The sequence below is a fragment of the Arvicanthis niloticus genome, chromosome 3, assembly GCF_011762505.2.
Source record: "Arvicanthis niloticus isolate mArvNil1 chromosome 3, mArvNil1.pat.X, whole genome shotgun sequence".
Classification (NCBI taxonomy): domain Eukaryota; kingdom Metazoa; phylum Chordata; class Mammalia; order Rodentia; family Muridae; genus Arvicanthis; species Arvicanthis niloticus.
The window spans coordinates 119,067,214-119,355,571 of record NC_047660.1 but is presented as its reverse complement, the minus strand read 5'-3'; the positions used below and the strand labels follow the sequence as shown (position 1 = coordinate 119,355,571).

The following is a 288,358-nucleotide window of genomic DNA, read 5'->3' as shown; positions in this document are numbered from 1 at the left end:
CATGAGCTAAAGACTTCTTACAAGGCACATGGTGATTACCTCATGATGATGTCACCACCTGCCAGCAGCACCCCTCTTAGGGGAAATCATATCCTTAGTAATATCTGTTGAGGCATTTAAGATCCAAACTCTAGTCAGAAGCTTACAGAATGACTCAGTCTAGTTGACACATCACCTACAGAAATATAGCAAAGGTCACCAGTTGGATTAGACCTAAGTCTAACTAGGTATCAGTCTTGGAAGGATGGGACATTAAGAGGAACTCATCCATTGTCTGGAGGCAGACTCATGGAAATCATGCATAAACACATGTTAGACCCAAATCAAGTGATGCTTAGGATGAAGACTTAGCTTTAGACATGGGATGAAAAGGGTCTTAAAACTCCTTTCAAATGTTATTTTAAAAAAACTCTCATGTCTCCCCAAGTTAAATGTGTTTTTTTAATGACACACTACTTAATAAGAGTTCACAATTTACAAGTGAAAAGGTACTCCTGCTAGCCTCTTCGGAATCAGAGATGGTCTTAGAATATTTTTAGTCAATGGGGCCGTCAACTTTCTTCTATGTGATATATAATTCGCATAACAAGAAATTTGTACGCAGTTCTGAAATAAGTGATTTTCCGCCTACTGTGTGAGAGATCTTATTCCAGATCAATATTGCCATTAAGTTTATTTCTAGAAATGAGTTATATCATGTAGTATTTGCATGCGCCAGGATAATGCTTTACATTTTTGTGCTTGCAAGCTTGCAAGCTCCCTAGTGGAGTCCTTGGAGTGCTGAGACCATGGCAGGTTCCATGAAGCTATTGGGAGTTTATCTGGGACCATATGAAGACTTTTTGCTCTGAGGCACTCTTTAATGACACTGTTGAGATGCTCACAGACCTGTTTACCACATTTTACTGACTCTCCTTCTGGTGTCTTGTCTTACAGTGGCATGTTTGAGGACGACACCTTCATGTATATGATAGAGCCTCTGGAGCTGACTCATGATGAGGTGGGTCTGTGACACCAGGTTCCTTATGGTATTTGATTTTTCCAGCGTGTGAAGACAAAACACATCGAAGATCATCTATCTGTGCTATGTGATGTCACACTTCGAATGGTACGAGGCCAGGCCCTCATGCCAGTGAGGCCAGATCAGAGTTATGATGCTGAGGCATTCTAAAGCAAGCCCATTCTTTCCAGACAGCAGAGAGAACAGGGAGGGCCTTTGTTTTGCACTAGGCAGCCTGGACTTCATTAGAACAGCTCTCATTTTTACTATCTTCTTTAGATAGTTGTGTTGAATGTACTTAGTTTCTGTTACTATAAATACGTAGTAGGGAAATCCGTGGTCTAAACAATGTTTACATGATACAGCATACAGTTCCAGATGGAGAAGAAAGCAGTGTTTCATCTTGTACAGGTCAACAACCATAATAAGACACCCTGTGTTCCTGCCACACTATTCACTGACAGCAGTCTTTACAGTCTAATACAGAGTCGTCAATATTATAGTGAACGCTTACTGCAGTTTACATTCATGATAAAATTGATATCCTGAGACTCATGATGGGGATGCAAAAAATCACACATGGCATTTCAGATGGTGGCAGCTGCTAAAGAGAGCAAATCACCACCGATGTGAGTAGGAACCTTGAGTAAAGGCCACAAGGGGATTAGAACACTCTCAGAGCTGTGAAGACACAAAGGCTCTGGCATGGGTGGAGATTGGCAGGTGAAGACACAGTGAGGTCACAGCAGGGGGAGTGAGACCTAGGGAGGAAACTTTAATGAGAAAAAACTTTTTTTTAAAAAAAAAGAGTGATGATCAGAATAATGCAGTCATTTGATGGAGAGCAGAAAACAGGTTTGGTGAGGCACAGGGTGTCACCATGCAGCCCAGGCCTCCTGAATGTTCTGTGTGTTTTCCCATGTCCAGATGGAAACATTAAAAAAAAAATCTTTCTTTGAAAAATATAGTAATCACTGAAGCTATTAAAATATGTATACATACATACATACATACACATATGTACATATATACATTATATATTACATACACACACACACACACACACACACACACACACACACACACGTATGCTTACGTGTGTTCTGTGTGAGGAGCCCAGCAAAGAGCCTCAGAGCCCTGGGAAGTGAAGTTACAGATGGCTGTAAGTATCCATGTGGGTGCTGGGAACTGAACCTGGGCCCTCTGCAAGGGCAGCAAGACCTCTCAACTGCTGAGCCATTTCACCTACTCTGACATTTAGACTTTGATAATAAAAGACAGCATTTATTTTCTTGTCTGTATATGTGTGTATGCAATATATTTATATATACATTTATATAATATAAAATATATAACACACAACTATATATTTATATAATACACATCATCTAAATGTATATATTTTATTTATAATATACAAATATATAATGTATATATGAAAATAAATTTATATAATACACACACACACACACACACATATATATATATATAAAACTATGAGGTAACTTTTTAAATTTGAGATAGAAAAAACATTAAATTGTACTTGGTGATGACAATATTTGAACAAGCCTGTATGGGTTTTGATGAGTAACTTAAAAACTTTCCAGAGAGTGATGACAGTTTAGCCTTGATTAAGACATTTTGATGAGTAAAATACACTCCCTGTTCCATGGGCAGGCAGATAACCATATTATGGCAAAACTGCCAGACATTCAGACATTAACCTGACTATTGATTTTGAGTAACTGCTCCCTTACCTCCGTCACAGGAGAAACCCCCAAAGGAAAACAACAACAGTAAATACAAAATAGTCCTGTAGGCTTTTGTATTTTAAGGAAGTGTCAATGGGGTAATTTCCAGTGCATCCATAAATAAGACAATTTTTGCAGACGGGGTGAATTCATAAATGTGTTGCATTGTGTCTGCTGGTCTGCTACAAGGGTTCATATACATAGAAACTCGTATTATCAAAATGTTTAAGGAACTGGCACTTCTTGTTGTTCTTTCTGAGACTATGCTGCTGGGGATGATGGTTACGTGCTAATTATCTTCTGTTTCCTGGCTTCCTCCTACTGCCTCCCTTTTGTTCTTGGTGTGATTTGCTCTCATTCGCACTGTGGATGGAAACAAAGGAACAGAACTTGGATTTTTTTTTTTTTTTTTTTTTTTTCTGAGACAGGATTTCTCTGTGTAGCCCTGGCTGTCCTGGAACTCACTCTGTAGACCAGGCTAGCCTCCAACTCAGAAATCCGCCTGCCTCTGCCTCCCAAGTGCTGGGATTAAAGGTGTGTGCCACCACTGCCCGGCCAGAACTTGGATCTTTAAATTTGTTGCAAAAATCCTGTTACAGGTTCAGAGGTGAATATCTTTTCATCTGTTTCCAGTGTAAAGAACTGATTAGAACAGAATTTGGATTTTTGGCTCTTCTTCTTCTTCTTCTTCTTCTTCTTCTTCTTCTTCTTCTTCTTATTATTATTATTATTATTATTATTACTATTGATTTTAGGATTCTTTGTAGTAAGTCAGAAGTATGGACAGAATAGTTCCAGTCAGAATTCATATTCAATTGCAAGTAGAAATCAATTAGTAATATTCTTAATTATTGTTTTCTATCAAATCTAATAAGAAAAGCCTTTTTAAAAAGCTATTTTTATGATTATGAAACTAATATATTAATTGAATGTGGTACTGTATGCCTCTGATCACAGCTACTCAGGAGGCTGAAGCAGAAGGCTTACTTCAAGGCCAATCTGGGAAACTTAGTGAGACCTCGTCTCAAAAATCAAAACAAACAAACAAACTAATTACACCAAAAAAAGAAAAAAAAAAAAAAAGAACCAGAAAGCAAGGTAGGCATTGCTTAGTGGAACAGAACTAATTTACTATGTATGAGACTCTGGGTTCAATTATCAATATTACAAAAGCCCCCAATCTAGTGATATGTTAAAAAATTTGAAAAGCAAAATAGTAATTATCCATCATACCATCCCCAAAGATAATTTATCACCTTTTAGCAAATATTCACACAATTTTCTATTGAATATTTATATATATATATATTTTTTAATAAATGAATTGTTTCATTGTTTCATAGCACCACTTAACCCAATCATGTAGCTTTCTGAATCTCAGTGTTTTTATTCATTAAGTAGAAACGTGATGGTTGATCTTGGTTGTCAACTTGACTCACCCAAGAAGAGGGAAACTCAGATGAAGACCTGTCTCCATTAGAGTGGCCTGTGGGCGTGTCTGTGGGCCATTTTCTTATTGCTAACTTATGTAGGATGGGCAAGCCCACTGCAGGTGGCACTGTTCTTAGAGGGGTGGGATAAGTAGGTATTCCTGGGCTGTATAAAAAGATAGCTGAGCAAGCCAGAGGGAACAAGCTAGAGGAAGCAAGCCAGTAAGCAGCATCTCTCCATGGTCTCTGCTTCAGTTCTTACCTCCAGGCTCCTGCTTGAGTTCCTGCCCTCATTTTCTTCCATGATGGACTGTAACCTACAAGTTGGAATGAGCTCTTTCCTTCTCAAGTTTGTATGGTCAGTGTTTTATCATAGCAACAGAAAGCCACCCAGAACAGGGATGGAGTACAGACTACATGGACTTTTTGTTGGGAATAATTTGCACAATACACATATAAACACTGGTTGGCAGAAACTAAGCACTCAGTCCTTAATACCACTTCCACTTCTAATAATGTAATGAGTCTGTCTAACTTCTAGACCAAAGAATATGAATATCTTCAACGTTGCTTATAGAAATTATTAAAAATCTTTCTCAAACCATGTTACCAGTGATGTATGAGTACACTTTGCCTTGCAGCTATAATTAACTACAGATGTCATAATTTTTAAATCATTTGCAAGTTGAGAGGAAAATTGCAGTTTCATCTTTACAAATTTTATGTTTTAAAAGTGTATAAGAGCACCAAGGTTGTCTCATGCTGGTGGACAGGCGTTCCTTTCATATGATTTTCCCACTTGGGGCTTTGAAAGAAGCTGAGATTCGAGAGCAACTGACAAAACAGTGCTTTGATCTGAAGTGGGGCAGCTGAAGGGTACTTTTTCATTTCAAATTAAAGATTCAACAAGGCATACCCTCTTTCTTCTAATATCTCATGTCCCCGTGTAGGGAAGGATATTAGAAGAAGCATGGCGAAAGCACAGTTCCATAGAGTCATAGAGGTATCCTCCTGTCTTACTTTTTCATTTCCTGTAATTTTTTTTTTGTTTCAGAAAAGCACAGGCCGACCACACATAATCCAGAAAACCTTGGCAGGACAATATTCTAAGCAGATGAAGAATCTCAGTAAGTCTTAATTAAAATAGCCGTGATATGTGTGGGGCTGTGACTTGCAGGCCTCTGTGGACATACAGGCTTGTTCAGGAGAGAAATTGGTCTGAGAGCTCAGGTCAGCTGTGTGGGTGGGGAGTTGCAGTCTCAGTCGAGCCTTGCGTGGGATGAGGCTTGAAGAATTGCTTCAGTGGAGATGACAAATGAAGCTCCAGCATGTAGCTGGGCTTGGAACCTGAGTGAGGCCAAATGTAAATGATTACTGCAGGGCCAGGCATTAAACCAGACTTTCTGGTTTCCTCTTCCCCAGCCCTTTTGCATCACCTCCCCCATTCAACCTGCCCCTGAAGCTTCTATAGTACACTGATGTTGGCAAAGGCTTCTTTTGATTTCCTGTGGGCATGTGATACTATTCCTATATACTAATGCCCAGAATCTGACAATTTACACAAAGCCCTATGCCACCTATCATTTTAAAGTCTAGAGTAAATTGGGCATCCATAGTAGAGTTCTTAGGCTATTGCTAAACGGTTGTGGGTCAGATAACCGGCTACTAATCAACCTTGGGCAACTCACATTTTTCATGACGAGAAGAAAATAGCATTTGAACTGTCTTTGTGAGTGTGAAATGTTGAGCAATCAATGCGCTGTTTCACTGTAGGCTATTTGGGCTCTGGGATGACATTCATTATTAATGGCACTGTTCCTTCGTGTAATATTTGAAGACTATTCTCAATGGAATGCTGTCCACATCCATTTGATGTTAATTTCCCTCTTACACAGGCACAGATGGCAGTGACCAGTGGCCTTGGCTACCTGAATTACAGTGGCTGAGAAGAAGGAAAAGAGCAGTCAATGTGAGTGTAGCCTGGGGCCACAAGCAAGGCTCTTCTCACTCCCCAAGCTCCATCTGAACCTTCCCCTTCAAAACAAATACAGCACAGAAAAGCTCCATCTCTTGAGGATTTTCAGCATGATGCAATTTATTCTTCCCTCCATGTTAAGGATTCAAACTGATTAGAGTGTACTGTGACCCCTGATGTCATGTAAAAAATATGTTGTTTTAGTTCTGTCTTCGATGTGTTTTTCTTAGGAAAATTGGAGGACATTTCCCTCCCACACACTATGGAAAAGCACAGTAGGGCTGGTGAGATGGCTAAGTAGATGAAGTTTGGTACTCTGAACTCCATCCTTGTGACCGCCTGGCTGAAGGAAGGAGAGAACTGACTCCAGTAGTTGACCTCTGGCTTCCCCACGCATTTACCCTCCCCACACAACCAAACCAAACCAAACAAACACACAAACAGACAATAAAGAAACTGCACCACAGCTTTAGAGGTAATCTGGCTTCTACAATGTCATACAGAACATTTCTGTTTAAAAAAAATTGGCTAATCAAGTTTATTTTTATTTCTTCCAAACGAAAAATTCTATTATACCAAAGTTGAAATTTTAATGTGTTTTTCAGACCAGAATGACACGATTCCATCCCCTCTATTGGCAATATGACAGTGGCTAATAAGACCACAAAACCAGTAACTGTTGCATGCCTTTTGTGCACTGGTAAATACATAAAGGCATTGTAACTAAATATGTAGTAGATTAGAAGGCTGTAATGATTGGGACTGTTTAGTAATTACATGGTAAATGCCATGTAACCAAGAATTAATTCTGCAGCTTATAGGTTACATAGTAATTCACTAGATGACTTAATGAATAATTATAGCACAAATTATACATTTTAGATAATACTTAGTTGAATGTATTTGTGTGTGTGTGTGTGTGTATTTTAAATGAATTAGACCCCCCCCAGCAATCTAAAAGTTAGTTCAAGTTTGAATAGTGTACATTGGCATTATGGTAATCACAAATACAATTTTTATATTCACTTAATTAGAACTTTATGCTTCCTCTCGAAGATGCAGTTGGCTTCTGCAGCTTTCCTTTCACCACAGTGTGCCCCACACTGAACTGTTACTCAGTACACAATGAGGAACCATCATCATTACCTCTTCAGCTATGAGAGGATACGTGTGACTGAGAAGTAAAATAGTCTTTATTCCTAAAATGTTATCTGTCGGCGTTTGTTCCTGTGAGGGGCTGGAAATTGGAACACTGTCAGATGCCTTTTATTCCAGACCTCTAATTCTTATTGACCACCCTGATGTGATTTCAGAGATGCCTGCTGTTCTCTTGAGATGAATTTAAAGTGAATTCACTTTGACATTTTAAGTAAATGTGAATATTTTACCAGTATTACCATAGAAAAGGAAATTTATTTATTTTTAGCTATCATGCCATTCCTTTTCCTTTAGAGTAATTTCACATGGTAAACCACACAGAAACCCTATGAACTATTTCTCATTTTAGTGAGTAAGGAAAGTGACACTGTTTCTCTAGCTGCTTCTTTGTTCAGTGACACTTTATAGTCACACAAATAGCCATTGCTTTACCACACATCTTTTTTGGGTATCTATACAATAGGCAGTAAAGAGTCCTTAAATTCAAGGCTTAGAGATATTTTATGTCAACCACTGTTCTAACCATGCATTTCTAATTTTTTGTTTTTTAGCCATCGCGTGGTGTGTTTGAAGAAATGAAGTATTTGGAGCTTATGATTGTTAATGATCACAAGACGGTAAGAATATAGAACCATTGATGTCTTAGTTACTGTTCTATTGCTGTGAAGAGACACTGTGAAAAAGGCAACTTATTAAAAAAGTATTTAATTGGGGCCTTGCTTACAGCTTCAAAGGGTGAGTCCATGATCAACATGCAACATGAACAGGTAGTGTAGTGCAGCAGCAGGCAGGCAGGCAGGCAGGCAGGCAGGCAGGCAGGCATGGTACTAGAGCAGTAGAGGCTGAGACAGAGAGAGGGGGGGGGGAGGGGGCTGGCATGGGCCCACCCTCAGTGACTCATCTCTTCCAAATAGCTCATACATCCTAATCCTTCCAAAAGCAGTTCCTCTAACTAAAGACAAAACATTCAATTATATGAGCCTATGGGGGCCATTCTCATTCAAACCAGCACAGAAGCCTGATGGCTTGTTAAATAAGAAATGCATTTTACTTTGATTTAACTATTGTTTGTAACTTTATTAAGTCCAGATGTTTAGACACAATCATTTGGTGGTTCTAAATGAGCACTGTGTTTCTAGATGAAGAAGAGACAGTAACTTTATGGAATTTTGACAGCTCCAAAATGACCTCTTTAATAGAGATTTATAACGGGTAGATTTACCAATGTGATGCTTTTCACTTGACCATGTTTAAAATCCTCGCTCTCTACGTTTCACATCTGTGTGTTTGGCCAGCAATTCACTAGCCTATTCCATGCTTTTGTTATGAAAAAAAATCACGCATGAGGCTCTGGGTTCCATCCCCTCACCCCTGCACTGAACACACAAACAAACAAACAAATGAAACATCTATCTGAAGAGACCCTTTAAAACCAGTAGTTTGTTTTACTAAATACTGATAATATAAATAGCATTGTGTTACACCCGTGGGAGTAACATGCGCTGTACTCGGTGATGCCTAAGAGAAATATGGACAGAAACGCCAAACTCATTTGTGCCTATTCCCCACTGAGCCACTTCCATCATCAGCACCTGAGCATCCTGGGTCAAGGCTGTGCACTTCTGTGCTCGGTGCTCGTGGTGTGCTGGTAACCTCTCTGGTACACGTCTTCAGTGCTAGCTCTCCAGTGTGTCAAGCTACTCAAGTGAGACCATTAACTGAAGCCAGGCAAGGATGTGGCCAAGTGGTTCTCTTGAGCCTTTTGCATCAGGCCCCACCTTGGCCACAACCCCAATCTCATTAGGCCAGTGATTATTGTGTTACAGCTATGCAGTTTAATTCTAAAAATTGCTCATTAAGAGTGGAGCTGCATTTTTAAAGACTCCATGCTTTAAAGTCAGATATGGGTAAAACCCTTATAAAATATTAGAATACAATTTTAAGCTTCATTAAGTCCTTGTTATTTTAAGGAAATCAGTTAGTGAGCTATATGATAAAGTTGTATTTTGTATTAAATTGACAATATGAAATTCCATTCAGCTCACTCTCCTCAGAGAAATCCTTGAAACTGTATATTATAAAAAGTTTAATGTATACTTAAATTCTTATTTGAGTCTTTTACTTAAATAGATATTTAATTACTATTAGTTACTAAGTAATAATTCAGTTGTGTTGAAAATTATTTTTCCCCCTGTGGAATTCTTTTCATTTTTGGTAGACAGACTTAATTTTCTCTTTCAGCCTTTAAATATGTTTTTTTGAGATATAAGAGTAAGAAGGAAAATGTTTTGGAATTATATATAACTTAGGAGAAATCTTCCCTGGTAAGATGGTGACTTGCGCTTAGAAAGGGTTAAATCTGTGTTTCTGAAGGGTGGGGCTGTCTTCATCCGAACCTCTTTTTCTAACTGAGAATTTTCCAGCTACTTTTCAAACCTGATGATTGTGGCAAGTTATGAAACTGTGTCTTTAAAAGTCTGAGCTTTTCCTAGCATCCATTATCTTGAAATGTCTAGATAACTGTATCATATCTGTACACAATATATATCTGTATACAGCATTGTTGAACATACAGAGTGCAGTTCTTCCAGATGAGTGGTTGAGAACATTATTTTATTTACTATTAGTGTGGGGGGGGTGGGAAGAGGAGAGAGCTCAGGTAAGAGAGTGCACAGGAGATAGTGTCACAATGTACCCAATTGTACAAATAATGCAATAGCACCGTTCTCAAAAATAATGGTCTCTACAGAGAAAACCTTATTTGCTTATACCACATATTTTGTAATAAAAATCATCTTATTTGGGGTACCATGTCTTTTAATTTAAGTTGTTTTAAACATTTATATAAACATCAATTCATTATTGTGTGTATGTGTGTGTATGATATGTATGGTTGTAGGCATGCGTGGTGTGGAGGTCAGAGGTCAGAGATATCTAGCCCCTTGTTTCTGCTATGCTGGTCTTCAGGCTAGCTAGTAATTCTGTCTCCACTTCCCGTCTCAGCATTGGGGTGCTGGGATTGCAAGTGCATGCCACCACTTCTGACTTTTTTTTTTTTAAATATGGGTTTACACACTTTAATTATCGTCAGGCTTGCCTGGCAAGTACTTTTACCCACTGAGCCACTCACCAGCCCACATCTTTTAATTAAAAAAGAAATCCAAGTTTTTAAATGAACAGCATTTGAGTTTTCATTTCATTACAGTATATAGAATGAAAACTGAGGATATTTTAATGATAAATTTTGGGGGGGTGGGTTTTAAAAAATGCAAACAAATAACAAATCTTGATATTTGAATGGTAATAATGCCTAAGATAGAAAAAACTACCGAAGAGTTTCTATCATTTAAAGTTATTATTTGGGGCCAAAAGCACTAAACAATCCCTTTGCTATAAGACCAGATTGCATTCCATTCTATAGTCGTCCCAAAATAAATATTCGTTTTTAAGACCTCCTCCTAAGAGTTGAGAAAAGCCCTGCTTTTAGAAATAATCCTTCTATCAAATGAAGTTTTAAAATATTATCGCCGCAAAGATGCAATAAATGACTAGAGAGCAGCGTAGCGCCCCTTGGTGCCGCAAGCAGACCGAGCTAGGATAAGTGAATATGTCAATTTCCAACGTGTGGAGATTTGCTGCTGGGCTTTAGCATAATCATCCCACCGAGGAGCCCCATCTCACAGTGTTTGTACTGTATGAACCAGCGGGCTTTTATAATTCTTACCTTTGGGTTGAAAATAAGGTTCAGCTTTAATTGTTTTCAAAAGGGCACATTTCTTAAGGGGCTCATTTATCCAGAAAGTGAAAGCCAATTTGCCAGCTTAAATGGAAATGGTTTTCAGTGATCAGAAAATGTGAAGGTAAGTTTTATCATAAGATGGAGCTCGCACATTTTTCTTTATTTGCCAAATTAGTTCTCATTCATGCAGGAAATGGAAACATTTTGCCTACATTTGCATTCAAGCTTCCATCTCTAATATTGGCCGCCTGAAAAATTGCACCTCTCGTGTTTTGAACAAGCAGCCCAATTATCAGAGGCTTTCAATTAGAAAGAAAAAAAAATCTCTCAAATTTGTAGAAAGCATCTTGGTACCTAGCTGGCAGAACCTAATTTGTGAGCAATTATAGCTTGATAAAAGTCTGCAAACATTTCCTTGAGCTGCTTAAGCTAAAAATAAATATTAAAAACTGCCTAATAAAAAATTGGTTGGGATATTTTAAAGCACACATAAAGCAAGTGTTTTGCTTGCATTACTGCCGTGTTATTAAATATGAACCAATAAGGCGCAAATCAGCAATGACTCAAATATTTTTTCAATTAAAACCTCATTTGGTTTTCCTTATTTAAAAACCACTGTATTTTTTAATGGACCAAATAAATTACAGATTTTCATCAATAATTCTGACTTGTTGGGGAGGGCTATAATAATAAGCAATAGTTTATAATTATTTCTTAAGAATTATTAACTGAATAAGTTAATTTCTTCTTCTAGCCCAGAGTAGGACAAACTCTGGTTTCAGCCTCGTGATCCCAGATAAGTTATTTGAGGATAATAAAGGTTACTTCGTGGAGTTGTGAGGACTGGATATTTGTTGTGGGGTGGACATAATTTCTCATAGATCCTGGGTGCCTAGTGAATGGAGCTTCAAGTTAAAAGTAGTGTTTATTTGTGGGGCTGGGAACTCAAGTTCTTCTGCTTACTAAGCAAGTACTCAGTCACTGAGCTTCCCTTCCCATCCCCAAGCCCTTCTCTTCCCTTCCTCTCTTACCAACACTGAATAAGACGATCCTCCTCTTCCTGCTCTTCCTCTTCCTCTTCCTCCTCCTCCTCCTCCTCCTCCTCCTCCTCCTCCTCCTCCTCTTCCTCCTCATTTGAGAACAGTTTTCATCTCTTCTGGTTTCTGTTACACAGTAATTCTTCTCTCTCTGCTATTCTAATTGTTTAATATCTGACCCCTAGATCATGTTTGGAAACTTAGCTCAGGACTCTGTTGCATGCTCTCTTCCTGATTGACAGCTTCCAGCTTCAAGATCTAAGAAGGATCATGACTGAAGATCTCTGAGCCCTTCCTTTAGACCTTTAGATTTCTGAGTTCCATACTGTGAAATTGGTGTCTTTTTTTTTTTTTTTTTTTTTTTTTTTTTTTTTTTGGTACTGAGTAGACAGCTCACATTTGGTACCCCTAAATTACAGTTCAAAGTTACTGGACTGGTCCAAAGTGTCTTTTGAAATTCATGTGTCAGGAACTGTCCTCAAATTCACATGGTATTTAGAGGTGGTATTTAGAGGTAGGGACTCTGAGAAGGATCTAGGGTTATGTGAAGTGAAAAAATACATGATTTTTATTGTGTATTAAATATCTTCATCTTTCTAAAAGACAGTATTGATTTAATAAGTATAATTAAAGACAATTTTTAAACATGTGGTATGAAAGAATCAGCAGTTTAAACCATGTTTTTCTTTTTCCTCATGGTTATAGAAAGAACAATAGCCTCATGGAGTAGTCCAGGGCATGGTGTTCCTACAGTTGACTTAAGTTTTCAAATGTTTCCTCTTCAACATATGTTGAGTAAAGTGTCTGACTTTTTGATAAAAATCCAGACCCTTAGTAGGGAGTTGGTGACCAATGGTAGCCCACTCGCTCTACAGTGATAGAGTATGAAGTCTTTGACTGTGGCTCCCCCAAACAGCAACCTCCCTCAACCCCAAACAAATGTCCCTAGATGTTTTGTTCTGTTCTTGAGATTTATTTTGTGAAGATCTTTAATCCACGGGTTCAAGGGATCCTCCTACCCAGTTTCCAAAGTGCTGGGATTCTAGGTGTCCACCACGGTTGTGCAGATGAGACTAAGTTTTGGTCTAAGCCCTTCATAAATGGTAAAGATTCATTTTTATGAAAGCAAGAGAACTGAATAGTAGCTGTTAAGACTGAATTAAAAGCTGAGTCTGAGAGACAGAGTTTCTGTGCATGCATCTATAGGTCCCTTCAAGGCTTGGACATGTTTTACAATTTTACTTCCTGGGTTTGTGTTGTAGGGAAAGGAAATAAACAACAAACAAACAAATACACAAAAGCAAAAACAGCATCACTGTATCCAGCTTGGCACAAACCAATTTCTGATCTTTTGAGTCACGTTTCTAGCATCTCTCAGAGGTTTCTGTTTCTGTGAAAAATTTGACATGAATGTCAGTTAGGACTTGGAAGTAACTGGTCCATCTTCTCTTCCTCCCAGTATAAGAAGCACCGCTCTTCTCATGCGCATACCAACAACTTTGCAAAGTCCGTGGTCAACCTTGTAGATTCTGTAAGTAGCCTGGTTTCCTTGAAACTTTTTTTGTTAATCCAAAAAGCATGGCTCATATCCCTTTCTCTGTGGTCAGTGATAATGTTAGCTATTTCTTGCATGAAATGAAACAATGTATTTATAATGTTCCCCTGGTGAAGAAACTGTTGGATAGAGAGCTTTGTAAGAAAATACCGTCTGAGGTTCAGCATTCTCAGACTTCCCAAGAAGCTTTAGTGTTTTTTTTCTTTCCTCTAAGCATATTGACTTTCATTAATTATCATTTTAATTCTACGTATCTGTGGGGTGCAGTGATATAATTTGATACATGTGTACGGTATCTAATGAGCAAATCAGAGTAGCTAGCATCGCCACCTCCTTAAACAGTAAGAAATTTTTATTAACCCACAGTAATTGTATAGCATTGCCTCTGTTATTACCAGAGTCCATGGGGGATAAAGTGCAACGGAAAAAGACCGTAAGGCCTGGAAATTATTCTCAGTAAATGAGGCTTTATTAATAACTACTTGAGCTTTTCCTAAATATTTTTGCGTAAGTAGAGAAGTCCTAATGGATTGAGGCAGCGTGTGCTAAGAGGATTTAGATAGATGAAAATCTCAAGGCTGTGTATTTATTATCTTAGTTCTCCCAGGGTGGAATGCTTCAGCCTTATTTTCTAGTATTCTAGGTGATAGAATTAGGTGTTGTTGCCACACAAAATGATTTGGAACAATGAAATGTCTTCCTTCCGAGGGGTGTGACCCTACATACCCTCACTACTGACAGGCTTTCCCCTCGTGCTACTTCATAATTTCCAAAGAATGATCGTTTAGATTTTCTTCGTGTTCCCTGCCTTAGGTTGCATCCACCCAGGGCTGAATTTCATACATTGTATTCAAATAAATAATTAATTGAGTTGCATAAATTAACTTATATATTTTGATGTGAAGTGCTACTTTGTTAAGCTAAATACATTTTTTATCTTGTATTTATTGTATGGTCCCTCTTAACTGTAAGAAAAAAAATCTTTTTTTTTTTTTTTTTTATAAATTGCCAAGCATCTAAATGCTACTCACTCTGAGGATCTGCCTTTTAAACAGCCCCAAACCACCCGTCATGTAAATATTCATAACATATTTTGTGCACCTAGCATATGTTATGTGCCTCATAGGCACAGCTGACAAAATTGTAATATGAGTTGATGTGCATAGAATATGTAATATAAAATTAAGGTTGAACCCCCGAGAGCTGGTTTACATCTGCCTTATTACTTTTCTTTAATTTCAGCTCTTGTCAATCTGCTCACAGGAAAGCTATAACTGGATATGGAAAAGAGAATCTTAAACACATCTTCTCCTGTGCAAAAGCTATTTATTAGAGGCAGCATCTCTGAATTAGTCATTTTTGCATGATTGAATAAAATCATACTTTGCAAAATTTAATTTTTAGTTTATGTTATATTTATAAAATCCTGAAGCTGATCGCCCATTGCAGAAATATATTGCACTTAACTCATTTTTGTGTAAAGCCATTATAGCTTCAATTTGATGCTAATTTCTTTATTGACTGTCTTCAAAGGCTGTTTCATTTACTTTCTTTTAAAAGTGAGGCAACTTGGCAGCTCTGGTTGAAGTTGCTTAATTCTGTGAGTTATTTATTTGGCCCAAAGTAGAGGAAACAGAAGAATAACAAGATGTGTATGAGTGACGCCTCTCTGAAGTGAGAGTGAGATTCGTGACTCAAATCTGTCCCCCCAGCCCCTGCACTTGGCCTCAGCACTGTGATTCTCTCTGAGAGTTATTATATTGTGTAGCAAGGCAGCTGTACTGTTTGATGAACTGTCCCAAGCCTGCAGGTTATATTACACTTAGAGTCTCTATGTCAGGCTCCGGCTTGTTGTCTCCTGTGGGGTTTGGAAAGGTTATTTTGCTGAACCCCGTTGACAGTGCAGGTCCTGACTTGAGAACCTTGACATCCCTACATTCTCATAATATGCCGAGCAACTGAAAATGTTGAGGCGGGGGTGGAAATAATCTTTAAGGAGAGAAGAGAATACAGAGTTGTGTGATTTTTCTTCTTTATTTTGGCTCTTGGAAAAGAGAAAAGGAGAAGCAGATTCTGTATGATTAGCTAATTCTGACCCCATGTTCTCTCCCCTCCCCCACCTCCCTTCCGCTGACTGACTCACTGATTGTGCATGTTTGACCCAGTGTTTTCCTCCTGCACCTGTCCTGTTGTATACCCCCAGATTTACAAGGAACAGCTCAACACCAGGGTTGTCCTGGTGGCTGTAGAGACCTGGACAGAGAAGGATCAAATTGACATCACCATTAACCCTGTGCAGATGCTTCATGAGTTCTCCAAGTACCGGCAACGCATCAAACAGCATGCCGATGCGGTCCACCTCATCTCGTACGTGTTTCTTCAGGCTCTTACTGGGGTTTTGGCTGGACGATTATCTTTAGTACCTTATTGTATCAGTCAGCTCACAAACCAGAGGGCAGTGACTTCTGCAGAGTTACTGTTGGTCCCCTTCTCTGTTCATGGAGGTAGAATTCCAGGTCTGGAACACTGTGGTCCCATGGCCTCCAGCTCTACTGTCCAAGCACAGAGCTATCCTTAAGGTCACATCACAACCCAAGGTGCCCCTGGTACTGTTGCCTTCCCTCCAGGCAGCAGCAATGCCTGGCTTGGAGAGAGGCAAGAGGGCACTCCCTCTGTAAGGCCAGCATCTGTAAAACAGGTTTGTTGAAAGCTTGTGTATGGTTGCTTTGCACAAGTTTGCTCGATCATCGTCACGTGACCACACCTAGCCATAGGAAGTCTAGAAAACACCTTTTCAGACAACCACTGAATGCAGGTGTGTTTCTGTCAATAAAGAGGAGGGACATCTCCCATCATGGTTCTGTCCTGCAATCAAGCCAGGCAACACACTCCTTTCTTCTGTCTCACCTTTACCCTTTACTCCCCTCCTCTTTCAGCCTTTATCAATTTATAATAATGAACAATAGATATTCTTTAGTAGAAAAAGAGTCAAATGTGTTTATAGCAGCATAGATGGAAATCTCTTTAAATACAGGGTTGTTTGGTTTTTAATTTCCTGTTGGGAGTGGCTTTTAGAATATCTGGCATGGGAGAATTAATATGTTTTAGGAGTGTTTATGTGATGTTTTCTGACAGTACCTTGTTTTCTTAAGGCGCGTGACATTCCATTATAAGAGAAGCAGTCTGAGTTACTTTGGCGGTGTATGTTCTCGAATTAGAGGGGTTGGTGTGAATGAGGTAAGTTTCATGGTTTCTGTAACTAGAGCTCTGTCTTTACAGCTAATTTTGTTCTTCATTAAGGCCCCGTGTATACCCCTTCTCCCGCAAGTCTTCAACAATGACGTTGCGATGTAGTGTGAGTGGCTCAGATCAGTAAATGGAGCCCTAAGTTCATACTGACAGCTTTTGATATCACCATGGTTGTTTTGCACTCTTACGGTATAAACATTACCTGAAAATTGGCTCAGAGATTTTTAGGTCTATAGTTGACATGTTGAGTGTTTATAAACGTATCAATTTTTTGCCTGTGACTCTTTTTTTTGTTTGTTTTTAATGCTTTCCTGTATTTGTTAGAATTAGCTCATTTAAATAAAAATTTTACAGATTATATTTTGTCTCTACATAAATTTTAATTTTTATGTTTTCCACTTAAGTTTGATATGAACTAAAACAATTACTTTTTGTATAGAATCATTGTTTGGTTACCTTTATCATGAAAATTTTTAATATGAGAGAAACACTCCAAAGCCTAGCCAACTATATCAAAATCCTGGTGAGCACTGGAATAGGTCTTATTAGGCAGTTTCACTTGAGACTTGAGAATGCTTTTAGGCAGTGGGAGACCTTTCCTGACATATTTGAATATGTTGAGTTGGAGCACCGTCTTGGCCACTTTCATATTCTGTTCCCATGTGGAAACTTCCTGTTTTGAAAGATGCTTGCGGGGCACAGTCTCAAGGGAGAAGTGATATAAAGAGCACACACCATCTTTAGACGTTGTAAGGCTCTATTTAGGGACTTGAAATGATATTGATAACAATGAAGAAGTAATAACTGGTTTTGTTGCACTCTCTCAAATGTTTTCCACATATTTTCAACTCCAAAAAACCAGTATGGTCTTCCAATGGCAGTGGCACAAGTATTATCACAGAGCCTGGCTCAAAACCTTGGAATCCAGTGGGAACCTTCGAGCAGGAAGCCAAGTATGTACACCGACCCTCTTACTCCAGTCTGCCTGTCATTCTGTGTTTATAATGCATACCCAGTCACTGAGAATGCTTTATTTCTATATCACTGTGGTTTAATTAATCTCATGCCTTAAAAAATAATCCTGAGCATTCTCAATCTTCCTTGGAGATTTAACCATTTGAGCATAGACATAAAATGCCAGATACAGCTCTGTGGGGAGATTATCACAGATGCAGTACACTGGGAATGAGAGCTACAGTATATAAGGAGCTCATATTCAAATGCTAACCACACTCACCCACAAGGTCACATCCAGAAGGTGAGCCCTGGTCTCCCCTAAGCAAAACCTGCTACTGGCCCTTTAAGCTTGGGATGCATAGGAGTGGGACACAGTTGTCCTCTGGTGCAAAGATAGGTCCAAGGGGAAGCTCATCCATGGCTCCTAACCCATGGGGCACCACAGTAAGGACAAGGGACTGTTGATGCCACTCTTTCCCTTGATCAGATGAGAGAAGGAAAGATAGGAAGGGCTAACTTTTCAAGTGGGCCGAGTATTGAGGAATCATCAGATATTTAGAAGCCCATGGAAATATCTGGTTCCTTTTAAAATCAGGCTAAAGTCCATATCTCATTTCCTTTAAAATCAGGATAAAATCCAACCCAAATTACAGTCTCTTTGTGTGAGCACGGTCGTCAAATATAATCTTGGTACATTTTGTGGTAGAAGGCAAAGCATCACAATGGGACCTCGTGGAGAAAGGGAGCAGCATGTTCGTCCATTGTTCATTTAATGAGAAAATAAGCTGAAATCCTCACTCTCTCATTATAATCGTGAGGGCTAGGAGTGAAAGAAACCTCTCTTCCCACACAGGCCTTCCCAGAGAAGAAAAGAAAACGGCATTGTCTTGCATGCTGTCCTCTGTGACTGATATGTAGTACTGTGGAGAGGTAGAACTGTATCTATGCTCCCTTGATGGTCCGTTAATGATCAAATACACATAGTCATGACAAGCACTCAGCAACACTTTACTAATCTCTACGAACTTTATCTACTAAGATCTTGCTCAGACTATTTGCTTTCTCAAGGAAGTGGCCACTCCACTTTAAAGTTTCAGAAGTTGACTCAGATAGCTCAGACTCAGGAAGGAGAACATTGGGTTCCGTAACTTAGTTGAAAATCCTGGAGGCCAGTGCTGGGGTCAGCTGAGATGTTATTGAATTGAATGGTGCAGTAGACTGGGATGAGATTGGTCCAAGTCTCTGGCTGATGCTGGCACTGACACCAGCAAATTGAATTTTATTCTTTAGCTGCCCTGTGTCTGAAGGGCTTCAGTGACATTGTGCTGTATTCATACAGATAGTCTGAGAATGCCATCTATCTGTGTGAACCCTAAAGCCATTCTGGGAGATAGATAAAGAGACATTGCTTCCATTTTAAAGCAGACACCCCCCCACCCCCCAAAAAAAAGTTGAGTGTATTTTCTATGGGACTTCTCCTTGATTAAAAGGTAGACTAGAATTCAGCTTTTTGTTTCTAGCCAGTGATACTTCTAACTAAACATTGGACTTTAGAAATCTAATCAAGGTATCTGAGTAACAAAAATGAAGAGCGGCCCAAGGTATTTTTTTCCCTTAGGAAGCAATCTCTACTCCAGGGATAAGGGCCATTGACCTAAAGGAAATAGAGTCTTGACACTCTGTATTGAGGAAGTTTTGCAGGAGCTGGTACAAACTAAAGCTGTGACTTTGTCTCCCCTCCCCCTTTGTTGCTGCTGTTTCATTGGGCTAGAGTGTGAATGCATAGAGTCCTGGGGCGGCTGCATCATGGAAGAAACAGGGTAAGTCTGCATTACTCTTGCATGTGATGTATGCCCATTGCAAAAATGGCTGCATATATAATCATTAGAGGCACAGTCTCTCAGGTACTGGTCTTTTAGGCTAAGCACTTAGTATAAATTCAGTAATTAATTGTGTGATATTTTAAAACTGACAGTGCTAATTCACTTTATGTTTTAATTTTTAATTTAAGGTTGTGGAGAGAAGGGAAATGTATTAGCCGCTTCTATTGATTAACCCTTACAGGAATCACGTGACTAAATGCCTCTGCATTTAGTGGAGGCATTAATCTTTTAATATACTTAGAAGCAATACAAGCAGATGGTCTACCTGATGCAGCCAGTGAACGTCAATTCAGTCATCCATTTACATGTTGAGGAACTTATAAATGCACGTTTATGGTAATAAATTTGTAGTGCATTGTTTGGAGAGTCATCAGAGCTTTTTTAAAAAATTAATTCAGAGTTATAATGCCTAAATAAAAGAGTCACCAAGTGGTGGGCACTTGTGCACTTGGACCAGCTGTTCCACAGGACTGGTGGCCTGAGTCCTGGTACCACTGCTATTTCCGTAAGAGTCCTGTGCTTTGTAGACCATTGCCAGTAAGTACCCTAGGCTATTATCTGCTTTAGTGGCGAGAGTTTTCTTTCTTACTGTCTTTGCTCAGGCCAAACACCTGCAGACTGGGGATTTTTGGTCCTGCCATTGTTCTGCACTGATGCCAAGGAAACCCTCTCCTTCCCTGGGGGGCCTTCTTTGTCCTTACATGGAAAGGAGAACGTTTGTGCAGTTAGTTGTTACCCCTGCGACGTCAGAGCGTAGTCCTAGAAATGCAGTGTAATCTTGAAATGCTTGCCTTCCCCGGCCACATTATTTGTGCTCCGTAGTTGAGTCCTTTAGGATGATGCAGGCTTAATAGGTGCCATAGCAAAGAATGATGTTAGTATGCTGCTTTTGTATGGCGATATTATTGCCTTTTAAACTGTCGATTTCTAAATGAGTTTTGGATAGGATGTAACAAACTATTTGAATATATTTTCTCAAAGATATATTTGGTATACGTCTCCTAAGACATTACTGTCAATAGAGGTGAGTTTTAATTCTACACATACCCTCATACATAAAACTATAGTATTATATCCTAGAATGGCCTATTGCAGACGTTCCCAAGGAACCAATGTGGATGATTTAGCTTAACCTTGAGGTGTGTATGATATTCCCCTGTGTGGTGACATAGGGGTCTTAATTTGATTGAATAAATCACAGAGACATTCATTTTTTATTCATGCTAAATCATGAATATTGCTCAATAATTGTATTTGAAATGAAGAATGAAGAGCCATTGCTCACGGGAGCATTCCTTAATTCTGTTTTGCTGTGGGCATACACACTAATAACATATGCATGTATGATCCAGCATGGTCCACACGTCCTTCAGGGTTTACTCATTTACTCACATTTTGGATTGTTGAAGCCCGAGTAACACTGTCTTTAATAAATTGACCTTCCAGACTCTTCTCTGAAAAACAAGGTCTAGTAGGCTGCTGGACCCCCTTTCTTCAGAATAGAGTAAAAGAAAGGTCGCCTCTACTGAGACATAGTAAATAAAAATAGTCAAACTTTAAAACCTAGCCTTGATTTAAGATTTTGTAGCAAACCTTTCAAATGACGTGTTTTAAGACAGATTTCAGTCAGGAGGGTTGGTAGCTTGGGAGTGACAAAGCTCCTAGTCTGTGATGGTTTTTATTTTCCCTTCTTCTATGGACTGCTTGTATCCAAGCATCTTGCCAAATACTTGTATTGATCTATCGACATCCATTTTGAATTTTTGATAGTTTTAATTTTTTTTCTCTAGTATTGCTTTTGTGAAATTCTTTTACATAATTGTTTCCTTGTTTCTTCAGGGTGTCCCACTCTCGAAAGTTCTCAAAGTGCAGCATTTTGGAGTACAGAGATTTTTTACAGAGAGGAGGTGGAGCGTGTCTTTTCAATAGGCCAACTAAGGTTAGTGACTTAATTTTCCAATAGTAAGAATGGGCCAAACATCAGAGATAGTTCTCAGAAAGCAAGTCTCTCGTCACACGGTTTAACACACTACTACAAGCAATCTCCCTTTCTCAGCTTCAGGGATGGCAGAAGTTCAGGTAGGAGCCACTAAACCCAAATGATAGATGTTCAGTTGTGGAGAGCCTCTGCATTCTCAAGATCAAGCAAAAGATCAAATTGGGGATCAGTGCTCAGTGCTCACTTGCAGTTCCCCCAAATGCAAAAATTCTTCAGAATTTTATGCTGGTGTTTTCACTTTTCTGCTAAGATGTAGGGAGTCAGAATGGGAAGAACTTTTACTTAGATCCCTTCTTTGCTACTAATCTTGTTTAACCTTGACATTCCTTCTGGAGACTTAGTTTTCTCCTCCCAAGAGTTTCACCTACGTCCAGCTCCAAGTCCTCCACTTTCTGGGGTGACCTGGTCCCAGGCTGAAGCCTTACTGATGTCAGCCAAGCAAAATGTGGTCCTGATCTAACATTTGCAAGTTCCATAAATACCTCAAGTATTTCTACTACAGAGTTCTCTTCCCCTGGAAGCCCATGCTGTCTGTCATTGGTGTTTCACAGGAGTATGTATAAACAAAATTGCAATTCTTCAAGCACAAATTTAAAGAAAATTATACATTTCTGGAAGAGGTTTTTAGGAGTTTTCAGAAAACACATTTGACAATAAAACTAAATTTTGAAACTCTTCATTTGGCCCTCATGATATAAATATTTATTTCTTGCTGTAGAAGCATGAAATTGTTTGATTATAAGATGTGTTCCAGTCCCTTTGACGTAGAACACTGCCAATCATCATACTTTCCTAAAGTTCACCAGAGGCAGACTTCCCAAGCTGACAGGCTAGCACTTTTGCAGAAGACTCTCTGTTTTTATAGGAGTATGTGTGGAAACAGAGCAGGCCAGAAGCTGAAAAGAGAACTGGCAGTATTAGCAGATGGTATTAAAATTTGACCATGGGATAAAAATTCACTTTTCCTTTAGAATAACACCTCACATGTCAGATAGAGTTCATTTGTATAGAAAATGTTCGATACTCTGCAAATTTAAAGAGTGGCAATATTGTGTTGACCTTCTCTTTAAAAAAAAAAAACAGTCACCAAGGCAAACAACAGATAGACTCATTTATTCTATACTCACAAGCAAATGATACAGCTGGGGTTGGAATGAAAGCTTGGAACCTGACATCCTTGAGAAATCTCAGTAAAGACAAAGCTCTGTAAATCTCAAGGGAACCAAGACTTTAAAAGTGACTTTGCACCATTAAACTAGGCTGCTGGTCTTTCCTGGCAGTGACCTCTGGGCACAGAAACCAGAAGTCTTCAAGGCGTCTGAAATGACTGAGATCTGTAATGAAGAACTCATGTGAACTGCTTGCAGTTTTGAATTGCATGGTGCATGGCTAGTGTTACCTTGCCTTGAAGCTGGCAGCTAGTTGTAAGCACTGTGCTTAAGGAGACAACACTAGCTTGTTTGGAGACGTTAAGGTTCTCTGGGATATACACAAAGATCCGTCATTACATTTCTCAGATTGCCTGTAAGCAGGAAGAAAATTATCCTGGTAACTTGGGAATTTCACACACACACACACACACACACACACACACACACACACACACAATATGTTTACATATTCAATTTCAGAAGTTAGATACAGGATTATTTTCCCTTTTAAACTACAAATTACAATGATCAAAAAAGAAGGCCCGTGAATTCCAGTAGAGTAGTTTGTATGTATATGCCAAAAAACTAATTTTTTCATCCCTAGTGTTCTTAGTCAATGAATATATGCATAGGCGTGTGTTGCTTGTTATTTTCAGTTTATATGCATATTTTCTTGGCTTCAGAAAGCTTCCCAGTTGCTGTAATTTACATCTGGTTTGAGATAGTGATCAATCTCAGGAAGGGGAAAGAACCCAAGAACTAAAGGATGGGAAACCTGGTACCAAGTATCAGTCATCTTTCTACTGCCCTGTCTCTTTCTGTTTTCTCCTGCCTGCCAATCAAAGTAGCACAGAGATTAGCACTGTTGCCTCCCATCCAACTTGGCTGGAACATTTCCTTACTTCTTTTAATAGTCCTTCCTGGAAGTAGTAGAACCAGGCAGGCCTTTCTTGTGTAGACTCAGTGGGAGATGACTGTTCATAGATGTGTGGCTCCTGGGGGCAAGCTCTTCCTCTCATGTTCATGGCTCTGAGCATTTGTGTTGAGGTGTGCTGTTCCAGATTCCCCTCCTCCTACAACACACACCCAGAAGTGATAATCATACCCAGGGAAATCCTGTTCCAGCCAATAGATACAGACACCTTTGTCATGAGTAAGCTATTTTCTCAATGGTCTGTCTACAAAATTTTTATCCAGAAACAAGTTCATGGCACCACTGAGAGGAATATTCTAGAAATTTCCTCTGCTACGAGTGCAGCAACGACTGAGAGATTTCTGTTTATTCACACGTTTATACATTAACTTAACATACTTATTTATTTTCTTTATGAAACTAAATTTGGTATTAAGAGATTGGGTATTTGCACGTGGTTAATTTATCGTAATTCCTAAGTTATTGAATTAACTTTCTTTCTAGTCACAGATAATTCAAGAAATGCAACGGTGGGACTTTGTGTCAGACGATGCAGGTTTCTTTTCAATGAGGGTGATGGATTTGAATCTCTGACAACATTGTTCTAAGCTTATTGGCATTTCCTTAGTTGTACATCGCACATTTGGTTTTGACTAAACATATTTATCTTTCTGACAGTTTGGATGTCTTCTTGGCTGCCTTTAGTCAAGTCAGCAGATTAGATATCTATGAGTCTTATTAGTAATACGTTTGAGCTCCATTAGAAAACATGGGAAGCCATCTATTTCTCTTGACAGCTCAGCTCCATAGTCACTCTAGTGCTGGAAGTTGTCTCTCAAGACCCCACCAAGGAAATCCCCAGAGATACCACCTCCTTTCTAAAGTGACTTTTAAGAGTGTTATTAATAAGCAAATAGTAAGACACACAGTAGTAAAAAAGAGACTAGAAGGATGGCTCAGCAGTTAAGAGAATTTGCTGTTCTTTCCGAAGACCAGAGTTTGGTTTCCTGCACTGACACTAGGCAGCTTCTAACCATTTGTATGCATATACTTACATAGCTACACACAGAATGCATAAGTAAAAATTAATATAAAGTCATAATAAATCATAGAAGAATCATATGATACAGCTGTGTAAATGGCCAGCTTGCCGTCTGGATTTCCTGCAATAAATGCAAAACCTTTTCTTTGTGTTCTCCAATCTCTTTCAGCTGTTTGAGCCCACGGAATGTGGAAATGGCTATGTGGAGCCCGGGGAGGAATGTGACTGTGGTTTCCATGTGGTAGGTGTAAGAGGCTATCTCTACTTTTGGCTCAGCTCATCCTCCGAGCTGAGAAGAACAACAGTGGAGAGCAGACATGTTATCATTCATTGTGGGGTCACTGACTTCTTATTTTTTTCCCCTGATTGCTATGATCAATGCTTTGTCCCAGCTCAGACACGTAAGAATTAGTCATGTTGTTGTTGCAGCCGTGTCTGAAAAGCTTAATGGATTGTTCTAATCAAATTCCTGACCTTTAGAAAGTTAATTCAGAGCTCATATCCATCTCAGGCACCTTGTACAGAACCCTGAGCATTTTCTCATGCTGCATTTATTTTTTTCCTTTATGAAACAAAACCTGGGTACTAAGAACATGTAATAGTTACAGAAGCTTGTGTGGGGATGCCTGTTAATGAATAAGCATACTCTTGGGAGATCACTCTGCTGAACAACATGGCAGGAGTCTGTCATCATTTAAAGTGATTGATTTCTCTAAAATGTTAACCTACTGTTTATAGAACCCTTGTCATCTGATGCATAAACTGCATGTGGAGGGAATACTGAACGGGCAGTGGTGTGTTCCTGGTTTACTCAAAGGAGTGTTTTCTTTAGGAATGCTATGGAGTTTGCTGTAAGAAATGCTCGCTCTCCAATGGGGCCCACTGCAGTGACGGTCCCTGCTGTAACAACACCTCCTGTCTTGTGAGTCCCCTGGAAGTTTCATCTTTCTTTCTCGTTCCTTGACAAGTTAGTCAACTGTGTCAGTATGTCTGTTGAGCTTTTGAGTGACTTGATACACATTTATGTATGTTAGCTCAGTGATGCTGGTGATTTTATCGAACTTCAGTGGACCACAGCATGCATCTCTTCTGTTACTCAGTTTACTCTCCTATCCTCCCAGGCCTCCTCTAGAGGGTTTACCCACCCCTACAGCCTCCAAACTAAACAAGTTACCCTATTAACATAGACGAACAGATTAAATCATAGAACAGAAGAGGAACAATTCTGTTGATCTTTAAAATTACACAACCTATTTTCAACATTCAGTTTTTAAAAACTTACCCTAATTTGTTTTAAACACACAGTATAAAAACTAGTACTTATATCTCCCACTTGGCTTTTTGAATCTTATAGCTAGGTTAGGAACTATTTACATATGGTCACGTGTGTGCTTGGATGTGGTGTGTGTGTGTGTGTGTGTGTGTGTGTGTGTGTGTGTGTGTGAAGTCTTCCACCTTCAGTGACTGACAGTTCTTTTCCAAAAGTCATTACCCCTTTATCTCATATGTCAGATCTATGACATTTCAAATAACTATAAAAACTACATGATTTTATTGCTTTTTTTTTCCAATACCAAGGAGGTTCTACATCATGATATTTATTCTAAGAGATTTCAACTTAATTTGTGCTTGCTTCATATTCCCTACCAAATGGTAAATTGCTTGAGGCTAATGAGACTTCATATTTTGCCCATCCTTTGCCAGACAAACCAAATATTTTGTTCATCATAGGCAGTCATGGATGCCTCTGAAGGTGATTTATAGGAATTCATTGTAATTTTGTTGTGTGTATTTATCTAAAGCAAGATTAATACTCAAACTAATGCACAAATTAGTTATGGTTGAGTGTGTGTGTGTGTGTGTGTGTGAAGATTATGATAAAGCCCAGGCTTGTTGGTGGATGCAGGAATGGCATCTTTGTTGAATACAATGAATGCTACTTCCTAATGCTGTGTTTTACTTTGTAGTTTCAGTCACGAGGGTATGAATGTCGGGATGCTGTAAACAGCTGTGATATCACTGAGTACTGCACTGGAGACTCTGGCCAGGTATGGAAAATCACATTTTATCTTTTATATTGTGCAAGACATGTTTTAAATCCTTCAATAAAGACTTTGAGTGTAGACCTATTTTGGTTTCTTTATTATAGATTTGTTTTCTAGATATTTATAGCTCTCTACCAAACTATTACTTAGGGAAGTTTGGTATTGTATTTTGGGATTTTCATCTTTCTCTCTCTTTTTTTCTAAATTCCTCCTTTATAAATATCTTTAGATGATTTATACTCAATTTATAATGTTTTTCTCCTTAGGTTCCCACATCTTACATGCTGTTTTCAAACATTTTGAACAAGTTTTTAAAAAAACAAATGTTGGAAGGGAGCTGATGTAGGAGACTGGGGGCAAGCAGAATCACTGTGTCTGAGATCAGAAGGCCAGGTTTCTCCATCACTGCCGCTGGCCCCATGCATAGGCCTCTTCTCGCTTCTGTGCTTTGGCATGATTTTGGTCCATTAAAATGATTATAATGCTGTAATTAATATTGACTTCTTGACTCCCTATTTGTATAATTTTAGTGCTTTTTATTTATAGCATGTTATTATATGGCCCTATTTGCCACTCAAATGAACATCTGTTGAGTTACTTGCCAAGTGCTGCTGTACATGCCAGGATATAGAAGGGAACATGGTTGTTGAGTTCTTCCTCTAGTGAAACTTAGGTTCTGTTGTGTGTAGAGAGTCAAATAAATTAAATATATATTACATGTATATATTATAAATATATATACACATATATACACATATATGTATATATACATATATGTGTATATTATAAATATATACACATGTGTATATATTATACATATATACACATATATACATATGTGTGTATGTATATGTATATATGTGTATTTATATATGCTATATAAAAATATGTGTGTGTATGTGTACATACATGTATATATGTACACATGCATATATACATATATATTTTTATATTATATAAGGTCCTGTTGTAAGGAGGATGTGGTAGGATAGTAGGTTGGGATAGCAGCTGTGGAAGGAGTTACTTTCTAAGTAAGCAGCAAATGTAGAGGCGTGGTTTCTTCGGGATGTGGAATGAAAGCAGGCAGAGCTGGAGGACAGAGGCAAAGTTTCAAAGGATGTCAGGGTTCTGGCAAGGGGACCTGTATGACACAGTAAGGATTTTGGATTTCATTTGACTTTTGCTTTCTTTCTGATGTGTCTTCAGAAGTTTTTCCTGTGCCAACATCTTGTTTTATGATGGTATGCAAATTTATCAGTTGATTTTTACCCAGAGATTACCTATTAGATTTCAGTAATTTTTCATTGTTTTATCAGTATAGAAGTAAAGACTTTCATGCATTTGGAGGAATATCTCTCCTACAGGGTTATCTCTGTAGGATATGTTTCCAGGATTGGAGTTGCCAACTGCAAGGTAGACTGATGTCCACTGGGGTCACGATGAGCATGGTGCAGTTTCAAGTCAAAAGATCATCTTATAAAAATGAAAATGGCTGGCTTGAGTTATAGCCTTAACTTAACTTAATGCCAGGGCCACGTGAGTCTTCCAGGAGACTGTGGTCAAACTGTAGCAGGTTACTGACACAATTGGTTCTAGCATGGCTTCCTTGCAGATAGCCTGAAGAAGCAGTGGACAATGCTTGCTTCCCACCCAGACTAGACTTTCTGGCTCAGAATGCCTAATTATTCTTCACCACCTTATCAACCACTCAGTACAGTAATGAGAAAGCAGAGTGCTTGGCATTGTACTGAGTTGCTGGAAGGTAACATGAGAAAAGAGAAAGGAGAGATGTTAATTAACCTTTAGAAAGGTCTTTGTGTTATTACCCATGGCTCTGTTAGTGATACAGCACATGGAAATATGTCCTGACTTTATTTATATGTGTGTCACTCTTGTGCATATGTTCCTCATATTTAAGTATGTAAACAGATTCCTTTGTGATTTTTTTTTGTATAGTGTAATGACAGAGTACAAGAATTGCACATTCTGCCTTTCATAAAGTATAACAATTTTGATGTACCATTTGACTGTTTGTTTTATTAGGAGAGTATTATTTTTTTTTATAACTGAAATATATGTCCTCGGATCTCATGTTCAGCTTTTTTTTTTTTTTTTTAGAAGTGTAGTTTTCCATTTCAAATTTTAATTCCTGAATGCTTTGTAGTCTGATGGAAAAAAGGCTTTTAACGTGGGGATGTTGGGGCTGGAGAGAAAGCTCAGTAGATAAAGTGCTTGCTGTGCATGCCTTAGGACCTGAGTTTGAATCCCCAACATCCTCATGAAAGCCAGATGTAGTGGAACATGCCTGTAGTATAGGCATGAGAAGCAGAGACAGGGGACTCCCTGGGCAATTAGTGTAGCTGATGGATGAATTTCCAGTTCAGTGAGAGACTCTCAAAACATAGGTATGGAGAGTGATAAGAATATTTGCAATATCAATCTCTGATATCCATAGGCACATATGGATCATACCAGTGTATACATACCCACATACACCACTCACACACACATACACAATATATGTGTGTGTGTATATACATATATACACACATATATTTCTGTATGTATATATATATTCATATACACTGCACACATACACATATAGAAAAGTAAAGTAAAATAAAATAAAATAAAATAAAATAAAATAGAGACTCTTTCCTCAACCTATTTTATTGTCTAAGTAATGCAGTTGGTTTTCTTTTTACTTCATGTGTCTTTGGTGAAAACTGTATTGTTATTCTTTCCATGGCACATTAGAATAGAATGCTATTTTATTAATAATTTAAAAATGTGATCATCATAATAAACCCAAAGTAGGCAGTTAAAGTAGAAGGAACTAAAATCCATAGTATTTACTTCTATTTTATAAAAGACAGTGGAGTTTGAGTTTATTGATATTCAGAGTTTTATGAAAATAGAACCTCTAAATCCCTGAGAACCGTGCACTACGTGGCTGCATTACACCCTTGTCTTTTTTTTTACTTCATGCTTTTAGTTAGTTTTTATATTAGCATTTACTGATGTCTCCGAACTCTGTTTTTCTTTTCTTTTTTAAACACACACACACACACACACACACACACACACACAAATATAATAAGATAAAACAAAAACCCATCATATTGAACAAGAGAAGCCAACAGAAAAATAAAAGAGCCCTGAGAGAAGGGACAGGACTCACTCATTCCCATGTTTAGGAGTCTTGTAACTGCACTAAACTGAAAGCTATAGAATATCCACAGAGGATTTGCTACACACCCTGGCAGGCCTGCAGTTGCTGCACCAGTCTCTGTGAGTTCATATGAGCTTTGTTCAGTTGTTCAGTAAGGTCTTGTTCTCGTGGTGTCTTATCTCCCCCACTTCTTCACCTCCTCTTCCACAGGGTTTCCTGGGCTCTGAGGGAAAGGATTTGATGGAGACATCTCATTTAGAGCCACGTTGAACTTTCTTTTTTCATTGCACAGTTTATGACAGACTAATCAATACTCAAGCAACTGAAAGAAATCCGTAGCAAACAGTGCGGTGACATAGTAAAGATATTTGAAAGCTGTGATAATGGCCTCGGCGAGCACTGGAAATTAGTGGGGGATTCCACAACTTACAATAGGCACCACTGAGACTGCTTCTGCTGGATCTTCTTGATTGGCATCCCCGGTGACCCCCGGCAGCCGTGGTGCTCCGGGGAAATTCCGGAGCATCACAGCATTGCTTCACGGAGGAGAGTGCCCAGATCTGTTCCTGTTCTGAACATCCTTAGAGGATGTTAAGAACCTCTGGGTGATTTCACCATTAAACATTGCAGTGATTAGCAACTAGCTTTAATGAGTATTTATTTATTTGTTTGTTTGTTTATTTATTTTTGAGACACGGTCTTACTTTGCAGCCTAGTCTAGCCATAATCCTTCCACCAAGGCCTCCTGACTGTTAGGATTCCAAGTCTCTCAATTACTTTTCTATAGCCGTGACAAATGCCATGACTGAAACAACTTACAAAAGACCTGAACAGCTTTGCCAACTGGGGACCAAAGTATTCAAATATATGCACCCACAGGGGGCAATCTCATTCAGATCAGCACTGCAGGTGTGCACAGCCACATCTGTCTAACAACTGGCTTTTCTTAGTCTAAACTAAACCAGACTGATTGGAAACTACAGCACATGTACCTGTGACAGTTTATAATGAGGTTTTTTCTTTTCTTTTTTTCTTTTTTTTTTTTTTTTTGCCAGTAAAGCAGTCTCCCTTTTTCCCTCCTTCCTTCTTCTAGGAGCATTCTCACACCCCTTTTCTTTTTACTCTGGTTTTACTGGTTTTAGGGTAAGTGAATAATTTCTGATAGTTGATTAATGAGATAATGATTGCATTCCGAGGGAATCCAGAAAGATGGAAGAGGCCGCGTAGATCTCTTTTGTGTGGTTTGTTTACTGTCATTGTTGCATCCCTGAGATATGCAGGGCCAGGCAGTGAGAAGCTCTGGTGACTGCATCTGAAAGGGGCTCTCCAGCCTTTAGAAAGAGGCAGAACAGAAATTTTATTGCTGCATCCTGTAGTGTGTCACTGCTCCTGAGGAAAGCTGCATGCATCCTTTATCTTTCTTGTGATGAGCTCAATAAACGACCCTATACATGCAGCATAAAATAACTTCATTTTACCAGTATGGGTGATCCATTCATTTTCTGAGTCAGCTAGTAGTAATTGAACACCCACCACATCCTGGTGTTTTGTGCAGCGGGAAGCCAGACAGAAAACCCTGCCTGCATGGAGCTCACATAATCGTGGGAGCAGAAGCAAACAAACTAGGGAAATATATGGATTGTCAGGTGGTGGTAAATGCAGTGGAGAAGGAAAATGTAGGAAATGGGGGAGAGAAGATGCCAGCCAGCATGGGAGGGAGCTGCCGGGCTAAAGAACCTGGTTAAAGGGTGATAGTTGAGCAAAATCCCTAAAGAGAAGATGGGATGAGCCCAGCAGGAAGCAGGCAGTGGGCTGGCAGCATGCCTGGCATCTCATAGGGAATCAGATCAGCCGTTGAGAGAGCTGGGAATGAGGCCAGGGAGACGATCGGGTGTGGGTGGGAGAAGCAGACCACGTGCAACTTGGAGGGCTATTCGGAATTTTTGGGCAGGGGACCAACCCGTTCTGGTGTTCGTGTTTTAATGGATCTCTCTGGGGACAGTACCGGAAGCAGGGAAGGAAGGTTGGAGACTACAGTCCAGGTTATAATGTTGGTAGTTTAGACCTGGGATTAAATGGTAGAAACTGAGGAGAAGAGTTAGCATTTTGAAGTAAATCTGAGGATTTGCAGTCATACTGGATGGCGTGTGTGAGACAAAAAGACAAACAGGGGGACACAGATGAAGAAGAACAGAGGCTCTGGTTTGGGACCTGAGATGTTGTTGGGTTGAAAAGGTGTTTGCTGAGAAAATGACAAATGGGAGGGAGCTCACTGAATGTCCTTAAGCTTCTTCTTGCTCCTTGTCCCGTGGATATTTTTCTTTTGTATTTTCTTTCAACCTCGTGGCCCCTGACCTTTCCCCCACTCTCTTAAATGTTTAAAAAGTATAACTGGAGTCATTCTGGATAACTTCTGAGGAAAATGAAGTGAACTTTAAAATGGTGTCATAGATGGTTTGGTTAAAACAGCAGCGGCGGCGGCAGCAGCAGCAAGCCCCACTAAACCATAGATTATTCCAGTAACAAGTTTGGTTTGAGAGGTCAGAGTGATACTGCACTTACACTGATTACGTTGTGCTTCAAGATTGCTTCTTTTGCCTTTGCAAAAATGTCCCATAGGCACATGTCACAGTGTCACATGCAGATTTGACATTTACAAGGAGCTGAGCAAGGTCTTGCAAATTAGTTCTTAATGTGTCCACTCCTCCGCAGCAAGCTGATTCATTCTCCTTGCTGCCCATGCTAGTCCCTTCTGCTTGTAGCTCCTTGATAAGTGAACATTCTTCGCTCTCTAGCCATCTTCTGGTAAACAGAACAAGATAAGAAGAATTAACCGCATTAGACTTCATTAATGATAGAATTAAACTAAGTAATCCATTAATGGCATTAAATGTGCCTTTCTAAATGTTCCTAATTGTACACTTGCTTTCTCTTGTTTTATTCTATTAAACACATTTTCTGAAATGTTTTATGCATCTGTACATCAACTAAAAAGTTAATATTTTTCAGTGCCCACCAAACCTCCATAAACAAGATGGCTATGCCTGCAATCAGAATCAGGTACGCTGGGCTCCAAGGTTTCAGTGTCATTTAGAAAGGATTAGGGTCATTTCCCCCTCCCCACTTTCAACAAATGTTACTTAGGAAGAAAGTTTACCCAAGTAAATTGCAGTGGGGTTCTGCTTTACATCAGCTTTATTTCCTTCTGAATATTACGTCTGCTTAACCAGTGACAAATCGACCAGATTGAAGGAAAAGACTGCAACGTCTGAGGAAACTAGGAGTCTCATTTGCTGAGTTGTAACCATCCTTAAATAATTTCAACCTGTTTATTTGTTTTTTTTAAAGATAATAAACCTTTTCCTAAGTCAGTATTAAGAGTAGCTAAGTCATTTTGGTCTTATTTGCAGAATGGTACAGATGTTTTATTCCCCATAAAAATTTAAGTTTCAAGAATTATTTTACATTTAAAGAGACATGCTGTGCCAGGGTGCCCAGAGCTTCTACTTCTTTGATAACTTTGTTTCTTATTGGCCACTGTGAATAGGCTTGAGTATCCAATGAGGAGAACTTTGTGTAACTCACCCAGAGCTAGACCTTGTAGTCAGATTTTGGGGACAATGGCCCCAGTGTCCTGTGACTCACAATGTGTGTTCTTTTTCTCAGGGTCGTTGCTACAATGGCGAGTGCAAGACAAGGGACAACCAATGCCAATACATCTGGGGGACAAGTAGGTGGCATCCTCCGGCCTGATGGCCACACACCATTTCTTTTCCATGGTTCTGCTCTTCCAGGCTGTGACAGAGAGACACACAGCATGGAGTGATGCACAAGAAAAGTCCAGCGAAGGACGAAAGTAAAGAGATAGCATAAAAGTTAGGTGCAGGCCTGCAGGCCTGCAGGGGTAGAGAGCATCCGAGGCTGTGGGTTCAGTTCCCAATATACCTCAAATAATGCTGCGGATGCAGAGACCATGGGAACAGATGTTCAAGTGAGAAATCGTCATGGAAACCAAAGTGCCTTTCATTGACCGTGGCTGTTAAATCTGGGATGTTGCAGCTACCTGGGACAACAGTGTTGAGTGCCACAATCATAGCCGATGTCTGGCCACCTGCATAATTGCATAGTTTACTTGGTACCTTTCTGGTTTACCTTGTGAGCGTAGCAAGTGTGGTTTTGGGTTTTGAGGGGTGGGTTTTTTTTTGTTTTGTTTTTTGTTTTTGTTTTTTGTCTGTTATTCAATGTCAGTGATAACATGCAGGAATTTCTTTGATGGCAGACAGGACCTTGGTTGCAGACAGGACCATGGTAACGAATTTCAGACACTGGGAGCCGCCTTGCATATTTCCCCACCCACCTGTCAGCCTGCTTTCTTATACAGTTGAGCAGCACTTGTCCAGGAGAGGCACCACTAGCAGTTGCTAGGCCTTCCCTTATCAAGCATTGATCAAGAAAATGCCCCGCAGACTTGCTCAGTGACCAGTCTGATGGAGACAGTTTTTCAACTGAACTTCCTTCTTCTAAGCTGACTCTATTTTGTGTCACATTGACAAACACTAACCAGAACAGGAAAGCAGAGAAATGAGACTCACTAGCTAGCTAAAGTTGGCTCTTCTGAAATGGAAGAAAGTACACAGAAGTCACGTAAATGATTTCAGTGTTTGGCAGTTGTTATTTATGTGGAAAATTTAACTTCCGTGTTTCATTTCTGTAGAGATAATAAGAACATAACAACTTCTTCAAATTTAAATATCAAAACTCAAATGCTGATATAAAATCTTAGCAGAGCCAGGCATGTTGATCCATGCCTGTAATCTCAACATTAGGGAAGTTGAGGCAGGAGGATTATTAGTAGTTATAGGTCAGCTTGTATTACATAATGAGATCCAGGCCATCTGGGTCAAAAAAGTGAAGACTCTGTCTCAGAAAGATTAAAAAAGACATAACAACCTCAGTGAACTTAAACTTTAAAAATTAATCCCTGAATGTTAACATAAACAGGATTAAGAAGGCTGGAGAGATGGCACAGCCATTAAGAGCACCAGTTGCTCTTCCAGAGGACCTGAGTTCAACTCCCAGCCCTCACATGGTGGCTCACAACTGTTAGCAACTCCATTTCCAGGAGATCTGATGCCTTCTCCTGGCTTCCTTGGGTACCGCATGCACATGGTATACAACCTCACTTCTAGGCACAATGCCCATACACGTAAGACATAAAACAAAATGAAACAGGATTAAGAACACAAGCTTGTTTACTGTGTAGTGGTGGTGTATGTATTGCTGCTAGTGATGTTTCTCACTGGTGGTCTAAACCCACCAGCAAGATCTGGTTAGAGATTTCTCACATTGCAGACTGTGCTTTGCTGGAGCATTTTTGCACCAGCTCACAAAAGCTGCTAAAGTTTGGAAGTTTCAGTAAATCAGCAAAGGGCACATTCAGAGCTTGAAATCAGCACTTGCTTGTTTCCACCGTAGGAACAGGCAATCAAGTTTCCTTTTTGTCCTCTTTCTGGGAAGCAGTTGATGGACAGGTTTGTGGCACCCCACTGAGTGTGAGTGGCCCAGGGAACTAAAATGTGTTTTCTTCTCTCCTCCATCTCTGATAGAGGCTGCGGGGTCAGACAAGTTCTGCTATGAAAAGCTGAACACGGAAGGCACCGAGAAGGGCAATTGTGGCAAGGATGGAGATCGGTGGATACAGTGTAGCAAACAGTGAGTGGGCGGCCTCCCTGGGTTATAGTGACTGCTTCCAGATGCAAAAGCAAAGTGAACAAAAGTAGGGAGTTGTGGATGCACAGTGTGTCCCCATATGAACGTTAAAGGGTTAACTACATATGCGCTATTAAAAATAAAAATAGATAACTGTGTTTAGGAGAGAAAAAGCATAAAATAAAATGTACTGCCCTGGACCCTCTTCTCCATGTGACCTATGTATATTGTTTCCATCCCTCTGGGAGATGTACTTAGAAAAATAATTGCCAGGTCCCAGGGATGCATATTTTCTTTGTCATCAGATGACATAAAATGGTTGTGCACTAGGAAACTCTGCTGTAATATACGCTGTCTTCACCAATTTGTGATCGTACCAGATTTATAACATTTATCAACTCTGGTGGGTGGGAGCTGCCATCTTGGCATGGTTTTAATGTGCATTTCTCAAGCTTCAAGAGGCATTTCCACATTTCCGTGTACCATGGGCTGTGGACCTCCGTCTTGGTGACTTGACAGTTCACTTGTTCGTCATCATCCTGTGTGACTCATTGTTTATTGAACAGCTAGGCTAGGGTGGAGGTGGAGGTATCCTCATGACAGGTGAGTCATGTAATGTCCCCAAGGATGCAGATCACTGCTCCCCTTCGGCTTTACTGTGTTGACTTCTAAATTCTGACTCTTGTGAGCTCACAGTTGTCAGGTGGATGCAAAAGCTGCATGTTCAAAGGTGGAGCTTCATCATGTTCTTGCTTTTCCTCACATTCATTTCTAAGCAGCTGTGCTGCCCTCAGCTCTAGAGTAGGAAGGAGGGATGCACAGGGCAGGGGATGTCAGGAACAGGAGCATGATGCTATTGATATTGAATGACCAGAATATCGCTGGTCATTCTTTCAACAGTGCACACTTGACTGCCATGAGTGAAGCTGTCGTCCTTTAGGCAAGGAAGTGGGGCTAGCATGGCTAAGACAGTGTCTGAGTGCTTTTATTCTGTAATGAAGAGACTATTAAAGATCTGAGGGCTGGAAATAAGGCTCTGTTATAGATTGCTTGCCTGGTGTCTGCAAGGTTCTGTGTTTAGTTCCCAGAACTGTAACATGTAAAAAACGAATGTATGTGTAGTGGTGTTTTGAGCTGGATTCTTCTTGTCTTCTGCCTTCTCAAACCCTTGCAGTGATGTGTTCTGTGGATTCCTGCTTTGCACCAATCTTACCCGAGCTCCACGTATCGGTCAACTTCAAGGAGAGATCATCCCGACCTCCTTCTACCATCAAGGCCGAGTTATTGAGTGCAGGTAACACAGAAGTCAGGGGACCCAGGGAAGAATGATGCTCGCAGGTTTCAAACAAGACATGTTCAAAAACGTTGAAGATCAAAGATTTTGTAGTTCCGTCTTTTTTCTTCCACGTGAGGAACCACTTTAAAAATTGATTTGCAAATTTCAGTTGCCTAAAATCATAGTGGTTATCAGTAGTTAAGACCTTTTTCCAAATCGCAATCTTAGGAGTAGAGTTATGCTCCAAGTTATAACCCATAGTCCAAAGCTCAAGGTTAGAAGTGTTCAGCTTTAAAAATGTTTGTAAGTGCACAGTGAGGTAGCATGAGAATGAGACCCCAAACTAAGCATGGGTTTTTCATTTATACCTTATACACACGGGCTGAAAGGAATTTAATCATTTGTGCATCTGTTTTATTGACAGAGGACATAGGAACCATGTATATTAATTGAAATACCTCCACACAAACATACAGAACCTGTTAATTACACCCAACCATCTTTCCAGACCCTGCCACACAGTCTCAATCTCTACTCCTCTCTCTTCTCCCACGAAGCCAACTTTTTAAAGTTGATACATGTATGAGAGGGTGTGTTGTGCTTACCTTTCTGTGTGGAACTTATTTTAGATCTATTCTGGAAATGACAGGCTTCATTCTTCTTTGTGGCTAATACTGTTCTGTTTACACCATATCACCTATTTCCATTCATGGCTGGCTAGATTGATTTTGTATCCTGGCTATTGTGATAATGCCATAGAAAATATATAGTAGTACTATCTGGTATTTAAAAGAAACCCCCACACTGTTCTCCTGGAGACTGTACTAATTTATGTTCCCACTCAGAGTATATTAAGGGTCTCTTTTCTCCTGACTCTAGCCTGCATTTGTAATTATTTTTTAAGTGACAACTGCTTTAAGTGAATTGAAATGACATCTAATTGTGTTTTGAACTGCAGTTGCTTAGGTCATTTTGAGCTTGCCTGTATTTATTGGCCATTTATGTTTCTTTTTCTGAGCAGTGATTTTTTTTTACCCAGTACTTTTAGTGTGCCTGCATTTTAACTGTGACTGTGTTTTAAGTGGATGTCTCCACTCTTAGCATCCTATAAGTACTCATAAAGTTTCAGACTTTGGAACATTTCAGAGTTCAGTGTTTTGGATTAGGGATACCCAACCTGTACGCATTTTACCCTTGGCTAAACATTTTGAACATCGCGGTATATCACTATTTGAATACCGTGTTTCATTTTTCATAAAACATTCCATTTAAGCAGTATCTTATGCTGCATGTGTCTGGTTTAGAGGAAGACCTAACATACAGAAAACTGGTATTAAATATTTTTATTGATGTTAGCACAAAACCCCCTTTTTTCATACCCATTTGTCTGTGAGCACAGCACATAGCACATACACAAGAGGCTTGTGTTTTCAGCCAGGAAGCCGTGTTATGTCACAAATAATTACCATTGCCTTCAGAGTAACCATGGTTCTTTGGTGGCCTCCTCTTGCTCAGAAGCACTGCTGTTAAAACACCTTTGGGATCCTACCACAGAACTGACACACCACTGGCCCTTTATTTTCACTATCCCAGAATTTCAAACCACCTTTTTATGGGAGTGAATAATTGTTTAAAATTACCCAAGAGTAATTTTGCACAATTTCATGATGTCTTGGTCAGATAACTGCTACTTTTCCATCTTGTTAAATGGCTCTAAAGGTAATTTTAACTAGGCCTTAGAGAATAAGCCCCTCACTGGGAAACATCTGTAGTGTTCCATATACAAGCGCTCTTCCAGAGTGTATAATCGCACCTGTCTTTAATAGCCTTGCTGAATTATAAGGCTATATTACAAGGTGCCATGTTGGTAAAACATTCAGCAAGATTCTCTGTTAATAATTATATCTAATTTCCAATTAGCATCCAAATTCTAATTACCCCTAACTTCGAAACATAAGAAGTAGGTATCAGTAAAGAAGACCTGGCTTTCTCTTTTAAATTGTGATAACTTAATTCTTTGAGGTAATAATAATAATTTTCATATACCTTGCTTTGCTACTTTTGCTCAGCGTTATTGTCCTCCAATACCATCTTTTCCCCACCAGGCCTTGGAGAATCAACGACACACTTTCCTCTCTGTCTACACAACACCTTTCACCTATCCTTAATATTGAGAACACTCAAAGAATTAGAATGTTTCCTGTTGATAATCATTGTTCTTGATGATGTGGCCTGTGAATGAGAACAAAAGGCAGTTTCTTCCTCGCACTTTTATTAAAGATAGATAGGAGGGGAGGAAAAGTCTTGAATAAACCCTGGCTGCCTTTAACAGTCTCTCTGTTTCATTAATTGAAAGCCTTGCTCGGGCTGGTACTGTGTTGTCGAACAGTGTGGTGCTTATGTTTATGTGAATCACTGTGAGGTGTGGTCTTTTGCTATGTATTGTAATGGTAAGTACTGGCCATAGTTGCCCCCATGGATGAAGAGATTCTTACCTTGCCCCCAAAGTTAGCCCTGATTGGCGAATAAAGATGTCTATGGCCGGCATTGGGGCAGAAGACAGTAGGTGGAGTTTCAGTTCCTGGGCTTGGGGTCCGAGACAGGAGACCCTGGGAGATAAGGAGGAAGGTGGAGAGAGGAGATGGCATTGGGTAGATGAGTCATGAAAACATGGCCACGAAGGCTGGCCAGTTGGAGATAAGAGCAGCCAATATAGATCACAGCAAATTGTAACTCAGGGTTACTGACAGGGAAGTAAACGTGAATCGCTTAGAGGGTAGATGCCTGCCCAGGTCTGAGGCTTTAAAGGCTTTTCCTAAACATAAAGGATTGTGGCTTTTATCTGGGAACTGAATGATTAAAGGTGGGGTAGACCCTGACCCCAATTAAATATTTAATACAACAGATCCCTTTCTGCTTTCAGTGGTGCTCACGTAGTTTTAGACGATGATACAGACGTGGGTTATGTAGAAGATGGGACTCCGTGTGGCCCCTCCATGATGTGCTTAGATCGGAAGTGCCTACAGATTCAAGCCCTAAATATGAGCAGTTGCCCACTTGACTCCAAGGGTAAAGTCTGCTCAGGCCATGGGGTAAGTAGATGTCAATGTTACAGTTTGACTCTTCATTGTCTGGGACCCTGAGTTCACAGTGATAATTAGAACTGGTAGTCAGACACAGCCATTTCTTACTGAGACTGTAGCCAGTTTCTGTACCCTGATTATCATCATATTCTTAGTGCCTTCATCGGCTAAAATAATCATTTTTAAGTTAATTTGACTTATTTTGTTTAGTTCTCATATCATTATTGGTTATGTGTACTGATTACCTTCTCCAGATACAACTCGACATCTATGTTAATCAATAGTCTGTAGAAGAATAAGATTAATCTTCTGTCTGTCCATCCATCCTTTTATGTGTCTATCTGTCTAAGAGGATTTATTATGAATAATGGGCTCACATGATTATGGAAGCTGTGCTGTCCACTGCTCGCTGTGCAAGCATGATTCATGGGTATTCTGCAGACATGAAAATCAGCAGAGCTGATGTTCTGGGAGTGGAGAGGATGAGATGAAGTTTCTCAGCTCGAATACTGAAAGGGGGAAACCTCAGGCTCTGCTCAGGCCGTGGTGTGATCTCAGTCAGCTCTCTGGAGTTTACTCATTCGGGTGTTGCTCTCATTGGAAATACTTTCAGAGACACATCTAGAAATGATGTTCCAGTGGGCACCCCACAGCCCAGTTAACATGGCATGTGAAATTAGCCCTCATGACATCTTAACAGTTGGAAGAAAATTGATATGGTTCCTAAGGGACTGTAGACTCTGTGTCAGTACTTTAAAAAAAAAATAGCACAAAACAACATAAGTCATATTAGTGATTGAGCTTCATCTCAGATCACACTTAGTGGATCTCCACAGGAGAGTGGATCACAGATGACATGCATACTTCTAAAGATGTACATGGACTCAGTCTCCCCCCCCCCCCCATGCAAAGATGCTGTCTATATTCAAAACTGTATGTAGCTTTAATTCTGTGACCAAAGTATTTGAGAATGTTGCCTTTCCTGGAAAATCCAAGTTTAACAGCAATAATTAAAAAAAAAAATTATAATGGTAATTTAGATTGGACTTAGCAAAATGAATGCATTTCAAATTTATACAGACTTCAGAGATTAGGAAAATAGACACAAAGAAACAGTGATAATAAAAAAGGGAGATGCTGGAATCAAAGTAGAAGGAACTCAACACAGAGAGGTAGGTGGGTGACACAGAGGAGAGCAAAGTGGACAGGACCAGGAAGCTTCTCTCCTGGTGAAGCTTGGTGGAAGTACAAGTTCACAGGGAGGCCAGGTAGCCTGGTGTGCTGGTCACTCTGCTTGTTGATGTCACAAAATATCTAACATAAGTAACTCCAGAGACGAGGAGGTGGCTTGGCTCATGGTTCAAGGGACACAGTCCAGCATGATGGGGGTGGTGTGGTAACCGGGAACTTATTTCTCATATTTGTCAGAACCCAAAGCAAAGGCAGGGACCACAGGTGCTTAGCTATCTTCTCCGTTTTTCATTCAGTCTAGGACCCCATTCAATGGGGTTGCTCTGGGGCCCACACTCAGGGGGGGCCTTTCTCCTACAGCTGATCCTTGGGAAACACACTCAGATACACCCCCCCTCCCCAGAGGAGTACCCTTTAGGTATTTATTAATCCCAAGACGACGACACTGAAGTCTGCCTTTCTATCTAGTGACTTAAGAACATGGATTCAGGGATTAGAAAGAGTTTTGGATTTACATCCTGGTTATGCTTCTTTTATGTCTTAGTGACTCTGGGTGGGCACTTACCCTCTCTCAGCCCTTAGCTGATGGTGTGTGGAGCGGATGAGAAGCTCAGCAGAGGAACTCGGCACGTAATGAGTGTTCAGTACAGTTTCTATCCAAAATAAAATCACCAGGCAGACTTTTTAAGCATTTTAGTCGCCACTCTGGAAATAAGAGACATAAAAGCTCCTTGCTGTTTTCCCTTGTCCCATCTCATTTTTCACCACTTTTTAAAAAGCAAAGTTCAGTCTTATTAATCATAACCATATATCACAGTTTCTCGGATTTAAAAGCATTGGCATTTGGTTTTATCATTTCTAATGGTAAAAGGGTCTCGGCACCTTTCTTTTTAGTTTGCGGAGTGTTTTATTTGATTCATGTAAATTGCAAGTCCATGCCATTTGCTGCTTGGTAGAGGGTGTCAGCCTGCTTGCTGGGAAAGAATGCCGCCGTAGATGGTGGGAGGGTGAGGCGAGCTTACCGGGCAGGCAGAGTGCCACCAGATGTGTTGGGCACGGCGAGATCACACAGCATGTTAGTGATTGTGTTTCTTGGTCTTTTATCTTGAGGATTGCCCCTGGAGCTTGCTCCCTCTATTCTCTGCGATTGTTTTTTTTTTTTGAGCCCCATGTCTGATAACTTACTGTATTAGACATGTCTATTTTCTATAACTGTTTCTAGAAATAGTTGCTTCAGGGGAAGTAAATGTACTTTATGTGAAATTTATATATCTAAATATCTCTAATACTGTGAATAATACAATTTTAAAAAGTTTTCTTCATCTTAATCATAATTTTCCATAATTACTAGAAATATACAGTAATTTGACCCACGAGCCTAGTCCTTAAAGCCACGGGAATGTTTTAATAGCCTTCGTGCACCCAGTGCTTAGATTACGCCTATCCTCAGTGGTCCACATTACTGTGTCTCTCTTCTTTCTCCTTTGCAGGTGTGTAGCAATGAAGCCACCTGCATCTGTGATTTCACTTGGGCAGGCACAGACTGCAGCATCCGGGATCCAGTTCGGAACCCCAATCCCCCAAAGGATGAAGGACCTAAGGGTTTGTATGATTCCGGTTTTAGATCACTACTCATTTTTTCTCTCCCACTGCAGCAGTGATACACCTCCACGGCTTTGGAAGGAGACACACAGGAGTGTACCCTTTAGCCATGAAGATGCACAATCCTGTGTGCATCATAGTTTCAAAAGCATATTTAAATTACCTCTTAGCTTGGAACTGAATTAAGAAAAGTAAATATACTGGCTTTCTTTAATCCAGTTTCTTCTCTGCCCTTTAAAACTTATACTTTTCCCCCACTTTCCCAAAAGCCAATTATTTTATAATTCATCTAAGCTGTTCCATTTTCAAATAGGTACAGTCTTTGGGGCCGACGAGAGACTTTTATCACTCCTCCATATCACATTCTCTCCAGAGGAAAGTTGTAGTCTTTTATGCCCCGTTCTAACAAATTCTTTTGATTTGGTAAAAGAATCAGTTCTTCAGATAGCTTTAATTTTTCAAAGGAAATGTAAAAGGTCTGAAGCTTTGTTCTAAGCAGCCGCTAAGAGAAGAGAGAGATTAGAATTTAGCATAATGAGTCTGTGGCAGTTCATAGTCACTGTGCGATATTGAAAATGAGAATGCTCAGGCCCCGAGGTCAGGTGACATGCCCGTTACCAAGGCAACCAGAGGCCAAACTGGGAGCACGCTCAGTTTCTATTGCATCATTTTACAGCATTGCCTATGTAAAAATGAATATGACAGTCATTTTCTCATTATTCTCCCCTCTCTCACCCACTCAGTTCATTCCCAAAGATCATGAAAGCTGTCAGTTACAATAGGTTTTATGTAGCATCTGAGTCTCGAGTTCCCGGAAAACAAACTATCGCTAGTACCAATTCTGACATCTGACCATGGCGTTGTACCGCAGATTCTTCTTCTTCTTCTTTTTTTATGGTGCTGCTAATAGTATCCTATCAGTTAACAGCCATGACTTTTTTTAAACATACATGACTAGCGGGTTGATCAACCTTGCTTTGGATGAAAGATTTAAACTCTGAACTTAGTGTGTTCTTTATGGGAGTACACGAACCTCAGAGCAGCTTAAGCTCCTTAGACTACAGTTCCTAAAGAGACGTAGCCGTTTGGATGCATGTGAGCTGTTTCTTCACAGTGAGCATGTTAAAACATACTTCATTCCTTTGCTTAATATGCCCGGGATATTAAAATTCTATAAGAATAATTATCACACCCTCACAGTCTATTTCTGTTTTCCCTCTGTTTCTAAAAAGGAATCCACTGCACTTCTACATTCAGGCTTTTGTTACTTTAAAACTAGAACAAAACATTCTTGGATCCACCTTCAGAAGTTAGATTTGGAGATTCAGGCCCTGACAAGAGAAGCGAGGCTCTTTAAACCGTCTGCCCAGCACACCCATGGTTTTCAAAGATAACCCGGTGCTGTTTGCTTCCGTGACACACAGGCATGCTTGTACACCGACTGAGTTTATTTACATTCTCCTGCTTGTTAGGTGGGATGTGGTTTCATTAGCTGTTTCTATTTGTCATTTCTTCACCTGCTCATTCACCAAGAAATGTCAAACTCAGAACCATGAAGCAAACAGCTACACTCTAGAGGAGAGAGCTTATGGCTGTTTTTTGTTTGACTTGCTCTCATTTTATGAGGTGGCAATCTTCATTATAGTTAAGAAAATAGCCCCCCCTTTTATGGTAATGCAAATCATACATGGTCATTATAAAACAATAATCATAAGGAAATACAAAGGGCTGGAAAAGACAGTAAAAATTACCCCATAGCTCCACAGCTCAGAGGCAATAGTGTGCACCTCAGGCTGCAGGCCTTCTGGTCACGTGTTTTCTTCTTTCTGCTTTTGCTAAAGGCAGGAAGTCATAGGTGCAAGTTGGTTAGATAATGACCAAAATCAGTGTGAGTTTCTAGTAATTCTGATTAAGCAAAAATGTTTTTTTTTACATAAATGAAAACTAGCTATTTTGTAAACAAATGTCCGGTTAAATAAAAAAAATTTTTGGTACAATTTAACAATAGCTCTGTTTTGGGGCTGGAGAGATGGCTCAGTGGTTAGGAGCACTGGTTGTTCTTGTAGAGGACCTGGGTTCAGTTTCCAGCACCTACATTTCAACACTTGGGAGGCTCAAGCTGGATAATCTTAAATTTAAGGCCAGCATGGGCTGCATAAGAGTTCTAGACGACACTAGCTAGTGAGACTATCCCTAAAACAAAACAACAAATCCAAAAACTACCTATCTTTGTTTAATTGTATTCCCCTGGAATGGCAGAAAAATCTAAGAAATGTAATGAAAATATCGCCTCTTTTTTGATGTTATAATACCACTTATTTTTTATTTCATGCTGATGTCTCTACCAACTCCCCCTTTTTTTAGTATCTTATTTTTTATTATCTTTAATATTTATTTTTACAGTCCAGTTGTTATCCTCCTCCTGGTCTAACCTCTGACAGTTCCTCATTCCATCTCCTCCATCTCTAAGAGGATGCCCCCACACCCCCACAAACCTCCACACAGAAGCCATGCTAATCTTCTCTGTATAGGTTCAATTTTAGTATATGTGCTGCCAAAGTGAGCATGAAAATATCGGCCTTTTAATCATGTACTTGGCATAAAAGATAGATGGTACTCAGCTACACCCCTTCGGGGTGAGACCATATTGGTAAAGGCAGAGTCTACAGATCCCTTTCTGTTGAGTTGAAAGTATCATAAATGGACCTATTATTTTGGATATTTTGAAAATTAATTCCCAGATAAACATATAGATGTGGGTAGAAACTTAACATGAATACTGTGTAGTCATCAACTTACTAAACTTGTCTATGGCAGACCCACAGTACAGCAGTTAGGTTAGTCCTGCGAGACCCCAAACCATAGGCAGTTGAGAAAAAAGATCTTTAATGTGCAAACCCTGTGGATGAGGACTCCCTCCCTCCTTCCCTCCTTCCTTCCATGCTTTCCTTCTTTCTGCCTCTCTTTTTTTCTCTCTTTTCTTTTGCCTGACCCTTTTGGCTCTCAGTAGAACTCAGGACCTTATGCATGCTTGGCAAGTTCATGGTTGAACTGTATTTCCAGCCCCCGGAGAAGGATTTTCAAAAAACTATTTAGTATCACACACCATCCATTCCTATGTTGCCATTAATTATGTATGTGACACCTTTTGAGCTTCTCTTCTCTCAGGTCCTTTCTGTTGAGATCACTGTAAGGAATTATTGTCTTTTATTATGCAAGGATAGAATATCCTCCATTTCTGTTTAAAAGAATTTCCAGGGGCCAAGGAGATGGCTCTGTGGGGAAAGCGCTTGCATGAACACCTGAGCTCTGGTTCAGAGCACCTATGGTGAACTCCAGGTTCAGTGAGAGCCCCTGCCTCAAAAAGTAAGGTGGGAAGTGACCGAGAGAGGTGCCTGATGCATACCTTGGGTCTCTGCACGCTTAAACTTGTGCTCACACACCCATATTTGCATGTACACACGAACACACACACAGACACACACAGCCTGCCATTTATTTTTATTAATTTGTATCCACTTTGCTCAATGCATATAGTGGACTGTGATGGAGTTTTCTTATTTGGTGGCTATCATGCCATCACTGTAACAAGAGAAATGACAAGACACTGACTTGTGTGGGCAGGGATAGTATGCCTAGGAAGGTTGGACCAGACCCTTTAATGAGACCATAGTCATCAAATTATAGATAGAAAGGACCTTGAAGGCAATTTGTCCAGATCCGCTGCTTTACAAACGGAAAAACAAATTACCAGTGTTAACACCTAATTAAATAAAATGTGATCACATGAGCTTAACCCCAGTATCTTTTGTGCTGCTGCAATGTTTAAAGCAGAATGCTAAGTCCTTCTGCTAGTTCTTTGTGCATAAGAAAGAGAAGCAATGTCGGTAGCTGGGCAGTGATTAAGCCCATTAGAGGATCAATTATTTACCAGCAATGCTGAAGAAATGAAGTATATCATTAGAGTTTAGAGCTTTGAAAATAGAGACTTTAAATGTTTATAATACACCAGATATTTTTATTGTAGTCTTTGCATATAGTCTTTAGGGGACTTTGGTGTAACAAAGCCGTGATTTTATATGCTGATCACTAAATTATTCTTATATGTGAGTATGAAGTATTATGTATAATTATGCCAGGCACTTATTTAATTAACCACAGACTCACCAAAGATTAAAGATCTACCATATTTTACAATATTTTAGTACCCATTTATTTATTTATATAAAAAAGTAAAGCCTTTGTATTTTTATTAATAGTATGACTTACAGTATTTGTCTTTTGTCTCTCTTTCTTTCTTTTTTTCTCTCTCTCTTTTTTTTTTTTTTAGACAGGATTTTTCTATGTATTTCTGGCTGGTCTCAAACCCACATTCCTCCTGCCCTAGCCTCCCAGCTGCTGGTATTACAAGTGTTTTCTATTATATTCAGCTGAAATAGTGTAGGTGAATTAGTTAAACTGCTTTGGCTCCCAGTGGGTTGCTCTTCCAGCCACCAGCCTAAGAGCTCCCTGGATTTGTAAATGAAAGACAGCATCTCCCAGTAAACTAAAATTGAACTGTTTTTATTACATGGAAAGGGGAAGGACATATGAATTTATATCTAGCACACTGAAATTTTGGACAAGATATTTTTATAACATCAGTATTATGCTGTTAAATAAAGGAATTTATTTTGTGTTTATTTAACCTTCAGTTTAGTAAAGCAAATCCCTGCAGGAAGAACTGTGGCCTAGAGGCCACCAGAGATGGCTTTGCTGCTTACTGCCTTTGAAATGCCAAGGGATCCAGGCATTCAGAGCTGGTCCATTCCTTTCACATAGGCACAACACTGCCTCCTCCTGATTTGGAAACTAAGAAAGGAACACTTACTTTCAAAAAGAGCACCATTCTTTAAATGTGTAACTTACCTGTACAGGAATGTTTTTTGTTTTGTTGTTGTTGGTTTTTTTTTTTTTTTTGGACCAGTAAACCTAGAGATCAGGAAACAAGACTGAAAATAATAAATACACACACACACACACACACACACACGCACGCACACACGCACACACTCACACACGCACACAGATACTGAGGCAATGACCGTGATCTATGGGCAGGGTGTAAAGAAGGGCAAATGTGTCAGACCGAGAGGGACAGTGTCAAGCTTCCAAAGCTAGGATTGTGTTTATCAGCTGTGAGCCGGGGGAGTGCCATGATCTGGGTTATAAGAGAAAATTAATATATGTCGTCGTGCATACAGCGTAGAGCCTAGGAGTAAGAGAGGCGTTTGCAGATAAGGAATGAATATGAATGAGAGAATTAATGAACAAAGTCAATACCATAATAAATCAACGACGGTGAAAGTAAAGCTACAACACGAACTTCCTTCCAAAGGCCCAAGAAACATTTTTTTTTTTTTCAAAATTTTCATCACGACTGTGTTCACAAATATGTCCCCTGCAAAACGATGCCCACCTGAGGGTCACTCAGTCAGTTCCTGCCAAACAGATTTGGAAACAGGCCAAGTCAGAATTTAAAGAGATTAAAAACTTTGTTCGGGATCGTAGCAAGGGACCTGATGGATCTTTACTTGTGCTGCAGCTGACCCCGTGATGGGATGAGTTCTGAGAAAGCCATTTTCCACCCCATCTCATTTGCTTTATGTTAAGAGCACTTCTCTGTTAAGAATCTGAAGATAATTATTCTTTCTCAGTGTTGATTAAGCCTCATCATCTGCCTGCCTGGAATACGTGCTTGAAGCATCTGCAGGATATTTTTTTTCCTCTTCCCTGATCAGGTTTCTAATACATGCACAGTGGGCCACCTAGTCCTCCTGCTTTCACAGTGAGGGATTACACAACAAACACAGGAGAGTTTGCAAAATTGTTATCCATCTTTCGTGTGGTAGTTATAATTTTTTAAATTAACAAATATTAAGTTAACATCACATTATACGGGAGAAGAAGGAAACGTTTTCCTATAATTTATCAGACCTACCTTGTGTGAGAGTTGAAGGGAAGGTAGGATTGACGGGTGTGTTTCAGCTTTGAGAGCCGGTACTTGAAAATTAAGCTCCTTTCTCCCGAAAAATTATGAACTAACATACTTGTTATTTTAGCATTCTGAAAGCAGCGATTTTATTTCAAAAAGCTAGTCAAGTTTTATGTTTGGAATGCCTTTCCTTCTTAGTCTTTGTCTCCACAGTTTGGAAATCTGAAATGTGGTTTGAGTCATTTTGAATGAAAATGTGGGCTTCATGCCATGGGCCACCACCTAACTGTCTCCCTCCTGTGCATCACTAGACTTCCTCTGTTTAATGTTGTGTCTCCATCTTTTTTTTATATTATTATTTTAAAGGGCTATCTCTGGTTGTTTTTAGTTAATAGCCCTTAGACTCTTGCTTATATTATTTACCTTGTGATAAACTGAAGTAATTGAAAAATTGCTGAGCAAGCTTAGAGACCCAATATTCTCTCCCTTTGGGCACGATATCCTACTAAACAGTCCATGGATGCAATAGGAAGCACTAAACAACTGTGACCATGAGTCTCAGTTCTCCGCCCTGTTCCCCTGTGTTCACAAATACAATCAGTCATAGAACACATAGAATACAGTCCTGTTGAAGTGAAACTGTTCTCATCGGGAAGGTCAGTTGCATTCCGTATCTTCAATTTATGCAGAAACAAGAGATACAGTGTCTGAGCCGGTTCCCTTTTACCCTTACAGAAATGCCTGACCCTAAATAGCATTCCCTCCTGTTTTAATTCCTGACTGTGTAACCCATGTGGAGAACATGTTGGGGATCACTACCTGCTTCAGGTCTGCTTCCCAACATTGGAAAGCTTTGCACAGAAGTGATGGTGTACGGCTGTAGAGCGTTTCTGCTCTGCACTAATGAGTGCTTGGCAGTCTGCGGCAGCCTCTGCAGTCTTCAGAGACCCTCTCTTTCTCTCAGCACACTCACAGTTATACACTAGAGTCTGTAGTCCAAGAACTAAATGCTCACTTCCTATGACAGAAGTTCAAACCTTGCAGTTATTCAAAATATACTTTTCAATAACTTCTCATGTAAATGACACAGAGTTTTAAAGCTACTTTATTGGGTGTTTATGAATTTTCACAAAATTGAGTGGTATGTTCTCCATTTAAATGATGTTAAGCACATTTTGCAGTTTGAAAAATTTATAAAGCATGCATCAATGGTTAGTTTATAATTAAAATATAAATTTGCTTTAGTGCAATGAAAGATTCACCTCATGCTGCTAGGACCTATAATTCAGGACGGATTACTTATGAGCCTAAAAGTATTTATAAGACATTATGTTTTAAAGTTGAGCATGTAGAGTTTGAAGATAAGAATTATTTTTTGTATATTCTTTGATGTATGCCCGTCTCAGTTTCAAACTTCTGAGCGAAGATATTCATACTTAGCTTTCAAAGCATTTCCTGGAGAGATTGTTTTGTATGATAGTGAAACCAGTGTGTGCTTTTTCTCTGTTTTAAAAACAAATCTCCGTTTTCCTCCACACAGTGAACTTGGCCACAAGCAGGCTCATAGGGGCCGTGGCTGGCACCGTTCTGGCCCTGGGGGTGATTTTTGGAGGAACAGGGTGGGGCATAGAGTAAGCATTCTCCTGAGTGTCTGCGTGTCTCTCTGTGGTGTGTGAGGTGACTCTGGCCTGGTCTCTGACCCCTTCCATGTTTGTCCTGTCGTTTGTGTCCCATGCTGGTATAGTCTGTGATGTGATTTGGATGTATTGTGTCTTGTGACTTGACCTGTTTCTTGTGCACCATAGAACCTTCTCCTGTCTGGAACAATGTGGGGCATAGAACAGTGTCGGGTGCTTCTTAAGGCAAGAGCCCAAGACTCCCTTTGCTCTCCTGCTTGCAAGACTTTCAAAGTGCAAATAAACCTTATTTATTTATTTATTTTTTTACTATTAATTGGCAAAATGCTTTTGTCTGTTCCATAGAAGCATTTTAATGATCTTACTTCACTACTCAAAGAACTCCATATATACAATTAGGAACACCAACAACTCTCACACTGTTTAAAGGCAGTGAGAATGATAGCCAGTTAATGCTTTTCTATGAACTTAGACCGACACGGTAGGCTTCAGCTCCATCTGTTTGAGGATGACATCAAGGAAGACACTTTCTCTCCCCACCTTTTTTGGTTGTTAGAAAGTTGTTTCAGGGTTCAGCTTTGAAGTATTCGTACACATAGGAGCAAGGAACATTAAAAATGAAAATATATTAAGTCCAAACCTGTACAACCTTAGCAAACAGCTGCATTTCATCTGGTGGTCTTGTCTTTAAAATATCCAGTGTCTGAACCAGTGTGTTGTGGTTACTTGCCCATTAGATTCCCAGAAACGAAGCTCTCCAGATGCTCTGGTTACCTCACTCTGCACTTGGTCCTCACCGTGAGATTGTTAAGCCAGACTAGTTTATCAGGAAGCCTTTTTTTCTTCAGCACCTAGAGAACATTTACTCACACATGGGAGAAGTCACCTTTCACACCCTGTGTTTTCTGTTTAGTGGGTTCTGGTAACACTTCATAGCAGTCCCCCCACTTCCCAAAAGTATCAGCGTCTCAGGGAGACACCAGCTATCCTTGGCTTAGCTCAAAGAATGAACAGGTACACTGTTGGCACAGCTCTCAGTTTCCAGATGTGTTAGGGACACATCTGCTCTCTTTACATACCTGAGTCAGGCAACTTGGGTACCAAGATAGCAGTAGGAAGGGAGCAGGCGTGTATGTTACACATGACGCCATTCTACTGTAGCTGCAAGGCCTGGCCAGCCTTGTATCTTTTTAAAAAAGTTTTGGAGACAGGGTCTCACTTTATGGCTTATGCTCATCTAGTACTTAACTGGGTAGCCTAGGCTGACCTTGATCTTGCAGCAATCCCCCTGCCCCAGATTTCTAAATGCTGGGATTATGATATGAGCCTTCATACCCAGGCTATCCTTATTATACTCTTAACTCATGATCCCTTAGTTACTGTGAAGCATTTTAGATCAGAAGGAGGAACCCTGGAAAAGGGCCTGTGTTTCTCCTTACCTATGAGAAGATGAAGCATGTAACAATGCTAAAATGTTTGACTATAAGAACTTGGTCCTGCAAGTTGCACCTTGTGACTGTTGGTCAGATGTTTCTATCCCAGGGCCAAATTCTTGACATACGTTCATATGGAATTCTTCTCAGAGGAAAGGCAGTTTTTTAAAGATCATCTCAAATATGTCTTTTACTTAGTGGCCACAGTTTCAGTGCCTTCAGATATAGCCGAAGCCATGAAATTTGGGCATCTGTCCAGTCCTACAGATGGACAAGATCAAAAAAAGGTTTTTTTATTGTAAGCAGTCCTGTTACTTTTGTTCTCATCCATCCTTTCCAGTGTGGCTGGTTTGTTACTATCTATGCTTGTGACAGGTAAGTGTCTAAGTGTATGGTTTTTTTTTTTTTTAAACTAAAATAAGACTTGCTGCTCTTGTTTCATGAACATTTTCTCTATGTTTATTAACTTTCTTCAAGTTTCATTTATTTGTAATTGATATGTAATGAGTTTTTAGAAAATAGAACAATATAGTACAACATAGTTTTAATGCGTCCTGGTTTCACTGACAGTGTGATGTTCATGAAACCAATGTAAGGTTTCCATGGACAGATTAAAGTTGTAAATTCTAATATATAGTTTATTGAACACGAGGGATCACTTTTCATGGATTCTGTATTGAATCTGATCCTAACCTCTTCTGAAAGTGTGGGTGCATACACGATACTATGAACATAATTTTTGAATGCTTTCTCCAAATTTCATTGTGGAGAGATGAGGACAAAAATACATGGAGTAGAATGAAGTTTCATCAGAGCAGTCATTTACAAACTTCCTATAAAGGGCGGGTGGGGTGTAAATGCAGTCATTCACTTCCTATAAAGGGTGGGGTGTAAATAGCTTTGTCTTCCAAGCTGTGGGTTATCCATCACGATTTCTCAACAGTGCTGTCAACAGCAACCATAGTCACTATATATGCAAAAAGTCATGGCTCTGCTACAGTGAAAATGTCTTTGCCCAAATAGTGAGGCCAGATGTGGCCTGTGGGCTCCAGTGTTCTGACCCTTGACTTATAACACAAGTCTTGAAGTCAGCCAAGTTCATGGTTGGATCTTGTTTCTGTTACTTATTAACTTTAGAACTGCCTGGCCCTTTATCTCTTGAGCAAGATGGTCCAAGTTCCCACCTCACATGTTCCTTTGTGAGGAGGATTCAATGAGAGGATGTGTCCAATGTTCAGAAGTGAGAGTCTCTAAAAAGCATTTATCATTCTCACCGCTATTATTTATTGTCCTTGATGTATCCCAAAGGCCACTAAGATTAATGCTTTATAGACCCTCTGTGACTTAAGAGCATGTCAAAACCCAGGAACCAGATAAGACCCCCATCCTGGAACTCTACCACCTTCTATCCAGTCACTTACACTTTAAGTGCTATGTGGCTTCTAAGCAAAACCATCCCCTACTCAGCTGTGGAGATGTAAGACATGGTATCCACTCATGTGAGGAGAAAAGAGATTATTCTGTTCAGCAAAGAATGAATGTCTATAAAAAAAAAAGAGGGTTTTAGGAAAACCAGCAAAATTGATTACTTTGTCACTTATAGGCAAGTATATGTAGTTGGTACTTGAAGGTATTTGGTTATTAGGAGGCATTGCTATGCATATGCATAGTAAACCCTGGAGGATGTGAAATTTCCCCTTTAGTTTTAACTATGTATAACTGTCTTGATTTTGAAGGCCGAATGAAGGCGAAGACTGGAGTTACTGTAATCCCTTACAACTCTTAACAATGATGGCCACTTCAATTCACATTATCGTTTCTGATATCTTCTCCACTTTTTAAATATATTGCCAAGTCTCAAATGTCTCTCTATGAGAAATGAGAATTTTAAAAAATATATTTCTCAAGTGGAATGCAAAGAATCCTATATTCCCCATTTCCTGTAAATTGCTCATATAAATTTAAGGTCTTCTATATCTGCAAGTTCATTTTGGGGAGTTAACACTGAAGAAATATCTGAGAAAAAAAAAGTTTCAAAGCCAGGTCTTTACTGGTCGACCTCTTCCGACTGACTGAATCCTCACTGTCCCCCAGTGCAAAGCAAACAGCATTGAGAGTGTGGTGTGTCAGATGGAGGAACACTGTCATGGACTCCTTTATCTTATGTATTCAGCAGCAGATGGGGCCAGGGCTAATGGAGCCCTGTTCTTTATTTGCACAAACCTGTTTGATTTATGATATGGGTGGAGAGGAGAAAGAGACAAAACATATGAAAGCAAGCAGGGTTGGTTTGTTTGAAGTTTGGAGGAAGATTAACCTAACTGAGTTTAAGATCCATGGGAAAGAAAGGGCAGACTTAAAGACAAATAATTCAACCAATCAGATGGAAGTATCTGACCTGGGATTAAGCTAAAACAAGAAAGCATCAGGGACCTTGCACAGCAGGGTTTTGCTTCCTTAAGCTGCTTACCTGCCTTTCGTTGTGGTGATGAAAGTAGTTGGCTCACATGACTTTCTTCCCATGATCCTCTGTCACAGGTCCTAGCGCCACCAATCTCATAATAGGCTCCATCGCTGGTGCCATCCTGGTAGCAGCTATTGTCCTTGGGGGCACAGGCTGGGGATTTAAGTAAGCAACGCCGCATGTCTTCTTCTCTGTGGCTCGGGCACCTCTCTTTTCTGCTTACATAACCTGGTTTTGAGTTCCTGCTACGAGACTTTGGTGTTGATAATACAACCACAACAACAACAAAAAATACGCGCTTTTTAATCAGAAGTGGGTTAGAAACATAGGACACGGAGCTTCAAATGTCATCTTCAGGCAAGCAGGAAAGTACAAGCTATGGAAGGAATTCACTTTAATTTGAAGCCCAAGCCATTCTAGAAGGTAAAGACATTTTGCCCTGTGGGAGCAAGCCTCCTGGGGTGCTCTCATGTGCACTTAGGTGACCAAGGAAACATGTTGCAAATAAATACACTTGAATTCATAATTGTTTCTGCTAAACACTGGTTTGTAGTCCATTGGGGTTTTCTGTAACCTCAGTCACCAGATAACTGTTGTTTCTTACATGTAACTTTGTGTTTTGAAAACCTTTATTTATTTACTTAAAAATATTTAAATTGAAAGCAATGGCTTCGTGGCATTTAATGTAACATTAACATAACTGACTGGCCTGCTATGCTTTCATGATGACTTTTATTTTGGATTGCATATTGATACTCAAGATTGCTAAAGTAGACCATACTAGATAGTTGCAGATAAACCCTACTGTGTTTAAAGTTTTTAAACCCAATTTATCTAGTTTGGATATTTTGTACCTTTGATTCATTAGAGAATCACTTTCAAGCATTTTGGGCCCTGGTTACTTGGTTTTTAATATTTGCAGATAAGCACCCTTCTGCCACGTCATCTCTTTCATAAATTAAGTTTCACCCAGATTGATTGGGATGAATTTAAGTGGAAAATGAAGCCTGCAGTCAAACTAAAACCCCCCACTTTGTTTTCATCTAGTCACTGAACGGAGGAAGCTTTGTTTTAAACAAACCATGTAGTGGCCTTCATTAAAGCCAGTTAAAATGTTATTATTAAAAGCTGATTATGAAAGAAAAAATACCAAGATATAATCTAAATAAATCAACATTTTCTGCTAATTTGTTATGGTGTTAGGATTTAATGCGTAAGCCCGTAGCATTTGAAAAGCTTCTAAGTGGAAATGTGTATTGAAGGGTGCATGTTTTCTATACAGATGTCTGTAAAGTTGGACTTGTTTAGTGAAATAGTAATTTTGGCATCCACATTCTTGCAGAAACACACAAACTGAATAGGCACCTGGTACTTGGATTTCTCCTCATTTGAATGAGGTGTTGTCCAGCCTGGAGCACATAAGGGACCAGCCCAGAAGCCGTATGTTTTTGTTTGGGTTTTTCCCAATCCAGAGGAAAACTTTTCTTAGTGTCCCACTACTGTGAAAAAGTCATCATATATTATAGAAAGTCTGTACTTTATAATGCTTCCTTTTTAAAAAGTTAATGTGCTTCCAGAAAAAGAAATCTGGCTCACTCCATGGCGCGTACGCAACTCCTTAGCATTAAGAAACGTTCATCTCAAAGGCCCAAGAAACTGTCTCCTGTGCATCATTGTCATGCAATGCCATGTGATGGCAGATGTACCATTTCTTTGTTCTCTGTGAGAGCACATCGTTCTGTAGCAGGACCTCGAAACAGCAGCCTGGCTAGCTCTCAGCTTGAACTGCATGTTTTGGGGGAGAAGCCATTATCACTGTGTCGATAAGTGGATTAGGCTCTGGGCAGATGATTCACATCTGAGAGATGTCCAGTCGTCAGGAGAGCAGGGCATGAGGTGAGGGGTGGACACAGAAGTTCAAACCCAGCTCCGCCGACTGTGCGTGGTGACTGTGACATAGGAACCCTTCTGGATGAGCTCAGTAAAAGTCCCTTCTTATTTCCTGTCGCTGTAATATTTCCTTTTTGATAAAAATGCAGAAAGGCACAATACTTCACGATACCATGCAGTAAATATTTTCATGCCTTGAGGATGACAGGCCCAGAATGTTTCTCAAATGATTAACTTCTCCTTTGTGTGACTTCTGGAGTTGGAATTTAGAGACACTGTTGTACTCCATGCTACACATACATTGTCACACTGTTTACTTTTAGATCTTAATAGTAGCTGGTGGTTTGTATCAAGCTGTGAACTGTTATTCTTACCTCCAAAATGGAGGACTGTCTGTGCTCAGGGAGACATACTTGTTTCCCCACCACTTGGGCAGTTTTAAAGACGATTAGAGGTAATTTGGATGTACTGAATTGGAAGTCCTTCAGAGCTTCACTGAGTTCAGTGTAAATAAGACCAGTTTCTCTTAGAAGCAGACATTGGAGAGAGTTGTAAAAAAGACTGTTTTAGACAGCACTATTAGGAATCCTTGCTGTCACTGGGGCACTATTCCCAGAAGTGGAATGAGCAAAGCTGCCTGCAGCCTTTGAGAGCTAGAAACTTGAGATGAAAGAAACAGGAACAGGTACAACTGATGGGGGGAGGGGGACCTTTTTCTAGTGTTACAGTCCTTTAGTTGTGATATGCTAAGTAGTTTAGATGAGCAAGAGGGTCCTGACTGGCCTTGACCTACATAGATATACAAATTGAATTGAGAAACCCAGCTATGCTGTCAACCGACTTTCCCGAGAGCACTCATTTTCTGAATTAGGTGCTAAAAGATATTTCTTTGGGAGAACGCGTGGGTATGTGTGAGTGGATGCACTTTTCACATAGTAAGGTTATGCTAATGTATGAAAATTATTGTGGTCTAAAAATAACATTAATTAAGGTTGCTTCTTTTTAGTCAAATAGCTGAGCCTGAAGCATTTGGTTAATGTACACAAGACTTCCATATGCAAAGTTGTAGAATTCCCAAAAAGGAAAAAAAAAAAAAAGTACTCTTCAGTGGGATTCTCGCCATTGCGTTCATGTATTCTGTTATATTGAATAATATAAAATCTAGTAACATTAGTTAAAGCCATACTCCATGTTCTCAAAGTCTGAGGCCCAAAGGGATGACTGAGTGAATGTGTTCGTTTCCAGGTGTTGAGAATCTTGTGCTTAATTCTAAGGTGTCTCATGGAACATGAAGTTAGGCTGGGGCACACCAATCTACTCCCCCATCTTCCTGCATCTGTACAGGTGTTTTCTTTTTTGCCACATGCTTTTCCTCTTCACCTGTAGAAGGACGTTGTGAGCTGTGATGAGGGGACCACTAACCTCTGTTGTGCACGGTTGACTCATGGAGGCTCCTCGTTCAGGCTGAATAATACTGATACTCAATTAAACTACCAGAGTTACTGTTTTTACTGGACATCGGAACAAATGAAATAGATGATTATTTTAGTAGCATCTTCCCTAAAGGTTAGGAAAAAAAGGGATGAAAAAAATCTTCATATGCATTAAAAACAGGGTTGCTATTATTACTTTCAAGAAACTGTTTATGCAACACACCTGTCTTAGTTAGGGTTACTGTTGCTGTGATGAGACATATGACCAAAAAGCAACTTGAGGAAGAAAGGGTTTATTTGGCTTACACTTCTCTATCATAGTCCATCACTGAAGGAAGCCAGGACAGGAACTCAAGCAGGGAAGGAACCTGGAGGCAGGAGCTGACACAGAGCCCATGGAAGGATGCTGCTTACTGGCTTGCTCCTTATGACTTGCTCAGCTTGCTTTCTTATAGAACCCAGAACCACCAGCCCAGGAGGTCCCACAATGGACTGGGCCTTCCTCTATCAAACCTTCATTAAGATTGTCTATAGGCTTCCCTACAACTTCATCATATGGAGGCATTTTTCTCAATCAAGGCTCCCTCCTTTCTGATGTCAACTTGACAGAAACACTAGCCAGTACAAGCTCCTAAATTTGAATACAAGAATTTAGATGTGAACACATGTGCACACAGTATTTATCAACATCACAAGCGATTGCAGTGATGGTGGCAAGAAAATGACATAAAGGTGCCAATGAGGCAGTTTTCTGAGAGTCCTTACCACAGCGTCAATGCCAGGGTGAGTGTGGGTTCTTCCACCATATTACAAGGTGATGATCATTGGAATCCTAAATCATGCCCCACTATCCCATCTGGTCTTCATGGATTCCAGTGGCAAAGTGTGTTTCCACCCCCTCCAGCAAAGGCTATAGTAACCTCTCAGGGCAGTTCTTGATAAAATGTTCTCTGATGAGCCTGGATTGTCGCAGGTGATTCTCCTACTGAAATGTCATTTGCACGAGCAACCTCCCTTAGCCATTTTTGGTTAGCCTAGGTTCCATTCTGTTCCATTTCTTCTCTAAAGAAAAGACTGTTACAGTTGGTACTCCTCTAAAATGACAGTTGAAGGGCTCTGGCTAGAAAAATAACTGAATCTTGGTGGGGAAGGAAAAGTATTTTTGATTTTCTTAAAGTTGGGATGTAGTGGAATCAATTTTAACTAGTTTCTGTGTGAGAATAATAATCAAGTTGTTTTTCCCTTCTAATTTCTGTGTTGTATTTCAGTGCAGAATAAGGAGCCACATTACCTTACTGTCCAAGACTCTAGGGCTAGGCACTTTCTCCTCCATACATCACCATGATGCCAGGCTGACCAGGAAGACACATGTGTTTCCTTGACTCAAACTCCGAAGGACATAAGCTCAATCTAAGTGGCCTAGGGGTTTGGGGGGTGTGTGTGTGCGCATGTGTGTGTGTGTGTGTGTGTGTGTGTGTGTGTGTGTGTGTATGTGTGTGTGTGTGTGTTGGTGATGGGCATGGGGACTAAGATGAGAGATAATAGGTGACTAGAGATGGTTCTGCAGTTAAGAGCACTTGGTATACCCTTCCAAGGACTGGGATTCATTTCCAGCACCCACATGGTGGCTTGCACCTGTCTAAAACTCTAGTTCCAGGGGATCTGTTGGTCTCCCCTAAAGTCCCATGACATTAGGCATGCATGAGTGTACTTACATACTTGCAGGCAAAACATTCATACACATAATTTTTTAAAGGGTGATAATATTAGGTGACTGTACATCCTTGTTAGAAGGTCCATGGTAGCTATTGTTACCTAGATGTATGGATGTGTATGTATATAATACATGCATTATAGGCAAAAGCTTAGCTTTCCCATAGGTACCAAACATTAATAAAAACGGTGTCATTGTGAAGCTAGTGGGTTGTATTGATATTTTACGATGATCCAGAGATACTGCTCTGGTTGTGTTAACATCCAGAACAGTATCTCTGGATTCCAGTGAGCAGAAGGCATTCAGATGAAATGGTTTGGGAAGGAAGCCAGCAAGGACCCATCTATTGTAGTTTTTACTTTCACATTAAAACTGAACAAAAAAAAAGTCTTATGTTCATAGAGAAAATTTAGAACAGACAGTGCTCAACTTACAGTGACCTACAGTGGGATGTATGACTTACCTATGAGGGAATGTCACAGAGGCCTTGCAGAGCTATCCCTCTCTGCTCATCTCTGGGTTCCCTCTCTCCTGGACTACAGCCTGCTTTCTTCACTGCTGGGACTTCAGTGGAAGAGAAAATGTCCTTTAGTCCTCTGTTAGTATTGTTCAGAAAATGGCTGATTCTATTGGAGTAACAACTTCTTAGTCTGACCAAAGAACTTAGTCATCCTTTAGAATGTTGTTCGATGGGAAAAGTACAATCTAAGATTCAAGGTTGACTTTGGAGCGGAACACACACTTTTGGACACTGGAGTTTCCTGGGTGCCAGCCTCAAGTAGAATTTCAGTTCTCTCTTTTTAAAACATGCTACTTGGCTATTCTAACCTTGGACATTCCCTCTGTTTGAATGAAAGAATTTAAATATGGGTAATGTGGTCTTGTCCAGCTCAGTGCTTGCTAGGTTTGTTCTGTCCTTGGCATTTATATTAGTTGAGGAGACAAGTTTTATATTTCATCTGAATTGCAATAATGCACATCTGGCTTGGTTAGAGTCTCTGATCCTCAAGTTAGGCAGTCCCTGTTTCTCTCTCCCAAGTCTTCAGTAAGTGAATATCACTCTTAGACATCATCTCAGAGACTTTGATGGGGATGCAGGTCCTGAGTGCCTCCAGCAAGGTCATTTGGTGACAGCCACATCATGGGTATATCCCATTCAGTCTTATGTATACTCTGTGTAGTCAGCAATGCCTGCTCTCAGGACCATTGTTGACTTCAGAGAATCGGGCGGTAAGAAAAGTCAGCAACTCTAATGCAAAAGTGTTTGCTGCAGTGAATTAAGTCACTAGGCCAAGGCACCATGTGTCCAGGCTTCCGTGAAGATGTTTCAATGGAGGTTTAAGAAAAAAGAAAAGGGAAATTTTTGTTAAAGATGTTCATGCTTGGTATTTCAAAAGACAAGCATCAAAGCGAGCCTTCTGGGAAAGTAGGAACTTTGCAGGACATTTTCCTGCATATTTTAAGCGTTGGTAGTGTTTCTGTTTTGAAGGACATTTGGGGGAAGAGGAATCTGTTATAATATTTTGGTACCTAGGGCTACTGAAGGTGTTCAGCTGGCCCTGAGTACGTGGGCAGGGGAATGAGGGAGCGAGGGCTCCTCAGCCTCCAGTTTTGCATGATGCCTTGGTGGCTGTGGAGTTGTGCCCGCCAGTATGCAGACTAATGCATGAGCCCCTTGCTTGATGCCCCACATGAAGCCAGACCATGGGGAGGTTACAACCAACTCACGTTGTTGCTGTGTTGTGTCTTGCTATTTTTTTTTTTTCTTTCTCTTTAAGCATAGAAATCACTTTTTAGGAGACTGGACACTGAGCAAAGCTCTTGAGCCTGCTTCTCTCAACGGTGCTAAACTGCTGCATTTGCTTGGCTAACCTGGGCCTGTGTCCATTCTCCTGAGTGTACCACTTCCCTGTGCACTCTGCCTGTTCCATAGTGGAGTAAGACCTCACACACTCAAGGCCAAAGTAGCCAGGCAGAGCAAGGATTGTGCTCCCGTGGTGAGCACCTGTCTATTGCTACAGAACTCTAAGGGCTTGGAGGAAACTGCTACAAGAACTTCCGAGTTTTTCCTAGTTCTCACAGGTGAAAACTACTACCTTGTAGTGCTTTTCATCTGGTGAATTAGCAATGATGGTATTTGCTTCTGAAATTAGACCAATTTGTGGTTGAAAATGAACAATTTGAAGTTTCCTCTGATGTTCCTCAATGGGTGTAGTCTTGATGGGGGAATGCAAAGATGCTCCAAAACATTAGCTGTTCTGTGTTTGCAGTTACTTGGAGACTGCCTCTGTGTGAGCGAATTACTCTGCTCTGGGACTGGCACCATTATTGTTGTCATCGTTTGCCTCTCACTGTCATCTGATTAATATTGTGGCTTCTCTTTTTTCTCTTCCTGTGTCTTCTTTTGACGTACTCTGGAAGAAACGTCAAGAAGAGGAGATTCGATCCCACTCAGCAAGGTCCCATCTGAATCAGCTGCACTGGAGGAATGCCACCTTGCACTGTTGGGTTCTGGGAATGACGTGTTTTCGGCCGTGCTGCCAGAACTCTTAAGTCTGTAAAGAAGACCCTTGGGTGGTAATGACTACAGAGCTCAAATCTGAGAATGGGGATGGGGTACAAGACAATGGTCCCTTTTGGAAATAACTTCAAGTAATCCCTCTGTCACCTGTCAATAAAGGGGAGAGGGTTAAAGACCATGTCATTAAAAATAACTGTTCAGAATTCTTTATTTTTTTTCTTTTTAACTAAAGGAGAAGGGAGCAGCAACAAGTGCAATAAAAGAACAAATAGCAAATGAGCCCTCAGCCTGCCGACACTTAGTATCTTCTAAACGATTTGGCATGATTTTTTTTCCCTTTTACTATCAAAGACAAACTCCAGTGGCATGAAGATCCAATTTTGGAAAGGGTAAAAACTGCATGGCATATATAACAAGCTAGCAAGCCAACCTTCAGCAAACCCTGCAGCGGAAATCCCAAAGGGAAGATGACAGGTGACCACGCAGACGCTGCCTGGGTCTGGATTAATGTCTTCCCGCCCGCCACGCCCCCCCCTCCACCTCCACCCTGGCCAACCCTTTCCCTTCATGCCCCTTCGCCCATTCTAGACCAGCCCCTAGCTACACTCATCTGGACTGTGTTCTTGTTGATCCACTGCACCCATGATTTCTCTCCTGGACCGAGCATCCCCTGGAAATGGGAGCTGGAACTTGAACAATGTTACTGTACAGTTCTTTTCTAAATGTAGATGTGGAAATGAGATTTTCGACATGCCATTTTCACTTGTCTGTATGGAAATGTTTTTCTTGCAAAGATTCTCTCTATACTTGAGTTTGTTGCTTGCTCCACATCTTCTTTTTCTTTCTTTTCTCTCATTTTCTTTCCTCCTTTGTCTCTGTCCTCTCTTATAACATGTCCACCAATTGTTGAGCTTGCTTAAACAAGACAGATGTAGCCACAGATGCAGGGAGTTTGGGCACAAATCTATTATGTTTGAAACCAAATATTAAAAAAGTCGGGGGGAGGGACACAAAATAATCCATAACAAGAACACAAAAGATTATGTAAATGTGAGTGTATATGTACTGATAAATCTAACATTGTTTTGATGTCATCATAAGCACATGTATATACTGTAGGAAAACAGAGACCCTTCTCAAATTAATCACAAAAGTGCCAAGCTCATCATTTTAGTTTCTGGTTTCGACAGTTCTCTTTCCCTGTCGTAAATGTGAAAGGAAAAGAAACTTAAAGCCTTAAATAAAAAAAAAAAATTAATACCTTTTAAATGTTGGAAGCTTGGAGAAAGTTAAGCCTTCCATTCTGTTCATATTTTTTTTTATAAATTTCATTTATGCTTCATCTTTCTGCCTCAGAGCCTGTGTGACAGAGCCCCCGTGTGTCAAGGCAGAGGAGCAGGTCATTTCTGGTCATTTCAGTTTGTCTTTCTGCACGGCGATTTCAGGAACTCGCCCAGCCCTCAGTGTTTTGCTGGACCATGGATTCTGGGTTGTGATGGGATTCCACCATGTATGAATCCACATGCTTTTCTTTTCCCTCCTGGTAGCTGGGGAGATAGTCTTGGCATTCCCAAGATTGTCTGAGTTTCCCTCATCTTCCCCCACTCCTTTATATACTGCCAGGAAAGCTTCCATTGCAATTCTAAAGGAACAGTTTACTGAGGAAACTCTCTCCCAGGTTTGTTTTGGACATACAGATGTACAGTGAACACATATCAAGAACTCAGAACCGCCCAAGAGCCCCTACTTCTCCATGGCCCATTTTTAGCAAGAAGACATCCAGATGAACTATGCATTTCTTCCCGGCATTGAGTTACTTTTTTACATTTAGCTCTAAGCCCTTCTCCGGCAAGACTCATGACTTAAATTTTACAACATTTTCCATGACTAGAGGGAGGAGGATGTCCTAAAAATGGACTGCATGAAACTGGACTTTCCCTCCTCCCCCAAAGATATCTTTAATTGTTGATGTTTCACCCTTACAGAGCAGAAACTTTGTTGCTATATCTTACCCCAGACCATAACTTAACATCTTAACCTTCGGATGGCTTTCTGAGAAACAGGTGCTATGCAGGTATGCAGTCTTTCGCTTGAACTTGCTGTTTGTTTATATAGTAATAACAGGGCTATCTGTAAGGTTTATTGGCCTTATTCCTGGTTCCATAAGACACAGGTTGTACCCTTTTACTTAATGGCACAGGCTCAGCTTGGAGGAAGGTCAGAGGAAACTCAGATGACTTGGTATCTCTTCCTGTTGTTGCAGTGTTTCGGGGTCCACTTTCACTATGAGATACCAAGCAGCTGCCAACCTCACCATACTCATTTCATTGCTATTTCTGAGGCACCGTGGTGACTTTATCCAACATAAAACCACTGTCAGTTTCAAAACAGATCTCTATTGTTAACTTTTGAACATTTCACAAACAACATTGTAAATGTGCGATGTTATGTTTTAAATCAGACCACAGTGGTCCCCAAATATTATGTACATATGAAAAATGTCAGTGTAACTTTTTGTTACACTGACAGTTTCATAGGTAAACAAACCTATGCTCCAATGTTAAATTACGTGTGTATATGTAAAATACACAAGCATTAAGCTATGTGTGTGCGGACATGAGGGTAGTGCAATCGTACTGTACAAAATGGGTCAGAGTAATTTTCAGTGGTGTCAGGTTATGTAATTTCAAACGCTGTGCTGCATTTTTCTCTTGCACATGCCATCCACTTGGTTATTTTGGGGTGTGAGTACTCATTATTATTAATTTGGATTTGAAGCACAAGCCTTCTATTGTTAAACATTACCCAACAAGAGCATCAAGTGATGACCAAGTTCCCATTTCACCTGCTATAATTTTACTGCAATAATTAATGACACCTGGATGAGAAGGCGTGTGTTAACTTCATTGCTCACCCAGGATAGTGCATGAGCCCACTGAATTAGAGCTACTTCTACCAGCTAAGTGAGCAGTACACATAGGTGCATGTTTGAAACATGAATCACATAGAGCTGTGGAGTTTTGCAAGTGATGTGTTTTCTTTCTTCTTTTTTTCTTTTTCTTTTTTTTTTCCTTTTTTTTTTTTACTATGCAAAGATGGGAAATGTACAAACTTCCAAGACATGTCTGAAGAACTTTACAATACTTGAATTCTTTCTTTAACCATCCCATCGTATTTTCTGGTCATTGATGCTTCCGTTGTTATTTTTCTTTCTTTTGTTCCCTTCAACTTTAATGGTTTGTAATTTTTAAATACACAACCCAAACTTTTATTTGAAGTTAAATTCCAAGCCTGTTGGCTGCCTGTGAATGGAGATTCCATCATCCTTACATGCATCTTTAGTTGACTGTGCATTAAAAGTTTTATTAATGTAGGATGTTGTAGTTTGTGCTTTGGATTTTCTTGACTCTCTGTTTCTATGTCTTCTTGCATTGGTTAAGTGGCTATGTGCCTGATATCTGGGTTTTGGCAGTCACAATCAAAGATTCACTGCAAATTGAAGCAGCCAGTGGAGCACAATAAACTCTCTGGTTAATGGTAAACGTGTTCTGGATTAGGACTCAATTTTATTGTAGCCACTGGGAGTTCTTTGCCTCATATGTAACAGAAAACAAAAAATAAAACGAAACAAAACACAACAAACAAACAAAAAACAGGACAAGAATCATACCACTGTTGATTTTATTTTGTGTCTTTAGCATCTGTCCTCCGAGTTTAAAGAGTGGCTGGCTAGCAGTAACATCTACACTTTGACTTGGTATCAAATTAACAATGAAAGTGTGCACATGTGCATGGGCACACACGTGAGCACACACACACACACACACACACACAAAGAAGGGGAAGGAGAGAGGGAGAGAGGGAGAGGAGATGAAAGGAGGAGACAGCAACATCACCTGGTTATGTACATTACATCATCAAAAACATTTAAAATAAGGGACCCTGATAGCTCATATAAGCTCAGCCAGCCACTTACATTCCTCCTGGTGACCGTCTTCACTATCTCTTCCCTGCACCATGTTGCCGTGCCTCAGTTATCTGTGTGATACAGCACAGACACACATAGATGCTTTCTACACTGCTGTCATCATGAAAGTCTTGCAGCCGCCTTCATTTCCTGCAGGGAACTTTCCAGACTCAGTAATGAGCCTGTGTGCCGCTGAGCCCGTGACCTCACCAGCTTGATTGTCAAGTCTAACTGACTCTCATCTTCCCTTAGTTCCCCTAAAAGAGCCCATGCTACTGAATCTGAATAATCTACTTAAATTGTATGTCCATTATCTGTAATTCTTTTGTTACTGTGTAATTTCATGTAATAAAGGAAATGCAGAAATGCTTAAGTAGCACAAATAGCATTCTTAAGAAAGTAAGCATGGTGGCATTTATAGTTGACTTTAAAGGAATGATCTCAAGCAATCTTTCTTTTCAAGACAAGTTTCTCTGTGTAGCCCTGCTGTCCTGGATGGAACTAGCTCTGTAGACTATGCTGGTTTCAAACTCACAGAGATCCACCTGCTTCTGGAGCACTGGAATTAAAGGCATGTGCCACCATGCCTGGCCAAATGATCTGGATTTCTGATATGCTGGCCTTTTTGGTTATACTGTTTTTGAGGCAGCATACCAAAAGTCGAGTACTGTTTTAGAGCCTAAGCACACAGGGATGACATCTCCCTTTTGTGAACAAAATGTGAGGACCTTAAATGGGACATAGTTCATTCCTAAAAGATAACGGAGTAAGAGAGAAGGAAGGCCTTTTTCCTGCTCTTGGGATTCAAAGGGTTTCAAAATGGAGGTGGTATTTGAGCAAAAGGCTGTCCCCGTGACACTGGATCTAATACCATGTTACAGTCAACAACAGCTGACTTATTTTAGTGAGAAAGTTCTCCCATAAATCCCTTGGAGGTAGGATATCTTATAAAGTTCGGGTATAATTGTCTAATCCAATTTCCGAGTGTCTTGTTTGTGTCAAGGTTAAGATGTGTTTTAGAACTTTATGTTTTTGGATAGTTCCCTCACTAAGGTGCTCATTATGAACCTGCCTACTCTGCCTGGGATGATCAGTAACAACAAAGACAACTGCTTCGCCTGGGCTGTGAACTTTGCAGTATTTTTTTCTTCCCATAAAGATTCTGGCTAAGCTCAATCAGGAGTGAAGGGGGTGGAGAAGAATCATAAACGGTTAAAGCACCATTTAGTAAGTCTTCCTGTTAATAAAAGGTCAACATCATTTTCTAAGGGCAGCCATACTTTCCACCAATGAAAATTAGGACTTGTCTCTCTGTTATGCCTTGGAGGGAAGATTACCCTTCCTTAACCTTTTCAGAAACATATTAGCAGGTCTGGCTTCTTTCCTATAACAAGTCTGTAGGCACACACGTGACTTCTGATAACAAAGGCAATACCATAGTTCCTTGTCATATGGAATAGCTGTCCTCCTAGAATCTGGGGCCAGTCTCTTTCCAGCTGGTTGTGTATACACATATATGCTCTGTTGTAGCTCTAAAGGGTAGTCATGACAGCCAAGTCCACTCGTAGAGGAATATCAAATTGTTATGATCATTGAAAGCCATGATTGGCATAATAAAGCAGTCCTTCAAAACTGGCAAAATAAAACCAACTAAACAAACAAACAAAAAATTTCTGCATTTTGAATGATGAGAGTCCTTCAGAGTTCTCTAGTATTTTAAATAGCTTCTGGCCTTCAGGGGGTAAATGAGCCTGGAGAAAAGTTGCCTCTTCAGTTCCTAGTCTTCAGATGAAGACAGAAAAAAGCGACAGGGATTGTAGGTCACAGCAGGAAGTTCTCTGTTATCCCAGGGGAAAAGATAAGTTCACCGCATAAGATCACTAACTCACATAGAAGCAGTGAATGTCTCATTTAGACATGTACACGCAGTGGCGTTAAGTGCTCTTTCTTTGAAGGTGAAGCCCTCACACTGCAAGGATCACAAAGCATGAGGTCTACAGGAGACTCGGTTACCAACCTGAACTGAAGGGGAACCAAAGCAGATGGGGATGATTAAACTGTGCTGAGAGCAAGCACCTTGCCCTGAAGGACCAGCTCATTTCAGATCCAGCCATTTGTCACTCAGTGGAAAATGAGACTGCCATTATCCATTCCATTTATTTTCTTAGCACAACCAGAATCCAGATTTTTCAAAAACTCCTTTGGGTAATAGTGAAATTCATTCATGTATATATTTATATACATTTACATACATACAGTCACATATGTGTGTGTAAATTCATTCATATAAATATGTATATACACACATAAATGAACACACACGCATATGTATAAAATCTGTGTGGATCAAGATGGTACAAGTGGAAATGGTCTTTACATAGCCTGCTGGTCCTTAAAAAGCAAGTAATCTTAAAATAACAGACATATTAAAATAGCACGTCCATGTGTGGCCTCTTGTAGTTAGTTGTCCTATGACGACTATGCAAATGTGGCCTTGCTTCTAGTCTCGGGGACAGGGTACTAGGTGAAGAGCCCTGAGCTATGTCTGTAGCTGCTGTATCAGGGGTTAATTACACGTGTCTGTTATACAGCATCGCCCAGTACCCTACTAGATCCCCTTTAATTAGGCCTTTCTTTCTACTGTTGACTTTCAGTGCCTCTTGAACTTGAGGATGAGTCTATTGACCTTGTTAACCCTGGGGCCCCCTTGTTTTCTACATCAGTGAAATAAGGAACGGATTCTTGATCCAAGAAATGCAAAATCTCAAAACACAGCAGGAAGGGGCAACTACTAGTGGCTTAACGCAATTTATTTCTTTATTATAAAAACCTACATGTAGAAATTTTTGATTTGGAAAAACAAGTAAAATCTGAAAGAAGGAAATTAAAAATCACTACGCTGTAATCATACCGAAATCTCCTTAATGTTTCCAACTTGCCTTCCATTCTCTTGCTTCCCACACCACACTTCATAATGCCAGGAGAAGTCTCCAAAAATGGGCAAATAGTTTCTCAGTGAATTTCACTTTCTGCCCCCCACCCCCATGTGTACATGTACGTGTGCATGTGCGTGTGCATGTGTGCTCACTCCTATATGCATGTGGATATATCAAAGTTTGGGAACAAGACAACCTCCCTGTACCTCCACCCATCAAGCAAATGCCTCCACTTTATCAAGCTTCTTCATGACATCACTTCTGATCCTTGCAGAACTTCTTAGTCTATTCAGACAATGCAAAAGCTTAATCAGTAGCAGGGCAGGGATGACAGACCAGGCATTTCAGGCCCCAGAGTCCATACCTTGAGTCATCTGTGTAGTAAATAAAGCTCAAAGTTGCAGATTTCAAGCACCTTCCTTGAAATGACCATTCTAGCAAGGGCAGAACCAGAATCATGATATGGGGATTTACACTCTGAGTACCTTCCTGGACCCAGGAAACGATAGACTACAGCAACATGTTACCAGAAAGTGAGCAAAGTGAGCAGCAGGAGTCCCCACCTTCCATCCCCCAGGATAGAATCACTTGCCAGATAGAATCTGGGTGCTGCTGTGCCATTGTCAACCACTAGGACAAGGAGAGACTGTCTAAGTTGAGGGGAAACTATTTTTTGAACAACTCCACTGTCCAAATAGGAATTCCAACCTTTTTTTTTTTTTTAAAAAAAAACTAAAGCAAGCAGGCATGGAGTAGGGCAGTTAGCAAGGCCTTCCCAAGGGAAGGTGGCAGGCATGTTCCGTGAGCACCCACTTGAAAAGGATAGTTTTTTTATGAAGAAGAGACAAAATGTACTTTCCTATTGTGTATGATGAGTTAAACAGTTCCCTCTGCAAAGCTTATGAAGGTAAAATTGTAAGAATGCCAACTTTAGCCCCCTGTTAGGAATGTCACCAAGTTAACGTATAATGCAAATATCTACTCAATAAAAGAATTTCTGCTGGACATGATGGGTCAGAACAAGGCTGAGACTCTTCCCTGTGGGATATTATAGTTTGGTAGACAATTTTCATTCATAATGACAATTTTCTACTCAGTAAGAGAAGTACAGATTAATAACCATAGGCAGTCAATAGAGAAGGATCATTTCCTGCTGGAGGAAATCTGGGACGCACATCAGTACACCCCCACTAGGAGAGCACGTTTCAACAAGCGCTGAATCATTGGTGCAAATGTGCACAAGCAGGAGCTGGGATAGAATTCCAGTCTTCAGTATCTCCCTCTGGATATTCAAGGCATGTATAAGTTCAGTGGAAGTAATTGTGACCAAGGTACCAGGGATTCAAACACAATAGAAGTTCTCCTTTCTTGTATAGTCATCTAGAGGTGGGCTGATGACCCATAGTTCTTCCATGTTCTTGCTGTGCAGTCATGAGCGCCAGCTCCCCTTTGCATGAACTAGCTCGATGTCCAGGTCCTACCACTGATGGTCCTCCAGGATGCAGGAAGGAAAGGAAGCAACGTGGAAGGCAGGCTTCTAACATACCGTCTTGACCATTGCGCATGCCACTTCTATCACTCACATAATGACTTGCCAAGAAAGCCTGACAATGTAACACAGAGATACTACTATAAAAGATTAGAAAGGAGGTCTGAGAGAGGCAGCACTTTGCCTTGGGACATTTTCTAAGACTGTAACGAAACATCTGAGCTTAAATTATAATGGAGAGGTGTTTATTTCACACACGGTTTTGGAGGCTGAGAGGTCAAAGATCAGGTGACCACATCTAGTTGAGAGCCTTGTGCGTCTTCAACACATAGCAGAAAGTGGAAGGGCAAGAGGCACCTGTGACAAAGACAAAAAAAAAAAAAAAAAAAAAAACCAAGAGGGTGGGACATGGGACATGCTTTACAGCAATCCACTCTGTCGGACACTACTCCAGTACTGCAAGAGTGGGAACTGACCCCTCTCCCCAAAAGACATTAATCCAAGCCTGAGGGCTCAACTTCCATGGCCAAAGAAACCCCCGATGGTCCCCACTTCCTAGCACTGACACGCAGAAGCACCAAGCTTCTCAATACAGGGACTTTTAGGAATCATCCTCAAACCGTAGAACGGTCTGCCACATGACACAAATACTGCCCTCAAGAAGCTGTGGGGGTGAGAAAAATCAGCTGGCATCATGAGTACTTCTCAGGTTTGCTTCTGGGGTTTGTTTATTCATCTTCTGGAAGTGTCATGGGAAGATGGACATCAGTTGCTGGCCCCTTTGATGGCTTTCTCTGCAAAAGCAAAGTGCCTTGCTCAAAGCCAGCTGTATTTGATGATGGATCAAAATTGAACCATTCAGACCCCTCTTTCCCACAACTCAGGACAACTCAGCAGTCATCCCAGTTTCAAAATTTATTTTGAGGGGAAGCTCACCACACAACCCTACCCCATACAATCCTATCTACTCCTCTTACTCTTTGCTGCTATGAAAAAGCACAGTCTAAAAGTAGTCTGATCTGTAAGTCACTCCCCACAGACTGTTTCTAAAAAGTCTTATCTGGGCCAATCATTGAACAATCTCCTTGGAGAGAAAGCAGGGGAGTGAATCTCTCTCTGGGTGAGATGCTAGGTGTCTTGAGTTGTCACACATAGACTGGATTCTTGAGGCAATTGTGAGCAGGTTTCTATGGATTAGAGTAATGGAGGCCGTTGGGAACAATCTACAAAATGGACTTGGGGGAAGAGGCAGGGGGTGAGCAAATGGTTTAGGCTATCACAACCAACAATAAAGATCTAACATAAGGAGCCAGTGTCATAGACATGGTTCTGATGTTGCAAAATGGAGAGGCAGGGACAGATTCTCCATAATCAGCAAGTTGAGCAGCTGATTGTATGAGGTAAGTTGGGGGAGAGTATGAAGGGTGAGGTTGGTAGCCAGGGACCGAGATGACAGAGTCAGACTTGGAGAGATCTTAATTCCAAAAGCAAATACCTGTTTAATTCTGGGACTGCTGAGGCTAAGGGGCTGATAAGATTCTAGTCAGAGACACCCAGCAGGCTACTGCAATGCAGTATGGCGTTCGCTAGTGAGATTCAAGTGAAAATACTTGCTCGAGAACTACGTATGGATGTTAACATTCAAATCGGCTTAAGATACAACTTAAGCCATAAAAATGTGAAGCAGTTTCTAAAGAGTGGTATCACCAAAAAAAGGAAATGGAGAGAGCCTGAGAGAGGAAGCTGAAGCATGCAAGGAGTCATTAATTCCAAGAGGTGCTTGCTTTGCGCTCAAAGAACTGGATGCTATTGTTCACAAGAACAGAATTTGTCCAGAAAGAGTGAATTAGATCCTCTTTCTGCACATGCTACAGAATGAATAGTGAGTTTTTTGTAGAGGACAACACAAAACCAGTTTCTGAGGAGAATGGGGTATTATAGAAAAGAAAAATTTAGAATGAAGAAACTTTTGATAATATCTCAGCACAGAAGACTGATTTTTTTAAAAAAAGAAACATTTACTTCTATTACTATGACTATAATTGAATTTTCTAGGAGCCAAAGCTGAAATGACAGCATTTTGGCATTCTAAGAGACTGGGATGACACTCCAGTGCTTATTAGAAGCCAATTTTTTATTATTAAGCAGAATGGTTGTTTATCAATAATATTACAATAGCTCTCTGCAGAAAAATATTATTCTGGGTCGCTATGACATAAAAGGAGAAGAGGGCAGAAGATAGGACACAAAGAAAGTTGTTATCAAGCTCAAGTTTTCAAATTGCATCCTCAGGACCATTCAGAGAAGAGGCGAGATGCTTAAGACATCTCACTGGGTACTTAGTATCTTGAGAGATGTGAGTTGAAAATAAGGAATAAAAGGAGATGGTAGAAAAGGGTTCACACAAGGTCACGGCTCTGATTGCATTGCATGGAGTTCTCAGAAAGCTCCAGAGCCTTTCTTTTCAATGCCTTGTGGGAAGCCATCAAATAAGTCATATTCAATTTGCCATGGTTAGAAATGAAGAAATTATTATTTTTTTGTTCATTGAAGTTGAAAAAAAAAATAAGAACAAGCCTTGTATTTATAGGAGACCATGCACTCAGATGAAAGGAAGAAAGTATAATCGATTCAGCCCATTTGTGCTTTGTTCTCGGGGTCTATACTGAGTGGACTGCTGCCTTACAGAGTAAAAAGCCTCCAGCCTTTCACAGATGAATGACTTGTGGATGAGTGTCCCTGGACATTCTTAGGCTTCCTGTGTCTGTATAATTTCATCCTCCAGAAAGCCAAAACAACTGGGTCATCAATCGATTGTACATCATTTTTATTGGGAGACTATCACAAATATTTGCAATATAGGTTATCTCTCTGGCTGACTTGTCTGCAATAAATTATCTTTCCCAAGACTGGGAAAGGAAGCCAAGGCTTTGTCTGTGCCAGGCAAGTGCTCTACCATTGAGCTACATCCCCAGGCCCCCTGCAGTATGAGAACAGTCTGCCAAGTACCTTCGCAATTTTGTTATGAAGTTTTATATACATACATATACACATACATACATACATACTTAAGTACATGCATATAATAAAACAAATAAATGTTTAATTCTTTTTATAAGACATGCTTACTACCTGTGAGCATTATTTTCTCAACACCATAACCAAACACCCCTATAAGAAGTAACATAAAGGTGAGAGGGTTTATTTTAGTTCACAACTTAAAAAAAGGTTACAGTCCACCATGGTAAGGGAAGCATGTTAACAGTCATACTGCTTCCTCAGACAGAAAAGAGAGATTAGGCAGGAGGTGGGGCTATACTATCAAACCTCAAGACACCCTACTTCCAGTCTACTTACTTCCTGTGGTGGGAAGTCACTTCCAAAAGCTTACCCAGTCTTCCAAAACAGCATCACACATTTCCAACTGTGGACCAACCAAGTCTTCCCCACATGAGGACAGTGGGAAGCACTTCACATTCAAACCCTGACAACATCTTAAAATAAACTCCTTGCACAAGAACTGATTGGCAGCTAAAAGTATTACTAAGATTTTGCTTTTGATAGAAGGGTGCCCTCTCCTCCACCACAGAAGAATGAGACCCTGGAAACAACCCTTCTTATGACGCCCCTTGCCTCAGGAATCAAACCTGTCACAAGCTCTTCACTTGTAAGTGTGCAGGAGGCTGCTGGAGAGAGCATAGGATGGCCTACTTCTTGTCCTGGGACCATTTTAGAGTGAGAGAAAAGTGTGAAGTCTGGAAAGTTCTGTGCAGTGTTTGAACCATCATTCTTTAGAGAATTTATATGTAAGTCAGACTTTTGAAAATGTGATTTATTTTCTTGAGTTTCCGGTTTGATGTCTGTCCCTCATTAACTGGCTGCCACAAATAAAGAATGAAGAATGTCCTATTCTTTTATAGATCACCACCATTGATCTATTTCAGGATCAAAAAAGATACCAGGCAAACACTCACCAAGACACGTCTGTGTTAGACATTTTGTCAAATGCCCAGCAGGTCTGGGTAAACTACTGGTTGGGAAAGAATATAGAATTTCTTCATTAACTTTCCCAATTAAAGAGATCTCAGACCTAAAACTCTTAGACAGCCAATCAGAAGGTCAGAAATAAAATCACTTGGCCTGGCTATCTTCAATTTTCATCAATTCATTCATTCATTCATTCATTCATTCATTCAAGGGGGTTACCTTATGTAACTCAAGGGAAAAATAATTTTCTCCCTTGTTGATAATATAACTAGTGTTCTTGGAAAGATTCATATATTTTTAATCACAACTTTGAATCAGGTTCGTAAACTAAAACAAATGAATAAACAAAAAAAATCTATGTAACAGACTCAGATGTAAAATTTAGCAAATTCCCATTTACATGTAATTGCCTTCTCAGCTGGTGTAATAACTCCCTTTGTCTAGAAGCTTTTTGCATTGATACTTAATCAAAACCATGGGTGGATGAAGTTATGTTAAGACAGTTATGACTTCTATTTTGAATATGAGATCTCTAAGGGGATGAAGGAACTGGTATTTTATAAATAACATATTTATCATATGAATACTTATTATGTATGGATATGAGTAGGTAATTCGATTTAGTTTATTGTGATGGTTAAAGTTAATTGTCAACAGAATCTAGAATCATGGGAAATGGGCCTCTGGGCATGACTGTAGCAGGTAATTTGGACATAGAAAGACCCATGGTAATTGTAGGTAGGCCACTCTCTCTGAGCAGGGAATCCTGAACTGTGTAATACGGATCAAACAACCTGACCGCTTACACGTGTTTATCCTGGATGAATTGTGTGTGTGACCAGCTCCCTCAAGTTCCTGCTGCTGTGAGCTCTTCACTAGGAGAAACTGTGACCTAGAACTGTGAGCCAAAATAAATGCCATCCTTACGAGGCTGAGGCTGCTTCTGTCAGCACTGAGAAGCTGAGAGAGGAAGTGCAGATAGGTTAGAAGCAGGCACCTGAGGAGAAAGGCACGCTTCCTTGGGAGCTTCTGGTTTTCAGGCGAGGTGGGTCACCTGAAGTGTTGCTTCAGTTTCATGAAGTGTCTCATGAATGCTTGTGTGGGTGTAGAACAGGAGGTGGGCTGCAGAGGAGCAGACGCTGAAGAGCCCTGTGTGAGCTGCATCCATTGGGTACATTTCTGCGAATTCAGATATGTGTTTCTAATGACACTTGAAAACCGGATGACAGTCAATTTGATGAGAACAAGGGGCTGCTATTTTGTTCAAATGAGCCTTGATGCAGTTTCAAAGCTGGAAGATCTTAAAAAAAAAAAAAAAAAGAAAAAGAAAAAGAAAAAAAGTAGGAAGGACTGACGTTGGTTTTTCTATCACCGCTGCGTTTTTCTCCTTGTTCTCCACTGTAATGCGGGCCATGGTTTTATTGCCTTCATTTCATTCTTTTTTGTTTTTTTCTTGCCCCTTTACATGTTCTTATTGCTTGTTTACTTAAGTAATGTTACCTTCCTCCAGCAAGAACAAAGACTTCGCCTCTCTTGACTATTGATGCACACTCATGTCTGCGGTGGTGAATACCATTGTCTCTATGAATGCAGATAAAATATTGAACAAATAAATTACTTTGGTATAGGTATGTGTCATTCCATTTTGTGACTTTTTTTTTAAAGTTATGTTCCCACCTAGCTCATAGATTCATCAGTGACTTAAGACTTATCTTGACGACTTCTCTTGATAGTCAGCAGAGGACGAATTTGGAAACAGTGAGTGACTATTTAGTCATCTTAATAGTCTCTTATTTTGGAAGGCATATGGCAGGACCGCCTTGCTCACTGTCCTAACTTTACTCCAGAAAAGAAGGTGTGGCTTAGATGAATGAATACAAGGAATGAATAGTGACTGCTGTTATCCCAACTAAGGGATCTTGTGATACATTTCTGCCTCCCTCCATTTTATTAGCACTAGTTAGATGGCTATATATTCAAATAGAGGCTGGCCTAAATAAAAACAAAATTCTATTTTCAATGAGTTCATTTTTCCGTCACCCGTTTTAAGTGGGGAATAAAAACCATGATCTAAGCACCTCCTGTAAATGGTATTGCCTTCTTTCTCGTCTGCCTCCTCTCCTTCATTTATTTATTTTTTACTTGAAATTTAGACGGTGGCCCATGCCTGCAATCCAGATACTCAGTGGGCCAAAGCAGAAATATTTCAAGAATAAGAAAAGTTGCAATTGTTAGAATTAGGGAAATTGTGCCCTAAGAACTGGATAAGCAACAGAAGAATCGCCCTAACGTAGACTTAAGCTTGAGCTTAGTGTCTGCAGAGTTCCCATTAGGCTGCATTGTCTAGTGAGGTTAACCCTGTGGACAGAGAACAATCATTCCCCAGCCCATAAATAATAGGACCTCCTGTCTTCCACTGTAGCACTTACCCTCCTGACATGCTTATGCTTATAAGTGACCATGTGACACGGTTGTAGCACATGGATTGGAAGCCTAAGTCCATGAATGAGGTTATAAAACTGCTTTTACTTTCTCGTTTTAAATGGGATAGGAAAGTCAAAAGAATCACGGAAGTGCAGAGAATGGCATCCTGGGACCACTGCACTACCACCAGCAGCCACATGCTTGCAGCCTTATTAAGAAAGGCAAACTCTGTTTAAACTCGGCATTCAGATTTATTGGGACTTAAGACATTCCTGGCTCACATAGCATGTTACAAAAATTAGCTCAAAAATAGATGTAGCTTGTTTCTTGTGTTTTAATGACTTACCTTTAAAATCTTGCTATTAGATTTCTGCTAGAGGCAGAGATAGGTGGATCTTTCAAGCTTGCTGGAAAGCCAGTTTAGCTGAATCAGTGATCAATGAGATATTCTGTCTCAGAGAAGGTGGAGAGTGCTTAGACATGGACTTTTGGCCTCCATATGTGTATGTACACACACATGAACACCCACTTGCTCACACATACATTCACACACACTCGTACGCACACACCAGCACATAAACTCACACAATCACATTCAGCAATGCTCCCCCTCCCCCAGCCCCACATACACAAACAAAAGCACATGTATACTTATGAGAACATGTGGAATACTCATGCATGCTCAAGAACAAATACAAATTATCATGTGACTCCCACTCAGAAGCATTCATATTCTGGTTGGAAGAAAGGGGAAGGTGATGGGAATCAGACATACTTTAGTAGCTAAAAGTAGGAACAAAACATCATGGAATCCTGAACAGAGAAGAACTAAGTTCCTGAGACATTCATGTGTCAAGGAAGAGTACTGAGCCTGGAAGCCCTGCTCAGGCTGTAAGATGCCTCCTGCCCCACCACATAGATCTGTGTTCTTGTCCTCATTCATCTGTCTGCTGCTCTTCTGTCCTACAGTCTATGCTTATTCTCTGCCCCGACATCTGAGGCTATGAATCCTACATAACATTCAGGTAGAAATTTTGTATTAAGTTTTATTAAATTGCTCCTGGGAAAAAGAATCTTTTTGTTGACAAAACCTTAGCGCCTTGTCATGCTGCCTAGCTACATAAACCTAAATTCAAAATGCCATTTAAAAAGAATTCTTGAGGTGTGTGCCTTTAATCACAGTACTCAGGAGGCAGAGACAGATGGGGCTCTGTAACAGGCCAGCATTACCTACATGTGGAGTTCTAGGCCATCCAGACCTACTCAGTGAAACCCTACCTAAACAAAAAAAATCACTTAAGTTGTGGTCTCCTTAGAAAATGAGTGCACCAAAAGATAAGACCAATTCAAAAGTCAACACCTGTAGTAGTATTACTCTTGAGTTGCTGAACTTGTCTTAATAGGTAAAAAAAAAATCAAGGCTGGACAAAGCCACCGGAGTATCTATGAGCTTTGTGAGCTTCTGGGGAAATGGACAATAAACTAAGTTCTCTTAGAAAGATACAGTAAAAAAGTCACTACAAAACACCCATTGCTATGGTTGTGGCATCTCAGCTCTCCTTAACCACTGTGAAATCTTTACCTGGTCAATCAAGAAGCTATGAATAAATGACTCCTGGACCCTGGGTAAGTTTTGTCTTTCACACCTTTTGGAATTGGTGTCCAGTATCCTCTGACTATTGCACTGCAACTTGTCCTTGTGAGTTGGATGCCTCTTAAGGAGTGACTCATCCACTTAACCCAATGGGCATTCCAGGAAATTGTTCCTGTTTATTGCCATTTTCAAATGATGGAGAAGCACAGAATAATGAGAGAGAAATGATTATTTTTACTATCTGATCCCAAGTGTTAAAGAAGCATCCCATTCTTAGAGGCTGCCCTGGCATTTGCAGATTTAATGCAGTGCTGAAGATGCAAACTGTCCACATAACTGCTCTCGAATTTCATTAAAATTAATCGGAAGTCCCTTTTAATGTCTTAGAAAATTGCTTCAAGTGGCAAAAATCAGAAAATCTACCCATGGGGCACATTCAGCTAATTGCAATTTACTTCTCAACTAGTCATTCTTCAGCTGTATGCCGCAACTTTATAAAACCCAAACAACTCTGGGTGACCAAGTGCCAGACAAACCAGTCATTCACCTAAGTGCAAAGGGGTTTCCATGATCCTTCATTTCTTCAATATTTTGCCTGCACGTACAACACTTACATATGTGATACCCACGGAAGCCAGAAGAGGGCATCAGAGCCCTCGAAACTGGAATTAAAGACTGTGAGTCTCCTGGTGGGTGCTGAGAATTGAACTTAAGTCTTGTGGAAAAGCAGCTATGCTTTTAGTTGAAAAGTCATCTCTCTTGGCCCTCTTCAGTATTTTCTAACAATACAGAATGGTGGTGTGAAGTGAACTCGGATGTGTAATGAATGACTTTATGTTCTCTCCCAGTTGGTATTGTGGAACAGACAGGGAAATGAGGATAAAGACAGCCGGAAGAGGACAGAGTGATAGGGTATGTGTCTGTATGTCCACACCACTTATGGCACACAAAACACAATGGATAAAATTTAGGTGCAGAAGCAAAGCCATACCCTAACATTCACCAGTTAAATAGCCCTAAAGAAATTGTCACATAATAAATCAGGATAGAAGGAAGGTGAAACGATGCTTTCCTTAGCATTACATGGGGCCCCAGGGAGAAAATGAGATTTTTGTAAGCATGTGAGCATTGCTAGAGAGATTCTAGTATGCAAAAAGGAAGCAATCAGGACAAGACATTAAGAAGAAGACAGCCTATATGTTTAGCAGAAGATAAATCACATCACTTGGTGGCAGTTTCTTCTACTCTTAACAACATGAATTAGGATGTCATTTTCATCTTGTAATTATGATGATGACAGTCAAGTTTGGGACTAGAGAGTCATATGTTTCCCTTTCCCATGAATCTTTTGAATTTTCCTGACGAATTGGAAAATATGAAATATTTATCATGCTGGAGCAGGTGGTGGTTAGGACCTTTGTCTAGATAAAAACGTTCAAGCAGTGGTTGCTTGTTTTGCTTTAAAGTACAAATTGTTAGTATTTATGAGAAATGTTTAATTAGAGATTCTATTTTAAAGCAGACATATAAAAGTGTTACTGAAACTCCATAATTCCAGTGTCAAATAACAACACTGAAAAGGAAAAAAAATGTACTTTTAAGAGTCTTTACTTCCACTGGCAAGATCTTCCTGGGGCTCTGGTTGGGAGTCGTCGCATACGGTCAGTGTCTGTGAAGCAGGGATGGCCATTCAGTCATTATCTTCCTACTTACATGCAGGTAGAGCTCAACAGTAGCAGCCTTTACCTTCACATAACATTCTTAAAGCATTAAGAAACATTATCATGGAGAGACGGCTCAGCAGTTAAGAGCACTGACTGCTCTTCCAGAGGTCCTGAGTTCAATTCCCAGCAACCACATGGTGGCTCACAACCATCTATAGTGCCTTCTTCTGGTGTGTCTGAAGACAGCTACACTGTATTCATATACATAAAATAAATAAATAATTCTTTAAAGATATTATCATCAGACACCATCAATTATAGACATCTTGTGTGTGTGTGTGTGTGTGTGTGTGTGTGTGTGTGTGTGTGTGTGTGTGTTTTAAATAAAACCGATGCTGCAAATCTAATTGTCAGTTGACAAGCACATCCTGATCTCAGGCGTGGTGTTGGGAGAGCAATTTCTCACAGCCTCAGTGTCTATGAAGCAGAGATGGCCATCCAATTCCTTATCTTCATCTTCACATGCAAGTGAAACTCAAGAATAGCAGCCTTTGCATTCCCTCCTCCTCAGATCTTCAATTCAGTTGGAGTCTTCATCTCTCTCTATCCCTGACCACAGACCCTCTGATTGCAAACAACCTCTCTGCTTCTTTGACACCTTCTTGCCTCATGTCAGTGCAAGCTCCAGGGTGCTTCATTTCCTTGAAATCTTTTCTCTCTTTACCTTGTCTCTTTTTGTCTAGCCTGCTTATGCCCTTGGGTCCCTGATAGCTAATCAACATCTTACCCCAGATTTAGGACCAAGTCTCTGTCATAATGACCATTCTTCTTTCATTCCAATCAGCTGTCAAATGCTGTAAGGGAACAAGAAAAAAACCCTAATATTTGTCACCTTCTGCCATGTGTACCTTCCCAACTATTTTCTGCGTATGATTTCATCCTATCCTCAGGAACAGTGAAGGACCTTTTTGTCCATTTTGTAAGCAAGAGGATGGTCTCATGGGGGTTAGTCACATTTCTTAGGCATCGTATCAGTTCAAAGACACCATCGGTAATCGACATCAGGATATTTTAAAAAGAGAAAGGCAGTGCTATAAATCTAATTGCCAGAGTGCTGTCAGTTGACAGATACATCCTGATCTCAGGCACGGTAAGGGTACAAAAAGTTTTTCTGAGAATCTATGAACCATGACAAGGGAAAGACACACAGATCAAACCCAGACAATTGGGATTCAGAGAATAATTGCCATAATTATGTTATTCTGCCTCATAAAAACTATTCAGGCATACAACGTAGTACACTATCAATTCATAGTCTCAGATTTTCTGAGTCCTTACTGATTCTTTTAAATCTGTCTTTCTCATTTCTTCTCTCCATTCTTGCCTTCAATGGATACTCCAAAGCTTTTATTCTTTCTCTAGACTCCCTACTTAGCACATGACTCCTTTACTTTTGACCTTCAGTAAGGAAATTGAGATGGCCAGTTTTCATCTCTCTCAGCTGCTTCTTCCCTGCCCTCCATGCCCACAGCACCCTTTCTTCTTTCCTGTTCCAGAAGGCAAAGCTGTCTGCTCTCCTCTTAGGTGTTGACTCCATTTTCTACTTTCTTACCCATCCGCTTCTCACTTCTGACAACTTTAGTCACTGTTTCTTGATGCTCAGCCTTCTCTGTTGGGTTCTCTACCTCAGCTATATGACCAACACTCAATTTCTAGCCTATACTCCACCCATTCTCCCTCTTTGTATCTAAGTTTTATAGGGAAGGGTTCAGGTATTGCTGTCATTTTCTGAATTTCCATTCCTGTCTTTATCCACAATTCCACAGATGATGAGGTGAGACTATCTTCTTAGAGTCACTAGAAACTTCTTTCTCTTTATTTTATTGCCACCCTTTACTGGATCTGCCTGATTCTGTTGGCTTCTTCGTACTTGGTGAAAAATCATTCTCTAGTACAATAAAAGTAGCAGGAGTCTGATCGCTTTGCTATGTTCCAACAGATCTCTCTATGTCTGTGTTCACTGGCTTCGCTAAAATGCCTGCCTATACAGTAAGGATGTCTAAAAGAATGTGGGTTACTTGAAGTCCAGGAAGCAAGACCACATTCTCATCCCCACACCCACTGGGGGCAAAGTGAATCAGGCTTTTTTTTTTTTTTTTTTTTTTTTTTTTTGGACAATTTAAAGACAGAAACCAAACCAAAGCACACTCGGTCCAGTTGAGAAAAGGGAAAACTCAGAGCCCTCTGACTCCTTCAGAGCACATCCTAACGCTATCTCTGGAAGAGGCTGGTTTTCTGAGCCTTCAGTAAACCTCACTGTAAGCCCCCCAGGTAACCATGGATACAGTCAAGCTGGCAAAAAAGCCTTCAGTTAATGGAGAGTACAAGGGTTTTGCTTGTTTGTTTGTTTGTTTTAGGATGCTGGGGGTCTTTTAGAAAAGACTTGTGAATAAAGGTCCTTCACCTGAGATCCCTTAGCAGGGAACGTTTCTAAGTGGGCACCAATGCCCAGCAAAGCCCTTGAGAAGTGATGGGCTTCATCCTGGGACTAAGGCCTTAACAAAGCAGAAGAAAATACAACCAAGCTAATTCCTCTTTTTTGGAGAGCTGGGATTCTGCGGGGAAACCAATGGGAAAAAAAATAAGGATGTCCCCAGCAGCCTAGGCTACAAACAATAAGGTCTACCTATCTCAGATCAAGAGATCAAGTTCCCAGTCTACCATCCATCTACCTCAGGGCCTCAGTGGAGTAGGAGAAATTCACACTCTAGCTGCAGTAGGGAATTTGCACTTTTTTTTTCTTCTCCAGACCCTAAAGTCTCACATGCTCCTCCCCTCTCACCATTTGAAACTCAGATGAAGAACTGGTGGGAAGCCAAGTCGGCTTCCCCCCCCCCAACACACTATCCTCCAGACAGGCGTCAAGCTGAGCCTCAACTTTGCTGCACTTGGACTCCCTAAGTAGGTGGGTCCTGGAATCCCGGTTACAAAAAGACTGCCCGCGAAATGAGAGTGGGCTTGGGTCCGGGCCAGGGAAGGGGGGTCTGCAGGCAGCGCCCTATTTTCCTAACTCCAAACCTCTGCGGGGGAGGGCAAAGAGAGTTCTGGAGACTGGGACAGGGACTTGGGGGCGAGAGGCAGCAGCACTATGCAGGTCCTTTGACGTAGCCGAACACTCCCACTGCTTAAGAAGAGGCACGCTGGCATCCAGGACGCGGAAGCTGGGGACAGTCACCTCCCTTGGGAGCAGCCTGAGTGCGTCCTCTCCACGCACTCGAGGGATCACGGGCAGGGCAGGTGAGTGCGGAGCGGCGCCCTACCGACCCACAGCAGAGGCGTGGAACAAAGAGGTAAGTGGCACCCTGACCCCGAGGCTATTCCCTGGGAGGACGAAGCAGGAGCGAGAGCAGGTGCCCGGCCCAAATTCGGCCGGCACCGGACTCTCAATGGAGCGCACAAGGGAACTCCTGCGTTAGGGAGCCCACTTCTCCAAAACAGCTCCGAAACAGAGAAGCGTCTTCTTCAGTTAGATTAGCACAAACCCCAGGACACGCCAACTTCAGCACTTCGGACAGTACCCCTCACTTTGTCTTCTAAAAACTTCACTTGGATATTAAAGCTGCAATCCTTGAACAAAGATAATCTTTGGCTGTGACTTTGATATTTCATCCCAATACAATCGTTTCAAGTAACGCCAATGAGAAAATGAAGCAAAACTAAACAATGTTTGAGTGATCTGCTATTTCAAACATGACCCTTAAAGACTAGGTTCTGAAATACTTTTTTAGCAGTGTCTCCATTTGTCCCCCGCTGCTGATCAGAAGAGAAAGAGCCTGTCTTCTGGTGTCATAATTATAAATTCGGATGAGGAAGTGAGTAGCGTGCGTGTCCCTCCAGTTTTTCTTTCTTTGTGCTGAATTGTTTCGGATACTTGGAGAGTAATCAGATGAACTTTTAATGGGGCTGGGGGATGAAAGTTTTTTATAATAGCAAGGATATAATTTCCGATTGTACTTGTTTGGAGAAGCAGCATAAGGATTAGTTAGAGGTGCCGTGTGGTTTTGTTCAGGTGATTTTATTACAATAGACATTGTGAGCCAGTAAAGTCAGAGAGACAAACCTTGAGATTCACTGCAAGCGGAGGGAAATTAGAAAGCATTATATTTATGAAAGCCATATCAGAATTACATAACATCTAGGCTTACAGACTATCTATTAGTTTTACTTTGTCCTCCAGTCTTGAAATGCATTTATCCACAAGTTAAGCATCAGCTGTGTGTTTATTTGTTATAATCTTTTATAAGCCTAACATCTTTTAAAAACTAAAAGGCACTACAAACAGGAAACCATACAAGCAAGGATGAAAATGTTTAGTTTCTAACTGTAGTGTAGTTTTGTGTGAGGAATGACAGAACTTTAATTTTCACACAGTATTCTTTTAGGCTACAGCCCAGGGTATACAGTCCACTTATCATCTCACAAGGAATACATCTTGTCGAGACTTCTTAGCCTTGCTCTCTTGGTCGTGCACAACCAGGATGAAGAATGAGTTATCTAGGGAGAATGAAGCTTGTAGCAGGGGAAGAAGGATGTGTCTCTTCCTAATTAGTAATGTGGTACATTTTTTCTCCTGGGACTGAGATTCTCAGGGGTACACTCATTTCTCTTACTGAGTGAAAAACAAGCCTGGACTGATGTGTTTCCATGTGTACAGTTGCAGGACCATGGCTGATCCTGGGAACAGAAGCAGGAGCCACTGCCCCCTGAGTCTCACCTGCTCCCTGTTCATTGTGGGAATGTGCTATGTGTCTCCTGTTTTCTGTCAAAGTCAGACAGACCTGCTGACTCTTAGCCGAGCTGATCCTCAGTGCTGGGAGTCCTCCTCAATGCTCCTCTTGGAGATGCGGAAGCCTCGTGTTTCTAACACGGTCTCTGGCTTTTGGGATTTTATGATCTACCTGAAGTCATCTGAGAACTTGAAGCATGGGGCACTGTTTTGGGATCTGGCCCAACTCTTCTGGGACATTTATGTAGACTGTGTCCTCTCCAGGAACCACGGTTTAGGAAGGAGGGAATTGGCTGGAGAAGAAGAGAAAGTCTCAAAAGTGCTGCCGAGGCATTTGGGGATTAAACAAGGTGCATAATCCTGACTTGTTGAATCTGTCTATCAAGTGTGAATGTGCTAATGTGTGAAGAAGAGGGAAGGGGACTGAGGGGAAGCCAATGTCTCACAGAGTTCTTTAAAGGAGTGAAGGTCGAGAGGGCTCAAATAACAGAATAGTTGTTCATATCAACAGTGTATTCATTATAGAACTTTACATGAAAATGAAAGGTCATTAGGAAGAGAAAGAAGGAAAGAGAGAGAGTAGGAAAGAGAGAAAAAAGAAAGAAAGAGAGAGAGAGAGAAAAGAGAAAAAGAAAGAGAGAGTAGGAAAGAAAGAAGAAAAGAAGGAAGGAAGGAAAGAAGGAAAAAAGAAAAAAAGGAAGGAAGGAAAGAAGGAAAAAAGAAAGAAAGGAAGGAAGGAAGGAAGGAAAGAAGAAGAAAAGAGGCCCAATGTAAAAATTGCAATGTAAAGGTGTAAAGCTTGTCCTAAAATGAAGACAATTTGTATTGCTAACTCGAACAGTAACTTGGTGTTTCCCTGGTGTGAGACTAATAAGACATGAATAGGAGCTGAGGGTGGAGAAATGTTTGCAGCATGGGAATTCTCGCCCCCTTTAAAGAAAAAAAAAAAAAAAAAAAACCACTGCTTTTATGCAAATGAAGGAGTATCTTGAGAAATATTTAATGGATGATGTCAAGAGCAAAAATATCAACTAGCCTATATTTACACTTTGTTGTTGTTTGAATGAATCATAAATAAGTAATTAACTTCTAGTTAGTTATTAGTTTTTAATAAGTTGTGCAATGGCCTTTTTTCACTGCAGTGAATACTACATAGTAATTTAAATCTAGTCTTTTCTAGAGGTCTAGCAGAAATGTCCCATATATAAAATCAGAGTGTGAGGGAGTAAGTTATGAGAGACACCTGTGCCCTAGTCATACAGTTTTCCATTTTCTTGGGTGTCCTTTCCGTCAATTCTTTCCCAAATCTAGAGCAAGGGCCATTTAGGAGCAGTTAGAATTATTTATGCACTGGTGGAAAATCAAGGCGTAACTAATTTTCACTAGTGAATATTTAATCATGAGCATTGTTATATGTCTCTATGATGATTCAATTGAAAAAAAAATCTGTCAATAACTGTTCCACAGCTAAGATTTTTCAGAACACTTCTAAAATACATAGTTTGCCCTATCCTCAGTGCCTAAAAATCTCTCACAATTTGCTAAGCCAAGAAACCGGATAGTTCTCTACTAATATTTATATAAGAAGGCATAACAATAATATCAGCATTGACTAATAACAACCATATATTTTCTTCTTCTGAAGCCTCCTGCTGATGATTTGTAAAGCTTCATTCAGTCCTATCAGAGGGAGCTGCTGTACTTGAGATAACACCATGTTTGTGTTTTTAAATCCTGAATTCGCTTTCCACAGTTATAAGAAGTGTCTCCAGAGTAGATGAAGGAAATATTATTGTGTTCAGCTGAACATGAAAAGGATTACCCCTCCGAAACTTCTGAAAGTCACTTTCTGCTCTTCACCAGAGACCTGAGGTGACCTCAGCTACTCTGCAAACTTTAGGAGAAGTTGATTTGCAAATGGTTCAGTAGTTAAAGCTAACATTTCCCTTTATTAAAGTTATTTTAATGTTTTGCACAAGCAATTGTCTGAAGATCAGGAAATGAGCTTTTCCGTTTGGTTGGTCTAACCACAGTAAGATAGAGTCTTGGGTCAAGGAGATACATGCTGGGAAGTTAAATAGTTACAGGAACACTGTGGTTTCCTTTCAAGAAGCCTCATTTATTCTCAAGTGCTCCAGGCGGGCTCTGCATGTACCAGGGTGGATCCTCTAGTTGGTTTTGCTTTTGTTCCAGGGGATGGAGAGCTATAAAGTTGGAATGAAGGTGAAGTTGAAGACGTGTTTGTCCCCATAGTTCTCAGGGAAATCATAGACTAGGGCAAAAAGATATAGCTAAAATTACTGCATGCGTAATATGCCAAAGGGCTCTTGTTCCTATGACTTTAAAATAAATTACTTTAAAGCCACTTATGGAATCTTCCTATGAATCATGCTTGGCTAAAATATGTGACCCATGAGATGCTGGTTATAGCGTATCACGTTTGTTAATTTTGCATCAACAAATGTAAAAACAAGAGATGTCAAATCAATATGGAACCCAGGAAAGTTAATTCAGATAAGTTCTTACTCTTTTCATCAGGAAAGATGTTGATGGATCACAAAGTCTCTTCTCATTCTTCATTTGTTTGAATGCTCTGAGATTCTATGAGAGGCCCTAACTCTGGAGACACTAGGAAAGCTTTACCCCAAGAACAGGTGACTGAGCTGAATGGTGACCAGGACACCATGGCTCTTTATAACAGTAATAAGCAAGAGCGGAACAAGTCAAACGTGAGAGCTCTAGAAATTCTAAGGGCTCCAATGACATCATGAGAGAAGAGTCTAAAGATTACTTTTGATCTAGAAAGAACTGACTAATAGCTGAATCCTGATGCCTTTTTAGGAAGCTCTAAATGTGACCCATATATCAGGTTTAACCTTAAATACTGATGGGGTTCTGAAAAGAGGAGGTCCAGAGTTTGAGAAGAGATAGATGGGAAGATGAAGAGAAGAGGAGGAGAGATAGGAGAGGGGGAAGACAGAGATTAATTGATCGGATGGTTGGTTGATTGTTGATTGACTTAGGGCAGCGCAATGTTAACTTCCAAAGAGGAAGTAGCAGAGTCCTAAAGCACTAAAGAATTCTCAGAAAATAAAAAGATTTTATGTATAAAAATATCATCTGTGTAAAAGTGATACCCTCTCCCTACAGCAGGTTTTGCTTTGCCAGGACATGGGGGTGGGGGGGTTGGGGGTGGAATCTGCATTCCTGGAGTGGACAGTTTATATGTTCTAGAAACATTGTGAGTTTGGAAGTTATTTTGTCGTGAGAAAAGTTAAAATTTAGGTTTATAATCTGATGACATTTGGGATAAGTATCTAACAAATGTTTATAGTTCTTATTTTTTAGACAGAAAACACTGCCTCCACCGTATGAACAGATGATTTTCCTCTTTGCTGAAGTTTTCTAAGCCATATATACTCTACAAGCATCCATCTGTAACTCAATTGTCAGCAAGTGTCAAGAAGTGCAGCCAATGCTGTGGTATAAGACTCTTCATCCCAACATTATTTACCAAAAATAGAGAGATAATCCATATGTCCACAACAGAGAAATAGTTAAACAATATTATTTATAAAAAAAAAATGTGGAAATAGTACATATGATCCCAATAGGGTAAGAGTGAACAAGTCACAGAGTAAGCGTGGAATGAGGCTAGCATTGCCTCTAGAAAGTTATGTTCTTGGTGGTTTAAAATGTTTGATTTAGATTTCGATAGTAAACATGATAAAAAAGACTCTTTAAATCTTAAAAATCACATGCTATTTTAATTTACAAATATTATAAATAATAATAATTTGTTTTACTTAGGTTACATAAATAAAATTCACTAGACAGAAAGTATTATAAATACAAGTTTACATGTGTGTTCTAACTGCATATAGAATTGTGATGGTGGCATAGCAAAAATGTCAATTCTTTCTTTTAAGCAGAACAACAAACCTAAATGCAATGCAGAGACCTTACATAGTTCCTTTTCTCCATTTCCAGGTACATATTCTCAGCTCCTTAGAACCCTTTTCTTAAAGAAGAAAGAATTGATTGAAGACTTGACAAGCATGCAAACACAAAGGCGGGGCTCTAGGTTCACTGGAAAAAAGAAACTGGAAGTAAAGAGAAAGTAAGGCTACTTTCAGAGCTAACTGGAGCCTTGGAATTAAATAAAAGAATATTTTCCTATTAATCATTTATGTATTTTAAGCGGTGTGAATGTCCAAAGATGAATACCATGTTAAATTCTGTAAGAATCCTATTTTCAGCATCTTGGTTGTTAGCTGGTTTCTTCTCATGATAATGACTGGATGACCACTCACTGTCTACAGGAGCTAAAGAACTCCCAAAGATGACTGGGGATGAGGGCTTTGTCTCTTTACAGTATGGTACTTTGTCTGGGAAGGCCTGGCAATGCTGATGAGCTAGACGGCCACACATTTAGCTAGCATAAGCTACACAAATCACAAGCCATTAACTGCTGCATTGCTTATGAAGCCAGTGTGGAAGGACTGTACGCATGAATGAGATTGCTGACGGTCTGCGATTCGCAACCTCATCTGAGAGAATAGTCTTGAATATGGAATGAAGAAAAACACCACAGGGGAATAAAACATTCATCTAATGAAAACAAAATTAATAAAAGCTTTGGCTCCCAACTGATGTTATTGGATTCTCTTTATTTGAATCTTTAATATTAGCACGAACCGTGGCCCAACTCTCATAAGGTAGCATAATTATCTTTCAATTATGTATTTGCTGTTTGATTAAATATTAAAGCTCTATAAGTCGTTATACTTTGCACTGAAAAGCAAAATAAAATGAAAGTGAACAAGATACAAGAAAAACCTGTCGATAGTTTTTCCCCCTGAAAAAATGATCAGCCTGCATGAGATTTGTCCGAGCAGAGCCCAGCCAATCAATGCATGGGAGATCTAGTCATGACACTCTATTTTACTTTAAATTAGCCCCATGTTTGTAATCCTTCCATTAAAGCACATGCTTGACAAAAACTTTGAATTTTAGTTATATTAGCAATTAGCCTCAAGAAACGTTTCACTGAAGTTTGGGCCCATCTTATAAGTGGAAAAGTTGTCTAAAGGGTATCAGAAGATGCAGTTTCATTGGGGGATTAGCTGGGACCTAACAACATGGGATGGAACCCTAAAGGAGCTGGTGGGGGAGGCGAAGGAGACCACAGCCTTAGGCTTTGATTGACTGGGGGAATGAGAACGTTAACAAGCTAGCACTCCAACTACTTTTCTATACAGGCTCACACTTGGCCTCCATCCTGTTTTTTAGTCTAAGGTGTTTCATCAAATTCTTTGAATCTTTTTGAATAATTATTACTTTTTACAAGCCACCAAAGGGACACAATTCTTCTTCTGTTCCTCCCCTGTCGCTGTACTCCATATAGGAACTACAAGTTTTCATTTTCCCATAAAGGGTCAGGACATGAATGTCACTGGTGCTGTGGGCCGCCCTCTGCCTGTTTCCATAATGATGTCTGTCTAGGTAGAACAGGAAGAAAACAAGCAAGATTTGGGCACAGGGTTCGAATGCAGCGTGGAGGGCTAGCTGAAGAACTGTGGGAACCATTTACCCTTTTGTGCTGTTAGAAGCTAATGGGTATTCAAAATAGCAGGGCTGCAGTCCAATGAAATGTGGGAGTGGACATTTAAGTCTATATAACTTTTGGGTGTCACAGATTTTTTTCTTTTGTCATTTTCAGCCATTTTTTTTTTTTTAAATACATCCATCTTTATCTTATAGCCAGTTCAGAAAATACAGTGGGCAACTATAACGAGCTAACCTACACTGAGGCGAGCTGCCTATCAAGCTCACCTTGGCTCTGGAATGATGCAAGAAGGAAAGTGATTATATTAAGTGACATTGAAAAGGAAAACAATGCAAACATTGGGATTAGATTGAAGAGAAACAACACAGTCCTAAACATGCCCAAATCTACTTCACTTTGCAGGCAGTCCTAGGAGTGATTGATCAGTCTTTCTGTAGCTCAGCTTGAAGACCAAAGCATTGGAATCTTGTCAATGTTTATTGAGAGAAATGAGTGATTAGTGACTGAAGTATAGATTCAGGCACAGGGTTCGAACGCAGCGGGAAGGGCCAGATGAAAGACTGGAAGTCATTTGCCCTCTTTGTGTCTTCAGAAGATAAAGACTCCTAAGTCTGTTATGAGAATTAAATACAGAAAGCACATAAAATGCTTAGAGATAAATTGTGCTAATGGCAAAACGATGTGAGATATTATCCTAGATAACAATATAAACATCAATGGTAGCAATTCAACCCAAGGGGAAAGGACCCATGTAAGTGCTTTGGTAAAAGTCATCCGATATGGGGATTATAGAAAGAGACACATTTTTTAAATGTGTTTGCGCTACTTATTGATTTAGATATGACTGTAAGGAATGGTACAGAGACACTGATGTACAATACAGGTTGTCCAGTTTCCCTCAATAGGAATATCTTTCATAACTATACTACAATCTCCCAACTAGAAAACGGGCACTGGCACAATCCAGATTTTAAACAGATTTCACATGTACTCAAATGTGTGTGTTTGTGTGTGAGTGTGTGTGTGTGTGTGTGTGTGTGTGTGTGTGTGTCGGTCTTTTCTAAACCTATTGTTTAACAGAAACATCAGATAGAGAACTGGGTCATCAATTCAGGATTACAAATGACATTGGAAGGTCATTGTTTACATTCATATAGATCACACAATTGAGTAATACCACAAATATGGAGAGTGGCTCACTGATGGAGACTCAACCACCAGGATTTTACCTGCTGCCATGTGCTCTCCTTTACCTCCTCTGCCTTCTTCACCCTCAAAGTTTTATTCTATATAGAGGAACTAAGAGAGCTGAGTAGGGAAGTTAAAGAAAATAAACAAAACATAAGTCCAGACTCTCCACATAAACCACTTAGAGATACAATGAAGGCTTGCTTCTTTAAAATTCAGATTTTGAATGAAGGTTTTGCCATCACACCGAGGGGCCTTTGAGTCTGGATTCCTTTTCACTCTAAGATGGGCAAGGTGATTTGATCCACAAGGGCAGAGAAGGCCCTGCACACCTGCTCGGCTCTACCATACAGCTCCATGTCCACCAAAGGCTGCGGACCTGAAACCAGCATAGAGAGAAGGCCTTTAGGAAAATAAGCATGTTGGGTTCTAAAGATCTATGTGGCTACAGCTCTGGCTCACAGAGAGGAATCAGATCCCATCTCCAATTCATTCCTGGGATGCTGCCCTTTCCCTCAACAGAGAAGATAACCAGTACTTAACTCACTCTGGTGTGTGCTACAGTTCCATCCCAGCTGCTAGAATGAATCTGGGGAACTGGATAGCCTACTCCAGAGGGCTGTCATAGAAATGTCATTATACCACAAGAGTGGGTCCAGCCCATGAATCTGCATCTGAATATCTAGGTGACTCTAGAGTGGCTGACTGGGGAGAACATGGCTATATTCTGAGACCACCTCCCTGCAGCTAACAGTAGAGACCCCATCAGAAAGCCATGACTAGTCAAATGCAGAGAATACAATTGTGAGGAGCCCAGCCTAATGGATACTTGATATAATACAACTTTTATACACAAGGCTCAAGGAACGTCAAAGAAAAGAAAGATTGTAAGAGACAGAGGACCAGGACATTTGCCGTGCAATAGTGTCTTCTATATATGACAGGAAAGTTGCAAGCATGAAATCACAATATGACTGCCTTGTTTAAGACCTGAACAAGAGCAGCAGCAGCTAAAATGCTAATGTGAATGGGGGAATCTCATGGGACCCCACCCCTAGATGAAGAGCTACAAGCAATTAATGACTACTGACTGAGCGAGGGACAGTCTTCCCCAGGAGTGAGCCCCTAACTGGTTATCAAATACGAACCGGTCAATCCTAAAAATCATACACATATAGCAAAACTATATGGACTTAGTGAGCTGTATGTATACATTCATTTGTGTCATATGTAGTAACAATAATTAAAGAAAAAGAGGCCATAAATCTGAGAGTAGAGGCTGGAGGCGGGTATGGAAAGAGTCAGAGAGATGAGACAAATTAATTTTAAAAAAGGTTTTAGTGTCCCCCCACGATCTGTTGTAGTAGGAATTGGTTGCAAAACTAACAGAACTTGGCAGCTGCTGTTTAAAATTTTGATGTGGATAATCTTTAAAACAAGGACTTTTATTTTTAAGAAATCTGTTCTTATTTACATTTAAACATCCCCTAACATGTTGAAGAAGTAAAGACACATATGTGCAGATAATTTTTAAAAATAAAATATTCTAAACTGTTAAGAAGGGTTATTTGTAAGAAGCAGTGTGAGTGGTGGCCATGCTAATGAACTCATTTTTTAGAAAAGTCCTGTATTTGGCATTTTAATTTACAGTCAACATGTAACATGACAAGAGCATAGAATGAAGACTCAGAAAATCCTTCTGATAGTGTCATGGCTATATTGCAGCTATATCTGCACTATTTCCTGAGGGATACAAGATGTTATCTCCAGAATGGTTAAACAATTTTAATTTAAGATTATATTTATTGAATTGTTGATGTATTTAGTTGTCTGTGTATATGTGTATGCACACATGCATCAGTATGTGCACATATGTGTGAGTATGTAAACACATGTATATGTACATACATGTGAGTATGTGAACACGTGTGTATGTGAATGCATGTGTATGTGCATGCATGTATGAGTATGTACATGCATGTACGAGTATGTGCATGCATGTGTGAGTATGTGCATGCATGTGTGAGTATGTATATGCATGTGTGAGTATATGCATGCATGTGTGAGTATGTATATGCATGTGTGAGTATATGCATGCATGTGTGAGTATGTGCATGCATGTGTGAGTATATGCATGCATATGTGAGTATGTACCTCAGCACATGTGAAGGTCAGTGGACAACTTGTAGAATTCAGTTCTCTCCTTCCACCATCTAGGCTCCAGGGATGGGATTCAGGTCATAAGTCTAGGTGGCAAGCTTGTTGACCTGATGAACCATCTCTTCCACACCCCCAAATAAAAACTTTAAATAGAATGATTCAGAAACAGGACAGCAGTATCCACCTCATACATAAGAGTTTTTCTTCTTGTTGCTCTTGTAAGCTAAAGATATGACCCAAGAATCTAGTCCTCTCCTTGATCTATACTTATAACACATACACACACACTACACATTACACACAGTCACACACATGTGCACGCATACCCACACATGCACACACTTATGCACATGTACACATATACAATGTGTGAACATGTATGTACACACAACCATGCATGCACACACACACATGGACCAAATAACTGGTTGTGTACTTACGTAAAAATGTGTGTGTGTGTGTGTGTGTGTATGTGTGTATGAGTAAGTAATATAGCAAATAGATTAGAAACTGATAGTCTAGAGGAAATCACAATACCCAAACTATTTAGTCAAACATAATTTAAATCAGGACTGTACTAGAAGGCTATCAAAATGGTAGATGTAGAAACTAGAAACTATTGAATCATCTGGTCTGTGGTTATTCTGGAATAAATACTGAAATACTGAGCCCCTGTCCTTCTGACTGCATTTAAGCAAACCAAGTGGAGAAACACCGCATTTCAGTACAGTGGTATTCTATATTCATCTTTAGCATATTTGTTTTCACCAAGTGGCTTTTGGGCTATAATCGTTTTGTCTAGGTAGTGTTATTTTTCTTTGAATATTTTGAATGCATCAGACAGTTTCTCTTTAGCTTGAGACATGTGTTTATGGTGTTATGATCATCACTTTTGCCAGGTTCATAGTTTTCCTTTGTATTTGACTTCTGATGATTTGATTATAATGTGTCTTGTCTTGTGGTGGGCTCCTTTGAGTTCTTTTTGGGGTTTTCAGGGCCTTGTTGTTGTGGCACTTCATTGTCTTTCCAATACTTGATGTTTGGAACCATTGTTTCTTTGGTTATGCTTTCTGGTCCTCTATTCTGCACCTAGAATGTATATAACAGGTACAGTGGCCTGCTCGACTGCATCCCACACCCCTCTTGAGCTTTCTCTGCTGTACACTTTCCTTATCCGACTAACTTCTTTGACCTTACTGATTCTCTGTCCAGCTTGATTTGTTTTCCATTGAATGCTCCCACTGTAAATTTTCTTTTCTTTTTGAATTTCAAATTTTCTGTGTAATTCAATACACTTTATTCTTTGTTAAAATTTCATTCATCGATCGCCTGATCTCATTAACCCTCTTATTAGCGATTTACAAATATTTTAAGTTGTTTTAGGCTATCATACAAAGTGAAGGGTTTCATTAGGAATTTCTATATATGTGGCATTAAACTTTGTTGCTATTCATTCTGCTTCTCTGCTTCCTTTCCTTTGCCGCTCTCCACCCTGGACCACTCCCACTGGCTGGTCCCTTTTCTTGCCTCAGATAGTGCCCCCTCTCCTCACATGAGTTCCATTATCTGGTGATCATTTTGATTTCTCTGTTAGGTTACTGATATATTTCTCCTTTTTGAGGGTCCATTTCTGTAGCTCTGTCTTGTTGCTTTGACTGGACCAGGTTTCTCATCTTCTTCCTCTCCATCCTAGTAACCACACAGCCAAAATAAAACAAACTAACCAAACAAAGACACAAAAAAACCCCACAACTTCTACTCTTCATTCAGTTTCATGAAGCTCTTTCTGTGTTATCATGGGAAAGCCCCCTGTAACAGGTTCATAATGTTTTTTAGGAACTTCTCAAATTTTCCTATTAGTCGGAGCTTATGTTTTTGTTGTTAGAAACCCTCGGGTATGTAAAATGTAAAGCTAGTTTCTTTCAATCTTGCACTACAGACTTTTTTTAAGGTCCCTACCACTGTCACCATCACAACTAACAATAATAAAAGTCGTGCTCACACTGCCAATGAAGGAATCTTAATCATTAAACTGAGACTATAATTGGAAGCAGATGATATTTGGGTACTTCAAATTGTTTTAAAAATTAGATAATTCTAGTTGCATATTATGTATTATAATGTCATTTGAACTTAGAAATACTCCCAACTTTCATGATTTCCCTTTTTTAAATGATTTCTCCTTTATACATCAATGCTTGTGTAAACACATATGAATAAATTTATATGAGAGATCTTGATATTTCTTAAATATGCATCAATCCTTTATCCTTAATTATTCAGCCAGATCTTAGAAGAGTTACAGTGTTGAAATGTACATAGTTACAGTTACTTATTCAACCCAATCATAGAAGAGTTACAGTGTTGAATTGTGCGTAGTTACATAGTTACACAGTCAAACTGATTTTTTTTTTTTTCAGAGCAAGAATGTGGGATTGGTGTTTTATTCAGCCCGGTGTTTTGTACTGCGTGTGAGGAAGGAGCAGCCTTGGCAAGTGCTGCCTTGTTGCCTTACTGCCTCTTTGCTTTCCAGGCTCACCTTCCTGCTCCAGCCCCACAGCTTCTTTCTTCCCTGAACACAACTGAGACAGACAGTGGCAAGTGGAGGGCCAAGCAGATGAGCGAGAGGAAAAAGGATTTACCAGATGTGTGTGGGTGTGGAACTCCACTCTCAAATGGAAAGAAATAACAAATGAGATAATAAAACCAGAGGTTATACAGTTTTTTTCCTTTTATCATAAGAATATTAAAAAACTTCTTCAAATCTAATTTGTTTTTTAAAAGTTTTAACCTAACTCATTTGCTACTAACTTTCAACATTCAGAATTTAAAGGTTTGGAGACCTCCTTCTATATAAAACTCTCTCCCACCCCTGCCTGTCTCTGTTTCTCCCTACCTCCTTCCTTCCCTCCTTCCCCCCCCCCTCCATTTCAATTAAACTCCCATGGTCTCTGGAAATCTCATTATCTTAGATATTGATACTGAATGATTCTATTCAGCTAATATAAATAGTGTCCTCAAAATGATCACCACATTTTCTATTTCAATGACCTTAAGCTTCAAAGTAATATAAAGGTCATCTTCATTTACAAAATGTGGTACTTTCTTAACAAAACTGTCATCTACAAAGGCCATCAACTCCTGGGCTAATTGCCATACTAGATGAATTTAGTGACCCTCTGTCAGGGCAAATTTTAGACTATTACATGCCAGTAGTAGGTATTTCTAACTTTTAATAACGATTCTGTTTTTAAAAGAACAGTAAAGCAATGAGAACCTTTTTGCTGTTATCTGGTGCTTCTATTAAAAACATGGAAATAAAAACAAGTGGCCAAAAACTTAATTTAGCTCAATTTAATTTAGTTGCATTTTCCACATGTTCATGGGTGTGGTTATCATACATCTGGCTCTATTTGACTTAAGTGTAATGTTGGCATAAGTCTGTATAGAGAATGTATAAGTTATGGAGGATATTTTTATATAATCCATACTACCAATGATGAGATGGAGCTTGAAAAAAAGATTATATCCACACCAGACTGAAATTTGCATACCATGCCTAGGGCCTGAGTTGACACCCCCCCCCCATCACTATATCAGGCGGCAAATCACACATCTGTAATCCTATCCCTGGGCAAATAGATGATAGAGAACCAGAAGTGCAAGGTTATCTTTCAATACATAGCAAGTTTTAGGTCAGTCTGGGCTAAATAAGACTCTGTCTCAAAACAAACAAGTAAGCAAACAACCCTTTAGAAATACTTGAGTGGGGGGATACACAATGAGAAATGCTAGCCATGCAGCTAGCACATGTCTTCATGCCCCATGTCCACACATCCTCATGCCCCATGTGCACACATCCTCATGTGCACACATCTTCATGTCCACACATCCGCATACCCCATGTCCACACATCCTCATGTCCACACATCCTCATGTCCACACATCCTCATGTCTCTTGTGCACACATCCTCAGGCTCCATGTACACACATCCTCATGCCTCGTGTGCACACATCCTCATGCCTCATGTACACACATCCTCATGCATCATGTTTAAGTGAAACAAAGATAACTAATATAGAAAAAAAAGATAATAAATTTAAATCTTAAAAAATTTAACACTTTGAGGGGAGGTTTGAGGTGGTTGATCAGTGAGTAAAGTTACTTACTACACAAGCAAGAAGACCTTAGTTCAGATCCCTAGCACCCACATACAAATCTGGCCATGGTGCCACAGAGTTTTAAGCCTAGCAGAGGGGAGGCATAGGCCTAGCTAGCACTTGTTGGACACCAGCCTACCTCCAAGTTCAGTGAGAAAACCTGCCTTGAGGGAATAAATAACTAGTGATGGAGTAAGATACTGATGGTCCTTTTTGGCCTCCGTGAGTGTCTGCAGGTGTGCCTACCACTAACATACCACATGCATATATTTCACACACATAAGAAAATTAGTATTTTTTGAATCATAAGTATATTTATATAATAATGCACATTTCCTGTAAAAGCATCTCAAAGGTTCTAATGTGAGTGGAAACAGGTGACATTTTGAGAATTGAAAGTACTTTCTAAAAGCTTAGAAAATTCTAATTGCATATTACACATTATCATATTATGTAAATTTAGTAATGCATTTACTCTTTTATGATTTTCTTCTAAATTTTACAATTTTCTTTTAATAGTATAATAGTGGTAAATACATATAAACATAGTTATATATGCAGACCTTGATAAAGTCATTTAAATATGCATTAACCTTTTACCCCTAGATATGAAATTGGACAAATATTAAGATATTAAAATACAGACACACTATGAGGAATCTAAAGTAGACACTGTAGCAACTGCATTTGTGAGGGCTGACCCAATAAAAAAAGTTTATAATTCTGCAGCTTTCATCAGCTTACTGGAAAATGGAAGTAAAACAAAAAACAAGGTAAAGATGTCACAAACTAAAATCCTTTCAATAAAGCCCAGTAGGTCAGTGACATTTTCCTGAGAAGGTGTAGTGGATGTTGACTTTGTTTTGAATACTCATCGCTATCCCAAAGATGCTTAGGCAGAACCATAGCATGGGATTTTGTGTTGGTTTAAAAGGCATAAAAAGTTCACATACTGTCTTTGTCCTAGGCCCCTGACATCTCTGAGAATTCATTTCCTTTTATATTATGACTGTGACTTCAAATCTTTTTACTATACTACTTTTTGTTGCATTGACTAGACTGTACCAAGTTCTGTATATAGTTGACAGTGTCATGTGCCTAGGCTATAGCTCTGTAACTGTCATAGGCTGAATTGTGACCCTCAAAGCCTCAAGTTTATAAAGCTTTAATCCCAGAACCTCAGAATATGACAATATTTAGAGATGGGGACTTTAAAAAGATAATTACAAAACTAAATAATGGACTCAGTGGTGTGTGTGTGTGTGTGTGTGTGTGTGTGTGTGTGTAAGACAATTAAGTTAAAATAATGTAACTGGGGTAGCCTTATTTAAATACGACTGATAGATGTAAACACAAACAGACTGAAACTATGTAGACATAGGTGGAAGATGAAGGAAAGAGACCTCAGAAGAAGCCAGTGCCGATGACACCTTGAGTTCTGGCTTGCGGCCTCCAGGACAGAGGAAAATTATCCTCTGACCCCGTCTTGTCTCCTGTACTGACCCTCCCTTTACCTCTCACCCCTCTTTCCTTTCTTTTCTTTTACTCTTTTTCCATGTCTTTTTTTCTAATTCTTCTTTACTCATTTTTTGTTCCTTTTGTTTACATTCCCTACTCTGTTGCTGTGTGGTACCTATAGACAGCATAACTGTGTTGAGAAGACCTCTTCCAGTACAGACACACAGACACCATTTCCCTCTCCTACAAGTCTCCAGATCTTACAAATTTTCTATTGAGAAACTGTTAACCACAGTATATATATGTATATATATCATATATACATATATATACACATATATTATATATACATATATATATGTGTATATATATTGTTTTATATATATATATATATTATATATAATATATATATATATTCTAAATAGAAAGAAGATAGTGTGGCTAAAAAACAGAGTCTTAGTAGAGTACCGAAATCCTTCATAACTTAGCAATGAGTTATGGCTGACAATGTACAACTTAGAACAAAGAACTGCATGGTATTGGTACAGAGACAGGCAGGAAGATCAATGGAATAGAATTGAAGATCAGAAATGAACCCACACACCTATGGTCACTTGATCTTTGACAAAAGAGCTAAAACTGTCCAGTGGAAAAAGGATAGCACTTTCAACAAATGGTGCTGGTTCAACTGGAGGTCAGCATGTAGAAGAATACAAATTGATCAATACTTACCTCATTGTACAAAGCTTAAGTCCAAGTGGATAAAAGACCTTCAAATAAAACCAGAAACACTGAAACTAATAGAAAAGAAGGTGGTGAAGAACCTTGAATACTTGGGCACAGCGGAAAAGTTCCTGAACAGAACACCAATGGCTTATGCTCCAAGATCAAGAATTGACAAATGGGACCTCATAAAATTGCAAAGCTTCTGTAAGGTAAAGGACACTGTCAGTAGGACAAAATGGTAACCAACAGATTTGGAAAAGATCTTTACCAATCCTACATCCGATAGAGGGCTAATGTCAAATATATACAAAGAACTCAAGAAATTAGACTCTAGACAACCAAATAACCCTATTTCAAAATGGGGTACAGAGCTAGACAAAGAATTCTCAACTGAGGAAACTCAAATGGCAGAGAATCACGTAAAGAAATGCTTAAAATCCTTAGTCATCAGGGAAATGCAAATCAAAACAACCCTGAGATTCCACCTCACACCAGTCAGAATGGCTAAGATCAAAAACTCAGGTGATAGCAGATGCTGGTGAGGACGTGGAGAAAGAGGAACACTCCTCCATTGTTGGTGGGATTGTAAGCTGGTACAACCACTCTGAAAATCAGTCTGGTGGTTCCTCAGAAAACTGGACATAGCATTACCTGAGGACCCAGCTATACCACTCCTGGGCATATACCCAGAAGATGCTCTAACATATAACAAGGACATATGTTCCACTATGTTCATAGCAGCCTTATTTATAATAGCCAGAAGCTATAAATAACCCAGATGTCCTTCAACAGAGGAAAGAATATAGAAAATGTGGTACATTTACACAATGGAGTATTACTCGGCTATTAAAAACAATGAATTCGTGAAATTCTTAGGCAAATGGATGGAACTAGAAAATAACATCCTGGGTGAGGTTACCCAATCACAAAAGAACACACATGATACCCACTCACTGATAATTAGATATTAGCCCAAAAGCTAGCAATACCCAAGATTCAACTCACAGACTACATGAAGCTCATGAAGAAGGAAGACCAAAGTGTGGGTGCTTTGGTTCTTCTTAGAAGGAGTAACAAAATACTCATGGGAGCAAATATGGAGACAAAGTGTGGGACAGAATCTGAAGGAGGGGGCCTTCTGGAGACTGTTCCACCTGGGTATTCATCCCATGTGCAGTCACAAAAGGTAGAGGTTGATGTGGATGCCAGGAAGTGCATGCTGACAGGAGCCTGATATAGCTGTCTCCTTAGAGGTCTGCCAGAACCTGACATATACAGAGGCAGATGCTCATAGCTAACCATTGAACTGATCATGGGGTTCCCAATGGAGGAGTTAGAGAGAAGACTGAAGGAGCTGTAAGGGTTTGTGGCCCCATGGGGACAGCAACAATACCAACCAACCAGAGCTCTCAGGGTCTAAACCACCAGCCTGGGAGTATGTAGGGAGGGACCCATGGCTCCAACTGTATGTGTAGGGGAGGATGGCCTTGTCGGGCATAGGTGGGAGAGGAGATCCTTGGGCCCATGAAGGCTGTATGCCCCAGTGTGGGGAAATTCGAGGGTGTGGAGGTGGGAGTGGGTAGGTGGGTGGGGTCATATTATCACAGAAGCAGGAGGAAGATGGATGGGATAAGGGGTTTCTGGGTGAGGGGAAATGGGGAAAGGGGATAACATCTGAAATGCAAATAAAATATCCAGTTAAAAACAAAACAAGACAAACAAAAAGAACAGAGAAACCATATTCTAACACTCTAAGACAGGAGAATTTTTGTCCTTGTTTTAAAATGGTGGCATTGGGCTGCTCAGGTATAAATGATTTAAGATTACTAACAACACTTTCAAAACAGTAAAAATTTATGATGTGCTAGATGCTATTGTAATGTCTCAAATGACAGATAGCCTTTAGTGTTCATGGTGATCTTATGAATTACCCAATGCCAGGGACTGAATCCAAAGCCTGGGTAATATTATGAAGGTTGGCATTTTAACAAGCAGCCTGGGTTCCTGATCAACACCCTCTTTATGGCTCTGAAAACCTTACCTGACCAGGACTCCTTAAGGAGAGGTAGACTTCTATGAATTCAAGGCTAGTGTGGTCTACACATAGGAAGTTCCAGGCCAACCAGGACTACATCCCAAGACCCTGTCTCAAAAAACAAACAAACAAACAAACAAACAAACAAAAAAAAGCAAACAAACACAATGAAACAACTTAAACAACAAAACTCAAAGTGCACCTTACCTGTTGACGAGTCTAAGTCAAAGGCACCCAGGAGTCTGGGCAAGAGTGTTTGTAGCTCCTCATCCTGCAGGTTGTTTCTCTTCTCACTGAACCAGTCTATCGCTCTCCCTGCTGAAGGTGTTTTAGCAGGGTTGTTCACCTCAGTAGGAGGAATCTGGAGACTGTCCTGCAGTTCCTCCTGGTGTGCAGATGGGGAGCTATAGACTTTCCTCAACATCTTTTGTGGGTGACTCTGTTTCCTGGTGCTTTGCAAAATGATCTCTGGGGATTCAGAGCCTGGTAAAGCTTTCCCTGAACTTGCCTGGCATTTGTGCTTTCTGTCCACCTGGGCAGAGGTAGGAAGAGGCTCCCATTCTAGACCATCTCTAGTGACACTCTCGATGCAGGAAGACTCAGTTCCTTCCCAGAAGCCATCTTCTGGTAAAGAATAGACAATCTTGGATACTGTGGTTTGAGGAGAAGAAGAAGGATGGAATGGCGGCAACAGTGCCTGGGTAAAGAAAACCTTCTTTAGGAAGAAATAACTTACTTTCCCCACAAATGCATTACAGTTCAACATCCCGATACGTTGGTGACATGGTTTGTTTTTGTTTGGTCGGTTGATTTTGTTGTTTGCTTCCCACTCTTGATATTTCAATAATTTTATTTTATGCTGTTACTCCAATACAAATTTAAAGGTGTGTAAGACTGGGCCTTGCTCAGGTTGTAAAATGTTTCAAGAACAACCCCAAGAAATTTGGAAAGACATCTAAGTCTGAGTATGTCTAGCTCTAAAGGTGTCACAAGGGATTTCTAAAAACATACACTCATGGTGATTGACAGGCACAAATTATTACAGTAAAACATGATCGTAATGAAAAGCCTCAGAAGTGTGTTCTAATGGACTTCATGAGAAGCTGGAGGCTCAAGATTCTAGGACTGTGTTCCACTGTTTTCAAGTTTGGGCCCAGGGTCCTCAGGAACCTAGAGAAGAATGTCAGTGTTCACCATAAATGTTGGAAAATGCCAAAAGGATTGATGAAGAACAAGGCCGTGTTAATTGTATACCTATTGTGTGATAGGTCCAGGGTGTGTGGTAATTAAATGGAGTTTCCAGAATTGGGAAACAATGTGTGGTGAAGGAATTTGGTAATATATAAATAAAACTGGAAGTATATGAGAATGTAAGTTCAGAAATTAAAGCTGGACTTCAACAACAACAGAAAGCCTACATATTCATGGACACTGAGCAAATCTCTACTCAATGATCACTGGGTCGGGAAAGAAATTAAAGAATTTCTAGAATTCAATGAAAATGATGAAACAGCATATAGAAATTTATGGGACACAATGAAAGCAGTGCTAAGAGGAAAGTTCACAGCACTAAGTGCCCTCATAAAGAAACTGAGGATTTCTCAGACTAATGAGTTAGAAGTACACCTGAAGGCTCTAAGAAAAAAGAACCAAATGTACCCAGGAGGAGTAGATGACAGGAAATGATCAAATTCAGGGCTGAAATCAATCAATTAAAAACAAAGAGAACAATACAAAGAATCAACAAAACTAAGAGCTGGTTCTTTGAGAAAATCAACAAGATAGACAAATCCTTTGCCAAACTAACTAAAACGAAGAGAGACAACACCCAAATGAACAAAATCAAGAACGAAAAGAGAGACACTGTGGAAATTCCAAGAGTCATTAGGTCTTAATTCAAAAGGCTGTTCTCCACAAAATTGGAAAATCTAAATGAAATGAATGATTTTCTAGACAGATATCAATTACCAAAGCTAAATCAATATAAGGTAAACCATTTGAACAGACCTTTAACCCCTAAGGAAATAGAAGCATCCATTAAAAATCTCCAAAGAAAAAAATAAAAAAGCCCTGGGCCAGATGGTTTTAGTGCAGAATTCTACCAGTCATTAGAAGAAGAGCTAATGCCAATACTCCTCAAACTATCCCACAAAATAGAAACAGAAGTAACACTGCCAAACTCATTCTATGAGGTCATAGTCACCCTGATACCTAAACCACAATACGACTCAACCAAAAAAGAGAATTTCAGACCAATATCCCTTATGAACATTGATGCAAAAAAACTCAATAAAATACTAGCAAACTGAATCCAAAAACACATGAAAGAAGTCATCCACCATGATCAAGCAGGCTTCTTCCCAGGGATGCAGGGTTGGTTTAATATGCAAAAATCCATCAATGTCATCCACCATATAAACAAATTGAAAGAAAAAAATCATCTCATTAGATGCCAAAAAAGCATTTCATAAAATCTAACACCCTTTCCTTGGAGAGAACAGGGATATAAGGGGAATACTTAAACACAATAAAGGCATTATACAGCAAGCCAATAACCAGCATCAAATTAAATGGACAGAAACTTAAAGACTCATCTATATGGCTCCTAGGCATATACCCAAAAGATGTTCCACTATACTACAAGGATATGTGCTCCACTATGTTCATAGCAGCTTTATTCGTAATAGCCAGAAATAGGAAGCAACCCAGATGTCTCTCAACTGAAGAACAGATACAGAAAATGTGGTACATTTACACCGTGGAATACTATTCAGCTATTAAAAACAAGGACATCATGAATTTAGCAGGCAAATGGATGGAACCAGAAAATATCCTGAGTGAGGTAACCCAGGCTCAAATGACATACATGGTATGTACTAACTCATAAGTGTGTATTAGCCAAAAAGTTCAGAATACCCATGACACACCCCACAAAACCAAAGAAGTTAAACAAGAAAGAAGGCACAAGTGAGAATGCTTGAATCCCCCTTAGAAGGGGGAACAAAATTGTCATGGGAGGCAGAGGGAAGGAAGGACCTGCGTGAGAGAGGAGAGGGTGAGGGAAATGGGGGGCGGGCAGAGCCAGGTGTGGGGAGAGACAGAAGAGAAGCCCAGAGGGCCAGGAGAATGAATGGAAATATGCAGCTGCCAAAGGTGGGTGTTAGCAGGTAGGTTTCTATGAAGTCCCAGAGACCCAGGATGATGAAGGCTCCCAGGAGTCAATAGGGGTGACCTTAACCAAAATGCCCAACACTGGGGATATGGAATCTGAAGAGACCAGTTCCAGTAGCCAGACAGGACCTGCAGTGGAGGGATGGGGACATTAACCCACCTACAAAACTTTTGATCTAAAATTGGTCCCATCTAAAAGAAATGCAGGGACAAAAATGAAGCAGAGACTGAGGGAATGGTCAACCACTGATTGTCCATTTTGAGACCCATCTCACGGGCAAGCACCAATTTCTCACACTATTAATGATGCTATGTTGTGCTTGTAGAGGGCTGCCTGGCGTAGCAGCCTTCTGAGAGGCTATCCTCACAGATGACTGAAACCAATGCAGATTCCCACAGACAAACATTGGACAGAGGTCAGGGACCCCTGTGGAAGAGTTAGGGGAAGAACTGAAGGCCCTTAAGTAGTTGGCAACACCACAGGAAGACCAACAGTGTCAACTAACCTGGATGCCTGTGAGTGCCCAGAGAATGAGCAAGCAACGGAAGAGCATACAGGGGCTGGTCTGAGGCCTCCGGTGCATATGTAGCAGAGGACTGCCTTGTCTGGCCTCAGTGGGACAGGATGTGCCTAATCCTACAGAGACTTGATGCACCATGGTGGGGGGATATCTAGGGAGGGCTACCCTCTCAGAGGGAAAGGAGGGGATTGGGGGAGGAACTGTACCAGGGGGTACCAGGAGCAGGGGAGCATTAGTGATGTAAATAAATAAAAAGTAGACAGCTTAACTTAATATCTGCTGGTATAGCAAAAGTTTCAAATTTTCTTAATAATCTGTCTTTTCGATGTTGTATGTATTGAAATGGAAAGCACCGTATAATATTTCAGATGCATCCTGAAACACAGCCGTTGCCTCCCCTGCCGAGGAAAGACTGACGGATTGTGTTAGACTGGAACATTAGGCAATAATTTTCTGAGGGAAAAGAAAGAAAGTGAACGTGACACTGCAGAGAAAATTATTAACTTTGTGGTCATTTATAACAGTCAAGATTTTAAGCGATAATTAAAATTTTAGAAAGCTTGTATCTGCCACAGGCGAGCTGGATAGCTTTTCAATTCTTAAATGTTTTTCTGACAACAACTGGTGAAACTGGATGTGAGACTTTTTTTCTTATCTTTCTTTCTCTACAAAAAAAAAAAAAAAATGTGTAATGAAATTGGCAAGCTCCAGGAGGCTCAGCATAGCTCAGTGAGTGAATATTCACCACGTGACCAATATATATTACAAAATGAAACATAGATAGTTCCACTCAGAGAGCAGCTAGAACACTGGGATTTTAATAAAGTCGAGTATGAAACAAACACAATTTTAGATTTCATAATGCACCTGCCTTTTCAAAAACAATTGCTTTTTATGTTTGATGGTGTATCAGTGAATAATACCTTAGTTATGTGAAAGGCTACAGCAAGAGTTCGTTCTTTCTTCTTCTTCTTTTTAACTGCACCTTTATGCAAGACTGGATTTCTTCACACACTTTAAGTAAACCTATCCTAATAGATTGATTACAGCGAGGAAAGTTCAGCTCTCATTAAGTCCCTAATTATAGAGGTTTAACAAAGTACACAAATCGTTGACACTCTTCCAGGCTCTAAAAACACCCAGTTATTGCTTGAAAATATTATAATGTAACAGTTTATCAATTTCATATCTCAGTTAATGAATATGTTTTTGAAACACTTCTCTGTCTTTGTTGTTGTTATTGACAGGATAAAATAGCAACAGGTATAACTCACAGAGATAAAGCATCCTAGGGAAGCCCTCCACACCTCTTAACAATGTACAAAGGGATCCAGAGGCCAAATGCTATAGGAAGCACTTTACTCTCTCGTTTTCTCTGTGTAGCAAGACTGCAGTCTGGAAGAGTGTACAGCATGGTGGGTAGAAACGGGAGCAGATTTGGGAAGATGGAGGGGAGAGGATAGGAAGAGGCTGGTCCAAGTAATGTGTGAGACTAGGAAGCAGCCCTTCTTTGGCCGGGTAAGGGGATACTTGAGGTTAGACTTTCAGGTAGTCCAGGGGGACAGTAGCGCTCACATTTGTACCTGTAGGTCTCGTCTCATCTGTTGTAGCTTGGTCCATAGGTTATCTTGGTTGGTTGTGAGCTCCCGAATCTTCATTGCAAATCTGCAGTTCTGCTCTTCCTGTAAGGCGTATGTGCCTTGCAATTTGTGCTTGTATCTGCGTAACTGTTTTCTAAGGAGCCTGAAGAGAAAACAGGTTTGTGTGAGAGTGGAGTATGACACCTACAGTCCAGTGAGAGCTTCGCAGGTCCGCCTTTGCCTTGACTACCATGTCACTCCATCAAAACCCCTTGCTGCTCGGTCTCTGTGGGCTGATACCCTTTGTGTTCATTACATATGCCTTTCAACTAAATATCCCACCGGCTTCAACCAGCTTTAGAGAACTCACCAGGCCTGTTGGATTACTTTTGACAACATGGTTTAGCACCGACTTACAATCACATATTGTCCTTATTCATTATTGTGTCTAGAAATACCCCATTTGTAAAGGCAATTCGCTTAGCGTGAAGACTACAGAGAAGGCAGGCAGTTCACGAATCACAGATCTGTTAGCTTATAATCTCCCCTCGAGTCTTTTGCCCCTTGAGGTTATTGCTTCAGTCACCTCCTTGCAATCTATGCTAACACATTACACTTTCAATAAGGCTTTGCTTGGCTTCCCCATTTCCTTCCTACAAGGCAGAACTCCAGCCTCCTCCCTGGCACTGTCTAGATGCTTTTCTTCTTGATTTTTATGTATCGTTTTCCTCGATGTCCAATTACTCAGGTTTTTATCTAGTCTCCAGCCCTAATTTCTGAGCTTACACACTCATATACTTCTGGTTTTATTTATACATTACCAAATTCCTTCACCACACAGTGTTTCCCAATTCTGGAAACTTCATTTTATCACTGCATACCCTGGACCGATCACACAATAGGTATACAATTAACACGGCCTTGTTCTTCATCAGTCCTTTTGGCATTTTACCAACATTGACAGTGAACAGTGACATTCTTCCATATCAGAGCCTTTGAAACTCCTAAGTGTCATGATGCCTGGAAAAGGTCTTGAAATAAAGTCTGAGGCCCCACACAAAGCAGGTGTCTCCAAAGAGTCACCTTTAAACCTCTAGTCACAAGGAAGCCTGATCCAAAAATCCAAGCATTTTACATGGTGGGTTTTTCAGAACAGAGTCAGTCCAGGGGTTGTATAACACAGAAGGCAGCATTCTCAGAGGTATGTAGACAGGCTGTCAATACCACAGTGTTGTGTTTCACTAATCATGACAATATCTTTTTTTTGTCAGATGTAGTCCAAACCAGGCATCCTTTGCTCCTCTCTGGCCTATCCACCATGTGTAAACAGCTGAAGGATACTCATTCTTCAGTAGCCCAGGGGAAACCAAGCCAAGGCTTATCAGAAGCATTTCTTCTTTCTCTATTTTTTTTGTTATTGTCTGTTTTGTTTTATTTTTGCTTTGTTTTGTTTAACAAGATCTCACCGTGTAGCTGCCTAGATCTCCTTAAGTGGACCAGGTTGGCTTTGAACTCAAGAGATCCACTTGCCTCTGTCCCTCAAGTGCTGGAATTAAAGGCATGTGCCAGTACACCTGGCTCTCCAATTTTTAATTTTAGAGGGAAAATTCTCATAATTTTTTCATAATAGCTATAATTTACCTGCCACAAATATTTCCAGTAGTTTGAAGCCCGCTACTTTCCAATCAAATCTATGATACTGAATTCAAATTACCTGAAAAATAATTCCTTCCAAATGACCTAGAATCTGCCCTTTTAGAGTTTCATATTTGCTTTCTAGAACTAAGTACACTGAATCCTGTGTGTATGAGGCCTTGAAAGGGCCCCAAACACTCCCAGATAGGGCACATGCTGTGCAGGGAGACACAGTTACATTGAGTCCCCAGATACTGAAGAGTAAGGAGTTGTCATTAACTGGATGATGCTCTTCCAATGTATGATCAGAGATGGAGTCAGGGCTCTATTACACTACCAGGGACTTCATGCTGCCTGTTTCTGCGCCTACAATTAACTGTCCATCTCCGTCCACTTCTGCTGTTTCCTGGTAACCTGGGTCTCCAGCTGTTCATTTTCTTTTCAATCCCTGGAAGGTATGTCTTTATTGATTGTTCTACCGTTTCAGGAATAAATGTTAATAATCCCAAATTGCTTATTCAACCTATTACTAGTGCCTTTTATATCATGTCACACAAACATCCGAGATGGGTGCTGTCTACAGTTTCATGCAAACTATCAATAAAAATGCTGATGCACACAGCAAAAATGGAGCCTCTGGTTTTCATTTCTATAATTTAACCTGTCTGATACTTTTGTATGCTTTGTAGCAATAAATATTTTATTAGGTGTATGTGGCAGATATGGATTGCATACAGGGAATAACATAGCTTAAAATTATTTTTGAAAAACTACAAGATGTTTTATTTATTTTGAGACAGGGTCTCACTATGTAGTTTTGGCTATCCTAGAATTCACTCTATAGACCAGACTGGCCTCAAACTCACCTGCCTCTGTTTCCTGAGTGCTGGGATTAAAGGCAGGCAACACTATGCCTGGCAAGAATTTGTGTGTGTGTGTGTGTGTGTGTGTGTGTGTGTGTGTGTGTGTGTGTGTTCCCATCTACCATGATGAGCATGTAGAAGTCAGAGGACAGCTTGTAGGAGTCAGTTCTTTATTTCCAACATGTGGGTCCTAGGAATCAAAGTCAGGTCAGCACGTTTTTATGTTGTTGTCAACTGGGACATCTACATAATGTAATGACCTCAGGTGATCAAGGGTAAAACTGTACTGTACCCAGCTAGATGATGTTTATAATGTCTAACTACTCACTCAGCATTAAGTTGCCTTAAAAAAAAAATAAAAACAACCACTTCATGTAGAAATATAGACCTTCCTTGATTAAATATTTTTTCCAATAAAAAAAGAAGGAGTTTCATTTCTTTCTATAGAAATGTCTCTATAAAAGCTCAGGGCAGAGCTCCTGGCTTGTCTCCGCTGCTGTCACATATTCACACGAGGCTCCTGTCTTCTCAGAGTCGACATGTGGCTCGTACCTTCTTTCCCTGTGTAGAGCACTGATAGAGTCACGAGTCCTCCACAGTTCATTCTTAATGTTGACTATGGTCTAGAGAAGCAAGAAATTTGGAAAATTACTTTTTAGTTTGAACTTAAGCACATTTAAAAAAAATGGTCATAAGAGCACGATAAGAATTTTTTTTCAAAATAAAATACAGTATTTTACAAACTAGCTGATGTTTGGATTTATGTCTAAGAACAATGGTGCAAATATTAATTTATGAAAAGTATAGTCATGCAGCCTAATTCACAGTTAATTATATACTAATATTATTATGTTATATTACAATATGTTCATATATATTAATATATAATACTAAAGTGTAAAGGTTAAGTTACAACAGCCTTCTGCCTCCATTAGCTGCTTCTCTAAACAGCTACTTCCAGAGTCACCACAAACTATGGTTGGGTCCATTTTTATCTTTGATCTAAGCCTCTTACTTTTTCTTTCAATGCTCTGCTTCATCTTCCTCACTGTCTCCTACCTTGACGTCTACTGACAGTCATCACTTCCCTTTGAATTCACTAAGTCTTTTGAATGAATGATGGTGGCTCTTCTCTTCTTTAAGATTTCCTCACTGAACTTTCTCATGTCACATTCTGTTTCCTGAGCTGCCACATAAGAATTTCTGCTGACCCAACTCAGCTTGGTCCAAGCTCTGAGATACAGTACAGAGACCCAGCCCATGGCTCCCACCCATCTGGGTAAGTCATGATTTCCCACTTTACATTTCTAGGCAACTATGTCTTTACTCTGAGGCTTCCTCTCCTTTTGCAAATGACTCAGAGAGGGCCTGGGGCCAGAGAAACACTGTTCAGATGATCAAAGGTGGGGATGGAGGCAGGAACCACAGAAAGAGGAGAATGAACTATGTACACATGTGCAGTCACCTTTCTTGTTGATGTAGACTCTCTGTTGCTTCTGAGTGACAGGACCTGTTATTTTCATTTAAATATTCAAGCACAGCTTTTACAGTAATGACCTTTATATTATTAATATAAAAAATTGTGAACAGTTTTTGCATCCATATTATCATATAATACATTTTTATGTAATTGACAAACATTTTAGGTTTCTATATGTGAACGTATAATGCTGCTCACAGGCTTAATACCATAGTTTATTGAATCATTCTCCATTAAAAGAAATATAAAATTATATTTTTATTGGAAACATTTTTATAATTAATTAATTTTTTATTCATCACAGAGGATGGGGCATGTGTGTGCATGTGTCTTTGTAGAGGTCAGAAGACAGGCTCCTGGGATGGAATTCAGGCTGTCTAGCTTATATGGCAAGTGCCTTGGTGCACTGAGCCCTTTTTCAGGCTCCCATGGTTGTTTTCAATTGTTTAAAATTAGATGCAGTAAATAAAACCGTGTGGCTTTCTTGTACACGTGTGACAGGTTTTTTGCACTGTCAATTTAATAGAATTAGACCTTCACATACATGTATACACACCTCCTCACACACGAATGTAAAGGAAAAGGACTCCAAAGATCTACCCCAAAACAGGTTACCCCTGGGGAACTAGGGACAAAGTCCTGATGGCTGACAAGAGCTAAATTTTAGGTACAGTGTTTTAAACTTCAAACTCACATCTTGCCAGTACTACAAAAATCATTTCCTAGTTCTCATACCTGCACCACCAGTTTTCTATGTGCCATGAGGTGGAACCGCCTCTGATCCCTTGATGGTCCCACAGAACACCTGGTTCCAAGCCTCTCAGCACTGGTGGATACACTGCCCACTCTCTAGGCATGGTTCTACTTAGCACAGCTGTCTTGTGGGAACTAATCTTTTGCCTTGATTAGTAAACTTATTAAAATGTGTTATAAATGATCACCCCCTGATGGCCCCCTGAAGATTAGACTGTATCAGTGATGAACATTTTGATATTTTTCTAGAAGAATAATTATTTCACAGCAGCATAAAAAATAACAAAAAAAGTGGAAGAAATGGGCAGGTGGTAGTATTATGGGATAGAGTTGTGTTTATGTAGAATAAATAAGCCCTAGACATCTGCCACGTTGTCAGAGTATAGTGTTTACCATCTTTACCTTCCACACTAGTATCAACAATAAATCCAAGAACAATAACAATAATAGGGCTGAAAGGAAGCTTTAGGAGATGATGGGCAGATGATGGCCAAGATGGCGGTCTTGGTTTCATGGGCATATACCTGTTCATACACTCCACAGTGGTACAAATTAAATATGTGCCACTTTTAATATGTCAATCATACTTCAGTAGTAAAACTCTGAAAAACAAAACTCTTGCTAAATAGTACACAGATAAGTATCAGAAAGCCAGAATATCAAGTGATATCTCATGTAAACACACAATGAAGCAACTGAATTGAGTAGGAAATGAGATAGCACATCCTAAAATCATGAAAATTCTAGTGTGTGTCAACGGAACAAAGATATGGAGATTAACAAGGAAGGAGCTTATTTAAACAAAAAACAAGAGTAGAAAATTATTGTCGCTTTTCATAAACCAAAATAAAATGATAATAGATTTAAAATTTTAATATCAAAATAAAGCATGTTAAAAATAAAATACACTTAAGGTATCATTTGATTTTCTACCAGAGAGCTAAAACTACAAGAAACTACAAAGAAAAAAAAATCCATAAAGCAAGTCATTCTATTCAAAAGAGTAAAGAATGGAAGGTTTGCTTCTGCCAAACTAAAAGAGGCAAAGTTTAAATATATTGACATATCAAAGTGAGACCTCAGAAGGAGAGGGGTAGGAAGGGGGAGGGACAAAATATAATGTTTTCTAAAGTATTTTGGGGGGGGAGGAGTTTTGTTTCATTCAAGTTGAGAAAAATAAGGGGAAGTGAAATTATATTCTTGTTAATTAAATTAAATTATATTCATGCAGAAATAAAATGTGGCAATAGTTAATTTTAGCTTTAGCCAGGTTCCAGTGAGCTAGGAGTTGGATTTGCTGGGTGCATGATCTGGTATAACTTTCTGAGAGGCAATTTTGCAATAAGCATGGCGAACCTTATTCATATTTTCAATGACCTTTTTTGGTAATCCTACTTTAGAAATGTATTGTAAGGAGACAATAGGGTAAATTGTACACAAAGAACAGTGAAAGGGAGTTTTAAAAGTAAATTTTAAATTACAGTAAAAATTGGAAGCAACCTAAATGTCAGAAAAAGAGTTAAATGAATAGCAATCTGTCTATTTAAATAACTATGCAGATGTTTTTGAGGAACTCTGACAATGGAAAAATGTTCACAATATAATTTACATTGACACTTTGACAGTTTAATCAGTACATCTCAAAGTACGGTCTAAATGAAAATATTCAGAGGAACTGAAGCTTATTGAAATGTTAATGATGCATACACACAGATTATTTTTATTTTTTTTTTACTTATTTTTCCAAATTTTATGTAATAACTGTATAGCCCAGGGAGGGGTGGGCAGGGTAGTTCACACCTGTAATCCTTGTACTCTGAAGGGAGAAGCTCAAGGATTAATTCAGTTCTAGTCCAGTTTTGGCTATAAAGAGAGACTATGTCTCAGAAGACAAACGAAAACATGTAATATTTTATGATTGAAAACATGGCTCCATAGTTTTCATTGGTTACATTAGTCTGGGATTAATTAGTTTTGCAACCCTTGGTGCTTGCTTGCAAAGTGGATGCCATGCTTCTCTCTGGGTCCTTTCTCTCTTGGACTCACCTGGTGGTGTGGGTTGTCACTTGCTTGCAGAGCAGGTGATGGCCTTTGACACAGGACTCTGGTGGTTTTTGTGGCAGCTGTTTCCACTGCTCTGGTTGAGCTTGCATATATCGGGGCTTTAGGGCCTTTATACTGAATGCAAAGCCTGTTAGAAAGCAGACATTTATAAGATGTTGGGGCAATTTTTAATGATTAAGTATGATATCAAGAAAATTTTTTCTGAAAATGTATTTTTAAAAGATTTGTGTGTGTGTGTGTGTGTGTGTGTGTGTGTGTGTGCATGTATGCCATTTGTGTGTGCCCAAAGAGCCTAGAAGAGGATGTCAGATGCCCTGAAGTTCAAATTGCAGCCATCCAATGAAAGTACCGGGAACCGAACTTGGGTCTTCTGGAAAAGCAACAAGCACTCCTAAATACCAAGCTATCTCTCCATCCCCATCCGCCTCTCTGATTGAAAATGTTAATGAAGTCAGATGTCAAGGTCAGCGTCTCCTCATTAAACAGCAATAATGTGGTCCCATTTCCCACTGTTCTGTGTTCTTTTCCAGACAGACTGTCCAGTTGGTAGAGAGCTAGACAGCTGAAAATGTGAATGGAAATTCCATGTTCCCGTCTCCATGCCAATGTAGATATAAAAATACAAAGTCAATGATAATGACTCTCAGGTCATCTTGTCCAGGTCAGAGACCAGGGATTTAAAGCATGGGTGTGTGCTTGCTATGTCATATCTGAAGGAGCACAGATGACTGTAAGGTCAGGAATATTTGATTGTACAGAGTTCCATTTAGTTTTATTCAAAATTATTTGGAAGCATTTTGCCATCTTGGGTTGCTACAGTTGAGCAAAAGAAGAAAAGAGCAAAAGAGTAGGGAATTACCTGCTCACAAAGACTTCACATTTAAGAAACAGATTAATTCTGTTGCTTTTGGTAGTTTGTGATAATGACTATAAAACACAATGAGAAAATATAAAAAGTAATTATTCTGTAGCTAACCATTTCTGTCAAGGAGGGAGGAGTGTAAGACTAGAGAGTGCAACACATTTTTAGAGTGGCATACTCTATCCTTTTCTCATCAGATAATTTTAACACTTCAAGATCATTCTATTGTCTCAGCTCCGACATCTATAACAAAATACCATATACTGTGTGCATTATAGCAGAATTCATTTTCTTTTACATGTCTAGAGGTTAGAAGTCTGAGATCAGGCTCCAGCTCCCTCCACACTCCACCCACACCCAGAGACAGCTTAACCCCCAAGAGTTCTAACATTACCAGAATCAAAGGTAAGTCCCCCCCACCCAATACCTGCTCTCACTGGGACCCTCCACCCCTGGCCCAGAGACACACCTTCCTTCTGGTTCTCAATTATTCCAGGGAGCAGATCATTTGCTCCAGTACCCCCCCCCATGCCCACATCCAGAGACAGCTTGACCCCCAGGATCACAAATCAGGCACTCCAGACTCCCTCCCACATCCAGAGAAAGCCTGCAGGAGAGACATAACATAACTCATAGGAGAGACAGTCTCCAGTCAGAGACAGCAAAGCCAGTCAACTCCAGAGGTAGCCATATGGCAAGAGGCAAGCACAAGAACATAAGCAGAAGAAACAAATACCACTTAGCAACATCAAAACCCAGTTCTCCCACCACAAGTCCTGGATACCCTAATACACCAGAAAAGCAAGATTCTGAGTTAAAATCCATCTCATGAAGATGATAGAGGACTTTAAGGAGGACATAAAAACTCCCTTAAAAAATATAAGAGAACACAGGTAAAGAGGTAGAAGCCCTTAAAGAGGAAACACATAAATCCCTTAAAGAAATACAGGAAAACACAATCAAACAGGTGAAGGAATTGAACAAAACAGTCAAGGATCTAAAAATGGAAATAGAAACAATAAAGAAATCACAAAGGGAGGCAACCCTGGAGATTAAAAAAAAAAAAAAAAAACCCAGAAAAGTGAACAGAAGCCACAGATGCAAGCATCACCAACAGAATACAAATGATAGAAGAGAGAATCTCAGGTATAGAAGATAACATAGAAGACATCAACACAATAGTCGAAGAAAATACAGAGTACAAAAAGCTCCTAACCCAAAACATCCAGGAAATCTAGGACACAATGAAAAGACCAAACCTAAGGATAGGTACAGAAGAGACCAAAGATTCCCAATTCAAAGGGCCAGTAAATATCTTCAACAAAATCATAGAAGAAAACTTCCCTAACCTAAAGAAAGAGATGACCATAAATGGACAAGAACGCCAAACAGATTGGACCAGAAAAGAAATTCCTCCTGTCACATAATGATTAAAATACCAAATGCACAGAACAAAGAAAGAATATTAAAAGCAGTAAGGGAAAAAGGTCAAGTAACATATAAAGACAGACCTATCAGAATTACACCAAATGTCTCAACAGAGACTCTAAAAGCCAGAAGATCTTGGACAGATGTCAAACAGATCCTAAGAGAACATAAAGGCTAGCCCATGCTACTATACCCAGCAAAACTCTCAATAGATGGAGAAACCAAGATATTCTAAGACAAAACCAAATTTAAACAGTATCTTTCCACTAAACCAGCCCTACAGAGGATAATAGAAGGAAAAGTCCAACAAGGGAAACTACACCCAAGAAAAAAACAAGAAATTACTCTTCTTACAACAAACCCAAAAGAAGAGAACCATACAAACATAATTCCACCTCTAACAACAAAAACAAGAGGAAGCAACAATCATTGGCCTTTCCAACAGACTAATAGACTGGCTATGTAAACAGGACCCAGCATTTTGCTCCATACAGGAAATACACCTTGGTGACAGAGACAGACACTACCTCAGAGTAAAAGGCTGGAAAACAATTTTCCAAGCAAATGGTCCCAAGAAGCAAGCTGGAGTATCCATTCTAATATCAAATAAAATCAACTTTCAGCCAAAAGTTATCAAATGAGATGGAGAACTCTTCATGCTCATCAAAGGAAAAATCCACCAAGATGAACTCTCAATTTTGAATATCTATGCCCCACATTCATAAAAGAAACTCTACTAAAGCTCAAAGCACACATTACCCCTCACACAATAATAGTGGGGGATTTCAACACCCTACTCTCAGCAATGGACAGATCATGGAAACAGACTAAAGACATAGTAAAACTAACAGACGTTTCAAAGCAAATGGATTTAACAGGTGTCTACAGAACATTTCACCCTAAAACAAAAGAATGTACCTTTTTCTTAGCACCTCAGGGTACCTTCTCCAAAATTGACCATAAAATCAGACACAAAACAAGCCTCAACAGATAGAAGAAGACTGAATTAATCCCATGCATCCTATCAGATCACCACGGACTAAGGCTGGTCTTCAAAAGCAACAAAACAACAGAAAGTCCACATACTCATGGAAGATGAGTAATTCTCTACTCAGTAATAACTTGGTGAGAGAACAAATAAAGAAATAAATTAAAGACTTTCTAGAATTTAATGAAAATGGAGGCACAGCATATCCACCAAATTTATGGGTCACAATGAAAGCAGTGCTAAGAAGAAAACTTATAACTCTGAGTGCCTTCATAAAGAAATTGGAGAGATCCTACACTAGTAGCTTGACAGCACATCTGAAAGCTCTAGAACAAAAAGAAGCAAATACACTCGAGTGGAGTAGACAGCAGGAAATAATCAAACTCAGGACTGAAATCAACCAAATAAAAACAAAGAGAATTATAGAAAAAAATCAGAAAAAGAAGAAAACAAACAAGATAGATAAACCCTTAGCCAAACTAACTAAAGGGCACGGAGACAGTATCCAAATTAATAAAATCAGAAATGAAACGGGAGATATAACAACAGAAACTGTGAAAAAAATTTTAAAAAGCATCAAATCCTACTACAAAAGACTATACTCAATAAATCTGGAAAATCTAGATGAAATGGATAATTTTCTAGACAGATACCAGGCGCCACAGTTAAATCAGGAGCAGATAAACCATCTAAAAAGTCTCATAGTCCTTAAGGACATAGAAGCAGTTATTTAAAGTCTCCCAACCAAAAAAAAAAAAACCCGTGGCCAGATGGTTTTAGTGCAGAATTCTATCAGACATTCAAAGAAGACCTAATACCAATACTACTTAAACTATTTCACAAAATAGAATCAGAAGGAACACTACCTAATTTGTTCAATGAAGCTACTGTTACGCTGATACCTAAACCACACAAAGACCCAACAATGAAAGAGAACTTCAGACTGATTTCCCTTATGGATATTGATGTGAAAATACTCAGTAAAATTCTCACAAACTGAATCCAAGAGAACCAAAACAATCATTCACCGTGATCAAATAGGCTCTATCCCAGGGATGCAGGAATGGTTCGATATATAGAAATCCATCAATGTAATCCACTATATAAACAAACTCAAAGAAAAAAAATCACATCATCATCTCATTAGATGCTGAAAAAGCCGTTGACAAAATACAACATCCCTTGATGTTAAAAGTCTTGAAAAAAACAGGAACTCAAAGTACATACTTAAACATAATAAAAGCAAACAATATACAGCAAACCAGTAGCCAACGTCAAACTAAATGGAGAGAAACTTGAAGTAATTCCACTAAAATCAGGGATAGGTCAAGGCTGCCCACTCTATTTATTCGATATAGTATGTGAAGCTCTACCCAGAGCAATTAGGCAACAAAAGGAGGTCAAAGGGATACAAATTGGAAAGGAGGAAGTCAAGATATCACTATTTGAAGCTGATATAATAATATATATGACCCCCCCCTCAAAAATTCTACCAGAGAGCTCCCACAGCTGATAAACAACTTCAGCAAAGGACACTACCAATAGGACAAACTAGTAACCTACAGATTGGGAAAAAATCTTTATCAATCCTACATCTGATAGATGGCTAATATCCAAAATAAACAAAGATCTAAAGAAGTTAGACTCCAGAGAACCAAGTAACCCTATTTAAAAATGGGGTACAGAGCTAAACAAAGAATTCTCAACTGTGGAATCTCAAATGGCCAAGAAGCACCTAAAGAAAGGTTCAACATTCTTAGTTATCATGAAAATGCAAATCAAAACGACCCTGAGATTACACCTCACTCCAATCAAAATGGCTAAGATAAAAAACTGAGGCAACAGCAGATGCTGGCGGGGATGTAGAGAAAGAGGACCACTCCTCCTTTGCTGGTGGGATTTCAAGCTAGTACAGTCACTTTGAAAAACAATATGGCTGTTCCTCAGAAAACTGGAAATAGTTCTATCTGAAGACCCAGCTATACTACTCCTGGGCATATACCCAAAAAATGATCCAACATAACAAAGACACATGCTCCACTATGTTCATAGCAGTCTTATTTATAATAGCCAGAAGCTGGAAACAACCTTGATGTCCCTCCATGGAGGAATAGATACAGAAAATGTGGTACATTTACACAATGGAATACTATTCAGCTATTAAAAATGATGACTTCATGAATTTTGCAGGCAAATGGGTAGAACTAGAAAATATCATCTTTAGTGAGGTAACCCAGACTCAAAGGAACACACATGGTATGTACTCACTGATAAGGGGGTATTATCCCAAAAGTTTAGAATACCCACAATACAACTCACAGACCATATGAAGCTTAGCAAGAAGGAAGACCAAAATGTGGATGCTTCAATCCTACTTAGAAGGTGGAACAAAATAATCATGGGAAGTAGAGGGAGGAAAGGACCTGGGAGGGAGAAAGGAGGGGGTGGGAAAAAGGTGGGACAAGAACAGGTATGGGAAGAGACAGGAGAGAGGTCTAGAGGGTCAGGAGAATGAATAGAAATATGTAGCAGTGGGGTTGGGAGTGGGGAAAGCACTAGAAAGTCCCAGACACCAGGGAAGTAAGAGGCACCCAGGACCTAATGAGAATGACATTAGCTGAAATACCCAGCAGAGGGGAGGTAGAAGAGACCACCTCCAGTAGGCAGGCATGACCCCCCCAGTTGAAGGACTGAGCCTGGGGACCCCAATGGAAGAGTTAGGGGAAGGACTGAAGGATCTGAAGGGGATTGCAACCCCATAGGAAGAACAACAATATTAACTAACTGGGCCCTTCAGAGCTCCCAGGGACTACACCACCAACCAAAGAATACACACGAAGGGACCATGGCTCCAGCTGCAAATGCAGCAGAGGATGGCCTTGTCTGGCATCAGTGAGAGGGGAGGCCCTTGATCCTGTGAAGGCTTAATGCCCCAACATAGGGAAATGCTAGGATGGTGAGGCAGGAGTGGATGGGTGGGTGGAAGAGCACCCTTATAGAGGCAAAGGAGAGGGGGTGATGGGATGTGGGTTTGAGAAGGGGAATCTGAGAAGGAGGACAACATTTGAAATGTAAATAAATTAAATAACCAATTAATAATAAGAAGAAAAAGAAGTCTGAGATCAGGTGCAGGTAGAGTTACTTCCTTACCACATTCAATGCTCTTTCAGAAAGCTCACCTCACACAGGTTGTCTCATGAGGGGACATCACAGCTTTCTAGGAGCCCTGAAAATACTTTGGTGCTACACTAGAGGGCTCGTTGCAACTGTGAAACCACTTAGAAAGACGCAAAAGTGTGAAAAACCCAGTCCAGAGTAGACTGTGTGAAAGATATTTGTTTACAGTGTGAAGCTGGAACAAGAAAGCAAAATCCACCTCCAGTGCAATGGCAGCTTGGAGAGGCTTGTGTGGACAACCTTTATTTTCTGCCTCTCTGTAGGCATCTGGAAGGGGCTACAGTGGCACCTTGAATATTGATTTTGAGTTACATATAAGAGTTTTCAAGTACATGAATGTGTAAACACTGAACCTGTGTATGGTTAGGAATGGTGGATTAGTCTCTCTGTGCAAATTCCTGCATTGTAAAAGAAATCACCCAGCCTAGAAGCTACTATTGTGTATAAAGTAGAGTAAGTAGCACATAGCTTGACCACCACGAACAGGTTCACGCAAGATAATATCACACTAAATGAACCTGTTAAAAAAAATTGTTCAACCTCACTGGCAATCACTGGGGAGAAGTCAGCCTGGATTCTATAAAAACAAAGGTAATCTCATGGAATCTTGGATAGGACAATGATCATGTGATGATACATCCCATCAAGGCTTCTGGGGTTTCAGGACAGCCATGGGAGCCTCAGCCCTACCCACGCTTCCTATTGTATGCTAGCTCATTCCCAGGACTGCCCATGAACAAGGCCAATACATTTCCGAGCCAATCTATGGCTTTTGGTACCCTTCTCAACTGGGCCTGTGACCCACTCCATGCTCACTCCATTCTAGTTTATATTAATGTCATCCATTCAGCTACCTGGCATGCTTTCTGCTTGATTGTTTAGGCCTTGTTTTCCGTACTTACTGACATAGCATAAGTTTTATTCTATGTGTCTCATTTTTTTTTTGTTAAGTTTGCCCATAGTTTCTCTGTAAAATAAGGTACATTTTAAAATGAGAGTTTCATGAAATTCCTAGCTGGTTATTGCTAGGAGAGTGAAGAGCTGTCAATTTTATGCAAATTTCTTTCATGTTCCATCATCAATCAAAGCCTTAATTCTAGTGTTTTCTGCTAAGTTCCTCTGGTTTCCTAGGGGGTTATATCAGCCGCAGATGCAAGTGATTTCATCTTCTCTTTCTCAGCATTTTAATTTTGTTTTTTTAAAATTACATTTGCAAGAACTTCCCCCAAATATTTAATAAGGGTAATGTCTGACATCTCACTTTCAATTATGTTCTTATAAATAAAAATTATTCTTGTTGATGTGCACAGTCATGTGTAAAGCAAATCTATAGCAAAAGGAGGGGGACGTCTTCTCGTACAGATTGCTTGCTGAATTATTAAACCAATCTTGTTTGCAGTTGGTAATAACCACTACCTTAGAAGATGAGCATCCTTGATTTGCCAGCTTAATAGGAAGCAAGGGGAGGCTCTTTGCTTGTGATCACATCTATGAAATTATAACATGCACATTCCTTTCCCAGAATCGTCACGAGTCAGCTTCTGAGTTCATGAATACACAGACCAACCTGAAAACTACATAATGCCATCTAGGGGACTAACCATATGTATTATACCCATAATACAAATCATTTAAATGTCCTTAGTGTTGTACAGCCCTTGTAATTCCCTCTGTTTATCTTGTCCCCACAAATATTATGCTGAGAGAATGAAGGACAGGCTCTTTCTGCGATGCGGTGAAGTAAGTCATGGTATAAAGGCCCTACATGCAGTTGGATGAGGCTGAGGCCTCTCTCTCTCTCTGTTTCAGCTCAAAGCCCAGCACTTTCTGTTTTCTTTCACCCTGATCAGCGTGCGTGCACTTGCTGATGAACAATGACGCTCCTGAGACGAATGAGAGCAGGCTATCAAAATGATGACTTGTGGGGTTGGAAAAAAAGCTCAGTAGGTAAAGTTCTTGCCTTGCAAACATGAGGATCTCAGTCTGAGTTTCAAATTCCTCATTTAAATAACCCAGTGTGGTGGCATGTACCTTTGTCTCAGCACTGGGAAAAAGACAGATCTGGGGCTCGCTGGATAGCCAGCACTTAACTTGGTAAGTTTCAGGCCAGTTGAGAGAGAACTATCTTAAACAAGGGAAGGGGGCACTGGAGAAATGGCTAAATGGTTAAGAGCACCAAGTTCTTCCAGAGGACCAAGGTTCAATTCTCAGCACCCTGGCAACTCACAAACACTGCAACTTCAGTTTCACGGGATTCAATGTCTTCTTCGGGACTTCATAAGCACCAGGCATGAATGTGGCACATAGACATAGATGCAAACAAAACACTCATACACATACAAATAAATAAATACAACATTTTAAAGAAAACATTTGGACAGTGTCTAACACCTTGAAGTTTCCTCTGTCCTCCATATTGATGTGTGGTTGTACCCCAAAACACATGGGCATCTGCACACATATTATATGAGTAAGTATAGATACACAAAAATTATAGTTTATATCAGGAGTGGTGGGAATGCACCTCTAATTTCAGCACTGGATAGGTGAAAGAGAATGGGTGGTTAGTTAAGAGGCTAGCCACACAGTGAATTCAAGGCCAGCTTGGGATACATAGTGAGATCGAGTCTCAAAAAGCAAAGCAAGACAACAGAACAAAATGTAATAATTATTTGGAGGTTAATGACAGGGGAAGCCTTACCATTTAGTGCAGGCGAACAGAAGGATGAGAAATTTCGTCTATAGCATAAATCTGGTTTCACCCACGCTGAAGTGCAAATAGCACTCTCAAGGCAGTTACTCAAACAGAGTCTTCTAATACCTTTACTTGCAAGAGCAATTACTTCGGTGGCCACTACATGGCACTGTTGCCTCGTAGTTCTCTATAAACCTAAAGGCTGTAAAAAGTAATTCAATCTTTACCCTCTTCCCACTCTTGCCCTCCATAGGGGCTTTAGCATTAAATCTGCTGCTGGGCCTCACGAATTGTCCAAGCACTGAGAATTAGTAGCTGTCAAGTTCTCAGCCTGTGCATCTCCTCCTCCAAGGCTCAGGGACTATCACAGAAGAGGGAGCAGAAAGAACGTAAAAGCAAGAGAATGGGATGGAGGGGTGGACCACCATCTTCCAGTCTCGACACCTGTGACTACCTGCACAGGAGATCTGTTCAAGATTGGCCCCACCAGCATTTCGTCACCAGGGGAAGAGAGGTTCTCCAGAGCCCATGCCCTTCTGAAGGTTTATATTCAGTTAAAGGTTGCTGGGGGTTGAGAGAGAAAGAGACAGGCATGAGACATGGAAGGAGAAAGATATGAAAGTAGAAAGAGGACTCTGGAAAAGGAAAGGGGCATCAGGAACAAAGGGGACAAGAGAAGGTGATCCAGTGAATAATGATAAATATATATAAATGTAGAAAAATGCTCTAACAAACCGGTTATATTTAATTAATACACAGTAATAAAAATACGCTTAAAAGAAAGAAAACCCGTGGCTATAATCTATGCTGGCTTTGGCACCAGCACCCACACCATGTACCTGGCCTGCCCGTGCTTAGCTGAGTTCCTTGAAGCCAGCTGGCCCAGCAGCCACTGTCTCCCCACGGCTCCTGCCCTCTGGCATCTCTGGGGCAGGTTGTTTCTGAGGCTCCTGAAGAGGAGTTTTGTATTCTCTGTTGCTGACATCTGTAGGAATAAACAATATTGCAAGGGGCCCTGAGGGGTAGACAAGATGGCTCAGTGGGTAACCCGACTACCTAAGTTTGCCCCTCTCTCAATATGGTGGAAAGAGAAAACTGGTGCCCATGAATTTGCCCTCTGATGTCCATGTGTTGGCTGTTAGCACACATGCACACTTGCACACAAATGAATGAAAGTAAAAAAATGTAAAGGGCATTAGATCAGTTTAAGCCTGATCTTTCTTTATCCATTGGTGGTGACATGATGCATGATCAAAGCTTTGGTAACTATTTCTTCTGTCATTGACGATTGGGAAAAATGATCTTCCTTGCTCCTAGAATTTCTTCATACTCTTCCTGAATAAACCTGCATGTAGCACAAGTCTCCACTCTGAATTCCCCAACTGCTGCAATAAGTAACTGCTTCTTAAAAAGTCTGGGGATTGCAAAAGCTGTAAGAAGGGACCACATAGGACTGAGTTTATGGCTGCTAACATTTGGAGATGTGGGTTCCTTTAAGACTAAGGTGATGACTTGTGGATTCATCTCTAGGAACACCCTCCCCTGTTTGCTACTGTATACAATTTCAGTAGGTAGTGAACCTACTGAAACCCACCCACCCCACCCACCTTAGCAACTTCAGGAAAAAGAAGTAACGATATTCAATGAAGTCTCCAACTCTTAAGAATTAAAGTCTATTAACAAGATGACCACACGGTGTCACTATAATACCATTAAGTCGCAGGCTTCCGGGGCGGAAAGGTATTCAGAGGCAATGAACTAGAACTACCCTGGAGCAGTTTAGTGAGGCTATGCTCCAGAGAAAAGTATTTGGAAAACTTCAGGCACCTGTGCTTTCTGGGTGGACCTTGATCTTGAAGAGAGAATTGGAAAGAACCAGAAAGTGCTTTCGGTGAAGGCAACCCAACTGCAGCCTTCAGTACGACGATGTTTGAGAGGAACTTCATTGTACAGATTCACCCAAAATTGGTGGTCAAGAAGACAATGTTTTCTCACTCCTCAGACACTCCAACTGCCACCCACCCCTATAAGAATAGCAAAATGCTTTTGATTTATTTTTTCTTTCCTCTTAGAATTAAATGCACTTGTTGGTTATTAAGGATTTTCTTTAAAAGAATTGAGTTCCGAAGTTTTACTTTTCCAGCAAAAAGAAAATCCTAGATAAATTTCTTTCTCTTTTTATCTCAAAGGGAAAAGAAAAGATACTTGAAATTTAGGACTCAGGGAAAGTCAAATTAAAACCTTTCCAAAGGAGGACCACAACCAGAAGTTTTGTTGTGTCATTTCCACCAAATCAACACCCTTCTTCTTTGTCCCTTCCAGTTGCTACTGCCTGCCCCTTCTAACTTTGACAGATGTTTCCTAGTAGATAGCATGAGATCAATGGTCAGACTGTAGCCCATTATGCCTTTTCTTGTTCCCCAAAGCATTTATAAAAACTTGAAGTGTAAACAAAGCACATGTATGTTTAATCTCGTGGCATGAGTCAGTCATAAAAAACAATGAAACTCATTATGACTTTTTCCCACAGTATATACTACTATTCAGCCAGAGCCCTGTTAAACTGAAACTGAAAGTTGAAAGTTGGGCCAGCCCTTTCCAGTGTCTTAAGTGTTAACTGAAAGAAGAAAAACTTTTTAAATGGTTATTTATTTATTTACATTTCAAATGTTGTCCCCCTTCTTCAGCTCCCGTTTGCAAACCCCCATCCCATCCTCATCCCCTTTGCCTCTAAGAGGGTGCTCACCCACCCACCCACTCCTGCCTCACCCCTCTAGGATCCTCCTCACTGGGGCAACAAGCCACAATAGGACCAAGGGCCACCCCTCCCACTGATGTCAGACAAGGCCATCCTCTGCTACATGTGAGCTGGAGCCATGGACCCATTCTTGTGTACTCTTTGGTTGGTGGTTTAGTCCTTAGGATCTCTGAGGGGTCTGGTTGGTTGATATTGTTGTTCTTCCTACGGGGTGCAACCCCCTTCAGCTCAAAAGAAAAGATTTCTAAATGAAATGTCTTGTAAGGACAGGGGCAGTGAGATTTTTTTTTTCCCACACTGCCTTAGATGTTACCTGGACACAGTCCTCCATCACAGTGTGTGACCTCTGGTGGGATTTTTTGTAGAGCCCAGTTAAGAAACACAGCTCGCAGATGTCAAAGTCACGGCACTTTAGACAGCGGTATCTGCCAATTGAAATGAAAGTTCAGCTTACGTCACTACCGGTAGGAGAGCAAACAGGTGATATTCACGTAGAGAATGAGCACCCCCAAACATACGGGGACTGCCTTCTTGGCCTTGCAAAATTTTTGCATAGCTTCAAAACTTAATCAGCACACTTTAAGTGGGAAGGCATTCCCCTTTCCAACGCAAGGTACAAGATGGAAAAGACAAGGATCTTTAATAAGGATTATTGGATGAACTGTCCAGCATTGTAGACAGTTACAGTGAATTGTCTGGACAGTATGCTAATTACCCTCAAGTGTGTTGCTTCGTGTTCTGAAATCATCTTCAGAGTCACAAGAAAGACAGCTGACATTGACTATTTGTGGTTATTGTCTTGCTTGTTCCTTGACTATTTGCATCTATTGTATTGCTAGTTCCTCAACCTAGAACTGACCTTAATACTTGCATGTAATTAAAATGTTATAAAAGCAAAAAAAGGGAGGGGGTTGGGATAGGAGGTTCTAGGGAGGGGAAATGGGGAAAGGGGATGACATCTGTATTGTAAATAAATAAAATATCCAATAAAAAATGAAAAATTAAAATCAATCAAACAAACAAACAAAAAAAGAAAGACAGCTGAGTGGATAATACAGCTAGTTTGTTTATTGATAATTTTAGCAAAGGTTTTCCTATCATCTCATCTCACTCTTATATGACTTCTTTTATAGAACATAAATGCTAACCCATCTATCTAGAACTTAATTCTTGTAGTAGGGACATTTGATCATTAAACCTCGGCTTTCCCACCCCTCCCTCCCTCCCTCCACACCATGGAGGCTATAGGCTGGTGTTGAATGTCTTCTCCAATAGCTCTTCCATGTTATTTTCTGAGATGAGGTCTCTCACCGAGTCTGGAGCTGACCCATTTGTCTAGACTGGCCACCGATCCCCAGGGTCCTCCTGACTGTTTCTAGTCCTGTTTTTCCCCATAGCTTCTGAGGATTAGAACTCAGTTCCCACACGTGCAGTGCAAACAGTTTACCCATTAAGCCACGCTCCAGCCCCCTTTTCCTCCCACAGGGGAGTGAACCTTTCTTCCTACGCCTTCTGAGCACTGTGGTGGCTTCTGCTCTGTGATTGCTTCTTCACTAATTTCGTTGGAACTAAAGCAGTAGCTTGAGCTTTGAAAGCCAAAGCCACAAGTTTAAAGCTAAGGCTGTAATGGATCTAGACAAGTATACGAGACTTCTGTAAAAGAAGCTGCAGGCATTCCTGGAGCCAGCCCTCCTTAGCTCACTGACAATCTTTCTAAGTTTAACTTCATTTTTTTTTTTTTAACAAAGGCATGCTATATAGAAGCCTGACACATTTCATGCTATGTGTTGCTATTTTCTTGGTGGCCTGAGCAAGTCACTTAAAATCACATTAAAAACATGATACCCAATGTTATAAAATAACAATTTTGAGGGGGGAAACTTTTTCAGTGTAAAAAGTTGTACTTTATGTAATTTCAAATTAATTCTCTATCTGGCTTAGACATAAAATGGTTATATAAAGTACACTGTTCTGTGGTTTAATGGTTAAATTACTGTAATGCATGCATTGTGATAAATTATTTTCATATTTCTATACTGTTTATCATAAGAAAAGATTTTTTTCACTATAATATAAAGATTTCTTTCATCCTGCATGTTTGTTTTTCCATTGAATTGGTTCATTGTTTCAAGTTATTATATGCAAAGAGGTTTTATGAGTCAAATTTTGCTGCCTCCTCCAAATCCCCTGTAAACTCAATCTAGCTTCTCAGCAAAATTAAGACTTGATTTGCAGATTTCTAGTGGGCCCAGCAGATCTGTTTTAGCCCATGCCTAAACTAGTGAAGATCAAGAAATACAAGAATAGAATGGGACCAAATGGGCCAATGAGAAGCCCTGGTCCGACCTCTTCTCTTCCAGGCTCCTTGTGACTTGGTTGCTACTGAAGTCTGGGAGTTTCACTCCTTGCATAGCTGCATACCTGTGTCCATAATCATGACTCATGGCTTGCTCATGTTTTATCTAGAATTCTCATTTCCTTCTCTTCAAAACCTATATCCTAATCTCTCTCTCTCTCTCTCTCTCTCTCTCTCTCTCTCTCTCTCTCTCTCCCTCTCTCTTTCTCCTCCTTCTCTCTCTCTCCCTCCTTTCTCTCCCTTCCTTCCTTCCTTCCTTCCTTCCTTCCTTTCTCTCTTTTTCTCTCTCTTTCTTCCTTCCTTCCTTTCTTTCTTTCTTTCTTTCTTTCTTTCTTTCTTTCTTTCTCTCTTTCTCTTTCTTTCTTTCTCTCTCTCTTTTTCTTTCTTTCTTTCTTTCTTTCTTTCTTTCTTCTTTTTCTGCTTTTCCAGATACTGTTTCTCTGTGCATCCCTGGTTGTTTTAGAACTCACGCAGTAGACCAGGCGAGTCTGCTCCTGTCTCCCTAGTGCTTAGGCTAAAGGCATGAGCCACCACCACCCAGCCATGATATCTCATTTACTTATTTGTTTGAGATAGAGTCTCTCTGTGTAGCTTTGTTTTTCTTGAATCTTACAATGTGAACCAGGCTGGCATCCAGAGTTTCCCTCTGTTTCCCAAGTTCTGGGATTGAAGGTGCATATCATCACACCCTTAAAAAGGGGTTTTAACTGTGACTGTTAAAAGTCAAGGAGGGGTCAGAAGTTCTTGTCCGTAAACCTAGCTTTTACATGTGTGCATGTCTCAGCAGATCTGTTCTAAATTGATGGTTCCTTTGACTCCCACACCTTCTTCTCATGGTGGCAAGGCAGGGAATCTGGATTTAAACCTCTAGTCTCTATTACTTGCTAACCATGTAATTTAATGTTTCTGGAAGTTGGAAATAATCGTGTAGCCTTTTGTAAAGCTCGTACCACATTTTAAGAGATGTGATCCCTGTGAACTGCTTAGCCTAACTTTTTTTTTCCACACCTAACAAACCATTCTTGTGAGTAACTCCAAAGTGTTCAAAAGGTTTATTTGGAACAAAAGACACCTGTTTTATACCTTGGTTCTCAAGCTTCCTAATGCTGCAACCTTTTAATACAGTCCCTCATGTTGTTGTGACCCCCTCAAAGATAAATTTATTTTTGTTGCTACTTTATAACTGCAATTTTGCTGTTATGAATCATAATGTAAGTATGTTATGCAGGATATCTGATATTTGACCTCTGTGAAAGGGTTGTTCGATCCCAGAGGGATCTCAACCCAAAAGTGAAAAACCACTGCTTTAGAAGAAAAGCTGTTTATGAGCCAGAGAAAAAACTAAATATTTCACCAATTATAGGAAATACATTTATTTATTTACTTTCAACCAGGCTACCTCAGACAGGGAATTAATGAGCTAAAGGCAAGAAAATTCCAGATGTATAGAAAGGACCCCAAAGAGACCCTGTTGCTACGCAGCTCCACCATTGGACCCATTTGTCAAGTAACCATTTGGAAAACATGATATTGACAATACCTCAGTCCTATGATTGGGAAGGTTCGGCAGACACTACACCGCACAGGGTGAGTGACTGTTTCCGAGGCTGACAGTCGGTAGCAGGTTGGGAGCCACAGGAGGATAGGAGGCTCAGACTGTGCCCAAGACAGGAATTTCTCCTCCTTGATTCCAGAGCTCAACACCTGGGAAGCAAGAGTAGGCAGAAACATTCGTTCTGGGGGATCTGTCCTCTTTCTCCCCTCTGTTTCTGTGTCTCTATTTCTAAAGACATCTGAAAGCTAGAGACAAGGCTGCCTCTAAACTCAGGTCATCCTGGAATCTAGTGATGTCTAATTTAAGCAAACATCTGCACCAGCTCCCAGGAATGTCCATGCTACTCACCCCTCGGAAGCAGCTGTGGATAGCACTTTCCACGGGACACAAAGTGCAGCTCTCTCCCACAACAGTTGGGATCTGCAAAGGCAACCTTGTGTTAGCTCTTGTGGGTGGGGGTGGGGGGGCAGAACACAGGAGGAAGGCATCCAGGTAGCAAAGGGAAGAGGTCTATTGTCTGACTTCTTAGGATCCCAAGCAGGTTATTTTACTCTTTCTTTCCCACCTACCCCCACCCCCTCCCCATAGAGGTCTCAGTGACACTGCATTCAAGTTTGCAATGGCTTTAAGAAAAAAACGTGTCAAGTGATTTCACATCATTTCATTTAAATACATGTCAATTCCATGATTTGTTTTGTTCCTATGTTAAAATATCTGACATAAAGAACTTCAAAAGAGGAAAGTTTGTGGTTGATTTGTGGTTTCAGTCTGTGGATTCTGGGCTGTGGCAAGAAGGAGCATCAAGACAGAAGACTGTGGCAAGACAGACCTCATAGTGACCAAGGGGCATAGGGACTAGAGGTCCAGGGAAATATCCTGTTGATCTAGTTCTTTAATTAGGCCCCAAAGAAAGTTTCTACCAATAGTCCATTTAAAGTCTGTCTCCCTCTACAGATTAAGACAGTGGTTAGATCAAGAGCCTTCATGATCCAGTTACTTCTCAATTATAGGATCATGAAGGATGATCAATTATTGTTGAGAGCTTTTGATTCAGGAGTCTCTTTGGGTGCACTTCATAGGCAAACCATAACTCTAGTCTTTGAAGTGGGGTGGGAAGCATCATCTCTGAAAGGAAGGTCAGATAGGAAATGAACTCACTATGTTGAAAAGAGATATCTACATGTTCACTGCATTATCCATGGCAGCCAAGATATAAAGACTACCTAGGTGTTTGTTGACATTATGAATGCTATTCTGCTTTTAAGAATCATAAATCCTGTCATTCGCTATAGCATGGCTGAGTCTGGAAAACATATACAAGAAAAATCGAAATTAGCCATACACAGAAATACTACATAATCTAAAAATAATGCTGAATTTATTGAAACAGAGAGTAGATTGTGGCTTCTTTGAGATGTGGCTGGAGTGAGAAAATTAGGGAGATGTGGCTCAAATCATAGAAACTTAAAATTTACGGTGAGTGGGTTCTGAGGATCTAACACACAACACAGTGACATGCTACTGATGTCATTTTGTTTGCTTGATATTTGATATGAGATCAGGTTTTGGGTACCCTCATCTCCCAATCATGCACACACACTTCAGAGGAGCCCTAAAAAAGAAAAACCTTGAGAATGGAGAAGCTTTGGTTTCCCAGGGAAGCAAACTGGGCTCTTCAGCAGGAACAACTGAAGATGGGCTGTTAATCGTTGTTGGCTCTGTAAGCTAGGTGCTGAGTTGGATTCTGGGCTTCACCAAATAGAGTAAAACTAACATAGCAGCCAATCAGAAATGGACCTATATAACTTCCCCAGCACGAATGAAGGTTTAGATTACCTAACCCTAGCTAATAGTCCCCTACTTTTCTATAAAAGGCCTGAACACCTTTGTCTGGGGTCACCATTTTGATAAATGGTTGACCCCTGCATGCTGGTAATTTCTGCAGAATAAATGCTTTTTGCATTTTATTTGAGTCTGGGGTCTTCCTTCAGTGATTCTTGGACCCTAACAATAAACAAATAGTGACTGTGGGTATGATGGGTGTGCAAGTGACAACTGTGGTGACCATTACACATGTGTGCCTGTGTTACTTGAGATACACAGTGCTGTAACATACCTCCCTCCCTTTCTCCTTCCTTCCCTCCCTCTTCCCTTTTCTTTCCTTTTTGTATTTTATTTTTTGAAATAGGATCTTGCAGTCCAACCTCAAATTCCTGAGCTGGAACAATCATCTTACTGTCCTATCTCCACAGAGTCCCTAGAACCATTGGAATGTGTACACCACACTGCACTTAACAGCTTTTATACATATAAGTTTTGTTAAATGTTTTTAAAAGTAAGTACATCAAGGGATCACTGAGAGATAACATTTTGCTCAAAAAAAAAAATAAAGCAAGTTTATTGCGAGATTGGCGAATCACTCTAGAAGTTTGTCTCTTTGTTAAGGAGACAAAATTTGTTAGATTCTATTTATTTGTCATTCTTGATTTTGTAGCTAGTCCGGTGGCTCGATTGTCTGTTTTCTTCCTGTCAACCACAGTCACCACAGGGGTATTAACTAAGGGACCAAGAATCTCTTGCGATTTCTAAGATGGCAATGCATTTGGCTCTGGTTTCTGTGCACACAGACATGTGCACCCGTCACCTTCGTTTATTCCCATTTGGACAGGAGTTCCAGTTTCACATCTGACATCTTACCCAGCACAGGCTGTCAGCCACACTGCCTGCAATCTCAGAAGTAACTGCAAAGACCCCCTGTGGAGTCCATCAATTCAGATAAACATCCTCCAAATCAGGAAAGTGGCACTTAGAACCACTTTGCTGACAATTAGCCAGACAAAAGTCAACAAACATTTGCCTACTAGTAACAAGATGGCTTGTATTTTAAATTGTTAATAACCCTGTCATCAGTAGAGCAGAAGCAACTACTCCCTATGTATTTAGTCAAAAAAACCACAGCAGCAGCAGCAGCTGCCCAAGGACTCTTTTCCCTTTTTTTTTTTTTTTTTTTTTTTTTGCCTTTGAGTACCGATGAACTAACTGGGCACTCATTAAGGGCATTGCTGATCCAACATTCTTCTTACTCTGGTGTCCTAACGCCTAATGAAAAAGAGGATCTTAGTTTGTATGTAAAACATGAGTGTTGGAAGACAGAGATTATCAGCTCTGTTACTCTGTAGTTGGGATTCCTACTGTAGTGGAATTTAACCTGCTATTTCCCCCTTTAAATATCTTCATAAAGATTGTGTGTGTGTGTGTGTGTGTGTGTGTGTATGAATTGCCTATTTGGCTAACTTCTTGCCGGTGTTCTATGGAGAAGAATTAAATGTGACGAGGTGGCACACTGGCAAGGGCAGGATGGCACTCTGAACGATAATTAGCATTCCTAGGGGATGATTTGAATCACATTTCAAGGACTGAAATTTTCTATCAGAAATCTGTCTTGGATCCCATAATGGAAGCCAATGGGATGATAATTCGCTATGCAAATCGAAAAGCTCCTTCCCACTGGCCCTCTCAGAAGCTTGGCACTGCGTGGTCAGAGGAAGGAGAGGTGGTGGGAGCCAGCCGCTCCGCAGCTCATTGACCTTCATTAGATTTGAAACCAGTGGATTTTTAAAATCCTTTCAGACTAGGACTAACTTGAAGCCATGCGTGGTAGTCAAGAAGTCACAAAGACTTCTAAAGGAGAGACAAAATGCCCCTCTGCCCAGTTCCTTTTATCAAATCCACTTTGAAACCCGCTACTGTTATCAGTCTGGAGGAACAAGTGGACGAGCAGATTAAGCCTCCCCTGGCTTTCCACCTGCCTGAGTTCTGAGACATGAAGTTGTTTAGGATGAACATCTACAGCGGTGGTTGCCTGAGACATGCCTCGGACAGCAGAACATCTGCAGTGAGATCTATGTGCTGTTGCGACCACCGGAAGAGCAGTAAAGTATAATGCCTATACCAGCCATTTTTTTTTCTGTGTGTGTGTCAGGTTGAAATGGTAGAGAAAAGCAAATTGCATAGCAGCTAGAAGCTGGTGACTAGGCAGAACTGCATTAAACCAGGACATCGCGAAAACTGACCCTCGCCCCATCTTATATTAGTTTATTTTCTTCTGTTGTGATAAGCACCATGTTCAAAGGCATCTTGTGAAGGACCGGTTTGACTTACAGATCCCTGTTCACAGTCCTTTGTTGAGGAAAGTCAAGGCAGGAACTCAAACTGAAGCAGAGGTGGGAACCATGAAGGACCGCTGCTGACTGAATTGTTTCCCATGGCTTGATCAGCCTGCTTTCTTATATAATCCAGGACCACGTGCCCAAGTGTGGTGCCATCTACAGTAGGCAGGGCCCTTTCACATTACTCATTAATTAAGAAGATGCCCTACAGATGCACCACTAGATGGAGACATTTCCTCAATGAATGTTCTCTTCTCTCTCATGAATCCAGTTACTTACGTCAAGTTGATAAGGAGCTAACCAGCACGCTTTTCCTTTCTAATGGTTTTTTGGCTGAAAAGAAGACTTTAGAGGTTCTCATTCACTGGCTGCAAGATAGCCAAGTCTATTGTGTGGTTCCCAGCAGAGAAGAGGGAAGACGGCACACATCTGGATGATGAAGACCAGGCACACATCTGGATGATGAAGACCACACTCAGAGCATGAATCCCTGCCCATTGTCTTTCTGGACATTTCCTCTTCCCTTCCATAAAACCACACTAAACCCATGAGGCAGATTTGAGTCAGAGAATCTCCTCAGCCTTCCTCAAAGCCAGCTATCTGTTTCTTTCTAACTATCTCTCTGTCTCTCTACCTCTATCTCTGTCTCTCTCTCTTTTAAATTAGTAAGCAGTATGAATTTTAGAGTCCTGTAACAAAAGACAAAAGAAAACAAACAAAAACCAGATTTGTGAAAACAGTTGGGACCAATGTCAAGATATATGCTAAGTGTCCTTTGCTTATTTTATCATGTCCATATCATTAGGTTTTCATAATTGACATTTCCCACTATATGTCTGATGTTATGGCACATTTGAACACTCTACACAGGAACAGAAAAGGAGTAGACTCTATTCTGGAAAAACATAGATTAATCCGGGAAATTCTTCCTTTTATCCACCTTAGTTTATGAATTATTTTCTGTTTTATTGAGCTTTTTAATACAATGTGACCCTGTCCACATCTTGCCCCTGGAGTCTGTGCTATTGCTTTCCAATTAAAATTATTTTCTAACTCCTTTGTCTCAGAGCTGAATCCTGTCTCTGGGGGTGAGAACATTTATGCCTCTCTATTGCTCCTGAGACGCCCCTGCCCCCCAATACTCACTGCCAGCAACATTTTAACCTTACTAAAAAATTTAAGACCTGCTGTCAACTCTGGGCAGAAAAGCTTCGGTTTGCAATGGTTGGCAGTCACTGCAGAGACCCATAGCTGGTCAAAGCGCAGAAAATAAATGGCTGTTGAGTGCCTGGCCATAAATGGGACATCTTTATTACCTCCTCCTCAAGGTTCAGGGAACATCAGAAAGGATATAAGAACTGGAGGGCATGGGGAGAGAGGCATGGAATACTGATTTCTGGACATTGGATGGCAGTTGCTTTCAAACTCAGAGCAGCTACAGTCTCCTGAGCAAAGCCTATACAAGGTTAAGTCTGTCAGTACTCTGTCACGGGACTCCGCTCCTCTTGAAGGACGTATATGCAGTTAATAACTGATGGAAGAGAAAAAGACATTTTCTTTAGTGGTGTAGCTATTGGTAAGGTATCCAAACTCTTATAATCAAAGTCTCACTTGATGCCCTTCTCAGTTTTGATGCCTACATTTGTATTGGCTGCAATGGTCCCAGGATTAGGACACCTCCCAGCAACGCAATGGCTACGGAATTCATGGGCTTAAGGACCATAACAGCAAGTCTGCCTAGATATTCTACACAGGTTTACTGTTAACAGATATTCACAGACAAAGGTAGACTTCAAAGACTGGAACAGCCACTGTGGTGGTTTGAATGAGAATGACCCCATAAGCTCATATTTGAATACTTGGTTTCTACTTGGTGGAACTATTTAGGAAGAATTAGGAGGTTGGAAGAGGTGTGTCAATAGGAGGTGGGTGAGATTTGCAGTTTTAAAAACCCACACCATTCCCAGCTAGCTCTCTCTGTCTCTAAGTCATGTTTATGGATCAGATGTGATCTAGATTCGATTCTGATGTAGATAAAAATCTCATTTCATCCCTATTACAAGATCAAAGGTATCACAGGCTCCTTATTCTTATTCTTTCATCCCCGTAATTTCAGTCTTATTTCCCCCGATTGCTTAGGAGGCCCTGACAATTACACTCCAGGCAGCCTACTCAACCCCACCCCGTATTAAACCTAAGCAATATTTCCTATTTGCCCACAATATTCTTCCGTCTCTCCCCAACAAACTAGGAGGTGTGGTAGCTTAGTCCTCTCTGTTCTCACCCTGCCTTTCCTCCCATCCCCCCCCACAACTCAAAACAATGCAGTCTTACATTCCATCCACTCACCCAATCCCTATACTGAACCCTGGCAGCTGATCTACTCATCGTCACATGACCTGGTGGGCAATCTGCAGAACTCCCATTCATTATTATTAGTCAATTAGACTCCATCATGTCTTTTTCTATTATCCTATTTTAATACCTATTTCTAGCCTATTGAAAATAAAATGTTAAAATGGACTCGGTGTCCCAATTTCAGACTAACTACTTCAGTGCTGTAAACTAAAAGTGAAGAACTGATTTTATTAGGAGATCAAGGAAGAAGGTAAGCCCTCCACTGTCAACACCCAAAGCTAATATTCTCCTCAAACTACTCCGTGTTTAGTAGTTCTCAAGGTATTGTCCCAGCACCATGCCTCCATGTCTGTTGCCACAATCCCCTCCATAATGGCTGTGAACTCTAACCCCTCTGAAACCATGAACTCTCAACTTAAATGTTTTCTTTATAAGTTGCCTTGGTCATGGTGCTTTGGCAGAGCAATAAAAAATAACTAAGACAGCTAGCTACTTCTTTGATGTGCAGACATCAAAACACAATCATAAGGATCAACAAGGAAGCTCATCAAACAGTTGGGTATTTATGTACATCTGGAACGTAGTTGTTGTTTCCTTATGGGGGTAATGTGGGAGGAACCAGAGAACCTGTAGCTGTGGCCTCTGCCTGCACAGCACTAGACGGCTGCCTAAAGACGGTTCTACTTACATATTCTCTCTCTCTCTCTCTCTCTCTCTCTCTCTCTCTCTCTCTCTCTTTCTCTCTCTCTCTCTCTCCCTACTTCAGTACACAACATCCAGCACCCACATGTACAAACCTCTGAGGTCTATATAACACTTTTCTGTGACATTCAGTTTTAGAAATTAGCTGTAACGTGCACCCATAACACCAGCATGGAAACCAAGACCACATGCCCTTGCAACACCAAGTTTTGTGCCATCAATAAATTCACTCTAGTCTTCTGAATCTTTGACATTTTTTCCTTTTGATTAGTTATGACATCATGAGGTTGCCTTTTTCTAATTAATGAAAAGCAGGCTTTTTCATGTGAGTCAGAATTTTTTTGTTTTTAGAGAAAATGATTGGATCAAACTACAAAGGCTTTGCTTGTGAAGCTATGGAATATGGGCCTCTGCTGTAGATGGGAACAGACAGTAAAGAACTTTGGAAATAGGAGTGTGTTATGGTTGGATCCTAAGTATCCTCAAAGGCACATATTAAAGGCCTGGCTGAGCTTGGTGACCTCAGAAAACAAATGAAGTATTAAGAGTGGGGCCTCACTTGGGATAAGCCAGTGAAGGCTACTATTAGAGTCTAGTCTTGGCCAACAGGGGATGAGCAGCTTCCCTTACCATATGCTCCCACTATGATGTTTTCAACTTGCCACAGTCCAAAAGTAACAGAGACAACTAGCCACAGGCTGAAATTTCCAAAGCAGTGAGCCAAGACAAAATCTCTGCCTCTCAAGTTGACTGACCGGTCTCCTTTACCAGAAAGCTGGCTCACACAAAGTGACACATTTTGGAGAGGCCACTGGCTCAGTGCAGAGAAAGAAGCAGACAGGGTTAGGATTGGGCTCCATAAAGATGAATCCACACTGTCAGAACAACAGCAGCAGCAGCAACAGTAATACTAGGTTGACATGGCTGACACCAACTGAGAATTCCTATATGCAAGGACTTACCTGCTGTAGATCTGTTAGTAGGGCTCTCAAAACTCTTCGGCTCATGCGGGCTTGGGAATCATCGCCTCTCCTGTTGTTTTCTGCATAAAGCTGGAAAAATGCTAGGCACATAAAGGGAGAAGAAATCTTTTGTCCAGTCCTTGTGTCCTTGAAGAGTACATGCTTGGAGAACGTTTCTTTGTGAGTATAAAGAACTGCGGACTTATAGTCTCCTTGTTTGCTTGTCGCTGTGAAGGGCAGGCCATCAATAACTAATGAGCCATTCACATCTTACCCTCTGGTAATTCCAGACCTCTGTGGTAAAGACTGGTGAATAGCAAAGTGAGGATCCTTATTTGAAAAACCAATAGTAATTAATGGCTTCTTGATTATCTCTAAAATCATAAATGTCAAAGGTAGCTAAGTAAAAACCTAGAAAGTGTAAATTTTTAAATAGAACCCTGCAAACATATATATATATATATATATATATATATATATATATTCATACACATGCAAGACAAGGACCAGAGAAGTGGCAGCAGTTAAGAGCACTAGCTGCTTTTCCAGAGGACCTGGGTCTGGTTCCCACTACCCATAAGAAGGCTCATAACCATCTGTACCTTAAGTCTGAGGGCATCTGACTTCCATTTTCTGGCTTATGCAGGCTCTGTACTCATGTGGCACACAGACATACATCAAGGCAAAACACCCATAAAATAAAAATAAAGCATCAAAATAAACAGATAAATGCAACCAAACCGTTCATGCTGAGGCATGCTGAAGAGCAGTTCATTATGACGGTGATTCAGAAGCTAGCAGACAGGATGACACACTGGGGCCTGGGGAGTCACCATGCTTCAGAACACACTTAATGTCTATGAATGTTACCTCTATACTTTGTAAGAGGGCTGTCCCCAGAGAGGGCAACCAGTGCAGCAGCCACAGGTTGAAGCTTGAGAATACCTGATCCTGTTCTGTGGGCAACAAGTCACAAATCACAGACAAGGGTAGAGAGGGCAGGGTTATTTATATAAATGGTTTATAAAAATTGTAAGTATTAATGGGTATTCATTTATGATGCTATGCGGCTAGCTTCTTATAGTCTTCATATATTTAGAACTTGGCATAACAAGGAATCAAAAGAAAGTGATTGTCTCATTCATTCATTCATTTATCCATTCACAATTCAGTAACTATTTATTGAATATTTCTTTGTGATAAGCACTGTGTCAGGTCTGGGTGTGCAGACCTGGCCTATCCTGGTGGAGTGGGCAGTCTTATTCCCTTAGAATTTATCTACCTGCATTACACACAGCAAAGATGAGGTAAAAAGAAAAAAAAATGTGTCCCTCCAAAAACACTCATGGGCTCTAGCCTTGAGCCTGACTGCTCTCTGACCACTAGCTGTGTAGCTTTCTACCCTGGGCAGACAATTTACCAAAAGTACGAGGGCTGTTGGAGGTAAGCACACCAATTGACAAGATACTCCAAGTTTTAATGTTTAAAGAGACTGAAATCATGACAAAAGTCACTCAAAAATGTATTTATCTGTTATTTGTGAAGTTAGAAATAAGTAGCAAATCAGGAAGGAAAACAAACAAGGAATTTGGCCATGATTTATATTGGGCTTGCCTCCCAGAGGCTAGCTTACATCATCATCATCATCATCATCATCATCATCATCATCATCATCATCATCACCATCACCATCATCATCACCACCACCACCATCATTATCATTTTCTCCTCTACCTTTTCCTTCTCCTCTTCCTTTTCTTCAAACCAACTGAGAACCAGCAGAAAAATTTTTTTTCTAGCTTAGCAAAACACACACTGTACACACACGCATATGTCCACACAGATTCACATAGCCACTGTCTCCAGAGCACGACCTCTGAGATACTCAACTGTTAGTTGTCTATATGCTAGGTATTCAATTCCTCCCCAGTTAAACACCCAACTAAGCCAAAATTGATAAGAAAAAAATGAGCACTTGGGAGGCAGAGGCAGGTGGATTTCTGAGTTCGAGGCCAGCCTGGTCTACAGAGTGAGTTCCAGGACAGCCAGGACTACACAGAGAAACCCTGTCTTGAAAAAATGAACAAGAAATATGCAACCAGAGAGTGAAGAGCAAAGTGTAATATAAAGACATTTTCCCCTTCCAAAAGGTGGGAATTCTTCTCTGGGATGGGAATGAGTTTGTAGGGGGAAAAAGAGATTTCCTGCTTCTCGATTTCCATGCTTCCTTTGTACAATCAACACTTAGGAACACTTATTTCCTTTTTGAGTGTATAATGAGTTGGTTAGTGACAGATAATCAAGCTGACAAGTAGAGAGAACATTTTACAGACCAGATCTCAAGTGAACACTAGCTAGAACTGAATAACCAGTGGCCGGAGATCTTGCTGTTGCCGGCCACATGGCAATCCCCACATCCTCACCTGTCAAACATGGCCAGAAGAAGACTCAGAGTGAGCTCTGGTGCCCTTGGGTGCACTGGGGCTGGATTTCTCATCCCAGTTCTCTGAAACAGCTCCCGGAGCTCCTGAAAAAGCTGCTGCCCAGAAATGGAGGTGTCTGTGCTCTCCCCAAAATGTCCATACCATAGGACCTGCTGAATCAGGGAGCTGTCCATAAAGTCCACTGCAGGAAGTAAACAAAGGATGGAGCCATATTTTCTGATGAGAGCAAAGGGCTTCAAACACAAAAAACATTTCCCAGTGTTTAAGTGAGAATGTTGTTGCTGTTTGTTTGTTTTACAGTGGATTTTTCTTAAAGGGAATTAAATATGTTCACCATGGACCTAGATTTTTTCTGAAACTGTATGTCATTAGGGTATGAAACCCACTATTAGGAGGACAGTTGCTGGGGGTAGGGCATGGATTTTACAGACTGAAGGTAAAAAGAGACGGAAACTTGAAGAATAAACTGTCTAAGGAAGTTGAAACCCTGTGGTGACGAAGTGGGAGAGAATTTTTTTGCCCTGTGCCCTGGGAGGACTAAGCGTTGGCCTTTCCTATCTGAATACAGCTTTCCTGTCTACAGCTTAGCTTCAGAGGGAATGTAGTGTATTGAAACAGTGCGTTTGCAGTTCCCATAGTGAAAAAATAAAAATCTCAGTGGCATCCTAAAATCAGTGGCTGGCTGAATTACCAGACTGTATCACTCTTTTTCAACAATATCACTTTTAGAAATCTTGGTCCCATCAATATTATTGAGATGGTACTTCATAAAATTGTAAAACCAAGGCTATTTACAAAGACAGTGGCTGGTTTCTCACAGGTACACGTATGCATAGCCATCATGTAAAAAGTTTACAAGGCGAGGAATAGAAAGAAGAATGAAATCTAGCTAGCTCTATAGATCCTTGCCAACAGAGGGTGACAGGCAAGCTTAATAAACACTCCCTGTACCACCCAAGAGGTGGGGATGTCAAGAGTCCCAAGAGCTGCTGGCATTTGGAATGCTTCAGCCTGTGAAATGATAAAACCCAGAGCTTCTCACTACTTCATAAATCACCCGCACAGATAAGGAATCACCAAGCATAATAAAATTTTTTATTTGTTTTCTGATATTGCTTTGAAAGGGAGAGTCTGGGGCATAGAGGAGCAGGTTTCATGAATGCCCCTTCAATAAAACCTGGCCAGGGGTGGCAGCAGCTGTAAACTTTGTTTTTTTTTTTAAATCATTGATCACACGCTTCTATCGTCTGGGCCTGGCATTTGGAATGCAGGGGGTTCTTGTCTTGTGAAAGTTCTAAATTACAGTCATGAAGATAAAGGCGATGTCCATTAATCTCACAAGATTTCGAGTAGTGATAGTCTCTGGATCTTACTACCTAGAGCTTCTGTCATACATTATGTTGGAGTTTGGGACTTTTTGTTTTCCAGTACCCTTGCTTACCTTTCCTATTGCCTTCAGTGAAGTAAAGTATGGATAGATTGTTCACAATGGTCTCTTCCCCAACCCCACCTCTTGTATGTTACCAATGGGTTCAATGCACAGGTCCAGCTTTCCTGATCCAGGAACTTACCAGAGTGGGGCCAGTTTTGCTTTTCTTTATGAACTGAACATCATACATTATCAGGGCCAGATTGTTGACCCTTCTTGAGTGTTACAAAGAACTTATACTTACATTGGCAAAGAGTTTGCACAGATCGTAATTTGAAGGCTGTTCTATAGACAGAATTCTCAATTCTATTAAGAGCACCTGCAAAGAAAACATGAAGTAGAGTGGATAAAGTGTATACCATTGAGCAAATCCCACACCCTAGGAGAGGATGGAAGGGCTCCTAGAGCCTTATCTTGTAAGTGAGACAATTAAGCCAGACAGTACACTATTTTATCTGTAAATGTCAATGGAAGACACATAGAAATTTCACAGTACAGCTTTTCGTTGTCTCACGACAGATTTCTTGTCTGATAAGACTGGTGATCAGGCTTCACAGCTAGCAAAATGCAAAACTGCAGACTAGATCGCCTCCTGTATTCACGCTGGTAATGCAGTTCAATGAAGCTTTAGAAGGTCTTACACATGAAATGTTCAGTTTATTGGAAGCAGCCAAAATTGCCTGCTAAAGCTAGTTATTGATGGTGCAAAGCAGTGGTCCTCACATCGTGATTTCTGGCTCAGCAGCATCTGCATCACCTGAGGCTTGTTACAAATTCACATGGTAACATGACTGTAGCATGTTGTCAACACACTTCGGGGGCAGGTGTAGGCAATCTGCCCTTGAACGGGGCCCTGAAGTAGATGTATGTACGCTAAAGTTTTCAAAACTTGCTGTATTAAAAATATTGTTAATTCTAGAACAATTGTCTAGGAACTTGCAATGACTTTTGGGGATTATCTCTAGACAATAAGATTACCTTCAGATCTTGATATCAATCAACAATGTCTTCTTTTCAGATATTTGAATATATGTATCACAAATTTCAGAAAATAAATTTAATCTACTATTCTGTGCCACATCTAATTAGTGGATACTGATTTAGTTGAAGACTCTCTTGACAAGATCTGTCAAGGAGGAGACCCTGCCTTGTTTGCATTAGTGTAGAAAGTCAAGTGATAATTCTAATGTCTGGTATTTTACTTATTAGCTCCTTACTAGTGGTATATTATAGCAGGGATATAGGATACTATTGGAATTCCTTTCTACTTTTAGCAAGTATCTCAAGATATTCTTCAACATGTAATCAAATTATTCATGATATAATTTTTTATCATATTTAGTTTTTGAAATATTTTACATTTGTGGCACATCTCAGTTCACAGTAGCTATATTTCAAGTATTCAAAAGTCACATGAGGCTAAACACTGTGTATTGACAGTTCAGCTTGGGAGAGAAGCTGCACGTAGTGCTAATTGGTTCCCTAATCTTTGGTTATGCATCTTGAGTCAGGGATGCAACTTGAGCTGAGCTAGAGATTCAGGTGTCATCAGTGAGTATCATGTCCATCACTTAGACTGCTTGAGTGGAGTGAGCGGAGTGGATAGAAAGTAGGAGTAAGTAATGAATGTGGAGAACACAATCAGTTAGTTAACTAAAGAGGAAAAGAAGTCCAAGCGGATATATAAGAGAGAACACCAAAGATAGTGGGAGAAAGCAGTGGCTGAAGGTCAAAGAGGGCAAACTTGAGAAAGCAGAGGCAAGCTATTGGTTTGGTACCTACAGGCCGCTTGAGCATCAGCTATGAGCTACTACTGTACTATCTGTTTATGAGTGTCAACTTGATTCTTGAAATCTACACAAGAACCAGGAGAGCATCCCTCATAATGCATAGGGCTGAATGGAGAATGGAAGGCCAAGAATAAACCCCAAAGCAGATGATGTTTTCAGGACCTTTAATTTGAAGGGAAGATGAGAAAGCCAGAATAAACTGTATAAAATGAAAAGCAGAAGCCAATATATATTATGGGCTGGGGAGGAGGAACAGGTGGTGGACTCAAGAGGTGAGGGCTTCAGGTATATTTGTCATCTCCAAGTCCCATCAAGGGAGCACATGTCCCTGTAGAGTGCTTCACTTTTCTTCTGTTGAACTACTTTCCCCTAATCTGAGTTCCTGAAACTCTGTTGATGCCGGCTGTCCTCTGCCCTTTGTAAAATGAAGCCAAAGACTACACACAGTAAGGAGTGTACACATCAACGTGGGTGCGTGATTTAATCCCCGAATCTTGGTCCAAGGACACCATGTTCAAGGTGTCGGGCCAGCAGACTGAGTTTTTCCTGCTGGATTTCAACTTGGAAATGCGGATTGGGGCAGTAATCGCTGCCCTATCAGGGTCTTCATCTTGAGAAGGAAACAAGGAAAAGGAGCCCGGATGTGCTTGAGGGCATCGCCTCCTGCTGACGGCTTCTGAACATAGCACAGGCTTATTCTTTTCTTTCACGTTAGTTTTAATTAACAGACACAATACATTTCTAATGTATAACCTTTTCTCAGAAAAACATGAGAACAAACATGGGTCATTGTATATGCTGGGCAAGCTACCCTGCCGCTGGGCTATCCCCCCCAATCCTACTTTGTGCAGTATGCTTTTAAAAAGATGTGCATACTGTGGATCAGCTACACAGATTTAACCAAAACATGCTTCTCTCACGTGGTTATACTTTTTGGGGGGGTAGTGAGAATAGTTAAAATATAGTGTCTAAACAATTTTTAAGAACACAGTGGCTTACTATCATATTGTCATCTCGTTATAAACCAGGTCTCTCCACAAATTATCAGTGTAAAGCCTCTTTGGGTAAAGTTCTCTATCCCAACTGAATACCGCTAACCTTAACAGAGAGAGACTGGATGGGAGAGAATGCACAGCTGGCAGAATTAGTTTTTCTGAGAATCCTGTCGTCCCTCATTCCCTGAGAGCAACACTAAATAAAAGCATTGGTAACGGTGTCTGTTTCTGTCTGGGAGCTGCTGTTTTCTTTATGAATGGGAATAAGTTCACTCACTCCATAGGTGGTAGGGTGTTCTGTTTTTCTGTCATCGTAGAACAAGCAAGAGTCACCTGGATAGAGGGAACCTCAACTGAGAAAATGCCTCTCTTCAATTGGCCTGTAGTCAAGTCTGTGAGTATTGTCTCGATTAATGATAGCTGGGTGAGGACTCAGACCATGGATCATGCCATCCCAGGCAGGTGTTTCTGGGGGTGTACAATAAGGCAAGCTGAGCAGGTCAGGAAGCCAGTAAGCAGTGCTCCTCCAAGGCGTCTGCTACAGATCTCACCCTGCAGTTCCACAATGATTGACTTTAAGCTGAAACATGAGATCAACCATTTCCTCTCCCAAGTTGCTTTTGGTCATGGTGTTTACGACAACATTAGGGAGCAAGCTAAGGAATCGGGTCTAAAATCTTCCTGAATATCGAAGTTTGGATCAGTTAGAGCTCTTGAGTGAGAGAGGAAACAAATTGGAAAATTTGGAAAGAGCTGTCCTTGTGTTTTGTGTTCTGTATTTTGAATGATTTGTACATTGGGTATTTTTCTGTGGTGACAAACTCCAGCTAAATAGTTTATAACCATAATGTTCCTTCTGAAGCAAATGTTTTGTGTACAGCTAAGCTCTGAGCTCAAGACTGATGTATTAATTATGCCAAGGAGAAGACTTCAAAATGCAACTAATCTCAAATTTAACACCAGCTGATTTTTAAGCTGCAGGATGTAGGGAGTAAGTAGGGAAATTTCTTGATGAGAAACACAGTCAGTCATTCAGCCTTTGCTAAGTGGCCCCAAAGGGAGTGAAATGAGGAGCAGTTCAGTGGGTTTCATTGACTTAGGCATACGTGACAGGAGAATTATAATAACATTTGTTTGTTTGTTTCTTCTCCAGGCAGCAATTGGAGAACTTAAAGGGTGAAAAGGTAGCATTTTCTTGATCATGCTTGTGTGTGTTTCAAAGTTCAAACTCTTCTAGTTCTTTATCGGAGAACTAAAGCGTCTTTGAATTTAAGGAGCAGTCTGTGAGCCTTCAGCGCAGCAGAATTGCACGAGTTTAGACTCTTGCTGATTGCAAAGCCAAAGTTAGCACCACCAAGAAGTAAGTAAATAGTGAAAGATTTATTGCTGACAGTATGCAAAGAGACCATGAGAATTATTTTCTTTTTTTCCAGTTTTTAAATTTTTTATTGGACATTTTGTTTATTTACATCTCAGATGTCATCCCCTTTGCTCATTTCCCTTCCCTAGAATAAAAGAAGCATGAACTTTTATTTGGGAAGGGCAGAATATTCTCTCTCTCTCTCTCTCTCTCTCTCTCTCTCTCTCTCTCTCTCTTTCTCTCCCTCCCCCTGTACCTCTACCCCTACCTCTACCCCTGCCTCTATCTATCTATCTATCTATCTATCTATCTATCTATCTATCTATCTATCTATCTATATCTAAATCATCTATTTATATCACATATTTATATCACACATTTATTCCTATGCAATTGAGGGACAGCCACATTTTTGAACAAATTAAATGTTGGGAGCCGACTTTTAGCAGAAAGCGGCTAGATTATCTTTGCAGCCATCTGGAACCATATACCCTGATAAGAGATTTGGTTTTCAATGGCCTACAACAGCTGAAGCACACTCTGATATCCCACATATTTTGTGTTGCTGTTTACTGCCCCCAGCTGCAAGGCGCACATGGTAGCCACGCCTGCAAGGCATGCGGTTCACTTCCTGTCCATGTGCTATCTAGGCCATATATGCCTATAAGGCGCACGTGGTATCCAAGCCTGCAAGGCACACAGTGCATGTGCTATCCACGCTATAGACGCCTGTAAGGCTTACGTCATATCATAACCTACAAGGCACGTGGTATCCACGCGCCTACAAGGCACGTGGCAAAAGCGTATAAATACCTCAGAATTCCCTTCAATAAAAGAGACTTGGTATGAGACTTGATCAGAACCTCTGTCTTGTCTCCATTCTTCGAGTCGCCTACCCCAAGAGCCCCACTCTCTCTCTTGACCAGAGCACTTAGCCCCAAAGTGTTGAGGCAGAGTAAAGGCCACAACAATTAAAAACCACCTTACTGACATATTTGGTTGAAACTCACAGGTCCAGAAGAAAAGATGTCAGGTACGTGTTTTTGAGTAATCTTATCCCCAGACATAGAGCACATTCTTGAAAAGTTAAAGATACAGATACTTCTGGACGTGCTCATCTTGTGTAATGAAAGTGGCAGTCAGGACCGCCTCTAGGGATGCTCAATTTTCATCATAAGATTTTAGTTCACAATGTCAGAGGTCCTGTGTAGGCTGCTGGAGAAGAATTGTCAACAACAGTCTTGTTCAATTGCGAACTCTGTACACAACAATAGTTCCTGGCTAGGCAATATTAATGCGCTGGTACAATAGTGGTCCACCTCTTAGGGAGCTAGCCAATTGATTTCTGATAGTATATAATACCTGCTTCAAGGAGGCCATTCATAATTGCTACTGTGAGTCCAGCTGAAAATCCCAGTGGCTGGGAGTGTTAAACAAGGCAACGCTGAGCTAAGACAGATTCACCTTTGAAGGTAGAGTAGACCACAAGCTATGCTCTGAATTTAACAGCTGGCTATCTGTATTAGAAGTTTCCACATCTGTAGATTCAATCACGTTAAGGATCAAAAATAGTCATAAAATTGCATCTATACCAAACACAGACTATTTTTAAAATTAATTCACAAATACATAATAAGATCTATATCCATGGACTGTATACTTTATTAGGTATTATAAGTAATCTAGGGATGATTTTCAGTATGGTCAGACATGCACAGGTATGTGCAAGTACCAAGGACATTTTAGTAAGGAATTCAAACATTTGCAGATTTGACTTTCTGGAGTTTAGAATCAATTCTTTGTAAATACCAGAGAAAATGTAAGTATATATTCATTCAATAAGCAGTACATGGTCATGAGTCAAAGACCTCTCTATGGGTAATGTGGGCTCTGCCTAAAGATTATCATCCAAGAAAGACACAGTGCCCAAAACTTCTTTGTGTCTGTCTTTTCTAATATGTACTATAAAAGCACATAGCAGACCCCAAAGTTTGATTTAACCCTTTTGAATTCAGTGTTTCCTTGTGCTTTAAACATGCTTACATATCAGACAACATTAGAGAATGGGAGAAGTCAGAAACATCTTAGCCTCTGGAAGAGAACACACTGAGGGTAGAGTAGAGCAGAAATAATTTATGAAAGTGTGATATCTGGTGCATTTTGTTCCTCTGGAAATCAGCAGGTTTCTATACCCTGATTTCTCTCCGATGCATCAAGCAGACACAGAGACTCAGCAAACCCAGGGCCTTGCAGGCCCCCAGATGCAGCTACTGTTGAAGGAGAGGCATGGAGCTGCACAGCCATCTGGCCCTTCATTCCTGTCAAGTGATGCTTTGCAGCATCATCTGATGAAGTTATGCAGCATAACGTGGCAAGCTGTGATACAATGTGCCGTGGAGAATGAGTGAGTATCCCCGGTGACCTGCTGCCAGCCTCACCTCCTTGAGGCTCCACTATTTTTTTTTTCTGATAATAGGAGAAAACTCAAGAAAAGGAGGAAATGCTGCCTGTCTCAGGCCTCAAGCCATAAACAAGCAGTTTACGGTGATTAAATCTATAACAGCAGAAGCTGTGTATTTTCTTGTTCATAGAAGAGGTTTGAGAAACAATTTTTGGTCCTCATCCATCCTTATTTTTGTTCAGCTGCATCATCATGCGTATTTTCCACAGATATCAAGGTGAATATGATAATGTCTCTTTCAATCTCCCACCATTAGTTTGATATCTAAAACTTCACACCGTAGGTTAGAGGTCCTCCAAACATGGCCTGAGAAAGCCCTGTTGGTGTTGTCTGGGAACTTGCAAACTGAGAATTTCCAAACCACCCAGAAACACCAAACCACAAACTTTGAAGGCAGAACCCAGTATTTCCCCAGCCCCGTGGATGCACACTGAATTGAGAAACACTGCATTAGGGACAGAAAATAGAACCATAAATGAGTTGCCCACTGCTTTGTGTATAGCATATTGGTAGGATGGCTCAAATTTGAAAAGGCTAAAGATAACTTGAAATATTTATATTGAATGTTTTCAAAAAACAGCATGAGATCATAGAATTTTAAGCCAAACAACTCAGGTTAACAGTCTAGATTTGCTAAGGTAATAAAGTTGCAAGTAAATTGAAAACTAAAAATGCCACTGACTGCTCTGGGGCTTACCATGACATTTAGATATGCTGGAAACAGTGGAATTAGTTTCCCCAAGTGTGTTTTTTACCAAATATCTGTCTAGTGACAGCTGTGGATCTTTCTCTCACCTTTGAGTCCATGTTGGGCTGTGATCTTAACTTGATAAAGCATACATAGAGATGACATTTGAACAACAAGATAGAAGTTGTTGTGATAAGAATAGTAATTTACAATATAATTACATTGATGCTAAGATATTTTTGTTAAATTATTATTAGGATTTTAGAGAAAATAGATCAAATAGTCTTCTGCACATTATGGATTTCTGTTTAGAAGAGAAAAGATCACTTTAGTCATCCAATAAATTACTTGTCACCCACAAAGTTGTCCCATCTCTACTCTGTGACTCAGGGGTCTAAAACCACATCTGTGTTTAAATTTTTGTCTGCAATTGATGTCAGAAAGCCTAACAATAAATACTCACCCTGCTTACTTGAGTCCATCTCACAGAATTCCTGGGATGATGGGACAGATGGCAAGATGGTCCTTGTGACTAGAAATGAACCATTTTCTGCAGAAGGTTTCACAGAGGAAGGATGATGGATGAGGGGCATCCAACGAGTCATTCACCTGTGGAGCGGCGAACACAGGTGTTCAGGGAAGACCAATACATCCCTTGGGGGATAAAAACAAAGAATATTGGTATAGAGATTGCTTTCTCAGAAAACTAGGATTAGTTCAATTAAGCTAATACTTAAAAATAGGAGGTAATTGCATTTTTAAAAGTGGACTGAATTCTCATTTGAAGAAAATATAAAGTTTACTTGAATGTTAAGGGTCAAATATGAAGACCTCAATTGTTTAAATTTATAGTAAAACTATGCCAAATAATTCTATACATAAGATTTTAAACTGATAATATTCAGCTATTATACACATACATACATATATGTCTACATAGAATTTGGCCTTAGTTTAGAAAAGTCAGTGAATTAGCTCCCTGGTTAATAACAATAAACTATAAACTATACTCTTACAACACAAAAGATATTATGTGTGGGCTAGAGAGATGGCTTGGCAGTTAAGAGTACTTGTTCTGATGAAGCATCTCGGTTCGGTTCCCAACACCCACATGGTGGCTCACAGCTATCTGGATCTCCAATTCTAGAAGACCAAACACCCTCTTCTGACATCTGTGCATGCATATGATGCACACACATACATGCAGGCAAACACTCACACACATAAAATAAAATGAACTAATCTAAGAGAATTTTTAAAAAGAATATTATGACATAAGAAAGTTTTATACAGTTCTAAAAAAGGACATTCACTAACAACAGCAGTTGAAGACATTCAACAAGTTATACACAATAATTCAATTTAAATAATATTTTCACCTCCTCCAGTAAATGAATGAGTTAAAGTAAATAGTCATGGGGGCTGGAGAGATGGCTAAGTGGTTAAGAGCACTGACTGCTCTTCCAAAGGTCCTGAGTTCAATTCCCAGAAACCACATGGTGGCTGACAATCATCTGTAATGGGATCTGATGCCCGCTTCTGGTGTGTCTGAGGACAGCAACTGTGTACTCATATGTAAGATAAATAAAAATCATTTAAAAATTGTAAAAAAAGAAAAGCATTTAGCAGATAAATATTATTTTAAATAAAAGTACACCAGAAACTTATTTTTTCCTTTAAAGTATGATAGTGAACCGGGGATGCAGCTTGGTTTGTGGAGTACTTGTTTAGTGTGCATGAAGCCCCCTGGATTTGATCCCACTCCATAGAAAGTAAGTATAAAGATGTGTGGCCAAAGCTTGGAGCTAGGTTCAGGGGCTTGAGAAGCTCAAGGCAACACAGCAAGCCTAGTCTACACGAACTTCCATCTTGGGTTATTAAAGAATAAAATGCAACAAAATAGTGGCAATAGTGACAACCTGAGACTTGTCAAGACTCCTAAAGATTCCTAATATTTCAAGCAGAGTGTGTTTGGAAGCATTCAGCAAGAAAAATTAGGTCAGAACTCCCCTCAGTATAGGGGTGCTTCCACATATGCCCCCTAAAACTCCCATGTGGTATGGAAAGTGGCCTCCCATCCAGTCTGGACAGCTGGAGGTGCACTAAGGACAGCTCCTTACCTTTCTTAGTTTCCATGGAGCAATGCTTTAGTCAAACACTCAGCAGCTATGACTCCCCTGTTGTGGATGCAAGGAAGGGTAAGGATAGCAGATGCCCAGGTATGGCCTTCTCATGTAGGGATAATGTCTTCTCCTGACTGTTCAGCAACTCCAGAGTCAATTGAAATTGCACCACTTTTAAGAGCCCCAAGAAGTACATTCATTAGTAATCATATGTTGAATAATTTAGGGTCACCAATACGTCTCTGTTTCAAGGGGTCATTTCCGTATTAGTTTCATGTAATGAGGAGGGAAATAAAGTATCTTCCAGTTCTTCTGGGAGCAAGAGTAACTAGGACCCCAAATCCCAAGTGATAGCACCTAGCAAACCAATCCAGAAAAAAAGTTACACAGAAAGGGAGTCTAACTCATTTTATTAATTTCTTGGCAAATGTAGAGATGTGGTTGTACATTTTTAAAGATACTAAATATAATACCAATCACCAGAAAGATGATAATAATTTCTGATGAATCCGCAATTCCTTCTAAGTTATAAATATAACTTGATGTCTTATTTCTAAAGAAGTCCAGATTTAAAATTTAGCTGTTTTAATCTTGTTAGGATTTTTAAAAAGTGTTGTCACACAAACCAAATGTATTAAAACTTTACCATTAAGGATGTCAAGCAAACTACTATGGACTGATTCTGTCAACTAAGATTCTGTACCCGTAAAAAGAGTTGTCTAAAGTCCTAATCAAATTAAGATAAATTAGATTACTTTTAAACACCGAGAACGAATAAAAGTATACTGAAAGTAATTTTGGCAAATTGATCATTGGTAGTCTTAAACTTGGCTGGACTTCTGGTTTCAGTTACTTCAGATTAGTGGAACTTTGTAGCTACTATTGCAAACCGTGGCTCAAGCCCAAAGTCACATCAAGGTCTCTTCTCTCCTCCTAGACCCCAGTCACTCCTCCTGCCTTTTCTCTTTTGTATGCATGTGTTTTAGGTTGTTAATCAAATCCAGCTGTTGTCATTTTATATCATAGACTGTCAAGACGAGATCTTTGCTAACATGGACGTTTCTGACAATGCTGATTGGTAATCCAGTCTCTGCATCTGAAACAGCTCTTGTCAAGCAAGCAGGTAGGAAGGGCGTCAGGCTTCCTATTTCATCAAAGCCTGCCTTGAGTTGGGTATAGGGATTCCAGAAACTAGGTGACAGCTCCTCATGGCAAATGGGTACTGTTGGAGGCAAGCAGGAGAGTGCACACTCTCTGGTTAATACATCAATATGAAGACTGTAACTTGGGGAGAGAGAGAGAGAGAGAGAGAGAGAGAGAGAGGTCTTGATAGATTGTAATTAAACCTACATAGTCAGTCCCATATGTAAATAAAGAATACTTTATGAAAATGTTTATGTTGGATCATTTCAGAATGAGGTTAACTTGTTAATGCTGATGCTTGAAAAAAAATAGAAGCCATTACCAAGGACAGCATAACAAACGAGCTAAAAGTATAATGTTCTGAGTCCACATGAGCTGTGTCTTCATGGGAGCCATTACCAAGGACAGCATAGCAAACGAGCTAAAAATATAATGTTCTGAGTCCACACGAGATGGTCTTCATGGTTTCCAAAACACAAAAGATTCTTATGTGAATATAACTAGAAGACATACGAGCATATAAATTTCATTTTATGAGCTCAGCAAAAAGTTGAATGATGAAATAGAGGATTTATGACTCTCTCTCTCTCTCTCTCTCTCCATTCATTCAATCATATGCTTGTAAAAAGTTTATGGGCCAATATTATTTACAAGCCTTTAAGAGGAAATCCTAAAGAGACTATGAACCATGCATGCATTAAAGGACTACTGTACTCGAGTAGCTTTAATTCTATGGATATAAGCATGGATGACTGACATTTTGAAATTGATACTATAATATATTAGTGAATCCAAAAAGAGAAGTCTGTTAATTTAGTACATATTATACATGTATTTGGTATAAATATTATGTTTATAAATTAGCTAAAATTAAATGACACAATTCTATAAATTGATGTCCTACATAATGTTTTAAGACACACACTGAGGAACAGATAGATTGAGTTAATGATTCCTCCTCACACACTTTTTTTTTTTGTGTGTGGTAACAAAAAACGAATCTACCCTTAGTGATATTTTAAAACACATTGTTATAACCACCATATGGTTATGGCCTGCTGTGCAATGGGTTCCTTAGGCTTTTCCTGCTTAGCTGAAATTGCACATCCCTGGACCAACCAACATCTTCACAACACTAGAGACTTTCATCCTACCGTTGGCTTCAGTTCAATGGAAATGTACATATAAATGAGACCACACAGTATCTGAGTCTATGTGTCTGGCTTCGTGTTACATAACAATGTTCTGTAGGTTCACCGATATTGTTGAAATGACAGGATTTCCTTTTTAAAAAGACCTAACAATATTGGATTGTTACTTGTTGACCCTTGACCTGGGAACGCAGACATCTCTTCTATGTGTTCATTCTGTTTCCTTTGGATATGTGCTCACTAGTGACAATGCTGATTCATATACCCACTTTGTTTTAAATTTATTTTCTTTTTTCATTTTTGTGCTCATGTGCGTGCACAAGTACGTGCATGTATGTGTGTTTCTGCATGTGTGTGTGTGTAGACGTGTATGCACATGTGATTATATATGCATGTGGTGGCCCTGGGTTGATGTTGGAAATCATCTTCCATCACCCTTCCACCTTATTCATCAAGGCAGGATCTTTCATTCAAACCCAGAAATCACTGCTATGGGTAGTCTTACTAACCAGCATGCTCTGGGAATTGCTTGCCATTAGACCCACCCAGCACTTATGAGAGTTTCTTGTGATCTACACTCTAATAGTCCTCATGCTTGAGTGGTAAGCGCTTTTACCACTGAGCCATATCCCAAGCCTTTTTATTTTTATTTTTATTTTTATTTTTATTTTTTACTGGTTTTCATAATGTCTGTACTAACTTATATTTTTATCAGCACTGTAAGACAGTTTCTTTTCTTCATATTCTCACAGAGGCTTTTTTATCTCTTATGGTTTGTTACCGGCTATCTCAACAGGTGCAAGACCATACAGAAGACCAATGAGAAGGGGATTATGATGTCCAGCCAACTGTGAGCTCCATGAATCTGTGGCAACCCTGCTGGGGTGTCATGAATTGTGGAGGTATAGGTTTCATCATCAGGATTGAATGCAGTGTGACACCCAAGTTATTCATGGGATCATTTACATTTTATTTTATACAGATTATTAGGATTTAAAAGTTTTAAGTTAGCATACAAAGTAGTGAACTTCATTAAGACATTTTGATACGTATTTATCACAACGTTTTGTTATTATTCGTATTGATCCTTTCCCTCTATTACTATCTCCCATTCACTCTGATCCCACTTATTAGTTCCCTTCCTCTTGTCAAAGAGCCTTCTCTGCTTTCTTGTTATTCTTTCGGCTCATTTCTTCCCTCCCTTTCCTGTAGGACAGCTTCCTCCCCTCTCATGATCCCTTTTCTAACATCGTAACCTATACACAACATTCACATTTAGATTCCATGTGTGAGGGAAACAGGAAACTTTTGTTTTCCTAATTCCTGCTTATTTTGCTTCACATGATGATGTGCACTCCCGCCGATTTCCCTGCAAATGTCAGGATTTCATTTTCCTTTGAGGTTGAGTAAATTCCATTGTATATACAGCTAAATTGTCTTTATCCGTCCACAGATCCCTGGATCAATTCTTTGACTATTGTGAACAGTGCTGAAGTAAACATGAATATGTAAGTACCTCTGAGGTATATTGACTTAGAATCCTTTGGATAGATATCCAGGAGTGGTACAACAGAGTCGTACAGTAGTTCTGTGCTTAGTTGTTTTTTTTTTTTTTCTTCCTTTCAGGAACTTCCACACTGATTTCTATGGTTGATGGATTGGTTTGCATTTCTACCAGCAGTGTCTAGGCTCCTCTTTCCCTACTGTCTCAGCAACACTTGTTGTTTTTAATGGTTGCCATTCTAACTCAGTGTAGTTTTAATCTGCATTTCTTTCATGGCTAATGGACATTTAAATAATGTTTGTAGGCCATTTACCTTTCATATTTTAAGAACTGTTCATTTTATTAGCCCATTCATTGATTGTGTTGCTTAGCTTTATTGATATTTAGGTTTTGCTGAGTTCTTTATATATTCTAGATATTAATCTTTTCTCAGTTAATGGAGATTTCCCCCTGTTCTGTGAGCTTTTTCCTTACTAAGTAATTGCTTCTTCATCGTTTAGAAGCTTTGGAATTTTACACACCACCATTTGTCAATTCTAGATTTTGCCTTGAGCTGCCAGAGGTCCTTGCCCGCCCATGTTTGCCCCTTACAGTGTTTTCCCTTTAGCAGTTTCAGGGTTCATATCTGACATAAAGGTTTCTGACTCGCTCTGAATTACTTTCTGTACAGGACAAAAGATAAGGGATATAGTTTTATTCTTCTACACATGGATATCAGTTTTCCTAAAACCATTTTTTGAAGGAAAAATTCCTTTTCTCTGGTGAATGCTTTTGATCTTTGCCAAAAATTAGGCAAAGCTGTAACTGTGTGGTTTTATTTCTGGGTCCATATTCGTGTGTGTGTGTGTGTGTGTGTGTGTGTGTGTGTGTGTGTGTGTATACATGTGTGTGTGTTTATGAATGTGCAGGTGCATAATTTTCAGCCACCAAAACTATGAATTTTTGAGACTAAAAGGCCAAATAATACAGAGACAGCTCTGGTGAGAGTCTGCATGTCTGTATCATATCATGGTAGATGTCAATATGAAGGGAGGAGCATTCAGAAAGAAGGAATTACCCGATAATACAGGAAGAAGAAACATTATGTATGTCTAGTTTTTTCTGACTAGTTCAGAGCCCCCACAGGACTACTTTAATTGTTTCTGAGGGCAGTGTTTTCAATAGACCTCACTCACACTGAGGATCTACCACTTGAAACTCTCACCATTTATTAACACTACCACACAGGAAAAACCAAGAACAAACAAACAAACAAACAAAAAGCCAGAAAATGAAACAACCAAATCTTTGAGGGACAAACCATATCCAATCCATGGTAGAGTCGTTTGATTGAGAATGGCCCCCGTAGGCTCATATGTTTGAATGTTGGGTCCCAGGTGGTGGAACTGTTTGGGAAGGTTTGAAGGCGTGGCTCTGTTGGCAGGGATATGTCACTGGTAATAGGCTGTGAGATTTCAAAAGCCCATGCTATTCCCAGTTAACTTTCACTCTCTGCTTCATGCTTATAGTACCAAGATATGTGTCTCACACCCTGGCCTGCCTGTTGTCACACTCTCCACTATTATGGTCACAGACTCACTCTCTGAACTGTATGCCCCAAAGAAATTCTTTCTTTTATAAATGGCCTTGGTTATAGTGTCTCATCACAGCAATAAAAATGAAAGTAGGATACACAGCAAATACTGAGAAGTCATTACAAGGTTTTGTAAATACATTTGTAATCTTGGGTGTGTATGAAAGTTGATATGGTAGCATCGTTTGATTGTGACTAATGTATGTTGCTCTTGAACAGGATAGAATTTGTGGCTTTTTTTTTTCCAGATGGAGGTAGTATACTTACAGGAAGAGGGGAGACAGAGTGTACTCCTCAAAACTCTGGCTTGTGGCACCTTCACTAAAAACCATGTGTCTCTGTACCAGCAAACCAAGAGACTTGTGATTAGATCTCCCTTTAGGCTCCTAATTTCTGCCCAGAAAAAAGTTACCGAGAGGGGTAGAGCAGATGCTCACACTGGGAGGTTACTAGTTTGCTGCCAGAAGCTCAGCTGTAAGCTTGGGTAACCTTTCCATGTCCTCTGCAGCCTGAGGAAGCATGCAGCTCTGGGCCAGGACCATCTCAGAGTTAAAGATGTTCAGTCCAAGGCCAGAAAATGAGCAAATTGATGGCTATATAAGACCTTACTTCACTTGTATCTCTTGGAGTCTCACAAGCCTCATCTCCTTCAGATAAAAAGTCATTAAGCCAGAAGATTGGGTTAAACTTAAAGAGACCTCAGTAACGTGTCTGTGGGACACCCAGGAGAGAAAGATGTTATGCAAGAAGCAGCAAGAACCCGGGGCCCCATCTGGTAGAGAAGACTAGTTTGGATGGTGATAGCTTTAAGAAATCTCAATTTCTTAAAATGTATAAGATGGGACAAGAATCCTGTGGCCAGAATGTGAAATCTAGACTAAAGTATCTGTGGTACCGGTGTGCAAAAAGTGAATTCAAGGCTCACTGATGACTTTCCAGTCAGTCTGGGACTGTGGCCATTAAACTGTGGTCCACAGAACAATAGCAGCAGCACTTGGAAATATATTGAAAATGCCAATTCTCAGGCTCCAGCACGACTAGCTAGCAATCTGTTTTAACTGGTGAGTTCAGTTGATGCTAATGTACAAAAAAAACAAAACAAAACAAAACAAAAAACAATAACAAAGAACAAAAACCTACTGGTATAGGATTGATAAATCTTTATGATATTTATTGTCTGGAATTGGGGGAAATATTAAAAACTAAGACAATTCAGGTTTTAAACCAGATTGAATGGGAAAAGTGATTTATTTAAATTATCTAAATACATTTTAATTCCCCTAAAACAAACAGTTAAAAGCTATTTCTTTATCAAGTTATATAGATGTGTATATAACTCTATACAGAGGTCATCTATAAGTTAAAAAAAAATCCCTACCTAACCAACAGGTTAAACCACAGAGTTTAGTATTTCACCAAAGTGTAGAATTGGTCTTGCATTGGTTGACAGGTTCTTTGAGCTCCTCATGGCCAAGATTTCTCTACATCTTGCATTGTTTATTATTATTACCTTATTGTTCTAGTGGTATTTCTCCTTGTGCCCACAAATAGCTCCCAATAATGTAGGTATTGCATCTTGGGAGGATAGCTTTTTAAGAAGGAACCAAGTATAAACTTTCCCCTATTTATTGTAACGACTTAACAATCCCCAACGAAATGTCTCCCAATAATATTCATAGATTTTGCCCTCAAAGAGGCTTCATACAGCAACTGATGGAAACAGTTGCAGAGACCTCCAGCCAAACATTAGCCAGAGCTCAGAAAATCCTGCAGAAGAGGGAAGGGAGGGTTGTAGGAGCCAAAGGGATCAAGGATATGCCAAGAAAATCCACAGAGTCAACTATCTTGGACTCATAGGGGCTCACGGAGACTGCACTGCCTACCAGGGAGCCTGCATGGGGTTGACCTAGGCCCTCTGCATGTATGTTGCAGTTGTGTAACTTAATCTTTTTGTGGGATTCCTAACAGTGGGGTCTGGGACTGTCTCTGACTTTTTAAACTACTTTTGAGATCCTTTGCTCCTACTGGGTTGCCTCATCTAGCCTTAAAATGAGGGAGATGCCTAGTCTTACTGTGACTTAATATGCCACATCTGGTTGATATCCCTGGGAGGCCTGCCCTTTTCCCTGGAATTGGGGGTGGGGGAGGACTTAGGGGGATGAGATGGAAACTTAGTGTGATGGAAACTCCCAGGAATCTACAAGGGTGACATAGGATGGGGATACAGGAGGAGATGTAGATTGAGGGAAAGAGGAGAGGAGGGAGAGGAAATTATAGTCAGATGTAAAATATGAAAGAATAGATACATAATAAAAAAAAAAAAAACAAGAGTGGCAGGTAGAAGTCAATGCTTGGGAGCAGAGACAGGTGGATCTCTGTGAGTTTGAGGCCAGCTTGGTCTACATAGTGAGTTCCAAAGCTACATAGTGAAACCCTGTCTCAAAAAAAAAAAACATTTGTTTTACAAGAATGTCAGGTAGGAGACAGGTGATGTCCAGGCAAAGATGCAGTGATTGACAGCACTATGTTAATGTCTTTAAAACAGCGGTTTACATTTGTTTATTTTTTAGGACATACAGTAATTGACAAAAGTGAGGTCGGATGTGGCATGTGTGACTCTACTAGGTTTTGGGGTCTTTTCTATTTCATTGTTCTTCCCTAAGTGCAGACACTCGCAGGTCTTTCTGTCTTTCCTTCATATTTGTTCTGGTTCAAGCTATTAGTACTCCTCATTTTTTCCATCAGAGTCTGTAAAGGGAGGAAAACATGGAAAGAAGTAACTCTTTTGTTGTTGTTTTGTTTTGTTTTATGTAACTCTTTCAAAGGAACCAGCAGCTCCGGTTTCTGTTAGCTTTTACCTTTGTTCCCCTCTTTCTCCAGCCACTGGCTTCCTGCATTTGGTTTGGCTCAGTGACTGAAAGGGGACCTGTGTGAGACAGACTCCGTGGCGAGAGAAAGCCACCAGACCCCCATTAACCATTTCCACATGGTAGTGTACATTCTGGCTTCCTTCCTGACTTAGCGATTTCTATGTGAGAGCATCCCTGCTTTTCCTCCGATATCTGAGCTGCATGTGCATCTACAGTCTCAGCTCCTTTCATCTCTGGGCCTTTTCTCAGTGCATCAGTTATAGCCCTCCATGATCAACTCCAAAGCTCATCATACTGTGCACTTTCAGAATACAAAGTTCCCTGGACATGCCAATACAAGGATGGAGGTGCAAGTGAACATCCTGATTGGTCAGACACAAAGAAATCCACATCATCTTGTTTTCATAAGAAATAGGAGAGCAGAGTTAAAAGCTTTGGCAAAGGAAACTCACATGGCTCAGCCTACCTCATGGCTTCTTTTATTCCATTTGTTGAAAAAGAAGCACTTGTTAATGCTTTGTCTATCACCTACCATTTGTGGTTTCCTAAACTGATGACTTTTTGGAGGTGAGCTGATAACTCAGATCTGAAATAATCCTCTGCAGCGAGTACCCAAAGTAGTAAAATATAAAGTGTGTCGATGGATGTGGCGGCCATTCTTGTTTCTCCTACCTCATTCCTCCCCCCACGGCTCTTCCATGATGGCCTGGCTCTATTAGGAGCTGCAAGATGTGAGGTCACATTTGTATGGAGTCTCAGTCTAAGACAACAACTTTTTCTTGGTCCCATGGACAATGGAGCAAAAGAACAGTCCAGCCAGATAACTGTGTTGCAAGTCTCTGCTAACCTCCCACAAACGCAGGCTTCCCAGACTAACTCACAGGGAAGCTGCTCAGTGAAGCCAACTTCCCTCTACACAGAGTGATTCAAGTAAAGAGCAGGTAAAATGGAAGTGCACTAGATTGTTACTGTTCTGTGTGTGTAGACTTCGAAAACATCCTTGCTTCTGTATCAGGATCCTCGAGTTCTCTCCTTCTATTCCCCAGTTCAACTACTGAGAACAAAGTTCTCAGAGTCCAGAGGGTTTCTTCCTTGGGTCTCTCAGGCTCCCCTCTCACTGACCTTCTGAACAAGATTCCCTTTTTTTCTTGGCTATTTTGGGCTTTGTAAAGGAGAATTAGAGAAAATCGAAAAGGGTCATACAGATGAGGTCAGGGCTGAGCTAAAGTGACTTGGTTATTTGATGTATGACATGATGTGAAAGCAATTGTTGGTGCTTTCATCCCCCTGCCTCCAAGTGTTTCTGGGATATAAGAAGAGAAGCTAAGGTATTGTTACCAAGCCCTGACTATGAGTCCCATTGACTCACCATCGGACCCAGCCTGTTCCTTTTCTTCATTCAGGACGGTACTAGAAGGTTCCTTATCTTTGGGATCTGAAACTAAAAATGTAAAAAGTTAATTCTCAAATATAATCAACATCTTGTGAGATGCTCTCAGTTAGTGTGTTTCAAACTTTGTGCCAAGAGCCATGATAAAATGTGTGTGTTTTATATCATAACTCAGGTTGTATGTTTGTGTACATACAGATTAACCAAAAATTACTTTCTACAATACTCTTTTCTAATTCACTTTTATTTACCATCATTCCTAAAAAAAAATTTTTTTTGAGAAAGGATCCCACTGTGTAGAGTTGGTTAACTGTTTACATGCAAGGACCACAGGCATTGAGTAATACATATATTACTCAATGTATGAGTAATACATATTCTTAACATACAGATTATGTTTTTAATATTTAGTATATACTATTAATATGTATAAAATTTAATCATCTATTGTTTTGTTCTTTTTCTTTCCTTTCACCATCTCTTCCTTATTTGTATCCTGTCCTATCCTGTTCTCCCCTGTTCTGTCCTGTTCTATCCTCTCCAAGTTCAGTCAGAAAAAAAATCTGTTCTTAACTAACCTATTATCAATTTTATAATATTTCAATGGAAAGGCCCCAGTGATTAAAATTGGTTTTCTTAACCATTAATATTTTGCAGCCAACATAAGGTGTTTTTACGACTCATAAAGAACTCTGTTATGTCTGATTATAATGCTCATTTAACAAACCACCCTCTAAGAGTCTAAAGTCAGTGCGACTTCCTCTACTCTGTCAGGGGACTCAGGTGACTTGAGTTCTGCATAAAAATCTCACTTGGCAGAAGCGCTAAGTACCTCAAGTTCTAGCTGGCAACTTAAATTGGAGTTATTCTAGAGGATGTGTTCTCTGCAATTTGGTTTCTCCCCTTCCCATCCCAAAAAGAGGCCGATCACCTTCTTAATGACAGGTTTGATGGATTTTTCTCAGTTCTCTCAGGGCCTCAGTGCACTCCAGCTTCTCACTAAGCATTGCTTGACACTGGAAAACCTAACATGATAACTTTCTTATCGTCTCTCACAGCAACCAGTGGATCCATGGAGTTCAAAAACTCCCCAGTAGTTTGCTACAAAGATTTATTAATGTCTTTAAAATATGATCTCATATTGCTTCTTGAACTTAGGACTAGTATCAAATTAAAATATAATCTTTTAAAGTATGGGATGGGAATTTTGATAGTCTTAACTATTTTATGGATAGCAGATGATTAAATTTCAGATATAGGAAGAGACAGGAAAGAAGTACAGAGGGACAGAAGAATAAATAGAAATTTGTAGCAGTGGGGCACAGGGAGGGAGGAAAACCACTAGAAAGTCCCAGATGCTAGGGAAGTGAGAGACTCCCAGGTCCTTAGCTGAAATATCCAACAGAGGGGAAATAGAACCTGAAGAGACCACCTCCAGTAGGTAGGCATGGTACCCAGTTGAGGGAAAGGGCCACTCACCCATTTCAAATTTTTTAACCCAGAATTTTTTCTGTCTAAAGAAAATGCAGGGACAAAATAATGGAGCAGAGACTGAAGAAAAGGCCATCCAGAGACCACCCCACCTTGGAATCCATCCCATCTGCAGATACCAAACCCCACACTATTACTGATACCAAGAAATGTTCACAGACAGAAGTCTAGTATGGCTGTTCTCTGAGAGGTTTTGCCAGCACCTGTATAAGACAGATGCAGACACTCAGAGCCAAACATTTGACTGAGCCCTGGAAACCAAATGGAAGAGTTGGGGAAAGACTGAAGGAGCTGAAGGGAATTGCAATCCCACATGAAGAACAACAATATCAAATAATTGGATCCCTCAGAGCTCCCAGGGACTAAACCACCAACCAAAGAGTACACATGTGTGGGCCCATGGCTCCAGATACATATGTGATAGAGGATTGCCTTATCTGGCATCAATGAGAGGGGAGGCGTTTTGTCCTGTGGAGGCTTGCTGCCCCAGCAAAGGGGGATTCTAGAAGGGTGAGGTGGGAGTGGATGGGTGGGTTGAGGAGCACTCACTCTCTTACAGGCAAAGGGGATATGGGGATAGGATAGGGGGTTGTGGAGGGAAGACTGGGAGGGGGACAACATTTGACATGTAAGTAAATAAAATAATCAATAAAAAGTTTTTTTTCTTTGAAACTGTACAACTTTTTAGATTAAAAGGAACATTTTTTTCTCCTACCTCAGTCTGCAAGCCACTCATGGCACTTGGCTCTTCCTGGTTGTCATCTGTGGAGGAGCCAGAGGTCTTTTGACTTTAAAAAATTTAGTGTACAGTCTAAATGCTAGAAAATTATTAAATAAATTGATAAGATTTCATAGCTTCCTACATGTATCTTCTCAACGATGAGTGATGAGTTAAACTACAGGGATCTCCAAGCTCAGAGATGCAATCTCTCATTATTTTTAAGTTTCTGAGTTTGAAAATATCTGGGGCAGTGGGTTTAATTTTTTGGAGGGGATACAAGGTCGAAAGGTAACAAAGGAATCTAGATCTCTGTTAATAAAAATTCAGTCTATACTATGCCACCTTCTTTCACAAGACAGTCTAGAATCAAGGATAGTTGGAAAATTTAGCATCAGTTAATAGTCAACAAGTCACGTACAGTTTTGTAGCCCTTTCCAAAGAAAGAAAATTATAGCTCTAGTCTGCTAAATACAGGTAGCCACCCAGAGGGCCTGTAAATTTTAAAAGTAAAAGAACTCGAGTTAAAACCAGGTGCCCCTTGGACTTCTTCAGCCCACAGGCCCCACCTTCATCCTGCCTCTGGGCTGTGTTTGTTTTGGCTTCATCTCAGGGACTTGGTCATCAGCCAAGCTCTGAATTCCCCAGCCACACTCTCTGCCCTCACTTCCACTAAATCCTCTTTGGTCTGAACCAACAGCCTTCTGCCAGCTTCTTTTTACTAGTTTATTCTGAAAGACAACAACCAGCTTAGATGGTTAGAAATTGCAGTGACTGGGTCTTGAATCTTTTAAATATCATCTCTGGTTGGACTTTGAAAATCTTATTCCTAGTTAGCCTTTTCTTCTTACACGCTATAGACATGCCAAAGTCAACGTTTCTCAGTCACCTTCACCCGCCTTGCCTCACCCCTCTTCTTCCTCGAATGCCAAGTGAACAACAAGACTGAGCTCATTTTCCATCCCCACATTCAATGCTGATGGGCAAAATCATCCCAGCATCTATTTCAAGCCCAAGTAATAAAAGGAGTAGAATATTGAGAAAAAAAAAGAAAACTTTTTGGAGACAATTTGTTATTCCAAATAAAGTTAGCATGAGAAACCTCGAAATAATTTTTGGAGCACAGCATTGAGTTTTGCCATTCTTACTGAATGGGTTGGAAGTAGGCACTGATATTTGGGGCATGTTCCACTTCTGCATCCAGGCAGCTGGGGATTGTTTTTAGGGAACCCCACAACCACATACTGGACTCCCTACAAGTTTTGGTCTCTGACTTCCATTGAACTCCCTGTATCTTTTCTAGATGGTTTATCCTTTTAAAAAAATTAGCTATTTCAAACTCTGCCCTTCTTCATTGTTCACCTCCTTAGCATTTTATAACTAAAGAAAATGTCAATGAGAAAAATAGATTTATTGATATTTAATGAATTTTAAATAAAGTTATTTGAAAGTAAATACGGCATAACAGGTTAGATTGTGGTTCTCAAAAGATACACTGCAGTTCTGACTGCTGGCACCTGTACTTGCTTGTAAACAGAGACTTAGTAAAAAATAATCAGTTTAAAATGGAGTCATATCGGGGCTAAAGAGATAGCTCAGCAGTTGAGAGCACTTGCTATCCATGCAGAGGACCAAAGTTAGATTTCCAGCACTCACATGGAAACTCACAACTGCTAATACCATAGGGCACAACACTCCCTCATGCATAAATTCATCTGTGTACACACATACATATAATAAATAAATACAAAGACAAAGTTAAATCAAGTCATATTCGATTAGGACAGGTCCTAAATGCAATGACTAGTTCTTGTGACTAGAGAGACATTTGGAAACACAAACATCTAGGGGACAGACAGACAGAAGTGTTCAGGATGGCAGAGAATGGGGTGATGTGGTTACAAGCCCACAATGCCAAGCATCTCTGCTAGAAGCTAGGCCATGTAAAAACGGGTTCTTCTCCAGATCTTGCAAAGAACATGGCTCTACTGACACCTAAGTCTTAAACAACCTAGCATATGGTGATTTGTTATATTAGTTCTAGAAAACTAGTAAATGTAGAATATATAAAATTTATATGGTCATAGTATAGAATATATAAAATTTATATGGTCATAGTATTCTAAAACAAAGGGTTTTTTTTTTTTTTAGCAGTTTTACATTTTTTTCTAAAGACACGCTAACCTTAGCAGCTTGCTCTACTAACAATTTAGTTTAAAGACAGATTTTAGTTATCTATATTAGTATTAATAGTAATTCAGTTATAAGTTGTATTTTATGCCTGTGTGTGTTCGTGTGTGTGTATGGGGGGGGGGATAATGTGACTGCATGGGCCCACCCATGTGTGCACAGAGACAAGAGGAGGAGGTCATATCTCTTCTCATCACTGTCCACTTTGTTCTCTTAAGACAGGGTTTCTCATTACAAGAGAGCTTGGGGGACAGGCAGCCCGCAAGCCTCAGAGGCCTTCCCATCTCTTCCATGCCTAGAGCCCTGCCTTATAGGCATGCATGTGTAGCCACACACACCCTTTAGGGGCAAGGGTTCAAGTTTCATGTTTGGGCAGCAAGTACTCTTACCCACAGGCCCACCTCTCCAGCCCTATAGTACCTTTTTAAAAAAAAATAAAAGAGATTCATTTTTATTTTATGTGTAGAGAGTTTTGCCTATGCATATGTCTGTGTAACACATACGTGTCTGGTGACACAGGGGGCCAGAAAAGGACACTGGATACCCTGAAACTGAAGTCGTGCATGGTTATGAGTCACCAAGTGGGTGTTAGGAACAAAACCTAGGTCTTCTGTAAGAGCAGCCAGTGCTCTTAACCACTGGTCATCTCTCCAGCCCCACTGTGGTACCTTTTCACATCACCCAATGGGACAACACATTTATGAGATTACCTTCTTCAATTGGCTCAAAAGTTAATAAGTCTCCAAATGCAACCAGTTTCTCCTGTTGAAAAATTTATAATCAGAAAATTAGATGACAGCAACCACTAAGTTATTCTTCAATAGAAAAATTCTGAGTCTTGATTTAAAATAAATAATTTTAGCGTAGTGAAGATTATAAAACTAGATGCATAACATGCTTTTGCTACATTCTCCAAGCCTTTGTTGCGGTAAGGTTTTCAGGGATATGATGCAAATTGAGCTCAGAAAATCATGAGTGCCTTAGTCTACAGGATCATTTTAGGATCATTATGAAAGCCATTTCCTTTGCAGGCCCTCTGCCATTACCTGAATCAGGTCACCTGTGAGCCTGTTTAGTATCTTCTCACTAAGGGAAATGTCTTCAAGATCAGTAAGAACCACCCAAGTTCCGTTCTCAAATTTCACTGGCATAGAAAAGACAATCCCTTCAGGAATGCCAAACTGGCCTGCAGGGAGCACACATAAGGCAAAGCATAAATAAGAAAGAATTTGGAAAAATAACTGAGAAGGACACACATAATACATTACACCATTTTAAGATTTTATTTGTACTGTGTGTGCGCGTGTGTGTGTGTGTGTGTGTGTGTGTGTGTAAGATTTTATTTGTACTGTGTGTGTGTGCACTCACGAATGTGTACACATGTGGAAGCCAGCAGAGGGTGCTAGATGGATCTGGAGTTATAGGTGGTGAGCTGCCTGACATGGGTGCTGGGAACCAAATCCTGGTCCTCTACCAGAGCAGCACATGCTCTTAACCCCTAAGCCAGTAAATGATTCTTAAAGACAACGGTGGAGCTAAGTTTCTGGAATTGCTATCTGGCTCTGACTGGAGCACTCATTCAGACCTGGGCACACACATGTCAGAGTTCTGACCAGCCTCCATTCCTTCCTATCCAGGAGTTAATGCTGCTTTTCTTTTCCAAGTCTTGTATGTAATTTGTGCCTGTTTTCCATAGCTGTCACATGACTTTGCATGTAACTCAGAAGCCTGGACCACTTGATGAATCTAGCCTTCTATTTTAGCTTACTATGTGTTCTAGTTAGGGTTACTATTGCTGTGTTAAAACACCATGACCAAAGCAACTTGGGGAGGAAAGGATTTATTTGGCTTATGCGCCCTCATTGTATAACCTGACAATAGGATCCATTCGTGGCATGATTAAGGGGACGATTTTTATTGTAGATTATGAGAGAGAGGACAGCTAGAGACATCTGGAAGAGTCCAGAGCAGAGAGAGAGAAGGAATCTGAGCTTGACCAGCAGATTGAACCTGGCCATGATAGAAGCAGAAGCTGAATAGAGAAATAAAGAGAGAGAAAGGGCATGGGGGAGACAGAGAGAGACAGAGAGAAAAACATCAGGGTTATAAGGAGAATGAGTAGCTGAGGGAAGAAAGCTATTGAGCTTCAGGGAAGGGGCGGGGGGCAGGGATGTCAGCACAGACTTTGAAACCTGTGTGACAGAGCCTGGAGGCCAGCATGCACTTTGGCATGCTGATAGGCACCACAAGCAGCCATCCGTCCCTTCTGCCAGAGGTAAGAAAATGACTTCTTTTTGTAGAGAAGAATCAGCTCCATGGATTCTTGAGGAATGCTGGCTTTTATCTAACCACCAGAATTCTCCTATTCACCGGGTTGAATCCATTTCTGGATATTTGAACTGCCTTTTGGAGTTTGGGGAACTGAAGTTGTCTGTCTTTGGCTCTAATGATCACCATTGTTCATCACTGAAGGAATTCAGGAAAGGAACTCAACAGGGGAGGAACCTAGAGGCAGGAGCTGATGCAGAGGCCATGTAGGAGTAATACTTACTGGTTTGCTCCATATGCTTACTCAGCCTGCTTTCTCATAGTACCTAGGACCACCAGCCCAGAGGAGGCCTCACCAACAATAGGCTGAGCACTCATGCATCAACAACTAGTTAAGAAAATGTCTCTTAAAAAAAAAAAAGAAAGAAAATGTCTCTTGCCCACAGCCTGATCTTAAGGAGGTATTTCTCCTTTTTTCCTTATTTGTTTGTTTGTTTGTTTGTGGATATTTTATTTATTTACATTTCAAATGTTATCCCCTTTCCCGGTTTCCCCTCTGGAAACCCCCTATCTCATCCTCCCTCCCTCTGCTTCTATGAGGGTGCTCCACCACCCACCCACCTACTCCCACCTCCCTGCCTTGGCAATCTCCTACACTGGAGCATCGAGTCTTCGCAGGATCAGGGGCCTCTCATGGAGGTATTTCTCAATTGAGGCTCCCTGAAGTGACTCTAGCTAGTTTCAAGTTGACATGAAACTAGCCAGCACTTTATAGCAGCCATGTTGGCCAGAAATGCTGGACAGGAAGTGAACAGGAGACCTGGTTATTTTCTTATAGCTTCCAGTTCTCCACTTGTGCTCTTGGAAAACTAATCGTACTTTCTTCCTATTGTATTTACGTCCTATGAATGGCTTCCAATTAGGAAATTGCAAAATCCTGCTGTTCTGCATAGCAGAAGCATGGCTGTCAGCAGCCATGGGAGTCACAGCTCAGCACTGGCCCATTTGCAGCCTGAGTTCTTTTTAGAGACCCCACCATGGGAGAGACAAAGATACTGAATCACCTTGAAGAAAACCACCTCAAGACAAGTCAAGATAGAGGGAGCCTGGGGTTTTCTAAAGCAGGGCTTATTAAGTAACGGGCTTCTATAACACTTAAGGGTGGATGTAAGCTTTTCAAAAGAATCATACTGCTGCCATCTTGTTTAGTCATTTTATAGACAAACTTTGAAGGAGGGGGATATTACTCATGAGTTCAGGCAGAGAAAAATGTGTAAAATTATAGGAATATGTCAGAACTTTCTCAGAATTAGGTTTACCTTTCTTTTTTTGTCTTTAGATATAGATTATCGGGTGTGCCATGGTGTCATATGCATGGTGGAAACAGGTAGTTTTGCAAGCCTAATGATATTGAAATGCCATTATAATAAAGGAGAACAAAGTCAGTAGTACTGTGGCCTCCCATAGTACATGTTGATCCCAGCAGTCTAGGGTGGTTTTGTGGTAACAGCTCTGTAATCTCATTTGCAACCACTGCAAAGCTTGTCCTTTGGCCCTGTGTCTATCTAGCCTGTCTCACTGTCAACAAAACCCTAGGTGCACTGAAGAAGCCATACTAACAGTCTGTTCTTCATCAAACCTCCCAGACTGTTCACGTTGCCTGTATCTCATCTGCAGAGAGTGTGCTTTATGGGGATAAAATGTATGAGAGCTTATCTAATAATTTTTATTATTGTAATAACATTTTGTGATTGTATTTTGTAATTGTAATAATAATAATTGTTACTTCAACTGTACAGTCACATAAGATCCTTCTCCCATGAAGATTTAAAAAGTGACACACAGCCCTGTCCTTGATGCACATATTCTAACATATGCATCTAAAAAGGCCAGTTAAGAGTATTCTGTCTGAGAGAGGAATAAAATGCTGTGTGAACAGAAGGCAGACAGAGGTTAATTCTCACACTGTGGATTGTTTGAAGATGTCTCTGAGGTGCACTGAAATTGGAACAAGGAGGAGCCGGTGACACTGTTATTAAATAAGGGATGCCAGAGGTGGATCTGATTGGTTTGGGTTGCTGTACATTGGGTTGAGAGCACGTCATTCTCATGGCCATGTTGCTAACCAACCAAGGACAGAACTCAGTGGAGAGTCCCGTGCCTGAAGATCAGGGAGTGAACAAGACAAAAGTCAAAGAAATGCTTGTGGTTGAGCCTACAGAGGATGTAACAGCAGCCACTGTCTTTCCCTAGTTGATAAGGATGCTGGAAGACTTGTGCATACTCTTTAGTTTGCATCACATCTCTGCAGTGTTTGCTCACAGGCAGCAGTCTTTCTGTATAGCCCATGCTACCTGCCCTCCTGAAGCCGAGGTCCCCTTGCACACTCAGATCCTGTCTCTGAGTCTTTGCTCTTGGTGTTCAGTGCTCTCTCATGTGGGCCCTCCAGGTCAACATCAAACACTTGGAGACTTCTCGCAATGCCTTCTCTCCACAAAGCCTACTTTGACTCCTCCTGCTCCCTGCAGCGAATGGATTTGTTTTGTTTTTTTTTCACTCCGCTGGACATTTCTGAAGTGTGAAGCCTGTGCAATCCCTTGTCTTTCTTTCTAGTACATTCACAATAAATATTGCTGAATTTTTGAATGAACAACTGAATGCATGCATGCATTATGGCGTGATTGAAATCAATGCAACTTATAGGTCAAGCTATGATCTAAATAGGGCTTTATGAGATAGGAAGCGGCACCTTCACTCATTACACCCAAGGAAACGATCTCTCCAGGTGGCGAGCCGTGGTACCAGTACTTGAGGGTGGTGGCTATGCTGTGTGCAGCCAAAATGCCTCCAAATTGCTTTCCAGTGTTGCTTAAGTTTTGAAGCGTCTGCACAAATTCTTTTGTTATCCACTCTCTGCATGAAAAGAAACAGTTTCACAATAGAGAAGGGGATGGAAAGGAGGTCCTCTGAGTCCTAAAACTCAGCTCAGGGAGCTTTATCCACCACCTACACAGTAATGAGACCCAAAGGTTACTATAGTCACAGTTTGTTTCATCACAAACAATAAATTATATTTAGATGTTTTCTTGGGGCCACTCATATCCTTCATCTAAAATCAAATACGTGCATTAAACAGTGACTGGTTCACACTGAGATTTGGGACAATATGTTTAATGGTCTGTTTAAATTCAAGGGAGAGCTCAGCTGGATGAGAGGGAATGCCTCAGATCATTGCAACCTTGACCCTCTGCAAGCAGAGCCTTTGAGTGTGGCTTCAGGAGACAGGCTCAGCACAGACTGTGCCTAGGCATGGATAGCATTCCTGTGGTCTGGAGACGGGCAGGAAATAAAAGACAAAGGGAAAGAAAAAGCTACATCTTGGGACCTGGGACAGGGATGTAAAGGTGCTTCTGAGGGGCTCTGCCTGGCTCCTCTTTCTGCCACATCGTAATGCCAGTGTTTACCTGGATGAATCTGTTTTCCTTTTTATTCTATATGGAACAGGTCACTCCACCATTTTCGTTCTATTATCAGAGAAGGTGGGGCTCAAATTTGATGTAACTTTGCTAAAGCCACGCAACTAATAAATGATGGTGACACAATTTCAACCTGCAGCTTCTTGCTCCTGGGATGTACCACCTTTCAGCCCCGCCTCTCTTGGGACTCAATGGTCAACCTGACCTGGTGTGCTCATCACCTAAACTCCTCTTCCTACCAATGCTTCATCTCTCTTTCTCCTTGGCTATGAACCTGTCTTTACATTAGCATTTGCTTTATGTACACTTGTTTTAGAAATAATGGTAACAATATACAAAGTACTTTCAGGATAGCCTGAAATATAAAAATTCCTAATTTAAAAAAAAATCAGTTGGGGGTGGGGACCAACAAGCAACTATTCATGTATATTTTTTTTCTGATTCTTTGATAGAATGCACAGAAAAACATCTATATAAAAATGCACATTATTTTCATGCAAAATTTACAAAATATTTTAATGGTACTTGCCAAGGGCCAGCCTTGGCATGGAGAGGGGTTGTGAGAGAAGGGGTGTCTGGGAGCAGTGAAAAGAAGAACTTGAAGTCAAATCATGGGTCCAAGCTGAGATGGCTTTGCAGCCTGCTTTCTCTCTGTCTCTGTCTCTGTCTCTATCTCTCTGTCTCTCTCTCATTCTCTCTCTCTCTCTCTCTCTCTCTCTCTCTTTCTCTCTCTCTCCTTCCCCCTCCCTCTCTGTGTATGTGTGTGTTCGACTCTGCTCTACACACCTTTTTCTTTCTATTTAAAAAACTCTCTGGTTGAGACAACTCTCTCTACTGGTAAAAATTCTAAAAGCTATCCAGATCGCTCGTGGCTTTTCTGACCAAAGTCAGAAAACCTGCTATAAAAAAATTATTGGATCTTCTAGCCAAGTCAGAGATCCTGTTAAGAAGATTCTTGCAGAGCTGTGTTGTTCTCCAGAGATCTCCAGACAACTCAGCTCTCTCTAGAAACAAAATTCTAAAGAACTGCTGTCTTTTTTTTTTTTTTGCTATCTCATCTCATCCAGGTTTTCTTTTGATTATTCTATGAACCCACATCCCATGATCCCAGCCCCTTAATTCTTAGGAAACAGCAAGCACACATTTTCTTTTAACATTGCAAAAGAATTCAGAGATTTGCTTGACTCTTTAACCTAGCTGGGTGGGACCCTGCCCAGAAATTACCACTTCTACCACACCTAGGCCTAATCTCTCTCTTTCTTAGGCTGAGCTTGAACTCAAGAATCTGCCTGCCTTTGTATCTTTCTGACAAGCTGACTCATAGTGTAGCTGCCTTGTTCTGTTAGATTCATGAAGCCCCTTATAATTCATATTATATTTTTATATTTTGCAGTTTGAGAAATTACATACATATTGGATTCATATATTTAGAGTTCTTCTGCATAGCCTTAAGGTATGTCCTGAAGGTCCCAGGGTTTACCATTTTGCTAAGACATCAACCACACCTTCACCTTCAGGACTCAAACTGTTTGATTAGCATGGAGTCATTAACATTACAGAGAGGATGTTCCTAGGAGGAACTTGAACTTAAATACATTATTACACAAATAAGCCTTCAGTCCACAGCAGCCATCAGCTCTCTTAGAGGCTTAGAGACAGGGGGGGCCCTGTCTCAGGGAAAGGAACCAAGTCACTTTGTCCCCACCAGGGCCATGCTGGGCTTGGCATATGCTCATAACTATTATACATCCATTTCATTTATCTATTATTAGTATACTTCACTTAGAAAATATATTATACCTGTCAAAAATCGAGCTTAACACAGAGTGATGGTATCCAGGAGGCCCTTTAACAGCACTCTCATAGTTGTAAACTTTTGCTTTCCTCAGATCAACGTAGTTATTTCCAGTGATATTACCCCAAATTATCACATCTTTAATGCCTGTGCAGAACAGAATCAGAAATGATTGAAATAAAGCTCATCAATAGAAAATGCATTCAAATTCAATGCTTTGTCTATATATTTGTTTTAGAGTTGGTCCAATGATGCCCACGCTCTTTGACCTGTGCAAAAGCTGGTGTTCACCCCCCTAATTATTGGGGCTTGGTAGTCATGGGGTGATGCCTTGTGAACAGTATGCTGAATGGGTAAGTCAAGGAAAACTGAGAGAACTGCCTCAAAAGAAATTGTTGGTGAAAGTTTTATCATTTGTGCCTCTCTTAACTTCATTCCCTTTACACACACACACACACACACACACACACACACACACACACACACACAGAGTGCATGACCATGTGTGGATGAGTGTGCATGTGTAAGCTAGAAATGGCGCTGGGAGTCTTCCTCCATCACTCTTCACTGTATTTTCTAAAAAAAGGACCAGGACTGGCTGGCCAGTGAGGCCTGGAGAACTGCCTGTCTCCATCTCCAGTGTGCTATGCTTACAGATGCATGCAGTCGCACCTGACATTTTACAGACTGAGACGTGTTTCCACAAACCCAACCCCAAGAGAAAACTGTTCAACTGTTTAGATTTTGACAAAGCTCTTTGGATTCTGGACTGGAATAGAACTATGTATAAATGACAACTCTCAGGGCAGGTTTCATCACTTGAAAAACCATGGTGATGGCATTCTTCATGGGAGGTACCTTTAGAAACAAGGTTTAGGAGGAAACAAACCAGTCCTATGCCCTACAACATTCTAGGATGGGAGTGTCGGGGAGTGAGAAAACCACAGGGTCACATGGTGGTTGTATCTTTATGGAGAAAAACAAAAGAACATGAGATTATTGGAGAAAATAAAGATTGGTGTTTAATGTGATTCTGTAATTGTTGGCTTTCTCAAAGTGTTTTACACAATTTAAGAAGAGTTTTATTTATTTACTCACTTACCTACTATTTTAGTTAGGGTTACTATTGCTATGATAGAACCATGACCAAAGCTATTGGGGTGGAAAGGTTTTGTTGGGTTTACACGTCCAATAGTAGTCCATCACTGAAGGGGAACAGGGCAGGAACCTGGAGGTGGGAGCACCCTGGAGGGGTGCTGCTTACTGGCTTGCTACCTTTAGAGTGCTCAACCCACTTTCTTATAACACCCAGAAACACTAGCCCAGGGGTGGCACCATCCACAATGAGGTGGGCCTTCCTACATTAACTACTAACTAAGAAAATATCCTTGAGACTTGCCTACAGACTGCTCTTATGGAAGCATTTTCTCAGTTGAAGTTTCCTCCTCTCAGATAGCTTTAGCTTGTCTCAAGTTGGGGAAAAAAAAAACCCAGCTATCCAGCAAATCTATTTACTTAAAATCTGCATCCTGGAGATTAAATTCTTGTCTGTTCTCTTGTAGCAAGATGGCTGTTAGACTAACCTTTAGGGTAAGGTGCTAAAGCTGTATATAGGAAGACAGAAGTATTCTGAGAGTTTCTCTAAAGAGGAGGCTAACAGCACTGGCTATGGCAGAGCCTCGCTGGTATCCTGTACTGCGTTGGCTTAGACTGTTGTCAGCTCACATCTACTGTTTCCCCAACGTTTGTTTCCAGAATGCCTGTAGTTTTTCATGTTCATGGATGTTGTTGTAAGGACACAAAGGACCACCTCTAAGGATGCAAAGAGCTAATGCTAATGTGATCCAGTCTTCCTTTTGTATGATCCTGATATCTACCAATTGGAAGATCAATTACAAAAATTTAAATAGATATAATAAACTTATAAGTTTAATCTCTTTCTAAGCTCTATCTTGCATCAGGGATCTCTTATGGGCACTTTAGAAATACTGTTCGTTGTGGTTGTAATGAGAATAGCCCTCATAGGCTCATATGTTTGACTATTTAGTACCCAGTTTGTGGAACTGTTTGGGAAGTATTAGGAGGTGTGGCCTTGGAGGTTGGAGGAGATGTTGAAAAAAGCCACCGAGAGTGGGCTTTGAGGTTTAAGAAGTGCCCTCACTTTCCTATCTGTGCCACTTGCTTATGGATCAGATGTAAACCCTCAGCTACTGCTCCATCACCACATTTGCCTCCTGCCATGCACGCCGCCATGGTGGTCAGGGACTTACCCTCCAAAACTGTAGCAAGTCCCCATTTAAATCCTTACTTTTATAAGTTGCCTTGGTCATGGTTGTCCCTTCACAACAGTAGAAAAGTAACTACCACACTATCTCATTGGCTCTTCACATCAACTCTAGGAGGGAGCTGCTCTTTTCAAAGATGATAAATGTGAGGCCCAACAATCTAACTGTTCAGAGTCATATGAGTGGGAAAGGAGGCAACCATTTTAACATGGCCTTGGTGTTTTTTAAACAACATACATTACTTTCAACATTACGATCGTGGGAAATGGGATATTAGGTTTAAAATTATTACAACAAATGTTTGCTAATTTTATAATGATGGGCAAAGTCAAAAGAGTAGATTAAAAGAAGTGGGCACAGTTTTCCTTCTTATCCACAGCTTCACATTCTATCCCACAGCTCAATTAACTGTTGCACACTTTCTCAGTTTAGGGAGGGTTCAGTGGCATTGCCGATGGGACCTAGGCACTCATGCATGCTAGGCAAGAGTTCTATCATTGACCTACTACCCCAGACCTGTACTTTAAAATATGATGGGAAATTTAAAAAAAAATCAGTGGGTAACTTGTATAATATTTTCATTACTGCATGTTGCTATGATTGGTTTCTTAGGTTATTACTCTTTATTATTGCTAGTTTCTTGATGCCCTGAGTTTATGAGTTAAACCAGACCACAGTATGTGTGTACAGGAAAAAACTGGGCAAGGAGGATGGGGTAGTCTAAGTGGCATCCTCTGAATAAGCGAGGATCACACTGGGTCCACCCATCCCTCCTCATCTATGTCACACATCCAGTATGGTACTAGAGGATGGAGCATTCTCTTTTCACTATGTGAACCCATGTTTCAAAGCACAAATAAGACACCAATAGGCATCCACTCACTGGCTGAAGTTGTTTTCATCTTTCGGGCCAGTACTGCTTTTGCTTGGCCTTCTACCCCCAGAGCCACTGCGATGATGTTTCTTGCGATGCTAGGGGCATATTTCATGAGCAACGTTGTCTTCAGATTCAGAAAGGTTTTCCCTCCCACGATGACCTTGACAGATTTGTGAGCATTTTTCTCTATCAGGTAACCATAGAGGCGGCACAGTGGCACCCTGCTTCGCAGGCAGCTCTCCAGGCTGTACACTTCCTCATCCATAATGTCGTCCAGGATGATGATAACTTCGGCCTGAAGGAAGGCCTCCTTTACCGTCGTGCAGAAGGAGACAGTGCGGAGGACCGGCGAGGCCAAGTTCTGGGTTTCTATCACTATGTCTTTGAGGCACTCCTCCCTTTGCTCCTGATCGAACAGGGTCAGGCTGATCTCTGTGTGTATCCCAAACACTTCCCCACTTAGCAAGAGGGGAATTAAGTGACAGCACACGTATGCACCTGCACTGTTCAAATGCAAAAGTTGAATGGAAAATGGTTAGATCGCTTCCCAGTTAAGCTTTATTCTTAACCAATGTTTCTGCCTGTGCACCATAGGATGGCTCACTGTTTTTACACGAGCATTCTCACACTTGCACAGCTGTGCCTAGGAATCCAAATCAGAACAGGGAAGTCTCACTACCCACTCCACCTCAGCATCTGATGATACCACCAAATAAAAACGTACTGGCGCATTATTAGATTTTTCAAGTAAAAGAGCTCTCCCACATGCAGAAAACAAAACAAAAAAAATAAGCAAACAAAAGCTCCTTATCAGATGGTTCTGCTTATGAACTTTCTCATGAAAAGACAAAGATATATGCTTCAGCTAGCCATTGTCTTTTATATCTTCATCTACTAATGAATGCCTTTAGTTTTGGACAGATTACTTTTCTCACACAGTCTTACAAGGAAATACCCTTATAGGGATGGCTAGGATAAGCAAAGGTGTGCTCTGTTTGAAACTGAGTGTACCTCGATCTTCTGTTTTAGTGACGATCAACTATGGGGCATTGGAAAATGTGTTTGTGAACTTTATTACTCTTCCTGGGTTTGGAAAGGGCATTGTGGTGATGTTCAGTTCAGTGCTTTATTATGGACAGGTTCATGGGTATGTGTGGTACAATTCCTGAATCTTTTCAGTGTTGGTAGTATTCAGTGTTGGTAGTATATATAGTTATATATATTTCCTCAAAACAGGTATGTGTTAGGATATACACATGCAGTGAAGAGGATAGTGTGAGGGAAATGAGGAGGATAGAAGCAAAGAGAGAAAGAACAACAAAGAGAGAGGGTAGAGATGCAAGGAGAGGCAGTGATAAGTGGAGACAAGGAGGAGGAGGAGCACCCTAGAGAAGGAGAAAAGGAGGAAACCAAAGGGATCTGGGTTGCAGACAGCTCTGAGTGCAGGAGTAAGAACCAAGAAAAGCCAACAGATGGGGCAGGGGATGGGGAGGGAGAGAACAATGATCAGAGAGGACAAACCCAGGAACATTGCTTTAGATTGTATGTGAAGACATGTATGCATATAAATCACATGGGGATGAATGTTGGAGGCTAGACACACAGAAGCACTCATAACCATGTACAAGCCAGATGTGTGGATATATACATACACACATACACACACATTTTTGAACCTGCTTAGGTATTCTTCCATCATGAAATTAATCCAATTCTAATGTCCTTTCTAACTTGTTTGTTTGTTTTTTCCAATGTCCTTTCTAAAAATAAAAATTCAGGCTCATAAATCTTGGGGCTTGACTATCCCACCTGGCAATCCAGACCTGCAAGGGACTGATGAGATCTTTCATGTTTTCTTTATCCAACTCTTGTTCTATATGTGTCTGCATATTCTCTTTAGCAATGACCATCATCAGCTCTGTTGTCATGTTGGACGTGACACCATAGTAAAGCTAATTACCAGAAAAGAAAAACTCAATGTCAGAGATTATGATCGTGATCAGACCAAAGCCAGAATAGAAAATAGACTAGGAAGATGGCAGAATAGCTTGGAAAACAATAGCTTGAAACATAAAATAATGTTAAGGGGATGGTATGTTCAGACACATAAGCAATGCAATCCCATACCTGGGCATGTTCCAGAAACTCATTGTATCCTCCCAAAAGCAAGCCCTTGCCTCCACGATCCAGCAGCTCTCTCCAGATAATGGGGGAGGTTCTGTGGTACCACATATTCTTTTCACAAACATCTTCCAGCCATTCCTGTGGGAAAAGCCTCCAATAAAAGTCATCTATGAAATCTACCCAAGAATTCTATTCAATCTTGTAGGATTTAAACAATAAAGTAATGACTTTTTAAAGCTTTCATTTAAAAGTGTATTCATGCGTGGTGCATTCATATATCATCAAATGGTAAAAATATAAACCAGAAAATAGCAGCGAACCTAGTGTGATTGCTCATGATACATAATTGTAGCACTGTGGGGGCAGAGGGATGTGGATCCTTGTGAGTTCCAGGCCAGCCAGGGCTACACAGTGAGACTCTGTTTTCATAAAAGAAATGAAAGAACAAAACAAGAGAGAAAGAAAGAAAGAAAGAAAGAAAGAAAGAAAGAAAGAAAGAAAGGAAGGAAGAAAATAGTGATGAGATAAATAACAAATTAATAACAAGGAATACTCTCCAGGTCCAATGACCAAAGAAAGTGTGGGAACTTGCTTTTTTTTTTTTTTTTTTTTTTTGCTGGAGTGCATGTGTTTAACCCAAGGAGAGGGCATATCTTCTAAGTTAGCTGATTTTAAAGAAAAACACCAATTTTTATTATATATGAGTTGTTTCTAGTTTTATGGCCACATAAATTTTGATACTGCTTTTCAATCTATGATTATGGTTTCTATGACTTAGACTTAATTGATGAGCTAAAAATTATCTGATATTCTCATCATATTACCAGAAAAAGTTTATGTTGCCTGGTTTGGGTAGACCAAGATTTCCAATAATAAGATCTGAGTCTTGGGTGAGGGACAGCTTTGTTATTAGTTATGTACAGTTGAGGAGTCCTAGAGTCATACCATTGGAGGCATGTATACTAAGGCCATCTCACAAGTAAACTCTATTTCTTGCTGGTGTTGAAGAAGTCCATATTTTTATTCCATCCCACAGCAAGAAGACTGAGATTTCCAACATGGGCCCTATAATCACTGCATAGTTTGGCTGGAGAAAGAACATGATCTACCCTAAAGGTCTAGAACAAGGAGAATAGGCTAATGGTTTATCAGCTGCTGGGAGAATATGTGTAGGACTGAATTCTCAGAGTCCTGAACCAGGAGTGGAACATAAAGATGGACAGGGAAACTTCACCAGTGTGAATCATTCTTCTGCAATTTGGCGGGGCATACTCTGGTGGGGACCCTATAATACAGTGGTACTTACTGTATTACTAGATGGGTAGTCAGGAGTTTGGAGAACGTGATGTGTCAGATAACATAAAAATAACAAATCTGACAAGGAAGATAGTGGAAGAAGGAGTCAAAAGGACAGTGGAGGGCTGGTGAGATGACTCAGTGGGTTAAAGTGATTGCCACCAAGCCTGACATTTCTGGGACCCTCATAGTTGAAGCAAAGAATTGACTTACACAAGATATTCTCTGACTTCTACACGTCTTAACACATGCAGACCCCACCACAAAACAAGCAACAACCAACTAACTAACTACATTAGTAAGTAAACACACACATACACACACACACACACACACACACACAGAGAGAGAGAGAGAGAGAGAGAGAGAGAGAGAGAGAGAGAGAGAGAGAGAGAAATTTAAAAAGGCTAGTGGGCATAGCACTATGGAATCTGGATAAACTGCCACTCAATCACATTTTCTCAAGAGTCCTGAGCTATACTTTATTCACCAAAGTTACAAGAAATGCACTACAGGGAGAAAGAACTGTGTATGGAACCAACTTGACTATTAAGATACTCAAGTGCAAAGGATGGGGGAAATGCCCGTCAGAGAACATCTGTTTTAGAGTAATACTAACGAACCCCACAGATAGGATAACCCAGGAAGCCATAGGCAAATACCCTCACAAGAGACAGAGTTAGGAAACGATTCAAGAGAATGGGCCTCTAGTCCTAAAGGCCGAGATAGTTCTTACTGCTGCTGAATGGTCAGTATATCAGCAATGAAAACCAGTGCTAGCAACCAGTGCTAGCACTTTATAATGGCACCATCCTTTGAGGACATCAACTTGCCTCTCTGGAAAACTGATGACACACTGCATTCTCTCCACAATGTAAAGGACAATGATTTGTCTAGATTGAATTCAACATGTGCTGGGTAGAGAATGGCCTTTTCTGCTTGTACTGCTTTCACCAGAAGCCCTACCTACACACTTACAAAACATTTAACCTGGCCATTTAGGCCTTGCACATATCTTTGAACCAAGGGGATTACTGTATAGGAAAAGAGATACAGTATTGAGCATGTCAATAGGGGATATATTGCCCTAATCACATAACACCAAGCTTGATAGAGGAGCAGGGCAGGCCAGCAAAGCTGCAGACACCAGGTGGAAGACTGACATATGGAAGGAATGGTCTGGCTCTTTGAAGTTGTAAAATGTGTTATATATCAGTGTAGTGTCCTTAGCATTCAGGAATCAAGGGGCATAATTAAGAGAGACCCTGTTTCCCATCATTCCTAGGAGCCCTCTTGGAGCATTTATGGTCTCCCAGATTTCTCTAGCCTATGTGAGTTGGAAGGCTTTAAGTTTCTAAAGAGGAACAGTTCTAGTAGAGGACATAAGAGGAGTCTCACCTTTCAGCTACAGTTGACATTGATCATGGTGAGATGAGAGAGCAGCAGGCAATGAAAGAAGCTATTTCTGGGGACAAGGTAACCGAGTATGCTTATCAGAAAACTGTACAACAGCTACTACCCAGAGTAAAAATACTTAACATCTAGGTTATCATTTGGGCACCATCTGTGATTCTCTGTCTCAATTTTGAACATACAAGGGAAAGTGTGATAGCCATGTCTTGAAAAAGGACTGAGGCTCACATCCCTTAAGCACACAGAACTAGGACATCACACCTAACAAGTAGCCTAGAGCAGTAGAGGGAGACCTGTAACGGATGGTAGTGAGGAGAGATGAGTGCCAGCTTGGCTCTGAAACTATGTGCAATGGGGAATACGGTTCATTAGCAAACCTTCCTCTAATAGAGTTTTCCCAGGGAAAGAGCTTGATATGAATCTCAGAAGAGCTGTTACCAGATGGTGTGAATTAACTTAATGGAGCACACGGATCCAGAGGCACAGTAGGTGGACTGTAGCCGATACTCATGAATAGTCCAGGTCCCTTCCCTATTAGAAGCAAGGCACTTGTGCCCTCAGTCACCAGGAATAGTAAAAGCCAATGGATTAACTGCTGAGTCTCTCTCTAGGACTGACCTCAGCTAAAGGTATTCCTATTGTCTAAGATTAAGCCCCATTCTTTGGGCCAGCCTACATCAGGTGACTGGTTGATGCAGGAATACAAACGCTCAGTTACTTTTCTTCAGTGTGGAATCCCTTTGAAAGGATCCCCAACATGCCTTGCCTGTATTATCTCCAGAGTCCTCTGATGCAACTGTATTGTAGCTTAACTCCCCCGGACGCCCCAACTAATACTGCTGCCTTCACCTTCATTCCTTGTCTGGATGTTCAGAGAGCACTTTCCAGTAAGAGCTCACCCTAGAAGTCGTGAACTACAAACTACCTGTTTTCTTGGTAGGCTTGGGTGTGGAATCAACACATTTATTCCACTTATTGAAGACTACTTTGTGCTCTTAAGTATTAGCAAAAAAACCCATGTCTTAAGACAGACAAGGAAGGACTCATTTTTGCCAGTATTCAAATATCATTAATATGTGACCAGTCATCCTCAGAAGCTGACATGATGTACTAGTAAGTATTTCACCAAAGTAGAACTTCATCTTGTGTAAATGCATTGAACAACTATAACAGTTCTTACCTCCCACACATCAGGATGTTGTGTGATCTTAAAAATCCGAAAGTCAGGAAGATTCTTTTGTAAATAGTCCGCCAGAAGCTCTGCCTTAGCATAGTATGGGCAGTTTGCTTTACCTAGGAGAGTTCAGATTAGCTGTGCTTTCTTTTCAACACACACATTTCGTGAGGTTATGAGGGTCTTATCATTATAACCATATACTTAGAGGGTGCACCACGGCTATAATTTTATAATAAAATTCTAAAATAAACTTACTTAACACAAACATCTAATGTTTGTTATATTAATAAAAAGTAAGATACATTTTATAGATCAGAATATTACACAAGAATATTTTGTGGGAAAAGGAGAATGTTTTAAATATTCACTTTCCACTAATACTGTGCTGGACCACATGAGAGGTTATAGCACACTATTTAAGCATGAGATACTAACAGTGAGCTACTCATTAGCATCCACTCAAGGGCCCACTGAGATAGCTCAACTGATAAAGGCACTTGCCAACAATCTTGAAGACCTGAGTTTCATCTCCAGGATATACACTCCTGTTAGATTATCCTTTAACCTCTGCACTCCCCCGTGTAAAACAAATAAATTAATGTTAAAAGAAATAGCATTCACCCCTTTCACCCCTTGCCTGGATCCCGGGGCTGGAGCAGTCACCCAGCTGATCTGCTCCCCTGTGGAAACTGCTTCTGGAGGCATCCTAGAGAGGTCACCAACTGCAGAGCTGCAGGTAGGAGCACCCACACACCGCCCTAGGCACAAGAAGCACAACTGGCAGTAGGGATCCCCCAGAGCGCACCTGGCATCCAGACCCCGTCCCTGCGGAAAAACCAGAGCTGCAGAGCAGGGGACACCATATCCTGAGGCATCCTAGAGGAGTGACTACACTCAAAGCAGCAAACACCTAGCTGGTCTACTACTGTGGAGATACCATATCCTGAGATATCCTAGAGGATCCACTGTACCCAGAATAGCTGGAGCTCAGGATCACAGAGACATCCAGATCCCGAGGAGTTCTGACACAACCAAGATAACTGGAAAGGCAGACTCCAGTCAGAACCAGTGAGTGCGGGTAGCACTAGAGCTAACCAAATGTCGAAAGGCAAGTGTAAGAATGTAAACAACAGAAACCAAAGTTACTTGGCATCACCAGTTCCCCCACCATAGCAAGTCCTGAACACCACATCACACCGGAAAAGCAGGACTCAGAATTAAAATCACTTCTCATGATGATGATAGAGGACTTTTAAAAGGACATAAACAACACTTTGAAAGAATTTAAGGAGAACACAGGTAAACAGGTAGAAGCCCTTAAAGAAATGCAAGAAAACACAACCAAACAGGTGAAGGAATTACACAAAACCATCCAGGATCTAAAAATGGAAGTAGAAACAATAAAGAAATCTCAAAGGGAAATTACCCTGGAGATAGAAAACCTAGGAAAAAGATCAGGAGTCATAGATGCAAGCATCACCAACAGAATACAAGAGATAGAAGAGAGAATCTTATGCGCAGAAGATACCATGGAAAACATAGACACAATGGTCAAAGAAAATGTGAAATGCAAAAAGCTCCTAACACAAAACATCCAGGAAATCCAGGACATAATGAGAAGACCAAACCTAAGGATGATAGATATAGATGAAGGTGAAGACTCCCAACTTAAAGGGCCAGTAAATATCTTCAACAAAATTATAGAGGAAAACTTCCCTAACTTAAAGAGATGTCCTTAAATATACAAGAAGCCTACAGAACCCCAAATAGACTAGACCAAAAAAGAAATGCCTCCCGTCACATAATAATCAAAACATCAAATATACAAAACAAAGAGAAGATACTAAAAGCAGTAAGGGAAAAAGGTAAAGTAACATATAAAAGCAGACCTATAAGAATTACACCAAACTTCTCACCAGAGACTATAAAAGCCAGAAGATCCTGGACTGATATTATATAGACCCTAAGAGATCACAAATGCCAGCCCAGACTACTATACCCAGCAAAATTCTTAATCACTATTGATGGAGAAACTAAGCTGTTCCATGACAAAACCAAATATCTACCCACAAATCCAGCACTTCAAAGAATAATGAATGGAAAACTCCAACACAAGGAGGGAAACTACAACCAAGAAAGAGCAAGAAAGTAGTCTTCTAACAACCCCAAAAGAAGATAGTTATACAAACATAATTCCACCTCTAATAACAAAAATAACAGGAAGCAATAATCATTTTTCCTTAATATCTCTTAATATCAATGGACTCAATTCTCCAATAAAAAGACACAGACTATCAGAGTGGATACATAAACAGGACCCAGAATTTTGCTGCATACAGGAAACACACCTCTGTGACAAAGACAGACACTACCCCAGAGTAAAAGGATGGAAAACAATCTTCCAAGCAAATGGCCCCAAGAAACAAGCTGGAGTAGTCATTCTAATATCAAATAAAATTGATTTTCAACCAGAAGTAATCAAAAAAGATAAGGAAGGACACTACATACTCATCAAAGGAAAAATGTACCAAGAAGAACTCTCAATTCTGAACATCTATGCCCCAAATGTAAGGGTGCCCACATACATAAAAGAAACTTTACTAAAGCTCAAAGCATACATTGTATCTCACACAATAATAGTGGGGGATTTCAACACCCCACTCTCAGCTATGGACAGATCATGGAAACAGAAACTAAACCGAGACACAATGAAACTAACAGAAGTTATGAACCAAATGGATTTAACAGATATCTATAGAAAATTTCATCCTAAAACAAAAGAATATATCTTTTTCTCAGCACCTCATGGTACCTTCTCCAAAATAGACCATATAATTGGTCACAAAACAGGCCTCAACAGATACAAAAAGATTGAAATAATCCCTTGTACCCTATCAGACCACCATGGACTAAGAGTCGTCTTTGACATGGATTAAAAACAACGGAAAGCCCACATACAGGTGGAAACTGAACAGTGTTCTACTCAATGATGACTTGGTCAAGGAAGAAGTAAAGAAAGAAATTAAAGACTTTTTAGAATTTAATAAAAAGGAGGACACATCATACCAAAACTTGTGGGACGCCATGAAAGCAGTACTAAGAGGAAAACTCATAGCTCTAGGTGCTTACAAAAAAAAAAAAAAAAAAAACTGGAGAGAGCATACACTAACAACTTGACAGCACACCTGAAAGCTTTAGAACAAAAAGAAGCTAATATTCCCAAGAGGAGTAGACGGCAGGAGATAAACTCAGAGCTGAAATCAACCAAGTAGAAACAAAAGGAACTATACAAAATATCAACAAAACCAGGAGCTGGTTCTTTGAGAAAATCAACAAGATAGATAAACCCTTAGCCAGACTAATCAAAGGGCACAGTGACAGTATACAAATTAATAAAAATCAGAACTGAAAAGGGAGACATAACAACAGAAACTGAGGAAATTTTAAAAAATCATCAGATCCTACTACAAAGGCCTATACTCAACAAAATTGGAAAATATGGATGAAATGGACAATTTTCTAGACAGATACCAGGTACCAAAGTTAAACGAGGAGCAGATAAACCATCTAAACAGTCCCATAACCCCTAAAGAAATAGAAGCAGTCATTAAAAGTCTCCCCACCAAAAAAAGTCCGGGACCAGATGGTTTTAGTGCAGAATTCTACCAGACCATCCAGGAAGAACTAATACCAATTCTCTTCAAACTATTCCACAGAATAGAAACAGAAGGAAAAATACCCAATTCGTTCTATGAAGCTACAATTACGCTCATACCTAAACCTCACAAAGACCCAACAAAGAAAGAGAACTACAGACCAATCTCACTTATGAATATTGATGCAAAAATACTCAACAAAATTCTCACAAACCGAATCCAAGAACATATCAAAATAATCATCCATCGTGATCAAGTAGGCTTTATCCCAGGAATGTAGGGATGGTTCAATATTTGAAAATACATCATTGTAATCCACTATACAAATAAACTCAAAGAAAAAACCACATGATCATCTCACTAGATGCCAAGAAAGCATTTGACAAAATTCAACATCTCTTCACATTAAAAGTCTTCGAAAGATCAGGAATTCAAGGCACATACCTAACATAGTAAAAGCAATATACAGCAAGCCAGTAGCCAACATCAAACTAAATGGAGAGAACCTTGAAGCAATCCCACTAAGATCAGGGACTAGACAAGGCTGCCCACTCTCAGCCTATCTATTTAATATAGTACTGGAAGTCCTAGCCAGAGCAATTAGACAACAAAAGGAAGTCAAAGGATACAAATAGGAAAAGAAGAAGTCAAAATTTCACTATTTGCAGATGATATGATAGTATACTTAAGTGACCCTAAAACTTCCACCAGAGAACTCCTAAACCTGATAAACAACTTTCAGCAAAGTGGCTGGATATAAAATCAACTCAAACAAATCAGTAGCCTTCCTCTACTCAGAAGATAAACAGGCTGAAAAAGAAATTAGGGAAATGACACCCTTCACAATAGTCACAAATAATATAAAATATCTTAGAGTGAATATAACCAAGCAAGTGAAAGATCTATATGACAAGAACTTCAAGTCTCTGAAGAAAGAAATTGAAGAAGATCTCAGAATATGGAAAGATCTCCCATGCTCCTGGATTGGCAGGATTAACTTAGTAAAAATGGCCATCTTAACAAAAGCAATCTACAGGTTCAATGAAATCCCCATCAAAATTCCAAATCAATTTTTCATAGAGATAGAGCAATTTACAAATTCATTTGGAATAACAAAAAACCCAGGATAGCGAGAACCATTCTCAACAACAAAAGAACTTCCGGGGGAATCACTATCTCGGACCTCAAACTGTACTACAGATTAGTAGTGATAAAAACTGCATGTTATTGCTACAGAGACAGGCAGGAAGATCAATGGAATATTATTGAAGATCCAGAAATGAACCCACACACCTATGGTCACTTTGACAAAGGAGCTAAAACCATCCAGTGGAAAAAGGACAGCATTTTCAACAAATGGTCCTGGATCAACTGGAGGTCAGCATGTAGAAAAATGCAAATCAATCCATTCTTATCCCCTTGTACAAAGCTCAAGTCCAAGTGGATAAAGGACCTTCACATAAAACCAGATACTCTGAAACTAATAGAGGAGAAGGTGGGGAAGACCCTCGAATACTTAGGCACAGGGGAAAAGTTCCTGTACAGAACACCAAGGGCTTATGCTCTAAGATCAAGAATTGACAAATGGGACCTCATAAAATTGCAAAGCTTCTGTAAGGCAAAAGATACTGTCAATAAGACAAAACAGCAACCAACAGGTTGGGAAAAGATCATTACCAATCCTAGATTTGATAGAGGGCTAATATCCAATATATACAAAGAACTCAAGAAATTAGATTCCAGACAACTAAATAACCCTATTAAAAATGGGGTACAGAGCTAAACAAAGAATTCTTAACTGAGGAAATTTGAATGGCTGAGAAGCACCTCAAGAAATGCTCAACATCTTTAGTCATCAGGGAAATGCAAATCAAAACAACACTGAGATACCACCTCACACCAGTCAGAATGTCTAAGATAAAAAATTCAAGTGATAGTAGATGCTGTCGAGGATGTGGAGAAAGAGGAGCACTCCTCCATTGTTGGTGGGAATACAAGCTGGTACAACCTTTCTGGAAATCATTCTCGAGGTTCCTCAGAAAATTGGACATAGCACTACCTGAGGACCCAGCTATACCACTCCTGGGCATATACCCAGAAGATGCTCCAACATATAACAAGGACATATGCTCCACTACGTTCATAGCAGCCTTATTTATAATAGCCAGAAGCTGGAAAGAACCCAGATGTCCTTCAACAGAGGAATGGATACCAAAAAATGTGGTATATTTACACAATGGAGTACTACTCAGCTATTAAAAATAATGAATTCGAGAAATTCTTAGGTAAATGGATGGAACTAGAAAATATCATCCTGAGTGAGGTAGCCCAATCACAAAGGAACACACATATTTACTCACTGATAAGCGGATGTTAGCCCAAAAGCTTGAAATAGCCAAGATTCAACTAACTGACCACATGAAGCTCATGAAGAAGGAAGACCAAGTGTGCATGCCTTGGTCCTTCTTGGAAGGAGTGACAGAATGCTCAAGAGAGCAAATAAGGTGACAAAGTGTGGGACAGAAAGTCAAGGAGAGGCCATCGGGAGACCACTCTACCTTGATATCCGTCCCATGTGCAGTCACCAAAGATAGATGCCTATATGGATGTCAGGAAGTGCATGCTGACAGGAGCCTGGTGCAGCTGTGTCCTGGAAGGTCTGCCAGAGTCTGACATACCCAGAGGCAGATGCTCGCAGCAACCCAACCCATTGATCTGATCAAGGGCTCCCAATGGAGAAGTTAGAGGACTGAAGGAGCTTAAAGGGTTGGTGGCCCCAAGAGGAGAGCAACAGAGCCAGCCAACCAGAGCTCCCCAGGGTCTAAACCACCAGCCGTGGAGCACAAAGGGAGGCACCTATGACTTCGGCTGTATACTTAGGGGAGGATGGCCTTGTCGGGCATGGGTGGGAGAGGAGATCCCTGGTCCCATGAAGGCTGAACACCGAGCGGGGAGGAATTCGAGGGTGGGGAGGGGGGAGTGGGAGTAGGTGGGGGCACACCCTCGTGGAGGCAAGAGGGGGACAGGATAGGGGGCTCCTGGGTGGTGGGGGGAATGGGATGAGGGGATAAAATCTGAAATGTATTTTAAAGAAATAAAAAAAAATCAACCAAACAAAAAAGAAATAGCATTCAAAGGTAAAGTGTGAAGTAAAGGGTAGGAATATAGTCCTTTTTAGATTTGACTTGTTGTCCAGGATTGTGAGGAAGCTGAGGAAGAAGGAAGAATATCCAGGACCAACTTCTATTTTTGGAATATAATTGGAGAGAAATCATGGGTGAGAAATTCAGACAAACGCATTAGTAGGAAAACACAGTGCATGCTCAAAGATGTGATTGGCAGGGCATCTGATGTCCAATCTGATGTGCAGGTGCCTATATAGAATGTTAGAGGCACATTTTTTTTGGCAGTGAGGAGCACACAGGAAGTTAATCTCCCTCCCCCGGAAGTGGGATGGGTGTCAGTTTAGGAGGACAGGCTAAGCGCAGTACTTGGTGTGGAACACTCTTCATCCCCCTCACAGAGTCCTCAGAAGCATCTCTATCCAGTTCAAATCCACCGTTAATTATTTCAGACTCACTTTATGGCTCACGTTTAATGATCCTGCCCATTTTATTGGGAAATAGCTTGTAAAAGCCTTGCACCCGAGATGATCTCAATTACCTGCCTTTTCCAGATCCGGGTTCTTTCTGCCCTGGCACCACTGAGATGATGGTGAGGTAGAAATAAAGGACGGAGAAACTTCCAAAGGAAGAGGATTCCAGTTATGCTTTGAAGCCCACACCTCCCATCTTCTCGGAAACCTTACTGAGAAAATTCTCCCTGCCCCATTAGACTCTCACTTCTGTTTCTAGTGCCTCCTTTTGAGCATATTTAGATGCATTTCACTTAAACTTCAGATTTTCCTTCCGAAGAAACAAAAAGTCTATTTTTTCCTCCCAGCTATTGCTTTCTAGATGCTTCCTTTCTGTTGAAACTTCTTTTAAACATCTTCTATCCTTGCCATCCATGGTTCTCACATTTATTTACTTACTATTTCACTATAATCTAGCATTCCACACAATTTCCCAGAAGGTGTCTAGGGACCACCAGGTCCTTAATACAATGGGTAATTTTTTTATCCTCTCTTCTTTCTCCCTGGTAGCTTTTATCATGGTTGCCCATTTCCATTTCCAGTAGAGTAAATCCTGGATGCATCTCTATGGTGGGATACTCTGCAGGTTTCCCTTCTACATCCCTGGCTAGTATTTTCTGCATTTTGTAAGTTTCTGTTCCCTCATGAATCCATTAAATTGTACTGTTCTGCAAGGCACATAGTTTCATACCTTATCTGTGTATTTTTCTTGCCCAAGCTCCTTGGATTCAAGGGGGCAGTCTGTGTTCCTAGCTCAGGTATTATGTCATAGCCAGATGTCTACACTTTCCTGTGTTCTGCCATCTCTTTCTGAATGTATCACAGGCACTCAGCAGGATAAGCTGGATTCTATTCTGAAATGACTAAGGTAATGCCATCTTGTTCCGACTGCACTTTGGGTATGCTTAAATGATTCTTCCTTTCCCCACAATGGTTATGTCTCTCTTGGTAACCTATTTGAGATTGCCATAGCCTTGACCATGGTCCAGATGTTTTAACCAAAATAATTAAACTAAAATGACTAAAGAAGACATAAGTTAAAAATATTTGTCATGTTATGTCTGAAGTAATTAATAGTTGCTCTGCCAGCAATGACTGTTTCAAAGATATGCTTATCCCATCTAACTTTGGTGTAAATCACACTCTTTGTGGTTTTTGCCTTTAACAACACCTTACCCCTGTTCTTGGGCACCAAGAGACTTTCAGAGGCACAAACATACTATTGGTCTAGCCATTAATAAAAAGACTAAAATCTTTAATCAGCTTAATCACTGTGGTTTTCAATAACATGTGGTTCATTTTTATTTTAAGTCTTCTACCAAAAATGTAGGAGATTCTTGCATCTCCTATAATAGTTATGTTTCTCTCCTTATTGAAGAATATTGAGATCAGACAGGTATAGTGGTGCATATCTTTAATTCTAGCACTCTGTAAGAAGAGACAGACAGATCTCTGTGAATTTGAGCCCAGCCTGGTCTACATAGCCAGGTTCAAATCAACTAGGGGACATAGTGAGGCTTTGTCTCAAAAAGAGAGAAAATGCTGTATGTAGATTATTAAACATATTCTTCTAATAAAAGTTCTTCAAATGAGTCCCAGTCTACCCAGTTACCCATAGCTTAGGAGTGTAACTTCTCCTTTATTTCTCATAGTCATTCAGTGAATTAGACATCTTCTTCAACATATTTCGTCTCTCAGATCATTCCTCAGTCTATTTGCTTTTCTCCATTCATATTCCCCACAATACAGCTGTTTCTGCATTATATAGCTCCAGCCTTCTAACTGGCCTCTTGCTGTATCTATAACACTCAGGGAAGATACAAATTCCATGGCCTTCTCCTTTTATAAATAACCTTCTAGGTACTTTTGCTAAAGTCCAAACTATTGATTATGTCTCAGAAGCAACTGAATCATCTCATTTGTCTTCAGCCTAGGATGCTCTCTTCCGTGCACCCTTTCTTCCAGTCCAACTAAACTCATTTCAACTTATGCTTACTAACTGCTCTCAGTTATCATCCATTTTTGCCAAGATCTCTAGCAAGATCTAGATACTGGAACTGTGGCTTCATGCTTCCCTAGCAACTGCACCATCACGGGCTCTTTCAGAAGAGCCAGGGGTTCAAAGTTACTACCTGAGTACTTTGAGGCTCCGTTCACAACTATATATGGTCTTTATAAGCACACTCCAGTTCTACTCCCTATTATTCATGGATAAATTGTTCTTCTTCTCCCTGAGTCTTCTCTGCTTGGTAACTCTGGTTGTTCAGGTATCTGCTTAACCACCTCTCCCTCTGGGCAACCCTTGCCTAGGTAGACACTCTACCACTGTTCCCTCCAGAACACTGCCCTGTAACAACAAAGTGCCTTTTAAAAGTGTAGACTCACTGACACTTTGATATTATTTTTACCTAAATTCTTTGTGTTCAAGATTTAATTTATTTTTTTATTGTTTAAACTAAATGTCTAGTTTATATTTTGTAATTCTAACCCTAGGTCCTGCCATACTCTCACATCAAGGTCCTTCATTAGACCACAACTCTTCTAGTCTTTGCCTTTATCTGGAGGTGGTTCCTTTAACAGCCTCCCTAGTTAGTTCCTTCTCCCCATCCATCCTTTATGTTCCGCCAACCCCGCAGAGGCCTGTGCAGTCGCCCGTCATTACATTAATCATAGCAGATCAAAGTAATTCCTTATATGTTTGTACACCTATGGGAATTAAAACTCGCCAAGGGCAGAGGTGAGAATTTTCCCCACTGCTCATCAGACCTTGGCAAGTCGCCACTGTCTATCAAGCGTCTTTGAATGAATGACTAGAAAGCCTGAGGTGATCCGTCTAAAGGATGGGGCTGCAGAATAGAAGCCAGTTAACAAGGCTGACCAACAGCCATGCGAAACGATCTGTGGGCTTACTAGAGAAGCACTCACCCGCAATCACAAATTTGGCCATGATTTCTAGCAAGAACTAGAAACTGGGACCACGGCGTTACGGTTTCCTGGCAACCGTGGCGCGTACTAAAACTGGCGCAGGCGCTCTCAAAAGAGGCTGCACCGCCAGAAGGCTAGAAGTTCAAAGTCACTATTTGAACCGAGTTTCCGTAAACAATACATGAACTTTATAAGCTCCGTGGTTTCCTACAGCTCTAGACTCTATCTCTTCATTCGAGAATAGAAACTATTCCTTTTGGCAGGTTTTCCTCTCCATCTACAAGTGGCCTTCCACGGCCGCCGCGAACCTATGCCTTTTGACTTGTAAAAGAATCCGTAGAACGTCATCAGACGCGCCGCTTAAAGGCGGAACTGTCATGGCTGCGCCTGTGTGTAGCTACGGGGTTCTGTTCTAAGGTGAGTGGATGGCAAGCGTAAACGGAATCGTTGGCGGCATCGTACTAATCTTTTTACCTAGGGAAGAAAGGTTTGAGAAGTGGCCTCCGTCTTAAGTTTAGGGCGATGCGTTCGTGCTGGGCGGCCCATTTGCGGAAGGTCGCTGGCTCCGGCTTTCTGGATCTTGATGAACCTGGCTGATTGTGGATTCTCAAGCAGGAAGGGCATCGCTTTTCTCTTTTAATTCCGTCCCTAACCAAGTCCTACCTGTCCGAGTACGTTTTCTTAACAGTTTGCTTTTGGCCATGGCAAGATCATCTAGTCGAAGTGTCCATCAATGATACAGTTTTCAATGAAGGCTCCAAAGTAGTGTTAACAAAGTTCTCCTTAGCTGAGGAAGGTTTATTGAACACATACACGAGAAATTCTCTGTCTGTCTGTCTGTCTGTCTGTCTATCTATCTATCTATCTATCTATCTATCTCTGTCTACCTATCTATGCTACTTTATCCACATTTATTGATTGATTGAAACTACTTTATCCACAACTGCTAATGTGATTGACCTGGGTACTTTACAACTATGAAATAAAAGTGGACGAAGCATACTGGGGACGTTTTTACCATTTTAATATAAAGCTCTAGCGGCTCATTGGTGCCCATGCAAGCCCCTGTTAGATACATTTCCCTTATTTAAGCAACAGTTTATAACTACTATTTCTTTTATTTACCTATCCTCTACAGGACAGTCTACAGCATGTGCTCTTTTTTAGAAAGAAGTTAACTTGTGTTGCATCTTGGGTATTTGAAAGTGTGTCAGTAGATAGCAAAATGAATAAAAAGGCACATTCCTTGTTATGGAACATCAGACAATTCAGTACTTTACTTCCAAGAAGCAGTGCTTTGAGGATATATCCTTGGAGATTTTGCAGACCAGAAGTTATTCATTCAAAATGGAACCCAAGAAACCATCTTCTAAATGTTTTTGATGAGGGGCTGCAACCATCTGTTAGATACCTCTTTCAGGATATATTTATTTCAAAATCAGTAGATGGTTGTACTCAAACTAAAGGCACAAGCCATGCAGCTGTTTTTAAACTCGACAGAATACTTTGTCTTAGAAGACTGTCCTTTGACTCAAAACATTCTTTTGTCTCTGATGGGACATCTGATCATGATTTAATGAAAATAAACTCTCATCATACCTCCAGTGAAGATGTGTTCACCAAGAAAATGAGACCAACCCCTGTGAATTATAAAAAGCTGGCCCAGGAGTGTAACTCTCTTAGCGATGTGCTGGACACATTTTCAAAAGCACCTACATATCCTGGTAGTAACTATTTCTTAGCAATGTGGATAATTACCAAAAGGGTATCTGAAGACAAGAGGCGCTTTGAGAAACAACTGATGTTCAGTCACCCTGCCTTTAACCAACTGTGTGAGCAGATGATGAGAGAAGCCAAGATTATGCACTATGACCACCTTCTGTTCAGTCTTAATGCTATAGTGAAGCTTGGAATCCCTCAGAATACTCTTATGGTACAGACTTTGCTGAGGACGATTCAGGTAAGTCAGAAGGGAGACTTAAATGTGGCTTTACTCTGTTTAACATATTTTGAAGGAGCTCAGGGGAGGCAGGTGTGTATATCTTCCTTAAAAGACTATCAGCAGAATATATGTTTTAATGTGCATGTCTGTATTGTGTATTATATGGCTAGGAGATCTTAAGTTAGATCATTTCTTTTGCTTTGGAAATTTGTGAAAGCCTGCCCCACTCTCTGGTTAAGGGGAAATGAAGAGAGACGCAGAGAAAGGTTAGGTAGTTGAAGGGAAAATGGATGGGAGGTGAACTAGCTTTTTTTTTTTTTTTTTTTTTTTTAATATATAACCTTTATCCCATTAATAGGATTAAGACTAAGAAACAGACTTAATGATATCAGCTGCATGGTTAACAGCTAGTGGATTCCTTTATTCACATACTAAATATATATTGGGTGTCAGCTATGCACAAGGTACCACATTTATCATTTGGTATAAAAGATAGAACATATATTTTCTTATAATCATGACCCTCACATCTAAACTGGAAGATGTCTTTGGAGGCAGTTAAATGAGTGGTGCCCAGCATTCCATTAGTGACTCATGCTATGTTGTGGGCACTGGTGCTGAACACTCAAGAGTGCAGTTATCAAAATACACATAGAGCTCTCAGTGCAGTGAGGCAGAATATAGGGTCTGAGAGTGTGTAATGGGATTTCCAGGCTAGTTTTGGTCTTCAAAACATGGAGATAAGTTGGCGAGAAGGATACTAAATTCAGTGTCTAAGAAGCAGCTAGCATTTTGTGAGGATTAATTATGAAGGGGTTGGTGTCTGCAGCAGACATTACATGGCAAACATCCAATGGAAAAGTGTGACTAGTTCAGGGAGCTAAAATAGGTTGGTGCATCTGAAGTAAAGAATGCTGGTGAGGTGTGTGTGTGTGTGTGTGTGTGTGTATGATAGAGTTGGGTTGGGTAAGAAAGTAGTTGTGTATGTGCTGAGGGGCAAGGGTTTGAGGCTGAAAAAGGTAGTAGCAAAATCATAAAAACTAATTTTTATGCCCAGTGGAGTTTGTATATGCCCAGTAGTCACAATAGTCTATTGGAGAATTTTAAGACAGAGATTGACATACTCAAGTTTGCATTTTCAGTTTCAAACAAAGGTATCAGAATCTTGCTTGATGTCACTTATATGGGACGTGAAGAAGTAATCATTTACTTTTTAAGATTGGCCACGTGACTCTTAAACTCAAAAATTAAGTGTTTTAAAAATACATTAATTTCCTGGAGATAATCTGTGATACTTTGTTTCTCTAGAATTCACGAATTGAGTTATGGGTATATAACTTTTTAATTTTTTATGTAGACTTGATTCATATGTCCTTAAGCAAGAGCTTTTAAATTTTGTGGTTTTGTAAGCCATAGAATAGCTGTTTGTTTGGTAGGCATGATATTCTTTTCTAATGTGGTAATGTAGAAATTGTTTGGATCCACTTTCCACTGACAATGATGCAGTTTTGTATTAGACTTTGGACAGGCATTCACATCTGGGTAGCATCCTCACTGGGAACATAGTTGAAGTTAGAAAATCTGCATGTGATTGTGCTTCAGTATTGGTTGTAGGTGTTGCAAGGACATTTAGCTAAAGGTGAAAGAACAGTGTGCTGTCAGTGTATTTGAGTCAAGTAGCCTGACCTTTCACAACATGTTATGGGGTATAAATATATATAATGGGATACAGATGGATATATACATATATACATACACATACACACACACACACACACACACACACACACACACACATATATGGACATTCTCATGGGAATGATACTATTCCCCCAGTCCCTTAAAGCAATTATGTCATCTAGTTTTGACTCAAAGCTTCATAAGTAGTGGTTAAGTTGTGCTACTTTAGCCGAGAGCAGAAGACTTCCTCAGATATTGTCTTACTCTTAAGTGATGGGTTGTGGTTGAATTGTAGAGTACTAGAGAAACTGTTTCATTACTGTTCTCTTTCTAGAATGCCACTGCCATTTCTGGAATAAACTAGTGCCCTAACTGAGACCCAGATAGTGGTAGGTAATAAAATGCAGTGGGCCATGTGAACAAGACAATCCACAGGGCAGTTGTAGCATGATGCTCAGGACAGGCTATGTGGAAAGTGTAAGGACGCAGTCTTCTAGGGTTTGTTTAGGGGAGTGATTGACCTGTATACTTCAGTGGCTCTTCTCTTATTCTACCATGCTGTCTTCATGGTGGCTCTTGTGCCCACAAAGGGGTAAAAATGATATTTAATGCAAGTTATTTCACAAGCAAAAGAATATAATCAATACCAAATTGATTTCCAATGGTGCTTAAGAAAGTGTTTGTGTATCAAGGATTATGTGTCAGTTATTTGGAAAAGTCACTGAATTGACATATCTTATTTCCCAGAATAGATGTTTATTGTGGAGTTTGTGAATTACTGCTCTGGTACTTAGTCCTTTGAAAGTAAGAGTTCAGAGGTTTTGCTTTGGAAACTAACATACATGCCATCACCTTGGTTTATTTGTAATTATATTTTAATAGGAGCGCATCAATGAGTGTGACGAGAGATGTCTATCAATTTTGTCAACTGCTTTAGTGACTATGGAACCATGCATGAATGTGAATGCACTTCGAGCAGGGCTGCGGTAAGAACCTCTTAGACTTTCTCCACATGGTTTTCTCTGTGGCCCTTATATGGGGAATTAAAAAGCCTGATGGAAGTTGAGTTCCTATTTTGGGAGGCACTGGTAAGGTACACATTGGTGGTAGTTAATATTTCTTTGTTAAACTTAAAATTCTAATTCCGAATGATACAAAGCTGAAGTTAGTACTTTTTAAAAGATCTATTTTATAAAAAGATGTGGGTGCTATTGAACTTAGTTTTTCTTAGACTCTAGTATTGATGTAAGGTCAGGGGCAAATTGATGTGTATACTCAGTTCAGAAGAGTTACTTAGGTACTATGGGGATTGCATTATACTGTCTTACTTTAAGAAGATATAAAATTGATACAACTAATGTCATGTCACAGGTTAATGAGAGTTATGAGGATACCTTTAATCTGGTGTGATTTGTTCATTAATAAATACAGTACAATAATGTAAGAGAAAGTGTACTAGAATGATTTAGATTTTTCCTAGGTGCCTACACCATCTTGGGAAAGTAGACCATGTCTGTAGATTTCATATTCCTGGCCTATTCCAAGTAGATGCTGGACCTAATGAAGTTGTCACATTTCTGGTATGGAGATTCTAGGATTGTCCTATTTCTTGTGTCTAATGACAGAATCCTAATTGATCAGCAAGTCTGGAACATAAAACATATCTTCACCTTACAAACAGTGATGAAGTGTATTGGGAAAGATGCACCATTTGCTCTTAAGAAGAAATTGGAGGTAAAAACCTGACTTTTCTCTGGTGGTTGAAATTTGAAAAAACTGTTTTTGACTTGTCACTTCCTAGAGTTTTTATTTTATTTTTTGGTTTCTGCTTTGCTGAAATGAATTGAATTAAGACATATATATCTACTGGTATATGTAAACATACCTGTATATAATTTCTGTATATGTCCTTCATCTTTCTTAAGCTCCATCCTTGTTTTGCCAACAAATTTTTCACAAGTGATAATTAAATGCAAGTTTGTTTTTCTGTAGATGAAAGCCTTAAAGGAGTTAGGCAAATTTTCTGTCTTGAATAGCCAGCACATGTTTGAAGTATTAGCTGCCATGGATCACCGCTCTGTTGTCCTTCTGAATGAATGCAGTACGGTTGTCATAGGTAAGGGGGCCTTTCCTATGGGACCTCCACTACTGTAAGGTTGTCGTAAGTAAGGGGGCCTTTCCTATGGGGCCTGACACATCTGATCTATTACTTGTTTTCAAACCTTGGCTCTTATGATGTAGAACTGATGGTTGGTTACATATAAATTTATTTTTGCCTGTAGTTTTGTTTTCCTTCAAAATACAGTGTTATTTTTCCCCTAAAGAAGGTACTGAGTATCTTGAATCTTATGTTAAAAAACATGTAGTAATGCTTGTTTATTTAACTCTTTCTTAAAGATAATATCCATGGGTGTCCTTTTAAAGTATTGATGGGCATCCTGCACTCCTGTAGAGACCTCCAATACAAAAATGAAGATCTCTTCAAAAGCATAGCAGATTATGTGGCTACAACCTTTGACATCTGGAAGTTGAAACAAGTGAGTTTCAGGCGGGACTATCCCTGAGCGACTGTCAGGAAGCTTGTTCATTCACTTGTTTTAAATGTTTCTCCCTGCTTTATAGAAGTCAGGCTGTCAAAATATTCCAGTGCTAACATAGCTCAGCTCCTTTTCTTTCTACAGTCTACTTACTGATAGTCAGTCTTTGATCAGTTTTCTATCTGAAAGAAAAACAGGTTGTTTATAGTCCTTCCTCTGTCTGATTATCAAAGGATTATATGGTAGATGGGCTAACTTTTTAGCATTATGTTTCCTATCTTCTTGTTAGCTCTTGACTAATAAAGACAGGTCTAAATAATAAAGTGTGATAGGCTTATGGTTTTGGAAGAATAAAATGTTAGTACTTCATGATCTTTTCTGTTGTTTTCTTTGGAGTAACAGCTTCTCAGGAATCACATTTAACAATCTCATGTCTAAATGAAGCAGCTTATAAAGCCTGCTTTTTCTAGTGAAGTACACGGATCACTGGCTTCAGGCTGTTAAGAAAGTAAGATGAATTTTGAGGTTATTATGAAAATTGACTTCAGAGACAGTAGTCCTTGTGGTAAATATTACTCAGTGGGAAATTGGAAGTGAAGTTTATGTTAATCATGATATTTTGCTTCTATAAATTGATATAAGATACAGAAATGTTTGAGTTACAAAAACAAAATTTTGTTTGAAAATGTCATAATGGAATCTAATATTGTGTATACCAATTTTAAAAAAAGAAAAGAAAAGAAAAAAAAAAGACATGGAAAGAGAGGAAAAATACTTGCACCATAAAATTAGGGTTAATATTCAGATAATCCAGTGGGGCATGATAGCACATACCTATGATCCCAGCTTCTCAGGAGGCTGAGGCTGGAGGATTGCAAGCTCAGGGCCAGCTTATGGGGGCTGAGGGGAGAAAGAAAAAGAAGAAAAACCAAGTTATACAATCTACGAGAATATAGGCAGTGTTTGGAAGTGGGAGCAGTTGAAGATAGGTGTCATCTTGCCAACTTCAGAAAAGGCACAATTTAACGTAATTTTCAGATCTGTCATATGAAAAACAGGTAAGAAAGGATTTTTAATGAGGTCATTGTATGTCTTGATTCTCAGCTTAGAAAGAGATTACTCATTAAGTTGATTTCTGATTAAAAAAAAAAATGTAATTGTGCCTTTTGGAGTAATATTTTGTTGTTTAAGTTCTTTGAAATTTAAAAATCTAGAGTAGGATATTATAGTTCTTGAGTAACTTCCTCACCCTTCTATTTTCAAGGTTATCTTTTTCCTCTTGTTATTTGAAACTCTTGGTTTTCGACCTTCTGGTTTGATGGACAAGCTTATGGAGAAAGTAGTGCAGGAGCCTGCCTCTCTAAATGTGAAGAACATCATTTCTATCCTTCACGTGTATTCTTCTCTCAATCATGTCCACAGTATCCAGAACAGAGAGTACGTATGGTTTTCCTTCTATGTTGTAAGTCACACGGTGTACTTACAGAAATGATCACAGATCTCGGCTGAACACCTTCATACACATGACCGTGTCCACAGCCTTCATCCCATCTGGAAATACAGCAGCATTTAATTATAGAGTTGAGCAGACTCTTACCTTTGTGATTCTTTGTATTGCTTGTTGCTTTGTTCCGTCGTTGATTCATCATAGGAGTTTTCATTTTGAACTTTTCCACTTTTCACTATTAACTCCTAAATTAATTTTTTTTTTAACTTTGTCAAAAAGTTGAGAAATGTTTCTTTCAATTTATTTCCTATTTATTATCTCTTTATTTGTTAGTGTGGTAAGGGTTTTCAACATGAAAAATGCTCTCTTAGCAAGTGGACAGTACAGTGTTGCTGACTAACATAGCACAGCTGTCTGAAGCTGCACCCCCCATCATATTTGAACCATCTGTGCTGAACAGCACCTCTGCTCTCTTCCCCTCCCTTCCCCTTCTTACCTCTATCCTTCTGTTTCTGTATGTGTTGTATGTCCATCTAGACTAACTTATTCACTTAACACAGTGTCCTCCAAGTTCATCTGTGTTATACCTTATGAAAGAACTTTTCTTTTTTAAAGGTACATAAATAATTAAAAATTTAATATCCCAGTTGTATGTTTATACCATGCTATGTTTATTCATCTGTTGATGGACATTTAGGTTGTTAACATACGTTGACTTTTGTGTTGAACACCAGAGTGTATATATCCTGTAGAGGTTCTGATTTTAATTCTTGTAAATCAAAATATACTAGTTGTGAGAGCCATTCCTGTAATCCCAGCACTTGGAAAGTTGTGCCAAGAGGATTGTTGTGAGTTAGAGGCCAGCCCAGGCTATAGACTGAGACTTTTCTTTAAAAAATCTAAAACAAAAGCAACAAAAAGGAGAACTATCCCTGAGTGGGGTCAAGTGACTCACTGTGTAGCTGTGTGCACCCCAGCCCCACTCCTTTTGCCATTTTATATTTGGGTTTTTACTTTTTGAGGTATCCTCACTGACTTACTTATGTACGTGGTTTTCTCCAAGTAGTGTGCACAGTGTGGAAGGGCTGTACCCCCAGCATTGTGCACCGTTTGGTGTGGAAGGTTTGTTTCCCGAACAGTGTGCACAGTGTGTGGGCTGGCTCAGACTACTTTGTGTCTTCTTGTGTTGCTTTTGTGGCCATCCAAACAGGTGCAGGGTTACATCTCTTACGTTTGGGTTTGCATTTCCTGACTGTTTGTGTAGAGCATCCTTCCCTACAGCTGTGCAGCGAGTGTCTGTTCTGGAGGAACATCTGCTATGTCCATGCTGTTAAATTGTAGGCATCCCTATTGTATTGTAGATGGTAATCCCCTGTTAGTATGCAATTCATAAATATTTTTTTGTTCTTCTCTGATTCTGTCGACTTGTACTTAGCAGAAGCTTTTTAGTTTTCTGTTGCCCCTTGACTGTATCTGCTTTTGTTAATGGTACTTTTTATATGGTAGTCAAAAAATCATTGTGTACAAAAAAAAAAAAAATCATTGTTGTACACAATGTCATAAAACAAAAGTTTCCCATATATTTTTCTTGTAGGAGTTTTAGTAGTTCAGGTCATAGGCTTAATCAGTTTTAAGTTGATTTTTGTGTAAAATGTAAGGCAAAGGTTTAATTTTATTCTTTGTGGGTACATACCGAGTTTTCTCAGCATTGTTGAAGAGACTGTCCTTTTTCCACTGTGTATTCTTGCTGCCTTTGTTTTCATACAGAACTGCGTAATCTTAAATTACCATAGCTTCATAATATGTTCTGAAGTAGAAAGGTGTTATAATTCCAGCCTAGTTCTTTCTTCCCAGGACAGCGAAGGGAGTTGAGGCAGCTTGGTTTCTATGTAATTTCAGAATCACATTTTTCTTTGTTGTGTAAAAAGAATGCTATTGGGAGTTTGATAGAGATTTCATTGAATCACTGAGTCGCTGCAGATGATATGGATATTTAAAAACATTGGCTTCCAGTCTATGGGTGAGAGAAGTCTGTCCATGTTTTATCTGTGTCATCTTTAATTTCTTACCTCCGTGGTTATGTTCGTTCCTGTGGTTTTCTCTTCTTTGTATTATAAAGGAAATTGGACAGCTCATTAGTGAGAGAAATAAAGCAGATACTACTTTTCTGCCTTCAGTCTTATTTATTTCCTTTTCCTTTACCTTTTCCTACTTAATTATTTATGTACCCAATTATTTTTATTTATATATTTCACTTTAAGCTAGAACTTCTAGTACTATATTATATCGAAGTGGGAAAGAGGAGGCATTCTTGCTTTTTAATGAGTTTTCATCATTTAATATGCTCCTGATTGTATGTGCTTTTTACATATGGCCGTATTAATATTGAAGTGCATACCTTCCATATCAAATGTATTGGGGACGTTTATCCAGAAAGGTTTTGAGATTTCTCAAATGCTTTTCTGTGTATATTAAGGTAGTGGCGTGATTTTCTTTTAACCCTTTATTCTGTTAATGTGGCTTATAACATTAATTGATGGCATGTGCTGAGGCTACCTGGGTCTCATTTGTTTGTGGTCTATGTAGTATCTGTTTTCATGTGATACTGAATTTGGCTTGCTAGTGTTTTGTGTATAGCATGTTTGCCTATTTTGGGTGTGAAGGTAATGCTGGTTTTGTGAGTTCTCTCTTTTGTAGATGTTTGGATGAGTTTAAGAGGGTTGTGTTTATTTAATTTAAAATTCTTTTCCTTCTTAACCTTTGGTAGAATTCACCAGAGTTCACCAGTGAAGTGCTCTGATCTAGACTTTTTTGTTGTTGAGAGGTGTATGAATGTTTTGCACACATTGTGTGTGTGTGTGTGTGTGTGTGTGTGTGTGTGTGGTGTGTGTAGTAGTAGTAGTGCCACCTCACCAGATATTTTTTTTTGGTGAGGCTTTTATTGCTGATTCAATCTCTGTATTCATTGTTGATCTATTTTGATTTTTTTTTCTTCATGGTTTAGTCTTTGTTGATTGTATATGAATTTGTTTCTTCTTGGCTACCAATTTGTTAGCAAACCATTTTTTTCATAATATTTATCAGGCTTCTTTTATTACTGTGTGTGTGTCAGGGGAGAGAAGCTGAACACGTACATAGTTTACTGTCATTTTTCTGTAAGAGTATCACAGCTATTTATATAGAATTTGCATTGTATTAGATACTGTAAATAATCAAAAGATGATTACTTATAGACATATGTACATAGGCTACATGTATTTTTTTTTTTTAACTTGAGTTTACTATGTAGCATGCTGGCCTTGACGTTTTGATTCTCCCGCCTCAGCCTCCCCAGTGTTAGGGATTATAGAGGTGCCCTACCGTGCCTAGTTTATGTGGTACCAGGGGTTAAACCTGAGGTTTCCTGCATGCTAAGCATTGTACCAACTAAGTGATGAGCCCCCTTCATTTTGTCTCCGGTGTTAGTGTTGCTGTCTCAGCTCTCGTTTCTACTCTTCAGATGACTGCCCTTTTCCCATTAGTTTTAGTTGCAGGTTTGCCAAGTCTTACTTTGGTTGATCTTTCCCTCCAGTTCATATTTGTTTCTGTTTAAATTTTCATTATTTCTTCCTCTGCAACACTGGCTTTGTTTTGTGGTGTTTCTAGTTTCCTCTCTTTTAAAGATTTATTTATTTTCATTTTATATGGATATTTTGCCTGTGTATATTTATGTATACTATATGTGTGCCAGGTGCTTGTAGAGGCCAGAAAAAGAAGTTGAATCCTGGATTTGGAGTGTGGACAGTTGTGAGTTGCCATGTGGGTACTGGGAATGCAACTCACATCTTCTGCAAGAGCAGGCAGTGCTTGTAGCTGCTGAGCCATCTCTCTAGCCTCTTTTTCTAGTTTCTTGAGGTATAAATTAAGGTTTATTTGAATATTCTTTTTTAAAGGTAGCATTTATTGCTGGAAGCTTTACTATTTATTGCTACTGCTTTTTCAGAATTTTACTTTTGGTGTGCTGTGGCTTTGTTGAGATTTCTTTCTAATTTTCCATTTTTTTTCTGTTACCCCCAGCTGTTCAAGATCATGATGAATAATTTTACCTTTATGAATTTTCCAGTTTTCCATTTTTTAGTGATGTCTAACTTACTCTGTTGTCGTCTGCACTGGCATTAGTAAGATTTATACTTACTTAAATGTGTTGACTTTGTTGGGATCTCACAAGCAGTTTGTCCTGCATGTGCTTAAGGAAGAATTGATATCAAGTGGTGGTCTCTCTGTCTGCACTATTATCTTGAGTATAGTATTGTTCAGGGTTCCTGTCTTCATTTCTGCATTGGTGATTATTGAATGAAGAGTAAGAACAGTACATTATTGTATTACAGTCTGTCTGTCTGTCTGCCTGCCTGTAAGATCTCAATTTTGCTATGTTTCCTCATGCGTTTGTAAACTGCTCTACTTTCATGATGAATTGACTCTTCTAATAGAATGACTTTGTCTTTTGTGACAGTTTTTGCCCACACACACACACACACACACACACACACGACCATCTCTGTCCATCTTTGTTATTTTTTGGTCACCATTTACCTGTCATATCTTCTATTTTTTTTTTTTTTTCACTTTCAGATTGTGAACTTCTTCTACACAGTATTCAGTTAGACCTTACTTATATTGTTATCTGTTGAGGTCCTTTATATCTTTTAAATCTTTTAATTGGGGAATTTAATACATGTATGAGTTATGTTTATTATTGCTGTCACAAAATACACAATAAGCAACTTACAATTTACTCTCATTTTGAGAATACAGTTGATCACAGACAGTGAAGTCATAGTAATGGGAACATGAGACTGGTCACATGGCAGCCACACCCAGGAAGGAGAAATGAATGCTATCATGTAGTAGCTTTCTCAATTTTTATTTAGTCCAGGGTCTGAGGTCATAGGATAGTGTTGCCCAGATTGGGGATAGCTGTCTTCCCTTCTCAGTTCAACTTTTCTGAAAATACCCTGATAGACATACTCACAAGAACGTTTCCATGGTGACTGTGCATCCTATCAGGTTGACAATGAAGATTAATGATCCCAGTACAGATAGATTTAAAGCTTTTATTGGAAGAGACTATTGCCATTTAGCTTGCTGTTATAATTTTCTTTCTGTTTTTCTCTTTTGTGTGTTGTCATTTGTAAGTTGATGTATCTTTCTTTTCCTCCTTTTTGTATCTTCAGTAGATATTTTACGTGTGGTTCCTGTAAGTCTTATGTAATTATGCTGTTGTGGTAGTTAGTTTAGTCTCATAACTCTAGTCATACAGAATATCTGGGCAACTTTATTCTCCCCCATTCTTTGTTATTGAATTTATAGTTTATATCTTTAAGATTGTGTAGTTATTAACTTTTAAATAATTAGTAACTTTTTCTTTTATCTTTTGTACTGGAACTAACAGTGCTTCACACACTGCTATGACTGCTGGGTGAATCCGGTGCAGTCAGTTCCCAGTTTAACACCACGGCCTTGCTGCTTTCTCCAGTCTGCTCATCCCGTCCTGTGGTGCTTCAGTTCTTCTGACCTCTCAGGCCTTCCAGCTGCCCTGGCCACTGAGACTAGTTTGATCTCAGATATTGACATGCATGGTCTTGTCAGTTCTGAGCTTTCTTCCAGGCTCTCTTGCCCTTGTTGTCTGCATCTCTGCTCCAATCCTTTATCCAGCTATCTTACTGCTGCACAGTGTCTGTGCTGTCAGGGGTCCATTCAGATGATCTTCCCTTTCTTATTGCATCTACCTTCAAATTCTCCCCAAACTCCTCTCTCCCTTTACCCTATCATAGTACCCTGTGTGTATTTCTTTTGTTTCTTTTTTTTTTTTCTATGTTATGCTAGTGTTAACATATGCCGTGAAAGCTGGATTCAGGGGAATTCTGCCATTCATTAACAGTGTCAGCTCCCCAGTGTTATCCTCCCACTCCATCTGTGCTTAGCTGCTGGGTTATACTGCACAACAGGTAGCTGTGGCTAGTAGGGTTAGGCTTGTAAGTCATTACCAAGAATTTTGATAGCTAGGAATGTTTAATTGCTTATAAAACTGCAGTGCCAGTCCAGGCCTTGTAGAAACTGTGTGATGAGTAAAAAGCTCTCGTGCCTGACCACTTAGGTTCTAAAACTGTCTCCATTTCCTGCCCATCCACTGTAATTAGTTCATGGATGAGTTACTCAACTTCTGAGCCTGTTCACTCATTTTTATTTATGAGAATAATAATACTGCTACCCCATAGAGTTTTAATAGGAGTGAAATGGCTGGAAGCCTATAAAACATTTTTATGCAGTACATCTGCAGGAGTCATTTATTGGATATGTACACTTACTATGGGGTCTAGCCACATCTTACACTAGGTATGGATGCTTACATGCAAATCTGAGTGATCTCATTTCTTGCATTTCTGAAGACCTTGGGTCTGTAGCATGGAGTCAGTGCTTCTGTGACCTTGTCTTATAGGTTGAGTTGAAATCTGACTTTCCTTTGTTCCCCACAAGGTTCCTAGAAGCTCTGGGGAGTGCTCTGACTGGCTGTCTTCACCACATTTCTTCTGAAAGCCTGTTGAATGCTGTGCATTCGTTTTGCATGATGAATTATTTCCCCCTAGCCCCTATTAACCAGCTTATCAAAGAGAACATCATCCACGAACTGCTGACTTCAGGTAGGTAGTCACCTTGTCATTCGGAGTGGGCTCCTTAGAGCAGCATTGGTTCAGACATACAGAGCAGATGTTGCCGAGTACAGCTGACAATGGTGAAGTCAAAGGTCAGTGTTTCAAGCTACAAACCCACAGAGCTGCCTTTAGTGGCATCCCTCCTGCAGGGGGAAGGAATACGGTCTGCACCGTTGTTATTCTTTTAGCCTGCACTGTAGGCACAGTGTTCAGCCTGCACATATTCAAAGCTCAGGGTTCTTGAGTAGAAGTGCTTGCATTCCTTTTCTTAAGTATCCTGTTAAAGCCAACCCAAGTCACCTAGGAACAGTCAGTCAGCACTGCTCTATAATGAGGAGATAGCCAGTTAGATCTAATGACCAAATGAGTACCAAATTAGTACATTTATTTATTTATTTATTGAAACCAAATCAATCATTGATTTTTTTTTTTAAGAGATCATGTCTGTGTAGCCCAGGGTGGCCTATCACAGATATTCACCTGCGAGTGCAGGTGGAATTCCCAAGTGTTGGAATTAAATGTATTTGTTACCATGCCCTACAGTCACCGACTTTAAATGAAGGAAAACAGTATTTAGGTAGATGTCCAAAATTTAATAATGTGTTTTAGAATAAAGAAGCTATAATTCATTCTGTAAATGACATTATAAAGTTCTGAAATTGAGTTGTGATGAGTCAACCATATATTGATTTTTTAAAAAACAGTTTGTGGTTGAAGAATAGACATGGAGACCTGGCTTCTAGTCCCAAATTCTTGAACAGTTTCCATCCTATAAAATGAGAAATTTAGACTGTTCTAAAGATAGCTTAAAGTCTGAAACATTGACAAATACAGCTCACTAAACTAGATATTGAAAACCAGTCATTGAGAGAGTCCTAGGAATGAAGAGACCCCAACCCCCTCCCTCTCCTCAGGGCTCATGGGGCTTTCCATAAGAGGAGGCAGAAAGACTGCAGAGGTGCTGGATGACTCCAAGGGAACAGTGCCTTCCAGACACAGTAGAGCTGACACATGTGGACCACTCTCAAGACTGTGGTAGCACACACAGTGTGTACACAGCTTCAAGCCAAATGGGCTCCCAGCACTGAGGGCAAGAGGACACGAGTCCCCATCCCTAACCAAGAAGCATTCTGTAATTGATAGCGACTTGCAAAGTAAAACTTAGTTTTCTCCCATGCAGTCCCAGTGGGCACACAAACCACACTTAACGGTAGGCTCCATGCCCAGCCGTAGATGGCCAACACAAAATGAACTCAGTAGTAAGTTTGCAGACATTTGTCTTATATTGGTCTATATGGTTTTGGTTTTTGTTGTTTGTTTTTGTTTTTGATGGTTTTCTTGTTTGTTTGTTTTTTTGTCTTACTAGTCTTTTGCTTGTATATTATAGTTTCTGATTCTGTGTTTTTATGCTTGTGTAAATATATGTGTGTTTCCTGTATTTCTTTTTGTTTTTAAATTTCTGGTTTGTGTCTTTTTTGTTTGCCTGTTTGTTTTCTAAAGAGAGAGAAAGAAAGGATAAGGGGTTGGGTGGGTAGGGAGGGCCTGGGAGGAGTTCAGGGAGAGGAAACCATGATCAGAATGTATTGTATGAAAAATATTTTTAATAAAATAATAGAATGAAGTAGAGAGGGGAAGGGAGGATAAGTGAAGATAAGGAGTGAATATAATAAAAATTCTTCATACACACATATATATGCATTTTAACCTGTCATTGAATACAGTGAACTGTTGTGCATTAAGATTTTAAGAGGTGATTAGACACATAGATACATTAGTATTTTAAAATATGGCATTAATGTTTTAATCATGTGTTTGCCTTTGTATTTTTAGGTGACACAGAGAAGAATATTCATAAGCTTCATGTTTTGAATGCTTGTCTAAAACTTGATGAAAGTACTTACAAATCTATACACATACCGTTGCCACAGCTGCCACCGTCAGCATCCCATCCAAACGAGAAGCTCGCAGAAGTCCTCAGCAGGCTTCTGGAAGGGGAAGGATGCTTCTCAAGAAATGTGCAGTTGCCACATAATTACCACATTGGTATGGGTGTTTATTTTGTTCTTTTTTTTTTTTTTAATTTATTTTGTTTATTCTGACAAAGGATTAGGAGATTATATTCAAACATGAGTGCTATATTTATATCATTTCTAACTCTCTCTTCCCCCACCGCAACTCCTGTGTCCCCTTCACTTCCTCTCAGATCCATGCCCTCTTAATTGTATATGCACATGCACACACATGGATTTGTAAACAGCTTCTGAGCTTGTTTAGTGTTGTTTGTTTGTGTATTTGTTTACCACTGATCACTTGGGACTAGATAACCTGTCATGAGGTTTGTCCCTGGAAAAGACTGTTCTTTTGCCTCTCAGTAGCCACTAATTGCCTGTAGCTCTTCATGCAGGGATAGAGCCTTGTGAGATTTTTCCCTATTCATATTGGCCTGTCAACAGGTGGTGGTGTTGCGCAGGCCTTGTCTAGGTGCCCACAGTATGAAGATTTTCTGTCACACGTAGAAGACACTGTCTCACAACAGATGCCCTGGTTCTCTGGCTCTTAGAGTCTTTCTATGAAGTGTCCCCGAGCCTCAGCTGTAGGGACTGCTCTGGAGATGTATCAGTAGGGTTGGACACCCCCAGTCAGTTGTTCTCTGCATTTGGAACATTTGTAACTTTCTGTAGGAGTCTCCTTCAAAAAGACATGTCTTTGATGAGTGAGAACGGTGCTTCTCTGTGGGTAAATGTATAAGATCTAGTCAGAAATTATGCTGGTTTAGGAAGGAGGCAGTAGTAGTAGGTTCTCTAGAGTCTGTGACCTCATCAGACACAGGTTTATAGTATCAGGCATGGATTACCTCCAATTGAGTAGGCCTTACGTCCAAGTAGACAAGTTTCCCCCAAGACATAGGTGCCACTATTGCACCGTGGGGCTGTCCTGCCATGCTGGTCATTATTGTCCATAGGCTTCATCTGGGTAGAACTACCGATTGCTTTGCTCTCTTGCCAGTTTGCATAGGACCTTTGGATAGTGTGAGAGCTAGGAAGGAGGCTTGGAAGTCAGTTCTGGCTTACTTTTTCCCAAGTCTGTATCTGAAGTGTGTGGTGTTTTCAGCAATAGGATCTTACCTTTAAGTTCTAGATGGCAACCAAGAGCAGCTACAATAGCCTATATTATTTTGAGAATCTCTTTGACACCCCCTCCCCAACCAATAACTCAGGAGATTTCCCATGCCTGGCACTGGGTTTTTCTAATACAATGACTTTGGAATGTAGCCATCTCCAGCTTCTTTGTTTGAAAAGGCAACTACAGTAGCTCATAGAACTCTGTGATCAGTGCACAAATTTCACATGTCAAGTCCCAAGATTAGCATCTGCCACTTTATAAGTTCGCAGTTTAATTTTAGCTACTGTCATTGTTTTTCTGGTACTGTTGACTTTTGATATATAGAAATCACTTGAAGCACTGTTTGAAAAACTAATATATTTTTCCTTTCAGATTTTGAAATCAGAATGGATACTAACAGGACCCAAGTATTTTCATTTTCTGATGTAGATGCAAGTTCTGCCACAAACATGCAGAGGTAGTTTTTACATACTTATTTGCTGGGCATTCTGAGCTAAAATTTTAATAAAGAAAGGCTATATTAAATAAGAGTATTAAAAGAACGGTATGAATGTATGTGGCTTGCAGCTGACCAGGAACCTTCTTCGCACATGGGAATCTGCTGCTCATGGCTGAATACAACAGAGTGGAGTTGAAATGCCTGCTGAGTCAGACATTCTTTAAAAACTTGTATGTAAAGCCAACAGTTCAGTAAGGCAATGTTAACATAATTGAAACTGTCCATGCAGTATAAACTTCAGCCAAGATAATAAATACAGTGACCGTAAACTTGAGACATCTACGGAAATTAAATACCCAATGCTTTTTCCATCCTCCTCGTCCTTTCCTCATAGCATTGTAATTAGAATTGTTTGTAGGTCGCACACTGAAGCTAACCCAAGCCGTTTTCCTACTCACGTTATGTATAGTGTGCTGGGCAGAACATGGTATCATACCACGAGAATGTCCTGCCTATTCAGGAGTAGCAGATGATTATGGACTCATTCCACATGCATCTCTGTTATGTCAGCCTTGTGGGAAGGTTCTGCTAGGCCTGTGGAGCACACAAAAATGAGTCAGATGTTTTGCCCCAGGGAAGTTGTGCCATGCTAGCACATGTGTACAGTGGAGAGGAGTAGGAAAATCTTGTAAGGATTCAAACTCTTACCTGTTCATCCCCATTCCTTCACACGTTGTTCTGTCTTTGCCCGTTTCTACATCCATCTGGCTTATTACTATCCCTTGGTTATCTTTAAGTGTCATGTTACCCAGGTACCTTTAAGAAAGCCTTTTCTTGCCCTATTGAAAATGCCTTCCCCCCTTTAAGCGTACTGTTCTGACATAAAATGATGATACAGTAATTGGTAGCATAAGTGCGAAAACTGAGTGGTCTCTGCTAAGTGTACAATTTCTCTTCTGCAAGGCAGCATCCAGGAAAAGTCAGGGTAGACAACTCTTTTCTTTGTCCTCCCAGTGAACTTCCTGAGAACAGAGATGATGAGGACCAATGCACAGCACTCCACTTTGCTGACAGAATCCCCACTGGAGGAGCCTCTGGCTTAGGGTTTTCTTGTGTTTCATCTTGAGTTGGAAGATCATGTACCATTTATTATTGCCTTTCCCAGTGGCTTTACTAATAATTATATTTGGGTCAGAGCTTAGCACTGCCCCAGAAACCCTTTCAATGGATGTTTTTATATCAGAAAATTTTCCTCCATAGAAAGTAAAGCCATTCATAAAGAAGGCTGCAAAAAAAAAAAAAAAAAAATGTGTAAAACAACATGTTGGGTTTACAAAATAGTCATTGTATACTAAGTTGCCTGCAGAGGCTAAGTAACAGAAGTCAAGCCAGTAGGACTGGTGGGACAGGGTCCAGGAAGATTCAGTCTGAGTCCTGAGAGCAGGCTGCAGCAGGGTTCCTTCCAGGTGCTCACCCGGCACTGGTGCTGTTTGTCATTTCCTTTCAGAGTAGCAGTGCTGTGTGTTCCTAAGTCTGTTTACTGTTTAAATTCAAGCCACCTCAGAGGACTGATGGCCATGAAAATTCGACATTTGAATGTAATGGGCTTCCATGTGATCTTGGTAAGAAAAAAATATGAATGGACTATTTCTTGTGTTAATGCTGTGTGCTCTCCCAGGTGCTAGATGCCATGGGGGAAGGTAGTCACCAGGGCTCCAGGGGGGGCAGTCAGCATGATGGCAATTCATTGGTTAGCTGTGTGGGGTTTTTTTGTTTTGTTTTGTTTTGTTTTGTTTGTTTGTTTGTTTGTCAAAAGGAACATTCTGGTATGTGATTTGGCTTCTACTCAGCCAGGTATTGTCATCTACTAGGGAGTTTATAGATGGTATCTGGTCAGCCTTAATCTCTTTTTAATGAAGAAGATAAATAATACCTTTTCATACTGAGTTTAAGACACATGAAATTACCTCCAATTTTCAGATTATCTTGAACAAGGCTTTTGTTTTCTGGGCCAGTGTGAGACTCTTGTATTTTATATTCTTTGCCCGGAGACTAGAAAAGGATACTTCTCTTAGGCTTCTCTTTGAGCCTCAGCACCACAGCTCTTCTCGAACAGCCTTTCAGATCGCCCATCAGGTGCTAGGACCTTATGCTGAGTTTTGGCTTTATCTGCATGCTGCTCGTGTGGCCCTGCACACTGTGAGGTGTAAACACTCAGATTTCCTCTTACCGTACTTTAATATCCAAAGGAGGGTTGGGCTTGGCTGACTAAGATTTGATATGGCTCCTTTCTGCTAATGTACTGTGTAGGGGTTGGGGGTTAGGGGGTTAGGGGGTTAGGGTTAGGGTTAAGAAGTGATTTTGCATTGTTTAGAGTTTTATCCTTTTCAGTGTTAACTATTTAACTCAGTCCTAAGCTTATTACATTCAGAATATGAACCTTTGCATGATGACATTTAAATTTTAAAAGCTGGCTTGCTACTACTTTTTGTTTAGGTCTCTAAAGGAGCTTTTATTTTATATGTTATCATTTTTTCACAAACTATTTTCTTTCTTGGGAAGATCCATAACTGGGAGCTGAGGAGACTAAAGATGGAGGACGCCGTTGCATTTGTGAGGAAGAAGATCTATTCAGATGAAGTGCTTCCCACTACTGATGCAAACGTGTAAAGCTTGGATTAAGTCAAACACTTACCAGAACATGCACCATTGTAAAATGACTTTAATAAAGGCTGTGATTCAGTTTTCAGTGGAATAAGCTGGCTGATCACTGGGACAGTGTTATTTCAGGTTGTGTTAAAGCTGACTTAAAAATGGAAGATGTGTCGACACTGGTATTTTAGAATACACTGAAAACACTTCAGAAGAGCCATTCTTCCAACTACATCTGCTCCGCTCACTGCCTAGATGCTCCATATATCCAGGAGCTGTCTCTGTACTTTTTCTAACTGGCTTTGGTGTGTTAAAAGCCAGTTTCTTAGTTGTGCTGTGATAGGTCACATGTAAGTTTGTGTTGGGAATTGTTTGAAGTCTGAATATTTATACTAATTCTGTCAGCTGTTGTGAGACTCAGGATTTATACTTTAGATAATTCAAACAGTGGCTAGGTAGCATTTAGACCAAGTTCTCAAGCAGTAGGTCATGCAAGAATTGGTGAGGTAGCCTGTGAAATGTGAGTGAGGGGCCTGGGGATGGCTCAGTGATGATGGTGTTTAGTGTGCAACTGTTCCTCATGTGAAAAGCCAGATGTGGATGGTTTATCCACTAGTGACCTTGTATGTGTGTAGGGGTGTGGGGAGGTGCAGACAGGAAGACCCTAGGAGATTGCTGATTGGCCATCCCATATTGGATGATGTGGAGAAGTACTGAGGAAGACATCCTAACCATACCTCTGGCTTCCACATGCAACCACTCACCCATACATGCACAGAGCAGATGATGATGGTATGCACATATGTAGCAAGCACTGCAAGGGGAGGTATGTCCTGGGCCATAACAGGAGAAACAGAAGCAAAGTAATTCATATTTGTTAAAATGGATAGGCTGAAAAGGAAAAGGGGGCATGGGATAGGGGTTTTCTAGGGAGGGGAAATGGGGAAAGGGGATGGCATCTGAAATGTAAATAAAATATAAAATAAACAAACAAACAAAAACAAAAAATGGATAGGCTGTCAGTTACGTAAGTTTTGCCATTTTGAGATTCTTTGTCCTTGCCTCTCCCACCATTGCATGAGACTTTTAAATTTTAAATATATAGCTAAACTGTGAACTAGACATAGGTATTATTTTTATTCTGTCTCATTCTTTTGTCGAGGTTCAAATATTTTGTTCATTATATGTCTGTCTATCCACTAACCATGGGATACAGTGGCAAATGTGTTTGGTCACCCATGTAATTATGACTTGGGACTCATGCGCAAGGAAGTATTCTATCCCTAAGCACCCAACATGTGCAGCTGTTGGAGTGTCTTCTTATTTGCTCAGTATTTGTTTGTATTATGTCTTCATTATCTTCAAAACCCTCTGAGGTCTAGCTGCTCTTAGGATTCTCTCTGGCTTTCATTTCCTCCTCTAGTATGTGGAGAAATTTTTTGTCAAGTCTACAGATAGCAAGGCAGGCTGGGGTTTAGAAGTGAGCTGACACACGTATATAAGGATTGTTGAGGATTCCCCTAGCTGGCCAATTAACAAACCACAGTGGCATGACAACAGCTGTCAGATTTTATCAGTGTATCCAGATGTATGTAGAAAGGTCAGAGCTAAAAGGAAGTTTAGAGATGTCTATGTGGTCCCCCTCCCACACACATACACTTTACAGATGAGGAAGTTAAGGCACTAGGAATTTCATTTTTCTGAGTTGAGGTCATGCCATTGATCTCCACGCCCTCATCCTCTGCTGCTCTGCAGTTTGTGTCCCAGGAGGTCTGGCTTCTGGTTCCATATTGGACACTCACTGGCTTTGTGTGTGTTTAGCCAAGTGATCTAACCTTTATAAGGTTCAGAGTGTGATGGAAATACTGTTATTAATGAAAACAAGGCTCATTTTTTAAATGTTAAATGTCCATCAGTTTCTTCTAGGGGCTAATGATTATGTATATTCCAAGGGCTGGACAGGTCTATTGAAGCCTGGCCCATTGCATGGAGTAGTAATTTTACTGAGTCTGGCTCGCTGACATGCACATACAGGGCATTCCTCTTTGACTAGTGCTCCTCATGATCAGAGCAGTCAGGCTGAGGAGCATGGAAAGTTTTCAGTCTGCTAGTAAAGACACGCACATTCAAATAGTGAGCTGTTTTCACCTCTGAGATCAGCAGTTCTCTTAGAATTACATACCTAAACCTTGAATGACTTGGGCCCCCAGGGAGTGGGGAGGTCTAGAGGGATGGGGGTAGGGGTGGTGGGAGACATCCTCTTAGAGACAGTGAGGAGCAGTGGAATGAGGAATAGTCAGAGGATGGGCCGGGAGGAGAATAATGACTGGACTGTAAAAAAAAAAAAAAAAAAAAAAAAAAAAAAAGATTAAATAATAATGATAATAATAATAAAGAATTACAGTGCTGATGAAGATGTAATGAGGCAAACACTTGCATAGGCTGCTGACAGAATATAAATTAACCTTTCTGGAATATATTTTGTTTATATTTTTGTTTATATTTAAGGAAAATGACTACATTAAAGTATAACTAGCTTATAATAAATCTGCTTATATAAAATACAGTTTGAAACATGGGCATGTGCATACATGCAGACACACTTAGAAACCATCACCATGATCATGTTCATCACTTAAAAGGTTCCCTGCCTGCCCTGGTCTCTTGGGAGCTGCATAGAGGATGACAGTATTCCCACTGGCCTGCTTGCACATACTTGCAGCGCCTGTTTTCAGGTATAAAGAAAAAAAATATTTTGCTTATAGAAGAAGAAATCAATAGTGCCCAAAGTTTCAGGGAATTTATTGAATACTGCTTTTGTGAAATTCCATGTCATTTTATATACCAAACCATTAGTGAGGCTCAGTCTCACTGGCTGTGTGTAACGATGACATGTCAAGTTGTGTGCTGAAATGCCCACATGGGATTCTTAAACAAGACACTTTGGTAAGTTCTTCAACTTCTTTGTAATAACAACTGACAAGAAAGTGTCCATAAAAGTAACTGATGAAAGAAAGCAGAGTTATTTTAAATATTCAAACTGAAGCTTATGTAGCCCAACAGTTCTTCTTTCTGCCACATCAGGATAGTATTGTTATTTGTTATGTCTGCTGATACAGGTGAATCTCAGATTCACTTGGGCTTTTAAATATCAACTCTGTCAGACTGCGAGGGTCTAATCTATTGTAATCCCTAAGCAAATAGAAACACTTTAGGCACAGTTGGTGAGTCTTGTCGAAAGCTGCAGTTTCCCAAGCTGACTGTGTCTTTTTGTTTGTTTTTTGTTTGGGGGTTTTTTAGGGGGATATTTTATTTATTTACATTTCAGATGTCATCCCCTTTCCCCCTTTCCATAATAACCCCCTATTCCATCCCCCTCCTCCTTTTTGCTTTTATACCATTTTAATTACATGCAAGTATTAAGGTCAGTTCTAGGTTGAGGAACTAGCAATACAATAGATGCAAATAGTCAAGGAACAAGCAAGACAATAAACACAAATAGTCAAAGAACAAGCAAGGCAATAAAATTCTGTGAACACTCCTGTGATCACTGTTTCTAAGGGCTTATCAGGATGACCAAAATATCTGAGCCAACTTCTCTGTCCTAGCCCAAAGTCATTGTCATGTCTGAAGCCTGTTTCCTTGTTCTAGCCTAAAATTTAGATTTTTGCCTGAAATTACTTCTTTGTTCTAGCCTAATGTCAGATTCCTGCCTGAAGCCCACTTCCTTGTCCTTGGCCCATGTCAGATTCTTTCTAAGCAGCCCCAAAAGCTCTCTGCCTCTTTCCCCTTTTTATTTCATAAACAAGACTGATTCTGTCTTAGGTTGTTCTGCGAATAATGCCTTCCTTACACATCGTGGAATATGCATTATCAAAAGCAATGCATTTCTGTCTTAGGTTGGTAAGGCTCTGTGCAGAATCTTACCTGTCCTTGGCTTGCCAGACTGTTAATTTAATAACTCTGTCTGGGGGTCCATTTTCAGGTTCAAGCCATGTATTTTGTCTTATTGCAACTGTCTAGCTGCTGAAAGATCCTGCCTCCATGATGGCTCACTCAGCAGCAGGCAGCTTGTGTAGCTGCCTAGAAGGTGAGACACTTAAAGGCATCAGAGCAACAAGGGCCCCTTGCTCTTCCTCCTATTATTCTTATAGACTGAGGGATGAACATCAATGCACATTCTGTGTGAAAACTTCCTGGAAGCCATAAGTGAGTTCCTGAGCTTCCAGGTGGCCAAAAAGCTGGGTAACCAAAGCTCTCTTGTGAGGAATTCAATAAGGTCTTAGTATACTTGTGGCTCATTGTGTGTGTGTGTGTGTGTATCCTCTATCACCTGGAAAATGTTCCAGTCTATATTTTTTAGATTCTCTTCCAGCTTTAAGAGTTAAGTTGGGAGTTAGAGAAATGGCTTGGCAGCTAAGAGGACAAACTGCTTTTGCAGATTTTGGTTCTCAGCACTCATATCAGCTGCTCACAACTGCCTCCAACTTCAGTTCCTAGGGATCTAATGCTCTCTTCTCCCCTCTATGGGTTCTACACTTGCATGTACCTAACCATGCATAATTATAAAAGTAAAATCTGTTTTTTTTAAAAAGATATCAGCTGAGTCAAACAAGAGATCATGCTTGTTTTGTAATAGCTATGAGCATCTGCTTTATCTACAGTAGCCAGAGTTCCCATGGTGCAGCACGGCAGGTTGGCACAACACTTTGCTGGCTAATGCAGTAAGGCTCTGGACAGGTCAGCACAGTGATTTCCTAGGTTCTGTGCTCTCAACAGGAGATGCAGCTCTTTCTGACTGCGGGTTCTGTGACAGTGCTGAGTCATTCCAACCAAAGACTTCTTGAGGTTGGTTTGATATGTGATCTTACTCTCGGCACATTTCTCCAAGAGGCAAGGGAGGAGAGAAACCACCCCGACTCCTTTGTTTTCCTCCTGTTCTTTTTATACTTGATTTTTACATTCTTTTCCTATAGTTCACTGCAAAGCTTCCCACTGACTTCTCAGGCAGTCATCCTGGGACCATGTTATCCTGAAGAAAGAAGAGAAAGTATCATCAAACGTTGACCCAATGGCCTTATAAAAGCCATCCCTTGTTCTTGTTAAATACAGAATGGAGGTGTGGAATTAATTAAAAGCAAAACATCTATCTTTTTTTCATAACTAAGTTGAAGGGAAATAATGTTAACATATTGGGAGCCTTTATAGTATTGGATGTTGCTTAAACTCATTAGAAAATACTATAATGTTTTAATGTTATGTGACGGTCAGAGGAAAACTTGCAGTGTGGGTTCTCCCTTGCCACTTTGGTGTGGGTGTGGGGGCTTAAACTCAGGTCACTAGGCCTGCATGGCGATGCTTTCTACCCACTGAGCCACCTCACAGCACTTCTGAATCTTATTGAAAGCTTAGCTTGAAGAAGACCTCATTTTGAAGAAAATTAAAAATAAATGAAGCTGAAGGACAGCGCTTTCTTCAGCAGCTTGAAATTCAAAATGTTCCATTTATTGTGCATGATGCTCTTGCAGGCTATGATTGGAATAGAAGGTTTCCTATGATCTGATCCAGAGGTCAAGCCTCTGATGTGCCTGCACTTTACCCAGCTGCCCCCAGAGTGGAGCTCTGTACAGGCTAGAGAGGAAAGTCCCTCTTAGAATTTCCCTAGAAATTTTTAATATGCTGTAGCCATTTTTTAAAGCATCCCATCATGCCAGGCCAAACAGGTTGTCTACACTATCCCTCAAGCAAATACCAAATAAACTGGTAGAGTGAAAGAAAACTAAGACAGTACAGTTACATTTGTTTGCGTTTAGAATGCTGGTTCAAAATTACTTGTGTTCACTTGCTCATTTCTGGTCTAATCCACAGATAATGATAAGGAAGCATTTATTTGTATTTTTAAAATCCTTTTGAGAATCTCATATGATTTACATATTTTCTACCCTCTTCCTTCCTTCAACTATTCTTACTCCATCTTATTTCCTCTCAAAGTCATGCCTTCTTTAATTGTTGTTACATATGTGTGCATATATTTGGATACTCACACATAAAACCTAATGAGTCCATTTAGTATTGCTTGTATGTATATGTGTTAAGGGTTAACTACTTGGTCTGGATGACCTATCTGGGGTTCATCCCTGAGGATTAATTCTGCCTCTCTCGGCAGCTGTTGATAGCCTGTAGCACTTCATCTAAGGTTGGGTCTTGTCGAATTTCCCCCAACCATGTTGATATATCAGCTGGGGTTGTCATTATATGGGTGTCATTTAAGCAATCATACTTTGAGATTTCATGGGTGCAGCATCCCTGTCACTTGGCTCACAGCAGGTATCCTGTCTTTCTGGCTGTCATGCTCTTTCTGCTCCTCTTCTGTGATGTTCCCTGAGCTGTCTGTCATTTAATCTCCTTTTATATGTGTATATGCTTATTTAAGGAAACTTCTACAGTAGTAGGTCTCCATATGGCATTTCCAAAGGTCTTTAGTGTTACTTATCCTCCCCAGACTCCGTCCTCTACCCTGGCCTCCCAGGCCCCTTCCCATGTAACCCTTCTCATTCCATTATTTCCCTTTACCTTCAAACCACCTGTATCTCTCTTCAATTGAAATCCAACCTCGACCCTGGTTGTTGATTTCTACAACTACTGCACCTTAAATATGTTCACCTAAACAGTCAAGGTTAGCATCCACATTCAGGAGACATCCAGCATTTGTCCTTCTGGATCCGGTTACCTCACTCAGAATGATTGTTCCCAATTCCATCCATTTTACCTGTGAGTTGGATCATTTCGTTTTTTCTTTCACGTGAATAAAATCCGATTGTGTGTATGTACCACACATCCACTATCCATTCATCAGCTGATGGGCATAAAGGCTGTTAGTGGTTTTTTTTTTTTTTTTTTTTTTTTTTTTTTTGGCTACTGTGAAGAGGGGAGCAAGGAACATGGACAAGCAAACATCTCTTTAGTATATATAGATATACTTTAGATATAGATAAAGTCCCTCAGGACTATGCCCAGGAATGGCACACCTGGATCGTACAGGAGATCTAGTTCTTAGTTTTTTGAGGAAACCCCACACTGATTTCTACATGGCTGCACCAGTACTCCCCTTCACAATGAATATGAATTTACCCTTCCCTACAGCCAGAATTTCCTTTGTAATCTGTATGTATGTATGTATGTATGTATGTATGTATGTATGTCTATATCTTAGTCATTTTGATTAGGGTAAAATTTAAAGTAATTTGAATTTTTCTGATTGCCAAGGATGTTAAACATTTGCATTTCTTCTTCTGGAGATCTTGCAAAGTGCCATGCTCCATTTTTAAAGGAGTGTTTGTTTTCTTGGGGTTTAGGGTTTGTTTGTGTGTCTTTTTGTTTTAATTCTTTGTATATTCTAAACATGAATTCTCTTAGATATGTAGCTGCTAAAGATTTGTTCCCCGTTTCCATAGGTTGTCTTTTCATCCACATGGTGGTGGTGCCCTTTGCTGTACAGGAGCCTTTTAACACCGTGTACTCCCATTTGTCATTTGTTCTAATGTCTGTGCTATGGTCCTGTTAAAAAACACCTCCCTGTGCCTGTAACTTCAGTTGTATCCCATACTTTCTCCTCTAACACATTCAAACTATGAACTTGAATGTTGAGATTCTTGATCCATTTGGAATTGAGTTGTGTACAGGATGGGAGATTAGGATCTAGTTTGATTCTTCCACATGTAGCTGTATAGTTTGGCCAACACAATTTGTTGAAGATGCTGTTTTTCTCTCTGCTTTCAATACCTTTTCTTTAGTTTATATCTTTGATTATTTTACTATGTTGTGGGGAGTTACTTTTGTGGTCCTGTCTACTTGGTGTTGTATAGGCTTCTTATACCTGGATGGACATTTTTTTCTGTAGGTTCAAGAAAATTTCTCTGATTTTATGGAAAGTATTTTCTATACCCTCACTGTGGTATTCTTCCTTCTGCTATTCCCATAATTTAAAGGTTACATGTCACAAAGCTCACCTATGTTATGTTCATGGTTTTTTTTTAAATGTCTCACTGACCTTCATTGAGTTTTCCAATTCTTCTACTTTGTCTTCCATCCTTGACTCTATTTTTGATGTGATCCATTCTGTGGGTAACAGTTTCCACCAAAGTTTCTGTTTGGCTTATTGACTTTTTTATTTCCAGCATTATTTAAGTTTGGCTTTCTTCAGCAATTCTATCTACTTATTAAATTCTATTTCCATATCTTGAATGGATTTTACTCAGCTCTTTGTACTTGTCTTGGAGTATATTCATATATTCTTTGAGCTTGACTGTAGTTATGATCATTCATTTGAATTTTTTGTCTGGGAGATCTTCCAGACCTTTCTCATTGGGGTCTATTACTATGAGATTAATAATTTTGGACAGGACATGTTCTTTTGTTCGTTTAAATTCACTTTTATTTCTATGTTGGGATGTGTGTGTCTGAAATAGTTTGTTAGTTATCCTTTTCCTTTGTTTGCTTAAACCACTTTCTTTTTTTCAGTGTAGACATATACAATATTCAGAGCTGGAATAAGCTGTAAGAAGGTTGTTGTTTTATTTTGTAAAATTTATATTGAGAGCTGAACATTTCATCTCTAGTTTCTGGATAGTCTGCTACAGTCTGTAGGAATGGACACGATCCAAGAACCATTGTATTGTATGCTGGTCTTCTGCTACCTTCTGGTATGGCTCTACAAGTCTGGTCACTCTACCTTGAATAAGCAACTGGGAATGAATTTCTGGGGGCAGACTTTCTTGGAAGCTGCATATGGAAGGAAGCCTCTGGGGTAAGGAGAGACACAGACTACTTGGGAACACTGGGGAGTGAGATTCCAAAGGGAACCATCAGCTTATATGGTGGAAAGGAGTAGGCTTAATCTGAAGGATGGGGATAGGAGATCCTGGAAGAAGAGTTGGTCAGTCTGGTAGCACTTGGAGGTGACACTGGGGAGGAGCTTGGAGGCCTTGTACAGTGATCCAGAGTGATGTCTACCCAAGGGCTCAGAGAAATCAGAGATCACGGGGGAGATGGACTGACTGCACTGAGTAGGAAGGAGCCCAGCCTAGCTCATAGGCAGTGGAGGGGGGTCCCAGAAGAGAAAGGGACTTATGGAGGAAGGAAGAGCAGGGCTTACCTACCAATGCAGGGAATGGAGGACCCAGAGGGGCTGGGGGACCTTGGGGTCAGATGAGCAGACCTAGCTGGCCACAAAAGGAAGTCTTGGGTAGCCCAGCTGGCTACCTGTCCTGTGGGATAGGAAGGAGCAGTGTGGAGAAGTCCTAGAAAGGCCAGGAAGGCCCATGGGATAGCACAAATGGGCCAAGCTGGCTATGCAGCAAAGTTCTGAAGGAGCCTAGAAGAATGTGTGCTGGGGAGGATGGTACCTAGCTGGTGGTATGAGAGGGAAAAGACCCTCATTTAATTTTTGTTTTTCTTTATTGGTTATTTTATTCATTTACATTTCAAATGTTGTCCCCCTTCCAAGTTTCCCTTCTGCAAATCCCCCACCCTATCCCCCTCCCCTTTGCCTCTATGAGGGTGCTCCCCTACCCACCCACCCCATTTCCACCTCAGTGCTCTAATGTCCTCCTATGCTGAGGTATCAAGCCTCCATAGGACCAAGGGCCTCTCCTCCCATTGATGCCAGATAAGGCCATCCTCTGCTACATATGCATCTGGAATCATGGGTCTCTCCATGTATATTCTTTGGTTGGTGGTTTAGTCCCTGGGAGCTCTGGGTGGCCAGGTTAGTTGATATTGTTGTTCTTCCTATGGGGTTGCAATCCCCTTCAGCTCCTTCAGTCCTTTCCCTAGGTCTTCCATTGGGGTCCCTGGGCTCAGTATGATGGTTGGCTGCATCTGTTATCTGCATCTGTATTGGTCAGATGCTATCAGGCTCCTGTCAGCAAGCACTTTTTGGCATCAGCAATAGTGTTGGGGATTGGTGTCTACAGGTGGGATGGATCCCTAGCTGGAGCGGTCTATGGATGGCCTTTCCTTCAGTTTCTGCTCCATTTTCTTTCTTTTTGTGTGTGTGGTTTTTAATTTTTTAAATTTCTCTCTCTTTTTTAAAAAAATTATCAAATCATAATTTTTACTTTTTAACACAGTGGTTATAAACACAAAAATGCAGGATGTGGGGAAGGGGATGACACAGGAGCATAGGTATTCATGGGGAGTACAGATATCTTTCAGAACAGGGTATCAGCTGGGTGAAGGTTCAGGGGACAGGTCACTATGACTCTGCCTATGATTCACTTGTCCTTATCTAATTTGGTACTATCTGCCAAGGCTGCCTATTTACAAGGTCTATGACTACTCAGGCTGGTAAATTTCCACAAAAGCTGCCTGTTTACAATAGCTTATAGCCATCTGTTTCAGTGTTTTTCCACAGAGACCCAAGACTTTGTGTCAGGCCTATTGCTGATTTTAGGCTTATGGCTGATTTTAGGCAGGGCTGTCCCTGACATCTCCTCCCTTCTCCAAGTATAGAAGGGCTGTGGTGATTCTAATCTTGCCAAGGTAGGGATAGAGGCCTGACCTCCAGTAATTAAAGGGGACCTTGTAATGGCTCCGGTCCTCCTGTCGTCATCCAGTGAGGCATGAGGGCCATACCCATCCCAATGTCTTTTTCCTGGAGAGGGGATACTTTTGACATCAACCCCTACGCAGTCAGGCTTGTCCCTCAGGGAACCCAGGAACATATTTTTAACTTTTATTTATATTCCTTTGCAGTGCTTAGCCTCGCAGCCTAAGCAAGAATTCAGATCGCCAGTCAGAGGGGGTTCTGGGTGGCCCCTCTCTGCTTTGTCTAGGGGCGGAAGTCCCCTCTTTTAGGTTGGGTGGAGATGGGATTTGGGAACACCCTGGATAGAGTAACAACCTCATCTTGAGTCTCATGGTCCTCCATAGCCAACTTATGATAATGTATCTGAATAGATTTTGCTGTCAGATTATCTATCTGTTGTTTCACAAAGCTAGTCAGCCTATTTAAGGCCCAGGGACCAAAAGAAACAAGCAAAAATAACCCAATTAATGGTCCCAAGATGGAAGGAAGTAGGGTTGACAATCATGGAGAGGTTGAAAACCAATTCTTGTACCAGCTCTCATCTTTCTCCTTCTTTCTCTGTCTTTTCTCAAGACCTTCTCTGGCCTTTTTCATGCTGTCTTTAATCATCCCTGTTTTGTCTATGTAAAAGCAACATTCTTCTTTAAGGGCTATACACAGTCTAGAGCTGTACACAGTCTTTTCTATTGTAAAGGAGAAAATCAAGTCCAATAAAGTCCTTTGCAATTTTTGGAGATCACTTCAGACAGCAAAACGAGGGATTTCTTCAGATTAGTGATGTCACTCTCTAGCTGTTTGATGTCCTTCTCAAAGGCCCACTGAAGGTCTGAGTAGTATAAGTTCGGAGGCCAGCATTAGGATTAGAACTCCTAACAGCAGACATCACGGGTGATTCATTTTTTACCTGGAAAGGAAAAAAGAAAAGAATTCTCAGGGAGATTTCTCTTCCCTGGATGTCAATTGTTATTCATCTTATTTATAATTGGGCCTGGTTTTGTGGGGGTATCTATTTATTTCATTAATCTTTTTGGCGGCCATTTAGCTGTACCTTCTGTGGTATCAAACAGGCATATTAATCCTCGGCCCCATATGAGAACTGGGTCCTGGCCATTCCATTTAAGGGTAAGAGGGTCCTTCCACATAGCTGTGGCATAGTTTTTATTGGTCTCAGTGATACCAGAGGCAGTCAGCGGCAGATTTGCCATGAGCTTTCAGTTTTAGAAAGTTAAAAGTGAACAAGGCATGATGGAGAGTATTTTTGGGAGACTCATTCTGGGGGTACAGTTTTCCCTCTTTGGTTTTTAAAGCCAAATTTTCAGAATTCTTGTAAAATCAGGGCAGAAGCACCAACAGCCGCTCCTTCCACCCTCAGAGAGTCATGAAGACACTAAAGAAATATAAATCTTTATTAATAATTTCTTTTATCAAAGGACTATTATAAAACAGCCAACAATTAATCAATCTATATAATATATTGATTAATGATAGCTTCTTCTACTTTTTGTAAAATTACTCCTCTTTTGTCAATTAATTGTTGAGGAAAATTAGGATTTGCATCTCTCTTAAGAAAATTAAACAGATACTTAAATTCTTTTGTGAAGAGCTTAAAATAAGATCTTAGCCAATAAGCTTCTCCTAGAAACTTTTGAGAATCATTTGAAATAAGTAAACTATCTTTTTTTTTTTGCCAGACCCATTATCTGTTTTTTTTTGATATTTTACATATTTACCTTTCACTGTTATCTCCTCTTCCATTGTTCCCCCAAACCCCTTATCCCATACTCCCTCTTCCAATTTTTATGAGGGTGTGCTCCCACCATCTTCCCAATCCTGCCTCCCTGCTCTTGCATTCCCCAACACTAGGGATCCAAACTTTCGGGGACCATGGCCCTCCACTTCCACTGATGCCTAACAAGGCCACCCTCAATTACCTATACAGGTGAATCTGCTCCATTTTTTGTCTCTGCATTTCCTTTAGATAGGAACAATTCTGGGTTAAAATTTTTGAGATGGGTGGGTAACTCATTCCTCAACTGTTATTAGTACAGAGATAGATAAGTAGATCAATGGAATAGAATAGAAGACCCAGAAATGAACCCACACACCTATGGTCATTTGATGTTTGACAAAGAAGCCAAAGCCATCCAGTGGAAAAAGGACAGCACTTTCAACAAATGGTGCTGGTTCAACTGGAGGTCAGCATGTAGAAGAATGCAATTTGAACCATTCTTACCTCCTTGTACAAAGCTCAAGTCCAAGTGGATCGAGGATCTTCTCATAAAACCAGATACACTGAAACTAATAGAAGAGAAAGTGGAAAAGACCCTCGAACACATAGGCACAGGTGAAAACTTCCTGAACAGAACACCAATGACTCAGTCTCTAAGATCAACTATTGACAAACGGGACCTCATAAAATTGAAAAGCTTCTGTAAGGCAAAGGACACTGTCACTAGGACAAAACAGCAACCTACAGATGGGGAAATGATCTTTACCAACCTTACATTCAATAGAAGGCTAATATCCAATATAAACAAAGAACTCAAGAATTTAGACTCCAGAGAACCAAATAACCCTACTGAAAATGGGATACAGAGGTAAACAAAGAACTCTCAAACAAGGAATCTTGAATGACTGAGAAGCACAAAAAAAAAAAAAAAAAAAAAAAAAATCAACATCCTTAACTATCAGAGAAATGCAAATCAAAACAACCCTGAGATTCCACCTCACACCTTCATTTAATTTTTACCTGTATTTTTTTCTCAGTACTGCAAACTGGTCTAGGACCTTATGCTTCATGACAGATGAACATTCTGCCATGAAGCCATACTCCCGCCCCCTATAAATATAAACACTCTCAAAAGAAGACTCACAGGACACTTTTCCCTTTTCTTTTTGGTATGTTGGAATTTCCTTTCTAAAGCACAGTAATTGGTATTTTCTTGTGTGTATATAGTTTGTGCTATACCTTCATCTATTGTTGGATGCTTAGGCTGTGTTTACATGTTATATCCATGTGTGTGCCACACCCCCTAGAGATTTGCTCTCTTGAAGGTCAAACAGTTACAGTATTTAATTTCTCATCTCTAGAATGTTCTCCTAATCCAAAGATGATTTATCCATTATCATCTCCTTCCCTGAGAAACCTTATTGTTTAGGTTTTAATGAAGTATACGTTACTAAAGCATAGTTTACATAAACAAGTCTGCTCACCGTTAATTCCCCTCTTAGAAATAGCAGAAAGTCCTGTTAGGCTAAGGTCAATGATGAGCTGAGCGAATGATTAAGTTAAATAACTTAATGACCATTTATCAGGTGCTTATGATGTGCCAGGTGCTGGACTAGCATTTTACGGTGTGATCTCATTTATTGTACTGCACTTGTTTGGTGGTTACTGATAATTTCTCATATTCATTCCATAGATTAGGAATATTGATAAGGGTTCTAAGTAGTTTTCTTAAGAGACAATATTTAGGGGGAAGGAAGAGCCAAGTTCAACCTCTTCCCCCACCCTCAAGCTCACAGCACTACACCAGTACTTCCCAAGCATTCCCACTGATTACAGCCAATCACAAGCCTGCAAGACGGCCATGCACAGCATCATGGAATTGCATCATATTTTCAATGAACCTGCAACTTGCTTCTCAAGTAATGAAGCCTTGCTCTGCAAGTCGCAGATAGCTCCTACAGCAGTGCCCTCAACCTAGATGTATGTTTTGAGTATTTGCTATTGGAAGGACACAACGGGCTTTGGAGTGATCTCTTTGAACGATAATAACTCACCTAAGTGAGCAGCCCAGTGCTATGAAGACTCAACCCATAGTAGGATATCAACAAATCATTTTATAGTGAAGACTAAGTCTACCATGGCTTGAGGTCTGGGAAAATCTCTTAGCTTTCCATAACTTTAAATTTCTTCATCTGTAAAATGAAGATGCTAAGAGCCAATATGAAGGACCAGTGTGCATATTATAAGTACATTTATACGTCATGCCCTATAGTTGATACTTAACAACTGGTGCTTCTTATATAGGAAGGTAAATGCCCTGTGGCTGAGCTGTGGTTATGAACCTCGTCTCTTAGCAGTGGTCATTGAGCAGTAAGCTAATTGATCATGGTTTCCAGCTGTAGTTAGGCTAAGGCCTGAAAAGCATGGCAGAGAAGCTTCTCTGGCTTTCTCACAGGGTGTGAGTGGGGAGGGCGGAAGTACTTTACAAGGAGCTAGAGATAGAAAAGACAAGAAATGAATGGCAGTGTCCCCTAGGTGGTGCTGAATCATCATGAAAAGAAAACTGGGGCACCTGGTATTTTCAGGGGTAACTTCCTTCTGGTTAGAATTTCAAATAAGAGCAGGACAGCTCCCTGGAATGTCTGGGAAAAATGACCAGGAAGAAAGAGTCTTTTCAGTAGGACTGGCTATACAATACCTTGGGTCTGCCAGGCCTCTTAGGGCCTTGGTTTGCTTGTGTTGGAAACAGGAAGCAGGGTCAGGCCAGCTTTTGTTCGCTCACTGAGAGTGACTGGAGCTGTGGCTGATTTCATAGATGAAAACCCATTTATAAGCACAGGAGAGGTTAGCTTGGGCTGTTAGCATCACTCCCCTCAGTGAACAGGACTGAGAGGAAGTGAGACCTCTCCCTGCCCCAGAACACGAATCAATGGCTGCTAGTGAATTTAGCAAGAACTGCCCATTGTTATTTAGTGTGCAACACCAAATGGTATATGTTTCTTAGCTCTGCCCTCGTCTTTCTGAATTCAACTGCTGGGTCACCTATTTTTCCTTCTACACAGAAGTAATAATAGCATCTGATGAAGGCTGTCTAGCTACTTACATCTTTGTGACTGTCAGATCCTGGGAGAGGAAACTGAGGTGCTCTGGAGTTGAGTCTGGGCCAGAAATGCTGTTCTTCAGGTCTTGGGTCTGGTTCTCATATGGGGGCCACGCACAGAGTTCCTAAGGCTTCACTTCTGGAGTTCATTTCCATTTTGGCAAAATGTGAGTTTGGTTTCCAAGGGAGACTGCTCACATGTATTAAAATGTCTCCACTGCTAAAGTTGCTTTGTGTCGTCCACTAAAGCCTTCTGCTATCAATCCCCATCTTCCAACACGTTTTCCAACATTGTATCTTTGGGAGGTAACCATAGCAACTAAGCTTATTCAAAAATGACAGAACCTAGGCATCAAAGGGGGAGGTAACCCTGTAGTATTTTACACTGGAAATTTACAGGGCACTAATGAATCTAATCATTGTATGTGCTGGGGACTGCTGTCTCTGCATTAAGAGATTTGATTCTCACAACAACCCTGTGATGTAGTCATTGTTATCAGCTTCAGTGGGTGGGGAGAACTCCGGGACAGATTTTGATGGTTGCATAGCTATTTTGATTCTCCTATTTGGACTATTGCCCGCAGGAAACTGGGGCATAATCTTCCAGTGTCTGATCTGCACGTGGTAAAATGGAGCCTGTGACAAATGTTGAAGGCAATAGCAGCACTGCAGCTCTCCTGCCCCATCTCACCGATTCCTCCTTGCATTATAGTGTAGAGCTCACAAGTAATCTCATCCATGTCTCACAGCAAGCCTTGGGACTATTGTGTCTCTATAACTGAGAAAACTAAGAGACTGAAAGGTTAAATGACATTTCCCAAGGCCACCATGTAGCATTTAGAAGAATTAGAAAATAAGTCTATCTCTATTTGCTTACCTATATATCATCTGTCCCTTCTTCCAATAAACTCTGCGTTCATTTAATAAGAATGTATGAATTCAAAAAGTAGTATGTGCCACTGACAAGATTTGAAGAATCACATTTACTTCATTAGAAGAGGCATGGTATCTAAAGAGATAATATTTGGCTTGAATATTAGAAAATGCTATGATGGGTATAAGCTTTTATATGTGAAAGATATATATTCTAATAAAACTAAAGCATTCATATTTATATATGAGTATGAAGCCATACATTTATCTCTCTAAATTGTCTAGGATTATGAGAGAGAATAATGTTAATCCTAAGATGTTTCACCAAGTTGAAAGTTGGAATACTCTCAAGAGAAAATCATCTGTGTCTTGCAGAGACTCCTGCTACTCTAGAAACACAGTGAGAGAGGAAGGGTCAGGTGTGACCTGCTCATTGGGAACATATCTGGTGTCTTAAAATTTCGAAGTCAGTGAACTAAAATCATAACCCATGTGGACACTCAGAAGACTGCATTTAGAATTGCATTTCCCAACTTGATATGGACCATCAAGTGTTGGTGGGCTTGGAGAAGGTGGACGGGCGAGAAACCTGGCTGTTGCCTGGAGAAGCCTAGATGTCTGTAGTTACTTTTGATGGTAGAGCAAAAGCAGACACTGTGAGAGGCTTTGGGGTTCTTCCTGCTTCAGGGAGCAGATGACAGGGAGATACTTCCTGTGGAGTAAGTGACTACTGAGGAAACTAGCAAGTCAGGGTGATGCTGAAGGGTACCTGCCCTATAGGACTTCCTGCCAGAGTTTGCAAAGGAAGCCATATGGAGTCCTTTAAGTCAAAGAATGCATTCAGGGGTTACGTTAGGAACATGGGTAGTACAAGAGCTGCAGTTATAGAACAAATTGAGGAAGGGGAATATCTCTTTAAGAATCCCCCTAAAAGTACAGTGATGTGCCAGAGACAGCATCTGATTATCTTAGTTAAAATGATATTCTCAAAGGATACAAGATCACCAGTTTATAGACCTTGCCCTTGTACCTTTATATCCTGGTCCAGAAGCCAGAGGCATCACAGTGGATGGGTTAGGAAGAAACGAGAAAAGGAGATATGGACAAGCTAGTAGAGGAGACTGGTAGCCTCCTCCCTGAAAACAACAAGAACGAAGGACCTAAAATTGGGTGAGAGATGACTATTGAAGATAGATCAGCAGATGTGCTTTTAGGATACCTGAAGTTAGGTTCTTCTAACCACTGAATGTGAATAAAGTACTTTCTCATGTGCCAGAAGCATTCTTCTTGGGTGAGGAAAAAGCTGACAGAGCCAGTGAGAGAGGATAAAAGAAATCCTAGCTGTTTCCAGCCTCAGGACTGAGCCAGCCCATTGAATGAACTGGTTTTCTAGTGTGAGCTTGCTGGTGTATGGCACATTTCCACACGAACCCCTAGACTTCCCCTCCCTGCTAGCTCCCCCAGCAGCAAGGCTCGTATCCCATATGCTCTTCCTTGTAATGTCTAGTAGTCAAAGCATGCCCTGCCCCTTTCTGCTTGGTTTCACATTTTTGCTTCAGGGTTATATCACCAAGGAGAAAGACTTTTTCCATAAATTGCAGGCAAGAGCTATAAACTCCCTCTGGGTTACTTTGCTGGGCCTTCAGGATGAGATTGGAATCTGAAGGGAGCAGATAGTACAATTAGAAAGGAATTGTATCAGGCAATAAAACATCCTCTAATACAGTTCATAATAGCATCTAACATTACACGGTGTGGGGCCCAAACAAGATGTGCTCATGTGCGATTATTCATGCTCACCAGGGACAGACTTTTCCCTTTGTTTATTGTTTTAATCATGACTAACAAGCAGTGTAATGATAGGGTTATGGTGATAACAGCGTGAAGGATGAGGTCTTGAAGTACAAGAAGCAGGGATGGTATTGACCCTCAGTTCTGAACCTTGCTGGCAGAGCACAGGAGGCATGGGGTCTACCCTTCAACGAGTGTGTGTGTGTGTGTGTGTGTGTGTGTGTGTGTGTGTGTGTGTGTGTGTGTGTGTGTGGGTGGGTGTGGTGTTGGGGAATGGGTGAAGTAGGAGATGGTTTGTCCTGAATAAGGGCAAAGTTGGATGGCCCAGGCATTCTTTTCCTCCCAGAGGCTGCCTGGGGGTCGTGTAGCTCACAGGCTCTTTCTTTCATTGTGTCTTTCCTGTAGGCTGAGAATTAATTCTTCAAGAGCTGTAGTAGTGCTTCCTGCTTGTGATAATAACATGCAATTGTTTTGAAGACAGAATATTACTCTCACAAACGCTTCAAGAGATCTACCCTCCTCGGGTCTGACGTAGAGTCATCAACACCCTCATTTCTCACCTTCTTATCCCGGGAGCAGGCTCTGGTTCCATGGTGGATGACTTTCCCAAGGTTCCTGAGTCTGGTCTAATAAATAGAAATCATGTCCACTTCTCTTTAAGAAACCAAGTCTGTAAGAATTCTCAGTGGTGGAAAATGTCCACTTTCACAATCTGGCTTCATTTTAAACAAATGATTAGATGCACCGGTGTCCTAATATTAGTGAAGCTGGTAAAACTGAGTCATAGGCTGTGTGTGTGTGTCTGTGTGTGTGTGTGTGTGTGATAGCTCTCCCCCCATGACCCAGCACCTGAGATAATAAGTACAAAAGGAAGAAATGTTTAATTTTTGCTCATGGGTTCAGAGGTTTCAGGCTGTGGTTGTGAGAATATTTGCTGAGTCTGTTAAGCAGATTAAACACCACCCCTCCCCCCAAACACACACACTCTTCCAAAATACAACAGCCACCGTCTTTTAAGCATTTCCCTTTAAGGTTTAAGTAAACAAGGCATCTAACCTTGAGAACCATCTTACCCATTACTGGTGAAGACACCAAGACTTAGACTTTACTAAGCTTCATGACTCCGAGAAAGTTATTTAAATTCCTAGCAACTCCGTTCCACGTATTACATAATCTTGTAGCAAACAGAAGCCAGCCATTTCCAAGCAAAAGTCTTAATGTTCTCATTTTTATAATAGGATATGAAGGAACCAGCACATTGTAAATGGGTGGCCATTTTCATTTTGAAGTGAGTTTCACCCTGGATGAGAAATACCATTTGTTTCTTCTTTCTGTATGCTGATCTATAGGGGGTCAAGGGTGGCCCAGTGCTGCTGAGCCAAGAACGAGGAGACCTAGTTTGTAGGCCCTACTCTACCATCTGAGTGGTCCAGATCTTAGTTTCCTCCACTGTATGAAATAAATGAAGCTGGAGTAGACCATTTCTGAGACAGGATGTTCTCCCACCTTTACAAATTCTCAACATAAGCTGTGAGTTTCCAACCCATCTTTCTAAACCAGGCTTTAAACTTCCGGATGAATAGGCTTCCATCCCAGGACCAAGAATATACAGCCCCCCTTAAATCAAACTCAACATTAAATTGCACTGCAAACAAAAAGTTTCACACGGTTCGAATGTTGCTGTGTAGAATTTAATGAGCTCCATATGCCTGACCTCTGGAAGGAAACGATGCTGGGAACTGTAGCTGGGGAAGAGGCTAAGGGCATCAGCATCTGCTGTGAGTTACTTGGAGGGAAGGGAACCGACCGACCGCATTTTTGTATCACTGCCAAGCTGGAGAGGTGGAAACGCTTTGCAATCTGTGCGCTCACCTTCTGAGAGCCGGCTGACAGCTTTCCAGTGCTTTCCTTGCTCTTCGGGAAGTTGTGGAGGACAGCAGATTCTAACTTCCTTCCTGTAGCTCCATCAAGCTTCTCACATCTGCCGGGGCAGTTGAGTTTCAGATCTGAGTTGAAGAGAGCAGGTTGTCTGTCTTAGGAGACACATGAATGACATGACTGACCATTAGACTTGTTTGAAGGACTCTACTATCCCTGCTGGGTCCTGCCTAAAACCCAGATGTGATAACAACATTCCTTCTCCTTATTAAAAAAAAAAAGTGGACTTTCTCACTGCTATGCACGGACTGTCAAGTTGGACCTGGATTCACTTTGGAAAGATTCTTTGGTCTTCTATCTTTGCCCTCTTGTACCCCAGCTCCGGACACCTTAAAAACATTCAGGTTTCATCTCTCTGGACTTTCCAAGTGCTTTCTCCTCTGCAGAGTCCCTACCATCTCTTTATCATGCAGGATGCTCCTGCACCACACAACTCAAAGACCACTTGCCAGGATGTATCTCCGTACTCCCTTTTGCCCTCTGTGCTTTGTCTTTGCTATCCCATAACCCTGTTGGAGTGGGGAAGGGGGCTGTACAGTCTGCTCCCAATTGGTTGGAAAGGCCTTTGTAAATGAGACCTTATGGGCTCCTTCCCTTTATTTCCTGGAGCAGAGAACAATCTACTTTCAGTAAATGTTTGTTGAATGAAGACAGGAAAGAAGGAAGCTATGACCAGAAAGTCTTCAGAGCAATGCAAGAGCCTGTCTCTTGAAGCTTCTTTGATTCTTTTGATTACCTTGTCTAAAATAATTCATGTCCATCAGCTGTTCTGTGGCAGATCCTTTCTGAAGACTATTGTCTAATGGTAGGACATAGTTAGTGTTCTTCTAACCACAGGGGGTTGCTATGAAACAGGACAGAAAAGAGCACACCAGCAGATTCCTTGTTTTCTCAAAATGCTGCTGTATGCCCTGTACCGAGGACACAGAAGGACTCTTCTCTTAGAGATGTGCTTCACAAAGTCATTTTCTGTGTCACTTGTTACAGACAGTTCTCTCCAATTGGAGAGGCAACCATTTGTCTTTTTTCATAGAGTAGGATTTCATTCATATTTTTTGGAATTCATTTTTATTGGATATTTTATTTACATTTCAGATGTTATCCCTTCCCCATCCCCCACCCAGAAACTCCCTATCCCATCCCTCCTCCTCCTGCTTCTATGAGGATGTGTCCCCACCTACCTACCCACTCCTACCTCCCCTCCCTCAAATTCCCCTACACTGGGGCACCCAGTCTTCACGGGACCAAGGACCTCCTCTCCTACATATGCCTTACACGGCCATCCTTCCCTACATATACAATTGGAGCCATGGGTCCCTCCCTATGTGCTCCCAGGCTGGTGGTTTAGACCCTGGGAGCTCTGGTTGGTTGGTATTGTTGCTCTCCCCATGGGGCCACAAACCCTTTCAGCTCCTTCAGTCTTCTCTCTAACTCCTCCACTGGGAACTCTTGATCAGTTCAATGGTTAGCTGTGAGCATCCACCTCTGTATATTTCAGGCTCTGACAGACCTCTAAGGGGACAGCTATATCGGGCTCCTGTCAGCACGCACTTCCTGGCATCCACATCAGCATCTGCCTTTGGTGACTGCACATGGGATGGATACCCAGGTGGAGCAGTCTCCAGATGACCCCCTTTTCAGTTTCTGTCCCACACTTTGTCTGCATATCCCCCCCCCCCGAGTATTTTGCTATTCCTAAGAAGAACTGAAGCACCCACACTTCTTCATGAGCTTCATGTGGTCTGTGAGTTGTATCTTGGGTATTGTGAGATTTTGGGCTAATATCTACTCATCAGTGAGTAAATACCATGTGTGTTCTTTTGTGATTGGGTTACCTCACTCAGGATGATATTTTCTAGTTCCATCCATTTGCCTAAGAATTTCATGAATTCATTGTTTTTAATAGCTAAATAATACTCCATTGTGTAAATGTGCCACATTTTCTGTATCCATTCCTCTGTTGAAGGACATCTGGGTTCTTTCCAGCTTCTGGCTATTATAAATAAGGCTGCTACGAACATAGTGGAGCATATGTTCTTGTTATATGTTGGAGCATCTTCTGGGTATATGCCCAGGAGTGGTATAGCTGGGTCCTCAGGTAATGCTATGTTCAATTTTCTGAGGAAGTGCCAGACTGATTTCTAGAGTGGTTGTATCAGCTTGCAATCCCACCAACAATGGAGGAGTGTTCCTCTTTTTTCACATCCTCAGCAGCATCTGCTATCACCTGAGTTTTTGATCATTCATATTTTTGTTCCTACCTTTATTTCTGAGTGTTGCCCAAGACAACACTTTCAGCAAACCATCACTTTTCCTGATACTAGACTCAGGGAGTAATGGGCATTTATGCTTTAATTTTCCATTAAGAGTTGTATCAAATTTGAAAATCAGAATTCTGGGATGTTGTATTTTCAAGGACATGGCAGTATTCAGATACGTTGCAACAGACTTGTGAAATGGATGAGGCAAAAATCAGAGGTAGAAGGTGGTACAATGTTGTAGGTGACTCTCGTCTCAATCCCAGTCATCTTAAGGGAGGAGGCACACTTGCCATGAGAACAGCACGGTTTGGGTTACCCTTGCAAGTGTCTAAATCCCAAGACAGGCAAGCCTTGTCGGGTGCTGCCTCCTTCCTGTTGTCATGTGTGATGGGATTGAGGGAGGAAAACAAGAAGGACTGACGATTCCTTTGATGAACGTTTTGATGCAGAGCCACAAATGAACTTACTTGAAGGGAGAGACTGGTGATAGGATTGATGGATATTTTTGTTTTAGACTGAGACTGTCCCTTTTCACCATTTCCAGAGAAATTTTAGGACAGCCGTCAGAAAGGAGTTTGGTGAGTCCCTTTGTTAGAGTACCTGGACCCACTTCAGAAAAGATGAGGGTGATCAGTATGTTAAATGCTAAGTTAAAAACATGGAACATTAATCCAGGTAAACTGGGGGGTTCCCTGTGAACATGTGCCTTCGTTAGAAAAATGGAATTTGAGGCTTTAAAACACAGCTTGTTTCCAAGTAATTGCTGAGTTCCCCCAAATCTTGTTTGACATATTGCTGGGATAATGCATATGAGATGGTTAAAAATGGAAGGAAGAAAAAAAAATTCCCCAACACCCTTAAAGGAATTTGCAATTCATAAAGTTACTGCCAATTTTGCATTATAGTTGCCATGGTAGCCATGCTAGGCTTCTGCTCAAACATTCCTCAGAAGGGGAAGGAATAGTGTATAATAAGCTCTTCAAGTGTAGTTTTTTATTGTAGTTGAATTAGTGTGTAATTCTCGTGAGCAGCCCAGTAATCCGTGAATGCAAACTCCAGTAACGATTCTTATCTCCGAGTGCTTATGCAATCTATGAAAAGTTGCCGCCTGCTCTCAATGCTTGCTAATTAATTATAAAAAATAACAAAAAAGCATTATCGGCAATTAATTAATTACAAAGGCAGAAACACAAACAATAAAAACAGCATTTCGAACATGACTCCCAGGGCCTGACTGGCTTGTTAAATGGAAGTGCTTTCAGCCAAGTTTCGAGGCTGAGTTCATGTCTCACCCTGCTCATTCCGTGTCTAGAGAAGCCCTACATATTAAATAAGGGAAGTAACCATCAGAGCCAGTTGTTAGACCAAAATAATATTTTCTTTTTGTCATCTACATAGGGAGCTTTTTAGGAGAAAAAAAAAAAAGGAAATTTTCTTTACTCAGCTTCTAACATCTGAGGTTGCATAGCCCAGGTCTGAAACAAAGGCAGCTTTGACTTCAGTGCCCTATACCCCAGACCTGTGGAAGAGACACTGTAGACAAGTCATTTTTATTAGTTTGTTTTGCACTGTGACAGAGTAGCTAAGAATGGGTACTTTAGAAAGAAGTCGGGTTTATTTAGCCATAGTTTTTAAAGCTGAAATCCTAAACAACACAGTCGCAGCCCTGACATGGCACCTCTGGCTACATTGCATCATGGCAGTTGCCATCACATGGAAAGAACATGTAAGTGGAAAACCTGACATAGTGAGATAGGAAGCCAAAGAGAAGGGGCTGGGCTCTCTGACCATGATTCTACAGAACCATATTCATATCCTTAGTGACCCAATCAGCTTGTAGAAGACCCCACCTCTTTTAAACATTCCATCACCCACTTCCCCAACACTGAGTTTCCAATGAGGAGTCCGTAGGGGGCATATTCAAGACATATCCAAACAATAGCACTGTGGTGGTTTGAATAGGTTTGGCCTCCATAGAAGCATGTGTTTTGAATGTGTGGCCCATGGGAAGTGGCACCATTAGAGGGTGTGGTCTTATAGGAGGAAGTGCATTACTGTGGGGTGAGTTTTGAGGTCTCTATGTTCAAGCTATTCCCAGTGTGGAAAGAGACCCTCGTCCTGACTACTTCCAGAAGATAGAGTCTCCTTTTGCTGCTTTTGTATCAAGATGGAGAACTCTCAGCTCCTTCTCCAGCACCATGTCTACCAGAACACTGCAGGGCTTCCCGAGATAATGGACTAAACCTCTGAAACTGTAAGATAGTCCCAATTAAATATTGTCCTTTATAAGAGTTGCCTTGGTCATGGTAAGTACCTGTTGACCTTTGAGGCCGGAGTGTCTTTATTTGTATAAATCAAATGATTAGGGCTTTGTGGCAGTGCTTATTAGAGTCAGAGACAAGTAGTTATGAAATAGCCTAAAGTTGGTGCAGTGTTCGTATTGCCTATTGTTTTCATATTACTATAAAGAGGCTCAAAACTTTACATTTATTATTGTACAGTCCTAGAACCAGAAGTTCAATGTGGCTCTAGCTAGGTTCAAATTAAGAAATGGGCAAAGCTGTCTTCTGTAGGATCTCAGAGAATCAAAGTTTTGTTGTTGTTTTTTCAGCTACTGGAGTTTCTATGCATCCCTTTGATTGAGCCTCCTCCCTCCATCTTCAAACCTAGCAATGTCCAATAGACTCTCAGATCACTCCACTTACTTTGATACTGACTTTTCTGCCTCTCTCTTCTACTTGTAATGATGCCTGTGATGAGACTGTACCCTCACTGATAAGCCAGGGAAGTCACTCTTTCTTAAAGTCAGTTAATTAGCAACCTTCATTTTACTCATAATCTCATGGGTCTTTTGCCTTCCCGTGTAATATTTGGCATGAATGAGTCAACACCTATAGCTTGCTGAACTTTGTGTTGAAACAATTTGTGTTTGAGACAGGGGTTCAAGTACCCCATCTGGCTTTAATCTACTGTATAGCCCAGAATGAGTGGAAACTTCTGGTCCTCCTTCACCTCTTCAGTGCAGGAATTACTAGCATGTGTCACCATAACTGGTTTGTGAGGTGCCAGCAGTTGAACTCAGGGCTTCATGCATACTAGGGCAACACCACTCCAACTAAGCTGCATCTGCAAAGGCTGGCTGGGCTGTGTTAAGTCTATGGATGTAGTGGGGAAGAATTGGCATATTTGACAGCATTGCCTTCCCATACAGGAATACAAAATCTCTCCATTTACTTTCTTGTTTGCTATGTGTCTTCATTGTTGCTGTGATAAAACACCATGACCAGAAAAGCAAGTTAGGGAGGAAAAGGTTTATTTGGTATATATATATATCATCAAAGGAAGTCAGGACACAAACTCAAATAGGGCAAGAACCTGGAGGCAGGGCATTGGTGCAGAGACCATGAAGAGGTGCTGCTTAAGGGCTTGCTCAGTTGGGTTTGTTTGTTTGGTTGGTTGGTTGGTTTTGGTTTTTGGTTTGTGTTTGTTTGCCATTTTCAAGACAGGGTTTCTATGTGTGGTTCTGGCTATCTTGAAACTCAATCAGGCTGGTCTGCAACTCAAAAGAGATCCATCTGCCTCCGCCTCCGCCTCCGCCTCCGCCTCCGCCTCCGCCTCCGCCTCCGCCTCCGCCTCCGCCTCCGCCTCCGCCTCCGCCTCCGCCTCCGCCTCCGCCTCCGCCTCCGCCTCCGCCTCCCGAGTGATGGAATTAAACTCATGGCTCCTGGCTCAGTCTGCTTCCTTATAGAACCCAGGATTATCAGGACAGGGGTGGCACCACCCACAATGGGCTGGGCCCTCCCTCATCAATGACTAATTAAGAGAAGGCCTTACAGCCAGTCTTATGGAGGCATTTTTTCACATTAGGTTGCCTCTTTTCAGTTTGTGTGCCAAGTTGACATAAGACTAGCCAGCACAATATATTTACCAAAGCTTTGGAGAGTCACTCATTTAAAAATGTATATACTTTGTTAAATCTATACCCTTGTGTTTTATTTTGGGGTTATTAATGATCATGGTGACTTATTTATTTGAAATACCATTCATTAATTATTCACATGTAGGTAGGTATTAGCTTTCTTATATTAATTTTGTGTTCTTTTTTGGAGGTTTGTTGTGGGTTACTTTGGAGACCAGGAACAGGAGACCTTGTATATGCCAGGTAATGACTCTAGCAGTGAGCAAAGTCCCTAGCTCTCTATTTACACTTTATTTTTAGGCAGTGTCTCACTAAGTTGCCAAGGCTGGCCTTGAACTCACATTGTAACCCAGGCTGATCTTAAACTTGCCTTTCAACCAGCTCTGCCCTTCAAGTAGCCAAGGTTCCGAGCTTGCTCCACCAGGCACAGCTGATTCCCTCATACTTTCTATATAGTTGCTTATCAGTGAACAAAGGTAATTTTATTTCTTCTTTCACAATCACCCGACCTTGTATTTATTTTCCTCATCTTAGCAAGCTCCTTAAGGCTGACATGAGAAGCTGTGCTGAGTGGACAGGGCTCACTGACCCTTGTTGCATGTCTTATCTTACCATGAGAGCTTCTAGCTGGTTACAAGCTATATCTCTATCTCTAATGATAATTGTAGGGCCGCTCTTCTCACCAGATAGTGTAGCATTCTTGTGGCTTCTGAGGGTAAGGATTCTTTGGGGATAAGGAGTAGTCTGCACTTGGTTACCAGCCACAATAGATTCACATGAACAATATCGAGACATTTCAACATCAGCACCCTCTCTAGTACTTGCATAGCAATAGCTTACTTATTCCACCTAAGACAGGCTGCAGCAGGAGGAGACAGAAGAGAGAGGGCTGGCTGAATCACATTCTGGTCTGTCTGCCTGGCTGTTTGGCTGTCTTTCTGCTCTGAGGGATTTGGGCCTGTGGTTGACACTCATATCTGGTTTTCCGTCATTGGATAAAGGTTCATTTCCTAAGGCTTTTGTTTAAAGTGTTTTTTAACTGTAAGAAACTTTATTTTATTGGCACAATTTTTTTAGAGCCCAGTGTGTAAACCTGGGGGTGACAATAGGGGCTTGACACTGTTCTTCCAGGGGGTTATACCACAAGGTAATGGCAGCCCCCATCAACCCTGTTCACATCTTATGGCTTGGGTGTCAATTAGTAAGAAGGAAAACATTCCGACCAGTTCCACCCTGGAGAGACTGTGGCCGAGGGAGACCATGGAATCTGCTCTCTGGAAGTCTCATCAACTGTGCTTGCCACAGTTTAGGTGTGGCTCTGGGTAATGTCAGACAAGCGGCCAAGAGATCATCCATTCCTCTTCTTCCCTCTGAGTCAGTAGATGCTCTCTCTCCCACTCTGTCCCTCTGTCTCTGTTTCCATTTTCCCCCCTTCCTCCCCCTTTCCCCTCTCTTTATCCCTTCCTATCTCTCCTCTCATTCTCCTCCTTCTCTCTCTTTCTCTGTCCCTCTGTCCCTCCTTCCTCTCCTTTCTTCCTTTCCCTCTCTTCCCTCCCTCCCTCCCTCCCTCCCTCTCTTGCTCCTTTCCTTCATTCCTTTCCTCCCCCCCCCCCCCCAGGGTATGCATCATTACTCCTGAAGTATTATTCCCTCCAGCACTCAAGCAACTGAAGACGTCTGTTCTCACTGTGCACTTTCTTGTGAGTTGGGGTGTTCCCTGGTTGCCCTCTGTACACTGTGCTTTGGGGAAGCAACTTCTGAACAGCAACTCTGTGGCTAATAATTATTCTGTAAGAAGACTTTATTCTGGCCCTTCTTTGCCCTTATTGGTATTTATTTATTTATTTTTGCTTTCTCCTGTATTTTAGTCTAATTCCCGCAACTGTCAGGTGGGTTATTTTCAGTCCTTTGGTTTAATAAATTTATTTTATTATAAGAATTTAATAGTGATTCTTCTATGAGAATAAACACTCCACAAGCTAACTGTTTTCCAGCTTGGTTTGCATGAGGACAATGTGGATGCATTAACAAAGAACAATGACCATGTCTAAAGATGGAGAGGTCTAGCCTGTGTATGCTCTTTGGTGGTTTAGTCTCTGGGAGTCCCCAAGGGTTCAGGTTAGTTGATTCTGTTGCTCTTCCTGTGGGGTCCCTGATGTGTCTAGTCCTACAGAGACTTGATGTGCCAGGATGAGGGGAGGAGAGCGGTCAGATATTGGGATGTAATGTGAATGAATGAATGAATGAATGAATGAATATAAATAAATAAATAAATAAATAAATAAATAAATAGGAAAATAAAAAGAATAAGTGGTAATTGAACTCATGATGTGTGAGGAGTGAATGGCCAGACATCCGCTTACCTGTGCTTCTCCAGCTGTTTCCATCAAGGTTCTTTAAGCGTGGCATTGGTGGGCTAGTGGTGAGCATAGCTGTGTTCCATCTTTAAGCCAGTCACTTGCTAATGTACAGATTTCCTACCTCATGTTGGTTTCCATTTTACCCAAATTGGCCATCATTTGAAGACATAAGCCATCCTTCCAATTGTATGAAAGGAGACAAATGCTGGTATTTACCAGCAGTGAGAGAAATGGAAAGAGGAAAGCTCTTCCAACAGCCAGAGTTGTCCACTGGACTTGAGAGCAGTACAGAAGTTTGGATTCTTCATTATTCTTAGTCAACATGAGAGCAGATTAACACATGATTACATGTAAAAACGATAGCTAACTCTCAAGCTAAAAGATGGATGTCAGAGACTTTACATCTTTTCAGCCCTTCCAAGTGTTTCCAGCCCTTAAAACTAGAATCCACTGAAGTCCCCCTTTCCAGACCTAATGTCCAAGTCCCCACTCTTTCAATTCCCAGAGGAATGAGTGTAGACAAAGAGATTTAAGTGGCTGAGCATCTGTATCTGCATCAGACTGACTTAGAATCCTGTCCTGGTTCTGCCATCACTAGCTACATGGGTAAATTTCTTACCAGCATGACCACAATCGTCATCCATCTTAAAACACTTTTGGGAATGGCAATATCATCCATAATTATATATATCCATAATTATATATATATATATATATATATATATATATATATATATATATATATCAGGATGACCAGTATAAATAAAAATTGTAGTAATAAATTTTAATTGGGGGTTTCTACCCCACCTTAGATTATTTAATTCCTCAATAAAAGGCATAAAACATTTGAATTTATAATAAGCCTTAAAGCACTAGAGCTGGGTTGATATCAACCATCTACGCTGTTTTGTCTGCTTCTCTGTCAAACTCAAGATATAACTTGGCCATGTTCTACCTGGGCAGCTCTTACTCCAACTTGCTGGTACTCATGGCCATGTGCTCATGATCCATTTCCCTGTGGAGATGGATCTCCCTTCTCCTTTCTCCTCACCTAGTGGTCTTTCCTCAGACCCAAAGCTGGGGAACCAAAGTTCTGCCTACCTGTCGTCTGCCAAGCTACAGGTTATAGGCATCTTTATTAACCAATAGTTTTAAATTAAGGAGCAAGATTTTTCGCAACAAAAGCTGGTAAATGTGAGAATTCATTCACAGGCAAGTAGACCTTTGGGTACAGAGTTTAGCACTACGATACATAGCAATAGACCAAACCTCAACAAAAAGTGGCTGTGGTCAAACCAGGATGCCTTGTCTCCAAATTCTTAGCAAGACTGACCCTTTCCTCTGAAAAGCTCATGGGGCAATTATGAAGATGTGAAAAACTGCCACCAGTGATAATGAGCAGGGTTCACAGGGCCCAGAGATACTAAAAGGTCAGGGGATGTTGGGGTGTTGGTTGCTATTGTGAGTACTTCTTCCCCTCCTCAGATCCCACAGGGAGATCTGGGATGTTGAATAGTACCAAAAGCTACTATCTACTACTTGATTATCCTGTATAATTCACCAAAAGTCTTGGGTTTGTTTCCTTTAAAAACAATACACTGTAGTAATGTCACAATCCTCATGCCTCCATCTAGATGTACGGTGTGTGTGTGTGTGTGTGTGTGTGTGTGTGTGTGTGTGTGTGTGTGTGTGTGTGTGTGTGTGTGTGCTTATGCACATACATGTAGATGCCTATAGAGAAGGGATGTTGACATCACATGTCTTCTTTAGTTGCCCTCTACTTTATTTGTTGAGACAGGATCTCTCACTGAACTGGGAGCTTTCCATTCAGCTACTAGATTATCTGGCTAGCAAGTGGCAAGGTCTGTTTGTCTCCACCTCTCCAGGGCTGGGATGACAGGCATGCTTCTGTTCCCACCTTCTTATGGGAGTGCTGGGAATCTGAACTCACTGAATTCATGCCTTCATGCTTACACAGCAAACACTTTACCGAGTTACTTCTCCAGCTTCAATATTAATTATTTATATAATCTATCTCACTACAAAGCAAAACTGTCCTTCAGTTCAGAGCAAAGGTGTAGGGAGGAGAGTTCAATAGTTCTGCCTTTGAGTTCACAATTGTCTGTTGCAATCTAGTCACTGGTGAAGTTTCCTGAATAAAGATGGGCTTTAACGCTCCAGAGAAACCTGCATCACTTTCTCAGAGGTCTGCTATGGGTCAGGGACTCTTAATGTTTCCCTTGCAATAAAGAACCTGCATTGATATGAAACACACATGTGCATTCCCTAGCTCTGTGAAGTAAAGAAATGAGGACTGTAGATCTTAGCATGGCCTCAGTATAACTGTGAGGAACATGCATCTTAGTTCCACAAGAAGTCTCTGGTGACACTTGGAAGAATTGATGATTTGAGAAGGATCTGAAGAACCTTCCATGGGTGACACCATGGATCAAGCTAATTTATGCTCAGTCCTGTGTTTGCAAGAGACTGGGTGAAATCTTGTGGAAATCTGTGGAGAAGTGTTTTCTTGCTGGCATCAAGATGATAGGTAGTTGAATTATTAATAACCTGTCTCTGCTAAAAGCTCCATAAACTAGCTTCATTAATGCACCCAGTCATCTGTCCATCCATTGATCTGTGCATATGTGCAACAAATACTTACCCAATGTTATATGTTAGTGACGACAAATTTAGGCAAATAATATTCAGTCTGTTCTCTGGTGGGAGATTTGTAAAAGCAGTTCTTCACCTCTAAAGTCTTTGCTACACAACTGAAGAGACTGTATTCTCTAACGTGAGACTTGGTTGGACAAGGAGTAGTTAGTAAGCAAAATACAAACAAAAGCTTGGCCAAGCTTATGAACTAAAGCTTGTTTGCATTCTTACCCTCTCATCACTATAAGAAAGAGTGTTTCAGCCTGTTGGATGGTTAGAGATGGTTGAAACAGAGATGGATTAATATTATTCTAGCCAAGAACATCTGGCATCAGCTAAAAGCAGCTGATCGGCTCCTGTTAATGTATCTCCTGTACACATGAGGTTGTCTGACTGAGACAAGATGAGCTGTCTAAGATCAGTCAGAGCTGCCCAGTCAACCATCCCAGCACTGATAAGGATTGCTTATTGCTGAATGTCATTGGACCACTGTGAGAATCGTTAACGATATAGCTCTGAAGGCTCTTCTTGTCTGTGTATCTTTTCTCCTTGACAACTATGCTCCCGTTTTTCTTAAGGTGTATTGTGAGCCTGCCAATTTTATGTTCATAGATGTCTCATCATTTTTTATTTAGAAGAATGTGGTGGCAGCTTGAGACGTTATCTCTGTTGCTTTCATTGGTGATGGGAAAGTCAGGATGACGCTACGAAAGTCTTATGAGTGTCTGGAGACTTGGGCTTACTTGTTTACTGTTTACATGGCACTAGGGAAGGACACCACATCACACATATTCTCTGTGTTAGAAAATGGCGTGAGGAGGTCATTTATATTATAGTCTTCTAGAGGATGCTTCAGATCGGTAAACAAACCAAACCAGCACAATACGGAAAGTCCCAATACAGAACACTGAGCCCAGTTTTTGAATTCTAGACATATACCTGTCAAGAAAAACACTCCAAAAACAGAAAAACACAGGCAAATCATTTGCTCATTCATGAATACATGATGAATGATTAGTGTGGATAAAAGAGTAACTAGATAGTTGGGTTTTGTTTGTTTTTGTTTTTTAATACTACAAGTGCATATAATTTAATACTGTGGAATTGATATAACACAGAAGGTCTGAAGAACTAGAATGCAGGTTCACAATGTACTTCAAGGTGGAAACAGGAAGGTCTGAGTCGTTAGGAAAACTGCAGGGGACTTGACAATGCAGTGGAAGGCATGTCAGAATTTGAAAAGATTTGGGATGAGGAGGCAAGGAACAGTGCAGGGAAAAGGCGCTAGGATCTAATGAGTGGGATGCCTCCCTTGGGCTACACAGTTTATAGTTAGTGTGTCATGAGCCAGTTCACCACAGAAATGGGTAGAAATGATTTTACCCGCTCTAAGACCCAAACAACCTACTGAGGTTGCCCAGCATGTGCTTAAACTTATTTAGCATAGGCCATGATGGCCTCTCACCAGGTGACACTATGGAAACTCGATTCTTGAAATGACAGAATCTGTAGTCCATTTTAAAGGTTGGTGGCTGGGCTTTGTAGAGAATCTGTTATGGAGTATAGAGAGTCTTGGGCAGACTTGGATTTGAAGCTGCTGCAATCATCAGGGATGTGATTCTGTATAAGACACATGGCACTCGGCCTTGGAGTTTAAAATCAGGATGATAGTTCCACTTCATAAGGCAAATTGTGCATTGTGCTACACATTGAAAGTTCAGCGTGGATAATATAAGAGTGAGTAGGTAAGGTCTCTGTATGAAAGCATATCTTGCTAGATGCAAGAGATATGTTCCAAAAAGATAATTGTGGTTTAAATTTTAATACCTTCCTCATATTGGAAATGGGCTGTTTTAAAAGTCCCCCTGGTGACTCTTCTTGCTAAACAATGTATTGTTTCTTAGATTACATCGAAATTTGAATGTCCTAGTCAGGATAATTACATCCTTAAAGCATGGACTCTAAGAGCCGGCCAAGCACGGAGTAAATTGCAAATAACCTACCCAATATTTGCTACCTAGTTCTTTCTTAGTATAATATTTTTTTTTGAAGCACCAGTGTACGAAACAAACTCATCCTATAATGCATTGTTTCTTGCATTTAGGAGTGGCCCAGGTGCTATCAACTGAAGCCCACAGGGAAGGCACCAGGAAGAGTCCCGTTTATTCTTGTTCCTCTTTCTCATTTTCTTGTCTGAAATGAAAGTTGACTGTCTAGAGACCCACAGACATTTTGCAGTCTTGAGAATGGAAGTTGTACACTTAGGATGATACAGCTGTGTCCCTGATGACTTTATATTTGCAGTATCAGGCCTGGATTGTCTATCTTTAGTCTCTCTTTTTTTTTTTTTTCTGAGGCAGAGCAATAGGCTTCTATTTTAAGCCTCTGTTAGTTCTGCTCTCTGGTACTAGCACCTTGCTGCCACTCCTAACTGATGCCTCTAGCAATATTAATGATATCATCAAATTCACTAGGCTGGGACAGGTTTCAGAATTGAACATCACAGAAGTAATCATGCCAAGCAACTCCCCAAGCATCTCATTTATGCAAGATCACAAAAGACTAACTAGTAAGGACGTTGTTTTTTCAGTAAAATTTAGCCATTTGTTTTGACTGGAGAGTCATGGTAGGAAAAGTCTAACCTTGGATGACTTGGAGGGGGATCGTTACTGGGAAAGTCATGGGTATACTGGATACCAAGCAAAGCCATAGTTATCCAGGACGAGGTAAAGATGTAAGTGAATGGGTGGGTATGGGGAGGACATTACAAGCAAAAGGAACAATGTTTGCAGAGGCCACATGAACTTGATCTGTTTGAGGGAGCTTCAAGTTCTTATATAAATTGAATAGAGTATTAGAGATAAGCATGATGGGTAGATGCAAGCAGCAAAGGCCCCAAAGAAAAGGCCTCAAAACAAGGCAGAGATGCAGATCCTGGTTTTGTATTTGATTTGTTTTGTTTTTAACCAAACTCAGGCATTTCACACATACCCTTCTTGAAAGACCACTTCTGATGGTAAGGAAGACGAAGATTGATGGGGGGAGGGAGGGTGTGGCTGGAAGATATAAGGCAATAGTTTCATGGTGTGAGGTGATGACGAACCATGGGTATACTAGATAGAAAGCAAAGCAGTAGTTATCCAGGTTGTAATGTGGAAATTCAGAGTAGACACAGAGTTCAGAGCATGGGGAAGGTTAGAAGTGATATAACCTGTGATTGGTTGGTTAAGCCAGATTTCTGGCTTAGGCTTTTAGGTCAAAGAAGAGGCAACAAGCTACTAATGGAAGCTACAAAAAACAAATTAGAAACTTTCAAGGTGGCACTTACTGTGTCTTCTAAGAATCTGAAATGTCTGTTTTCTAGTTGGACATTAGCTTGATAGCAACTGGCTTACTAAAAATTAAATTTTATTGATGAGAAGGGTATACCATCTGGCTTTTCTCTGACTGGTGGAGATCTATTTCCCTGGATGTAATAAAGATGTAACCTCTGCCACAGGAAGCTATTACCTGATATTATTTATTTCCTGATAAAAAAGGAGCAAATCATGGCTGGACATCTGCAGAAAATGAGTTTGTAATAAAGCTAAGGTAGTTAATGTCAAAATGAGAGTTTCTTCTGTGATGATAAATGCCTACTCTGTTGCAATAGTTTCCATAAAACTCTGTAAATAAGAGGATAGAGAGATTGTGTAATTGTCAATGAGGCAATAAAGGGGGTGTTTGTTTATGAGGCTTGCAATCAAAAGTGAGCCCTAATTCCAATGAAAAATGAAAATAATTTTGGTGTATCAGTTTAGCAATTTAGAAATCTCTGTTTTAGAAAAAAATCATTTTAATATGTGTTTAACATTCATTGGCTAATAGAAAGAAATGTGTAGCATACCACTGGGGAAAACAGGCAGTTTGCCACGAGTGGGAGCAGAATGCTAATAGCTCAGAAAACAAATAATAGCCTGATGTTGACCATTCTGTCTACATAAGGGTCCTTTAAAACTTGTTGTTCTGGGTGATTATGGCTTATAAAAATCTACTGCTTGATGGCTGTCTGTATCGGGAGCAGACAGGATGTGGCACCAAGGGACAAAGAATATCTTCACTTCAAGCACCGGTGGCCTTTTCTCTTTCAAAGCCCTTAATGAAGAATAATTAACTGCTTCTGTGGTGTTGGATATAACAGCAACCCACTGGCTCAGTACACCCTGGAAGAGAATGACATTGTCACACTCTTGTGGGGTGGAGGAAGCCTTGAGTGAATGTGTATTGTTGGCGTTGGCACAGCCGTGCCAAGGACACCAGTGTCTCAGACCCATGGAGATGGCAAAGCCTTTTCTGGGTGAGAGATGGCAAAGCCTTCCTCTGGTGTAAGTGTAAGTGCTGATGAATGCTTCACCTTTAGCTAAGACCAGTGTAGAGCAGGCATCCACTGTGCCTCCCCTCTCCTGCATGTTTCCAGCCTGAAACTGATTCTGGACATAGACCTCCTACCAAGACTGGTTAACACCTCCTCCTCTGCCATTCATAACAAGCGTACAGGGGTTCCAAGTTGAGCAGTGCGTGTCCTCCATCATAACTAGCACAACCTTTCTTCATGCATGTCTGGCATTTCTTCATTCTCACATTGTGCCAGTCCACATGTTCAGTACCAATCCGTGCAGAGAAAGGCACTTTATTGCTGCCTCTAACTCAGTTTGGATATGCAGTGTAAGGGAAATAGATGCAACCACATCCAGGATGTTGGTGATCCTCTAGAACAGTGGTTCTCAGCCTTCTTAATGCTGTGACCCTTTAATATAGTTCCTTATATCCTCAACCATAAAATTATTTTCATTGCTATTTCATAAATATAATTTTGCTACTGTTATGAATCATATTGTAAACTTCTGAAAGGCAGGATGAAAGGTTTGACCCTGATGGGTCATGACCCACAGGTTGGGAACTCTAGAGTATAGTTTTAGTAATCCTGGAATTCTAATGTGGTATAGTTTTCTTTGGATGCCTGAAGGAGACACCAAAAAAGATTCCTCTTTTAGGAATCAGGTATCTAGAGCCAGTTATTCAGACTAGGCTGCTTCAGCAAAGACACCCAAACATCAGTGACTCAGAAAAGTTAGACATTTGTTCCTTGTTCACTGTAGAATCCACGGTAGAAGATAAGGACTTGTCTAGGGCAGGTAGATGTCTTTGTTCCAACGGCCATCACAGATTTCAGTTTCTTCTCACCCATTGTTGTGCTTTCTTGTATGTGACCCACATGAAAGGGTCGTTTGACCCTCACAGAGTTCACAACCCACAGGTTGAGGACCGCCACTCTAGAATATAGTTTTGGGGATCAGTGAGTTGTAGTGGGGAATAGTTGGACTCTTATCCACATATAGTCAAAGCCAGGCTGTAAGAATCACACCCTCTTTCTAAACCAGGGCGAGAGAGAGAGAGAGAGAGAGAGAGAGAGAGAGAGAGAGAGAGAGAGAGAGAGAGAGAGAATAAATGATAGAATAGGGGAGACCTTTTTTTTTTTTTCAAAGATACTATCTTGAAGTTGCTGTTCTTATTAGCCAGAATGCCATCACATGGCCACCATGGTTACCTGAGATGATTCTGGAAGATAAAGTATCCCACTGCATGGCTAAGTCACCAATTAAAACCAAGTTTTCTAGTACTGAGAAGACCAGGCAGATGAGCATGCGGGGATGTAGAGCAGGCTCTGCCACTCAGCCCTTTATGCTCTTCCTCGCTGCTTGCTTTCTTTGGGGGTGAGTTGAACTCCGTGGGTATTTGAGAATAGGTCTCTGCATCTTATTGAGGGGTCCCAGATGCAGATTGTTCATTACTATGAGAAAACTATGGGAAACCATACGTTTCAATGTTATATTTAAGGTGATACAATTTGACTATTTTATACACGTTAGATTTTCATAGATGGAATTATTTCTGTCTTATTACGGCAAACTCTACATGGTGGTGATTGCATTGTGCATCATATTTGCCTTCAGTGTGAAACCATATTCAAGGGAGATGTCAGTGGGTAAGACGGGTTTTCCTGTAGTTTCATAACCCTGACCAGGGAAGTTGGCAACTAAGATTTTCTAAGAGGTTAATGTCAATATTTGAAATTCAGTGGAGTGTCTTGCACATTTACTAGTGAAAGAAAATGTATTAAGAGGACGTGTGTATCTCAGAATAGAAATCTGGGTTCTATTAAAGTCAAATATACGTAGAAGAACTTAGGCTTTTGTTTGTTTGCAACGTTAAGTTGGTATTGTTTTAGAGATGCCATAGTGCCCAGCGATGGGTTTGTGGCTAGTGAATTGAAAGCTTAGGAAACACTGAGAATTCCCCCTCTGAGAGCCCCAAAGAACCATTTGGGGTCACAATGTTACCAGAGCACTAAAAACATTTTAGGATAATTACTAAATTTGTAGTTTGCTAATCTGTCTTTTATGTACAAAGCACCCTGTGCTGTCTGTGCTTAACTGCTAAATCATCTCTCCAACCACAAGACAAGATTTTGACTGTCCCTTCTGCCTTGTGGTACTCTCCCCCTTGACACACACACCTACCCAGTCCTCACCCTGCTTCCACAACATTCCTGTATCTCTTATCTGTCCCCCCTACCTTTGCAGGTTCCTTTTCTGTCTCTTTTGCAGCGCAGGTGTTCCTCAGGGATCTTCTCTCTGTCTTCCTTTCCCCCCCAGGTTTCCTTGCCTCGCTATATTACATCACCACTTGCTCTTGTGTTTTCACTTATGTCTTTATGACATTAGCTACAGATCCGAAATTCCAGCTTCTCCTCCTCTCCTCGGTTCCACACTGGATTCTGCAGATGTTTCTTGGACTGCTATACCAGCAAGTCCTAAAGTCATTACATCCAGCGCTTACCCCACCACCATCCCTTCAATGTCAGCTCCTGAGCCATGTGCTGCCTTGCCTAGTCAACGGCATCTGTGCTCATTTATCCAACAAGCCAGGAATCATAGCATCAACCTGTCAAGCTTCCACCACTGAGTGTCACTTCTTCAGAGTTTATTAGAATATTGTGAAACATTACTGCCTCCCTGGACTAGCCCCAAGGATCTCTTACTTACTCTCTCCATGTTTCTAGCCCATCTCCTGGCCAAATGCGGTTCTCCTCATTACAATTAAAGTGTCCTTTCTAAGTATACATGTCATCATTTTATCTCCTCGAATTTAAGAAAAAATGTCCTTTTCTCCATGAAAATCAAACTTTTACCTGAATTACAATTTTCATGGCCTGACCACAGATTATTTCTCTTGATCTGTCTTTAGCCACCAACCCCCACCTGTAGCTCTAGGCCATTTCTAAGTGGACTTACAAAAATATTTAAGCAAGTCCATTTTTCCACATTGCAATGTGATACTATTTCTGTTGGAAACCACCCCCCTCCCTCTTCCTCTCCTTCCCTTCCTTCCTTCCATTCTTACTTTCTCTCTTTGTGATCTGGCTAACATTCATTTAGCAAACATTTTCTTAGTAAATTGTAGTGTTACCACAGCACTAAGAACAGAGTAGTGAACAAAATTTTAAAAGTGCCTGCCCACCAGCGTCAGGACTTTTAATCACGTTCGAAGTCATTTGTCATGGATGGCATCCAATTAGAGCTTGTTTGTAGATTAGAGGGAAATCTTTCACTACTTTTTCCCTAGGGAGACACCCTGAGAGGCTCACCACACTAAATGAAAAACTAAATGATGAGAGATCTTATAGAAACAATACTCACAAAAGTGCTAAGATCAAGCAGTAATCAGCCATTCATTGGAAATGAACCTGGGAAACCTGGATAGATTCCATATGCTGCTAAATTGTTGTGATGAGCTCTGTCCACCTTCCTCAAATGAGGGAATGATGGAGGATGACTTCTCTGATCCCCGTGGCTAAGATTCAAATCTTTTAGAAAATCATTAAAAACTAAACTTCGCACTTGGCTATGCAAGATGAATTCTAGAGAGTAGTGTGTAATTAGCAAGACTGTTTTGCATCAAAATTTGCTAAGAGGGCATATTTTATGTATTCTTATTTAAATGGGGGGAAGAGATGTAAATTATAGAAGGGAATCAGGTTGACTTATGATACAATTATACCCTATGGTCAAATATCTGCACCTGCTTGTTAAAACTGAGGGTAGCAACTGGAGGTACTGAAAGTGGTGTAGTCATCAGAGAGGAGATGCTGGTGATTTGACTGTGTTGGCACTAGAGATAGAGAAGCGTCTTTGGGTCCAGGATATCTTGGTGGGAAGAGACTTTCCACTGTGTACTGCTCCAAGTCTGTGCCTTGGTTAGACTTTCTAAGTAGAGCATTAGATCTACAGGTATGTAGTGGTCCTACAATCACAGCACGTCATCATCTTCATCCTCATCACCATCATCACCACCATCATCATCATTTATTCATGTCTGAGTACTTTGCCTAAACATATGTAATTGCATTATGTATGTGCACCTGCTGTCCATAAATGTCAATAGAAGAACTCAGATTTCCCAGAAGTTGAGTCACTTGGTGAAGAGTCACTGCCAAATACCAGGAATCAAACTTGGGTCCTTTGCAAGAGCAACAGATGCTCTAAAGTGCTGAGCTGTCTCTCCAGTTCCTACCCAGCACCTTATTTTCCAGGGTTATTTAATATGACTTAGAAATTAGAATTATATATATTTAAAGTATACAACTAGATATTTTGATATACATTTTTATTGTGAAGTAATAATGCAATCAACCTTACATCCTTTCATCTCAGAAAATCCGTATCTTAAAGAGACATTTCATCTGCTGTGTTGAGTTTTGTGTTCTTCACAGTAGCTAAAGTATATAAAATACCAACATCTTAATTTATTTTTAATTGACACAAAATATTTCTATATAGTTATGATGTACACTTGTGTAATTTATTTATACAATGTATGGTGAGCAGACTATGAAAATTAGCATTTTTGTTTCTTCAGTTATAAGTTTTATGTGTTAAACTTTGGATTCGTCCTTTCTTGCTATTTTTAGTTTTTAAAGCATAAATAAATGTAAGAAAAAATTTTAAAACATCCTTGATGTCTACCCACACAGAATATGAACCAATGTGACAATACCTGCTTCTCCACTGAAAAAAAGATGTCTATGTACCATTGGATACCTCAAGCTGGGAAGCTGGGAGGAGAGACAAGCTTGGTCCCAAGCTAAGCTTCCTCTGGGAAGCACATGAATGTTTGGCAACCCTATTCAAAGGCTGACAGGATTTACTGCTGAATAAATAAAGCCAGATAACACATACTTTTAAAATGAAGACAAATGCTTTTTAGGTTGATTTTATTTTCTCATTTCTCTCCAGGGGACCAAGTGGCCCAGGAGTACCATAAGTAGAATTGGCATTAATCATGATAATTTACCTTCTAGAAAGAAAAGAAATATTCCCTGAAGTTCAAGATGCACACGTTGTATTTTTAAATTTCTGGCACATTTGAAAATCATAGTCTTATTCTTCCAAGCAATTACTAAATACAGAAGAACGGAAAGACCAGGGGAGTCTTGTCAGACTTTGGTATTTTCATTTCGGATGTTTATTTAGCTTGGGGAAGAGGGTACTGGGGGGAAACAATATTGTTAGGTTTCCACTCCAGCATGGTTCCAGAACAAGATTTTCATGGAATCTTGATAGGAAAAGTAGAGACTGCCTAGAGGAAAAGAACAGAATCAGATAAGAGTCTGGAAATATGAAGTTATAACCAATATATCTCCATGGACAAGCTGAGAATATATCTCTCTATATACCTGTGTCTACATCGATATATTTTTGATCCCCCTGATGCCCTTCCTCCTGCCTGCATTGTGCACAATGATGTAAGCGCTTTGAGTGTGAAGAGCCACCATCTAAGATTTCCCTGAAGACACAGGAATCAGAGCCTGTAGTTAGAGCAACTGGGCAACCAGACTCATTGGTTTCATGGTAGTTTGCATCACACACATTTAAGTGTGTAATGTAGATAAATACTTCTCAGTGCTGAGCTCTATAAAGCAATAACCACACAAGCCACTGTATTCTGACCAATTCAACTCCTCTGCCCACTTTGCCAGTGGTGGCATAAACTTGTCCCCTTCTCCTTTCCTTATTTCTTCCTGGTTTCCACTTAATGGATACTTTATTTGTCCTACACCACACACACACACACACACACACACACACACACACACACACCACACCACCACAATGAATTTGAAGTTGCCTTGACATATATGAAAAATATAAAAATAACAGTTTCCCTTTCTTCACAGAGAAGAACGAGAGTGAGATTGCAAGAGTGAAAGACAGCAAGGACTGAAGTTAGCATCTGGCAGAAGAGACGATCATTGTTTTTTGGAAGCCAGAAGTTGGCCACAAACCCTGTTTTGAGTGTCTCAAGAAGAAAGAAAATGTGATTAATTGTGGTTGTTAGTTTTTTTTTTTTTTTATCAACTTGACACAAACTAGAGCCACCTTGGAAGGGGAAACTTTAATTGAAGAATTGCCTCTATCAGATTGGCTTCTAGGCATGTCTTTGAAACATTTTATTGATTACTGATTGATGTGGGAGTGCCTATCAAAACCATGGCTGCTGCTACCCCTGGGTAGGTAGTCCTGGGTTGTATACAAAAGCGAGTTGAGAGAACTATAGAAAGTGAACAAGTAAGCAACCTTTCTCCATGGCCTCTACTTCAGTTCTTGTCCTAGTTTCTGCCCCCACTTCCCTCTATGATGGACTATAACTTATAAGGAGAAATAAACCATTTCCTCCCCACATTGCTGTTTGGTTAGTGTTATTTCATGGAAACAGAACTAAACTAGTACACTTTTAATAGTTAGACATATATATGTGTGTGTGTGTGTGTGTGTGTGTGTGTGTATATATATATATATATATATATATATATATATATATATATTAGTTGCTCAGTTCTTCTGAACAAGTTGAACTAGCTGAACTAGTTTTTCATATTTTACTTAGCTGCTATCAAGCTTTCTGACATATTACTGCTTCTCCATTCTTCATTCATCCAATGAGTTGAATCAGGGATATAGAGAAAGATACATCATAGAATCATATGAATCTGGGTTCTTGATGGAGCAGCAGTTTAAATATTATGCTTCCTTCCAAAATCAAGGGTACCTTTAAAATGCCACACCCATAAGGCCTTCCCTCGACCACAGTAGCTTTGAAGGGATGGATGAGCACAGGGAAGAGGATGGCCTTTATAATCTAGACCTTTCTTCTATAGCAAGTCAATCACATGCATTTACAAATGTCTGATGTAGCATGTGATGAGAGGAAGAGTTGCAGTTCAGGTTCCATGGGAAGGAGCTGTGCATTCATGAACTTTATTGGGGCACTCTTAGTGTGAAAACCCATGAAAAGTGGGGGAGAAACAGTGCATAAGAGGGGAAGTCAGGCTTTGAAGCAATCACCAAGGCCTTGGGTGATGCTAAGGAGAAATGTGGGCCCAGTAAAGCTGTGTCTGGGTTTGAATATGGTGAGGGAGGTGGCTTTCATGGCTCCTGGTGGATCAGTTGTTGGGACTTCCCTGAAGGGAATCATGCTTGTGAGTAAATGACTTTCTTCAGTGGAACACAATCCCTATAGAGGCACGGTCTGTTGCTACTATTCTTAGCAGCTGGGGTAAAAAGAAGTGTCTAGATGTCACAATTCAGAGCCCACTTGGCTCCTGCATGAACCCTCCTTGCCTCATATATATCTTGGGAACCGCTCATGTGAGATTACAGTGGTATCCTTTTCCTCAGAGGACCTTTTAAGTGGAATTTTTTGTAGGATGCACCACAGTCTCTACTGTTGTCTGTTCCCTTTAGGGATGCCTCACTCTTTTAAGCACTTCCATAGCTTTCTAAGGTTCAGCTTCTCTTAGTTGCTGTTCTGCCCATTGTCAGCCATGATATGCAGAAGTTGGCCAAAGCCAAGATGCCTACGGATAATGCTGCCCCTTGGAGCAGTATGCTTCTTATTCTGTTTAATAGAGTACTTTCTGGATCCTCTTCTAGGTTAAACTACTTTGGTGGGATTTTCAGCATTACCTGATATACCTACAATTGTGTACTTATGTAATGCTTTTAATTTTTCCTTTCATTTTGTGTTGCATGACTTAATATGATCCATGAGCCATTGCTTTCTCTAACCCCGCCCACAAGTCCTCTTGGTAACTGAAATGTTATCACTGTCTGGGTCTTGCTAAGCATTAAGCTTTATATTATTTTCATGTCTGTCAGTACTCCAATATCCGCCATCGTCTTTCACCCATATACTAGCACTAATAAGTCAGTCTCACATGTATTCTGGGCTTTATCTAGATTCTACAGCTGCTTTGGTCTTTTCTTCCTTAAATACCATAGGAAGTCAAAAACTTAAGTCACTTTTTGCTGTGACTTAAACCTAGTTATCATTTCAGTGGACAGAGGGGAGATGTGAATAGATCCTAAGTAGAGTCTCCATTGACTTGCATGAGAAGAGTCATTCTACTTTGTCATCTACCAACATGGCCATATGTGTGTGTCTGTGTGGATGTATGCCACTTCAGTACATGTCTGTAGAAGCTAAAAGAGGACATTGTCTCCCCTGGTGCTTGGGAGCTGCCTGACATGAGTACTAGGATCTGAACTGAGGTTTTCTGGAAGAGCAACAAGTACTCTTAACACTGAAGCCACCCCTCCAGCCTCATTTCATTAACATCTTACTGGAAAGAGTGGGCTACTTCTCCAGGAGATTCAGGAGAATCTGAGCACTCAATACTGTTGAATTGATCAACATAGACAACCCCATCTCAAGCTTCATAGTTCCCATTCTTTTCTATTTAGGACCTTAATAGTGGCATAGTAGACCTGCCAGGACCATTGAGTTACAGTGAATCACGCTATTCTTATTTTTTAATAAATAAAATAAAGGGCTTTGTCTGCCCTTAGTGGTGGGAGATTTGTCACTCAATATGCTCCAAAGCAGGATTTGGTGATCACAGTTGTCTTTAATTAAGTCACTTACCCACCTTCTTCTTCTTCTTCTTCTTCTTCTTCTTCTTCTTCTTCTTCTTCTTCTTCTTCTTCTTCTTCTTCTTCTTCTTCTTCTTCTTCTTCTTCTTCTCCTTCTCCTCCTCCTCCTCCTCCTCCTCCTCCTCCTCCTCCTCCTCCTCCTCCTCCTCCTCCTTCTCCTGCTCCTCCTCCTCATCATCATCATATCTGTAGCACCTCATACACCAGACATGCTCATTATGACTGCCTCTGTCCATGTTCACCAATGGTGAACATTTTCTGTCATTCTGGGGTGTGTCTGCCTTCAGTGGTAGGGCCATTGTTATTCACTGAATCATAGCTGAGCCAGCTTCAAATCTTATTTTGAAGGATTTTTGACAACTTATAACACATCAACTGTCACAAATCAAGTTCCCCAGGAGATAGCTACATCTGGATTAATCTTTGTGGGAAACAAAAGGAAATACGGGTAGACAGAAAGAGATCTCTAGTGGCAAGGCATTCACAACTAAGACCCCAAACAACTGCATTGCTTGTTCTGATACTGTGGTCACTCTTTGTCATCTGAAATCAGGTCACAGTCTAAGCCTTTATATCCTTGGCCTGCGATTGGATGTGAGCCACTTTCAAGACGGGAATGTGAGCTTAGGTTAGATTTCTCTCTCCAGCAAAGAATATTCTCTCCAGAAGAATTCAATTATGAGCTGTCAGTCTTCGCACTTGGAGTTTGGGGACTGTGGGATTCTGTGGTGAAAAGGGGGAAGAAGCAAGTGGAGACTTCAACTGTAAGTTTCATGCATTCCTTCTGTGACACATCCAAAGACTGTTTTGCTCTTAGCTATATGAACAGATACAATGTCATCGAATTGTCTGAGAGTGGGTTTAGGATACTAAAACAAATTTGGAAGGATGAAGGACAAATCATCGGATGCATCCAGTTCTATAAACACAGACTCTTCTCATGGTGGTCACCTCTTTAAAATTTCTCCCTTCTCTCAGCCTAAGAGAGCCTGAGGTTATTAATTTCAGTCTCCCCAGGTCTCTATCCTACAAGCAATATGGTTTATCTTCTTAGCTAATACAAACACCAACAGATGTGCTCCCTCCCCTCCAGATAGGCAGATTGGAAGGCTATTCCCAGCTTGATGAATTGTAAATTCTTCCACTGATTTAATGAGAGTTGGTTTGGGAATGCAGGACAGAAAGAAGGTGGGAGAACAATGCCACATGAAATACAGTTGTCCCTTGGTATCTGTGTGGGATTGGGATTGAGTCCAGGTCTGAGAATACTCAGATCCCTTACACAAAGTGCTGTATTTGCATATAACCTATATACACGTTTCCTTACATTTTAAATTATCTCTAGATCATGTGTAATAGCAAATACTATGTAAATGCTGTGCAAGTAGTTGTCATACTGGGTTGGGTAGAAAATAATGATTAGAAAATAGGCTATATATGCTCAGTACAAACGCAACTCTTAAAAACATAATTTCAAAGCAATGTTTGTTGAAGCCATAGGTGTGAAACTCACAGACATATGAAGGGTTATCTTCATTCCATACATAATAGGATGAATTTCAGATGTACATAATTATGTGCTTCAGAGATGGGACAGGACAGTAAAAGACATATATATATATATATATATATATATATATATATATATATATATATATATCCAGTGAAGGGTAGTATGCTTTGGAAATAACAAGAAAAGTTTCCTGGAGGGCTATAATTTGAATAGAACATCAAAAGGCAAGTGAACATTCCATGTGTGTAATTCTGTAGTTTTTGAGTTTGTATATTTATCTATTCAGGCTGGTCTAACCTAATAGGCAAAATTTTACTCTTCTATTCTGCATTTTACCTATATCTCATAGTTAATTTTCATGCGTTCATGTGTGTGCATGTAAATGAGAACACAAGTATATGCATGCCCACTCACATGTGTGCTTGTGTACGTGTGTAAGCTCAAAGTTGACATCAGATGGCTTCTTCAATTACTCTTTACTTTATTTAGTTAGTTAAAGTCTCTTGCTGAACCTAGAGTCTACTAGTGTAGGAGGAATGAGTCAGCAAACCCTGACCAGCCCACAGTGGCCCACGGAAGTGTAACAGTAGCTTCTGCTCCTACCAACCCCTACAGCCTGCCTGACAAATGAGGACACAGCAAGTGACCAGAACCAATCAGATGGTGCCAACTACATAGAGCAAGCAGTCATGGACCAATGGGGGCCAGAAGGAGGGTATAAAGGCTTGCCCAGTTCTTGCAATAGACTGCTATTGCCACTTGCCTGACTCTCAGAGTCTGTGTTATTAACTCTGCACCTTCTTACGCATGACCCCAAGGGTCTTGGTTAGGGTTGCAAGCAATATGCTAGTTCCAGCCAGTCTTGCTAGCCAGCTTGTCCTGGTAGCTTCCTGAATGTGTGAATTGCAGATGGCTGCCATTCCTTCCTGACTTTTACATGGGTTCTGGGAATACAAACTCTAGTCTTCATGCATGTTTGCAAACAAAATTTTCAGTGATTTATTTCCTCAGTCCACTCATTATTTTTACAGGGGTCTAATTATTAAGACACTTCCATTATGCTGTTGTTCAGCAGCTACTGTGATGTTTGCATATATATGGTTTAGTATTATGAGGCCTTACTGCTAAGAAATAGTGGCAGATTGGATGCTTTTTTAAATTTGCTTTCTCTTTGTTTCTATTTGCCAGTTAAATGTTGCTGTCTCCTAGTAACAAGAGACAAAGGAGTACACCCATAGCTGGTACAGTTACCTCAAACATGAAGCAAAGCAAAGGACACAAAGTGACTCCTAGTTCTTAACATATTTTGCTTCTCTGGGTGGTAGACCCAGATACCCAGAAGAGATAAAGTCAGATGATAAAACCATAATATTTTCCCAATCCTACAGCATTTAACTAAAGTTCATGTTTTTCCTCTATAGGTTTAGAATAAGTCATTGTAAAAAATAGAAAATTCAGACAAGTAAAAATTGTGATTAATTATTTACTTATAATTCTTAGTAAGATAGAAACAGCAATATGACAATTGGAATGGTAATGGTGCCACTAATAGATTATTTTTGACTTTTATAGTAGAGTTTTAGGAATCAAATTCATACAAATACCTATTCACATACATGCAGATATACACATATGTATACATGCATGTATACACTCATATACAATCATATACAAAAGCATGTGCATACTCATATACACATAAACATGCATGCAACAAATACACACATACATATCCATGCATATAGACATGCATACACTAATATACATATACTCATACATAACTATATATGTGTATGCACACATCCATGTATATAGACATACATGCACTCATATACATATGCACACATTTATACATGCATTCACATACTCATCACATGTGTACATGCTGCACAAAATCATAAACACACATGTACACATGCTCATATATGCAGATGCACACACAAATACACATGCAAACAAATACACAATTATGCCTGCATGCACATAGTCATATGTACACACACATATGCACACATAAACATGTATATATATGTGTGGATATGTATATGACTGCATGTCTATATACATGGATATTATGTACATATATATGTATATAGTTATGTATGTATATATAAATGCACACACATACACATGCATGCTACACACATATACACATATACACATGTATGCATCCATATGTACTTATACATATATGTATACATACACACATATACATGCACACATATACAATATATATGCATGCACATACATATACACATGCATGTAATATACACATGTGCACATATACACATGCACACATGCACACACATGCATGCACACATCCAGATGTGCACACATTTTACACATGCATGCACACCATTATGGTGGTTTGAATAGGTATGATTCCCATAGATTAATGTGTTGGAATGCTTGGCCATAGGGGGTGGCACTATTAAGAGGTATGGTCTTATTGGAGAAGGTGTGGCTTCCTTGTTGGAGGAAATGTGTCACTATGTAGATGGGCTTTTGAGGTGTCCTATGCTCACGTTCTGTCTAGTGTGACCCAGTCTTCTCCCGGCTGTCTTTGGATCAAGATGTAGAAATCTCAGCTCCTCCAATATGTAAACCTGTCCCAATTAAATGTTTTTCTTTCTAAGAGTTGCCTTGGCCATGGTGTCTCTTCACAGCAATAAAACCCAAACTAAGACACACACACACACACACACACACACACACACACACACACACACTCACACGTTACAATGCAATTCATAGCTCAAGTTTTCTAAAAAATAAGAGTTAACACTACTCTTCCTCTTCTTTCCTTCATGTTTATTTTAATTAAACTAAACCTCTATAAACAATTAGAAAACCTACTCTTGCAAAGCTCATGGAACAAGGAGGCAGAAATGCCATTGCCCAGTTCCAGTGGGGCAGTTTTGAACATAACACAGAATTCAAGATGGTTGAAAAGTCAGTGTCACTGTACTATCCTGAGAACTCTTGTTCTTCCCAAAAGGAAATGGCAGCTATTGGCCCTGGCACTTCAGAATTGTTTTAGAGCAGCACTCCCAGGTGTCATGGTTACGGTGATGTATAACGTAAAACAAGATTTGTTGATTTAGGAAAACTACAGCACATATAAAAACGTCCGTTTGTAACCATTTGCTCGGGCTGTCTTTAGAGAGATTTGATTGCATCTACTAAATCTTTCTAAATGAAATCTCCCTTGTGGTAGCTGTAGGTCTGCACTGGGAGTCCTGTTGGAAAGAGTTAAGATACAAATATCAGGGAGTGGAGCAGAGCTTTGAGCAACAGACCTGTGCCAAGAATATTGATGGGATGACAGAGGACGACAGCCCTGTCCTGGAAGTGAACTAGATTATGAAGGCAGATGGTCAACTCAATATATGTCACTCACCATAACTTGCTCTAAACTAATTACCTAATGCAAGAAACAGATGTCTGGAAAGCCTCATAAACAGAAATGATATATGGGTGACTTTTCAGTGTAACCAAAAGGATGGTAGCTATTAAAATGCCATTGATGTCCCAAAATAGAAAAAAATACATTAAGTGCCATTTTATTATTCCCCCTCCCCCAGAACTCAAAGCACCCAATAACCAGTAATGCGACCCATGCATATTATTAGCTATAAAATCGGGCTATTTATGAGATTGCTTACTTTGTGCAGGTCATTGTGCCTTTATTTAAATTATTGCTTCTGTGAATTAAATTGTTTTCTGTGACCCATGAGCTCCAGTGCTGCTTTGGAGGACTCAGTGACAAGCAAGCTCTGTCCCCATGCTCCACAGGGGCCTGCTGCCTCCTTTACAGGAAGCACTGGGAAAGCTAAGCCTTGTTGGAACAGAAACAAAGTCAAGCTTCTCAACACTGCATTAGGTCTGAAGGCTCTAACCTGTGACTTCACGACCTGTGACTATCTGTGCTCTAATTCGAGAGCTGATCAAAAGTAATCTATACAATTTAATGTACATTCTATCATTTCTGTTTTCTTTTTTTTAAACGGCCCTGAATAAGAAATATTATTGGATCCACCCACCATCTCAGGAACAGCTGGCAGGAGTGAGTTGTGCATGGTTTCCTGAGCCCCATTGTCTAGCTCTGTGCTCTCTCTTTGTTCTGGAGGAACACTGTGGGACCACAAGAGCATCCTGCTTCTCTGTGGAAAGCTTGAGGAAACAGCAAAACTACCTAGCTTTGAACCCTGCCCGACCAATCCCATTCTAGTTGGACCCACTTGCTTTTCCAGTTGGTCCACCTGATACACAGCCTCAAATCACAGAGGTGATTTGAGTGCGGTGGGTCTAGAGGGCCCTTGAGGGACCCCAAGAGTGTCCTGCTTCCCCATGGAAACTTGGGGGCCCTAAGACTAACCAACTTGGAACCCTACTCTACCAATCCCCACCTAGTCATATCTGCCTGCGATCCAGTTGAGTCCAACTGGGACACAGCCTGCCTCTAGAGAAGGGTCTGGCTGAGATACAGCCAGCAGAGTCTGGTACCCTGTCCTCCATTGTCTGCCCATGGCTCCTCTCACCTTCCTAAGAAGTACTGCTGCCCTCAGGACCATCCAGCCAATGCCAGGAAAAACCAGATGTCTGAAGGACAACATTGAAGAACACAAGCAACAAAACTTAGGGCAATATGGCACCACCTGAGCCCAGCTACCCTGTTACAGTAAACCATGGATATACTAATGAAACTGAAGCACAAGAAGAGAATCTTGAATCCAATCTTATAAAGATGATAGAGACCTTTAAAGAGAACATGACTAAATCCCTTAAGTAAATACAAGAAAATACATTCAAACAGGTAGAAGCAAAAATATAAAGAAATACAGGATAATACAGTCAAACAGGTAAAGGATATAAATAAAACTGTCCAAGACCTGAAAAGGGAAATGGAAGCAATAAACAAAACACAAACTGAGACAGACCTGGAGAAGGAAAACCTAGGAAAGAGAACAGGAACTACAGATGTAAGCATCACCAATAGAATGCAGGAGATGGAAGAGAGAATGTCAGGTGTAGAAGATACAAGAGAAGAAATCAATACATTAGTCAAATAAAATACAAAATCTAAAAAGTTCATGACATAAAACATCCAAAAAAAATCTGGGACACAATGAAAAGACCAAAGCTAGGAATAATAGAAATAGGAGAAGATTCCCAGCTCAAAGGCCCAGAAAACATTTTCAGCAAAAACAGAAAAAAAATTTAACTAACCTAAAGAAAGAGATGTCTATAAAGGTACAAGAAACTTCCAGAACACTGAACAGTTTGGGCCAGAAAAGAAAATCCTTCTGCCACATAATAATCAAAGTACTAAGTATATAGAACAAAGAAACAACTTTAAAAGCAGCAAGAGAAAAGGGCCAAATAACATATAAAGGCAGACCTATCAGAATTATATCCAATTTCTCATCTGAAACTCTAAAAGCAAGAAGAGCCTGGACAGATGTCTTGCAGACCCTTAGAGACCACAGATGTCAGCCTAGACGACTATACCCAGGAAAACTTTCACTCACCATAGATGGAGAAATCAAGATATTCCATGACATAACAAAATTTAAACAATAATTTCCCACTAATCCATTCCTAGAGGATAGTAGAAGGAAAACTCCAACTCAATGAGGTTAACTACACTCAAGAAACACAAGAAATAAATAATTTCATATCATTAAAACGAATAGAAGAGAAATACACACACACATACACACATACACACACACACACCAACCACCAACATCAAAATAACAGAAGTAACAATAATTAGTCATCAATACCTGTCAGCAACAACAGACTCAATTCCCCAGTAAAGAGACAAAGGCTAGTAGTAGATACATAAACAGAATCTATCGTTCTGCTATACGCAAGAAACACATCACAGCAACAAAAATAGTTATTGTCTCAGTATAAAGGGCTAGAAAAAGACTTTTCAAGCAGATAGACCCAAGATACAAGCTGGACTTGCCATACTGATATCCAATAAAATAGACTTTCAACTGAAAGCAATCAAAAGTAACAGGAAAGGACACTTCATACTCATTAAAAGAAAAATCCACCAAGAGAGCCCATCTCAACTCTGAACATCAATGCCCCAAATGCAAGCACCCACATTCATAAAAGAAACATTACTAGAGCTTAAATCACACATCGAACTCCATACATTAATAGTGGAAGACTTCAACACCCAACTCTCACCAATAAAGAGATCATCAAGCAGAAACTAAACAGAGAAATAATGAAACTAGAGATGTTATAAGTCAAATGGACCTAACAGATATCTATAGAACATTTAATTCCAAGCAGAAAAGAATATGTCTTCTTTTCAGCACTTCTCCAAAGTTGACCATATAACTGGTCACAAAGCAAGCCTCAACAGATACAAGAAGATTGAAATAACCCATGCCTCTTGTCAGATCATCATGGATTAAAGCTCTATTTCCACAACAACAGAAACAACAGAAAGCCTACACATTCATGGAAACTGAACATCTCTCTACTTAATAATCACTGTGTCAGGGAAGAAATAAAAAAGAAATTAAAGACCTTCTAAAGTTCAATGAAAATAAGGGCACAACATACCCAAACTTATGGGACACCATGAAAGCAGGACCAAGAGAAAAGTTTATAGCACTAATTGCCCTCAAAAAGAGATTGGAGTTTTCCAAATTCAAGTGGATCAAGGACCTCAACATAAAATGAGACACACTAAATCTCATGGAAGGGAAAGTGGGAAACACCCTTGAATGCATTGGTACAAGAGACAATTTCTTGAACAGAACACCAATGGCTCAGGCTCTAAGATCAACGATTGATAAATGGGACCTCATGAAACTGCAAAGCTTCTGTCAATAAGGCAAAGGATACTGTCAATAAGATAAAATGCCAGCCTACAGATTGGGAAAGAATCTTCACCAACCATTTATCTGACAGAGGGCTAATATCCAAAATTTATAAAGAACTCAAGAAGTTAAACACCAACAACCCAAATAACCCAATTTAAAAATGGGGCACAGAGCTTAAGAAAGAATTCCCAACAGAGGAATCTCTAACGGCTGAGAAACGCCTAAAGAAATGCTCAATATCCTTGACTAAGAGAAATGCAAATCAAAACAACTCTAAAATTCCACCTGACACTGATCAGAATAGCTAAGATCAAATACTTAAGTGATAGCACATGCTAGTAAAGATGTCAAGCGAGGGGAACACTCCCCCATTGCTAGTGGGAGTGCAAACTTATAAAACTACTTTGGACACCAATTTTGTGGTTTCCCAGAAGATTGGGGATAGTTCTACCTCAAGACCCTGCTATGCCACTCCTGGGCATTTACCTAAAAGATGCTCTACTGTCCCATAAAGACACTTGATCATATATGTTTATAGCGGCTTTGTTTGTAACAGCCAGAATCTGGAAACAACCTAGATGTCCTTCAACTGAAGACTGAATAAAGAAAATTTGACACATTTACACAATAGAATACTACTCAGCCATTAAAAATAAAGACATCATGAATTTTATAGGCAAATGAATGGAACTAGAAAATATCATTCTGAGTGAGGTAACCCAGTACCAATAGGACATGCATGGTATGTACTCACTTATAAGTGGATATTAGCCATAAAATACAGAATAACCATGTTATAATCAACAGACCCTAAAGAAGCCAAATAACAAAAATGGCCCAAAGGAGGATGGTTGAATTTTTCTCAGAAGGGGAATCAGAACAGATATCAGAGGTCAGTGGAAGGAGATTCGGAGGGGAGGGGTGTGGGTGGGGGAAGGAAATCATATGTAGGGAGAACAGGGGAGACAGAAAAGAGATGGGTGGTGTATGTGGTGTGTGGTGAGGGAATCTCTAGGACATGCCAGAGACCTGAGATAAAGGAAGGCCCCAGAGGGTCAATGGGTGGGGGGTGACTCCAGCTGAGACTCCTAGCAGTGGGGAATATGGAGCCTGAGGTGACCACTCCCTGTAGCCAGGCAGGACTCCCAGTAGAGGCATAAGGACACCAACCTACCCAGAAAACATTTGACCCAAAGTGTGTCCTGCCTACAAGATGTGTAGAGACAAAGACAGAGCAGAGATTGAGGGAATGACCAATCAATGACTCTCCCAAACTGAAACCCATCACATGGGCAAGAACCGATCCCTGACACTATTAATGATACTTTGTTATGCTTGCAGACAGGAACCTGTCCTCTGAGAGGCTCCACCAAGCAGCCAATGGAAAGAGATGCAGAGACTCATTCTCAGACCTTAGATGGAACTCGGAGACTCTTAACAAAAGAGTTGGGAGAAAGATTGAGGGGCCTGAAAGGATTGAAGGACGGGGAATCCACAGGAAGACCAACAGAATCAACTAACCTGGACCCCTGGGGTCTCCCAGAGACTGAACCACCAACCAAAGAGTGAGCACGGGCTGGACCTAGACTCCTTGCACAGATGTAGCAGATGAGCAGTTTGGTCTTCGTGCAGATCCCCCAACAACGGGAACAGAGGCTGTCCCTGAGCCTATTGCCTGCCTGCCTGTGGCTCCCAAGCCCCTAAATGGACCACTTTGTCTGGCCTCAGTGGGAGAGGATGTGCCTAGTCCTGCATTGACTTGATGTTAGGGTGGGGTTGGGGGTGGTAGGTGAGGTGTTGGGGGGGGCGGGTGAAACCCAAAAGAGAAGGGAAAGGTGAGATGGGGGAAGGACTTGTGTGAGGAGGAACTGGGAGGAGAGGAAGGGCTGATATTAGGTTGTAAAATGAATAAATAAATACATTTTTAAAAAGAAATATTCTTAATTGACAGGAAAGTCTAAACAGCAGAATAACATATATAGTTCTCAACTACCAAGATTCAACCAGCCTTGCTAATTTTCCATTTTTGCTTTAGCAAAATGCTTCTCCTCAAAAAGGAGGACAAACTACTCAGTGTAAAACCTTGAGGGCAACCCTAATCTTGACTCTGACTGGAGTTTTTCTATTCTGTTTTTTTTTTTTTTTTTTAAATTAGACCTTGTAACCTGTACATAAAAAAAGAATACGCGGATTAAAAATGTATGGAAAAACTTGCGTTTTGACCAAACATTATCTTTCCCAGTTTTTATCCATGTGGCTGTGGGCAGAATGTGATTGTCGTTTTAACTCTGGTTTAGAATTCCCTTGTTAGAGCTAGATTAGAGAATGTTTTTTAAGGGAATTTTTGATTATTTCTCAGTTTCTCTATTATCTACAGTGACCTAGTAGACATCTTGTGCCTGGCAGGGGACTTACCTGTTCACTTGATTCATCCTTCTAGTGGTTTCCCCCTTCTCCTCCATTCATTGCATGCGTTACTTAGATTTCCAAATACGGTTCAACATCCTGTTATTTGTAACCCAACTGTCTTCTCTGCTTTATTTTAAAACACTGTTCCCTGTTTTATCAGTCATTTCCTTTACAACTGGTGCTCATTATTTTGCTAACCAAATTTTTGTTCCATTTAGTGAAGACATCAAGTGCTAACTTTTACTAAGAATATTAGATTTATTATGCACATGTAAACATTCAAATTTGGAGTTACAATGTGAGTTAAGTATCCAATTGTATTTTTTTAGATGAAAAACAGTTGATCTATTACTATATTTCAAACGTCCTATTTTTTTCTTCATGATCTGCAACCCGGGTATTGGCAACAGTGTTTGGTTAGACGGAGGAAAACAGAGCTCAGAACAGGAACCTAGAGTACTCAGTGTAAGCACTGCTGGTGCTCACTCTTGACTGCTCTTCCTGGAGACCCTGAAGCCTCTGCTGATCAGCTCCTGTGCAGTTTGGCACTGAGATGGGACTGAGAAGTCTTCTTTCCATCTCTCAGCTTTCTTCTGTGAGTTAGAGGTGAGAGGACAGCATGAAGTGGCAGAGCTGAGCCAGGGCTGCCAGAGCTTCACACACACACACACACACACACACACACACACACACACACACACACACGTACACACGCACATGCACACACACATTCATCCATCCATGCTAACACTGGACTCCGAGTGGGAAGAAAACTAAGCGCTAAATGGTGAGGTTCTGAGGTTCAGGACTAATGTGTCACTTGTGGCTTATCTTGATGGATTCTCCATGGTTCTTACTCTGGGCTCTGTTTGCCTCCATTAGATCATCTGTCTCACCAAACACTATCTTAATTATTTTGCGTTCGTGTGAAGTCTCGTTTCTAATAGAGCAAGACTCCATTCCCTCTCTTTCTTATCTTTTTCAACTTTTTATCTTCTCAAATTAATTTTGGAATCATTATGAAGGTTAATGAAACTGCCGAGACTATGATTACAATTTTATTAAATCCTTGCTTCAGTTGGGAAGAAATGACATGTTCATTATCTGAGTGTCTACCCCGAAGCTTGATAAATCTCCTCCATTTATTAGACTTAACTACATTAAAATGCCAGATCAAAAAGCCATGGGACCTGCCTGAGGGATCAGCGAGAGACCGGAAAATATCAGGCTCATGAAGGACATCGAAGAACCACTGGGAACTAACATAGTCTTCTGCTTGCCTTGAAGAGTCTCATTTGGCACTCATTTGAACTTGTTTGGGTCACAAAATGTTTTAGAACCTTTAATAATTAAGAAAAAAATAGTAGGCATTTACCAACAAGCAGAGGATATAGGAGAGATGGACATGTGGGACAGGGGTCCTCAGTGGGGTTGGTTTTTACTTGCAGGGAACACATGCTTCTAAACACATGCTTCTACATCACAGTTGGAACAGTGGACCTCAGAAGTGGGAGTTCAACCAACCGCCTGACTGTGTCACCTTGCAGCAGCCTGAGTAAGTGTGTGGGGTTAGAAGCCTGAGACTCAACAGAACATCTTGACAACACAGCGCCTCATGATCTGGTTTAAAAAACAAAAAAAGAGAGAAAGAAAGAAGTCAGGTGGTGGTGGTACAGACAGGTAGGAGGCAGAGGCAGGTGGATCTCTGAGTTTGATGCCCGCCTGATCTCTTCCCTGAAAAAACAAACAAAAAACCAAAAAAACCAAAATACCACCACCAACAAAAAACACAAAAACAATAAAACACCACCACTAACCAACCACAAATCAAAATCTATATTAAGTTCTGAAGTACTGAATTTTTAGTTTATTATTCCTTTGCTTTTCTTTATGCCTGATTGCATGTGTATGCATTCCTAAAAACATGTTGCTTTTTTGCATATTTTTAAACTTTGTAAAAATAGAATCTTTCTTATTTTATTTTATGTGTGTGATGGTTAGTTTTACTTATCAATTTGACACAATCTAAAGCCACCTGGAAAGAATATCTCCTTGGGATTATTTAGATTGGGAGGGTTTGTGGGTGTGTCTTTGAGGGAGATATTTTGAATATGCTAATTGAGGTGGGAAGACCTGCTCTCTGTCCCTTTGCTAGGCAAGGACCCTGAGTCACAGAAGCATAGAGAAAGCAAACAGGGCACCAGCATGTGTGTATTAATATGTTCTTCTCAGCTTCTTCACTACAGATGTGACAAAACAAGCCTTCTCTAGTTCCTGTCCTTGTGACTTTCCTGAAATGGGGGACTGAGACTGGGAACCGACAGCTAAAACAAGCCCTTTTCCTGTAAGCTTTTCATGTCATGTCATGTTGCTATGTTTGATGATAGCAACAGACACAAAACAAACATCTTTGCTATCAATTTTGTCATCCATGTTGGAATATTGATACCATAGTTCATTTGGCTCACTCGTTTCCTATATTATATCGTATTTATCATATTATATATTATATTATCATTTCATTGAGTGAGTGTAGCACATTTTCCTCTATTATGGGGAGTTTGTTCTGAATATTCTTACATGTGTGTTTTTTTGGGATTTATAGAAACTCTGGTGGAAACTGAAGGAAACATGAGATGTTCTCATCAGTTGTGTGGAAGTGTCCTGACATTCCATAGTCTTGCTAATTACTGAGTCTGACTTTATGATTTCTGTCTGTCTGGCGGTTTTCAGAGTGATTTTTATTTATGGTTTCAATTTGCACCCCATCAATTTTAAATAAAGGGAATACTACATATGCTTATTGGCTCTTTGTGTTTCCTCTTTACAGAAATGTCTATTTATACCTTTTGCCCATTAAATAGTTTACCCTTCTTGTTTTTATGAGCTACTAAACATTCTACCTAATCTCCTTTTTATTATATGAATTGCAACTACGTCCCACTAATTAGTGATTACTTTCACCTGACAAATAATGCCTCTTAATGGTGGGGAGATGGCTCAGAGGTTTATAATGCTTGTTGCTCTTGTAGCAAGAGCAACAAGCATTATACCCAAGTTCAGTTTCCAGTTTGTTGGCTCACAAGTGTTTAAAACTCTAGAGATCTGAAGCTTTCTTCTGGTCTTGGTGGCAACTGCACTCACACATAAGTACTCACAGACATATACAGACGCATAACTAAACATTTTAAAAAAGAAGTCTATCACTTTATTGCAGCCTAAAGAATCAATTTTAAAATGTTTTAAACTCATATTGAAAATATTATTTCCCAAGGCAATATCAAAAAGTTATATTTGAAACTTTAAGTTGAATACAATAGACAGTAAGTTATTTTGTAAGCGGTGTCATTTTATGTTTTCAATATATCTAGCTAATTTTCAAGCACCACTTATTCAAATTCTCATCATTTTTTTTCACTAATATGTGAAGTATCATTCCAATTTGTTTATATTTCCATATGTGTCCAGGCACTCTCTGAACTCCTTTTGTTGTATTGTTCTTATACCAATGTCACATAGTTTTTATGATCAGCCCCTACTGACTGCTGAGACATGTTACTGTTATTATTAATGTTATTATTATTACTACTATTATTAGTAATACTATTAAATTGTTTCTACTCTTGTCAACCTCAGACTTCAATATAAACTCTATCTCTTTATCAAGATTCATGGAAAATGTGGTTAAGAATTTGATTGGAGGGACAGGAGAGATGGCTCAGGAGTTAAGAGCACTGGCTACTCTTCCAGAAGTCTTGAGTTCAATTCCCAGCACCCACATGTCATGTTACAGCTGTCTGTAACTGTAGTCCCATAGGATCAGATGCCCTTTTCTGAGATATATATATACATATACATATACATATACATATACATATACATATACATATACATATATATATTACTCATATACATTAAATAAATAAGTTCATCTTAGAATTTGATTGGAATCACATTGACTATATGTATATGTATATGTATATGTATGAGAAGTCCACTTTTGGTTTTTGTTGTTGTTGTTTGGCTTTGTTTTGTTTGTTTTTGTTTTGGTTTTTTTTTTGCAGTGGTTGGTTTTCCCACTAAGGAGTGTGGCACATCTTTCCATTGTCTCGGCTTTTGCTGTTTATTGTAGTGATTCACTAACACTGTTTTCATCAGTAATTCTGTTTATAGTGGAGGGTCTGGTCAACATCAGCTCTGCTGCCTTGACTGGCAGGGGTTCTCAAGTTCTCCTAAAACCATTAACTGGCCACACGTTTTTAATAAAAAATTTTAAGAAAAGTATACTTTGTTGGTTGAAGTTTAGTAGGGTTCCACTGAATTAGTATGCTAATTGTTTGGTTTTGCTGCTTTTATTATTTTTATGTGTACGAGAGCCTGTCTGTATATATGTGCACCATGTACATTCTTTGTATCCAGAAGATGTCGGAAGAGAGAGTCAGATACCTTGGAACTGGAGTTACTGGTGCTTGTGAGGCACAATATGGGTGCTGGTATCATCTGCAAGAGCATTTGGTGCTCTTCACTGCTAAGCCATCTCTCCAGCAGCTTTGCTCTTGCTGCCTTTAACCACTAACTACTACAATATACAGAAGACTAGGAACCCATTCATTATACATCAACAAGTTACATTTATACAATATAATGGTGTTTTTATATTATACATACTAATATCAAAGACGTTTCAGTTGACTTAAGGTATATTGAGGGGATTTATAATCTTATCTGATCAATTTCCTCTTCATTGGTCTCTTCTCTAATCTTATTTCTGGAACAAATCTGAAAATTACTTTCTATTTGAATCTAGTAATATCAACCCCTCCTTCAGACTATACATGCAGGCTCAACTTTCACTACTTAAGTTTTAAAATAACATTAAGGCTTTCTATCCCAAACCTCAAACACTCAAAAACTAGTATCTTACCCCTACAAATAACAATTATAAAATTCTTCCAACCATGAGAAAATTGCAAGAATAGTAAAACGGAAGCCAGATATGTAGCGCCCGCTCACCTCCTCCTCTCCTCACTTTCTCTTTTGACAGAGATTCAATGTGTAAACCCAGACCAGCCTCAAACTCACAATCTTCCCGAGAGTTGGCATCACAAGTGTGTACCACCATGCCTGACTCCACCACCTAGTTTAAAATTTCCCTACATTTACTTCATCCATTTTCTATTTACCTATAAATTGTATGTATGTATGTATGTATATATATATATATATATAATATATGTATTCATGTATACTGTATGTACGGTAGATGTATGTATATATGTATGTATGGTGTATGTATGCATGCATGTATGTGTGTATGCATGGATGTACCAATCAATCATCTGTTTTGTTAAATCTTACCAATGTAAGTTGTATCATTATGACCTTTTACCCTTAAATATCTTAGAATACACCCCCTAAAAACGACAATGTTTTCAAACAGAACTCAATGGTATTATATCACATAAGAAAGTACAAACTGTGTTAAATGTTTCCCAGTGATAAGTTTTTCTACTGCCTCCCTTGCCTGTGTGTCTGTTAGCTACCATTTTTCTTTTGAGAAGGGCTTTTATAATTAGGCATAAGCTTTAGTTGTCTCTACATAGTCAAATCAAGTTAAAGTATAAATTCCTCCTGTGGCATTCTGACCGCTAACAGGATCTATATTATTGTGACCCTCTCAAATAGTGTACATATAGATTCCCATTTTACTTGGGAGGAATTCAAGGCTGAATACAAACACTTAAAGGTGTTTGTGATTCTCAGAAGATGCAGGAACACTCTTTTAAGTGTGCCTGGTTACCCATTATCTCACACAGATCTGTCCACATTGACTTGCACATAAAAACTACACATCAGAAACCTTCCTATGCTCTATTTTAGACCGTATATTGCTGATGACAGGCTGAACAGGAGTTATAATATTTAGTGAAGTACAGGAAAATAAATGTGACCACTAATTAGGGTCCAGCTTATGGTACTGTTGTGGAGAAGAATAATTTGTGAGCTTAAATTCTATTCACGATCGTGATCACATATATCATTAAGGGAAGATGATGGCTGAGCTGGGTTCTTTGTTAGTCTGTAAAATGAAAACATTCTCTAAAAGTTAAAGCCTCCTATCTGCTGACAGGCACTAATGGCTCTGGGGCTGACGTGTTAGCTTAGTTCAAGTATTTCATAGATGATTAGAGTTAATGAGCAAAGTGTAAGCAGGACTCGACTTAATGAATGTGCTAATTGTTTTTCTTGCTGCAAATATTAGTGCTTCTTTTAACCATAATATACAGAAGATTAGGAGCCAATTCATTATACTTTGTCTAATGAGTTATATTTATACGATATAATGGCATTGTTAAATTCGCACAGCACCCTTCTTAATATTCACAGCACTTTACTAGCGCATGCTATTTTAAGCTCAAAGCAGTCCTTTGTCAGTTGGGAGAGCAGGAATAACTGCCTATTTTACCCTGCTTGTTATCAGCCCAGAGTCTGAATTCACGCTGCCTCCGTTGGAAAACCAGCTCCGCTTGCCTACCAACTGTGTGACCTCTGAAAAGCTACTGAACTCTCCGTGTCTCATCTGTCTCGCTCACAGAGAAGGTGGAGGTGGTATCCACGTTGTGGACTATTGAAGAATTTGGTGAATTGGTGCTCCTGAAGCATTTAAACGCTTCCTGGGAACAACCTAGACCTCTAAGCATGGAGGCAGTGTTTTTGATGACAGACATCCTTCTGTCCCCCAATTCCCCGTAGAGCACCCAGAGTGTTCTTTGAAGACTGAGAGACCTGCATGGTCCCTGGCTATCTGAAACACCTGGGCGCATCCTGTAGCAAGGGAAATGAAATCCAGATATTGACTATGGCCAAGTGTAATCTGCCCCTGCTTAATCATACGCTTACCATTTTTTCTACCCATTCCTGGATCTGATCTACCTCTGCTTCTCAAACAGCCCTAGCTCATTCCTGGCTCCAACTTCCCTTTCTCTATATCCTCAGGCTCCTCTCAGTCTTTGTGGCAGCTGTAGACAGATACAGGAACACAGGCCTCATCTCACTTGGCTCTTGCCCCCCGCTCCCCCTACCCCCAATCCCCACCCCTCCTCTGTTAAATGAAAAGTGTGAGTTCTTGTGAACCCCAGGGTTAAGGTCACATTGACGATCAGCTTATTTTACTCTGTTTTGTTCACGGCACATAGCACACTGATACAAGCAGCTGTGTGCACAGGAGCTTTATCTGAATATATCTGTAGTGGTGCCTGCCTCAGACTTTCCCTGGCTTTTTTACTCTGACTCTTACATGATCTCTCAGCCAATAGTTCTTCCAAGTTCAGTGCGTTTCAGGGTTGCCTCTGGGTGTTTTGATTCACCAGTAAGAAGGATCTCTTGGGGGTACTGATATTCAGGTTGGAACAAAATTCAGTTCATGAAAGCTTAGTGGGGAGAGTTGTGGGTATTACCAACAGCAGGTGCCAATCTTCTGAACTGAGAAAACAGCTGCAGAGCTTATTTGAGTGACTGGTGGTGGTGTGGGGGTTGGAATTATTTGAGTGACTGGTGGTGGTGTGGGGGTTGGAATGGCTCAACTGTAGCTGGTGAACAGGAAAGGATTGAAGTTGATACCAAAGAGGGGTAGGGGTCTGATGAGGCAGCATTTTTTTTTTTAACCAGGGAGAGCAGGCTTCAGTCTGGGCTATGTGCAGGGTGGCGGCAGCTGGGGGTGGGGACAGACTCTGTGGGGCTTTGTGCAGGAGAGGGGCACAGTCTGGAGGGAGCAGAGATGTCACAGTAAGAGTCATTCTGTCCTTTTGCTGTCTTCTGGGACAAGTGTCCTCTTTCAAGCAGGTTGTCATCTGTCAAACAAATGAATTATCCTTAGGTGTCCAGTGGGCATTGGCTACAGGACCCCCACAGATACCAAATCAAGCCCCTTATATGAAGTAGCATGGTGTTTCTATATAGCTAGCTGCACCCTCTCATGTCCAGGTTACTCAAATACTGGGTACAACATAAACCTACCTGAACAGATTGTATGGTTTAGGGAACAATGACAAGAATGAACTCTACATATTCAGTATAGATGCATTTTGAAAAATATTGTCAAGCTGCAGTTGGTTGAATCTGTGACTATAGAATCAACAGATACAGGGAGCCATCTACTGTAAGGTGTCTCCTTCAATTCCCAACTTGGAAGGAAAATTTTCCAAGCTCACAGTCCCTGCCTAGATAGCAGAGTCATTTCTTTTGACGTGTAATTCCATGTTCTGTGTCATCCATCCCACTGACCCAACCCAGCCAATTGAACCAGGATGGACAGAAGGCAGGCTGGCCAGCACTTTGTAGCCCTGCTCTGCCAAGCAAGCTTAACGATGGCTAACAAATCACTCATAGTAAGCTTTATCGCTTGTCACAGCCGCCATAGCAGATGATAGCACTACTGGAAGTTTCTCAGAGAAAATTGTCCCAATCCTTCACAGGCCATGAGAGTAGAGTTATGAATTAGAGTCAGAAATGAGCAGAATGTATTAGTAAGCACAAAACCCCAATACTACCCAGAACACACTGGTCAGGAGAGGCAGTGGCCGAGGCAGAGATGGGCCCTCCAGTCTGGTGGAGTTTGGTCATTGGAAGATGTAAAATGCAAAAAAGAGGGGTCAGTCTCTGAGGTGCTGGAGCAGCACTCTCATCCGCTTGAAGCTGTTCTGAGCAAGGCCTGGATGTCCCACTGTCCCTGGGTCCTTTATCATGTTGGTTCGGCTTCTACCCATTACTACTTGGAGTAAACCCAGGCCTCGACCAAAAGCAATGCTGACCGCAGTACCCTATTTAAACTATCTTGCTTACAAGAATTCTTCTATACCTTCAGACATATGTCTCTGAATCATTCAACAGTGCTTTTCATAGTTTCATTCAGGTTAGATGCTCTTGTCTGCAGCAGAAACTTCAGTACAGATCCCCTTTCATAGACAGGTGTACCATCAAAACAGTATAGCAGCCAGTAACAGAAGGTTACCGTGAAACAGCGAAATGCTCACCTGTAGTAAAATTTCTAATTCACTCAATTACACACTCACACTTTATGTAATTTTTCTGTATGTAAAATGGAATTTAAAACATGTTTTCTAAAGGATGCAGAAATGCATCACTTCTGTGCTTATCTTATTAGCAATTCATAACTTTTTTTTTTTTTTTTTTTTTAAGAATCCCAGATGCTTAGAAGGCATATGAAGGCCTTTCTTCAGGTTCCCTCATAGCCTGTTTTCTTTCATTATCTCCTAGAATGCAGTAGTTTGGCTCCATTCCATGAAGCTAACTGCAGTATGCCATCTCATATCTCATATGTCTTTCCACATATCTGTTCTGAGGATCCTCTTTCCAACGCCTCCTCCTCTCGGTCTGAGGGCTCTCCCAATGCTATCACATTGTGAGCTCACCTCCTTCTGCCTGTGTGATGTGTTTCACTAAACTATTTTGTCTGCTTGGCTACTGTGAGCTAGCTCTGAGCCACAACAGGGTAGGGACTATTTTTTGTTTTGTTTTATTTCAGTGTAAAGCACAGTGCCAGGCATATATACTGTGTTGCCCACAATAAATATTCACAGTCTATATTGTATGCTGACTTCCATACTGACTGGGTATATCCTCCAGAAGACAGAATTGATAGTCTGAATATTTTTGCTGTCAGAAGTACATGAGAAATGGGTAAGATTCTTCTTCACACATGGTCCCTGTGTGAAATAATGTTGTGCCTGTGTGGCATGCCCCACAAAACACCAAGATTTCAAACCTTTCCCAGTGTCCTCTAAGATCACACTAGAGAGAGAGAGAGAGACGTCAAGTGTGGTGTGCAAACCTTCCACCTTAGGGAACAAACTCTTTTCACTAGAGTAGAGGCTCTTTCTTGACTCTCTGGGGTATGGCTCTACTGGGGCAGGGTGGGGTGTTCCTGTTCTGTTCCTCATATACCACACAGTGTATCACACACACACACACACACACACACACACACACACACCCCTCATAGCTCTCAATGGGTGTTTGGTAGGACAGGCTTGGTATATGTCACTCTCTGAATATGCATATCTGTTCTGAGGATCCTCTTGTCAATGCGTCCCCCTCTTGGTCTGAGGGAGCCCCCAATGCTATCACATGTGAGATATGCAAGTGTCATGCTACTAACTAAAATGCCCAACACTACAACAATTACATAATTTCTTCCCTAATAAACCAAATCAAAAGACATGAATTATTATTACTAATTTACTGGTAAGAAAGTATCCCAAAGAAGAATGGCTTGATCAAAATAATTCAGGGGAGCCAAGTTCTGTGACAGAAAGTCAGTCTTGCAGTTCTAGAATTATCTTTAGGGATTTCAGGATTATGGATGAGTATTCCAAAATCTACCTCATTAGAAATTCTGCGGCTCTCTGGCTAATACACATTTGGAAAGAACAAGAAAACCATCAGGAAGACAACAAAATGACAGTTCCCCCTGAAAATGCTACTTACATTTTAGTTATTGTAACCCAATTCATTGCAAAACACCAAGATCTGAGTCTGTGATTCTCAATAAAAAATAATTTCTCTGATGTCTCCCTTGAGTGCCATTGCAACCTCAAGAAGCTTTCTATTAACTGAGTTGATAAGCACTGCCTCATGTCTGATCAGTCCAATAAGTAGGAGTGAAGGGAATTTGAATGCAGAATTCAAATATGACAAGACTTTACTATTAGGTAGGAACTAATCAATGTAGCTCTGAGTTCATTATTCCAGCTTCAAAGCCTAATGCTTTATACACATTACAATAAAACACCATGACTCAGCAATGGTAGTTGTGATATCTAGACATCATGGCAGAAACAGCTCCAAGAACACATGGAAGAAGTGCAAGCTTCAGAAACAACAAGCACATGTCATTGATTCATAGCTCTGTGAATTCAATGTCTAGGAAATGACTCTCTTTTTGAAGTCTATTGTCTAATAATCTTATTAAATAATTTCTTGCCTGTTCTCATAATAAATTCAGATATATTCTAATACACTACTCAAAAATTTGTGTAATTTACAGTGAAAAATATATCAGCACCCAATACATATTATATATTTGCATATATGTAGAAATATATCAAAACTACTTTTCTTGAGAACTATGTGTTATATTTCTTAGTCTGTTTTTTTTTTTTCCTATTTTAGGATAAATTTATGCTGTTACTAGGTTGTTCTCATGTCCTTTTGGTGAATCATGCCTCAAGGTGAAAAACCCTATCTTTTAACCTGCATGTTTGGCATCTGCCATTTTGTTTCACTGGCTTTGCAACTACCTTGTGACTTATGATGGCATTCACTTTTACTCTGTGTCTCGGTGTTATTTTTCAGTAATTTGAGCCTTGATTTTCTGAGAGTTTTGTATGTTCTACCAAGCATTAGTGAATTCACATGATCCTGCTTGGCTGAAGGAAGATTTGTTACAAAAGATCCAAAATGTCTTCCCTTGCTGGGGTTGGCTTAGATGAGCTCAATAACTGTAGTGCCCACCTGGACAGCAGAGAACCCTCCTCGAACAGAATGGAGACTCTCATGGCTCTCTATGACCTAGTCTCGAAATCCCACTGCATTATATTATTGGTACTATTTGGAGAAAGCAGCCACAGAGCCCAAAAAACGTCAAGGAAAGGGGAGATGAATCTTGCACGTGTAGCCATGTTTTAAAAACCATACAAATACTATCAACGTGTGTTTTTATAAATTAAGAGCTGAGAGCATCTGCAAATATCACATTTTTATTTTAAATATAAGTATTTGATGTAAAATTTATAAACCAAATTTTCCTCTCTACTCACCTGAAATTCAGATGTTTTAATGTGGTGTTTTTCAAGTTCTTTGATCATAATCCATTGTGAGAATCCTATTGTAATTTAGCACACACACACACGGAGCCTACACAAAAATCATAAAACAGCAAGTTCCCTGTGTACACTAGTATTTTCTCCTTCTCAGCCTTCTCATCTTCCTCCTTTCCTCTTCCTTCTCCTCTTTCTCATCCTCCTCATTCTCCTTCTTCTCTTTTGTAAATAATGCTGGCTATAGCTCACTGAATAGATTTCACACTCATTCATGAATTGTTGTGACCCTAAGTTTTAAAAACACTGCTTTAATAATTCAATCTCTGTTTTCAACTTAGGTCCAAATTTGTTCTTCTCAGACCCTTAGCTACAAGAAATCAAGAAGGAGGTTTTATTATTGTTTCTCTCTGATGTCACTGTTGACACTTGAGCCACTGAACTGAGTGAAAGAAAAAGAAGAAATGAATAAACTTGCATCTCTTCCCCTTTGTTCACATTTCTCTTTAGCTCTCTCTGACATCCATGTTATGGTTCAGCAAAGCAGGAGCAAAAGTCACATCACACACCATGATACACAACACTGCTAAAGACTTGTTGGATATATTTCTTCCCTTTTTCTTTTTTCCCTTTTAATCTCCACCAGGGAAGACCGATTGTTAAATAGAAACCTCAGATGCAAGTTCAGGACTGCAAGGCTAACTCTGTGCTTAACGTGCACAGGCTGAGTCCTAATGGCTTCTGTCTGTGAAATAGGAAATGCGTGTATGGCGCACATATACTTAAAGGCAGCGGAGGAGAGAGAGGGAGGGAGGGAGACAGATGGGCAGACTGTGGCTTGTGAAATACTTGAAACATGGATGACAAGGAGTAAAGTGAGAAAGGTGAGGGTGGAAAGATGAATGTGGAGAGGGAGAGACCAGAAGCCAGCTCTCTGGAGCTGAGTTAGGATACAGGCATTATCATGAAAGGTGTGGGGAAATGTTCCATCATAGGCTATCATGCTTAAGCAATCATGGGCAAGGTCAGCACATGAACCTAGGGGACCCTGTTTGAAGACTCTCTCAGAGTGAGCCTGCTGGGTCAAGATGCAGCAGAGAAGGCTGAGACCATGGGAAGATGTGGAATGATGATGGGGTGGTCCATCACCCAGTGCTTTACAGTAAGCCATTGTGCTGTACCCAGCATCACAATGGGGCAGGTTTAGAAGCTCAAGGGTGCCTGGATTGCTTTTAGGAACTCTTCAGACTATAATATCTGGCCTGACATGACACTGTCCTGGATTTCCCCAAATATAGATGAAGAAGTGAGAGTAGATCAAATATTTGTGTCAGCTGTTGGCTTTTTTGCTTGTTTATTTGTTTTTAAAATAGCCAGATTATAAATATTTAAGGTTTGAGGCCCATATGGTTTCTGGCACAAGTATTCAACTCTTTCTTTGTAGTTTGAAGACTGTTCCAAACAATGTAAAAACGAATAGTCATGGCAGGGCTCCAATAAATTCAAGTTTAGAAATTATTTACAAACATAGCTCTCATACATCATGAACTATTGCTCTTATGACTCTTCATTGGTCATTGAAAAGTCTAATGCCCATTCTTAGTTTGCAGGTCACACAAAATGAAGTGTCACTTTTCTAGACATTCATAAAAAAAAATACCCCACGACAGCAAAAATAGGAGTGTTTCTAATATTCTCATCAAAATCAAAGGATTAAGAGAAAGTCACCCCATCAATCCTTACATGATCCTTCACTGGAAGAAGAAGCTATTTTACGAATGCACTTTCAATAGTTTGAAAGCATTATATTAAAAATAAGATAGTGAAGCAAATATTTGTATACCCATGTTCATAGTGAATTATTCACAATACTCAGCAAGTAGAAATATATTTGAATGTCCATCAAGATATGAAAGAATAAGCAAAGTGCAGTGTGTACCAATAAGGGTATATTATACAGCTCTCAAAAAGATGAAATTCTGCTGCATACTATACCTTGGATAAACAAAGCATGCAAGAAAAAAATACAGACTAGATTTGTTTATATGAGATACTTAGAATAGACAAATCCACAGAGACAGAAAGTAGGCTGGTGAAATTGGGAACTAGAAAAGTGGATATGGAGAGTGAATTGTTTTATTAAATGGAGATGGGGAGATGGAAAGGTTCTGAGGATAGGTAATGGTGATGGTTGATTAATAGGTGAATGTGCTTAATCCCAGAAAGCCACGTGTTGGGTTGTAGTGTGCGTGGATCCTGTTGGGTTAATGTGTGGGTTCAGCCTCTACCTTGCCACTTTGCTAGGGCCTTTCGTGGGGACAGAGGCATGGGAATTTGACTGTGTTCACTCCATGCTGGCACCGAGCAGACTTTAGGCTATGCAAAGCCAAGGGACTCTGTTTGGGGTGAAGGAGCACAGGGGTCCCCAGGGGAGCCAGAGCTCTTAGGTTGGGGGTCCTGGGCCAAAAGGTGGCCAGGAACTGGTTGATTCTCAGACCCTTGGGCTCTCAGGTGCTGCTGTGGAGTTGTGAAAGGGCTTACACAAACCAAAGTCGGGGTTTACAGGCTAGATTGGCCCGCAGCTGAAGAGGAGAGAGGGAAGGATGAGCTCTGGCTGAGTCCCGCAGGGATGAGAGTCTTAGATCAGTAGCAGTGACTTGCTTAGCATGGTCAGGGTTGGCTCCGCCTGCTTGCTTGGGTTGCTGGGCCTCCGAGGCTGAGAGGTCGTCAGTGGGAGATTAGACAGTGGGCTCTGTAGTTGAAAACCTTCTCCACAATTCCCCATGGCAGATCCCAAAGAAGAGAAATAGGCTATGGTCTTAAGATATTTATTGTCATGGCAGAAAATGGATAAAACTAACCCCACCCACCCACCCCACCCCCCACCCCCCCACCCCCCCACCCCCCCACCCCCCTTCCCGGTATTTTCAGGGCGAGCCTGAGATTAAATACCTTTTGTAAGGAGGAGGGTCTGGGAAGGAATGTTTAATTGGCTACACCCCTCTGGCCTTTAGGTATCTCATTAATATGGAGATCTGTCTTGAGGCTCTGTGGCCTGTAGTCATGCCCTCTACCTGTGGAGGGCCTAGTAGAGACATTGTCCTATGTGACCGGAGGACACTCCACTCTGTGAAGGTCTTCGGACTCATGTTATGAGCCTATGTCGGAAGCCTGGAGTCTGGGAGAGTGGCGGTTTTCAACTGGTGCTCCATCAGAAACCATGCTGTCCTTTCACAGTCCTACAGCCATATACCTATAATGTAAAGTGGCCAATCTTATGTCTGTATCAGCACCACAGTGAAAACAAGAAACAGAACAACACAGTGGTGAACTTCACATCACCCAAGACAAAAGAAGGATCAAGAATTGTCAGCATGGCCTGCACCTTGTAGCCTGAACTCTGAATACAAAGTGGCTGTGGTGATGCTGTGCTCTGAGCTCTTCTTCCGAGCATTTTATGACATTACTTTAGAGAACCCATCTACTCCCACATTATGGTGGCTCCTTTGTCACAGAACCCATGGGCACTATTGAGAAGCAAATGCCTGAGCCCTTAGAGCCTTTGCGTCAATCTCCTGGACAATGCTTCCTAGACTTTTGGAAGTCACTTATTGGAGTGCTCTACCATTGAATACAAAGGTTTCAGGATAGTCTGGTATCCTTTGTCCTCTAAAGGAGAGAGGGCTTGGGAGCTGATTCCCAGGTTTAGATATGCACCCAACACACACTGTTAGTTTATGGTAAGGCGGAGGATTGATGTCATGAGGTGACTGATAATGGTGGGACCAGGGGGATCTTGGCTATCGTTCTCTGTAGCATGACTAATGTAGCCTTTTAGCCCACAGACTCCCAGCTCAAATGTTTGTACGACACTACTAAATAATAAATATGTACATGTCTCATCTTCCGCACTTGACTGTGAGGTAAGGGCAGGAGCTGGGCCTCTTTAATATTTATACCTCAGTACGATCACCCTGGGCTGGGCTCTGCCTCAAGTAGGCACTCAGCAAATATTTGCTGAATGAATGCATACATGAATGTTAAATCCTCTGCCTGCAGACTTTCCTTTGTTTCCAATTTTCTCCTCCGTCTGATACACACAAGTGCCTTTTGTGTCCCATCTGCAGATATTACAAATGCCCTCAACAATATGCGTGTGTGTGTGTGTGTGTGTGTGTGTGTCTGTGTGTCTGTGTGTGTGTGTGTGTGTGCTAGGGCTCGCTTTCCCTCATTGATGCTGAAACAGACTGGAGGCCAAAAATAGAAACCTCCTTGACAGCTTTGCAGAGGACTCACGTCTCCTGCTTCTAACGTGTGACTCTGACTCTTGGAGATACACTTGATTTTTACCTCATTTAAAGAAAAATCAGAGAGTTTCTCCACATGGTGGCTGACGCTGACTGCAATGACCCTCCGAAGTTAGGAATTAGGGAACATAGGGAAATGTCACTGAAAGAATATCACAGTCATTCATGCATTCCTTCTTTGTTCCTCTTCTTCCTCTTCTCCCTCCTCCTCCTTCTCCCCCGCCAATTGTCTTTTACTGTCTATTGTAAAAGTATGGAACCCCAAAACCTAGAGTCAGCAAGTAAACCCTGAGATCCTACCCCCATGTTAATTCTGATTGGTGAATAAGATGCCAACAGCCAATAGCTGGGGAGAAGAGACCTAAGTGAGGAGGAGGTCAGAGAGGGCTTGGGTCAGAGAGGGCACTACAAGGAAGAGAAGAGCAGCCATGACAGAAGAAGAATGACCAGGAGGGAGAGAGAGAAAGCCGCCCTGGGGTAGGAGTAAAGGAAACATGGCCATGTGGGCTGGCCAATTGGTGATAAGAGCAGCCCAGATGGAACATGGTAGGGAATGATAGCTTGGGTTTATTGATGGAAAGGTAGATTTTAACAGCATGGAGGGTAGGCAGTTGCCGAGCTATTGTGCTAACTAAGGCATATTTAAAAACATAAAGGCTGTGTGTGTGTGTGTGTGTTTTCATTCAGCAACATATATGGATAAAGGCAGATAGAAACCCCACACTGGGATTTTTAAAATAATTTTTTACTATACTTCCCTCCCATCTGTCTTTTTCCTTGACTTTTCTCGATTTCTTTCTTGATATCTCTGGATTGTGGCAGGCTTGGTGACCTGCATGAGCTTCAAGCCAGCACATATTATTCATTTTTGAAGGACAGGACTGTGGACACACTGTGTTTTCCTCCTAGTTTGATCCCAAAGTATCAGAATTATGATGTGTTCTCTCTCTCTCTTTCTCTCTCTCTTTCCCCCTTTCTCCCTCTCTCCCTCCCTCCCCCACCTCTGTGTGTACACCACTTCAATCTCAAGTTATCTGTAATCCATATACATCAGCATTAGACAGAGGGCTTGGCTTCTTTTCTTGGGGATGCTACAGTATGTTTGGATGGCAGGATAGATACAGAACCAATAAAAACAAGTGGACACCTAAGTGACAAGTGGATAAATGATGAAATGTAAGGAGATACTTTTAATACCTACCCCTACCTCTAGCAAGGTGCAGGCTCCACCATACGGGCTTTATGTACATGTTTCAATTGTAACTACAATGTACAAGCTCCATGCACATATGTGCAGAGGTAGCAGAGTGCCATGGTTACTACAGAACTCTGGATCAGACCTCAGGGTCCTAGTCACAGCTGTGGTCTGGCCTTTTTCTCCTGCAGAGACAGAACTCAGTTTCCCTGATATTTAGCCAATGTACTCAACTCTGTCTCTGGTCACGTGTCTCTGAGCATGGCTGCTTCCCTCTTGGCCTCCATCCCCTTCCTTACAATTGTCTTATAGGAGATCTCACCTTGCAGAGTGAATGTAAAATGACATGCATGACATAAAAACAAAGCACGTGAATTTAAGGACTTAGGTTTTATGACCCCAAGGCTCCTTGAAGTTAAGTAACTTGCCAATACTCACTCCAGAAATATGTATCACACGGAGAAATCAAACCCGTATGAGATCCCACAACCTGCACATCTTAATCACGTTATCTGATGGGTAGCTTGGAGAATAGTACATTGTTACTGGGTTTGTGTATGAAGTGGAAGACTCACAGAGAATATGAGAGGGTTTGAGGATTCACCAGAATGAGTGGAAAAAAGAAATAGAGACTCTAGTCTTTGACAGTTAAGTTGACAATTAAAACTAACTGCCTCTCCATGAGGGATCGTCTAGCTCGGGTTAGTCTGTGAATGAGTCACCTCCATAAAAATCCAGCCATGGCTATGCATACCTGTAACACCAGCATTGAAGGGCGGAGACAGACAGATGTAAAGACATTGCTGTTCAACTAGTTTGACCAAAAGAACTTTGGGAAATTGTCTCTGGGAGATGTTAATGGTTGTGGGAAGACACAGCCTGAAAGTGAGTGGCATGACTCCCTGGGTTTGGGTCCTGAATTATATAAAAATGAAGACATGAGTGGAACATGAATAGACATGCATTAATTTACCAGTCTCTACTCATGGCTGTGGATGTGACTAACCGATGCATGTTCTCGTTGCCCAGACTTCCCCATAATGAGAGACTACAAACCTCAAATTACAAATTAAAGTAAACCTTTCCTCTTCAAGCTGCTATTGTCAGGGTGTGTTATCAGGCCAATGAGAATGGAAACTAAGATAGCTTTCTGCACAAAGATCTAGAGTTCACAAGACCTTCTCATCCACTTTAGCAGCCACCACCTCTCAGTGTCTCCCTATCTTTGCAACTCAACTTTCCTTCTAGGCTAAAACGCCCATCACTAAGGATGTTCTGAAGGTCCAGAACAGTTCCCTGCCTCTTCTAGGACCTCTTTTTTTTTTTTTTTTTTTTTTTTTTTTTTTTTTGGTTGTTGTTCTATTTCAGGACTTGTTTACCAAGGACAAGATACTTTAAGAAAGTCTGATCTTTGGTGTGTACCTCTTCAAGTGTTTCCCTGTAGTTGGGATTGACATTTGTAAGAGTGACAGAAAGGAGAGTGTGTCAGCCCTGCTCCTCTTGGGAGAAAGAGTGTCTTCAAAGTTCAGGAGGTGGAGAAAGCTCCATGTGTAAGCCATTCTGTGTGTTGGTGCTTTTCTATAACCCTGGCATTCTTTACATCTCAGAATACGGCAGAAAGCTGGGAAATAAAAATTGTTTTGCATACCATACTGAAGACCATAGTTAACCTTTGATTACATTTTACATTTTCTGATTTTAGTCTCAGTCATCTTTTCCTTCTCTACTGTTGGGCTCTGGAGTCTTAACAGCTAACTGTGTCCAGAGAGGCTGACTGGTAAAGTAGAGATACGGGAAAGAGGAGGGGAGGAAAGGAGGCATAGTAGGACCCAAGGAAGGTGGGAGCAGGGAAGGAGGCACAGTGACCCCAGGAAGGTAAGAACGTTGTATCAGAGGTGCTGTGCAGCTTCTTTGGGCAGTGGGAACAGCGAGGAACCAGATCTTACAGAGCGAACTCAAGGAGCCTCAATGTCCTTCTGTCTCATTGGTCTATAGTCTGTCCTTATACCAAACACTATAATGTTTGGATTGTTGTTGCCTGTCAAATATTTTGAAATCAGGTACCATGGGGCCTCCATATTTGCATGTTTGCTCAAGTTGTTCTGACTACTCAGCTTCACTGCATTTATAGCTGTTTCAAATATGCCAATGCCATACAATTGTGAAAGGACAGCCTCTTAATAAAGGATGCTGGGGAAACTGCATGTTTGTATAAAAGAAATAACCTGGGTTTCTTATCATAGACAATATTAAACTCGGAATGAACTAAATTCTTAAATGTAAAACCTGAGAATATAGAACTGCTAGAGAAAATATTGGAGAACAGCGGCAGGACACTGTCACTGCAAGGATCTGTAGCTAGAACTTCAAGAACACCAACAATAAATAGGCAGAATGACTTCAGAGCAAAAATACTCTGTACAGTAAAGGAAACAGTCACAAGACTGAATGGAAAATTTATACGATGTAAGTACTATCTGAATGGTTGATAGAATAGTTTCCAGAATCTGTAAGAAACTCAAAAACTATACAGAAAAATAATCCCAAATGATGAAAATTTAAAATGGGCTAGAGAAACAACTAAATATTTCTTCAAATGAGATACACAAATGACCAAGAGTTATATGAAGTCAGAATGGGGTAGAGCATGTAGCTCATTGAGTAAGAGCACTTGCCTTACAAACAAGAGGAGCTGAGTTCAAATCCCCAGCACCTCCAAAAAAAAAAAAAAATCCAGTCATGGCTGTGAATATCTGTAACCACAGCATTGAAGGGCTGAGACAGACAGATCTAAAGACATTGCTGTTTAGCTAGTTTGACCTAAAAAAAAACTTTCAATTTTGTGAGAGGCCCTGTCTTTGAGCAATATGCCAGAGAGCACTCGAAAAGGATTCTTCATGTCTTGCTCTGGCCTCTGCATATGTAGGCATAGGCATATAAACCTCATATGCATATACTGCACACAGATACACACACACACAGAGAGAGAGAGAGAGAGAGAGAGAGAGAGAGAGAGAGAGAGAGATATTAATCATG

At 40.3% G+C, this 288,358-nt stretch overlaps 5 protein-coding genes and 1 long non-coding RNA gene across 11 annotated transcripts in view; 3 read left to right on the top strand and 3 right to left on the bottom strand.

Moving 5' to 3' along the window:
• The window catches only part of Adam23 (ADAM metallopeptidase domain 23), a 146,701-nt gene extending 81,176 nt beyond the window's left edge, over positions 1–65,525 (top strand). Inside the window, exons 6-26 of one of the 3 annotated variants that reach the window (XM_034497553.2) lie at positions 937–1,000; positions 5,236–5,308; positions 6,077–6,150; positions 7,866–7,931; positions 13,550–13,621; positions 15,849–16,012; positions 16,798–16,882; positions 17,757–17,847; positions 19,623–19,671; positions 21,574–21,673; positions 25,009–25,080; positions 25,672–25,761; positions 26,807–26,887; positions 33,066–33,116; positions 33,723–33,786; positions 35,663–35,768; positions 36,940–37,059; positions 39,965–40,133; positions 42,806–42,917; positions 54,500–54,590; positions 61,884–65,359. In XM_034497553.2, coding sequence (XP_034353444.1) covers positions 937–1,000; positions 5,236–5,308; positions 6,077–6,150; positions 7,866–7,931; positions 13,550–13,621; positions 15,849–16,012; positions 16,798–16,882; positions 17,757–17,847; positions 19,623–19,671; positions 21,574–21,673; positions 25,009–25,080; positions 25,672–25,761; positions 26,807–26,887; positions 33,066–33,116; positions 33,723–33,786; positions 35,663–35,768; positions 36,940–37,059; positions 39,965–40,133; positions 42,806–42,917; positions 54,500–54,590; positions 61,884–61,932 — 1,843 coding nt within the window. In that variant the 3' untranslated portion in view covers positions 61,933–65,359. Of the gene's footprint in view, positions 1–936; positions 1,001–5,235; positions 5,309–6,076; positions 6,151–7,865; positions 7,932–13,549; positions 13,622–15,848; positions 16,013–16,797; positions 16,883–17,756; positions 17,848–19,622; positions 19,672–21,573; positions 21,674–25,008; positions 25,081–25,671; positions 25,762–26,806; positions 26,888–33,065; positions 33,117–33,722; positions 33,787–35,662; positions 35,769–36,939; positions 37,060–39,964; positions 40,134–42,805; positions 42,918–50,431; positions 50,523–54,499; positions 54,591–61,883 lie in introns of all 3 variants that reach the window. The other 2 variants (XM_034497555.2, XM_034497554.2) reach the window with 2 other exon arrangements.
• Positions 52,090–54,566, bottom strand: LOC143441813 (uncharacterized). Its single transcript, XR_013109506.1, has 3 exons — positions 54,432–54,566; positions 53,383–53,503; positions 52,090–52,222 (listed from the first exon to the last, which is right to left on the bottom strand). It is a non-coding gene; the product is annotated as an uncharacterized LOC143441813 (long non-coding RNA).
• A 17,748-nt stretch (positions 65,526–83,273) lies between the features above and the next one.
• On the top strand, positions 83,274–89,479 carry Fam237a (family with sequence similarity 237 member A). 2 transcript variants are annotated; one of them, XM_034497173.2, is made up of 3 exons: positions 83,274–83,394; positions 84,759–85,180; positions 88,821–89,479. In XM_034497173.2, exons 2-3 carry the CDS (start codon positions 84,769–84,771, stop codon positions 88,952–88,954), a joined length of 546 nt encoding a protein of 181 aa, XP_034353064.1. In that variant the 5' UTR covers positions 83,274–83,394; positions 84,759–84,768; the 3' UTR covers positions 88,955–89,479. The 2 variants fall into 2 exon arrangements, with proteins under 2 accessions (XP_034353064.1, XP_076787914.1); XM_076931799.1 differs by lacking the exon at positions 83,274–83,394 and adding an exon at positions 83,429–83,916.
• On the bottom strand, positions 89,480–149,853 carry Dytn (dystrotelin). The gene is made up of 14 exons (XM_034497070.2): positions 149,835–149,853; positions 142,322–142,396; positions 140,628–140,829; positions 139,075–139,160; positions 138,205–138,305; positions 130,362–130,433; positions 129,999–130,162; positions 126,416–126,527; positions 124,184–124,329; positions 114,177–114,321; positions 110,450–110,520; positions 107,403–107,562; positions 102,335–102,824; positions 89,480–91,966 (listed from the first exon to the last, which is right to left on the bottom strand). Exons 1-14 carry the CDS (start codon positions 149,851–149,853, stop codon positions 91,863–91,865), a joined length of 1,947 nt encoding a protein of 648 aa, XP_034352961.1. The 3' UTR covers positions 89,480–91,862.
• Positions 149,854–159,392: 9,539 nt separating this feature from the next.
• Positions 159,393–192,776, bottom strand: Mdh1b (malate dehydrogenase 1B). 3 transcript variants are annotated; one of them, XM_076931795.1, is made up of 11 exons: positions 192,451–192,776; positions 182,239–182,351; positions 178,353–178,487; positions 178,035–178,177; positions 176,232–176,728; positions 173,069–173,210; positions 170,542–170,705; positions 166,571–166,710; positions 166,235–166,286; positions 161,105–161,176; positions 159,393–159,613 (listed from the first exon to the last, which is right to left on the bottom strand). In XM_076931795.1, the coding sequence occupies exons 1-11, from the start codon at positions 192,470–192,472 to the stop codon at positions 159,585–159,587; spliced, it is 1,509 nt and encodes a 502-aa protein (XP_076787910.1). In that variant the 5' UTR covers positions 192,473–192,776; the 3' UTR covers positions 159,393–159,584. The 3 variants fall into 3 exon arrangements, with proteins under 3 accessions (XP_076787910.1, XP_076787912.1, XP_076787913.1); XM_076931797.1 differs by lacking the exon at positions 192,451–192,776 and adding an exon at positions 181,044–181,110; XM_076931798.1 differs by lacking the exon at positions 182,239–182,351 and having other exon boundaries at positions 192,451–192,544.
• Positions 192,775–213,059, top strand: Fastkd2 (FAST kinase domains 2). The gene is made up of 12 exons (XM_034498666.2): positions 192,775–192,867; positions 193,589–194,410; positions 196,955–197,058; positions 197,698–197,806; positions 198,065–198,188; positions 198,470–198,609; positions 199,874–200,046; positions 206,573–206,736; positions 208,579–208,791; positions 210,244–210,328; positions 211,818–211,932; positions 212,873–213,059. Exons 2-12 carry the CDS (start codon positions 193,676–193,678, stop codon positions 212,978–212,980), a joined length of 2,070 nt encoding a protein of 689 aa, XP_034354557.1. The 5' UTR covers positions 192,775–192,867; positions 193,589–193,675; the 3' UTR covers positions 212,981–213,059.
• Positions 213,060–288,358: the final 75,299 nt, after the last annotated feature.

Excerpts from the sequence above, each read along its gene's own strand:
- Mdh1b (XM_076931795.1), bottom strand. The coding sequence starts at position 192,472 with ATGGCCAAATTTGTGATTGCGG. Across the intron at positions 161,177-166,234 it reads TTTTGAGCCAATTGAAGAAG|TTTCAGATCCCAAAGATAAG; the intron begins GTAATCTCATAA and ends TTACATTTTTAG. Across the intron at positions 159,614-161,104 it reads GGAACAGGCTGGGTCCGATG|ACTCTGATGGAAAAAATGAG; the intron begins GTGAGTCAATGG and ends CTCCCTTTACAG.
- Fam237a (XM_076931799.1), top strand. Across the intron at positions 85,181-88,820 it reads GCATTTGGGGATTAAACAAG|GTACATATTCTCAGCTCCTT; the intron begins GTGCATAATCCT and ends CTCCATTTCCAG.
- Dytn (XM_034497070.2), bottom strand. Across the intron at positions 140,830-142,321 it reads TGTGCAAACTCTTTGCCAAT|TGGACTTTATGGACAGCTCC; the intron begins GTAAGTATAAGT and ends TACTTCCTGCAG. Across the intron at positions 110,521-114,176 it reads GTGACAACCCACACCACCAG|ACCATAGTCAACATTAAGAA; the intron begins GTGAGTCCAAGA and ends TTGCTTCTCTAG.
- Fastkd2 (XM_034498666.2), top strand. The coding sequence starts at position 193,676 with ATGAATAAAAAGGCACATTCCTTGTTATGGAACATCAGACAATTCAGT. Across the intron at positions 198,610-199,873 it reads ACATCTGGAAGTTGAAACAA|GTTATCTTTTTCCTCTTGTT; the intron begins GTGAGTTTCAGG and ends TCTATTTTCAAG. Across the intron at positions 210,329-211,817 it reads TCTGCCACAAACATGCAGAG|AGTAGCAGTGCTGTGTGTTC; the intron begins GTAGTTTTTACA and ends ATTTCCTTTCAG.